This window comes from Excalfactoria chinensis, chromosome 2 (genome assembly GCF_039878825.1).
Source record: "Excalfactoria chinensis isolate bCotChi1 chromosome 2, bCotChi1.hap2, whole genome shotgun sequence".
Classification (NCBI taxonomy): domain Eukaryota; kingdom Metazoa; phylum Chordata; class Aves; order Galliformes; family Phasianidae; genus Excalfactoria; species Excalfactoria chinensis.
Genome location: NC_092826.1, coordinates 87,152,835 through 87,441,192, shown reverse-complemented (window position 1 = coordinate 87,441,192; position 288,358 = coordinate 87,152,835). Strand labels below are relative to the sequence as shown.

General features: G+C 42.0%; 6 protein-coding genes and 2 long non-coding RNA genes across 19 annotated transcripts; 3 read left to right on the top strand and 5 right to left on the bottom strand.

Annotated features, from left to right (window-relative positions):
• Window positions 1–17,464: 17,464 nt before the first annotated feature.
• On the bottom strand, window positions 17,465–40,005 carry LOC140248979 (uncharacterized). 2 transcript variants are annotated; one of them, XR_011902920.1, is made up of 9 exons: window positions 39,762–40,005; window positions 39,572–39,632; window positions 38,574–38,683; window positions 38,143–38,266; window positions 30,816–30,881; window positions 30,319–30,719; window positions 30,000–30,117; window positions 28,855–28,920; window positions 17,525–17,601 (listed from the first exon to the last, which is right to left on the bottom strand). It is a non-coding gene; the product is annotated as an uncharacterized lncRNA (long non-coding RNA). The 2 variants fall into 2 exon arrangements; XR_011902921.1 differs by lacking the exons at window positions 28,855–28,920; window positions 39,572–39,632; window positions 39,762–40,005 and adding an exon at window positions 39,170–39,290 and having other exon boundaries at window positions 17,465–17,601.
• Window positions 40,006–59,916: 19,911 nt separating this feature from the next.
• LOC140248839 (uncharacterized) lies at window positions 59,917–73,732 on the bottom strand. The gene is made up of 9 exons (XR_011902895.1): window positions 73,633–73,732; window positions 73,224–73,288; window positions 73,034–73,094; window positions 69,685–69,794; window positions 69,254–69,377; window positions 61,920–61,985; window positions 61,423–61,823; window positions 61,104–61,221; window positions 59,917–59,983 (listed from the first exon to the last, which is right to left on the bottom strand). It is a non-coding gene; the product is annotated as an uncharacterized lncRNA (long non-coding RNA).
• A 22,097-nt stretch (window positions 73,733–95,829) lies between these two features.
• Window positions 95,830–141,449, top strand: KIAA0319 (KIAA0319 ortholog). 9 transcript variants are annotated; one of them, XM_072328879.1, is made up of 23 exons: window positions 95,877–96,026; window positions 96,303–96,445; window positions 103,927–104,083; window positions 107,629–108,365; window positions 110,734–110,917; window positions 112,270–112,374; window positions 113,058–113,155; window positions 113,521–113,608; window positions 114,097–114,189; window positions 115,456–115,588; window positions 117,414–117,642; window positions 119,509–119,632; window positions 121,614–121,746; window positions 122,943–123,091; window positions 123,999–124,150; window positions 124,814–124,952; window positions 126,318–126,477; window positions 127,950–128,092; window positions 129,307–129,429; window positions 131,737–131,827; window positions 132,942–133,033; window positions 133,907–134,095; window positions 138,842–141,449. In XM_072328879.1, exons 3-22 carry the CDS (start codon window positions 104,035–104,037, stop codon window positions 134,083–134,085), a joined length of 3,201 nt encoding a protein of 1,066 aa, XP_072184980.1. In that variant the 5' UTR covers window positions 95,877–96,026; window positions 96,303–96,445; window positions 103,927–104,034; the 3' UTR covers window positions 134,086–134,095; window positions 138,842–141,449. The 9 variants fall into 9 exon arrangements, 7 of the variants coding, with proteins under 7 accessions (XP_072184985.1, XP_072184980.1, XP_072184981.1 ...); XM_072328880.1 differs by lacking the exon at window positions 96,303–96,445 and having other exon boundaries at window positions 95,880–96,026; XR_011902818.1 differs by lacking the exon at window positions 95,877–96,026 and having other exon boundaries at window positions 96,311–96,445; window positions 126,318–126,397.
• Window positions 141,450–142,916: 1,467 nt separating this feature from the next.
• Window positions 142,917–151,919, bottom strand: ALDH5A1 (aldehyde dehydrogenase 5 family member A1). The gene is made up of 10 exons (XM_072327275.1): window positions 151,559–151,919; window positions 151,329–151,412; window positions 150,501–150,671; window positions 150,098–150,214; window positions 149,674–149,817; window positions 148,650–148,793; window positions 147,761–147,919; window positions 146,388–146,557; window positions 145,837–145,895; window positions 142,917–145,694 (listed from the first exon to the last, which is right to left on the bottom strand). The coding sequence occupies exons 1-10, from the start codon at window positions 151,853–151,855 to the stop codon at window positions 145,489–145,491; spliced, it is 1,551 nt and encodes a 516-aa protein (XP_072183376.1). The 5' UTR covers window positions 151,856–151,919; the 3' UTR covers window positions 142,917–145,488.
• Window positions 151,920–154,156: 2,237 nt separating this feature from the next.
• On the top strand, window positions 154,157–176,548 carry GPLD1 (glycosylphosphatidylinositol specific phospholipase D1). The gene is made up of 25 exons (XM_072327274.1): window positions 154,157–154,342; window positions 156,492–156,547; window positions 157,187–157,265; window positions 158,071–158,168; window positions 159,395–159,505; window positions 159,772–159,820; window positions 160,297–160,351; window positions 161,337–161,444; window positions 162,223–162,250; window positions 162,398–162,537; window positions 163,580–163,645; window positions 165,071–165,191; window positions 165,477–165,613; window positions 166,724–166,910; window positions 167,350–167,460; window positions 168,440–168,514; window positions 168,898–169,054; window positions 171,445–171,586; window positions 172,628–172,727; window positions 172,816–172,909; window positions 173,485–173,661; window positions 173,988–174,148; window positions 174,886–174,912; window positions 175,000–175,050; window positions 175,568–176,548. The coding sequence occupies exons 1-25, from the start codon at window positions 154,246–154,248 to the stop codon at window positions 175,643–175,645; spliced, it is 2,505 nt and encodes an 834-aa protein (XP_072183375.1). The 5' UTR covers window positions 154,157–154,245; the 3' UTR covers window positions 175,646–176,548.
• Window positions 176,549–180,192: 3,644 nt separating this feature from the next.
• Window positions 180,193–189,571, bottom strand: MRS2 (magnesium transporter MRS2). Of its 2 annotated transcripts, XR_011902847.1 has the most exons (12): window positions 189,053–189,571; window positions 188,824–188,897; window positions 188,296–188,332; window positions 187,674–187,786; window positions 187,164–187,337; window positions 186,390–186,520; window positions 185,626–185,742; window positions 184,793–184,945; window positions 183,809–183,926; window positions 182,714–182,827; window positions 182,290–182,469; window positions 181,562–181,668 (listed from the first exon to the last, which is right to left on the bottom strand). XR_011902847.1 is itself a non-coding variant. In XM_072329270.1 (11 exons), exons 1-11 carry the CDS (start codon window positions 189,210–189,212, stop codon window positions 181,558–181,560), a joined length of 1,302 nt encoding a protein of 433 aa, XP_072185371.1. In that variant the 5' UTR covers window positions 189,213–189,571; the 3' UTR covers window positions 180,193–181,557. The 2 variants fall into 2 exon arrangements, 1 of the variants encoding a protein (XP_072185371.1); XM_072329270.1 differs by lacking the exon at window positions 182,290–182,469 and having other exon boundaries at window positions 180,193–181,668.
• Window positions 189,572–193,188: 3,617 nt separating this feature from the next.
• Window positions 193,189–244,849, top strand: DCDC2 (doublecortin domain containing 2). Of its 2 annotated transcripts, XM_072329268.1 has the most exons (11): window positions 193,189–193,562; window positions 196,559–196,610; window positions 208,337–208,354; window positions 211,582–211,658; window positions 211,760–211,891; window positions 216,891–217,034; window positions 218,068–218,122; window positions 220,480–220,666; window positions 231,651–231,751; window positions 239,813–240,163; window positions 241,366–244,849. In XM_072329268.1, exons 1-11 carry the CDS (start codon window positions 193,270–193,272, stop codon window positions 241,453–241,455), a joined length of 1,500 nt encoding a protein of 499 aa, XP_072185369.1. In that variant the 5' UTR covers window positions 193,189–193,269; the 3' UTR covers window positions 241,456–244,849. The 2 variants fall into 2 exon arrangements, with proteins under 2 accessions (XP_072185369.1, XP_072185370.1); XM_072329269.1 differs by lacking the exon at window positions 208,337–208,354.
• A 7,611-nt stretch (window positions 244,850–252,460) lies between these two features.
• NRSN1 (neurensin 1) lies at window positions 252,461–259,103 on the bottom strand. Its single transcript, XM_072330308.1, has 3 exons — window positions 258,966–259,103; window positions 254,707–254,904; window positions 252,461–254,007 (listed from the first exon to the last, which is right to left on the bottom strand). The coding sequence occupies exons 2-3, from the start codon at window positions 254,893–254,895 to the stop codon at window positions 253,609–253,611; spliced, it is 588 nt and encodes a 195-aa protein (XP_072186409.1). The 5' UTR covers window positions 254,896–254,904; window positions 258,966–259,103; the 3' UTR covers window positions 252,461–253,608.
• Between the last annotated feature and the right edge of the window lie 29,255 nt (window positions 259,104–288,358).

Below are 288,358 nucleotides of genomic sequence, written 5' to 3'. Positions count from 1 at the left end.
TGTGTCCAGTTGTGGGCTCCTCAGAACAAAAAGTACAGGAATCTCTTGGAAAGAGTCCAGCAGTTCTTTCTTTCTGAATGTTCTTTCTTTCGTTCTTTCTTTCATTCTTTCTTTCCAGAGCTCATCATTGGGGAGCATTTTTATCTGATTCAGACTCTTTGCTTTGCCGTGATATTGTATTCAGGTGATTTGCTTTACTCTTGCATTTCTAGACCTTGTTTTGCTTTGCTTTCTTTTCCCTGTTTGTTTGTTATTTCCCCCCTTAGCTTTTCTGTAGTGCCCCTTTTGCTTTGCCTTCCATGGTCTTTGTTTCACTTTTGTCGGTTCTTTGTCTTTCCTGTTCCTTTCTTTGCATTCTTCCTTACTGAGAGCATTCTTTTCCTTTTGAGACAATGTATTTTCTCTTTGTTTTGTGTTTCTCCTTTCCTTTTCACTCTTCCTTGCCTAGCTTTACCTTCCTTGTCCCTTCCTTCCTTGTCCCCTAGCCTGTGCCTTTCCTCTTACTTTCCCTTCACTTACCTGATGTTCTCTCACCCTCGATTGTTCTGTTTTGTGTATTCGTTTCTGACTTCTTAAACTCCAGCCTCCTGTTTTGGCTTTCCTGCTCTGCTTGATGCATTTGCTGTCTTATTCTCATTTCCCAGGTGGGTCCTCGCCTCCTGAGCAAGGCTGCCTGTTCCCTTGTGGTGGTCTTGCAGCTTTTCCTCTGATGGCAGGCTAGATTGATGCCCGGTAGCTACCCTGACCTCCTCCTTGGCATGACTGCAGGTGCTCTGCCTTCCTCCAGAGAGATGTTTTGTTCTAATTGTCATCCGCAGACCCATCTTGGGCTGCTGACCCTGATGTAGCATCTCTGGTGGGCTTAGCAGCGTGCCCTGTAGCTACCCTTTCCTCCTGCCAAGCATGGATGCTGAGCTTTTGGGGTCCTCCAGACTCAGTTGTCATCTCTGCATTCTTTTCATCTGTGCATTTCCGTGGGTGCGTTTCCCCGTGGGTGCGTTTCCCCTTGAGAGCTTTTTCCCCTTGAGAGCTTTTTCCCCTTGAGAGCTTTTTCCCCTTGAGAGCTTTTCCCCTTGAGAGCTTTTCCCCTTGAGAGCTTTTCCCCTTGAGAGCTTTTCCCCTTGAGAGCTTTTCCCCTTGAGAGCTTTTCCCCTTGAGAGCTTTTCCCCTTGAGAGCTTTTCCCCTTGAGAGCTTTTCCCCTTGAGAGCTTTTCCCCTTTTGGTGCATTTCCCCTTGAGAGCTTTTCCCCTTTTGGTGCATTTCCCCTTGAGAGCTTTTCCCCTTTTGGTGCATTTCCCCTTTAGTGCTTTTTCTTAGTGCTCTTTTTCTCCTTCAATTTTTTTCCTCCGTATCTCTTGTTAGTGCTCTTCCGTGCTGCTCTTCCGTGCTGCTCTTCATTAGTAGTTTTCTTTAGTGGTTTTTTACCTATATTCTTTCCTCTGGTGGCTGGCTAGGTCTGTGCATGGTCGCTACCATTACCTCCTTCTTGGCATGACTGCAGATGCAGTCTTTTCCTTTGCTTTTTTACGCTGTTGTTTCTGCTGTATGGCTTGATGATTGATTTCTTTGTTGCTTTTCCTTACTATTTATTCTAATTGTGACAAAACCAGGCAAAGTCTAGTGCGATACATAAAGGGATAGCTTTATTCAATTAAGCTAGGTGGTCAAGTGAGCAAAACAGAGCTGGGCGCCAGGGGGAGTCTACACTCCGCCAAGGTCACAATTTGAGCAAAGGATCAGTTCTGCATTTATACAACTCTTATCTCCTGAATGAATTCCAGTCATTCTAGCGGATGTGCAGGTTGTTGCGGGAGATGCGCTTTCTTTTCTCATGATGGTTGTGAGGGTGAAAGTCAGCAGTCTTTTCCATTATTCTTTGGTTATTTTCTAGCAGCTTAAGTATCCTGGCAATGTGTAGTTTGCAATGCCTGCAGCTACTTAGTTTCCATCGTTTGCAACACAATTTACATTTTACAACACTGTTTCCATTCCAGGACGTCAGAGAAAGCAACATTGAGTTTCGAATTGACTAACAAACTAAACCCTTACCTACCACAGCTTGTTCTGTGTTACGATGAATTGTTGCATTTTCTTTCAGATTTGTTAATGTTGTTCTTCTTTGTTTGCAACCGAGTGCGTCCCTAGCCTGTGTGTTTTTACTTTCTGTCCTTTGCTTCATTATTATTTCCTCTAATGGCTGCTGAAATCCAGCAGACCCATTCTTGGCTATTGACCGGAATGTAGCATCTGTGGTGGAGGTAGCAGCATGGCCTGTAGCTACACTTTCCTCCTCCCAGGCATTTTCCATAGGGTTTTTGCTTAGTGTTTTTGCATATTATTTTTGCGTATTCTTTTTGTTTCGGATTTTTCCTTAGGGTTTTGCTCAGTGTTTTTGCTCAGTGTTTTTGCTCAGTGTTTTTGCTTAGGGTTTTTGCTTAGGGTATTTTATAATGGTTTTCTTTGATTCCATGCGTGTCTCCTGCCAGTGTGTGTCGCCTGCCAGTGTGTGTCTGCTGCCACTCTGTGTGTGTTGCCGGAGTGTTATTTCATTCTGTGTTTTAATAGTAATCCATTTACTCTAATGGCTACTGAAATCCATGCCTGGTAGCTACCCTTTCCTCCTCCTTGGCATTACTGCAGATGCTTTGCATTCCTCCCAAGAGATGTTTTGTTGTAATTGTCATCCACAGACCCAATCTGGGCTGGGCACCGTGATGTTGCATTTCTGTTTGAGTTAGCAGCATGCCCTGTAGCTACCCATTCCTCCTCCCAGGCATGGATGCTGTGCTTTTGGGGTCCTAGGGACTCTGTTGTCATCGCTGAATTCTTTTCCTATATCGTTTTTGATATTAAATTTCCCTAGTGCTTTTCCATCCTACTATTCCTTATGCTATTTGCTTATGGTTTTTTGCTTATGGTTTTTGCTTATGGTTTTTTGCTTAGGGTTTTTGCTTAGGGTTTTTGCTTAGGGTTTTTGCTTAGGGTTTTTGCTTAGGGTTTGTATTTAGGTTTTCTATTTAGGGGTTTTATTTTGGTTTTTTATTTAGAGTTATTATTTAGGGATTTTGCTTAGGGTTTTAGCTTAGTGTTTTTGCTTAGTGATTTTTCCTTAGTCATTTTTATGTCGTCTTTCTTTGATTCCATGCATGTGTGCCTTGCCAGTGTGTGTCTCCTGCCAGTGTGTGTCTCCTGCCAGTGTGTGTCTCCTGCCAGTGTGTGTCTCCTGCCAGTGTGTGTCTCCTGCCAGTGTGTGTCTCCTGCCAGTGTGTGTCTCCTGCCAGTGTGTGTCTGCTGCCATTGTGACTGTGTGTGTTGCCAGTGTGTTATTTCATTCTGTGTTATAATCGTAATCCATTTACTCTAATAGCTACTGAAATCCATGCCTGGTAGCTACCCTTTCCTCCTCCTTGGCATTACTGCAGATGCTTTGCATTCCTTTCAAGAGATGTTTTGTTGTAATTGTCAACCTGAGACCCAATCTGGGCTGGGCACCGTGATGTTGCATTTCTGTTTGAGTTAGCAGCATGCCCTGTAGCTACCCATTCCTCCTCCCAGGCATGGATGCTGTGCTTTTGGGGTCCTAGAGCCTCTGTTGTCATCGCTGAATTCTTTTCCTATATTGTTTTTATATTAAATTTCCCCAGTGCTTTTCCTTCCTACTATTCCTTATGGTATTTGCTTATGGTTGTTGCTTATGGTTGTTGCTTATGGTTTTTTGCTTAGGGTTTTTGCTTATGGTTTTTGCTTAGGGTTTTTGCTTATGGTTTTTGCTTATGGTTTTTGCTTAGGGTTTTTGCTTAGGGTTTGTATTTAGGTTTTCTATTTAGGGGCTTTATTTAGGGTTTTTATTTAGAGTTTTTATTTAGGGCTTTTGCTTAGGGTTTTTGCTTAGTGTTTTTGCTTAGTGATTTTTCCTTAGTCATTTTTATGTCGTCTTTCTTTGATTCCATGCATGTGTTCCTTGCCACTGCGTGTCTCCTGCCACTGCGTGTCTCCTGCCAGTGAGTGTCTCCTGCCAGTGCGTGTCTCCTGCCAGTGCGTGTCTCCTGCCAGTGCGTGTCTCCTGCCAGTGCGTGTCTCCTGCCAGTGCGTGTCTCCTGCCAGTGCGTGTCTCCTGCCAGTGCGTGTCTGCTGCCTGTGTGACTGTGTGTGTTGCCAGTGTGTTTTTTCATTCTGTGTTTTAATAGTAATCCATTTACTCTAATAGCTACTGAAATCCATGCCTGGTAGCTACCCTTTCCTCCTCCTTGGCATTACTGCAGATGCTTTGCATTCCTCCCAAGAGATGTTTTGTTGTAATTGTCATCCACAGACCCAATCTGGGCTGGTCAACATGATGTTGCATTTCTGTTTGAGTTAGCAGCATGCCCTGTAGCTACCCATTCCTCCTCCCAGGCATGGATGCTGTGCTTTTGGGGTCATAGAGACTCTGTTGTCATCGCTGAATTCTTTTCCTATATCATTTCTGATACTACACTTCGCTAGTGCTTTTCCTTCCTACTTTTCCTTCTTGTCTTTAATTAGTGTCTCTGCTTAGTGTCTCTGCTTAGTGTCTCTGCTTAGTGTCTCTGCTTAGTGTCTCTGCTTAGTGTCTCTGCTTAGTGTCTCTGCTTAGTGTCTCTGCTTAGTGTCTCTGCTTAGTGTCTCTGCTTAGTGTCTCTGCTTAGTGTCTCTGCTTAGTGTCTCTGCTTAGTGTCTCTGCTTAGTGTCTCTGCTTAGTGTCTCTGCTTAGTGTCTCTGTTTAGTGTCTCTGCTTAGTGTCTCTGCTTAGTGTCTCTGCTTAGTGTCTCTGCTTAGTGTCTCTGCTTAGTCTTTTTTCAACTCTGTTTTTTTGCTTAGGGATTTTCATTAGGGTTTTTTTTTTTTTTTCATTAGAATTTTTCATTAGGGTTTTCATTAGGGTTTTCATTAGGGTTTTCATTAGGGTTTTCATTAGGGTTTTCATTAGGGTTTTCATTAGGGTTTTCATTAGGGTTTTCATTAGGGTTTTTCTTTAGGGTTTTTCTTTAGGGTTTTTCTTTAGGGTTTTCATTAGGGTTTTTCTTTAGGGTTTTTAATGAGGGTTTTTCTTTAGGGTTTTTAATGAGGGTTTATCATGAGGGTTTTTCTTTAGGGTTCTTAATGAGGGTTTATCATGAGGGTTTTTCTTTAGGGTTTTTCATGAGGGTTTATCATGAGGGTTTTTCTTTAGGGTTTTTAATGAGGGTTTATCATGAGGGTTTTTCTTTAGGGTTTTTCTTTAGAGTTTTTAATGAGGGTTTATCATGAGGGTTTTTCTTTAGGGTTTTCATGAGGGTTTATCATGAGGGTTTTTCTTTAGGGTTTTCATGAGGGTTTTCATGAGGGTTTTTCTTTAGGGTTTTCATGAGGGTTTTCATGATGGTTTTTCTTTAGGGTTTTTTTTTAGGGTTTTCATGAAGGTTTTTCTTTAGGGTTTTTAATGAGGGTTTTTCTTTAGGGTTTTCATGAGGGTTTATCATGAGGGTTTTTCTTTAGGGTTTTAATGAGGGTTTATCATGAGGGTTTTTCTTTAGGGTTTTTCTTTAGAGTTTTTAATGAGGGTTTTCATGAGGGTTTTTAATGAGGGTTTATCATGAGGGTTTTTGATATTGATTCACTGCGTGTGTCCTATGCCTGTGTGTGTGTCCTATGCCTGTGTGTGTGTCCTATGCCTGTGTGTGTGTCCTATGCCTGTGTGTGTGTCCTATGCCTGTGTGTGTGTCCTATGCCTGTGTGTGTGTCCTATGCCTGTGTGTGTGTCCTATGCCTGTGTGTGTGTCCTATGCCTGTGTGTGTGTCCTATGCCTGTGTGTGTGTCCTATGCCTGTGTGTGTGTCCTATGCCTGTGTGTGTGTCCTATGCCTGTGTGTGTGTCCTATGCCTGTGTGTGTGTCTCCTGCCTGTGTGTGTGTCTCCTGCCTGTGTGTGTGCCTCCTGCCTGTGTGTGTGTGTCTCCTGCCTGTGTGTGTGTCTCCTGCCTGTGTGTGTGTCTCCTGCCTGTGTGTGTGTCTCCTGCCAGTGTGTGTGTGTCTCCTGCCAGTGTGTGTGTGTCTCCTGCCAGTGTGTGTGTCTCCTGCCAGTGTGTGTGTGTCTCCTGCCTGTGTGTGTGTGTCTCCTGCCTGTGTGTGTGTGTCTCCTGCCTGTGTGTGTGTGTCTCCTGCCTGTGTGTGTGTGTCTCCTGCCTGTGTGTGTGTGTCTCCTGCCTGTGTGTGTGTGTCTCCTGCCTGTGTGTGTGTGTCTCCTGCCTGTGTGTGTGTGTCTCCTGCCTGTGTGTGTGTGTCTCCTGCCTGTGTGTGTGTGTCTCCTGCCTGTGTGTGTGTGTCTCCTGCCTGTCTGTTTTTTTCTTTCTGTCTTTTAATAAATCTTTTAATAAATAATGGTTTTGCTATTGGTTTTTGCTAGTGGTTTTTGCTAGTGGTTTTTGCTAGTGGTTTTTGCTAGTGGTTTTTGCTAGTGGTTTTGCTTAGTGGTTTTGCTTAGTGGTTTTCCTCCTGTGTGTCTCCTGCCCGTGTGCCTCTAGTGCCAGTTTGTGGTTTTTTTCTTTCTTTTTTTCATTTCTCTTAATCTCTGAATTTTATCTCGTAACGCTTAGCCTAATTTATAGCCTGCTGTTCTTTTCCCTGAGTCAAAGGGTTAACCCTTGTCCCTAAAAATGTATAGCCATTAGGCCTTTGAGCGCAGCAGAGATAGCCTTATCCCTAATCAAAAATGGGCCGCCCTTAGTCCTATATACTAAGCTTTGCCCTCAACCATTGCCCCGAATATGAATTCTGAACTCTACTTCGATATGCTAACCGTTAGTTTAGGTCAAAAGAGAAGCCCTACATCCTAACCTAATTTGTTAACTCTTTACCCTAAACACTCGCCTCTAACAGTAACCTTTAACCTCATCCTAAAGCATTTACCTTATCCCTTAACACTCATGGGTCATGACAACTTTAACACTGGTAAATCAAATCTGTCACGTTACCACTTTAAACCTTCTCTAAAACAGTAATCTTAAACCCTAATGGAAAAGGGCAACCCTCGACTATGAACAGTAACACTAAATAGTAGCACTTAACCATAATCCAGATGGCTTGAAGCCAAGCTGCTCTGCTGCCAGGCCTGCTCTCAGACACACAGATGAGGTGCCTGTAAGCAGGTGCCAGCTGTCCTTGTGGGTGGCCCGTCATCGTCATGGCAACTGAATGTGACAGCACAGAGGTTCCAGGAGCGCAGGTGATGGCACCTGTGACATCACAGAGGATGCTCTGGTGGGCCTGGAGCCACAGCCTGCTGCCTTGTTTGGCCTTGCCCCCCGTCAAGCAAAATCCTGCTGTCCTGCACTTGGTCCCACTGGGCAGAAGCTCTTGGGACGTAGGAAGTTTCAGGGGAGGGGATAGAAGCCCGCAGGCATTATTTTCTTCCTTCCAAAGAGTTTTCTTTCTTCTTTCCAGTTGGTTTTTCTTTCTTTTCCTGTTGCTATTTCATATTGGTTCTTTCTTTTATGCTTACTTCTCCGTTGCTTTGCACTGCTTTGTGGTTTTTTCACTTCTTTTCAGACAAAGCTCCGGGGGCTGCGAGGGCAATGTCATCACTTGGGGGGGGTGCTGTATCCCTCACATATACCATTCTTACAGTCAAGACAAACTGTTTTTTCAATGGCAGTGTACTTACAGAACGTATTTCTAATCTTGTTCCTGCTGAGATGGTGGTAAATGAACCCAAGCCTGCCTGACAGCTCTACGTTGCTCAGAGTAAAGCTGCCCGAGCAAACAAAATGCTGTCAGGTGTACAAGCTGAGAAACACACTTCATTCCTGCACTGCACAGCTGTGAGAAGAAGAGCCTCCACACTGTTTGGCCTCTCCAAGGAATTCACACAGCTCCAAGTACCACCTCTTATACACAGAGTGGTATCGCTTAGTGCTCTTGCTTAGTGTTTTTCCCCGGTGTAAAGAAGCACTCACAGTCAGACATTTCAGGTCAGGCAAGGATCTTAGTGCTAGCAGCAAAGTTTATTGGTTATTGCAATAATGGAGCACACCCCCTGTTGGCAAGGGAGAAATTGCTCTCCGCTCAGCACAGTCCCTTCCCGTTCTGTACCTTAAACCCGACGCAGGTAATGCTCTCCTGGCGCTCGCTCATTGCTTGAGCGTCTCAGGCTCACAGTCTCCCTGACGCTGCTGCCGTGATACATTCCATATAAGGCAGTTACCATCCTGTTGTTTTCTTTGTCGGGACCCTCTCATGGAGATGGGGAGCAGTATTTCCACCATTGAGCACGTTTGCTCTGTCCTGTCCTAGGCTCTCGCTCCTCCCTGCATACTTGTCTTATCTCGGTAACGCAACTCTACCTATGTCAGAACTCCCCAAACTAGTGGAAGAAAAACGACTCCCATAACTTACCCAACACCTCACTTACACAATGTGTGGAGGATGCTGCCTTCAACAAGGAGGGTTAGAAGTTCAGTCAAGGCCAAAACTACGTACAGAAAATGCTGGCAGCACTACCTACAGAAAGTGTTGTTTTCACTACATACAGAAAACGTTGCCTACGCTGCAAAACCACAGTCTGCCTCCCACACTGTCCTGCTATTGAATACATTTTCAGCGCAAGCAGTCTGTGTCTTGACTTACTGTAATTGCTTACAGGTTTCTTGTACGCCTGGTTGCATTTAGAGGTCTGCTGGTGCCCAGGCATTGCCTTGATGTGTGGGTTCCCCAGAACAGCAATGTGCAGGAATGCAATAACATACAGAAGCATTTACAATAAAATCGTCTGGTAAGAAGTGGTGTGGTCTTTCTAAGAGTGAGAGATTCTCAGAGTGCTGCTGAGTGGCAGGCAGAGCTGGACTGGAGCAGCACAGACATAGCTATGCCTCATCTTTCCCTCACTAACATTAGGACCGTGCTGCTGAACGTCATCCTTGTGTTCCCGTGCACCCTGCTGCATGTAGTGCCGGTTCCTGGGAGGAGCAGACCTGGCAAGTGGTGTTCTGGCACATCTTGGGCTTCAGACACCACGTACTAAGCAAACTCTCCAAAATGGGATGTGCTTGCCACAGCAGTATGCAAGCTGGTAAGTTACAGTGGTTGCGCACGGAGCTCTGGTCATCTTTCAGATGCCTTCTGAATGGCCATACGTAGCCTCATCTGCACGGGCCGGCCCTACCATGTAGTTGCAGAATGGGCATTCTTTACAGTTAAAACAAGCCATCAGCTTGATGTGGCCACGTTCAGGTTTGGAACCAATCAGCCTGGGGTTACACCTCCCCATGGTGCGTCTTTGTTGTTGCTGGGGAAAAGGAGTGGCTCTGGTTGTCTCTGCCTTGCTAGGACATTTCCCTGCAATGTGTTGTGACGGGATGAGGGAGGAGGTCTCCTTTTGTGTGGTCGTTTCACTACCCGCAGCGTTTTACTGCTTGCCTTCCTCTCTGCTTATTGCTCCTTTTCTACAAGATACTCTGAAAACATTTGTACTAAATGCACGGGATTTGATTTTGGTTGGGGAAAACAAACTGCTTCCCATCTTACACCCCCGTCAGTTTCCTGGAGCCTTTCTTTCTGCTCGCGTTTGCAGTTCCTGTTGTAGACATGTAGTTAGATAAGAGCACCTTTGCTTTCCTCGTCCCTTTCCAGCTTGCCCTGATTCTTCGGCTGCTGTCCTGCCTCCTCTGCTTCTTTCTCTGATTCTCCTCGTTAAATAAATTGCAGCCCAACCTTCAAAAAGGAAAAAAGAATTTAACTGCAGTGACCCAGTTCCTTATCCCATTGTGGTCAGTGCTGAAATGGCTATTGACTGAACTGGGAACCGCTGCCATCCCTAGAATTGATCCCTAGCTTGATGCCTTGTTCCTCGTGTCCCATCCTCCTCCTGGTGACAAGGCGTCCCCTGCTTCAAGGTGCACTTTCCCTTTCTCACCCACCATGGATTCTCTCCTGCTTTTATCTTACTCAGGGTTTGAATTGTATTTTCCATTTGTACACTGCATCCGCGTGGCCAGTGCGTGGTACAGAGCCCAGGTGGAACACCTGCTTACAAAACAGAATAAACTACCGAGGTTAGCTCTTTTAGCAAGCACCTTTGTTTCAATTGATGCATGGTCATATTTTGAAAATCCCAATTAGTGAGATGAAAAAGAGTTAATCATTTTATATTGAAGAATCATCCCTTTGTCCAGGATTTTTTTCCAGGGTTTTGCATTTACAAGCTAAGAAGAGGTTAGTTGATAGGCTAATAATATCATAAATGAACTTTATTAATACATTAAAAGAGCTATTCCCATAGATTCCTACATTGGTACTAACAAATCCTACTTAACTTATATTTGATCTATTATCAAAATAGGAAAAACACACAATAATCTAGATAATGCTTAATAATTCTAATTCTTAAATTTGTACCAGTAACGCAGAGGAGTAATCCACTATGTCCTACCATTACTAAAATTATTACTTGCAGTAAAACAAATTATAAAGCAATACCAATGAAATAAGAAGCATATAATCACAGTCATTATTAAGGCTGGATGCTATTTTCTGCCTTGAGATGAGGCTGAACATATCGTGCCGGTACCCATGTAGGGCCAGTCCCTGTAGAAACACAAGCATTTCCACGACCCCAGGTTATCAGTGGCAAAGGACCTTCCCAGTGCCCTGTGACCATATTTCGAATGTGAACCATAGGCCGTTCCTTGAGCACTGGGTAGGCCCCAAAATGACGATCCACACGAGTTGTGTTTGTATGATCACGATGCAAAAAATTCAGCACAAAGCCTTACATAATCTCTCTTGTGGTGTGTCTCCCGTATTCCCCCTTTTTTGTTTAATAAGAACGGATTTCAATGTTTGATGAGTACGCTCAATGATAGCTTGTCCAGTGGGAGAATGAGGGATGCCTGTAATATGTCTAACCCCCCATTCTTGAAGGAAAGTTCGAGTGGCCTTAGAGGTATAGGCGGGCCCATTATATGTTTTTATAGTATGTGGGATTCCCATAGCAGCATAAGCTGATAACCAGTGTTTACGGGCGCCGCGACTGCGTTCACCTGTATGTGCTGTGGCAAATATGTAAGAAGAATGAGTATCTATCGTTACATGTACATATTTTAGATGGCCAAATTCAGGAACGTGAGTGACATCTGCCTGCCACAGTTGAAGAGGTGCTGTGCCACGTGGATTTGTCCCAATTTGAGGCAAAGTGGCAATCGCCTGGCAGTCTGGGCATGTTAGAATAATGTTATGGGCTTGATCCACTGTCAGTTGGAATTGTTTTTGTAAGGCTCTCCTGTTCTGATGGAAAAATTGATGGGAGAGTCGTGCTTGCTCAAATAATTGAGGACTAGCAAAAGCGACTGTGGCTTGATCAGCCTTACGGTTGCCCTCAGTTAAAGGACCAGGCAATGTAGTATGCGATCGAATGTGCATAATAAAATAAGGAAGAGTACGGTGAGAGACATAATGCAAGACTTGCTTAAGCTGTACAAACAAAGCCAGGTTATTAACTTCCTTAAGAAAGGATTCTTCAGTCTGTTGAATGATACCTGTAACATACAAAGAGTCAGTTATTATACTAAGCTTTTGGTCTGAAAAAATTTGGAAAGCTCGAGCTACTGCAGCGAGTTCTACAACTTGAGGTGACCCATCAACAACATGTACGTCTGACTGCCATCGTGTAGCAGTCGCACGCCAGAGATCCACTGCTTGATGTGCCTTGCCAGAGCCATCTGTAAATACAGTAACAACATCAGGTATTGGAACATGTGAAATTAAAGTATTAGTAGTAAGGGGGATATCAGACAAATTATGTAGTAACTGATGTTTAGGAGGATGGGTGGACAATTGTCTGGTATAGTCTGCCGTAACAGTCTGAAAAGAAGTCAGGAAAAGGTGCCAGGAGATGCGTGGATGAGTAAGGAACTCATGTGCAAGCTCCGCAGAAAGAAGAAAGTACACGATATGTGGAAAAAGGGTCTGGCCACTTGGGAACAATATAAGAATGTAGTCAGGGACTGCCGAGATGCGACCAGGAAGGCTAAAGCCCACCTGGAGCTGAATCTAGCTAAGGAGATAAAGGATAATAAAAAAGGGTTTTTTAAGTACGTTAACAGCAAAAGGAAGGCTAGGGAGAATGTGGGCCCCATACTAAGTGAGGGGGGTGTTCTGGTAACGGGGGATGCTGAGAAGGCGGAAATACTGAACACCTTCTTTGCCTCTGTCTTTAGTGAAAGGGCTCTCCCCCAGGAATCCCAGACCCTGGTGGTTGATGAGAGAACCTGGGGAATGGGAGATTTCCCTTTAGTCAGGGAAGAGGTGGTCCGTGAGTGCTTAGGAAATATTAATGTCCATAAATCCATGGGACCTGATGGGGTGCACCCGCGGGTGCTGAGAGAGCTGGCGGAGGTTATTGCTAAGCCGCTCTCTGTAATTTTTCAGAAATCTTGGAGAACTGGGGAGATGCCTGAAGACTGGAGGATGGCCAATGTCACCCCGGTCTTCAAAAAGGGCAAGAAGGATGACCCGGGTAATTATAGACCAGTCAGCCTCACCTCTGTCCCAGGGAAGGTGATGGAACAGCTTGTTCTGGATGCCATCTCCAGACAACTGGGAGAAAAGGAGGTTATCAGGAGTACTCAGCATGGGTTCACCAAGGGGAGGTCGTGCTCGACCAACCTGGTGGCCTTTTATGAAGATGTCACTCGCTGGGTGGACGGGGGGAGAGCAGTAGATGTAGTCTACCTTGATTTCAGTAAGGCTTTTGATACAGTCCCCCATGACATCCTTATAACAAAGTTGAGGAAGTATGGGATAGATGAGTGGACGGTGAAGTGGATCGAGAATTGGCTGACTGGCAGAGTGCAGAGGGTTGTCGTTGGCGGTGCGGTGTCTGGCTGGAGGCCTGTGACTAGTGGTGTCCCCCAGGGGTCTGTGCTGGGTCCAGTCTTGTTCAACATCTTCATCAACGACCTTGATGAGGGGATAGTGACCACCCTCAGCAAGTTTGCTGATGACACGAAGCTGGGAGGATTGGCTGACACACCTGAAGGCTGTGCTGCCATTCAGAGAGACCTGGACAGGCTGGAGAGCTGGGCAGTAAGAAACCAGATGAGGTTTAACAAAAGCAAGTGTAGAGTCTTGCATCTAGGTAGAAATAACTGCATGCACCAGTACAGGTTGGGGGAAGACCTGCTGGAGAGGAGCTCTGCTGAGAGGGACCTGGGCGTCCTGGTGGACGACAGGTTGGCCATGAGCCAGCAGTGTGCCCTTGTAGCCAAAAAGGCCAATGGCATACTGGGGTGCATTAAAAGAGCGTAGCCAGCAGGTCAAGGGAGGTGATCCTCCCCCTCTACTCTGCCCTGGTGAGGCCTCATCTGGAATACTGTGTCCAGTTCTGGGCTCCCCAGTACAAAAAAGACAGGGATCTCTTGGAAAGAGTCCAGCGGAGGGCCACAAAGATGCGGAAGGGCCTGGAGCATCTCCCCTATGAGGAGAGACTTAGGGAACTGGGTCTGTTTAGCCTTGAGAAAAGAAGGCTGAGAGGGGACTTGATCCAGGTTTATAAATACCTGAAGTGTGGGAGCCATAGTGGCGAGGCTGGTATCTTTTCAGTAGTGCGTGGGGACAGGACTAGGGGAAATGGGCTGAAACTTCAGCATAGGAAGTTCCGCACGAATGTGCGCAAGAACTTCTTTACAGTGAGGGTGACGGAGCACTGGAACAGGCTGCCCAGGGAGGTGGTGGAGTCTCCTTCTCTGGAGATATTCAAGACCCGCCTGGACGCCTACCTGTGCGACGTGGTGTAGGGAGCCTGCTTTGGCAGGGGGGTTGGACTCGATGATCTCTAGAGGTCCCTTCCAACCCCTATAATACTGTGATTCTGTGAAAAGGAAGCGACTGTGCAAGCATCCAATCTAAATCTTTTTTAGTAGCGGGTACATATATGCAATCAGGGTCAAGAGCTCGTAAAATTTGTAGACGATGTTGACCTCGCTGTATTAGCACAGCAAACATTTCCACTCGTGATGTAATAGTTTTTGAAAGTGCATGCGATAGAAATATCCATTCGAGGATAATGAGAGGATCCTTTTTTGAGGTATCCCATTGACATAACAAGCCGTATAGGTGACAGCAGTTGGATATTATTATGAGATGCACTGGAAGTGATAAGCAAACACGATGGCTATATCGGTGTTGCACTGATGTTATTACAGAGTCCAAGCATTGTTGTGCTTCTGGTGTTAATTGTCTTTTAGAAGTTAGATCTGGGTCTCCTTTGAGTAGTTTGAATAAAGGATGCAGCTCTTGAGTAGCAATTCCCGAAAGTGGCTGCAACCAATTGATGGTTCCTAATAACTTTTGCAGATTGTTTAATGTCTGTATGTGATGTACCATTTTGAGGATCTGTGGCTGATACAACACAGGAAAGGCTTGCCATGTGTCAGCATCACCCCTTAATATTGCTTCTTTTCTGCACTGCTCTAAAACACCGCGGTTCGCTGTAGAAAAATTTGTCGTTCCTGCTCCCTTCAAATTATCATCAGGAAGGGATGCGTCTGATTCGCCTTCTGGATCTACTGGACCGGGGTCACAACGATCCCCTGGTTTCGGTCTGTCCGTATTTTTAACCACGTTACACGCGGGCTGCACAGACGCAGCCGCCACGACGAGGGGGGGCGGAGGGCGAAAGCGCAGAGAACGTCGTGGGCGGAGCAGGGGGCGGGGGCGCGGCGAGCGACGTAGGCGGACCGAAGGGCAGGGGTCCGGCGAGCACAGTAGGCGGAGCGGGGGGCGGCAGCGGCGCGACGAACGTTGAGGGGGGAGCGGTTGCGATTTTCCTTCTCCCCGAACCTGGGGGGGGTCGGAGCCGCCGATCGGATCCGGGCAGGGGCCGCTTCCCGCAGCGAGAGGCAGCGGCGGGGGTGGGACGGAGGGCGGCAGGGAACGGTCGGAAGAAAGTGTTCCTTGTCGAGATTGCTTAAGCCCTTCCGTTATCCGGCTCCAAACGGGCAACAGCTGAGCAGCCTTAGCAGCCGTTCTGTCTTTAGCGAGAGAAGCCTCGTAGAGTTTTGAGCCGATTTTGTCCCAAAGTTCCCCATCGAGAGAGAACTCAGGGAATTCAGGGACATTTTTGCTTATCCATTGAAGAAGAGTAGCTAATGCTGCAGTAGACGCAGGCTTATCCTGAAACTCTAACACTGACCGTAATACTTGGAGATTTCCTTGTTGCTCCTTCCTTAGTGAGCTCCCCATAGTTCCCGACTGCTCACCTTCTGTCCTGCACAACGGGGCGGGCACGCGCCAAACAGTCTCTCCGAAGCTCAGTCGGGCGACGCTGCCGGACCGGGCTCGCTCAGCCGCGGCTTGATTTGCTCCACGCAGTGGGCGCCACTTGCAGCGTCTGAGGCACGGACTCAGATGTGAACGATCCAAATCGTTTATTACAAGTTCTCACATCCCTTATATACCTTCACAAGTTGCTGTTTTCTCACTTTCCCATCTGCCCTTATAACTTTCCCATCTGCCCTTATGACTTTCCCAACCACCTTTACATGTCAACAAAGCATTCTACAAAACACTTTTCAACTGTCCATGCAGGCACATATCCAATCAGAGCTGTGAGAGCCTTCTTCTCCTTCCAGAGGTGTCCTTGGTTCTCATGCTGCTTATCTTGCTCCACAGCTGCTGCTCTGAACAGCTTTTCTTGTATTCCCACAGTCACTGTCTGCTTCTGTTCTGTAGCACTAATTGACCAAAGTATCAGAGAGTTCAGACAAAACATACCTCTAAGTGCTAGACAGAAAGTGGACTGCAAACCTACAGCATGCTTTCTGTCACCCTGTCTCCTTAGTTGCAGACTGTGGTCTCTGGGGTGTTACTGATGGGCAGGCAGGTGTTCATTCTCTGTGCATCCCACCACTGATGTACGGCCATCTGCCTCCTGCCGTGGTGCTGGCAGCAATGTGCAGCAACAGGGCAAAATCTCCAGAGAGCCCTCTCCATCCAGAGAGCTGCGAGCCAGTCAACTCCCCGCTTGCCAGTCCCTGTGACCAAGTCACAAGTCTGGAAATCAAAATCCATACTGTCTGTCACTCAACTGAAAACCTGTTTGGCTTGAATCGCCCAGCAGAGACCTCACCGGCTGTGCACAAAAGCCCCCCGAGTGCCACCAGCCAAGCAGGACAGTGAAGGGGCACATGCACCGCTCATCAGTTTCCCTTCCCAACAGCTGCTGGCTAAGTGCAGAGCTCACAGAGTGACCTCAGCCTGCAGCTCAACCCTTGTAGCCTGCATCAGTGCTCTCAGCTTCCTGGGGTCACCTGAGCTGAGAACTGACAACTCACCTGACAGCGCAGCCTCCCCAAACCCTGCATTTCAACCTCCCTTCATCCCCAAACCCCAGAGCTGCACAGTCACTGCCGTTTGTGATACCAAAATGCATCTTCAGGCGCACTGTGGATCTTGTTCCTCAGTCTCTAGCTCTCAGAATGGCTTGCATGCTGACCTCCACCTCTGCGTGCCCTAGCACCCAACAGAAGAGACTTCAGGATTAAGCACTGCTCGCCTTTGCATGTCTGCAGGTTAGGACAAGCCCATCGAGCCAGCTTTTCAATTCACTTGAGCCTCTGCACATCCTACAGCCACCACTCATCCCAAGGCTGTCCCTCTCCTTTCCCTCTTTGCTCTTCACTACTTTTCTGGCTAACTAATTCTGTTCTGCGAGTCCACGGCTGCCCCTTCTGAGCCACGTGGCAGTTCCTCATTTCCACATTCACCTGCAGCCACTTTGCTGCACCAAGCAGTGAAGACGCTCCACCAACGTGCGGCTCTCGGTCCCCTGAGCCCAGCACAGACAGGAGTGAAACCTGTGATACAAGTCACTTCGTTGCCTGTTGGCACTCAGTCCAGTCAGAGAGCTCTCAGTTTCTTGTTGCTTAAGAATGTATCTCCTTGTGTTCAACATACATCTGATATTCCATCCGCCTACAATCAGCGAGTTCCTCTAACTGTTAATTGGTCCTCAGTTTTCCCAAACAACAGTGATAAAGGACGAAAGGTTTCTCAGTGGTGACAAGATTGAACAGCAGTACAGAAGCAGCTCCTGTTTCTTCTTAGGCTCCCTGTGCTCTTTGTCTGACATTGCAGTCTCCCAAGGCCTCACAGTGGGAAGGTCTATCGGGGAGCCTGTTAAACTCTTTGGTGACTCTCTCACAGTCACATCTTCTCCCACAGTGGCCCGCAGAGTTCTGAGTCCAGCAGAGCAGGACTGCTGACAGTTTGTTTTTTTTTGAAGACTACTGCCTTCACATGGATGCGCCCATCCACAATGTTCTGGATCAGGCCTTCTGCGTTCTGATCCAGGACATTTTCTACACATATTGATGCTGGTACACGGCACACCCAGATCCTGCCCAGCAGTGCTTCTGGGAAGAAAGCCTCCATCTCAGAGCACAGCACCTGAGATTGTCATCTGCTCCTCCCACCACCACCGTGCTGTTCTCAGCTCCAGTCTCCTCACAGAAATCTCCCATCACTTACTTCCATGCTGCACTACACGGGGTTCTGGCCCATCACAAAGAAGACAGGGGTCTTCATCTCCAGGAGGGGGTCCTCAGCATCCTGCAAGAGAACGGGAAGCCGTGATTCAGTTGTGCTGGGATGTTCTCTGGAGTCAAACACACGAGCACAAGCAATATCTACGTGAGACCTCTGGGAGGAGCTGCAAAACCCTGTCACACCAGAAAACCTGTGACAGATGCAACACCTCAGCCTGATGGACACACCTCCTCCAAATAAAAACATCCCAGACGCGCCTTGAAAATCTTCCAGTTACCTCCAGATTCTATGAAGCAGCTGCAAGAGAGAAAAAATGAAATGCAACTATTTAAATCGCCCCCAGCCCTTTCAGTCCCTACCCCTCTCAGGCAACCAGCTGTTAGAAGAGGGAATCAGTTGCTCAGGCAAGCAGCTGCAGTGACATTCTCCATCACTGAAACCTGGCTAAAAAGAAGCAAGAGTCAGCATCCCAACAGTCCAACACATCACTGCCGTGAAGGACGCTTTGCCAGGTTCAGAAACATCTGGTATATTTAGATGTTCATTGGTTGAACAGAAGGGATTGAGGAAAAAAAAAACAACACGGGAAATCAAACTCCTTATGACCCAGGGACCAAATAGGACCCCTCGGTGTCCCAGGTCCCAAATTTTCTCCTCAGAAACCACCCCAGACCCCCCTCACAGACCCCTACAGTCCCTTAGCATGCAAAGCCCCTCACTTCCACCACAGAACCAGCCCCACAGGCCCCCTTACAGACTCCTACAAACCAACACAACCCCCCCACTAACCAAAACCCCCAACTGCTACTCAGAAGCAATCCCATGACATTTTCCAGAGTCTCTCTGCCCCCTCATAGATGTTGCCCTTGGCTTTGTTGAACCTCATTAGGACACCACACGTGACCACCTCCAGCCAGACACAGGTCCACTGAGCACAGCCCCTCTGGCTGCCACTGTCCAACCAATTCCTGATCTGCCCCCTAAGCCACTCTTCAAACACAAACCAACCCAGACCACTGCCAAAATTCTGTGCTGCAGTGGTACAGAGCTGGGGCAATGTGGGACTCCTCTGAACCTGACGGACCGCAAAAGTGTTGGACTATCAAAGCTTTGGGATGGGAAATGTTTGGGGGGGTGGGAATTCTTGGGGTGGGAAATGAAACGAAAGCTGTTTGAGGGAGGGTGGGAGGGGGGAGCAGGGCAGTGAGTGATTGACTGGGGGGAAACTGATTAGAGGGTGGAAATTTTAGGGGGTGGGATCAGAGACAATTGTTGAGGTAGGAAATGGTTGGGAATATTGTCATTATTTACTGTTTAGTATGTTAATTTGTTAAATGTGTGGTGCTCACTGGGATACATCTCTGCCTGCAGTCATTCCTGCAGCACCAAGACCACCCAGACCCCCATGCCCACCTGCGGGGATGCTGGAGTGGTTGCAGTGAGCCAAGAGCTGCAGCTCCTCCAGACTGAATATCTCCAGCCAAGCTGTGGACAGAGGGCAGACCCTAAAAGGTGATTCCCATAGGCAGAGTGATGCTGGGTACTTGGGACAATCCCCGGGCCTACAAGGCGGGGAGACACCAGTGTCTAAAAGTCCTAAAAGTCCTATAAAGTCACCAGGAGGAGGATGGGACACGAGGAACAAGGCATCAAGCTAGGGATCAGTTCTAGGGATGGCAGCGGTTCCCAGTTCAGTCAATAGCCATTTCAGCACTGACCACAATGGGATAAGGAACTGGGTCACTGCAGTTAAATTCTTTTTTCCTTTTTGAAGGTTGGGCTGCAATTTATTTAACGAGGAGAATCAGAGAAAGAAGCAGAGGAGGCAGGAAAGCAGCCAAAGAATCAGAGCAAGCTGGAAAGGGACGAGGAAAGCAGAGATGCTCTTATCTAACTACATGTCTACAACAGGAACTGCAAACGCGAGCAGAAAGAAAGGCTCCAGGAAACTGACGGGGGTGTAAGATGGGAAGCAGTTTGTTTTCCCCAACCAAAATCAAATCCCGTGCATTTAGTACAAATGTTTTCAGAGTATCTTGTAGAAAAGGAGCAATAAGCAGAGAGGAAGGCAAGCAGTAAAACGCTGCGGGTAGTGAAACGACCACACAAAAGGAGACCTCCTCCCTCATCCCGTCACAACACATTGCAGGGAAATGTCCTAGCAAGGCAGAGACAACCAGAGCCACTCCTTTTCCCCAGCAACAACAAAGACGCACCATGGGGAGGTGTAACCCCAGGCTGATTGGTTCCAAACCTGAACCACATCAAGCTGATGGCTTGTTTTAACTGTAAAGAATGCCCATTCTGCAACTACATGGTAGGGCCGGCCCGTGCAGATGAGGCTACGTATGGCCATTCAGAAGGCATCTGAAAGATGACCAGAGCTCCGTGCGCAACCACTGTAACTTACCAGCTTGCATACTGCTGTGGCAAGCACATCCCATTTTGGAGAGTTTGCTTAGTACGTGGTGTCTGAAGCCCAAGATGTGCCAGAACACCACTTGCCAGGTCTGCTCCTCCCAGGAACCAGCACTACATGCAGCAGGGTGCACGGGAACACAAGGATGACGTTCAGCAGCACGGTCCTAATGTTAGTGAGGGAAAGATGAGGCATAGCTATGTCTGTGCTGCTCCAGTCCAGCTCTGCCTGCCACTCAGCAGCACTCTGAGAATCTCTCACTCTTAGAAAGACCACACCACTTCTTACCAGACGATTTTATTGTAAATGCTTCTGTATGTTATTGCATTCCTGCACATTGCTGTTCTGGGGAACCCACACATCAAGGCAATGCCTGGGCACCTGCAGACCTCTAAATGCAACCAGGCGTACAAGAAACCTGTAAGCAATTACAGTAAGTCAAGACACAGACTGCTTGCGCTGAAAATGTATTCAATAGCAGGACAGTGTGGGAGGCAGACTGTGGTTTTGCAGCGTAGGCAACGTTTTCTGTATGTAGTGAAAACAACACTTTCTGTAGGTAGTGCTGCCAGCATTTTCTGTACGTAGTTTTGGCCTTGACTGAACTTCTAACCCTCCTTGTTGAAGGCAGCATCCTCCACACATTGTGTAAGTGAGGTGTTGGGTAAGTTATGGGAGTCGTTTTTCTTCCACTAGTTTGGGGAGTTCTGACATAGGTAGAGTTGCGTTACCGAGATAAGACAAGTATGCAGGGAGGAGGGAGAGCCTAGGACAGGACAGAGCAAACGTGCTCAATGGTGGAAATACTGCTCCCCATCTCCATGAGAGGGTCCCGACAAAGAAAACAACAGGATGGTAACTGCCTTATATGGAATGTATCACGGCAGCAGCGTCAGGGAGACTGGGAGCCTGAGACGCTCAAGCAATGAGCGAGCGCCAGGAGAGCATTACCTGCGCCGGGTTTAAGGTACAGAACGGGAAGGGACTGTGCTGAGCGGAGAGCAATTTCTCCCTTGCCAACAGGGGGTGTGCTCCATTATTGCAATAACCAATAAACTTTGCTGCTAGCACTAAGATCCTTGCCTGACCTGAAATGTCTGACTGTGAGTGCTTCTTTACACCGGGGAAAAACACTAAGCAAGAGCACTAAGCAAGAGCACTAAGCGATACCACTCTGTGTATAAGAGGTGGTACTTGGAGCTGTGTGAATTCCTTGGAGAGGCCAAACAGTGTGGAGGCTCTTCTTCTCACAGCTGTGCAGTGCAGGAATGAAGTGTGTTTCTCAGCTTGTACACCTGACAGCATTTTGTTTGCTCGGGCAGCTTTACTCTGAGCAATGTAGAGCTGTCAGGCAGGCTTGGGTTCATTTACCACCATCTCAGCAGGAACAAGATTAGAAGTACGTTCTGTAAGTACACTGCCATTGAAAAAACAGTTTGTCTTGACTGTAAGAATGGTATATGTGAGGGATACAGCACCCCCCCCAAGTGATGACATTGCCCTCGCAGCCCCCGGAGCTTTGTCTGAAAAGAAGTGAAAAAACCACAAAGCAGTGCAAAGCAACGGAGAAGTAAGCATAAAAGAAAGAACCAATATGAAATAGCAACAGGAAAAGAAAGAAAAACCAACTGGAAAGAAGAAAGAAAACTCTTTGGAAGGAAGAAAATAATGCCTGCGGGCTTCTATCCCCTCCCCTGAAACTTCCTACGTCCCAAGAGCTTCTGCCCAGTGGGACCAAGTGCAGGACAGCAGGATTTTGCTTGACGGGGGGCAAGGCCAAACAAGGCAGCAGGCTGTGGCTCCAGGCCCACCAGAGCATCCTCTGTGATGTCACAGGTGCCATCACCTGCGCTCCTGGAACCTCTGTGCTGTCACATTCAGTTGCCATGACGATGACGGGCCACCCACAAGGACAGCTGGCACCTGCTTACAGGCACCTCATCTGTGTGTCTGAGAGCAGGCCTGGCAGCAGAGCAGCTTGGCTTCAAGCCATCTGGATTATGGTTAAGTGCTACTATTTAGTGTTACTGTTCATAGTCGAGGGTTGCCCTTTTCCATTAGGGTTTAAGATTACTGTTTTAGAGAAGGTTTAAAGTGGTAACGTGACAGATTTGATTTACCAGTGTTAAAGTTGTCATGACCCATGAGTGTTAAGGGATAAGGTAAATGCTTTAGGATGAGGTTAAAGGTTACTGTTAGAGGCGAGTGTTTAGGGTAAAGAGTTAACAAATTAGGTTAGGATGTAGGGCTTCTCTTTTGATCTAACCTAACGGTTAGCATATCGAAGTAGAGTTCAGAATTCATATTCGGGGAAATGGTTGAGGGCAAAGCTTAGTATATAGGACTAAGGGCGGCCCATTTTTGATTAGGGATAAGGCTATCTCTGCTGCGCTCAAAGGCCTAATGGCTATACATTTTTAGGGACAAGGGTTAACCCTTTGACTCAGGGAAAAGAACAGCAGGCTATAAATTAGGCTAAGCGTTACGAGATAAAATTCAGAGATTAAGAGAAATGAAAAAAAGAAAGAAAAAAACCACAAACTGGCACTAGAGGCACACGGGCAGGAGACACACAGGAGGAAAACCACTAAGGAAATCCACTAAGCAAAACCACTAAGCAAAACCACTAAGCAAATCCACTAAGCAAATCCACTAAGCAAATCCACTAAGCAAATCCACTAAGCAAATCCACTAAGCAAATCCACTAAGCAAATCCACTAAGCAAAAACCACTAGCAAAAACCACTAGCAAAAACCACTAGCAAAAACCACTAGCAAAAACCACTAGCAAAACCATTATTTATTAAAAGATTTATTAAAAGACAGAAAGAAAAAAACAGACAGGCAGGAGACACACACACTGGCAGGAGACACACACACTGGCAGGAGACACACACACTGGCAGGAGACACACACACAGGCAGGAGACACACACACAGGCAGGAGACACACACACAGGCAGGAGGCACACACACAGGCAGGAGGCACACACACAGGCAGAGGACACACACACAGGCAGGAGGCACACACACAGGCAGGAGGCACACACACAGGCAGGAGACACACACACAGGCATAGGACACACACACAGGCATAGGACACACACACAGGCATAGGACACACACACAGGCATAGGACACACACACAGGCATAGGACACACACACAGGCATAGGACACACACACAGGCATAGGACACACACACAGGCATAGGACACACACACAGGCATAGGACACACACACAGGCATAGGACACACACACAGGCATAGGACACACACACAGGCATAGGACACACACACAGGCATAGGACACACACACAGGCATAGGACACACACACAGGCATAGGACACACACACAGGCATAGGACACACACACAGGCATAGGACACACACACAGGCTTAGGACACACACACAGGCTTAGGACACACACACAGGCATAGGACACACACACAGGCATAGGACACACACACAGGCATAGGACACACACACAGGCATAGGACACACACACAGGCATTGGACACACGCAGTGAATCAATATCAAAAACCCTCATGATAAACCCTCATTAAAAACCCTCATGAAAACCCTCATTAAAAACTCTAAAGAAAAACCCTAAAGAAAAACCCTCATGATAAACCCTCATTAAAAACCCTAAAAACCCTCATGATAAACCCTCATTAAAAACCCTAAAGAAAAACCCTCATGATAAACCCTCATGAAAACCCTAAAGAAAAACCCTCATTAAAAACCCTAAAGAAAAACCTTCATGAAAACCCTAAAAAAAAAACCCTAAAGAAAAACCATCATGAAAACCCTCATGAAAACCCTAAAGAAAAACCCTCATGAAAACCCTCATGAAAACCCTAAAGAAAAACCCTCATGATAAACCCTCATTAAAAACTCTAAAGAAAAACCCTAAAGAAAAACCCTAAAGAAAAACCCTAAAGAAAAACCCTCATTAAAAACCCTAAAGAAAAACCCTCATGATAAACCCTCATTAAAAACCCTAAAGAAAAACCCTCATGATAAACCCTCATTAAAAACCCTAAAAAAAAACCCTCATTAAAAACCCTAAAGAAAAACCCTAATGAAAACCCTAAAGAAAAACCCTAATGAAAACCCTAAAGAAAAACCCTAATGAAAACCCTAAAGAAAAACCCTAATGAAAACCCTAAAGAAAAACCCTAATGAAAACCCTAAAGAAAAACCCTAATGAAAACCCTAAAGAAAACCCTAAAGAAAACCCTAATGAAAACCCTAATGAAAACCCTAATGAAAACCCTAATGAAAAATTCTAATGAAAAAAAAAAAAAACCCTAATGAAAATCCCTAAGCAAAAAAACAGAGTTGAAAAAAGACTAAGCAGAGACACTAAGCAGAGACACTAAGCAGAGACACTAAGCAGAGACACTAAGCAGAGACACTAAGCAGAGACACTAAGCAGAGACACTAAGCAGAGACACTAAGCAGAGACACTAAGCAGAGACACTAAGCAGAGACACTAAGCAGAGACACTAAGCAGAGACACTAAGCAGAGACACTAAGCAGAGACACTAAGCAGAGACACTAAGCAGAGACACTAAGCAGAGACACTAAGCAGAGACACTAAGCAGAGACACTAAGCAGAGACACTAAGCAGAGACACTAAGCAGAGACACTAAGCAGAGACACTAAGCAGAGACACTAAGCAGAGACACTAAGCAGAGACACTAAGCAGAGACACTAAGCAGAGACACTAAGCAGAGACACTAAGCAGTGACACTAAGCAGAGACACTAAGCAGAGACACTAAGCAGAGACACTAAGCAGAGACACTAAGCAGAGACACTAAGCAGAGACAAGAAGGAAAAGTAGGAAGGAAAAGCACTAGCGAAGTGTAGTATCAGAAATGATATAGGAAAAGAATATAGCGATGACAACAGAGTCTCTATGACCCCAAAAGCACAGCATCCATGCCTGGGAGGAGGAATGGGTAGCTACAGGGCATGCTGCTAACTCAAACAGAAATGCAACATCATGTTGACCAGCCCAGATTGGGTCTGTGGATGATAATTACAACCAAACATCTCTTGGGAGGAATGCAAAGCCTCTGCAGTAATGCCAAGGAGGAGGAAAGGGTAGCTACCAGGCATGGATTTCAGTAGCCATTAGAGTAAACGGATTACTATTAACACACAGAATGAAATAACACACTGGCAACACACACAGTCACAAAGGCAGCAGACACAGACTGGCAGCAGACATGCAGTGGCAGGAGACACGCACTGGCAGGAGACACGCACTGGCAGGAGACACGCACTGGCAGGAGACACGCACTGGCAAGGCACACATGCATGGAATCAAAGAAAGACGACATAAAAATGACTAAGGAAAAATCACTAAGCAAAAACCCTAAGCTAAAACCCTAAGCAAAAACCCTAAATAATAACTCTAAATAAAAACCCAAAATAAAACCCCTTAATAGAAAACCTAAATACAAACCCTAAGCAAAAACCCTAAGCAAATACCCTAAGCAAAAAACCCTAAGCAAAAACCATAAGGAAAACCATAAGCAAATACCATAAGGAATAGTAGGAAGGAAAAGCACTAGGGAAATTTAATATCAAAACCGATACAGGAAAAGAATTCAGCGATGACAACAGAGTCTCTAGGACCCCAAAAGCACAGCATCCATGCCTGGGAGGAGGAATGGGTAGCTACAGGGCATGCTGCTAACTCAAACAGAAATGCAACATCACGGTGCCCAGCCCAGATTGGGTCTGTGGATGACAATTACAACAAAACATCTCTTGGGAGGAATGCAAAGCATCTGCAGTAATGCCAAGGAGGAGGAAAGGGTAGCTACCAGGCATGGATTTCAGTAGCCATGAGAGTAAATGGATTACTATTAAAACACAGAATGAAATAACACACTGGCAACACACACAGTCACAATGGCAGCATACACAGACTGGCAGCAGACACGCACTGGCAGCAGACACACACTGGCAGCAGACACGCACTGGCAGCAGACATGCACTGGCAGCAGACACGCACTGGCAGGAGACACGCACTGGCAGGAGACACGCACTGGCAAGGCACACATGCATGGAATCAAAGAAAGACGACATAAAAATGACTAAGGAAAAATCACTAAGCAAAAACAATAAGCTAAAACCCTAAGAAAAAACCCTAAGCAAAAACACTAAGAAAAAACTCTAAATAAAAACCCAAAATAAAACCCCTAAAAAGAAAACCTAAATACAAACGCTAAGCAAAAACCCTAAGCAAAAACCCTAAGCAAAATCCCTAAGCAAAATCCCTAAGCAAAATCCCTAAGCAAAAACCCTAAGCAAAAACCCTAAGCAAAAACCCTAAGCAAAAAACCATAAAGAAAAACCATAAAGAAAAACCATAAGCAAATACCATAAGGAATAGTAGGAAGGAAAATCACTAGGGAAATTTAATATCAAAAACGATACAGGAAAAGAATTCAGCGATGACAACAGAGTCTCTAGGACCCCAAAAGCACAGCATCCATGCCTGGGAGGAGGAATGGGTAGCTACAGGGCATGCTGCTAACTCAAACAGAAATGCATCATCACGGTGCCCAGCCCAGATTGGGTCTGTGGATGACAATTACAACAAGACATCTCTTGGGAGGAATGCAAAGCATCTGCAGTAATGCCAAGGAGGAGGAAAGGGTAGCTACCAGGCATGGATTTCAGTAGCCATTAGAGTAAATGGATTACTATTAAAACACAGAATGAAATAACACGCTGGCAGGAGACACACACTGGCAGCAGACACACACTGGCAGGAGACACACGCATGGAATCAAAGAAAACCATTATAAAAAACCGTAAGCAAAAACCCTAAGCAAAAACATTGAGCAAAAACCCTAAGCAAAAACACTATGGAAAATGCCTGGGAGGAGGAAAGTGTAGCTACAGGGCATGCTGCTACCTCCACCACAGATGCTACATCAGGGTCAATAGCCAAGAATGGGTCTGCTGGATTTCAGCAGCCATTAGGGGAAATAATAATGAAGCAAAGGACAGAAAGTAATAATACACAGGCTATGGACGCACTCGGTTGCAAACAAAGAAGAACAACATTAACAAATCTGAAAGAAAATGCAACAATTCATCGTAACACAGAACAAGCTGTGGTAGGTAAGGGTTTAGTTTGTTAGTCAATTCGAAACTCAATGTTGCTTTCTCAGATGTCCTGGAATGGAAACAGTGTTGTAAAATGTAAATTGTGTTGCAAACGATGGAAACTAAGTAGCTGCAGGCATTGCAAACTACACATTGCCAGGATACTTAAGCTGCTAGAAAATAACCAAAGAATAATGGAAAAGACTGCTGACTTTCACCCTCACAACCATCATGAGAAAAGAAAGCGCATCTCCCGCAACAACCTGCACATCCGCTAGAATGACTGGAATTCATTCAGGAGATAAGAGTTGTATAAATGCAGAACTGATCCTTTGCTCAAATTGTGACCTTGGCGGAGTGTAGACTCCCCCTGGCGCCCAGCTCTGTTTTGCTCACTTGACCACCTAGCTTAATTGAATAAAGCCATCCCTTTATGTATCGCACTAGACTTTGCCTGGTTTTGTCACAATTAGAATAAATAGTAAGGAAAAGCAACAAAGAAATCAATTATCAAGCCATACAGCAGAAACAACAGCGTAAAAAAGCAAAGGAAAAGACTGCATCTGCAGTCATGCCAAGAAGGAGGTAAGGGTAGCGACCATGCACAGACCTAGCCAGCCACCAGAGGAAAGAATATAAGTAAAAAACCACTAAAGAAAACTACTAATGAAGAACAGCACGGAAGAGCAGCACGGAAGAGCACTAACAAGAGACATGAAGGAAAAAAAATGAAGGAGAAAAAGAGCACTAAGAAAAAGCACTAAAGTGGAAATGCACCAAAAGGGGAAAAGCTCTCAAGGGGAAAAGCTCTCAAGGAGAAAAGCTCTCAAGGGGAAAAGCTCTCAAGGGGAAAAGCTCTCAAGGGGAAAAGCTCTCAAGGGGAAAAGCTCTCAAGGGGAAAAGCTCTCAAGGGGAAAAGCTCTCAAGGGAAAACGCACCCAAGGGGAAATGCACCCAAGGGGAAACGCAGCACGGAAATGCACAGATGAAAAGAATGCAGAGATGACAACTGAGTCTGGAGGACCCCAAAAGCTCAGCATCCATGCCTGGCAGGAGGAAAGGGTAGCTACAGGGCACGCTGCTAAGCCCACCAGAGATGCTACATCAGGGTCAGCAGCCCAAAATGGGTCTGCGGATGACAATTAGAACAAAACATCTCTCTGGAGGAAGGCAGAGCACCTGCACTCATGCCAAGGAGGAGGTCAGGGTAGCTACCGGGCATCAATCTAGCCTGCCATCAGAGGAAAAGCTGCAAGACCACCACAAGGGAACAGGCAGCCTTGCTCAGGAGGCGTGGACCCACCTGGAAAATGAGAATAAGACAGCAAATGCATCAAGCAGAGCAGGAAAGCCAAAACAGGAGGCTGGAGTTTAAGAAGTCAGAAACGAATACACAAAACAGAACAATCGAGGGTGAGAGAACATCAGGTAAGTGAAGGGAAAGTAAGAGGAAAGGCACAGGCTAGGGGACAAGGAAGGAAGGGACAAGGAAGGTAAAGCTAGGCAAGGAAGAGTGAAAAGGAAAGGAGAAACACAAAACAAAGAGAAAATACATTGTCTCAAAAGGAAAAGAATGCTCTCAGTAAGGGAGAATGCAAAGAAAGGAACAGGAAAGACAAAGAACCGACAAAAATGAAACAAAGACCATGGAAGGCAAAGCAAAAGGGGCACTACAGAAAAGCTAAGGGGGGAAATAACAAACAAACAGGGAAAAGAAAGCAAAGCAAAACAAGGTCTAGAAATGCAAGAGTAAAGCAAATCACCTGAATACAATATCACGGCAAAGCAAAGAGTCTGAATCAGATAAAAATGCTCCCCAATGATGAGCTCTGGAAAGAAAGAATGAAAGAAAGAACATTCAGAAAGAAAGAACTGCTGGACTCTTTCCAAGAGATTCCTGTACTTTTTGTTCTGAGGAGCCCACAACTGGACACAGTACTCCAGATGAGGCCTTACCAGGGCAAAGTAGAGCGGGAGGATCACCTCCCTTGACCTGCTGGCCATGCTTTTTCTAATGCACCATGGAATGCCATTGGCCTTTTTGGCCATGAGGGTACACTGATGGCATGGCCAACCTGTTGTCCACTAGGACACCCAGGTCCCTCTCTGCAGAGCTCCCCTCCAGCAGGTCATCCCCCAACCTGTACTAGTGTATGCAATTATTCCTCCCTAGGTGCAAGACTCTACACTTGCTTTTGTTGACCCTCATCCAGTTTCTTACTGCCCAGCTCTCCAGCCTGGCCAGGTCTCGCTGAATGGCAGCACAGCCTTCAGGCGTGTCAGCCAATCCTCCCAACTTCGTATCATCAGCAAACTTGCTGAGGGCGGCCACTGTCCCCTCGTCAAGGTCATCGATGAAGACGTTGAACAAGACCGGACCCAGCACCGACCCCTGGAGGACACTGCTAGTTACAGGTCTCCAACCGGACTCTGCACTGCCAACAACGACCCTCTGTGTGCTGACAGTCAGCCAGTTCTCAACCCACCTCACTGTCCACTCATCTATTCCACACTCCCTCAGCTTTGTTATAAGGATGTCATGGGGGACACTATCAAATGCCTTGCTGAAATCATGGTAGGCTACATCCACCGCCCTATCCAAAACTATCTGGAAGGTTCTTAGTTCTTCACCACCGTTTCCTTCCCCGCGCTTGAAAACTACAAGCAGCTAGAACAATGTTCTCTGAAGATATCCAGGAGAGAAGAGTCCCGGTACATCAGTATCAAGCCCAGCTCACGGGAGCCCAATGCCCACTGTTTCCTGGCTGACAACCACCCAGCCCCCCTCCTAGTCATCAACACCAGTATCATTTTAAAGTCAATGAACCTAGCCTGTAAAAGCACATGTAGCCTCCTTCATTGGTTTGGGGGACTGAGTTTGAGAACACATCTTTAGGCAAACACTCACATCAAGCTCCATATGTCTGAATGCGCAGCCCCTCCTCATGCAGTGACCGCCCTTCCACAGCTGCAGATGGTTTCATTCCCCGCAGCAACTTCACAGCGGCAGAAGGGACAGACGCTTCCTGTAACCAGAAGGAAACAACAAAGATAAATAAAGCAGCACAGCCCCACGTCCAAGGCTCTGTAAACTCCATGTATTCCAGTGACAGGAAGGCATCTGCAACATCAGCCTTCACCCTGGCATCAGGGTCCCTTGTTGGCCTATCACAGCGGCGCTGGTACAGGATTCATTGTGTTACGCCCTGTTACCAAAGGCACGATACCTGTGAGTGGGTAACACAGTATCTCGCTACCACAGAACTTGCAAGGAGCGACACAAAGTTTGATCTCAGCACTCATCACACAGAAGTTACTTTGGCAGCCTTGGGAGGAGAATGGAGGAATCTCTTGCTATGCAGGGAGCAAGGACTTGGTGTATTTCTAGCATCAAGTTACACGTGGTCAAATCGGGTGATGTTCCCAGCCTGCATCTTCATCCTTCCTTAAGGCCTTGACTGAAAGCTTGCTGGCACTGCGTCAGCTGATTCTGGCTCGCATTCCCTCCGGATCAGCTTCAGATACATCAGGGCTTGGACACGTGTTACTGATGAGTGCAGCAACATTGGGATCTGGCCCCAGTGATCTTCTGGACACCAGCTTTTCATTACACGTGAAACGTACTACACTGCAAGATATTAATAAGGAGAGAGAACAATACTCAGTCGATGACAAAAAGAGAAGCGTGTGTCCCAACGCTACAACTGTTAGAGAAAACACTCACCGTGACTCCTTTAGTACAGAAAAGCTGGAACGAGGCTTCTTAGCTACTTGATCTGGCTGCTCAAAGCTATTTAAAACAAAACAACACAAAACAACCAAACATGCTTCTCTTTGCATCGGTTTTAAAGGTTTTCTGATTTAAAGTGTGTTGAAGCAGGCTGTATTCAGAGAGAAAAAGTAACAACTTCTACTCCGCACATCATTTTTGCCCTTAATCCAGTGGCTGGATTTTCACTGAGAAAGGAGGCATTTCTGATGGAGATTACAATGAAGGCACCGTCCTTCATAGGACCTGGAGGATGAAAGAAAGGTTCAGAAACCCATTCTGGAATTCAGGCGCTAATTACTGGGAATACTCAAGCACAGTCTTGTCTTTCCTAACATTTTGTTCTGATTTTACTAATATGCTAGGCTCACCTGTAGGCTTTGTTTTGTTGCTTTTTTTTTTTCCCTCCTGTACAATGAAGAGGTGTCACTTACTGAAATGGCACTGATTACTTTTTGGAGGACAGCGTTCTTGTTTCTCTCTAACAACAAGGGTATTTTTGCTAATTGCTCATCAGAATTTCCACAGGCACAGTGAATTAAGTGTGCCCTCTGAACACAGGTAGCCACTATCATCAGAAACTGATGCTGAAAATCACTGGCTTAATTGTTGCTTAGCTCAGAACTGTACTGCCTTTCAGAAAACAGTGATTGAACACTACTACTACTCTGTACTTCACTGTAGGTTGTTAAGCAACCCCCCCTGCCCCACAAGTGCTCTTTCCCTTCCTTACAGTTATCTCCACCTAAGCAGAATCCAAAACACGTGCCCTTGATGCCATCCAACTTCCCCCGAGTGCTTTTGCAGTTTTACAGAAAAGAAAAAAAAAGAAAAAAGAATAAGAAAGAGGATTTTCCTCTTGCCCCACTGATAAACAAAGAAGTCAAACATGGGTAGCTTGGCCATGAATGCCTCCAGGGATGGGACACCCATAACCTCTCCAGCCTGCCCATGTCCCTCTGGATGGCTTCCCTTCCCTCCAATGTATCAACTGCGCTGCTCAGTTTGTATCGTCTGCAAACCTGCTGAGGGCGCACTCGATGCCATCATCTGTGTCACTGATGTTGAAGAGCATCAGTCCCAAGACCAAACTCTGAGGGACACCACTTGTGATCAGCCTCCACCCTGACACAGAACCATCGATCACAACCCTTTGGCTGTGTCCAGCCAGCCAATTCCTAATCCACTGAACAGTCACAAAATCCACACCTCCCCAGTCTAGAGAGAAGGATGTGGTGAGGGACCATGTCAAAGGCTCTGCAGAAGTCCAGGTAGATGACATCCATCGCCCTTCCCCCAACGACACAAGCCATCACTCCATCATACAAGGCCACCAAATTGATCAGGCAAGATCTGCCCTTGGTCAAACTATGCTGGCTCTCTTGGGTCTCTGTCTTGTGTGTGCCTTAACATCACTTCTAGGAGGACCTGCTCCATGATTTTCCCAGGCACAAAGCTGAGGCTCGCCAGCCTGAAGTTGCCCGGCTCCTCCTTTCTACCTTGCTTAAAAATTCCCAGGATCGTGCTGTGATTCATCCATATGCAGACATTCTGGAAGACAAGCAACTGTGCCTAGCCAAAAGTGGAACAGAATGTCTGCCTACTGAGGGCTTCTTCTGCAAAAACTATTGTAAACATTTCTCATTTTCCCAAGTATCAATTCAGCTTCCCACTTCTTTTTCTAAAGCTTTTCAAAAGAGACAAGCAATGCAGGCAAGGCAGGGATGTAGCCCTCTATGTTAGGAAAGAATGTGAATGTATGGAAATCAGCGATGGCAATGATAGGGGTGAGAGCTTACGGGTCAAAATAAAAGCAAAGGCCAGTAAAACTGACATTACCACAGGAGCGTGCTACAGGCCACCCAACTGCATGAAGATGCAGACAAGACACTTTATAGGTGGTTGGATGAGGTCTCAAGGTCTCTCCCCCTTGTTCTTGTGGGGGATTTCCACGTCCCACACATCTGCTGGATTCCTAATGCAGCAGATAGGGAAGAGTCCCGGAGGTCCCAAGAGTGTGTGGGAGAGAACTTCCTGACACAGATGGTGAAGGAGCCAACAAGGGGAAGCAAACTCCTGCTGTTTGTTAACAGAAAAGGTCTTGTAAGAGATGGAAAGGTTGGAGGCCGTCTGGCATATAGTGATGGTGAGATGCCAGATTTCTCAGTCCTCGATAAACCACAGAGGGGAGTCAGCAGAACTGCTACTTCGGACTTCCAGAGGGCAAACTTTAACCTTTCTAGTACCATGGCTGAGAGGGTTCCTCGGGAGGTAGCTTTGGAGGGCGTGGGAACCCAGGAAGGCTAGCAATACTTTAAGCAAGTAATTTAAAAGGAGCAGGAGCTGACCATCCCCAAGACATAGAAGACAACAGGCAAGGAGGCTGGACTGGCTGAACGGAAACCTCTGACTGGAACTCAAGAGCAAAAGGAAATGTACGGTCTCTGCAAGAGTGGGCAAGCTACTTACGATGATAACAGGTATGTAGCAAGGCTGTGCAGGGACAACATTGGGAAAGCCAAAGCCCAGCTAGAACCGAACTTGGCCACTAAGGTAAACAACAATAGATATTTCTATTAATACAACAACAGCAAGAGGAGGGCTAGGGAGAATCCATTCCTCATTGGACACCAAGAGCAACTTGGTGACTAAGGATCAGGATAAGGCTGAGCTACTTAATGCCTTCTTTGCCTCAGTCTTTAATAGCAAGATTTGTTACTCCCTGGGAATAAAATCCCCTGTGCTGCTAGGTAGGGACGAGGAACCCAGCAGGCCCTGCCCTATCAGTCTCACCTCAGCGACAGCAAAGGTTATGGAATGGATCATCTCGGGAGCCATCGTGGACCAATTAAAGACCAACCAGGGGATCAGGTCCAGTCAGCATGGGTTTATGAATGGTAATTCCATTCTATGACAAGGTGACCCACTTAGCAGATGAGGATAAGGCTGTTAATGTGGTAAAGCCTCTGACGCTGTACCCCACAACATCTTCATGGAGAAGCTGGCTGCCCACAGTTTAGATGGGCGTATGCTGCACTGGGTGAAACACTGGCTGGAAAACGGGGCCAACGAGTTGCAGTCAATGGAGTTAAATCCAGTTGGCAGCCAGTCACTCCAATGTCCCCCTGCGCTCAGTACTGGGGATGCTTCCATTCAACACCTTTATTAACAATCTTGACGAGGAGATGGAGCACACCCTCAGTAAGTTTGCAGACAACACCAAGTTCAGAAGGATGGTCGAGCTGCCAGATGGGAGAGAGGTGCTACACAGGGACCCGGATAGACTGGATCAATGGGCCAGGACAAACTGGATGAGTTTCAATAGGGACAAGTGCTGGGTCCTGCATTTTGGTCACAACAAACCCAAGCAACCCTGCAGGCTTGGGGAGGAGAGGCTGGAAAGCTGCCTGATGGAAAGGGACCTTGGTGTACTGATGGACAGTCAGCTGGATATGAGCCAGCAGCACGCCCAGGTGGCCAAGAAGGCCAACGGCACCGTAGCTTGGGTCAGGAATGGAGTGGGGAGCAGGACTAGGGAAGTCATCCTGCCCCTGCACTTGACCCTGGCGAGGCCTCACCTCAAGTACTGTGTTCAGTTTTGGGCACCCCAATTCACAAAGGACGTCAAGGTGCAGAAGCAGGTTTAAAGAAGGGCAGCAAAGCTGGGGAAAGGACTGGAGAATATGTTCTGCAGGGAGCGACTGAAGGAACTGGGGCTGTTCAGCTTGGGAAAAAGGAGGCTGAGGGGAGACCTTATTGCTCTCTCCAGATACCTGAAAGGTGCTTACAGCAAGAGCGGGGCTGGTCTCTTCTCACTGGTGACAGGATGAGGAGTAATGGCTTTGAGCTGCGCCAGGGGAAGTTTAGGTTGGATATCATGAAAAAACTTCTTGACAGAAGGGCTTGCTAAGCACTGGAATAGGCTCCCCAGGGAGGTGGTTGAGTCACCATCCCTGAATGTGTGTAAAAATCATTCTGATGCGGTGCTCAGTGACAAAACTGAGTGGAGGGCTGTTAGAGTTAGGCTAGTCTGGTTAGGTTGTGGTTGGACTTGATGATCCTTAATGCCTTCTCCAAGCTGAGCAATTCTATGATTCTATGAGATTTAACACCACAGTTCTTGTGGGAGCTGTGATGGAACTTGCAGTGTCTCTGGCTTCCCCACAATCACTTTCTCCAGGAGGATTCTTAGGTCCTGGAACTTCTCGAAAGCCAAGGACACACCTCTGTCCAGTTTCCGTACCAGCTCCTGCAGTGACATCTCTGACAGCTTTCTCCTCTAAGGAAGAACCAAGCAGGTGGTTGAGTCACCGTCCCTGAATGTGTTTAAGAACCATTTGAATGTGGTGCTCAGGGACGTGATTGGGCAGCAGGTTGCCGGGTTTAGGGTAAGTTTGGTTAGGTTACGGTTGGACTTGACCACCTAAAGGTGGTCTTATCCAACCTGAGCAATTCTATGACGCTATGATCCCTATTGAAGTTGACCTTCTGCGGTTTCTAAAATCACTCTGCCTTCAGCAAAATGTTACTCTCTGCATCCTCCTGCCTTCCAAGGAGAAGTACAGAAGCCTGTCCGCCAACCAGTAGTCTTTGCTGGGCTGGTTGCTGAAATTACCCACCAACTATGAAGAGCCAACAATACAAAGAGAAGTACATCAGCTGAAGTAGTCATGCTTTAGAATACCAGATGCTACTAAGATCTAAACTACCAGAGCTCCCAGGGGCAGCCTTTCTCAAGCTATACTATCATCTACTGCAGCTAGCACTTACGCTCTGCGTTCCAATGCCTACTTCTTCAGCCGATAACAAAGACTCATTGTATCAGCAGTACAATATCCTCAAGCTTTTGACAGGTTTGAACTGGTTATGAGAAGCATCCAGAAGCTCAGAGGCTTACCCAAAGCTAATCTGGATATTTCTTAAGCACAAAGCTCCACACAGAGGCACAGAAACCCAGTGACTCAGGACTTCTACCACCACTTGGCTCGCCTCTCTCAGCGCTGCTCCCTCACCAAACATCCAGGACTGGTTTTTACCACGTCCCTGCCAAAGAGAACACAAGATACTCAAGCACACCTTTCTCCCTATGAAAAACATGGCTCGTGGGCCATATAAACTCTGCAAAGCTATACACACGTGTTTAAGTTCTACAGGAAACAGAGAAACTTAAAACATATGCCTGAGGCCCCTGTTTAGCAGTAACTGTTTGCTGAATTTGGGCTCAGAATAGGATTCCAACTTGTCACATCCAAAGCCTTAATGTCCCGACCTAGCGGCATCTACTTCATCAAACACAAGGTCTCAGTAATATACACCACACACCAGCCATGCTCATAAGGACAGGTAACTCTTCTGTGACAGCTTCATCCAAACCTTACTGGATTAGCCTTGCTATCACCTGCAGCTCGTTCTAGTCACTGTTTTGAGGGGTCAGAGCCTGAACTCTGCTAAAAGGCCACATACCATCATGAGATCAGGTACACCTGAGGCAACCACACCACTAAGGCTCCTTTGCTAAACTTCAGCGGTCCCCAGTGATTGCTAAGAAATAAAATAAAATCCACAGTTCCAAACACAAACACTTTTCTCAGTATCCCAACACCTCTGCCTTGTCCATCACTGGCCAGCAGGACTAAAGTCAAAGCAGTGCAAACCACAATCCCAGAGAAGTAGCTGGAAGCTCTGTTTCATCTTCTCACAAGCTTAGCAGATCAGAGCTCAGTGAATGCAGGCTAAGCACAAGTTGCTCACAGAGAACAGGGGCTCTGCTATCACCAGCACCTGCTACACATCAAGAAGGAATGTGTGCTGCAGCATTCATTCTCCTTGACACAACTACGAGTTCCTCACAACTGTCAGCACTGGAAGGAAAGCAGGCTGAAGAGAAACACAGCTGAATCCGTACAGGACAGAAAAGCCGGGAGGACAAAGGACAGGGACTGATCTTGAACTAAACACATTAGAGAACAACAGCCCTGCGAGGAATATTGGGCAAGTCTGAAATGGTGATTAATACAGAAGATTCCAGAGTGTTCCTCATTTTTTTCTGTTTTTCATTTGTTTGTTTTTTTGTTTAAAAAAAAAAAAAAAAAGAAAAAGACAACACAAAGAAATCAGGATGGATATAATTTGAAAACTCTTTTCAAGTGGCCTGGCATCTAGGGGCAAACTGAAGACTGCACAGAACACCAACAGAAAAGGAGAGAACTAACAGCCTAGGGGGGTGCCACAGAGAAGCTGGGAAGCGACCAAGGCTCTGCTCAGATAACAACTGCTGTGTGAGGTAGAAAGCTGATGGTGATACCTTCTGCCAATGAGGAGCACAGCTGGGAGGAGAAGGATGAGGAAGGATGCCATCTGCAGCACAGGCACACACACCAGCGGTACAGCCTAGCTCAGAGCTCCAACGCCAAAGTAATTATAAGGTTTTACTTAACAGCTCTGTACGGGACGATTCAACTACTTCAAGCTTCAGCAAGCTGCTAGTGACTGATAAACCAAGACTTCTCAGCGACCTCAAAAGCTGGCAGCCTTTCAAAAAATAAACCGATTGTATGCTTTTTGAGATGGTTTGTTCAATCTACAGAAATTAATCCAGCAGGCAGTCAAACAGTCAAATTCTGTGCTGCCAGCAGAGCCTTTTCATGAGCACTAGGAACATCCCCGGCTACAGCACTACCACAGCATTGGCAGAAAACACAGTCACCTAAGAGAATATAAAAAAAAAGAAGCACCTCACCCTACCCTTATTTAACTCCTCTCCCACATTAAGAACTGAAACTATGAGTTCAAATGCCATAAAAAAAATTGGGGGAAAAATCATCTGGTAATTCCAAGGCAAACCACCATGATCATAGAACCACAGATTATCCCAAGTTGTAAGGGAACCACGAGGATCATCAAGTCCAACCCGATGCTCCAGGAAGGGCCACCCAAACACAAACAGCCTTTACGCTGCAGCAGCTCAGGGCCAGGCCCACAGCCCCAGGGAGCCTGTTCCATGACCACTGGTATCAGATGCAGCAAGCACAGGGAGCAGGCAGGAAGGCACAGCAAAGCAGCAAGCCAAGCCCAATCTCTCAGAGGGGGCCTGCTTACAGGATGCCTAGACATTGCCCTCCCAAAAAAACTCCACCATTTTCACAGCCAAAACAGAAACTACCTTTGCACTTCTCACGACTCTTCCCTGCGCTCCCAACTAAATGGTATCATGACATCATCTACCACACTGCAACTGCTCAGAATAATCAAAATTATATCATTCATGACATAAGAAACTTACTTTTGACTAGTGGCAACGACATTCCATTCCCATCCTGTCCCTCTGTGTTATGAATACTGCAATTGGCCTTCTGACAGCCTCCTGGATGAATCCACCAACAGCAAGGAAGCATCCTGCACTTACTCTGAAGAGAGAAGGAAAGCAAGGTTCATGGAAACAGGCACACAAGGCTTGCACCCAGACAGGGTTCTCCAGATCATGCCACAGATAGGACTACCAGAGTGCCAGAACATAATTTACCACTAAAAGAAACATCTGGGAGCACATTCACAACTTCAGCACAAGCTGTAATGGCTCAGCATATTTAGCTTTCCTGTCATTACAGCTGGAAAACAAGATACTCCTAAACATCAGTCAGCAAGCACTCGGATCAGCCTGTCCTCTGGTTTTTACAATGACAGACATCATTACAGCCACCTCTGACACATTACCAGGAGATGCTTCCATTTATTAGCCTGGACTTGCTTCCTTCCATCAGCAGCTGCTCCTAAACTGACCTCGATTCATACAGTGATATCATCGACTTGTAGCATGAGCTGACCTGCAAGACAGAGAAGAGAAAGCAGGATGGCCACAAACACTGACACAGCACGTTCTAATATTCTTGAACAACCACAAAAGAGACAAAACAGGAGATAAGAGCATCTGCAGCAACACCCCAGTTGATAAAGAAATGCAAATCCAGCCTGGCCTCAGCAGCCCTTATATATTTCTTACACATTTGATTAAGCCGACTGCATTTTGAACCAGGAGTGTTCACAGTCTCTTGGAAATTAACATGACACAGCAAAAACCAAAATAAAAACAAAGAAACAAAAAAAAACAACAAAACAAACAAACAAAAAAGCAATACAAGGACCAATAAAGAAAAAAAGCAAGCCAAAGACCAAGGTATCAAAGATTAAAAAACAAACAAACAAAGAAAAAAAAAAAAAAGAAAAAAAGAAAATGCATAGCACCTGTAACAACAAAAATACTGGCAGAATGGGAATATATTAGAAAGGCAAGGAAAGAATGGCTCACCCACCTCTGAGATTGGAAGTGCACAGAACAAACTGCACAGAGGAGAAATCATCAGAAAAAAATCCCACCCAGGGGCAGTCAGCCCTCAGAAATGCTCTGTAGGAGAGGTGCAGCCAGGCTCCACCCCTTCCAGTCACTCAGCTGAGAACTCAACAGTTCTCATACAGCAAATCAGAAGAAAAATAGCAAAGCATAGATGAAAAACACAGCAACAACAAATGAACCTCAAAGGATTCTAGAAAATAACACAGAATTAAGTAAATAAATAAATAAACCCACACACAAAAATGAAAATGAAAATTAAAAAAAAAAAATGCAAAGACAATGAAAAACTAAAAGACAAACAAAAGAAAAAAAGCACAGCACAGCAAAGAACAGATGACAAAAAACAACAAGGAAAACACACCTCCCTGAAAAGAAATGGCACCTGAGCATTTCACCAGAGAGGCTCCTTCCCTTCTGTCTTCCTGCAAAGACACAAGGATAAAAGCCTCAGTTCCTCTGAGCAACAATTGGAAACAAGTCCACAAAATTATTCATTCAAAGGCACTTCCAGGAGATGTATAACAGAATCCTTCCCAGTTACACAAGCTTACACTGTGGCCTTAGGAGAAACAAGCTCCCTTTCTGGTCCCGGTTCCTAAGGGCTCCTTTTCATCACCTGTTGGACACAGCAAGAGGACTTTTCTTGCACAAATATATGCCCTGCACACCCTTCTCCATCCCAAAACAAAGTCCAACCTAGAGTTGCAGAGCAGACACTAGATGCTGACCAGAGCAGTAAATGAACAGAAGAGGGGAGAAGCAGATACAGGTAAAACAACTAAAGGAGAGAAAGAAATCAGAACTGAAGAAAGGATACAGGTAAGAAAGAAGGACAGAAGAATGGAAAGTGCTGTAGAGGATAGGACTGGACTTCAGCAGAAGAGGAGCAGATGCAAAGCTACACCAAGGTGTGCCTTCTCCCTCTGTCCCTGTCCACCACTAGCAACATCCCCCACTGACAGGGATGCTGCTGCCCCAGCAGCTGATGGGGTTGTGGCCTGGGGCTGTTCCCTGCCACTTCTTTTCTTCAGGTGTCTGCACACGAGGAACAGCTGTTCCCCATGCCCTGCATGCTGGTAATTAGTGTGGGTAATTACTGGGTGGGAATTGTGGGAAGGAAATCCAGGGGTGGGATAGTGAGGGGAGGAGGAATGGGAGGGACCTAGGACATTCTTCAGGGGTGGGAAATTGTTTTGTTGGGGTTGTGGAGATCTGCCATGACTGTTAGGATAAGGAGTTGGAAATATTAAGAGATGGGCGCGTGCAATGGGAGTGTTTCGCCTCTGTCCTTGATTACAGCTTTGACACCAGGCAGTAGCTTACCAAAGCCATGCAGTTGAGTTTAGAGCCGGGGGTGAGCTCCAAGAGGGCACTCCTATGAGCTCCACACGGGGTTACTTAAATATGATGGGGGTGCCCCTGCAGGCGCCCAGGAACTGTTTCCAAGGTGCTCCCATGTGGAAGGGAGAGAAGAGTGTTGGGAAGGAATCCCCGGTTTTAATTGCATCCTGTGTCATTCTGACTGGAAGGATGTTTAATGGGAGTTGCTCTGTCCTGCGTTTGCTTGCAGATGTGACTAGAGGAGGTGATCCAGGTTCCCCTCTAGGTTCTGGGACCGAAAGTCTGGCAGATCGCATGGGTATGTCATGGCTTTGTAATTCCTTAGAGAGCTTTCACTGCCCATTTCCATGCCATTTCATGGCACGATCCCCTGTATGCTCCGCTATTCAGTGACGCTGTAGTGTATGACTGAATCTTTTCATGGGTCTTTGGTTGCAGAAGTGCCCCCAGGGAAAGCCTTGCCCGATCCTCGCTTTCCTCCTGCACTGGAGCCCAGCTGGTATCTCAGCAGTGAGTACTTTTGTCTTTACTGCCTCCACTGACTCACCACTGCTCTTCAAAAGCTCATGTACATGATATTTAACTTCACGCATTCTGTTTAGGTCTGGAAAGAGTAAAGGACGAATCTGAATGAGGAAAATACTCCCAGGGCTCGTCCCGTCTCATACAAAAATTGTTGAAGGAAATGAAGAAGGCAGAGCGTGGTGGGTATACTTCAGTCTGCTTACCGTGAGTCGTGGGAAGCTGAGGTCTGATGTACATGGGTGGATAAGCTCTGGCCTACAGAGCAGGAAGGGGTCAGAGCCGTGCTGCGGTGGTGTTCCATGTAACGCCTTGCAGGTGCTGTCAAGCACCAGAGCTGGTCTGCTGCCACTTCTGCATCCGGCCAAGACCCAGAGACAGGTGCTCCCCCAGCATGACCGTTACTTGTCAGAGCGGCTTTGTGCAGACATGGGCACCCAGATGGCAGCAACTGGCGAGTGCTGTGCTTCTGTCTGTACAAAGCCCTCTGTGCAGCTGAGCAAGTTCAAGGCAGGAGGAGCATCCCGAGCAGGGGTGGCTGCCTTTGTTGTTGCTGGAAAGAATGTGAAGAAGGCACTTCTGTTGGAGCTTGAATTTCAGCCTGCAGATGCCTGTCTGTAGTGGGTGGAACGTGATGGGTGGTGATGCCCACAGCACAGTGTGTGAGGGCCTTGCGTAGGAGCTGATTCCTCAGGAGGTGTGAGAGGGTTGGCACCCTCCAATTCCTGGGAGGGACCAAATGCCCTTGGGCAACAGAGGGGGGTGTAGTGGCTTTGGGGGGCTGGGACCAGCAGACTTTGCCTGAGCTCAGGATTGGTGTACCTTGGTTCCTGATGAGAACACATCACGTCCAATCCTGCTGTCCTGCTTTCTTTCTAAAGGAATGGAACAGCCAACCGAGCAGGATGCACTGCAGGAAGGCAGCCATCTCACTCTGCCCAGCTCGGACAGTGTAACAGAGGCAGCGCCAACTATTAGCATGCCAGGTAATTTCTGCCCCGTGACCATCCAGTGTCACTAACCAGAGTCACTGTGTGCCTGCAGGCTCTTCCTGCCTACTCCTGTATACCAGGTCAGCAGCCAAATCAGGGCGCATGTAAAAGAAGCCAGGCTCTCTGAAAATGGCTGACCTCAGTTGGGTCTGGAGAGTTGTTCAGCAGCATGCCAGAGAAAGTGCGTGCAGAGCTCTGTGACACTGCTCACCTCCCACCGCTCCCAATTCCCAGAGACTTGTGAGCTTTGCCCTTTTGGATGAAAGGGATCCTGTGTGGTAGGAGCCTGCAGGGCTGTTTCTCCCCAGGGCTGGCTCCGGCTGTGCCCTGTGCTGGCTGGAGCCCAACCTTCATCCTGGGGATGTCCTGCGGGAGAGCTCAGGACATGTGAGCTGGGGAAAGTGTGAGGGAATCTGCTCTGCGGTGTTGCCCACAGACAAAGCCCAGAGCCCAGGGCACAGCCCCAGCCCTCGGCCAAGAGCAAGACACGGGTAGTTCCTGTGCATCCTCTCCCTGTCAAACGAGAGGTGGAAGCAATCTTTCTTGTCCCCCGATGCTTAGGCACCAGGGGCAGAGGCACGCACTGAAGAAAAGGACAATCTCTGGGGCCTATGAAGCACACTGAGGGATCATCTGTAGCGCAGGTGAAGGTAACGTGGGACATTGTCTTGCTTCTTCCAGGGATGAATGCCAAGAAAAGCACAAAGGCTGCTGTTGACAGGTCTGTGCGAAAGCGCCACATGATGGTGATTCTCAAAGCTCTGCTGCTGTGTGCGCTGGTGCTGGCCTGTGGTACTGTGCTATGGATATGCAAAAAATACTGGTGAGTTGGCTTTTCCCCAGAACACGTTATTGCTGCGTTTGGCAAGGAAGCATTTGTGGTGCTGGGATCCTGGACGGCCAAACTTTACGTTGCAAAGTTTTTCTAGTTTCCCCTTATTTCCTGTCAGTGAGTAGTGCTTTCTGAAACTCATTTTCACAGGCCGTGCATGAGGAAAGAGAGAACAGCAGAGCAAGCTCATCCCGAGACCGATGGTGAGGGTGTTCCAACTGGAGATGAGTGCAGCATGGAGCTGGGAGAGGCAACAGGAGAGAATCTTGCCCAGTCAAACGAGAATCTCAACAACAGTCCCAGACCATTCTGTTCTGCCATCAGAAACATCCTGTCAAAATGCCAGCATTTATTCATCTGCAAGACCACCCCCTGCTCCAATTGATGTTCTAGTGGAGTGGGAGCAGGATTTGGATCGGCTCCTTTAGGAACTCTCTGAGGTGGCTGGCAGTGTAACAGCGTAGTCTCATTGTATCTTAAAAACAAACAAACCATCAAAAACCAATAAAACAAACAAAAATCCCAGCACTGTTCTTTTCCTTGGATACGCTGACATGATACATTTTCCAGCTGAGACTTTGCAATAAGTCTTGAAGCAGTTTTGAACTGGTACAAGTTGGCAGTGTCTGCATTCCGTTCTCCTAATTTCCTTGCTGCTCAGAGTTACGGTATTTATTAATATATCAATAGGGGTATTAAGTGTCAGCTGCTTTCTCCACTCAGGAAGTCCCAGTGCAAGCCAAGATCCAGACAGGAATTCTTCAGTGGAGGCTGTGGTGTTTATGAATAGCCATACAATATTGCACTTTAGTTAATTCACCAAAAGCACATCTAGTCCAATTTGACAGTATGTGAAGTTGCCATGAAATGTTCTCAAAGATGATTTAGTGCCTTGAGATCTTTCCACTTGAGCATTTCTCAAGAAATTCAGTTGCTGAGAGATATAAATACTAGTTAGGTAAGTTCAAGAACTGCTATAGTCTACAGAACTTTTCACAGGACAGTGTGTGTAGGATACCCCACGGTATAAACCATAAGAGGGATAATCCCAGAAACATGCACATCTGTAAGAGGCCATGCTTTTTACATTATTGCCTCAAAAGTTTGCTGAAATGGACAAGTCCAGGCAAGCCCTGGGCAGGGGATGAGAAATCCTTTGTCTGAGGGTAACAGATGGACAAGTCCAGGGGCAAAGAGAGAGAGAGAAGCTGCAGATGAATGGCCGTGGTCTTTTGTGTGTGCTTATCTCAAGGAAGATGGCCATCTCACGGGTACTCGCATGACTCTGACCCAAGCTCCCAGGAATGTCACGTAGGCTGGGAAGAAGTAGGATAAAAAGAGCATGGACAAACCACGAATTTAGGTTTTCTGACATCAGATGCCTCACTTCATGAACAAGGAGGTTTTTTGACATAACGTGCCAAACTACGTGAATGCCTGCATGCTGGAGAAGATGCTTGCATGAAGAACTTCTAGGTATCTGGCCTCAGAATCTCTCCATCGTCGTCCTACTGCTGCCAACTGACTCTCCTGGGCTTGCTGTCGAACCATTTGCTGCTTCACATTTAATCCTTAGGGGAACAGAGTAGACTGGAGTTCCACGTGTTTTCATGTTGACACTCAACGTGCACGCCGTTTGATACAGGACCCAACAATGGCAGAGACGATGACGAGACCTGCTGAAGGTGTTTTGGAAGGCATAAGAAGCAAGGGAGAGAGATGTGCACAGTTCTTCTGGATGCTGTGCAAAGAGCAAATCAAAGTCAGCCCTTTTTTTCTTTGCCTGTCCCTCGATGCCTATGAGGCTTCTGTCACATATGGTTGTGCTTACAGCAGAGACACGAGGTAAGTTTTGGTTCTTAGTCAATCTTTTGAGTGCGATCCTGTCACTGTTTTTTGATCTTTCCCCTTTTCTTTCACTGTTATTTTTTTTCCTGGTGAGTACCTGGACAAAGTCCAGCAGTTCCATGCTGCTGTCTGTAATGCTTTCCTAGGGAAGGGAGTTTTGCTGGAATTATACCTTCCTGTATAGCCAAGTGAGCTGAAACCAATACGATCCTTGCTGTTATTAATTTCCTGTTGTAATTTATGCGGCCATCTGAATACAATGTATTTTAATCTGGGAGATGGCCTGCGTGATGAAGGAGACCAGAGGTGACGGTAATCTTTCCAGCCATTGCTACAGCAGTAGCCAAGGTCTTTGCTGCATGTAATGATACAGCACTCCCTCTGGTGTCAAGTGAAAGAAGGAGCAAATTTCAGCTCTTCTGTGGCCGCATACTGGTCAGGAATGGATTTCAAGTAAGACCCACAGTCATAACGTGGGGTTGAGTGACCTGCAGTAAGCACTGTTACCGCTAGAAATGACCTGCAGTCCCAAGGAAAGGTAAACAAACCCAAGCTAGGTATTACGCTGAAAAGCATCAGTGCAAAGGGCTTTAGGATAGATTGCTTTTGTGTCCACATCTAGCAGATATTAGATGAGTCCCTTGGCTCATTTCCCACTTTGTTAGGAATTTGGAAGCACCGTGGAGGAGTTACGTGCAAATCACAGTCAGTTTGACTAAAAGGGGTGACAGAAGGGGTCAGAAGGGATGGTGTCACTGTGCAGGGAGCACCAGAAAGCCGGGATGACCTGAAAAAACTCTGAACGCAGTTGTGAAGTCCAACAGATCCAAGGACAGATATCAGTCACAACCACAACAAACCATACGGATGTTCTGCTTCTGCCTTTATAGCTCTAAGGACAGACAGACCGTACAGATGTGTGGTGCTCATGGGTACGTCTCAGAAAACCAGCGGTGGAGGAGCACGTTTGGCTGCAACATCCATCCTGCTTCCCTCGAGACGTCGGTCCCCAGTGGTGGCGCTGTGATCCAACTTTTGCCACCGGAGGAACTTTTTCCTGCGTGCTTTAATTTTCTGTGCTCCAGGTGATCAGTGCTATTCCAGGAGACTGAGAGAGATTGCTCATCAGGAAACTAAGGACGTCAGATTGGTTCCTGTGATCCACACTCTTTGCACCATTCAGTGCACTGCAGAACTAATGAATGGCTGCACGAAATAGATGCAGTGAAAGCTAAATGACAGCTTTGGATGGAAAAGAATGGGAGTAGCTGCTGTCCCCAAAGTCATGGCTCTTATTCAGGTGCATGAGCCCTTTTCTCCTTTAATAACAGAGGCTCCCCAGATGTTGAAGCCTACGTGATCTGAAATGACCCAGTAGTCAAGCGGGAGTCATTCTGAGATGCTAGATGCCTTGGACAGAAAGGATTGGCACATTGTGAAAGGTTCACATTTTGCCCCGTTGCATCTCATAGAGGATCCTCCTTGGGGAAGGAGCAGTAATGCTTAACTGAACCGATGTAGGGCTGGGAACTGATTTCTCAGCAGGTGGAGGTAAGGCTTCCTGCAGTGCTTTTCTCTCTGTTGGAATAAATTGCCCATAGTCACAGAAGTCACTTGCAGCGTTTGAGGCACGTACTCAGATGTGAACGATCCAAATCATTTATTACAAGTTCTCACATCCCTTATATACCTTCACAAGTTGTTGTTTTCTCACTTTCCCATCTGCCCTTATGACTTTCCCAACCACCTTTACATGTCAACAAAGCATTCTACAAAACACTTTTCAACTGTCCATGCAGGCACATATCCAATCAGAGCTGTGAGAGCCTTCTTCTCCTTCCAGAGGTGTCCTTGGTTCTCATGCTGCTTATCTTGCTCCACAGCTGCTGCTCTGAACAGCTTTTCTTGTATTCCCACAGTCACTGTCTGCTTCTGTTCTGTAGCACTAATTGACCAAAGTATCAGAGAGTTCAGACAAAACATACCTCTAAGTGCTAGACAGAAAGTGGACTGCAAACCTACAGCATGCTTTCTGTCACCCTGTCTCCTTAGTTGCAGACTGTGGTCTCCGGGGTGTTACTGATGGGCAGGCAGGTGTTCATTCTCTGTGCATCCCACCACTGATGTACGGCCATCTGCCTCCTGCCGTGGTGCTGGCAGCAATGTGCAGCAACAGGGCAAAATCTCCAGAGAGCCCTCTCCATCCGGAGAGCTGCGAGCCAGTCAACTCCCCGCTTGCCAGTCCCTGTGACCAAGTCACAAGTCTGGAAATCAAAATCCATACTGTCTGTCACTCAACTGAAAACCTGTTTGGCTTGAATCGCCCAGCAGAGACCTCACCGGCTGTGCACAAAAGCCCCCCGAGTGCCACCAGCCAAGCAGGACAGTGAAGGGGCACATGCACCGCTCATCAGTTTCCTTTCCCAACAGCTGCTGGCTAAGTGCAGAGCTCACAGAGTGATCTCAGCCTGCAGCTCAACCCTTGTAGCCTGCATCAGTGCTCTCAGCTTCCTGGGGTCACCTGAGCTGAGAACTGACAACTCACCTGACAGCGCAGCCTCCCCAAACCCTGCATTTCAACCTCCCTTCATCCCCAAACCCCAGAGCTGCACAGTCACTGCCGTTTGTGATACCAAAATGCATCTTCAGGCGCACTGTGGATCTTGTTCCTCAGTCTCTAGCTCTCAGAATGGCTTGCATGCTGACCTCCACCTCTGCGTGCCCTAGCACCCAACAGAAGAGACTTCAGGATTAAGCACTGCTTGCCTTTGCATGTCTGCAGGTTAGGACAAGCCCATCGGGCCAGCTTTTCAATTCACTTGAGCCTCTGCACATCCTACAGCCACCACTCATCCCAAGGCTGTCCCTCTCCTTTCCCTCTTTGCTCTTCACTACTTTTCTGGCTAACTAATTCTGTTCTGCGAGTCCACGGCTGCCCCTTCTGAGCCACGTGGCAGTTCCTCATTTCCACATTCACCTGCAGCCACTTTGCTGCACCAAGCAGTGAAGACGCTCCACCAACGTGCGGCTCTCGGTCCCCTGAGCCCAGCACAGACAGGAGTGAAACCTGTGATACAAGTCACTTCGTTGCCTGTTGGCACTCAGTCCAGTCAGAGAGCTCTCTCAGTTTCTTGTTGCTTAAGAATGTATCTCCTTGTGTTCAACATACATCTGATATTCCATCCGCCTACAATCAGCGAGTTCCTCTAACTGTTAATTGGCCCTCAGTTTTCCCAAACAACAGTGATAAAGGACGAAAGGTTTCTCAGTGGTGACAAGATTGAACAGCAGTACAGAAGCAGCTCCTGTTTCTTCTTAGGCTCCCTGTGCTCTTTGTCTGACATTGCAGTCTCCCAAGGCCTCACAGTGGGAAGGTCTATCGGGGAGCCTGTTAAGCTCTTTGGTGACTCTCTCACAGTCACATCTTCTCCCACAGTGGCCCGCAGAGTTCTGAGTCCAGCAGAGCAGGACTGCTGACAGTTTGGTTTTTTTTGAAGACTACTGCCTTCACATGGATGCGCCCATCCACAATGATCTGGATCAGGCCTTCTGCGTTCTGATCCAGGACATTTTCTACACATATTGATGCTGGTACACGGCACACCCAGATCCTGCCCAGCAGTGCTTCTGGGAAGAAAGCCTCCATCTCAGAGCACAGCACCTGAGATTGTCATCTGCTCCTCCCACCACCACCGTGCTGTTCTCAGCTCCAGTCTCCTCACAGAAATCTCCCATCACTTCCATGATGCACTACACGGGGTTCTGGCCCATCACAAAGAAGACAGGGGTCTTCATCTCCAGGAGGGGGTCCTCAGCATCCTGCAAGAGAACGGGAAGCCGTGATTCAGTTGTGCTGGGATGTTCTCTGGAGTCAAATACACGAGCACAAGCAACATCTACGTGAGACCTCTGGGAGGAGCTGCAAAACCCTGTCACACCAGAAAACCCGTGACAGATGCAACACCTCAGCCTGATGGACACACCTCCTCCAAATAAAAACATCCCAGACGCGCCTCGAAAATCTTCCAGTTACCTCCAGATTCTATGAAGCAGCTGCAAGAGAGAAAAAATGAAATGCAACTATTTAAGTCGCCCCCAGCCCTTTCAGTCCCTACCCCTCTCAGGCAACCAGCTGTTAGAAGAGGGAATCAGTTGCTCAGGCAAGCAGATGCAGTGACATTCTCCATCACTGAAACCTGGCTAAAAAGAAGCAAGAGTCGGCATCCCAACAGTCCAACACATCACTGCCGTGAAGGACGCTTTGCCAGGTTCAGAAACATCTGGTATATTTAGATGTTCATTGGTTGAACAGAAGGGATTGAGGAAAAAAAAAACAACATGGGAAATCAAACTCCTTATACCCCTGGGATCAAATCGGACCCCTCGGTGTCCCAGGTCCCAAATTTTCTCCTCAGAAACCACCCCAGACCCCCCTCACAGACCCCTACAGTCCCTTAGCATGCAAAGCCCCTCACTTCCACCACAGAACCAGCCCCACAGGCCCCCTTACAGACTCCTACAAACCAACACAACCCCCCCACTAACCAAAACCCCCAACTGCTACTCAGAAGCAATCCCATGACATTTTCCAGAGTCTCTCTGCCCCCTCATAGATGTTGCCCTTGGCTTTGTTGAACCTCATTAGGACACCACACGTGACCACCTCCAGCCAGACACAGGTCCACTGAGCACAGCCCCTCTGGCTGCCACTGTCCAACCAATTCCTGATCTGCCCCCTAAGCCACTCTTCAAACACAAACCAACCCAGACCACTGCCAAAATTCTGTGCTGCAGTGGTACAGAGCTGGGGCAATGTGGGACTCCTCTGAACCTGACGGACCGCAAAAGTGTTGGACTATCAAAGCTTTGGGATGGGAAATGTTTGGGGGGGTGGGAATTCTTGGGGTGGGAAATGAAACGAAAGCTGTTTGAGGGAGGGTGGGAGGGGGGAGCAGGGCAGTGAGTGATTGACTGGGGGGAAACTGATTAGAGGGTGGAAATTTTAGGGGGTGGGATCAGAGACAATTGTTGAGGTAGGAAATGGTTGGGAATATTGTCATTATTTACTGTTTAGTATGTTAATTTGTTAAATGTGTGGTGCTCACTGGGATACATCTCTGCCTGCAGTCATTCCTGCAGCACCAAGACCACCCAGACCCCCATGCCCACCTGCGGGGATGCTGGAGTGGTTGCAGTGAGCCAAGAGCTGCAGCTCCTCCAGACTGAATATCTCCAGCCAAGCTGTGGACAGAGGGCAGACCCTAAAAGGTGATTCCCATAGGCAGAGTGATGCTGGGTACTTGGGACAATCCCTGGGCCTACAAGGCGGGGAGACACCAGTGTCTAAAAGTCCTAAAAGTCCTATAAAGTCACCAGGAGGAGGATGGGACATGAGGAACAAGGCATCAAGCTAGGGATCAATTCTAGGGATGGCAGCGGTTCCCAGTTCAGTCAATAGCCATTTCAGCACTGACCACAATGGGATAAGGAACTGGGTCACTGCAGTTAAATTCTTTTTTCCTTTTTGAAGGTTGGGCTGCAATTTATTTAACGAGGAGAATCAGAGAAAGAAGCAGAGGAGGCAGGACAGCAGCCAAAGAATCAGAGCAAGCTGGAAAGGGACGAGGAAAGCAGAGATGCTCTTATCTAACTACATGTCTACAACAGGAACTGCAAACGCGAGCAGAAAGAAAAGCTCCAGGAAACTGACGGGGGTGTAAGATGGGAAGCAGTTTGTTTTCCCCAACCAAAATCAAATCCCGTGCATTTAGTACAAATGTTTTCAGAGTATCTTGTAGAAAAGTGCAATAAGCAGAGAGGAAGGCAAGCAGTAAAACGCTGCGGGTAGTGAAACGACCACACAAAAGGAGACCTCCTCCCTCATCCCGTCACAACACATTGCAGGGAAATGTCCTAGCAAGGCAGAGACAACCAGAGCCACTCCTTTTCCCCAGCAACAACAAAGACGCACCATGGGGAGGTGTAACCCCAGGCTGATTGGTTCCAAACCTGAACGTGGCCACATCAAGCTGATGGCTTGTTTTAACTGTAAAGAATGCCCATTCTGCAACTACATGGTAGGGCCGGCCCGTGCAGATGAGGCTACGTATGGCCATTCAGAAGGCATCTGAAAGATGACCAGAGCTCCGTGCGCAACCACTGTAACTTACCAGCTTGCATACTGCTGTGGCAAGCACATCCCATTTTGGAGAGTTTGCTTAGTACGTGGTGTCTGAAGCCCAAGATGTGCCAGAACACCACTTGCCAGGTCTGCTCCTCCCAGGAACCGGCACTACATGCAGCAGGGTGCACGGGAACACAAGGATGACGTTCAGCAGCACGGTCCTAATGTTAGTGAGGGAAAGATGAGGCATAGCTATGTCTGTGCTGCTCCAGTCCAGCTCTGCCTGCCACTCAGCAGCACTCTGAGAATCTCTCACTCTTAGAAAGACCACACCACTTCTTACCAGACGATTTTATTGTAAATGCTTCTGTATGTTATTGCATTCCTGCACATTGCTGTTCTGGGGAACCCACACATCAAGGCAATGCCTGGGCACCAGCAGACCTCTAAATGCAACCAGGCGTACAAGAAACCTGTAAGCAATTACAGTAAGTCAAGACACAGACTGCTTGCGCTGAAAATGTATTCAATAGCAGGACAGTGTGGGAGGCAGACTGTGGTTTTGCAGCGTAGGCAACGTTTTCTGTATGTAGTGAAAACAACACTTTCTGTAGGTAGTGCTGCCAGCATTTTCTGTACGTAGTTTTGGCCTTGACTGAACTTCTAACCCTCCTTGTTGAAGGCAGCATCCTCCACACATTGTGTAAGTGAGGTGTTGGGTAAGTTATGGGAGTCGTTTTTCTTCCACTAGTTTGGGGAGTTCTGACATAGGTAGAGTTGCGTTACCGAGATAAGACAAGTATGCAGGGAGGAGGGAGAGCCTAGGACAGGACAGAGCAAACGTGCTCAATGGTGGAAATACTGCTCCCCATCTCCATGAGAGGGTCCCGACAAAGAAAACAACAGGATGGTAACTGCCTTATATGGAATGTATCACGGCAGCAGCGTCAGGGAGACTGGGAGCCTGAGACGCTCAAGCAATGAGCGAGCGCCAGGAGAGCATTACCTGCGTCGGGTTTAAGGTACAGAACGGGAAGGGACTGTGCTGAGCGGAGAGCAATTTCTCCCTTGCCAACAGGGGGTGTGCTCCATTATTGCAATAACCAATAAACTTTGCTGCTAGCACTAAGATCCTTGCCTGACCTGAAATGTCTGACTGTGAGTGCTTCTTTACACCGGGGAAAAACACTAAGCAAGAGCACTAAGCAAGAGCACTAAGCGATACCACTCTGTGTATAAGAGGTGGTACTTGGAGCTGTGTGAATTCCTTGGAGAGGCCAAACAGTGTGGAGGCTCTTCTTCTCACAGCTGTGCAGTGCAGGAATGAAGTGTGTTTCTCAGCTTGTACACCTGACAGCATTTTGTTTGCTTGGGCAGCTTTACTCTGAGCAACGCAGAGCTGTCAGGCAGGCTTGGGTTCATTTACCACCATCTCAGCAGGAACAAGATTAGAAATACGTTCTGTAAGTGCACTGCCATTGAAAAAACAGTTTGTCTTGACTGTAAGAATGGTATATGTGAGGGATACAGCACCCCCCCCAAGTGATGACATTGCCCTCGCAGCCCCCGGAGCTTTGTCTGAAAAGAAGTGAAAAAACCACAAAGCAGTGCAAAGCAACGGAGAAGTAAGCATAAAAGAAAGAACCAATATGAAATAGCAACAGGAAAAGAAAGAAAAACCAACTGGAAAGAAGAAAGAAAACTCTTTGGAAGGAAGAAAATAATGCCTGCGGGCTTCTATCCCCTCCCCTGAAACTTCCTACGTCCCAAGAGCTTCTGCCCAGTGGGACCAAGTGCAGGACAGCAGGATTTTGCTTGACGGGGGGCAAGGCCAAACAAGGCAGCAGGCTGTGGCTCCAGGCCCACCAGAGCATCCTCTGTGATGTCACAGGTGCCATCACCTGCGCTCCTGGAACCTCTGTGCTGTCACATTCAGTTGCCATGACGATGACGGGCCACCCACAAGGACAGCTGGCACCTGCTTACAGGCACCTCATCTGTGTGTCTGAGAGCAGGCCTGGCAGCAGAGCAGCTTGGCTTCAAGCCATCTGGATTATGGTTAAGTGCTACTATTTAGTGTTACTGCTCATAGTCGAGGGTTGCCCTTTTCCATTAGGGTTTAAGATTACTGTTTTAGAGAAGGTTTAAAGTGGTAACGTGACAGATTTGATTTACCAGTGTTAAAGTTGTCATGACCCATGAGTGTTAAGGGATAAGGTAAATGCTTTAGGATGAGGTTAAAGGTTACTGTTAGAGGCGAGTGTTTAGGGTAAAGAGTTAACAAATTAGGTTAGGATGTAGGGCTTCTCTTTTGATCTAAACTAACGGTTAGCATATCGAAGTAGAGTTCAGAATTCATATTCGGGGCAATGGTTGAGGGCAAAGCTTAGTATATAGGACTAAGGGCGGCCCATTTTTGATTAGGGATAAGGCTATCTCTGCTGCGCTCAAAGGCCTAATGGCTATACATTTTTAGGGACAAGGGTTAACCCTTTGACTCAGGGAAAAGAACAGCAGGCTATAAATTAGGCTAAGCGTTACGAGATAAAATTCAGAGATTAAGAGAAATGAAAAAAAGAAAGAAAAAAACCACAAACTGGCACTCGAGGCACATGGGCAGGAGACACACAGGAGGAAAACCACAAAGGAAATCCACTAAGCAAAACCACTAAGCAAAACCACTAGCAAAAACCACTAGCAAAAACCACTAGCAAAAACCACTAGCAAAAACCACTAGCAAAAACCACTAGCAAAAACCACTAGCAAAAACCACTAGCAAAAACCACTAGCAAAAACCACTAGCAAAAACCACTAGCAAAAACCACTAGCAAAAACCACTAGCAAAACCCATAAGGAAAAACCATAAGGAAAACCATTATTTAAAGATTTATATAAAGATTTATTAAAAGACAGAAAGAAAAAAACAGACAGGCAGGAGACACACACACAGGCAGGAGACACACACACAGGCAGGAGACACACACACAGGCAGGAGGCACACACACAGGCAGGAGGCACACACACAGGCAGGAGGCACACACACAGGCAGGAGGCACACACACAGGCATAGGACACACACACAGGCAGGAGGCACACACACAGGCAGGAGGCACACACACAGGCATAGGACACACACACAGGCATAGGACACACACACAGGCATAGGACACACACACAGGCATAGGACACACACACAGGCATAGGACACACACACAGGCATAGGACACACACACAGGCATAGGACACACACACAGGCATAGGACACACACACAGGCATAGGACACACACACAGGCATAGGACACACACACAGGCATAGGACACACGCAGTGAATCAATATCAAAAACCCTCATGATAAACCCTCATTAAAAACCCTCATGAAAACCCTCATTAAAAACTCTAAAGAAAAACCCTAAAGAAAAACCCTCATGATAAACCCTCATTAAAACCCTAAAGAAAAACCCTCATGATAAACCCTCATTAAAAACCCTAAAAACCCTCATGATAAACCCTCATTAAAAACCCTAAAGAAAAACCCTCATGATAAACCCTCATGAATACCCTAAAGAAAAACCCTCATTAAAAACCCTAAAGAAAAACCTTCATGAAAACCCTAAAAAAAAAGCCTAAAGAAAAACCATCATGAAAACCCTCATGAAAACCCTAAAGAAAAACCCTCATGAAAACCCTCATGAAAACCCTAAAGAAAAACCCTCATGATAAACCCTCATTAAAAACCCTAAAGAAAAACCCTCATGATAAACCCTCATTAAAAACCCTAAAGAAAAACCCTCATGATAAACCCTCATTAAAAACCCTAAAGAAAAACCCTCATGATAAACCCTCATTAAAAACCCTAAAGAAAAACCCTCATTAAAAACCCTAAAGAAAAACCCTAATGAAAACCCTAAAGAAAAACCGTAATGAAAACCCTAAAGAAAAACCCTAATGAAAACCCTAATGAAAACCCTAATGAAAACCCTAATGAAAACCCTAATGAAAACCCTAATGAAAACCCTAATGAAAACCCTAATGAAAACCCTAATGAAAACCCTAATGAAAAATTCTAATGAAAAAAAAAAAAACCCTAATGAAAATCCCTAAGCAAAAAGAGTTGAAAAAAGACTAAGCAGAGACACTAAGCAGAGACACTAAGCAGAGACACTAAGCAGAGACACTAAGCAGAGACACTAAGCAGAGACACTAAGCAGAGACACTAAGCAGAGACACTAAGCAGAGACACTAAGCAGAGACACTAAGCAGAGACACTAAGCAGAGACACTAAGCAGAGACACTAAGCAGAGACACTAAGCAGAGACACTAAGCAGAGACACTAAGCAGAGACACTAAGCAGAGACACTAAGCAGAGACACTAAGCAGAGACACTAAGCAGAGACACTAAGCAGAGACACTAAGCAGAGACACTAAGCAGAGACACTAAGCAGAGACACTAAGCAGAGACACTAAGCAGAGACACTAAGCAGAGACACTAAGCAGAGACACTAAGCAGAGACACTAAGCAGAGACACTAAGCAGAGACACTAAGCAGAGACACTAAGCAGAGACACTAAGCAGAGACACTAAGCAGAGACACTAAGCAGAGACACTAAGCAGAGACACTAAGCAGAGACACTAAGCAGAGACACTAAGCAGAGACACTAAGCAGAGACACTAAGCAGAGACACTAAGCAGAGACACTAAGCAGAGACACTAAGCAGAGACACTAAGCAGAGACACTAAGCAGAGACACTAAGCAGAGACACTAAGCAGAGACACTAAGCAGAGACACTAAGCAGAGACACTAAGCAGAGACACTAAGCAGAGACACTAAGCAGAGACACTAAGCAGAGACACTAAGCAGAGACACTAATTAAAGACAAGAAGGAAAAGAAGAAAGGAAAAGCACTAGCGAAGTGTAGTATCAGAAATGATATAGGAAAAGAATTCAGCGATGACAACAGAGTCTCTATGACCCCAAAAGCACAGCATCCATGCCTGGGAGGAGGAATGGGTAGCTACAGGGCATGCTGCTAACTCAAACAGAAATGCAACATCATGTTGACCAGCCCAGATTGGGTCTGTGGATGACAATTACAACCAAACATCTCTTGGGAGGAATGCAAAGCCTCTGCAGTAATGCCAAGGAGGAGGAAAGGGTAGCTACCAGGCATGGATTTCAGTAGCCATTAGAGTAAATGGATTACTATTAAAACACAGAATGAAAAAACACAATGGCAGGAGACACACACACACCGGCAGGAGACACACACACACCGGCAGGAGACACACACACACCGGCAGGAGACACACACACACCGGCAGGAGACACACACACACCGGCAGGAGACACACACACACCGGCAGGAGACACACACACACCGGCAGGAGACACACACACACCGGCAGGAGACACACACACACCGGCAGGAGACACACACACACCGGCAGGAGACACACACACACCGGCAGGAGACACACACACACCGGCAGGAGACACACACACACCGGCAGGAGACACACACACACCGGCAGGAGACACACACACACTGGCAGGAGACACACACACACTGGCAGGAGACACACACACGCATGGAATCAAAGAAAACCAATATAAAAAATGACTAAGGAAAAACACTAAGCAAAAAACCTAAGCAAAACCCATAAGAAAAATCCATAAAAGCATAAGAAAAAACCATAAGCAAAAAGCGTAAGTAGTAGGAAAGAAAAGCACTAGGGAAATGTAGTATCAAAAACCACAGAGGAAAAGAATGCAGCGATGACAACAGTCTCTAGGACCCCAAAAGCACAGCATCCATGCCTGGGAGGAGGAATGGGTAGCTACAGGGCATGCTGCTAACTCAAACAGAAATGCAACATCACGGTGCCCAGCCCAGATTGGGTCTGTGGATGACAATTACAACAAAACATCTCTCGGGAGGAATGCAAAGCATCTGCAGTAATGCCAAGGAGGAGGAAAGGGTAGCTACCAGGCATGGATTTCAGTAGCCATTAGAGTAAATGGATTACTATTAAAACACAGAATGAAACAACATGCTGGCAACACACACAGTCACACGGCAGCAGACACGCACTGGCAGCATACACAGACTGGCAGCAGACACACACTGGCAGGAGACACACACTGGCAGGAGACACACACTGGCAGGAGACACACACTGGCAGGAGACACACACTGGCAGGAGACACACACTGGCAGGAGACACACACTGGCAGGAGACACACACTGGCAGGAGACACACACTGGCAGGAGACACACACTGGCAGGAGACACACATGCATGGAATCAAAGAAAGACGACATAAAAATGACTAAGGAAAAATCACTAAGCAAAAACAATAAGCTAAAACCCTAAGCAAAAACCCTAAGCAAAATCCCTAAGAAAAAACTCTAAATAAAAACCCAAAATAAAACCCCTAAATAGAAAACCTAAATACAAACGCTAAGCAAAAACCCTAAGCAAAAACCCTTAGCAGAAACCATATGCAAAAACCCTAAGCAAAAAACCATAAGCAAAAACCATAAGCAAAACCATAAGCAAATTCCATAAGGAATAGTACGAAGGAAAAGCACTAGGGAAATTTAATATCAAAAATGATATAGGAAAAGAATTCAGCGATGACAACAGTCTCTAGGACCCCAAAAGCACAGCATCCGTGCCTGGGAGGAGGAATGGGTAGCTACAGGGCATGCTGCTAACTCAAACAGAAATGCAACATCAGGGAGACCAACCCAGATTGGGTCTGTGGATGACACTTACAACCAAACATCTCTTGGGAGGAATGCAAAGCATCTGCAGTAATGCCAAGGAGGAGGAAAGGGTAGCTACCAGGCATGGATTTCAGTAGCCATTAGAGTAAATGGATTACTATTAAAACACAGAATGAAACAACATGCTGGCAGGAGGCACACACTGGCAGCAGACACAGAGTGGCAGCAGACACACGCATGGAATCAAAGAAAACCATTATAAAAAACCCTAAGCAAAAACCCTAAGTAAAAACCCTAAGCAAAAACCCTAAGCAAAAACCCTAAGCAAAAACACTATGGAAAATGCCTGGGAGGAGGAAAGTGTAGCTACAGGGCATGCTGCTACCTCCACCACAGATGCTACATCAGGGTCAATAGCCAAGAATGGGTCTGCTTGATTTCAGCAGCCATTAGAGGAAATAATAATGAAGCAAAGGACAGAACGTAAGAACACACAGGCTAGGGACGCACTCGGTTGCAAACAAAGAAGAACAACATTAACAAATCTGAAAGAAAATGCAACAATTCATCGTAACACAGAACAAGCTGTGGTATGTAAGGGTTTAGTTTGTTAGTCAATTCGAAACTCAATGTTGCTTTCTCAGACGTCCTGGAATGGAAACAGTGTTGTAAAATGTAAATTGTGTTGCAAACGATGGAAACTAAGTAGCTGCAGGCATTGCAAACTACACATTGCCAGGATACTCAAGCTGCTAGAAAATAACCAAAGAATAATGGAAAAGACCGCTGACTTTCACCCTCACAACCATCATGAGAAAAGAAAGCGCATCTCCCGCAACAACCTGCACATCCGCTAGAATGACTGGAATTCATTCAGGAGATAAGAGTTGTATAAATGCAGAACTGATCCTTTGCTCAAATTGTGACCTTGGCGGAGTGTAGACTCCCCCTGGCGCCCAGCTCTGTTTTGCTCACTTGACCACCTAGCTTAATTGAATAAAGCTATCCCTTTATGTATCGCACTAGACTTTGCCTGGTTTTGTCACAATTAGAATAAATAGTAAGGAAAAGCAACAAAGAAATCAATCATCAAGCCATACAGCAGAAACAACAGCGTAAAAAAGCAAAGGAAAAGACTGCATCTGCAGTCATGCCAAGAAGGAGGTAAGGGTAGCGACCATGCACAGACCTAGCCAGCCACCAGAGGAAAGAATATAAGTAAAAAACCACTAAAGAAAACTACTAATGAAGAACAGCACGGAAGAGCAGCACGGAAGAGCACTAACAAGAGACATGAAGGAAAAAAATGAAGGAGAAAAAGAGCACTAAGAAAAAGCACTAAAGTAGAAATGCACCAAAAGGGGAAAAGCTCTCAAGGGGAAAAGCTCTCAAGGGGAAAAGCTCTCAAGGGGAAAAGCTCTCAAGGGGAAAAGCTCTCAAGCGGAAAAGCTCTCAAGGGGAAAAGCTCTCAAGGGGAAAAGCTCTCAAGGGAAAACGCACCCAAGGGGAAATGCACCCAAGGGGAAACGCAGCACGGAAATGCACAGATGAAAAGAATGCAGAGATGACAACTGAGTCTGGAGGACCCCAAAAGCTCAGCATCCATGCCTGGCAGGAGGAAAGGGTAGCTACAGGGCACGCTGCTAAGCCCACCAGAGATGCTACATCAGGGTCAGCAGCCCAAAATGGGTCTGCGGATGACAATTAGAACAAAACATCTCTCTGGAGGAAGGCAGAGCACCTGCACTCATGCCAAGGAGGAGGTCAGGGTAGCTACCGGGCATCAATCTAGCCTGCCATCAGAGGAAAAGCTGCAAGACCACCACAAGGGAACAGGCAGCCTTGCTCAGGAGGCGTGGACCCACCTGGGTAATGAGAATAAGACAGCAAATGCATCAAGCAGAGCAGGAAAGCCAAAACAGGAGGCTGGAGTTTAAGAAGTCAGAAACGAATACACAGAACAATCGAGGGTGAGAGAACATCAGGTAAGTGAAGGGAAAGTAAGAGGAAAGGCACAGGCTAGGGGACAAGGAAGGAAGGGACAAGGAAGGTAAAGCTAGGCAAGGAAGAGTGAAAAGGAAAGGAGAAACACAAAACAAAGAGAAAATACGTTGTCTCAAAAGGAAAAGAATGCTCTCAGTAAGGGAGAATGCAAAGAAAGGAACAGGAAAGACAAAGAACCGACAAAAATGAAACAAAGACCATGGAAGGCAAAGCAAAAGGGGCACTACAGAAAAGCTAAGGGGGGAAATAACAAACAAACAGGGAAAAGAAAGCAAAGCAAAACAAGGTCTAGAAATGCAAGAGTAAAGCAAATCACCTGAATACAATATCACGGCAAAGCAAAGAGTCTGAATCAGATAAAAATGCTCCCCAATGATGAGCTCTGGAAAGAAAGAATGAAAGAAAGAACATTCAGAAAGAAAGAACTGCTGGACTCTTTCCAAGAGATTCCTGTACTTTTTGTTCTGAGGAGCCCACAACTGGACACAGTACTCCAGATGAGGCCTTACCAGGGCAAAGTAGAGCGGGAGGATCACCTCCCTTGACCTGCTGGCCATGCTTTTTCTAATGCACCATGGAATGCCATTGGCCTTTTTGGCCATGAGGGTACACTGATGGCATGGCCAACCTGTTGTCCACTAGGACACCCAGGTCCCTCTCTGCAGAGCTCCCCTCCAGCAGGTCATCCCCCAACCTGTACTAGTGTATGCAATTATTCCTCCCTAGGTGCAAGACTCTACACTTGCTTTTGTTGACCCTCATCCAGTTTCTTACTGCCCAGCTCTCCAGCCTGGCCAGGTCTCGCTGAATGGCAGCACAGCCTTCAGGCGTGTCAGCCAATCCTCCCAACTTCGTATCATCAGCAAACTTGCTGAGGGCGGCCACTGTCCCCTCGTCAAGGTCATCGATGAAGATGTTGAACAAGACCGGACCCAGCACCGACCCCTGGAGGACACTGCTAGTTACAGGTCTCCAACCGGACTCTGCACTGCCAACAACGACCCTCTGTGTGCTGACAGTCAGCCAGTTCTCAACCCACCTCACTGTCCACTCATCTATTCCACACTCCCTCAGCTTTGTTATAAGGATGTCATGGGGGACACTATCAAATGCCTTGCTGAAATCATGGTAGGCTACATCCACCGCCCTATCCAAAACTATCTGGAAGGTTCTTAGTTCTTCACCACCGTTTCCTTCCCCGCGCTTGAAAACTACAAGCAGCTAGAACAATGTTCTCTGAAGATATCCAGGAGAGAAGAGTCCCGGTACATCAGTATCAAGCCCAGCTCACGGGAGCCCAATGCCCACTGTTTCCTGGCTGATAAACACAGATCTCTGGCAGCATTCAATCGTCTTCCCTGTACAACCACCCAGCCCCCCTCCTAGTCATCAACACCAGTATCATTTTAAAGTCAATGAACCTAGCCTGTAAAAGCACATGTAGCCTCCTTCATTGGTTTGGGGGACTGAGTTTGAGAACACATCTTTAGGCAAACACTCACATCAAGCTCCATATGTCTGAATGCGCAGCCCCTCCTCATGCAGTGACCGCCCTTCCACAGCTGCAGATGGTTTCATTCCCCGCAGCAACTTCACAGCGGCAGAAGGGACAGACGCTTCCTGTAACCAGAAGGAAACAACAAAGATAAATAAAGCAGCACAGCCCCACGTCCAAGGCTCTGTAAACTCCATGTATTCCAGTGACAGGAAGGCATCTGCAACATCAGCCTTCACCCTGGCATCAGGGTCCCTTGTTGGCCTATCACAGCGGCGCTGGTACAGGATTCATTGTGTTACGCCCTGTTACCAAAGGCACGATACCTGTGAGTGGGTAACACAGTATCTCGCTACCACAGAACTTGCAAGGAGCGACACAAAGTTTGATCTCAGCACTCATCACACAGAAGTTACTTTGGCAGCCTTGGGAGGAGAATGGAGGAATCTCTTGCTATGCAGGGAGCAAGGACTTGGTGTATTTCTAGCATCAAGTTACACGTGGTCAAATCGGGTGATGTTCCCAGCCTGCATCTTCATCCTTCCTTAAGGCCTTGACTGAAAGCTTGCTGGCACTGCGTCAGCTGATTCTGGCTCGCATTCCCTCCGGATCAGCTTCAGATACATCAGGGCTTGGACACGTGTTACTGATGAGTGCAGCAACATTGGGATCTGGCCCCAGTGATCTTCTGGACACCAGCTTTTCATTACACGTGAAACGTACTACACTGCAAGATATTAATAAGGAGAGAGAACAATACTCAGTCGATGACAAAAAGAGAAGCGTGTGTCCCAACGCTACAACTGTTAGAGAAAACACTCACCGTGACTCCTTTAGTACAGAAAAGCTGGAACGAGGCTTCTTAGCTACTTGATCTGGCTGCTCAAAGCTATTTAAAACAAAACAACACAAAACAACCAAACATGCTTCTCTTTGCATCGGTTTTAAAGGTTTTCTGATTTAAAGTGTGTTGAAGCAGGCTGTATTCAGAGAGAAAAAGTAACAACTTCTACTCCGCACATCATTTTTGCCCTTAATCCAGTGGCTGGATTTTCACTGAGAAAGGAGGCATTTCTGATGGAGATTACAATGAAGGCACCGTCCTTCATAGGACCTGGAGGATGAAAGAAAGGTTCAGAAACCCATTCTGGAATTCAGGCGCTAATTACTGGGAATACTCAAGCACAGTCTTGTCTTTCCTAACATTTTGTTCTGATTTTACTAATATGCTAGGCTCACCTGTAGGCTTTGTTTTGTTGCTTTTTTTTTTTTTCCTCCTGTACAATGAAGAGGTGTCACTTACTGAAATGGCACTGATTACTTTTTGGAGGACAGCGTTCTTGTTTCTCTCTAACAACAAGGGTATTTTTGCTAATTGCTCATCAGAATTTCCACAGGCACAGTGAATTAAGTGTGCCCTCTGAACACAGGTAGCCACTATCATCAGAAACTGATGCTGAAAATCACTGGCTTAATTGTTGCTTAGCTCAGAACTGTACTGCCTTTCAGAAAACAGTGATTGAACACTACATGAAAAGTGCTCTGTACTTCACTGTAGGTTGTTAAGCACCCCCCCCTGCCCCACAAGTGTTCTTTCCCTTCCTTACAGTTATCTCCACCTAAGCAGAATCCAAAACACGTGCCCTTGATGCCATCCAACTTCCCCCGAGTGCTTTTGCAGTTTTACAGAAAAGAAAAAAAAAAGAAAAAAGAATAAGAAAGAGGATTTTCCTCTTGCCCCACTGATAAACAAAGAAGTCAAACATGGGTAGCTTGGCCATGAATGCCTCCAGGGATGGGACACCCATAACCTCTCCAGCCTGCCCATGTCCCTCTGGATGGCTTCCCTTCCCTCCAATGTATCAACTGCGCTGCTCAGTTTGTATCGTCTGCAAACCTGCTGAGGGCGCACTCGATGCCATCATCTGTGTCACTGATGCTGAAGAGCATCGGTCCCAAGACCAAACTCTGAGGGACACCACTTGTGATCAGCCTCCACCCTGACACAGAACCATCGATCACAATCCTTTGGCTGTGTCCAGCCAGCCAATTCCTAATCCACTGAACAGTCACAAAATCCACACCTCCCCAGTCTAGAGAGAAGGATGTGGTGAGGGACCATGTCAAAGGCTCTGCAGAAGTCCAGGTAGATGACATCCATCGCCCTTCCCCCAACGACACAAGCCATCACTCCATCATACAAGGCCACCAAATTGATCAGGCAAGATCTACCCTTGGTCAAACTATGCTGGCTCTCTTGAGTCTCTGTCTTGTGTGTGCCTTAACATCACTTCTAGGAGGACCTGCTCCATGATTTTCCCAGGCACAAAGCTGAGGCTCACCAGCCTGAAGTTGCCCGGGTCCTCCTTTCTACCTTGCTTAAAAATTCCCATGATCGTGCTGTGATTCATCCATATGCAGACATTCTGGAAGACAAGCAACTGGTGCCTAGCCAAAAGTGGAACAGAATGACTGCCTACTGAGGGCTTCTTCTGCAAAAACTATTGTAAACATTTCTCATTTTCCCAAGTATCAATTCAGCTTCCCACTTCTTTTTCTAAAGCTTTTCAAAAGAGACAAGCAAGGCAGGCAAGGCAGGGATGTAGCCCTCTATGTTAGGAAAGAATGTGAATGTATGGAAATCAGCGATGGCAATGATAGGGGTGAGAGCTTATGGGTCAAAATAAAAGCAAAGGCCAGTAAAACTGACATTACCACAGGAGTGTGCTACAGGCCACCCAACCGCATGAAGATGCGGACAAGACACTTTATAGGTGGTTGGATGAGGTCTCAAGGTCTCTCCCCCTTGTTCTTGTGGGGGATTTCCACGTCCCATACATCTGCTGGATTCCTAATGCAGCAGATAGGGAACAGTCCCGGAGGTCCCTAGAGTGTGTGGGAGAGAACTTCCTGACACAGATGGTGAAGGAGCCAACAAGGGGAAGCAAACTCCTGCTGTTTGTTAACAGAAAAGGTCTTGTAAGAGATGGAAAGGTTGGAGGCCGTCTGGCATATAGTGATGGTGAGATGCCAGATTTCTCAGTCCTCGATAAACCACAGAGGGGAGTCAGCAGAACTGGTACTTCGGACTTCCAGAGGGCAAACATTAACCTTTCTAGGATCATGGCTGAGAGAGTCCCTCGGGAGGTAGCTTTGGAGGGCGTGGGAACCCAGGAAGGCTAGCAATACTTTAAGCAAGTAATTTAAAAGGAGCAGGAGCGGACCATCCCCAAGACATAGAAGACAACAGGCAAGGAGGCTGGACTGGCTGAACGGAAACCTCTGACTGGAACTCAAGAGCAAAAGGAAATGTACGGTCTCTGCAAGAGTGGGCAAGCTACTTACGATGATAACAGGTATGTAGCAAGGCTGTGCAGGGACAACATTGGGAAAGCCAAAGCCCAGCTAGAACCGAACTTGGCCACTAAGGTAAACAACAATAGATATTTCTATTAATACAACAACAGCAAGAGGAGGGCTAGGGAGAATCCATTCCTCATTGGACACCAAGAGCAACTTGGTGACTAAGGATCAGGATAAGGCTGAGCTACTTAATGCCTTCTTTGCCTCAGTCTTTAATAGCAAGATTTGTTACTCCCTGGGAATAAAATCCCCTGTGCTGCTAGGTAGGGACGAGGAACCCAGCAGGCCCTGCCCTATCAGTCTCACCTCAGCGACAGCAAAGGTTATGGAATGGATCATCTCAGGAGCCATCGTGGACCAATTAAAGATCAACCAGGGGATCAGGTCCAGTCAGCATGGGTTTATGAATGGTAATTCCATTCTATGACAAGGTGACCCACTTAGCAGATGAGGATAAGGCTGTTAATGTGGTAAAGCCTCTGACGCTGTACCCCACAACATCTTCATGGAGAAGCTGGCTGCCCACAGTTTAGATGGGCGTATGCTGCACTGGGTGAAACACTGGCTGGAAAACGGGGCCAACGAGTTGCAGTCAATGGAGTTAAATCCAGTTGGCAGCCAGTCACTCCAATGTCCCCCTGCGCTCAGTACTGGGGATGCTTCCATTCAACACCTTTATTAACAATCTTGACGAGGAGATGGAGCACACCCTCAGTAAGTTTGCAGACAACAAGTTCAGAAGGATGGTCGAGCTGCCAGATGGGAGAGAGGTGCTACACAGGGACCCGGATAGACTGGATCAATGGGCCAGGACAAACTGGATGAGTTTCAATAGGGACAAGTGCTGGGTCCTGCATTTTGGTCACAACAAACCCAAGCAACCCTGCAGGCTTGGGGAGGAGAGGCTGGAAAGCTGCCTGATGGAAAGGGACCTTGGTGTACTGATGGACAGTCAGCTGGATATGAGCCAGCAGCACGCCCAGGTGGCCAAGAAGGCCAACGGCACCGTAGCTTGGGTCAGGAATGGAGTGGGGAGCAGGACTAGGGAAGTCATCCTGCCCCTGCACTTGACCCTGGCGAGGCCTCACCTCAAGTACTGTGTTCAGTTTTGGGCACCCCAATTCACAAAGGACGTCAAGGTGCAGAAGCAGGTTTAAAGAAGGGCAGCAAAGCTGGGGAAAGGATTGGAGAATATGTTCTGCAGGGAGCGACTGAAGGAACTGGGGCTGTTCAGCTTGGGAAAAAGGAGGCTGAGGGGAGACCTTATTGCTCTCTCCAGATACCTGAAAGGTGCTTACAGCAAGAGCGGGGCTGGTCTCTTCTCACTGGTGACAGGATGAGGAGTAATGGCTTTGAGCTGCACCAGGGGAAGTTTAGGTTGGATATCAGGAAAAACTTCTTGACAGAAGGGCTTGCTAAGCACTGGAATAGGCTCCCCAGGGAGGTGGTTGAGTCACCATCCCTGAATGTGTGTAAAAATCATTCTGATGCGGTGCTCAGTGACAAAACTGAGTGGAGGGCTGTTAGAGTTAGGCTAGTCTGGTTAGGTTGTGGTTGGACTTGATGATCCTTAATGCCTTCTCCAAGCTGAGCAATTCTATGATTCTATGAGATTTAACACCACAGTTCTTGTGGGAGCTGTGATGGAACTTGCAGTGTCTCTGGCTTCCCCACAATCACTTTCTCCAGGAGGATTCTTAGGTCCTGGAACTTCTCGAAAGCCAAGGACACACCTCTGTCCAGTTTCCGTACCAGCTCCTGCAGTGACATCTCTGACAGCTTTCTCCTCTAAGGAAGAACCAAGCAGGTGGTTGAGTCACCGTCCCTGAATGTGTTTAAGAACCATTTGAATGTGGTGCTCAGGGACGTGATTGGGCAGCAGGTTGCCGGGTTTAGGGTAAGTTTGGTTAGGTTACGGTTGGACTTGACCACCTAAAGGTGGTCTTATCCAACCTGAGCAATTCTATGACGCTATGATCCCTATTGAAGTTGACCTTCTGCGGTTTCTAAAATCACTCTGCCTTCAGCAAAATGTTACTCTCTGCATCCTCCTGCCTTCCAAGGAGAAGTACAGAAGCCTGTCCGCCAACCAGTAGTCTTTGCTGGGCTGGTTGCTGAAATTACCCACCAACTATGAAGAGCCAACAATACAAAGAGAAGTACATCAGCTGAAGTAGTCATGCTTTAGAATACCAGATGCTACTAAGATCTAAACTACCAGAGCTCCCAGGGGCAGCCTTTCTCAAGCTATACTATCATCTACTGCAGCTAGCACTTACGCTCTGCGTTCCAATGCCTACTTCTTCAGCCGATAACAAAGACTCATTGTATCAGCAGTACAATATCCTCAAGCTTTTGACAGGTTTGAACTGGTTATGAGAAGCATCCAGAAGCTCAGAGGCTTACCCAAAGCTAATCTGGATATTTCTTAAGCACAAAGCTCCACACAGAGGCACAGAAACCCAGTGACTCAGGACTTCTACCACCACTTGGCTCGCCTCTCTCAGCGCTGCTCCCTCACCAAACATCCAGGACTGGTTTTTACCACGTCCCTGCCAAAGAGAACACAAGATACTCAAGCACACCTTTCTCCCTATGAAAAACATGGCTCGTGGGCCATATAAACTCTGCAAAGCTATACACACGTGTTTAAGTTCTACAGGAAACAGAGAAACTTAAAACATATGCCTGAGGCCCCTGTTTAGCAGTAACTGTTTGCTGAATTTGGGCTCAGAATAGGATTCCAACTTGTCACATCCAAAGCCTTAATGTCCCGACCTAGCGGCATCTACTTCATCAAACACAAGGTCTCAGTAATATACACCACACACCAGCCATGCTCATAAGGACAGGTAACTCTTCTGTGACAGCTTCATCCAAACCTTACTGGATTAGCCTTGCTATCACCTGCAGCTCGTTCTAGTCACTGTTTTGAGGGGTCAGAGCCTGAACTCTGCTAAAAGGCCACATACCATCATGAGATCAGGTACACCTGAGGCAACCACACCACTAAGGCTCCTTTGCTAAACTTCAGCGGTCCCCAGTGATTGCTAAGAAATAAAATAAAATCCACAGTTCCAAACACAAACACTTTTCTCAGTATCCCAACACCTCTGCCTTGTCCATCACTGGCCAGCAGGACTAAAGTCAAAGCAGTGCAAACCACAATCCCAGAGAAGTAGCTGGAAGCTCTGTTTCATCTTCTCACAAGCTTAGCAGATCAGAGCTCAGTGAATGCAGGCTAAGCACAAGTTGCTCACAGAGAACAGGGGCTCTGCTATCACCAGCACCTGCTACACATCAAGAAGGAATGTGTGCTGCAGCATTCATTCTCCTTGACACAACTACGAGTTCCTCACAACTGTCAGCACTGGAAGGAAAGCAGGCTGAAGAGAAACACAGCTGAATCCGTACAGGACAGAAAAGCCGGGAGGACAAAGGACAGGGACTGATCTTGAACTAAACACATTAGAGAACAACAGCCCTGCGAGGAATATTGGGCAAGTCTGAAATGGTGATTAATACAGAAGATTCCAGAGTGTTCCTCATTTTTTTCTGTTTTTCATTTGTTTGTTTTTTTGTTTAAAAAAAAAAAAAAAAAAGAAAAAGACAACACAAAGAAATCAGGATGGATATAATTTGAAAACTCTTTTCAAGTGGCCTGGCATCTAGGGGCAAACTGAAGACTGCACAGAACACCAACAGAAAAGGAGAGAACTAACAGCCTAGGGGGGTGCCACAGAGAAGCTGGGAAGCGACCAAGGCTCTGCTCAGATAACAACTGCTGTGTGAGGTAGAAAGCTGATGGTGATACCTTCTGCCAATGAGGAGCACAGCTGGGAGGAGAAGGATGAGGAAGGATGCCATCTGCAGCACAGGCACACACACCAGCGGTACAGCCTAGCTCAGAGCTCCAACGCCAAAGTAATTATAAGGTTTTACTTAACAGCTCTGTACGGGACGATTCAACTACTTCAAGCTTCAGCAAGCTGCTAGTGACTGATAAACCAAGACTTCTCAGCGACCTCAAAAGCTGGCAGCCTTTCAAAAAATAAACCGATTGTATGCTTTTTGAGATGGTTTGTTCAATCTACAGAAATTAATCCAGCAGGCAGTCAAACAGTCAAATTCTGTGCTGCCAGCAGAGCCTTTTCATGAGCACTAGGAACATCCCCGGCTACAGCACTACCACAGCATTGGCAGAAAACACAGTCACCTAAGAGAATATAAAAAAAAAGAAGCACCTCACCCTACCCTTATTTAACTCCTCTCCCACATTAAGAACTGAAACTATGAGTTCAAATGCCATAAAAAAAATTGGGGGAAAAAAATCATCTGGTAATTCCAAGGCAAACCACCATGATCATAGAACCACAGATTATCCCAAGTTGTAAGGGAACCACGAGGATCATCAAGTCCAACCCGATGCTCCAGGAAGGGCCACCCAAACACAAACAGCCTTTACGCTGCAGCAGCTCAGGGCCAGGCCCACAGCCCCGGGGAGCCTGTTCCATGACCACTGGTATCAGATGTAGCAAGCACAGGGAGCAGGCAGGAAGGCACAGCAAAGCAGCAAGCCAAGCCCAATCTCTCAGAGGGGGCCTGCTTACAGGATGCCTAGACATTGCCCTTCCAAAAAAACTCCACCATTTTCACAGCCAAAACAGAAACTACCTTTGCACTTCTCACAACTCTTCCCTGCGCTCCCAAATAAATGGTATCATGACATCCTCTACCACACTGCAACTGCTCAGAATAATCAAAATTATATCATTCATGACATAAGAAACTTACTTTTGACTAGTGGCAACGACATTCCATTCCCATCCTGTCCCTCTGAGTAACGAATACTGCAATTGGCCTTCTGACAGCCTCCTGGATGAATCCACCAACAGCAACGAAGCATCCTGCACTTACTCTGAAGAGAGAAGGAAAGCAAGGTTCATGGAAACAGGCACACAAGGCTTGCACCCAGACACGGTTCTCCAGATCATGCCACAGATAGGACTACCAGAGTGCCAGAACATAATTTACCACTAAAGGAAACATCTGGGGGCACATTCACAACTTCAGCACAAGCTGTAATGGCTCAGCATATTTAGCTTTCCTGTCATTACAGCTGGAAAACAAGATACTCCTAAACATCAGCCAGCAAGCACTCGGATCAGCCTGCCCTCTGGTTTTTACAATGACAGACATCATTACAGCCACCTCTGACACCTTACCAGGAGATGCTTCCATTTATTAGCCTGGACTTGCTTCCTTCCATCAGCAGCTGCTCCTAAACTGACCTCGATTCATACAGTGATACCATCGACTTGTAGCACGAGCTGACCTGCAAGACAGTGAAGTAAAAGGAGGATGGCCACAAACACTGACACAGCATGTTCTAATATCCTTGAACAACCACAAAAGAGACAAAACAAGAGATAAGGGCATCTGCAGCAACACCCCAGTTGATAAAGAAATGCAAATCCAGCCTGGCCTCAGCAGCCCATATATATTTCTTACCCATTTGATTAAGCAGACTGCATTTTGAACCAGGAGTGTTCACAGTCTCTTGCAAATTAACATGACACAGCCAAAACCAGCCAAAACCAGCCAAAACCAGCCAAAACCAGCCAAAACCAGCCAAAACCAGCCAAAACCAGCCAAAACCAGCCAAAACCAGCCAAAACCAGCCAAAACCAGCCAAAACCAGCCAAAACCAGCCAAAACCAGCCAAAACCAGCCAAAACCAGCCAAAACCAGCCAAAACCAGCCAAAACCAGCCAAAACCAGCCAAAACCAGCCAAAACCAGCCAAAACCAGCCAAAACCAGCCAAAACCAGCCAAAACCAGCCAAAACCAGCCAAAACCAGCCAAAACCAGCCAAAACCAGCCAAAACCAGCCAAAACCAGCCAAAACCAGCCAAAACCAGCCAAAACCAGCCAAAACCAGCCAAAACCAGCCAAAACCAGCCAAAACCAGCCAAAACCAGCCAAAACCAGCCAAAACCAGCCAAAACCAGCCAAAACCAGCCAAAACCAGCCAAAACCAGCCAAAACCAGCCAAAACCAGCCAAAACCAGCCAAAACCAGCCAAAACCAGCCAAAACCAGCCAAAACCAGCCAAAACCAGCCAAAACCAGCCAAAACCAGCCAAAACCAGCCAAAACCAGCCAAAACCAGCCAAAACCAGCCAAAACCAGCCAAAACCAGCCAAAACCAGCCAAAACCAGCCAAAACCAGCCAAAACCAGCCAAAACCAGCCAAAACCAGCCAAAACCAGCCAAAACCAGCCAAAACCAGCCAAAACCAGCCAAAACCAGCCAAAACCAGCCAAAACCAGCCAAAACCAGCCAAAACCAGCCAAAACCAGCCAAAACCAGCCAAAACCAGCCAAAACCAGCCAAAACCAGCCAAAACCAGCCAAAACCAGCCAAAACCAGCCAAAACCAGCCAAAACCAGCCAAAACCAGCCAAAACCAGCCAAAACCAGCCAAAACCAGCCAAAACCAGCCAAAACCAGCCAAAACCAGCCAAAACCAGCCAAAACCAGCCAAAACCAGCCAAAACCAGCCAAAACCAGCCAAAACCAGCCAAAACCAGCCAAAACCAGCCAAAACCAGCCAAAACCAGCCAAAACCAGCCAAAACCAGCCAAAACCAGCCAAAACCAGCCAAAACCAGCCAAAACCAGCCAAAACCAGCCAAAACCAGCCAAAACCAGCCAAAACCAGCCAAAACCAGCCAAAACCAGCCAAAACCAGCCAAAACCAGCCAAAACCAGCCAAAACCAGCCAAAACCAGCCAAAACCAGCCAAAACCAGCCAAAACCAGCCAAAACCAGCCAAAACCAGCCAAAACCAGCCAAAACCAGCCAAAACCAGCCAAAACCAGCCAAAACCAGCCAAAACCAGCCAAAACCAGCCAAAACCAGCCAAAACCAGCCAAAACCAGCCAAAACCAGCCAAAACCAGCCAAAACCAGCCAAAACCAGCCAAAACCAGCCAAAACCAGCCAAAACCAGCCAAAACCAGCCAAAACCAGCCAAAACCAGCCAAAACCAGCCAAAACCAGCCAAAACCAGCCAAAACCAGCCAAAACCAGCCAAAACCAGCCAAAACCAGCCAAAACCAGCCAAAACCAGCCAAAACCAGCCAAAACCAGCCAAAACCAGCCAAAACCAGCCAAAACCAGCCAAAACCAGCCAAAACCAGCCAAAACCAGCCAAAACCAGCCAAAACCAGCCAAAACCAGCCAAAACCAGCCAAAACCAGCCAAAACCAGCCAAAACCAGCCAAAACCAGCCAAAACCAGCCAAAACCAGCCAAAACCAGCCAAAACCAGCCAAAACCAGCCAAAACCAGCCAAAACCAGCCAAAACCAGCCAAAACCAGCCAAAACCAGCCAAAACCAGCCAAAACCAGCCAAAACCAGCCAAAACCAGCCAAAACCAGCCAAAACCAGCCAAAACCAGCCAAAACCAGACAAAACCAGACAAAACCAGACAAAACCAGACAAAACCAGACAAAACCAGACAAAACCAGACAAAACCAGACAAAACCAGACAAAACCAGACAAAACCAGACAAAACCAGACAAAACCAGACAAAACCAGACAAAACCAGACAAAACCAGACAAAACCAGACAAAACCAGACAAAACCAGACAAAACCAGACAAAACCAGACAAAACCAGACAAAACCAGACAAAACCAGACAAAACCAGACAAAACCAGACAAAACCAGACAAAACCAGACAAAACCAGACAAAACCAGCCAAAACCAGCCAAAACCAGCCAAAACCAGCCAAAACCAGCCAAAACCAGCCAAAACCAGCCAAAACCAGCCAAAACCAGCCAAAACCAGCCAAAACCAGCCAAAACCAGCCAAAACCAGACAAAACCAGACAAAACCAGACAAAACCAGACAAAACCAGACAAAACCAGACAAAACCAGACAAAACCAGACAAAACCAGACAAAACCAGACAAAAAAATAAAAGCAATACAAGGACCAATAAAGAAAAAAAGCAAGCCAAAGACCAAGGTATCAAAGATTAAAAAACAAACAAACAACGAAAAAAAAAAAAAAAAGAAAAAAAGAAAATGCATAGCACCTGTAACAACAAAAATACTGGCACAATGGGAATATATTAGAAAGGCAAGGAAAGAATGGCTCACCCACCTCTGAGATTGGAAGTGCACAGAACAAACTGCACAGAGGAGAAATCATCAGAAAAAAATCCCACCCAGGGGCAGTCAGCCCTCAGAAATGCTCTGTAGGAGAGGTGCAGCCAGGCTCCACCCCTTCCAGTCACTCAGCTGAGAACTCAACAGTTCTCATACAGCAAATCAGAAGAAAAATAGCAAAGCATAGATGAAAAACACAGCAACAACAAATGAACCTCAAAGGATTCTAGAAAATAACACAGAATTAAGTAAATAAATAAATAAACCCACACACAAAAATGAAAATGAAAATTAAAAAAAAAAATGCAAAGACAATGAAAAACTAAAAGACAAAAAAAAAAAAAAAAAAAAAGAACAGCACAGCAAAGAACAGATGACAAAAAACAACAAGGAAAACACACCTCCCTGAAAAGAAATGGCACCTGAGCATTTCACCAGAGAGGCTCCTTCCCTTCTGTCTTCCTGCAAAGACACAAGGATAAAAGCCTCAGTTCCTCTGAGCAACAATTGGAAACAAGTCCACAAAATTATTCATTCAAAGGCACTTCCAGGAGATGTATAACAGAATCCTTCCCAGTTACACAAGCTTACACTGTGGCCTTAGGAGAAACAAGCTCCCTTTCTGGTCCCGGTTCCTAAGGGCTCCTTTTCATCACCTGTTGGACACAGCAAGAGGACTTTTCTTGCACAAATATATGCCCTGCACACCCTTCTCCATCCCAAAACAAAGTCCAACCTAGAGTTGCAGAGCAGACACTAGATGCTGACCAGAGCAGTAAATGAACAGAAGAGGGGAGAAGCAGATACAGGTAAAACAACTAAAGGAGAGAAAGAAATCAGAACTGAAGAAAGGATACAGGTAAGAAAGAAGGACAGAAGAATGGAAAGTGCTGTAGAGGATAGGACTGGACATCAGCAGAAGAGGAGCAGATGCAAAGCTACACCAAGGTGTGCCTTCTCCCTCTGTCCCTGTCCACCACTAGCAACATCCCCCACTGACAGGGATGCTGCTGCCCCAGCAGCTGATGGGGTTGTGGCCTGGGGCTGTTCCCTGCCACTTCTTTTCTTCAGGTGTCTGCACACGAGGAACAGCTGTTCCCCATGCCCTGCATGCTGGTAATTAGTGTGGGTAATTACTGGGTGGGAATTGTGGGAAGGAAATTCAGGGGTGGGATAGTGAGAAGGCATTTGAGGGGGATGGGATATTGTTTGGGTGGGATTTTGGAAATCAGACATGACTGTTAGGATGGGGGATATTTGGTTGGAAATACTGTCATTTCCATTACTCATTGCTTTGTATGATAAGTTATTAAATGCTTTGTGTTCCTTCTGCTACACCTCTGCTTGCAGTCATCTGTGCAGTGTCAAAGGTCCTCAGCTCTACATGTCCACCTCCAGGGTAGGATGGGGCACCACAGATGGCAGGGTTCCACAGCTGCCACCAGCAGCCCCAGCCCGCTCCTGCACACCTGAGGTGTGAGTGGCTGTGAGAGGAATGTCTCTGTGGAAGTGCAGCTCATTCCTCCCCTCTGATGGGGGCAGAAGGCACGAGACAAAAGAGGAAAGCAGAAAGCATCTGCATTTCCCTCGTGGCTCTTATTTCCTGTGTTAATGTGGGAAATGAGCTGAGCCACTGTGCCTCTCTTCTATGGCTAGCTCTGCAGCTCTGCTACTGTCTTTATGCTCAGCTGTTCCTGTGTGTAATGCTCCACACTTGGACCCTGCAGAGCCCAAAGACCTCCTTGGCTGCTGTTACTCACCTGGACACTGAGGGTGCTGTGTCTCCACTCTGTACCTGCTTCCAGGTGTCACTTGCAAGACCCTGCGAGTCCACCTGGTTGGAACTGCAGTCCATAAACACAAATGTGAAAGAAAGAAGAAAGGATTCTTTCATTTCACAGGCTTTCATCTTCATTAAAAGATGTTCTGCTGTGGAGCACAGCTGGTAGCATTTCATTTGTGCAAAAAAGGGGGAGAGCTTGGTTCCTGCCCTCTCTAATCTCATGTAAGACCTGGCTGTCTATGAGGAAGAGTCTCTACTTGGAGATCTGCTCTATAGGAACATTTTGTGAACCTGTTCTTCAGAAAAGTGTCTTTGGGACTTTTTGTTTCGATTTGTGGGGTTTTTTTTCAGAAATAATGCTTTTGTTTACTAGCTTGAGTCCTTCACCATTCTTAGGAAAATTAGAGTAAAGCAGCTGTATCTGCTACTGCCTTCCACTACAGTTACCATTTGAGGTTATGGTTAAAGGCTGAACTTGAGAGTTTGAGCGCTGCCACAAAGCCCAGGCTGTGCCGGGCCCCCTTCCGACCTGGACCCCAAAGCAGCCCCGACTGTGCTGGGTTCCCCTCTCACCTGGGCCCTGCAGTGGCCTCAGCTGTGCCGGGTCCCTCTCCAGTCTGGGCCCTGCAGTGGCCCCAGCCGTGCCTGGTCCTCCTCCATCTGGGCCCCAAGGCCCTGCCTCTGCCTGCTCCCCCTCTGCTCTGGGCCCTGAGCTGGCCCTAACTGTGCCAGGCCCCCCTCAGGCACAGGCCCTGCCTCAAGCCCCGCCCCCTGTGGACAGCAGTGCTATTGCCTGTTTTTTTTCTCTCTTCCCTCTTCTTTCCCTCTTCTCTTCACAGATGCATTCAGATCCCCCAGGATGACCTGCACTGATACTGCTGCATTCTTCCTGGACAAACTTGCTGGACAGTGCAGCTTTTTCTACAGAGCAGCGTGCCTTTGGAAATGCTTCGACTATGTAAACTAACAGCAAGAGAACACTGAGCTCTTCTGGGTCTTTCTAGGAATGGCAAAGAGACGGGAGAGAGTGCTCAGCCTCGTCTGGTTGCTTGTATGCAGAAATCCCTGTCACGGTTGTAAACATCTGTGCTGTTCTGCTTGACGGCAGCAGTGTGTGACAAGAAGCCTACAGTTATCAATCTAGAGGTGGTAATTAATTGTAACAGTTCCCCCTTCTTCTTCCCTCGACACTTGGGTTATGCAGTTCTCCTATGCTATGTGCCGGTGTGTCATGGGTTAAGCTAAAATCTACCTGCACCCATGACAGGGGTATAGACGGCCTGCAGGGCCGCTATCCCAAAAGGAAAAGGGAAAAAGGGAAAAGGAAAATAAATACAGCGGCAACGATCTAAGGATACTATATCGGAATACAGAATAACACAATATAATACAATATAATTGGAATTAAGGCTAACGAATCAAAATAAGAGAGTGAGTCCCGAAACCAAGAGGCCTACTGTAACTCTAGGCGAAGCGGATGGAAGGCTCCCACACGGCTCCCCCCTGGCTGGCAAGGTCCAAGAGCGCGAGTCCAGCACTGAAGTGAGATTATATAGAGTCCGTGTCATATGACTGACCGTGGTGTTCCCTGGGACATTCAGTCTTCTTTTGTGAGCAGCAGATTCGTCAAAATTATCCATGCTTTATCATGATGTTATGATGTGGAATACTGATAGCAAAATTACAGAATTGCAAAAACATGACATGGTGTAATACCTATGAGCCACAGCTTTGTTGCGTTTAGCAAAGCTCATGGCAACAGGCTTTGGCCAACCTCAGAGCTACGTAGATGATGATAAGATACCCGATGATAAGAGAGAGAAAATGAACAAGCTACAAGGTAAGTGTTGTTTCTTCCTTCTAGTCAACACGCCATCGCTAAATCTTCCATGCTATGACTTTTATCTTGATAGTGATGATCCTTTAACCTCACACCTTTAGCACAGCACTTTATGTGGAGGTACCCACTAGTGACAATGTGTTAGTGCCGCTTTTCTGCCTGTGGTTTTTTGTTGTTGTTGTTGTTTTGTCTGTATTTTCCAGAATGTGGGGATTTCTTTCATTGCCCACAAACACTGCCCAGTGCAGGAGGAGGCAGGGACGAGAGTCAGGAGCAAGGGCAGAATGGTGTCTCTGTTACTAAGTGAAATGACTGTGGTTTCTGCATGTGGATTTGCCATAGTGCTTCTTACAAGGCCTAACAGTGGGATGAAATGTGCCCTGAAGCAGGTGTGCTTTTTAGGAAGGCAAAAGAGAAATGCAAATCATGGTAAGTCTCAGCACTGTACTTGGGCACCCGGCCTGGGAGGAGAATGGTGTGAGTGCCCCATCACCTTCTGCCTGTGAGCTGTCTAGAGTCCTGTCCCAAGCTGTGGATTTCCCTAGCTAGAAGGTCATTCTTCTGGAAAGCCGGATTTCCTCAAGTTACGTTACCACATGAAGAATATCAGTTATTTGGAAATACTGTTCTGGCCTCATTTCCCATGGGAAAACCTCCACTGGAGAGACCTTGAGGATGTGGGAGACCCCACAATGGGGGAGACCCAGGTGCTTCTTACCACACGTGAAGAGTTTGCAAAGGAGGTGGCATCACTGGCACCCTCTGGATAAGGGATTTACACCCAGGAGCGTCAGATGGGCTTCTGTTGCTAACAAACAAAATTCTTTCAGTACGCACAACTTTCTTTTCTGCTCTTCCTGCACGTGTGTTTTTGAACCTGTTGCCTAAGGAAGAGCGGCTGCAGAGAAGTGCTTTGTGTGTCTGTGTTCCCCTCAGTAATTTCCGAGTCCAGTGATGAATCAGATAGAAGGGTCGGGAGGTTCTTGGAGTTTTACTGCAAATCACCTTCAAGCAGAAGAGAAAAGTCTGCCTGCAAACCTTCATTGAGCAACCAGTGGGTCCAGAGGAGGGCCACTAAGATGATCAGAGGGCTGGAGCACCTTTCCTATGTGGACAGGCTGAGGGAACTGGGCTTGTTTAGCTTGGAGAAAGCTCCAAGGGAGACCTCCTTGTGGCCTTCTAGTATTTGAAGGGAGCGTATAAACAGGAGGGGGAACGGCTGTTTACGAGGGTGGATAGTGATAGGACAAGGGGGAATGGTTTTAAACCGATACGGGGAGGTTTAGGTTGGATATTAGGTTGATGTTTTCCACACAGAGGTTGGTTACGCACTGGAACAGGTTGCCCAGGGAGGCTGTGGATGCCCCATCCCTGGAGGCATTGCAGGCCAGGCTGGACGTGGCTCTGGGCAGCCTGGTCTGCTGGTTGGAGACCCTGCACACTGTGGTCCTTTTCAGCCCAGGCTATTCTATGATTCTATGATTGTATGATGTTATCAGACCTCAGGGAAATCAAGTCTAAAAGAGAAGCCTTTGAAATTAAGCTTGATTTGCTCTGCCCCTCATACACCTGATCACTGGATCCCTTACTTGGCAAATGATCTTTCTGTGGAGCGTAGATGAGGAAGGGGGAGAAGAAAAATCAAGCAGCTGCTTTGTCCCAGAGCTCTTGTTTCATTGGGGTCTGGCCCTATTTTCTGAAACTAAAAGACAATGTGTGAAAGAAGGACAGGGAAAGGTGCAAGGAGGTTTTGGTTTTGACTCCAACTTGCTGCTTGCTGCTGGGAAAGGCACGCTTGGCTCCAAGGAAGGATGCATGGGTGGAAAGCCAGCAGCCTGGGGGTCAGGGATCCGCAGCAATAGGGGGCAGCAGCCCAACCAAGAGCTGGGTTGATTTACTTTTAAAATGCATCCAGTAAAGTCCTGTCCCATTGGATCTGACATATGTCTCCCCATTCCCTTTAGGGGCCTGCAGAAAAGGTGTTCTGTGTTTTGCAATTTTGTTTGATTTTCTCATATCCTCAAGGCCTTTTAGCATTGAAAAGTAGGCTTTCCCTCTCTCCTTTCCCTCTGCAAAATCACTGTAATTGCTGAGTGCCCCCTTATGTTTTGGCACACACCACGTTTAGTTGCATCAACAGTTAGAAAACTACTTCTTTTTCCTTTCCCCTTGTACTTCCCTGTTTTCCCTCTGCTTTGGGGAAAGTCCTTCTGTTGCAGACGTGACCCCTTGCAGAGCTGTGACTGCGTTGCTTGATACCCTGGGAACTCTGTGTGGCTGAGTTTGTTCCAGTTTGTGCAGAGGTGGCGTGGGACAGAGGGCATTGCTCTCTGCCAGACTGCAGGAGCAGAAGCATTTCAGTTGCCTAAATGGTTTGCTTTCCTCGTTGTGATGGAATGGGGCACACATAGAAGGAAGACTTCCATTCTCACGGTGGATATGCAGATGGGAAACCGCGCTGCGAAGGCTCCATCCTGGCCAGTTCAGCCAGCAGCTGTATCCAGCTGGCAGAAGCCCCACTCAGTGATGCCAGCACTGGCCCAACAGCCTAAAGCCCCAGTCCATGAGGCCAGCACTGGCCCTGGGCCATAAAGCCACAGTATGGGAAAACAACATCGGCCCTGGAGCCTAAAGCCAGAGTCAGAGAGGTGAGCATCAGCCTTGGGGCATACAGACGTGCACCCCTATTCATTCCTATTAGCTTCCCTGGGACTCCATTGAGCACTATGAGGCCACATTAGTCTTGACAGGTTTTTAATGGAATGCACAAGAGTCACCTTCACTTGTCTGTAGTTTGACTTCAGATCACCCCATGGGGTGACCCTGGCATTGGTTTCCTAAAATTCGGATCTAGGAGGCGTTCCACTTAGGAAACTCTTCTTTACAGAAAGGGTAGCTAAATACTGGAATAGGCCCCCCAGGGAGGTGGTCGAGTTACCACCCCAGGTTGTGTTTAAGAGCCATTTGGATGTGATGCTGAGAGATATGATTTAGCAGAGGGTTGTTAGAGTTAGCGTACTATGGTTAGGCTGAGGTTGGACTTGATGAGGTCTTTTCCAACCTGAATAATTCCATGATTCTATGATTCTAAGATGTAAGCACCGGCACCATGCAGCCCTGGTGCAGCGCATCACAAGAGCTGCAGCCTGCAGGGAGCCGCCGCCCAGAACCAGGAGCTGTGAGCTCACAATGGCCCACCCTATGACTGTGCTGTGAGCTCACGAGGCCTGGCTGTGACACTGTGCTGTGCCTCAGGCTTCTCTCTGTGCGACACTCACTGTGGCTGCAACGGTGGTGTTGGAAGCATGGTGCAAGTGTGGGGGGCCATGGCCCCTGCCCGCCTTGTTCTTCCTCTCCTACTGATGGCCATGTGTTTCCAGGAGACCTGTGCTGCTCCGTGGCGAGCACCAGGATCAGGTGGGTGGGCAGAGATGGAACCCAAACTGAGTAGCACTTGGGGCAAGAAATCAGGCTGTGTCCCCACAGCCCTATGCCACACTTCCCTGGGTCCTGCCTTTCATAGGGGTGGTGTTGGGCAGGGAGTGATGGGCAGCACCGCAGGAGCCGGGCAAGAGCCCATGGCAGAGTTGCTCCTCAGGGCTGGCTCCAGCCATGCCAGGCCGTGGCTCTTCTGCTTGCTGGCTGGAGCACAGCCTTCATCCTGGGAGATGTCCTGGGGAGAGCTCAGAGATGCGTGCTGGGAAAAGTGGGAGCATTTCTGCTCCAGGCTCATGGTACTCCCTGTAGATGAATCCCAGTTTCCAACACAGAGCCCTGGCCCACAGCCCAGAGGAAGAGGCAGGTGAGCTTTACTCCAGTGCTTCAGTGTGCCACCCTGCAACTTTGGAAATCGTGACCTGAGTCCTTCTCCCATCCCTTTCCACGACCCACATCCAGTTACTGAGGGAGAAAGAGATCACACCATGCAACTGGAACTGTTCTCATCTGTTCTTGACTCTAGATGATGAGCTTGGTGCTCCCTTTCCGGATGGTCATTTGGACACGGATTTTCTGCCTGTGCCTGTTGGACAACCCAGAGGTAAGTTGTGTCTGTCTCCTAGAAGGCAGAAACCTTCATGCTCTCATCATTGAACTGGGTGCAAATTGACTTAAGATCCTCTCAAGGTCTTCCAAGTCTGTTAGTGCCTTGAAGGGCTTGCACAGTTGGACCACGAGTATTTATTTACCCAGAGAGCATCCCAGACCTTCGTATTTGGGCCGTGACCCACTGCCAGACCCTACAGGTGTCTCAGGGAAAAGGAGGCCCCCACATGCAGTGGAAGCTCTCCTCACCTGTGTCTCATCACACTTGTGCCTGCAGGCTTTGCTGATGAGTCAGCTGAATGGAATCCTGTTTATGAGCCTGAGCGGGGTAATGGAGGTAAGTCACCAGGCTTCACTGGTTTGTAGATTTGGCTGGGATAGATCAGCAAGGATCCTGCTTGTTACCAGCCAGCGGGTTCTTATCCCCGAGAAGCACGGATGGTCATCGTTTCTTGGTGCTCCATGCTGTCCGCATTGCGTTGGCTTTGTCTCTGTATCTCCAAGGTCTCCCTGTAAGAAAATTTCAAGGGGCCGAATGTTCTTCCATGAGGTCTCTGAGAACAGTTTCCCATGACCTGGAGAAAGTATTCGGAAAGCTGTGGAATAGCAGCCAGCAGGACACCTGGCCTCTCTGCAACTTTGGAACTCTCCCCCCATGTCATTACCTGAGCCCCTTCCATCATTGCAGGTCACTATGGAAGAGATGGGCATGTACAATGGGAGTGTTTCGCCTCTGTCCTTGATTACAGCTTTGACACCAGGCAGTAGCTTACCAAAGCCTAGGTTTAATCCAACCCATGCAGTTGAGTTTAGAGCCAGGGGTGAGCTCCAAGAGGGCACTCCTATGAGCAGCTGCTCCACACGGGGTTACTTAAATATGATGGGGGTGCCCCTGCAGGCGCCCAGGAACTGTTTCCAAGGTGCTCCCGTGTGGAAGGGAGAGAAGAGTGTTGGGAAGGAATCCCCGGGTTTAATTGCATCCTGTGTCATTCTGACTGGAAGGATGTTTAATGGGAGTTGCTCTGTCCCGCGTTTGCTTGCAGATGTGACTGGAGGAGGTGACCCAGGTTCCCCTCTAGGTTCTGGGACCGAAAGTCTGGCAGATCGCATGGGTATGTCATGGCTTTGTAATTCCTTAGAGAGCTTTCACTGCCCATTTCCATGCCATTTCATGGCACGTTCCCCTGTATGCTCCGCTATTCAGTGACGCTGTAGTGTATGACTGAATCTTTTCATGGGTCTTTACTTGCAGAAGTGCCCCCAGGGAAAGCCTTGCCCGATCCTCGCTTTCCTCTTGCACTGGAGCCCAGCTGGAATCCCAGCAGTGAGTACTTTGTCTTTACTGCCTCCACTGACTCACCACTGCTCTTCAAAAGCTCATGTACATGATATTTAACTTCACGCATTCTGTTTAGGTCTGGAAAGAGTAAAGGACGAATCTGAACGAGGAAAATACTCCCAGGGCTCGTCCCGTCTCATACAAAAATTGTTGAAGGAAATGAAGAAGGCAGAGCGTGGTGGGTATACTTCAGTCTGCTTACCGTGAGTCGTGGGAAGCTGAGGTCTGATGTACATGGGTGGATAAGCTCTGGCCTACAGAGCAGGAAGGGGTCAGAGCCGTGCTGCGGTGGTGTTCCATGTAACGCCTTGCAGGTGCTGTCAAGCACCAGAGCTGGTCTGCTGCCACTTCTGCATCCGGCCAAGACCCAGAGACAGGTGCTCCCCCAGCATGACCGTTACTTGTCAGAGCGGCTTTGTGCAGACATGGGCACCCAGATGGCAGCAACTGGCGAGTGCTGTGCTTCTGTCTGTACAAAGCCCTCTGTGCAGCTGAGCAAGTTCAAGGCAGGAGGAGCATCCTGAGCAGGGGTGGCTGCCTTTGTTGTTGCTGGAAAGAAGGTGGAGAAGGCGCTTCTGCTGGAGCTTGAATTTCAGCCTGCAGATGCCTGTCTGTAGTGGGTGGAACGTGATGGGTGGTGATGCCCACAGCACAGTGTGTGAGGGCCTTGCGTAGGAGCTGATTCCTCAGGAGGTGTGAGAGGGTCGGCACCCTCCAAGTCCTGGGAGGGACCAAATGCCCTTGGGCAACAGAGGGGGGTGTAGTGGCTTTGGGGGGCTGGGACCAGCAGACTTTGCCTGAGCTCAGGATTGGAGTAGCTTGGTTCCTGATGAGAACACATCACGTCTAATCCTGCTGTCCTGCTTTCTTTCTAAAGGAATGGAACAGCCAACCGAGCAGGATGCACTGCAGGAAGGCAGCCATCCCACTCTGCCCAGCTCGGACAGTGTAACAGAGGCAGCGCCAACAACTAGCATGCCAGGTAATTTCTGTCCTGTGACCATCCAGTGTCACTAACCAGAGTCACTGTGTGCCTGCAGGCTCTTCCTGCCTGCTCCTGTACACCAGGTCAGCAGCCAAATCAGGGCGCATGTAAAAGAAGCCAGGCTCTCTGAAAATGGCTGACCTCAGTGGGGTCTGGAGAGTTGTTCAGCAGCATGCCAGAGAAAGTGCGTGCAGAGCTCTGTGACACTGCTCACCTCCCACTGCTCCCACTTCCCAGAGACTTGTGAGCTCTGCCCTTTTGGATGAAAGGGATCCTGTGTGGTAGGAGCCTGCAGGGGTGTTTCTCCCCAGGGCTGGCTCTGGCTGTGCCCTGGGCTGAAGAAAAAGCCCATCTCCGGGGCCTATGAAGCACACTGAGGGATCATCTGTAGCGCAGGTGAAGGTAACGTGGGACATCGTCTTGCTTCTTCCAGGGATGAATGCCAAGAAAAGCACAAAGGCTGCTGTTGACAGATCTGTGCAAAAGCGCCACATGATGGTGATTCTCAAAGCTCTGCTGCTGTGTGCGCTGGTGCTGGCCTGTGGTACTGTGCTATGGATATGCAAAAAATACCGGTGAGTTGGCTTTTCCCCAAAACACTTTATTGCTGCGTTTGGCAAGGAAGCATTTGTGGTGCCGGGATCCTGGACGGCCAAACTTTACGTTGCAAAGTTTTTCTAGTTTCCCCTTATTTCCTGTCAGTGAGTAGTGCTTTCTGAAACTCATTTTCACAGGCCGTGCATGAGGAAAGAGAGAACAGCAGAGCAAGCTCATCCCGAGACCGACGGTGAGGGTGTTCCAACTGGAGATGAGTGCAGAATGGAGCTGGGAGAGGCAGCAGGAGAGAATCTTGCCCAGTCAAACGAGAATCTCAACAACAGTCCCAGACCATTCTGTTCTGCCATCAGAAACATCCTGTCAAAATGCCAGCATTTATTCATCTGCAAGACCACCCCCTGCTCCAATTGATGTTCTAGTGGAGTGGGAGCAGGATTTGGATTGGCTTCTTTAGGAACTCTCTGAGGTGGCTGACAGTGTAACAGCGTAGTCTCATTGTATCTTAAAAACAAACAAACCATCAAAAAACAATAAAACAAACAAAAATCCCAGCACTGTTCTTTTTCTTGGATACGCTGACGTGATACATTTTTCAGCTGAGACTTTGCAATAAGTCTTGAAGCAGTTTTGAACTGGTACAAGTTGGCAGTGTCTGCATTCCGTTCTCCTAATTTCCTTGCTGCTCAGAGTTAAGGTGCCATGCATCCATCCCCCAGCTCTAGCTGTCTCCTGAATCATGACAGCAGCCTTTCCATATTGTGAGAACAGCCTTTTCACATCACTGGAGTGGACTCATGCTGAAGGACAAGATGCTCGCAGACATGTGTCTCACTCCAATTTGTAGGAGGGAGGCAAGGTTCTTTGATATGTGTACACCCAGCATGAGATTAAGAAGCAGCGGTTCAAATGTTGGTCCAACCAGTTTATTAAAGTCCTAGCCATTTAGGGAGATGGGGAGAATGCAGAAGGCTAACGCCAAAAGTAAATGAAGAAGGCAAATGGCATAGAACAAAAGGCAAAAGAAAACACCAAAAGCAAAATGCAAAATGCAATGGCAATGGGCAAAAGCAAATGGAAAAGTCAAAAATAAACAAAAGGGCAAAGGCAAATGGCAAAAGGGAAAAGGTAATGCCAAAGGTAAATGAAAAAGTCAAATGGCATTGGACAAAAAGCAAAGGGAAACGCCAAGAGCAAAATGCAAAATGCAAAAGCAAAGGGAAAAAGCATAACACAGCGTGAAAAGCAAAAACATAAGGGCAGATTCAGAAGGGAAAAGGCAAAGGCAAAAGGGAAATGCAGATGGCAAAATGAAAAAGCAAAGGAAAAGGCAAATGGCATAGGACAAAAGGCAAAGGCAGTTGCCAAAAGGAAAACTGAAAATTCAAAGGCAATAAATAGGTAAAAGTAAATGGAAATGGCAAAAGCAAATAATAAGGGAAAAGGCAAAGGCAAACACCAAAAGGAAAACTGAAAATGTCATAGCTGTTTTTGCTTTTTTTTTCAGTGTTTTCAAAAACTCTTTTTTAAAATATTTTTCAAAATATCCTTGAAAATTTTCTGAAAGCAGAAGTAAGTTTTAATTTTTTCTTTCCTTTTCACTCTTATTGGAGGATAATACTTAGCTTTTCTAGTATTTTTATATAATTTAAGGTGTTGGTTTTTTTTTAGTATTATTGAGGACTAAATTAGAAAATCTCTCACACCACCTCTAAAGAAATGGCATTGTTGGGTGTCTAACAATATAACTTTAGGTGCAGTTTTTCATACATCAGTTAAAGGCTCCAAGAAAGAACAAGTGAAGTGCTCTACATTTTCCATGAGTCATTAGTTTGTATGTAAAACATCATTGCAGAGAAGTTGTATACATTCATAGATTCATAGAATCATATAATTACCCAGGTTAGAAAAGACCTTGAAGATCATCAAGTCCAACCGCAGCCTAACCATAGTACCTTAACTCTAGAAACCTTCTGCTAAATCATATCCCTGAGCACCACATCCAAATAGCTCTTAAACACATCCAGGGATAGTGACTCAACCACCTCCCTGGGGAGCCTATCCCAGTGCTTAACTACCCTTTCTGCTTTTTCTACTAGTAGTTCATGTACCATATGTTTAACTCGCTTACTCACATCAGCCTCAGTATGTATCTCCTCAGTAGAGCTGAGCAGGTCAGGTTTCCATCTTTTGTAATGTGATAGTTTGATTGGTTTTCTATGATGGAGTGCTAGCATCAGTGGACAAAGGAAGGGCAATAAATGTCATCTCTCTGGAGTTGTGTAAGGCCTTTGACATGGTCCCACAATATATCCTTATTTTTATATTCGAGAGATGTGGATTTGAAGGGTTTTTCGCATGTATTCCAGCTGGGGCCTGTTGCTCCTCATCCTGTTTCTGCAGACTGCTGAAGAGAGTCTGGCCCCATTCATTTGACTCCCATGCTTCAACTACTTCTAAAGAGTGATGTGATCGCCTCTCGGTTTTCTCCTCACCAGGCTGAACAGCCTCAGGTCTCTCAGACTTTCCTCATAAGGGACATGCTACAGGCCCCAACATTCAGCTGCAAGTTTAATTATCTCATTGTGGTAACTTTAGTCACCTCTCCTTTATCCCTGTCTTGTTCTCCCATGAGGCTCAGGAGAGACTTGGAGGAGAAGAAACAAAAGATTGTGCCTCTCACACCAGATCCCAAGCCAACTATCCTCCATGGCTGTTTCTCAGCAAATGACAAGGTTCTTCTTTCACTTTTCTAAGTAGTATTTATCCAGTCTTTTAAAATGAGACATAACTGACAAGTGGAGTCTTCTTCTCTGGGGATACTCAAGACCTGTCTGGACACCTGCCTGTGCAACCTGCTGTAGGGAACATGCTTTAGTAGAGGGTTTGGATTCAATGATCTCTGGAGATTGCTTCCAACCCCTACAGTTCTGTAATTCTGTGAGTCTGTGACTTTCTTCCCACAGCTATTTCTGGAGTACAGACGCGGTTAGTTGCAGTTTTGTGTTACAACTGTAGAGGGCAGACAAGACTTTCAGATCAGAGGGCTTTCAGGTTTCTTTCAATCTCTTCCCGTACCCCAGGCGCAAGTCAATCAAATCGGCAGCAGGTACAGTTTTCCATTACAAAACTACTTCTCACAGTTTGGCTGCTCGTGGTCCTTCAAAAACTTGTTTCTTGTGCGATGAGAGAATAAACAGTTTATATCAAAGGGCCAAAGATCATAATTCAGTAACCCCCTGAATTCTTTACCAAGGAATCTTACAGTAATGTGATGGCATTTATGATAAAAACAAACAAACAAAAAAGAAGATTGTGAGATTCTTTAATTTCCTTTTTTTGTTGTTACTGTTACTATTAACGAATATGTAGCTTCTAATTGTACAGGTCAGTCGTCATTGATTTTACTTACAGATCTATATCTCAGTTCCTGCTGCTCTGTATGATGACCAAATATGGATTCTAAAAATGAGTAAAGATAGTTTAGCTCAACATATTACTCAAATATTCAGTATTAAAATAAATCCCCCAAAACTAATGCTTAAGAAAACAAAAACAAAACAAACAAAAAAACAGTTATTTTTATCTTGAAAAGCTAGGATACTTCTTAGGCACTTTTGGTCATAATGATGACCAAGGAAATGGAGAAGGCATGTAATGTGCAATGTAAGTGATGTGAGTTCTTTGCAATACATTGTATATTTATTTGTCAAAATATAGAACCAAATATCACACGCCTTCAGAACTTCCTCCATTTTTATTCTGCAGGAAGCTATGTTTTAGGGGCAGAAATACCAGCAACCCTGTGACACAGTGTGAGATTTATACTAAGGAATTACAGGCTGCATATTTATACTTTGAGCTTTGGGCATTTGTGTCATGACGAACAGCATACTGGGCAAACGTCTTTTTGCTGAGATCTAGAGCAGATATCCACTGAAGCAAATCCTCACAATGCAAGAATACTTTTTTTCCTTCAGAGCTATAGTCCTGGGAATGCTTGCTACAGTATTGGTGTGGTGCATAGGGAAATAAGGGATTATGCACCTTTGGCACAGTGAACCAGCAGTATTCGCTGTTGTGCAAAAAATGGACAAAAGCTCTACCACTAGTTGACACACAGACAACAAAGTTCATTTTCTCGATCTTAGTGTGATCAGATAGAGAAAGGTTACATAAAAGAATTTTTCTCTATGTTTTATATGCAGCTCTTTGTTTCCTGTTTTATAGTGATGAGACATCACTTGCTCCAAACAATTCTAATTTCAATATAATATTTCCTGGTATTAAAGAGCAAAGGACTTCTGGCTGTTGCAGGTAGGCTAGATTTCCCAGTTACCTATAAACATACCTTTGGTTTCCATGGTTACTCAGCATTGAGTATTTTTCTTTCACACCATTGGTTGCCATGGATACAAGTTGTTATAAAACATAGCAGCTATAAATAAACATCGCAGGGATGTAGTTCTGCATTCAGCAGTGAGCTGTAGTGAACTTTGCTTCATTAACACATTTGAAAATCGAAGACTCTCAGAAGAATTCTTTTAGTTAGCTGAATTAATACACTTGTTACAAGAGAAGGTATTCACCAAAATTATCAAACTTAAATCATCCATGAGACTGGCATAGCTGCATTGCTCAAAATAAAGAATTTGAACACCTTCTGGCAAACACGTGGATATACTAATACTAACTACATTAGTCTTAAAGAGAAACCCAACCAAGCCAGTGGAAATGGAATCAGAACAGAATATTTTCTAAATTGGAGGACAATATTACCTTATCAACAGGAATGATCTCAAGCACTGTACAGCAGCTACTTCTTTAAAAGAATTACAAACATTTCCAAGTGTCTGCTGCATAATGTAACCCAACAAAATGAGACAGAACAGCCTACAGGGGTGGGTGGCCTGGGAAGAATATAGGGATACTATACTGCCCAAATGTGCAGGGATGCAATCAGGAAAGCCAAGTAGTAGATGGAATTAAACTTAGTGAGAGATGTGAAAACCAAGAAGGGTTTCTTTATATACATTGAGCAGAAAAGACGAGCAGAGGAGAGTGTATCCCCTCTGATAAAATGGGAGAGCTGCCTTCCTCAGACATGGAGAAGGATGAGGTACTAAATGAGTTATTTGCATCAGACTTCACTGTCAGTCAGGCTCCCTGTCCCTCTTGTGTCCCTGAACTTCTAAGTGGGGGCCAGGAGAAGAAAATCGTTCCCAATGTAAGAGTGGAGTAAGTCCAAGACCACCTCATGAAGCTGAACATGTACAGGTCTATGGGACTCAGTGACATGCATCCCAGAGTTCTGAAGGAACCAGCTGATGTGGCTGTGAAGCCACTCTCCATCATATCTGAAAAACTGTGACTGTCAGGTGAAGTTCTCATTGACTAGAAAAAGGGAGACAGAGAAGGTAAGACCCAGGGAACTCCAGGCCAGTGAGCCTCACTCAGATATTGTTACCAGCAGGAGCAGGGAAGTGTTCATCACTCAGTACTCAGCACTGGTGAGGCTGCACCTCGAGTACTGTGTTCAAGTTGGGCTCCTCAATACAAGAAAGACCTTGAGGCCAACTTGAACATGTCCAGAGAAGGGCAACAAAGCTGTGAAGGGTCTGGAGGAAGCTGGACTCATTTAGTCCGGAGAAGAGGAGGCTCAGAGGAGATGTTACAGCTCTCTACAACTACCTGAATGGAGCTTGTGGTGAGGTGGGGGTTGGCCTCTTCTCTCATGTAAATAGCACTAGTGGGAATGGTCTCAAGTTACTCCAGGGGAGATTCAGGTTGGATGTTAGGAAATACTTCTTCTCTGAGAGGGTGGTCAGGCGCTGGAACAGGCTGCCCAGGGAGGTGGTGGAGTCACTGGCCCTGGAGGTGTTCAAGAAAAGTTTAGATGTTATACTGAGGGAGGTGGTTTAGTGGGAAATATTGGCAATACATGGATGGTTGGACTGGATGATCTTGGAGGTCTTTTCCCACCTTGGAGATTCCATGATTCTATGATTCAGATTTAGGAGAAGGTAGGTCAGTGTGAAGTATTCCACTTTGATCTGGAGCCCTGTTCACCTCCTGGCCTCAACAAGCTCTGCAGGCATGAAGAAAACCACACTTAACCAAAACTCTTCAGTATTTTTGGCTTTTTGAAAGTTGACCATGATATAACAGCATCTTAAAATATTGCCATAATGTTTTAAAGGAATAAATCTCAACATGCCCCAAAATAATCTCATAATTAACACCAGGCTTAGAAATATCAGCATGAAGTTTCACAAAAGCTAAGCAAGAAAATTCAACAAGAAAATTTATGTTCCCAAATAACTGAAAGCTCATCGAATCCTAAGATGCATATTGCCGTTTAAAGAAAAGCTCTCAAGCATAGCAGCAGGACAGAAAGTATTTTCATTTTGAAATGGTTTTTTTGTTTGCTTAGACTCCCAAGACAAATGATGATGACAAAGAACAGCAGTATCTCCTCTCTTACGTTGTTTCCTATTTTGTCATGCTACATTTTTTGTTTGTTTGTTTTAGTCTTTGTTTGGTTGTTTTTGTTTTGTTTTGTTTTTGTTTTAACAGGTAGGAACTTTATACAGTGTATTACCAAGAAACAAGCGTTTTTACAAGGAGCAAATTTGATGTTAGATTCAGTGACTCGCCCTATTTAAATGACTAGGTGAGTTGCACTGAACTCCGTAGAAGAAACATTTCCTTGAACAAATATTCAAGTCCAATCCTAACTCTTGCATGGAGAAATAGTACTATGTTTTAAGTAATAACAACAGTTTGGCATTTGGGGATCTAATTCAAATCAGAAGTGCCATATGAAATAAATAAAATAAAGTAAAGTAAAATAAAATAAAATAAATAGTCCAGTTAAAACTCATGGTGCCAGTTTATATTTATTGGAATCCTTGAAGAATTACTTCTGCAAAAGAGGCTAAGAGGCTCTCTCTCTGTCACTGTCTGCTGGAACAAATCTTCTCTGTCCTTCTGCAACTGGCTGGGTGACAATAAAGGATGACGTGAATATGAATACTGGGGGAATAGTGACTGGACAGATGCAATATGTCCCCATATGCACTGTCAGAGTGACATCAGACCAGTAGGATTGGGTTATCTAGCAATGAAATGCTTAGTCTAAACACCCACTTGTGTGTGGCAAATACTAGGAAAAAAAGAGTGAATCTGGATATGACCCTTCCCACCTCTGTCTTGCATCTGCTACTCATACCCTTAAAGCACAGCAGGTAGGGTGTGGAGCAATACAGGTTAGTCAATCTGTGTCTCTCAACCCACTTAGGCCTAAGTCTCAATATCCTGAAAAAGAGTTCTGAGTGCCTTGTGAACTGCAGGTACCAAAGAGCTGCAGAGCAAGTTGTTCCATCCTTCAAAGCAAGGAAGTGATTCTGTTGCTGTCTTGAGTCTTACCCCAAAATTATCAGGAACCTTAACCAATTTCTCTTAATCTCAAGAATGAAGAGGCTGAGGTAGATGTGTTCTTCCATTGATTCAACAGGAGGCATAGACAAGCAAATAAACCCTACAATATTAATTAATTAATCTTTAAGCACAATAAACTAATGCTTTGGCTAAAGAAATACCTGTTCAAGTAGCCTCCTGTATTGTAGCTACGTTTAGGTGTCTGCAACCTTGAGGAGTATATGAGAAAAACTAATAGTTGATGTTGTACAATAGGTTGTGGAATAAAGGAATACAAATGCTTGTATGCATGTATGACTTAGCACAATGTGTAAACTCCAGAGCCATCCCTATCACTGAATAACTGACTCCTCCTTCACTGGCAGTCTTTCTGAATCTTTGAGACAGGATTGAGAGGGTACATGCAATGTCTTTATTTGGAACAGCACATAGAATCATAGAATCATTTGAGTTGGAAGACACACTTAAAGGTCATCTAGTCCAAATTCCCTGCATTGATCAGGGACATCTACAGCTAGATAGGCTCCTCAGAGCCCCATCCAGCCTGTCACAGCACTGCCACTCTGCCACCACTGCAAAATGTTCAGTATTTCACTACTTCTATTGTAAAAAGCTTTTTTTTTTTTTTTTTTTTAATATCTGGTCCTCAAAATCATTACCCCTTGTCCTATCACAACAGACCCTGCTAAACAGACTGTCCCCTCCTTTCTTATAGCCAGAAGACTGTTATCAAGTCTCCCCAGAGTTTCATATTATCTAGGCTGAACAGCCTACAAAAAATATAAATAATACCTCTCTATGTATTGGAGAGAAGGTTGGAACACCAGCTCAAGAAAATAGAACTGCGGTAACTGAGAAGACATCAGTGTAACACTGACAATTTGGTAACTGCTGAGAAATCAGAAGGCATTAACAGGAGGTGCAGTAGGCAGGAATGTTGCTAAATTAAAATTCAAATGCAAGTAATACTTGCAGCAACTCATGGTAAAACTGCTGGTGCATCACTGTTTAGGAAATTGATGTATTAACATATGGAGATGTTGCAAAACTTGTTTTTACCAAGGAAAAGGATGAATATTTACCTGCTTCAGTGAAGGTTAACATACTTGAATAAAAGAAAGAAAGGAAGGATTATACCACATCACTGTAACTCCTCCTATTATTAGATTTGTTGACATTACCATGTGTAGGACAGAGTGGCTACTAAAAATCTGTTCAGAAAGCAGAAGCTTTATCTGAAAACAGCAAAAATAATGTGAATATAATGAACAGTGCTAGACAAATATGGTCAAGGGCACCCACCTGACTTGAGAAATTCAAAATTCTCGCAATTATTGAAAAATCAGGAAAATGAAATGTCACATATGCCTTGAAAACGAACAGTACTCTCTTCTTTGGAGTTGGCAGGCACTTCCTCAAACCAAAACAGATCAAGCTATTTTAGTGGGGAACAGGTCCATCCAAGAAAGCACAACACAATATAACGAAGGTAAGATCTTGTATCCAAACTAGCACATCTCCCAGACCTCTTTCCTGTGGAATAACTGTCATGTGAAGCAGCTGGTTTAGCAAACAGAGAGAGGGAGAGCAGGGTGCACAGAGACTGGAGTCTCTGCACCAGTCCCGAGAGGGGAGGGACTCCCTGCACACTACCATGCTGTCACGCTCCCTTGCCACCAAGGCCAAGCTGCTCAGAAGAGCTGTGTAGTGGAAATGGGGTTGCATGTCACGGGCTGCCTTCAAAAAGCCTCTGGATATCTAGCACAGAGTTTGTTGTCCCAGGTGATGACAGCTTCACAGAGCTTTTGTTTGACCAAATGAATGCACTTACTGTGGAAAGGCAATTGGAGGTAACCAGATAAACATTTACCTAGAAGGCTACATTTTTGAAGTTTTAATTATCATCAGATTGCATGACAGTACACTGAGCCTATTATTTCACTGGGATTAAGCCTACTAGCTCATCAATTATATGAAAGGCATGAATTGACTCAGCAAGAAAATACAATCTTAGCCACAACCACCTGCAGTGAACCTGCTTTCTTGGTCCTCCATTTCACAGCATTTCTGGAGTTTGCAGACTGTTAGTAGGCAGCAGGCGCTGCTGCTTTGAATGGGAGCATGGGACTACCTGCATCCTGTCTGTTCTATGGAGGAGGAAATCTGCGTGCAAAATTCAAGGGTACTCTGCTTCAGAGATAGTAAACAGAGGGACAATTCTCATCCTCTTCTCCCTGCTTTCATCATAGGATGCATCGTAGGATGCATCTCTTGACAGGACAAGCAAAGGCTTGTCTCCCTCAGGCTGCACTGCACTAAGGAGCTTTTGCATACTTGCACAGATCATTCAAAAAACACTAGCACTGAATATGCAAGCGCCTTGTTTGTTTGTTTTTGTTTTCCTGCAGAAGAAACGAGTATGCAGATGTATCTAATGCATTTACCATCAGCAAAAATTAGGACCTCACAACTACACAAAGCATTAGAGGACAATCCTCTTTCCATAGTGGGTCGGTAAATCTGTGCTGCCAGGAAGGCTGCAAGGCATGAGAAACAGGACTGCCTCACAAAGCAAAGCCAGCCAGACTTCCTCTCACCACACACACTTCCCCTTCAACATCTTAGTCAACATCAGAAAAAAATATAGTTGTTTTCTCACTAATTTTGTTGTGTTGTTATAAGAATAATTGTTAGAAGTCCATGTTATCCTTTTTATCTAAAGTAAAGCCTCCATAAGTGGGCAAGAACAGCCAACAAACAAAAATCACAGAAACTGAGGGATCAGAATTGACATAACATAGCAAAGATATGGGAAAAAAGGCAATTCCTTTAGACTTCATCACATACATCCAAAATAAATCTGTTGTTAAGAGTTCAGAGATTTACTTACTCTACAGAGCAAACAGATGAGGTAGTGGCTTCTCATAGCAAAAGAAGCTTCAAGAAACTTCATACAGACTGTTGTTTAAAAAAAAAACAAAAAACACAAATAAAAGATGGGTAACTAGGAATCAGAAGGAAAGTAAAAAAGTGATAAAAACAGCTGTATGCCAAAGATGTCGGCTATACATCTTTAGGGCGTTTATTTTTGCCCTATCATGCTGTAGCACTTGCAATATACCATTGCAATATACGTCAAGAAGTGAGGCAAAAACCAAGCACAACATCAATGTGACAGTAATACTGAATATTTTATTGAAGAGGTATGCTGAAAAATATATGGGTACTCTTACAGAGTCTTCAAATATCAGAAGCTTCCTTTTCATTATCAGGATATGGGATTTTGCCAGCTGAGCAGCTGGCAAAATCTAGCTGGTCTCTAGCTTGATGTTTAAAAAAATAAAGAATGGTAAAACCATAAGTAGAGTAGAAAGATGATGCGTAGATCCAGGTGCTCACCCCAGAGTAGGTCACCTAGGAACAGCTCATGATGGAGAGATGCTGGCCTTGACTGCCCTTACAAACAGCAGCAGTCCCCATTTACTTGTTCACTGCATAAAATGGAAAATCTCTACCAAAAGTGAGAGTATCCCCAAAACACTGTTCTTGAATTCAGAGCTGTCAGCAGCCATGCACAGCGACTTTCATGTAGCATGATGTCATGAAGGAGGCAGATTCCTATGTTCAGGGGTCTTAGGCAGATCAGCAGGGATACTGAGTTTGTTTTTCAAGCACCATTGCACAAAGTCACATGGCAAAGAAGCCTCAGCAACCTTCTCCTGGAAACTCTTTGGTTTAGTATCTAGAGATCTTTATGGAAGAATCCTCTTAAAGAGTCATAGAGCATGCCAAGTTGGAAGGGAACTCCAAGAATCACAAGGTCCAAATCCTGGCTCCACACAGGATCAACCAAAATTCAAACCCTATGTCTGAGAACTCTGTCCAAATATGTCTTGAACTCTGGCAGGCTTGGGGCTTTAACCACTGCCTTAGGGAGCCCATTCCTGTATCCGATCACCCTCCAATGGTGAGCAGTGCTGGGCCTGATGTACCCCAGGGTATGGTTGGCTCTTCAGGCTGCCAGGGAATGCTGTAGACTCAAATTCACAAAATCATAGAATCACAAAACGTAGCAGCTGGAAGGGACCTTTGGAGATCATCTAGTCCAACATCCTCCTTCAACCTGCCTCCAAACAGAACCATGAGTCCCTTTCTGTGAGGCTGCTCTCCAGCCTCCATAAGTACAAGGTTACCCCATCTCAGGTGTAGAATCCAATTTACTGCCCTCTGCAAACTTACTCAGTATACTTTTAAGCCCTGTATTCATGTCGTTGATGAAAAAAAGAAAACTAATGATAACTGAGCCCTGTGGAATCCCATTAAAGACTGACCACCAGCCTCATGGAACAGCATTTGCCCCTCAAGCACCACGTTATGCTTTTATCTAGCTGTATGCTGGACATTTTGTCTAAGAGGATACTGTGATAAACTGTACCAAAAACTTTGCTGAAATACAATATGGGTAAATTTGCTGGACTCCGTTTTGGTCAGTTAGGTGAACAAACTCTGCAAAAGGGTAAGTTTGTTAAACACAACTTCCCCCTTGTGAGCCCATGACAGCAACGACCAATGACTGCACTGACTCTGAAATGCTTTTCAGTGACTCACGAAATAGTCTCCTCCGTAATTTTACCAGGCACTGAAGTGCCACTGATGGGCCTCTAAGTAATTAGCAGGCTCTCGTTACACCTCTTGAAAACTGGAATAACATTTGGCAGCTTCCAGTCGATGGGATTCCCTGGGCTTTTTTCTTCTCCATCTCCAGCGGTTGCATCAGCACTCCAGAAAGCAAACCCCTTCTCGGGATCATCCTTCTTGAGACACCGCTGCTCCGTTGCAGCAGGACCCGCTGCGGATACCCGTGCCTGCCCTCAGCGGCCGGCTCGGCGTGCTTAGGACGCCTTTTGGAGCGGGCAGCCCTGCCGGGGGGCGGCCCCACCTGCTGCCCCCGAGCGAGGCCCTTTCCCAGCGCCCTCTCCTCAAGATGGAGGCGCGGCGCCTCCTCTCTCCTTCAGTGCTGGCACGGAGCTCCTCCACCTCTGTGGAGACGGAGCGGTGCCAATCTCGCGTTCCGCGTCTTTCTCCCTTCCCTGCCGCCAGCAGGTGAAACTCGGTCTCGCCACGGTGGCTCGGCAGCCTCAGCGCTGGGGCGGTGCGCGGGGTGGTCTTTGGGCGATGAACCTGCGCGGAACGTGGCGGCCGCCCCTGGGCGGCGTGCGGACGAACGGCGCTCGCTCCTGAGTCAGCAGCGGCGCGGCGGTGGGCGGCACGTCGCCGCCGGCCCGTACCCGCCGGCCCGTACCCGCCGAGCCTCCCCGGCCCTCCGGCGCTAACCCTCGGCTCCTCTGCTGTTCACTCACAGGAGCGACGGGGCGGAGGCTCCCCCTACAGCCGTCCGCCGTCTCCAGGTAGGCTGGCTGCCGTGGCCTCGGGTATCGGCGCGGGGGGAAAGGGGCGGCAAACGGAGCCGGGCGCTGCCCAGCTCCCGGCAGAGCTCGGGCGCTGGGCTCCGCGTAGCCGCTCGCTGCCGAGGGGCCGGGCCCGCGGGGAGGTGCAGCCCGAAGCTGTCCTGCCGCCGGCCCACCTCGCGGGGATGGGACGGGACCGAGGGGTAGGCAGCGTCTCGGCACTGTTGTGAGCATCCCGCCGAAGTGCTGACGGGACTGCGGTAATTCGTTCTTCAGGGAGTTGTGCCTGTCGTCCCACCACCGCCAGCCCATGGGCAAAATCTGTTGCGTGCAACCTGTTAGGCCGGGAGCGTGAGAATAGACGACAACGGGCTCGGGGCTGTATGGGAGGAATGCGAATGCGGCTATTTAATTTGCAGGTAGGCTTATATATGTAGTTGAGTATGTGGCTAAATTTGATATAAGCTCAGAAATCAAACCTTTATGTTGTCCTATGTGTATTTGGGTATTTGTATATCCAAAATATATAGGAATATTTTTCCTTGCTAAGTTGTTATCCTCTCTCCTGTTAACATGTGTTTCAACCCAAACCTGTGTTTGTGTGTGACCAGTGAGCATAGTGCTCGTGTTTAGTATGCATAAATGCTTTGTCAGAGCATGTTAATAAGCAGCAGAGCTTAAACTGAAGAAAGTACTGCCACTGCAATTTGGGGAGCTATTTACATTGAGATTGTTTGGTGGTCTCATTCCCTTGAGCGCCTTCAGGAGCGTATGGCTCAAGCTGGTCACCTTTGACCAAGCCATATAGTTGAGGAAACAAAATTAAGCACAAGCTGGTTTTCACTGTAGTCCTCCCTAATCTGTTTGTGACAGAGGAGCTTTCTCATGTGCCTCATACTGAGTACAGTATATGACAAAATACTGATGTTGATACGGTATGCTAGCTGTTAAACTCTTCAGGGTAGGTTCTGTGTGTGTCTTTGCTTTTATGGAGTTCTATGGGACTCTGATGCTCAGCATCACAACTCTAACATGTTTGTTTTGTATAATATCCCTGGCATTTTACGGGGTTTGGTATTGAAACTGTTATTTCATTGTTAGGCATTGTCTTAAGCCAAGTCTACATCTTAAAAACCCAGGGTGGTACAGAGTTAACAGATGATACTGACCATCCTTATTTCGGTAACTGAGGTCCTGAGGATTGAGCTGCTCAGTGTATTGCACATCAGATTGTGTGTCTGAGTGGTGCACATGTACACTGACCAATACTTTTCCCTTAGAAACAAGACAAAGGCAATGTAACCTGGATTTTGCATCATTGATGCTAATTGCAGTCATGTTCATGGCCTGTGGAAGAGGCTGTGCTCTAGGATGCTTGCCTGCCCAGCCTCATCTGCTTCCAGCTTTTTTTTTCAGGGACTATTGTGTTTGGGGAATGGAAGGGCTTTTCATTAACAACTCAATTTCCTTGATTAAAAATACCACCTGTAAGCGTGATTCTTTTGCACAATCATTAGTTAGCTACCAGTGAGTTATGATTCTATCAAATCTAATGATGGATTACAGCGAGGAAGTTTTGGTAATGTGGATGGAGCTATAGCTTACTTCAATTTTGACTTCTAGTTTTTATGCTGTTTTAGCAGGAAAAGGTGGCTACTAAATTCAGTGGTGTGGAAATGGGAGTTCCAAGTCTTCTCACTGACAGGTTTCTGAACCTGCTGGTGTAATGTCCATTGGGAATAGTTCAAAACTGTCCCAGCATCTGTTTCAGGTGGGGGCCTTCAGACCCTTTCCATTTGAATAACTGTTGTGGGTTTCTTCACATGTTTGTATCACAAAATTAGCTTATAGATCTTGTCTTAAAAAAACAACCAAACCACAACAACAAAAAAACAACCAAACAACAACAACAGCTCTTATGCTTCTTAGTAATGCCACTAAATGCATATATTTAGTAGGATTTGGCATTTAGGGGTTGGTCTGTGATCAAGTGCTGAACATCCAAACAGTTTCTAGTTTCAAGGCCATAGAACAAGTACAGAGCCACAGTAATGGATATTATACCCTTGGGGAGAAATCCCTCTTACTGTCAAGCAGTTAGCTTTCAATTTCTGTTACAAACTGTCCTTTTGAACAAATTTATAATAGAATTTAGCTGCAGGTACTGTGTTTTTTCCATTTAAATGTCTGATTTATTATTTTTTTTTCCAATGTCAGGGTCTGACTGTATTGAGTATTTTTCAAGATGATATGAGGTTGCAGTTAACAGATAAGAATTGAGTAAATCATGCTGGAGGTATGAATGGAGGTATCCTGGTATCAGTTTTGTGTGTGTGTGGTTTGTTTTTTTTTTCTTTTTAAAGTTGAAGGCTAATAGGGGATATAAAACGTAGCATGGTCATATGGGTGAATAGACCTTTTCCTACCTTTTTTTGACTGAGATCAAGTACTTTTTCCTTTGCAGTTCTATCAACACACAAGCTTTCAAATGTAGAAATGGATGTACATCATCTACATTAAGTCTTTTCTTAAAAAGCAGTAGACCAGGAAGGCACAAATCGAGTGTTTCTAAACATCACCTGCAAGATCATGGCTTTTCTGGCTGTGTCTTGTTGTACCCAAGCCATCATACACAACTGTTTTTCCTCTGCACTGCAAATGGTGTTATCTCAGCCAGTGGTTGGATGTTAAATACTCTAATCTTGGAAGTGATTAATTAGTTCTGTTCACAGTAGTATTTGCATTGCTTGAGCCGGTCTATCAATTTGTGAGCAGCCATTGAAAGCTATCACAAGTTAGATGGACTTAGGTAAGTTGGAAGTCTGCTTTTATAACACTATGTTGTTTTAATACGAAAAGATTACCTGAAATCCTAGCTCATTCATTTATCTTCAAGCGTTAACTTATTGTTTCTTCTGATAGATGCTGTAGTGCTAATTGATGAAGACAATGTCAGTCATCTTCCATAAAAGTAACAAAAGCCATAAAGTTTGCTTTTCATTTCAAGTGAAAAGATTTTCAGAGAGCTTTTGTGTTTGTTTCAGTTGGAAAGATTGGTGTGGTGGAAAGGTGTCACAAGAGCAAAATAGCAAAAGGGACAGACAGGGAAAGAATACTTGCCTGTCTCAAAGGATCTAGGCTCATAGGGAAAAATTCCACAAAGGAGAGATCACATATCAGGAGCGGTAGCTCCTGAATCCTAAATAGTGAATTAAATGGGGCCACAACTTTGTCCCATTAAGTTCTCCTTAAAAGAGAAGAAAGAAAAAAGAAAAGGTAATATTTCAGGTATTTAATGTTAGACTGTGAGCCTTGTAGATTCAGTCTGTAGGGTTTTTTTCTGCAGCAATCACAGTAATAAACCTTTTTCTGCTAAAGGTTGGAATTTCTCAATAATGACTGTAGTTCAGGAAATGGCACTTAGAGAAAAAACATGAAAGTAGCAAGGACTGCAGTACCATGGTGGGTTGAACCATTGAGTAGTCCCTTTTTATTTACTTTTGAGGGCTTCTACTCTCAGTGCAGGGAAAAAATAATACTCCTAGATTCAAGCTGATGTAGAAGCAAATTTTTTATGTTGTAGTTTTAGTAGATGACTAATATGATCTTTTTTTTTTTTTTTTACCATTAACAGGTGAAAAATGATTCTTGTTCTGTGCTTTTATCAGTTATTTTGTCTCAAAGTGCTTGAGTATCTTTCTTCTCTTTATACATAAGTTGCTCCAAAAGTAATGCCTCCTACATATTTCCATGGAAATATATGGAAAGCACTACATAGAGCACAGTGACGCTACTTGATAGAGCAATTTCTCAGATACAAAGCATGATTTTTCAGTGTAGTTACCACCATTATGTATGTGTTTTCCCCAGCAATGAACAAGTGGCCTGCATTCCACTTGTAAAAATCTGCTATCCAGAATTGTGGCTTATATTTCACATTGTTGTCACCACTGCTGAAACACTACACCCACCACCTCACTGTGCTCACATCCTCTGTTTGGTCTCCATCAACAGTCAGCAAGCATCAAGGTATGTCAGTGGGTGCCATTTTGTTCCACGTAAAGGAATTCAGTGGCACACTTTTGCTTCATGTGCACTTCTACATCAAACACCATTCTGCCAGCCTGCACCCCTGCTGCCATCTGTCGCACAGCAATGAAGCTTAATGGAATGTTGGCAGGAAGATTCAACTTCTACTGCCATACTGCCAACATCTGCCTCTGAGACATGGGACAACATAATAAAATAGGAGGCATTAGTTAACAAGCAGTCCTCATAGTTTACTGAAGTTTCCCTGAATGTTTTAATGTTTACCTGCAAATGGTACCTCATGGTTGGACTGTGCTGTTGCTAGCTTTATTTCTTGCTTTCTGTATTAATTATACTTATATCAGGAATTGGACTGAGACCTTACACTGCCACTGCACAGGCCTTCAGATGCCTGCTGGACAATGACAGCTTTAAGAGCTCTGAGCTTTAAAAGCATACCACCTGTTTGCTAAATCTGTTTTTTTTTTTCCCATTCAAAATTCAGAAGTAATGTATGTATAGCAGTGGGATAGTTGTTTTGAGGTCTATTTCCTAGCTGTATAAATGAACAGTGAAAGAAGATAGCTGGAGAAATTCTGAAATGTCTTTCATGGAAGTCTTGGGAACAGTTTAGATAGCAGTCCAAAAGAGGACTGGAGGATGTTATATCATCATTAACTTGCTGCTGGGGTCCTAAGCTTGACCAAAGGAACTGGTTTGGAGTTGGGCCATAATACTGCTCTAGAAGTCAGCCTTCAAGAAGGCCTGTAATACCCCTTTGAATAAGGCAGAGATGTTTACAATTGCATCCTGCTGCTGCAATAAAGAACTTTCCATCAGTAGTCATGACCCCCTCCCAGACCTCATTTAAAGGGTTGGCAGTGGAGGTGAGGGTATTTCTTGCTGGAGATCCTTGTCTACCTGAGGTTTTCTAGAAATAAGCAGCCCTTTTTCTTCATTTCTGCACCTATATCTGCTGTGCTTGGGCTTGTTCTCATTTGCTGTAGCCAAAGGCTTTGCCACCCTGCTATTACCGCTGTACTTTCCATCCTGTTATAACATTACACTAGTGTTAGGAAGTCGTGTGGGTGATGTTGCACAGGTCTTGAGTATGGATGACTGTTGTGTTTTTCACATCTGCTGAAGAGATTGAAAATCATTTAATTTTATTTAGATGCCTAACCTATGTCTGTTTTGTTTACGTGCATTAGTGTAGTTTCTGTTAATACTAGTTCCTAGTGTATGTAAGTATCCTGAGTTTTTGCTCTGTGATATTGGGTACAGATACTAATGTCATGAGAACTTACCTTTCTTCCTTCTACAGTATTAATACATTATTAATAATTTTTTAGCAGTGAGCTTCGATATGAATGTAGGCACAAAAACCGATAAAGTGACTAATTTAAGACACTTAAGTGAAGGTCAAACTAATTAGAAATATGTTCAATTACTCTGCCTTGCTGCTTAATAGGAGATGCTGTCAGTTCTATACTGAGGGTTTTTGCTTTAACTGCACCTTGAGATTTCCGATGCTCTTTCAGTGTTCCATTTGGCATGTTACCCAGCTATGCTAATGTCCTGAAGATTATGTTGGTAAGAAGCTCCTGCTTGCATTTCCCACAGACATCAGTGTATCATTGAATTCCCCCATTAGAAAAAATAGCACCCATTAACATTCATCAATGCTTGCTGAATGTTTATGGATTCTGGCAGACATATAGAGCCCTCCATCCCATTGAGAAGGGAGTTGCTTGTGACAATCACCACCCTTCTTTCTTGATGGAGGCAGTCTTGAGGTGAGGAGTTGACAACCTCATGGGTGGACTTCCCACCGCATCCTCACACACCTCTCCCTCAAGTTCCAGAGCCTCAAACCTAGTATGTACAGTCGCATAGGGTTGAGATTTGCCTACAGCACTGAGCTGGGACCTGTTTCCACTCTTCTTCTCTTAAATCCCCTCCCTCTGCATGTCAGTGGTAAGGCAGGGGGTCCACCACTGTTTCACGGATATCACTCTGGTGTATTTCTTGCAAGTTTGGCAGGAAATTTCTCCACCAATCTATCTCAAGCTTGCACTCTCTGATGCTCCTTAATTTCTTCATCTCCTCCTTGTGCTCTGCAACTGTACTGAGCACATCATCCACCTGTTAACACCTCATGCAGGTGGAATCCCTGCTGCCCTGCACTGGTAGCATCATGCGCAGGTTCTCCCTGTAATCAAAGGTGAGAACCACCTTGTTTTTTGGTAGACACTCTGAGTTGCTGCATTCTTTTTGGACAGAGCTTTCTGCTTAGTGGAGTCCTTGGTTAGATTTGTTCTCTGGAGGGTAGCTGAAAGATGAGCCAGTCTCCTGAGTGGGGAGGAATACTCTGCCCTCCTGCTCACCCTGCTTGCTTGCCCCATGCAAACTGCCTTGCCACTCCCTTCTGCCATGCTTTGCTCTGTTTGCCTGTCCAGTATGTTGCACTCTTGGATCACCACACATGGAGAGGAGTTGGCTGCTGTCCCCTGCATCCCAGTGCCACTGCATTTCAGGGGCTGTCCCACTCTCCAGTGGCTCTTATCACAGAGTTCTGTCATGGTTTTATGCTTCTTTGAAGAGTCTCTTAGTGTCAGCCTCTGCTATAAAGCTGATCCACTCAAGGTCTTCACTGGAAGTGAAGGATTTATGCCTTCCTATTGGGATAATACATGCCCTTGCGTTGTTCTGTTGCCAAGTATATTTTTTTTTTAATGTTGGCTAAAGAACCAACAGTCTGTTACATGCATCTGGTCCTTTTGGCTGCTACTGGGAAGGAGTGAAGTGTACTACGAACTCCTGGTCCAATTCATATCTTGGCAAAGGAGTCAGCACAGAACCAAAATAGTGCTTGAAGCATTGTAGAGATACTGTGTGGTGGAGTAGCTTTGTTGGCTTTTGGTTTTTTTGACAGGTTTGTGTGTGTGCTTAGTGGTAAACTCTAATTGTGTGGCTTAAAAAATAAATTGAGACCATCTTTCCCTTCATTTGCTCTTAAGAAAAAGTCTTCTGTTGTAGGTTAAAACAAAGGTTACAAACGTGAAGTTATCTTAAAGGAAGTATCAGTTTTGGGGGATATTAATGCTAATCTTTCCTGGTTTTGCGGAGACCTTGCTGGAAACCTCATCTTTTTTTCTACTTGGCACTTGTTTTTGTTTTACCCTTTTCATTTTACTTTAAGGCTGTTTAATAACTGCAGCTAATGTGCAGGGCCCGTGATGTTTTTTTTTTTTTCCTGCTTTAGTATTTGTTGCCTTTGTTCCCTCATTTGGGAGACTTGATGCTCTTTGTCAGGATGCTACATTTGAAATTCTGGATAAGCATCTACTTGCGTTACTGTGATAGCAGGAAGGGAGTAGCTTGGATGCTGCCTTGAGCTGACTTGAGACCATGTGTATTTCTTAGTATGGTTGATACTGTCTATGGTTCTTCAATTAAGAGTCCCTGCCAGTTTCCATATAAATTCTCACCCACCTCTCCGCCCCATCCCACCCCACCCCCCCCCCAAAAAAAAAAAAGAAAAAAAAACACCCAGAAACAAACAAACAAAAAAAACCCCAAAAAAACAAAAACAAAAAACAGGATCTAGCTATCCAGATAATCAGCCAGAATATTTGTGGTTTTGGAGGTATAGGAGCCCAACCATGCAAGTCCATCTAAAATGTATCAGTATCTTCAGAGAATGAGACTTCCAGGTTGGTAATTTGTTCTTGCTTCATCTACTATATAGTCAGTCAAGAATTCAGGAAATAATAAAGAAGTCTGCATTTAACCTGTCTATTTGCTTTTACAGTAATGTTCTAATTAATGCTCACATCTGACCCATTTCTTCCTGTCCTGTTTGTTGCAGTGCTTCACAGCCATAGCAGAGCATTAAATAATCTTAAAGGAAGCCAACATTAAGTGATTTCCACACAGCTGGTCAGAAAAGCAGTTGTATCTGCCTTCTCAGTGCAGCATGGCATTTGGACTTGGTGCTTTTTGCCTGTTACTATGGGCAATAACAGGTAGGAGCTTACTTCTTTTGTTTCTGAGTGACACAACTCTGAGTGAAGCAACTGCTTTTGGAGTGTATGTGGACAAGTAAATAATGTGTGAATAAGGCAAGAATTAGGAAACCTTGTAGCTCCTCAGTGAGTTTTCACATGTACAGCTTTGTATCTTAGCTGCTTATTGCTGTGAGGGAATGCAGCTTTGGGTGGTGGTTTGGTGCCAATTTCAAGAGGACTGGAGTGTGGAAAAAGGTGGTTGAGGGGAATGAACATTAACTACAGCTGCACTAGTAACTGTCTTGCAGTAATCATTAAGCAAGCTTCTTAGGAGAATGTAAAGCTGAATATAGGGTTTTTTTGTTTATTTTTGCTGGGTTTTTTTGGTCTAACAGGTCTTACTAAACAGTAAATATGCCCTTTTGTAAATAATCACCCATGCTGTGTTGCTGTGGAGCCTGTAGCTGGTACACAGCCTCTTGAGGTGGAAGAGAGAGGGCAGAGGGAAGTGGGGAAACAATCAAAAACCAACCAAATAAAAAATACACGCACTCTTCAGTAGAAGGCAATAACATGCAGTAAATCCTGAATATTGGCTGTAAAGAAACTCATAGTTGTATGTTTTCATTAACATGAGTTACTAGCAGACTGGAATATCCTCCATGTGCATATGTAGAAAGTCGTGTTTTCCTTTTATGCCAATTTTGCTACCTCCTCCTCATTTGTCTGGGAACAAGACTGCTCTACTCAAACTGCTCTCTGTAGTCCAACCCTTTCCTTGTATCTCAGGTATGAGCACACACAGATCAGGTGCTCTGAAAGTAGCTCTTTCCACTTCGTTATGTTAACCTGCAATGCCAGAGATATATGTTGGTGGTACAGCACTAGAGGTTGAACTTTCCTGCCAGTACTCTGTTGCATTTTGTTCTCAGGTGACAGATGGCAGCAGAGAGGCAATCTGTCAAAAATGACATCTGACATGCAAGAGCATATGAAGCAAAGGCATGCAATTGAATTCCTCCAGGAGGGGGAAAAAAGGCACCTCTGGACATTCCTCAGTGCTTGCTGAACGTTTATGGAGTCCAAACAGTAGGTAGTGTATTTCAGCAGTGGTGACAGTAACATGAAAGCAAGCCATGTTCCAGACAGCCATGCGCAGCTGTCACACCACAAAATGAGGAGTGTTTTGATTAGCTCTTCTCTTCAAACTGGCAGAGGAATCTGTGTACAGAGCTCAATATCAGCTTCAGTGCATTGGGTACAGTAATGGCAGAAAGAACAACACATGCAAGTTTGTTAGGACCTACTGCAGGACCTACTGAACAAATATAAGGCTGAAGGTGACAGTTTCCTGGATTGTATCATCACTGGTGACAAGATGTGTTGTCAGCACTATGAGCCAGAGTCAAAGTGGCAGTCCACAAAGGGGTGGTGTGAATTCCCCTTTGATGTAAGAGATATAAGATGTAGCCCTCAGTGCATGAAATGGTACCTGACTTTTGGTATAGGAAAGCAGCAACTCTTCTGGATTTCCTAGAACTCTGACAGATCTCAACTCTGACGACTCAGTTGTGACTCTGATTAAGCTGAAGGCCTGAGACAACCTTTCTCTTGTGATACAATAATGCCAGGCTTGTACAATCAATAAGTAAACAAAGGTTAAACAGATATTTTATTAAGAAAGATTATCCTGATGGAAAGATAATCTATAATAAATGGAAATGCTCACCAGTGTTGAAGGCTCATAGTAAACTCCACAAAGGAGCAATATCCAGAGAAAGAGATCCTTCCTCAGTTGCAGTCAGCCCTTAAATGGGATGGATCTAGGGGAGGTGGATCCAGTCTCCACCCCTTCAGGTAGCACAGCTGTATTGCCTTCACCTGTGCTCCCACAGATGACTCATTGCTTGCCTCAGGTGGTCAATCAGAGGTTCAGGCTGTGATCAACAGTTTCCCATATACAGGCCCCATACCATTTTGAAGATAATGCAGCACATTGATGATCTTGTCCTTCCATGCCCGACGTATAGTCCAGATTTGATGCTTTCCAACATCCTGTTGAGGATGTTGTTGCTCAGAGAACCCATCTTTCATTGGCATCAACAGAACGTTTTCCTAGCAGTAGCACTGTCATAGTGGCTATGAAACAGTGGATCATCTCTGATGGTGCAGATTTTCATGAACATGGTGATATTTTCATCTTGATAATTTGCTGGCATTGTCCATCCAGTTAAGGTCAGCTCTGAACTGGAAGTCATTTGCTTTTTTCTGTGAACTGTTTGATGAAATATGTCAGCGGATGTTAACCGTCATTACATCAAAAGAACATTCTTTTTTTGTGTGTGCACTTCAAGTAAGATGATTTGTCTCAGGTTCAGGAAGCCATTAGATGGGCATTCTGCAGTTTTTTTTCTGTACGTGATGTAGTGCCTCTAAAGTCTATTTATTTTAGGAAAGGGAGAAAGAAATGCTTATGGAGGGAGAAATGCAGGAATGAAGAAGTTAGCTGGAATCTATTAGTTAAACAGTTTTTTTCCTATGCTATCACTAATAATGCATTTTCTGCCACCAGAATTCATTTAAATACTGAGTTGTGATGTGCAAGGCAGGCAGGTCAAACGCTGTCCTCCATTACTGTGTTTGTTCCATGGTGCTGGCATTATGTTTTCATGGCTGAGGTAGCAAGTCTGATTGAAAACAATGCTAAAAAGAATTGCTGGTTTTATGTAACAATTTTTTGAAGCACAGTCAGTTTCTTCAAGTTGAATTTTGGGGAGAGGTACTTTGAACAGCAGTTCAAAACATACGGAATAAAAAGCTGTAGAAAAAGATATACATTATGTTCATTCACGCTCAGTTTAAACACTTCACACTCGTGATCTCTGATGTTCTATGAAAATAATTGTAGTATCATTTCTTCCTTTGCAGCAGAGGTGTAAATATTCTCTCATGGGAGCAAACTCTTGGGATTCCTCATAAATGAAAATGGTTAAAGCTGCCAAATTTGGGGAATTCCCCTCCCTGTCTCTGGAGCTTTTATATTTAGTCCAGCAATGATGTTGATGTGGGAGATCTTTCATGAAGTTCAACTGACATATCTGGTGTATCAGACATAAATCCTAGCTGCTTTCTGTCTCAGCTGGAGCAATGACATGTAGCTGCCTTTTTTGTGTTGTTGTTTTTTTTTTTTAATCTTTTTTTTTTTTTTTTTTTTGCTATGGGTATAGTGGAAGTACCACGTGATTTTTTTTATCTCTTTCCTGCTCCGTTCTTGCTTTTAAGTATCCACAGCTAACTCTGATCTCTTAGTGATGGCATTTGTATCAAATTAATAAAAGAGACTTTGTAAAATATGTTAAGATCCTACACTGAAAATCCCACTAAGTACAAGTACTGCTGCAAGTGGGAATACTGTAAGAAAAGTAGTGGTTAAAAGCGATGAATTTATTTAAGTTGGGTACCATCTGCCTTTATCTTGTCTCCTGTTTTAAGCCTCTTTGTGTTGTAGAAAACAGTATTATGTTTTTGTAGTGTTGTGCTTCATGCTGGTGTTGTTGTTCCAGGTTCCTACTGTGAGCAGTGCAGAGAAGGAGCCACGTATTCAAGTGCAGTAATATCTCCAAACTTAGAAACCACTAAAATTATGCGAGTTCCTCATGCTACGTCAGTGTCTGAATGCATCACGGCGTGTTGTGACCTCTCTGGTTGTGACTTGTCCTGGATGTTTGAGCGGCGCTGTTACATTGTGAACTGCCAGCACAAAGAGAACTGTGAACCTAAAACAATTGAAACGGTGAAGTCCTATCTGATATTTGTGCTGAGGCCTTCTCAGAGGCCAGCCTCACTGCTGGGATTTGGGCAGGTAATCCCAAACCTGGTGCACTCTGTGGGACGTCAGAATGAGCCATCTGAGGAAGTGCCTTTGCTTGGCAAAGAACTCAGCCTTGAGGAGATACCTGAATACATAGATGATTATAAAGATTTGGAGCAGGACCCCTTTCAGGTGAGCCTCAAACATGAACAGAAGGAGAGCACAGATTATGCTGACTGGGGCCTGATGGTAGCAGGTGAAAATGACTTCAATACTTCAGTCAGTGACAATGAAGATAACCAGGAAGAGGAAGCTGGAAAGGTCGAAAGCCTTCTAACTAAAAACAGATCTGAACTGAGCTCTGTCAGTGAACACTCCACAGAGAGGTTGTCTGCTCTCCCAGAGATTACACCATTCCCTGGGAAGATGTCTGAAAACAGAGCAGCAGTTGAGCTGCTTACTCAGCCTGCCAATGCTTTGCAAGAAAAGGTATGTATGCCCCTTGACTAGCAGGCAGGTGAGGCCACTTGACAGTTGCTTTGTTCAACATATAAAACAAGGTTGTTGTTTTGTAACATAACCCTGAAGCTCGAGTGAGTTACAGTCCATTACAGCATAGAGAAGGCTGAAGAGGAGAGGATTGACTTAATAGGCAGATGAATCATTGAAGGACACTTCTCTTTCAGATGATAAGGAGCAAGACTGTTTTAAAGACTTCGTAGGGTTTCTTTGGAAGTATTCAGACAACAAGGCTTGAGCATGGTATAAGAGGACTGGTTTGGTGTTCTGCCCTTCTGTCACTTCATGTTTCAATTACAAGTCATAAGCTTAGCAATGATAGTGGTCCTGCCAGCATCCAAGACCAGTAAACATAAGTTCCTCCATCTATCTATAGGATAGTTCTATAGGATTCATGTTAGTAAATGCCTAAAGTGGTGTTTTAGATGCAATAATGCTGAATAAATAGCTTTTATAATACTTTTAGAACATGAGAGAGGGGCAAGGTATTTAAGAAGGGACAGTGTTGGTTGTTTGGTTTTGTTTTGTTTTTTACCACAGTAGGATAAACTGGATAAATTTCTGCTCTCAGAATCCTTTTCTATTGTCTGGTAATAAGAAAAATGTAAATCTGTTAAGTACATAAAACATAGTGTAGCTATCTAAGAATGATGCACCTGTTCCCTGTTTATGTCAGCAGCTTTGATCAGTTCTAAGTGGTCTTTGGCTCCATCAGAACAGAATGGGATAAATGGGAAAGTTGAAACAGGCTGTAAAGTCAGCATCTGCTATGTTTGTCGTGCCTCAGAGGAAATCAAGCAGCGCTGACTGGATTTGCTTTAATTCCAACAAGTTTTGTAACCAACAGCTGCCTTTCTTTTGCTGTAAAAATGTCTTTTTTTTTTTTTTTTTCTTTCCTGTTACTGTAGTGAAGAAAAAGATAAGAAGGCAACTGAGATTCTTGGAGGGAAGGATTGAAATGGCAGAAGTGTGCGGGAAAACTGCAAGTTTATTAAGATTTGAGATACAGTCTAGCTGAGACACCATTGCAGCCTAGAAGTGGGAATAGATGATCTCCAGAGGTCCTTTCTTACCTTAGCCATTCTGTGATATGAGTGTGCATTTTACCAACCTACTTAATCCTATGCTTTGGCAGTAGATTAGGTCCAAGTGATAACAGTATTTCATAGAATTGTAGGGGCTGGGCAGAACCTCTAGAGATCATCAAGTCCAACCCCCCTTACAAAGCAGGCTCTCTACAGCAGGCTGCACAGATAGGCATCCGGGCAGGTCTTGAATATTTCCAGAGAGGGAGAATCCACTAGCCCTCTGGTCAGCCTGTTCCAGTGCTCCATCACCCATAACTGTGAAAAAGTTCCTTTGCATATTGGTGCAGAACTTCTTGTGCTCCAGTTTATGGCCACTTCCACTTGTCCTGTCCCCACAGACCACTGAAATGAGGTTGGCCATGTCCCTTTGTCTCCCACACTTAAGAAATTTATAAACATTAATCAGATCCCCTCTGAGCCTTCTCAAGGCTGAACAGACACAGTTCACTCAGTTTTTCTTTACAGAGATGTTCCAGGCTGTTTATCATCTTTGTGGCCCTCTGCTGGGCTTTCTTTAGGAAATCCCTGTCTTTTTTTGTACCAGGGAGCCCAGAACTGTATACAGTACTCCAAGTGAGACTTGAACAGGGCAGAACTGAGAGGGAGGATCACCTCCCTTGACCTCCTGGCCACGCTTCTTTTAATGCACCACAGGTATTTGTTGCCTTTGTGTGCCACACACAATAGCCCTAATAGGGAAGATGTTTTCCTCTAGATGTAAGGTCAGAAGTAAGTCTTGGTAGGAGAGAGTAAGGAAAATATACTGTCCCATTCAGACCATGTCTTTGGAAGGTGATGGGGCCTGAGAGAAGGAAGGGGTGATGGGAAAAGCTAACACTGCTTGGTTACTCCTGTGTAACTTACTGTATCTTTCACTGCAGTTTTGGATCACTTACAAGGGTGGTGAGTGAGAAGAATATTACTGCTTGTTGACTGAAGTAGAGAGAATTAGGGCACTTCATTAGAAGTGAGAAAAGGGTAAAACAAACAAACAAAAAAAACCAACATGAATAACCAGTCCTTTTCTGCATCTGAAACTTGGGAAGAAGGTTAGTATTTCCTACAAAGCCTGATGGGGGGGGGGGTGGGACAAACACTCTTTGATAGATAGTGTTTATGAATAAAACCTCCTGGCTACATGAATTGGTATGTGACCCCCACATGCTCTTTCAAGAACAACATACATGTAAATCTGTAGAGGTGAAGAACGACTTATTTAAGACATTGTTTACCTGTAATTCATTTTTCAGGTTCCTCCTTATTCCCCTCCATCAGACAAACTGGAAATCTCCCCAGATGTGTCAGACAAAGCCCAGACTCCTACTGCGGCACCAGACAATGTGACTGAACATGGAATCATGCTGCTTCCCAGTAATACTGTGCCATCTGAACCCTTGCAGCAATTTACACCTCCTGCTACTGCTGCCAAAGCAGGTAATGTTTCAGCATAGCTGGAGATCTGAGGGCCTGCTGAACAGGAGGCAGGGAGGGGTTTAATACTGTCAGGCTTGAATCCTTTTCTTAGTTATGAACTGTTCAAATGCAGCCTCAACCCACCTTAAGCATGAAGTTCTGCAGTAACACTGGAAACTCCATCCCCTTTGGCTGGTGTCTTCTGGAGAAAAATTCTGATCAAGCATAACATTAATGGGAAATTATAACTCAAGCAAATACAGCTATGCAAAAAGCAAAGATTAAGAGCATTTCCTTAATGAGTGAATTTTTATACTGGTGAGAAATACCTAAGACTTTCTGGGGTTTCACAACAGTTTCTTCTAGCCATACTGTTGTTTTTGTGTGGCTTCAGAATACTGTTCCTTCTCAGAAACTCTTCAGTAGGGCTCCCACCATGTATAGTTGTCAGATATCACGCAGGACCGCAGGTGGGACTTGAGGAAACTCAGCCCCTAGCAGGGGAGAACATGGCCGCTTCATTCTGAAAAAAATGTTTTTTTTTATGACTTCAGAGCTGTAAGAAGGCTTATAAGACTTCCAGCTACTGAGCAAAAAGTTCTTATTTTGAAAAAGATGCCTTTAACTGCTCTGCTGTTGTTAACTGTGTTAAATTCTGTGTGGATATTAGTTTATCTCCTTTCTTTTGGCAAGTTTCTCCCCTTCCTTTGTATCCTGGCAAAGGGCTAGAAGGGCCACAAGAATCAGAGAAGCACAGATGTATGTTCTTCTGTACTTCTGAGGGATATATGGAGCTATATAAGTTATCTTCCTGATAGAATGGGTCGGATTTGGGATATTCCTGGCACCTTCTGCCAGGACCTGGCTAGCAGGATGTAGCCCTACTAGCCAGATAGCAGTAGGAGGTAATGGAAAGAGGTGAGCTGCAAGAGGGTTCTTCTCCAAGGCAATGAATAATCATTACCATTGAAGATTGACTGGGCAGCTAATCCTTCACAGGAGGAGGCTAAAGAAGATTCAAAAAAGGTGCTCAGTATAAGATACAGTCTCTCCTTCTCTTTTGGTCATCACCCTCATGTAGCCATTTATTCTCATCTCATAGTGAAGGTTCAAAGTTTTTAGAAGTGCAAACTTCCGCCCTGCTGATGGCTAAGTCAAAGAAGAAGAAAAATTGGCAGGAATAGTTCAATGAAAAGTGAAGTATTCATAGTCATGATTATAATAATTATAAGTATTTACTGGTTATGCATTGGGGAAACTTTTTTTTTTAATTATCTTTGCCTAATTGTCAAGTTTTGCTTAATCTGATACAAATAATGATGATGCTAGATCTGTACTCGTCCCGTCTTTTAAAACATAATATTCTATCTTAGATGCAGTAAAAGAACTTATTGTATCTGCTGGAGATAATGTAGAAGTGATGCTACCCAAAGATGAGGTTGAACTGAATGCTTTTGTTGTCCCACCACCACCAACAGGTGAGTTAAATGGCCCTGCCATACAGGACGTGTTCACACTACCAACTTGTAAATGCAGCTGAGTCCTGAGTTATGTGATCATTGGCATTTAAGGAGATGATGTCTTTCTTGTCTCCTCCTTCTACTTTTCTACTTTTTTGTTTTGTTTTGTTTTGGTGAATCCAACTGTTGAGCGCATTTCCTTCTTTGAATTTCACACATTTTGAAATGGCTTGTATTTTCAGAATCTAAATTCATTAGCCAAGTGAATCAACAAAAAGCCTGTGATTTCTACCTAGGGATTATATTGCCCTTGTTATAGCAACTTGCTGTTAAGCAGAGAGGGGAAAAAAAGTTGATTCTGAACACATTGACTTTAAAACCACCAGACTGAGCTACAGTAGCAAAGAATACATATTTCATATGTAGCCATGTAAAATGCATTCACTTCATGTGAAGCTGGATTTTAAAGTTGCTTAAAGAGACTGTTATTGTTGCTTTTTTTAGGAAATTACAGCATACTCTGGAAGCGTAACTTTTATTTGTAACACTTCATTTTTCTGTCTGAAACAGCAGCACTCATGATTTTCATGATTTCCTATTACAACATTTTTATCTGACTGGTAGTGAACTTGATTATTTTTTTTCCTGGATTTATTTGGATGGGAAAACTGATTATTCTTTTGTTGTGTTATTGTGCTAAGAAACATCCTACAACTATGAATGGAGATTAATTAGTCACCCTGCTGACTATGGTGGTGAAATGGAGCGCAGGTACACCCAGACACTGAAGCTCTCTCATGTAAGTGAACTGAAAGCTCAAGTTTATTTAGTTTGTTCAGTTCTTTTACAGGAATTTAATCTATGATGAAGGATGCCTTTAGTTGAGGAATTCAAATTGCTGTAAGTTTTTTCTCACTTGCATGTATTGCCAGCTTCTTTGTAGACCTTCAGGAATGCCTTCTTCAGGGTGCTCTCACAATTTTCTAAGATAGAGTAAGAATTCCTAAGTGTTGGCTTTGTGTTCTTCACCTCTAAACAGTAACCAGCATTTCTTATGTATGAGTTTTTTATGGGTTCTCTGTTTACAACATGACTGGTAGATTGTATGCATATTACATCTGTATATTTCACCATGTAACTGGATTTGTTCTGTGTGTGGCTCAGTTGTCGGTGGGACTTTACGCCTTCAAAGTGACAGTTTCTGGTGAAAATGCCTTTGGCGAAGGTTTCGTAAATGTCACTGTCAAACCAGGTAAATCAGTTGACTAAAATAATTAATTTCTTTAACACTAGTGGTAATGCAACATGCTCATGTAACAGTCTGTCTTCCAAGGGCATTTAGAAGTTCAGTTATGCAGAGATGTATTTCATGTCTTTCTGTCTTTAAAGCATTTTAAGTAAGTGCAGCTAAGGATCTTGCCTAGCATATACAAGGCCTGAGGTGGTATCATGACACCTTCTATGGTCCCTTTTTCTGCTACAAGGATCAGGCACTAGATGCTTAACTGGTTGTAGCTGCAAGATACAGTGCACTGGTCTTCCCTGAGTTATCCTAAATGGAAGGTGCTGCAGCAGAAGACTGCTGCTCTTTAGTAACCTTTTCTATCCTTTGGACAGCAGATGCTGCAGAGCTGTCATTTTTAGATTTAGATTACTGGGGGCTATTGATTTGTAGAGTTACCAGATTATCGTGGTTGCCCAGGTCCTCACAGTTTTTTTTCATTCCTGTCTTCCTCGCAGCAATCAGAATTAACCAGCCTCCTGTTGCTGTTGCTTCTCCCAAAGTACAAGAAGTTTCTTTACCTACAACTTCTACCTTCATTGATGGCAGTCGTATGTAATTGCTTACACCCTATAATTTTAATACAGCTATATTGCTGATTATCAATACCAAATAGAATTCTTTCTTTTCATTCCATGCACATAAGTTCCCTGAATCATTCTTCATGTTGGGAATTTGAGGGTAGTTATAAGTGGTTTTTAAAAAGGATGAGTTAATTAGGTGTATAAGATTAAATGATATTTGTTCTAGAGTGAACTGCACTTGGAAGACTTTTAGTTTCTGACGTTTTTAGTTACAGAAGACATGATTGCTTGACTTTACATATTTGTGGAAATACAGTCAGCACATCAACACAATAGTAGTAAAATGCAGCCTTCTACTTGTGAACTGAGGTAGTGTGTGGCCTTAGAGGTTCTTTATGTCCTGCCTGGAGTCCCCGTTTCAGGCCTCTGTGCCAGTCTGGGTTCATGATAGAGAGATGACATGCCATTTTGATTACTGCTCCTCTGAGTTTGTTTTAAAGTTAAGCAAAGGTTTGTTCTTGTATTTACTAAGTACAAACAGACTTTAGAATGTACAAGATGTCATGGAATGCCCCATCTGGTGCACTGTGTCCAGGTCTGGGGCCCCCAACACAGGAAAGTAGTAAAGCTTATGAACTGAGTTCACAGGTGAGCCACAAAGTTGATCAGAGGGCTGCAGCACTTCTATGAAGACTAAGGGAGCTATGAAGCTATGAAACTATGAAGGCTAAGGGAGCTTTGTTTGTTTGGACTGGAGAAGAGAAAGCTCTGGGGAGGCCTCATTGTGGTCTTCCAGTATTTAAAGGGAGATTATAAACAGAAAGGAATTAAACTTTATACACAGATAGATAGCGACAGGACAAGGAACTAAAGGAAGAGAGATGTAGATTAGGTGTCAGGAAGAAGTCTTTTTACTGAAAGAGTGGTGAAACAGGCTGCCCAGAGAGGTTGTGGATGCCCCATCCTTGGAGATGCTCAAGGCCAGGCTGGGTGGCGTCAAACTGATCTAGTGCTTGATCTAGCAGTTGTCAACCCTGCCTGTGGCAGGGGTTTAGAACTAGGTGATCATTGAGCCATTTTGTAGTTCTGTGATTCACGCACTGAGAGGCTGGCTGAGATTGACTTTACCTTTGTTTGTTTATCGTAAAGCATTCAAAACATAACTCATCATCTGGTCCAATAGCTATGGTACACAAACTGTAGAAAAACAGATATCAGTTCATGAGAGACTTAAATATTCATACAGGCTGAAGTTACACAAGGTACTGACACATTTTGCTTTAATTCATGTAGAAAGTACAGATGATATGAAGATCGTGAGTTACCACTGGGAGGAAATAAAAGGTCCTTTGCGGGAGCAGAAAGCATCTGCTGACACACCTGTCTTGCATTTGTCTAACCTTGTTCTTGGAAATTACACTTTCAGGTACACCTGCATGGATGATTTCTTTTTGAGTTTCAGGGATTTCTGTGATGTCACCTAGATGTTCGTTGTTGTTTTTTTGTTGTTGTTTCTTTTTTTTTTTATTTTATGCATACTTCCTTAAAGAACTTCATTTTTCTTTCGTATGCTGTTTGTCTTCATTTCGCATGATGGAGGAACACGGGGACCAGTTTCATTAAGAAGTGCTTGCAGTGATTTTGTGACACTGCTATAATGATGCACTGGAGCATGAACCTGTGGAAATCAACGCATCAGAACTTAAATAACCTCCCACTTCCTGCAATAATATCTGCAAGAGAATATATATGTATATTTCAGCTTAGAAGATGGCAAATGTCCAGAGATGAGACTAAAGTCAGGATGTGAAAATCATCCCCTGAATAGTGATGACAGACAGAACAGTACTGTCAGTCTGATCCTTGCATAGTTCCATGGTGTACTGTCTTTAGGAGTGTAATACTTTTCTTCCTAAAGGCCTTTGCCTTGCTGCTGTTTTCTTCCAGTTAATCCTTGCTGGCAGTGGATTTTGGCCAGAATAATAATAATAATAAAAACAATGTTTCTAGTCTTCCGTGTTTTAATTAAAATCAGAGGTCATTTTCTGCACGTTTTAACGCCTTGTTCTGGACTTGTGCACTTTTCATTGAATCACACTTGGCTGCGAGTGGGTTACAGCCTGCAGGTCGGTGTGTCACATGTCAGTGTAGCATCAGCAGAATGTTGAAGCCTGTTGATGACCAGTGTATGGCATACGCTAAACATGGCCCTTTGCATAAGCATTACCAAAAATTCCTTCAGCTTCAGTTCTTTGTTCTTTAATTGTTCCATGTTGTACAATGGCAGAATATTATTATTTTCTTTTCCTCTGTTAGAAAGGATAGAGCTCACTTACATACATTGCTTTTAAGCATGCTCTGAACACAAGGGAATTGAGAAATCAGTTTTTCCGCGTGTCCTTGGAAGAGGCTGAGGTACTTGAACAATAAAGCAGCCTGCTCAAGCTCACAAGAAATTAGCTGGAAGGTACTCCTAACTGCAGAGATATGCAGTTGCTAATGGAAAGATCAGTAAGCATTATTGTTCTCTCTTGGGGAAGACATCAGCAGTGACTCCCTTCCATGTTTTTGACTGTATGCAGTAGTCACAGAAGGGGTGAATTGGAGATGTACAAGTTCCTACACCATCTGCCATCTCTTTCAGGTGTCATATTTTTAGATAATTTGTCATTGTGTTTATTAAGGGCAGTAATTACTGTTTAAACCCTATGTTACATTTTGTTTTGTGACATGAGATTTACTTATTGACTCAGAGCTGATTATATTAGTATTTATTAGTAGCAATTTGTTTAAGAAATTAGAAATTATGAGTTGTTACTGTGCTATGATAAGGCAGAGCTTCTGAGTATCCACAGTAGTTTTGGGTGCAGGGATTGTTCTGCTGTAGCAGATGAATGAAGTCACTGTTTTTCACTGAGGCCGTTTTTAAAGAATTTGTAACAAAATCTCTGCAAATGGATGGGGTTGCCATTGACTGCATGGAGGAGGTTTCATCTGGGATTCAGAATAGATGTGCATTTTTAAAGAAAAACAGGTTGCAAGCTGTGATTGGAAGTAGTCTTCTGAATTTCTTTTCACCTTAGTTGAAGGCTATGTCTTTCTGCAGCACAGGTTCGTAGAAGTTAAATTAGTGGCTCTGTTTAGGTAGTGATTTTGTTCTCTTTGAGTGACAGCAAAATGGGAATCTTTGGCTTCTGACTTGTCAGCAGTCTGATCTAACAAATTCCCAGTCTTGCTTTTTTCTATTGTAGACTCACTGTGATTGATTCAGATGGAGCAGCCAACTCCACAATTGCATCTCTGAGTGTCAACAAACCAGTGGATTACCCACCTATTGCAAATGCGGGACCTAACCAGGCAGTTACTTTGCCCCAAAATTTCATCACATTGAATGGAAACCAGAGCAGTGATGACCATGAAATTGTCAGCTATGAGTGGTCTCTCAGTCCCAGAAGCAAAGACAAGGTTGTAGCAATGCAGGTATGTCTATTTCACCTTGTGTAGTATTAGAAAGTTCTTTTGTCTTTGCTTTTAATATGAAGAGAAACATATGAAAGTAATTTTTCAGAAGCATTTAAATATCCGGAGGGCAGTTGTTCCTTTCTGTTGTGTTGAGCTTTTTGGACTCTATTACTACTCGTATTTTTTGTTTGTTTGTTTTCATTCCTTATGGCCATTTCTGTTCCGTGCTATTGTTTGTTTTCTGGTGGTTTGGAAAAAATCTCAGTTCATTCTGAATAATCTTGGACCCTGGAGCTTGCTCCACTGGTTTGTGTCTTCCAAGAGGCTAGACATGGTGCAAACTTGTTTTGAGAGAAGATTAGGCTTGCCCAAGTTTTTGTTCATCTTCCTCGAAACAGTAGGACTCAAACAAGAACTTTATATTCTGAGTGAAAACTTACAAGACTTTGGTCAATTTCTTGCTGACACACTGATGTGGGTTTGTGGATTTCTTTTTTTGTTCTTCAGCCGTAATAAAACATGGGTTTCCTATGAATGCTAATTGAGTTTACTCTTGCTTTTTATGACTACATATTTATCTTATCTTTTGCTTTTTAAATCTGAGAACTCAAATCAATGCGAATACAATTTCAGTTCGCCTGCACTCACTAAGGTGCAGGTTTATGTAGCTGTTTAGATTATTAGAGTAATTAATATAATAATTCCAGCTGAAATTCAGAAGCTATTTTTATGAGAGATGTGAGCTCTCTGCGTTCAAAAGGCAAATACTTTAGGCCTTCCAGACTGGAAAGAGACCACTTTGTATAGATCATTTTAGAAAATAAGTTACGTTGTTGACAGCATATATTATAGAGGTAATTATGGAACTGTGAAAGGTCTAAATAACTTCTTTCTGTTAATTTAAGGAAAAAAACCAAAGCAAAACAGCCCCCCCCCTCAGAAAACAAAACAAAACAAAAAAAAAACACCAATTTTTCAAAAGCATTCTTGAATCCAGAGGTTGAGGCTTTTGAGAGCTGTTACAGTTCAAAGCAACTTTACTGGAAGAAGAGAATGACTGCTTGAGAGATCTATGTGTATGTAGCGATGGCAATGGGAGAGCATTTTACAATTCATTTTCAGTATGTATTAAGCTCTGTCATGTCCCTAAGTCTGAAGTTGCTTGTTTTAGGTGTATTACATGGTATCCATAGACTGAGTAGAAAGTAGCAGGTAGCTCTGATGGTCAGATAATCACTTATCATATCCTTTACCTCACGTTAGAATTCCCTGGATAACTGTGATAATTGTAATTTTGATTGATGAAGATGGAAAGGATGATTCCTCATGAGATATATAAATGGTCATTTTGTTAGCTAAAGGGTGAATCATTGGGCCTAATCTTTTTGAGCTTTTATATATGCATTAAGTAATGCTCCTGGAAGTATATGCTCAGAACAGAGTTGTCTTGTTTAATTTCTTTATTTTCCGTAAGCCAACCTGCCTGTATGTTTTGTTGTTGTTTTTTAAAGGACTTATTTTTGCATTTAACTATTTTTATAAATAAATACTGCATAAACAATGTCACTGCTAACATCCTGTGTGTCTAACAATTATTGTTGTTCTATATTGTTGTTCACAAATAATGCAGCAATTATACTAAAAATTAAGAAAATAAGATTCGATGTTGATAAATGTATTTCTGGATTGATAGACAGCTGCATTACTGAATATATATCTGTGCATAAAATTTTAAGTATCCTCTTTGTCTGCAAGGTGATTTTGCTCAAAGCATGTACTTATTTTGAATTAAAATATATTTTACTTTTCTTCCACATCTGCTCTCTTAATATATTTTTGTACTCCGTGAATACTTTTTCTCTTCTTTTTCTCACTGCCATGTAGGGAGTGCGGACTCCATACCTCCAGCTATCTGCAATGCAGGAAGGAGATTATACCTTTCAGCTCACAGTCACAGATTCAGCAAGGCAGCAGTCCACTGCTGAGGTCACTCTGATAGTACAGCCTGGTAAGCTGACTGACTGCAGGCACATCTGGGTCCTTCAGGATGGAGTGCCTTAGCACTGTCATCAGATGTCTCATCTCCCTATATTGCACCATTCAGGTGTCAGTCTGAACATCTGGTGTGCCTGCATCAAGGACTCTTTCACCTCTGTTTTCTATCAAAAGAAACAGTAAAAACAAGTGCAGAATTCCAGGAAATCTAGTCAGTGATCCTGAAGGCTCCCACTGGCCTGATTATATAAGGCACTATGCACAGGCATGTTTCAGTGTACTTTTAAAAACTAAAATGTAGCTTTCAGGTTAATACCCTGCTAAGCTGTTCACCATGTCAATCAGTGATTTGCTCAATTCCTTACTGTTTTGCAGTTTTTCAAGAATCCTGGTGTGATCTGAATTTTTACTAGAACTCTTTTGCTAGAAGAAAAAATGTCAAGCAGAGAGTTTCAAAAGCTGCTTCTTTCACAGGGTTGATTAGATTTGGGAGCTAAATGATGAGTAGATGCAAATGCAGCAGGCCTACAAAGTATTTGGTTTTTTCCAATTTTTGATAGTGTGTTTGCATATTGCGGGTTCTTACATCTGCAGTGGACATTTCTGCTCATTTGAACATCTATTATTACACTGTAGAGCAATGTTATGGCTCCCTCATTTTGCTCATTCTACAGCTGCTTCTGGAACCATAGAATGCATTGGGTTGGAAGGGACTTTAAAGATTCTGTAGTTCCACCCCTCATGCCATTGTCCAGGATGCTTCCCACTGGACCAAAGCTCCATTGAAACTGGCCTTGAGCACCTCCAGGAATGGGACATCCGCAGCTTCTCTGGGCAACCTCTTCCTGTGCTTCACCACTCTCTGAATAAAGAATTTCCTCTTAAATGTCGATGATACTTTTCAGGGAAATTTTGCAGTGGGCATTTACCAAAGAAACCAGGAATGTGAACTGCAAGTACGGCAGGTGGTGGTCCATTTTATATTGGCGACAGTGTTGAAATGGGAAGGAACTATTGTTAAATTCAGGTTAAAATGGAAATAAATATACAGGAGAATAATACTGTTGGTGGTTTACCATGACACAACAAAATCTGGAAACAGAATAATATTTTTTTGACCAAATCCTCAAAGGCTCAAAACTGAGACTAGCTTAGTGGCACTACACTGACCTTGAGCAGTGGGAAAACTGGGCCAGTATCTTCTTTACCATATCTGTGTGGGTTGTTTTGGAAGAGTCACAGTGGTGGAGCCAGATAAATACAACAGCACTCCTATCATAAAACACTTTTATGCAGTGTACTTGGGCAGACTGCAGTGTTCATAGAGTGTTACTGTGCCTTCAGATGTGACTGAGAAAGGAGCTGGTTTGTGCATGTTATATTCAGTCCCTAGGAAGGTGGTGGAACAGCTAATCCTAGAAACCATTTCCAGGCACAAGAAGGACAAGAAAATCATCAGGGCAGTCAGTTCAGGTTCACCTAGAAGAAGTAATGGCTAATTAAGCAGATAAGCTTCTATTATCAAATCACCAACCTGGTAGATGATGGAAGAGCAGAAGATCATCTTATTGGCATATGTACCCAAAGGGATGTTGCAGACAAGATGGAGTCATACTCTTCCGCAGCATCCAGTGTCAAGACAGTAGGCATAAACTGGAACATAAGAGGTTCCCTCTGAACACCTGGAACACCGGTGTGCTGTGTGGTGATGGAGCACTGGTGCAGGTTGTCTAAACAGGCTGTGGAGTCTCTTCTTGGAGATCTTCAAAAGCATCCTGCTCTGGGTTTCTCCACTTGAGCAGAAGTTGGACCAGATGAACCCAGAGATCCCTTCCAACTTCAACCACTGTGTGGTTCTCTGATTCTCTGGTTCACACTTTTGAGTCACATGGCAGACTCTTAATTTTATATTCTTTGTAAAATCTTCTTGCTGATTGACAGTCTTTGCTAGTGACTAACCAGCAAATGTGATACACTGAATCTTATTTTTACAGAAAATAACAGTCCTCCAGTAGCAGTGGCTGGCCCTGACAAGGAATTGACATTCCCAGTAGAAAGTACTACACTGGATGGAAGCAGAAGCCAGGATGACCAAGGCATTGTCCTTTATCATTGGGAAAATATCAGGTAATTGGGTATCTAAGAGGATCTATTACTAATGTGCAGTTTTAGAGGGGAAAAAAAAAAGTGAAATTACTTTAGTTCTGGAGCCTCTTAGTACTGTTGGGTGAAGCAGTGTTTGAAAACTACTTTGAGAGTTTTCTTTCTTAGGTGGTAATAGGACAAGCAATAAGAATTTAAAATTCATCTTGCCCTGCTTATGTTTTATTCAGTGTCATTTTGAAACCTACAGTCACATAGTTGTTTTATGAGGGAATTACAGGAACTCTCTTATCTTCCATTAAGGAAGGCAACAGGTTTAGGTACTCACCTGTAATGTGTAATCTTTCCTGTCAGTGCTTTCATAGTCTCTTCTGTTTGCTGGATAACAAAGGAAAAACACAGTCTGTTTAGCCAGAGCTTTCATTAGAAATGACTGAAGCACTCTTGAATAGTGATTACAAATGCTGTAGAGATGCTTTTAACTGTATGCTCAAATGCAAAGCTTAATTGATCCTTAATAAAAGAACAAAGGTATTAGTTTGTGCAGCTGGCCTATCCACAGTACAGAAATAAATTTGTTGGCACTCAGTATATGTCCTATGTGGCTTTTAGGCCAGCAGCATTTGCATATGCTCCCATAAAATAGTACAGCAAGGAGTTTGAACTGGGGTGCATTGCCTGTTCTTCTGGTGATGGTATATGTGTACCTTGAGTGTTTTGAATGTCTTGAAAAAGATGCAATTATGAATTCTCTAATCTAAACTTGTTGTCATAATTTCTTTATTATCAATGCTTGTAGGAGTGGTAGAACCCCAGTATCCTTAAAAGCTGTATGGGAAATTGGTAATTACAGCCTGAACCTCTGGTTAATCAACTGAGGCAAATGTTGGGTCAGCTGTGGGAGCACATGTGAGAGTAATTTAGCTGTGCTCCCGGAAGGGGTGGAGCTTGACTCCACCTCCTCTAGACCTCATTTTAGGGCTGACCACCACTAAGGCAGCATCTCTCCTGGTAGAGGTTGCCTCAGCATTTCCCAGCGAAGGCATCCATTTTGGTAAGTTTTCCTTATAAATAACCTTTTGAATATCTGTTATCATCTTTGTATCATTCCACCTTACAACAGCAAGGGATGTTTAGTGATGCTGCTTTGAGAGAATTTTGTCTGGCTTTGAAGAATTATTTTTATGAGTTGTTTTTTGTTTTGTTTTTTTTTGTTTCAGTGGGCCAAGCTACGTGCAGATGGAAAATGGTGACAAAGCAATAGCAACTGTGTCTGGTCTTCAGGTTGGCACCTATCGCTTCAGATTAACAGTAAAAGACCAGCAGGGGTTAAGCAATGCATGTATGCTGTCTATTACTGTGAAGGAAGGTAAGACTCGTTGCTGCTGCTTAGGATGTAGTAGGCAAGTTGCCAGTTAGTTTAGTCATTGACATCGTAAAGAAACTCAGATCAGGAACAGATAAAGTATTTATTGTCATCTTTCAAGGGATTCAAGAAGAGTAACTGCCATTTTGTAATAAAGAAGTATTGCAAGTAACAGCTAAAATCATTTCCTGCTTTTTCTTCTTTCTCTGCCCCCCGCCACACCCTGTCTTTCCCCCCCTCTCTCTCCAGCTAATAATCAGACCAGTGAGGCATTTCATTCACCATCACAGCTTTACAGAACTCTGTCTTATCAGTTGTGTTCTACACAGAAGTCAGTGATGTCTGGCTTCTGGAAAGAAAATGTTTTCGTGCTTCTCTTGTGATTTTTGCCTTACTCACAGTTCATGTTATTTCAGTGCTAGCAGTGAGCAAAAAGTGTTCAGGATCTGTAGTTACTGTTGGATATACTTTGCTTAAATACAGATAGACAAAAGGAAGATTTCACACAAGCTTCTATTATGAATGAATAGCATTATTTTCTCAAGAAAATAAGAGCCCAGCGTAGTACTCTCATGCTGGCCTGTGTAAGGCAGGTAGAAAACTTTTACTTGACTAAGGTGATCAGATACAGAAGTTATTGTGGGACTATTAGAGTACCCCACAGTGCTTTAAAATATACTTTTGGATTATATTTCTTGTCAGTATTCTACTCAGGGTGCAGATCTGCTTTTGTCAGGTTATTGTAATTCCAGAGCCAAATTCTGTACACCTGTCCCTTTGATATGAGATTCTCTTGTTAGTGCCTGTAATCATCAGGGTAGAGAACTGAAGTGTGGGTATATTGGCAATGGATGTTGCATCTTGCATGATTTGAAAGAAAATTCTTCTCCTCCACTACTTTTATGGCTAGAAAACAACAGTCCACCCCGGGCACATGCTGGTGGGAAGCATGTTCTCGTGCTTCCCAATAACTCTGTTACCTTGGATGGCTCAAGATCTGCTGATGACCAAGGGATTGTATCATATTTGTGGATTCGGGATGGTCAAAGCCCAGCAGCTGGGGTAAGTTTTTTTTGGAGGTTTTAAGTGGATTTAAATTCAGCTCTTATGTATGTTGCTTCATTGCAGAAGGGCAAGCCAGTATGACTCAGGAGATGTAATAAGGGAATGCTGTCTGCATCTGGTCTATCGCCTCAGATCTCTCTAATGCTTTGGTTCAACTAGCTTGTGTCATTTCAGTAGTGCAAATTGGTAAGAACCGAGAGAAGAGAAGGTAAAATGATAGCAGAGCTTCTAGAAACAATACACATAAGTGTATGAGGAGGACTGGGGAGATTTAAGTTACAGCTGGCAGAAATGTTGGAAATTAGTAAACTTCAAGGAGGGGAAATAATATATAAGAAAGCAGAACTATTGAAACTGGAGTGAAACTGAAAAATAATAACGTTAATGTCTTAGGTTTTCAGGTGGATGAGGACTTGAGGATGTCAGCTGTTCTATTTGAGGTGTTTTTTATTTTGTTGTTTTAATGAAAAGAATCTGTACTGTATGTGGAGATCCTTATTAACTCCCACACTTGCATTATTCTGCTATAAATTGTGGATAGATCACATTTGTTCTAAAAGCCAAAGCAAGAACTCACACTGTCATATCAGATACCTGAGTTGATATTCATATCTGCATTTTTATCTGAGGGTATAACCATCCTGGTACCTGTTTTTGCAGGATGTGATCCATGGCTCGGACCATGAAGCAATACTGCAGCTAACTAATCTGGTGGAAGGAATCTATGTTTTTCACTTGAAAGTGACAGATGCCAAAGGAGATTCAGATATTGACTCTGCCACTGTTGAAGTGCGGCCTGGTATGACAATTAAAAGGTCATCGATACGTTGTGAATACTTCATCTTTGTTCTCTTTTTCACTTCTTCCAGTATTCACAAGATTTTGTCAGGCTTAAACACAAATAAGTCTCCCTTCCTACCATCTTATTGCACTTCTCTCAGTTGGCATAGTGTGTGTTGAACAAGATTTGTCGGAGTTATTTCCCACCAATTGCAGCATTGCTGTTCTAGATAGATAAATATATGAAAATTATACATCTTGCTGCCTTAGCTTCAGCTGAGACTGAATTGCTTTGTTCAGAGTGTCTCCTATGATGCTGTGTTTTGGTTCTAGGAGAAAAACAGCATTAATAACGCACAGCGCTGTTTATAGTTGCCTGTTAAGGCTGTTCACAGCAAAGGGTCCAAGGAGCTGGGAGGGAATAGAATTAGGACAGCCAAAGGGATATTCCATACTGTATGACATCAAGCAGAAATTTTGTAGAGGGTAGGACTACATCTTGTTGTCTTCCACTGCTCAGAGAGCGGTGGTGAACAATTGCTTGTGCATCACTTGTTATATACATTTATTTATATACATTTATATATATATAAGTATACATACATATATATATGTATATATATATACACATATGTAGTTGTGACTGTTTGGTGGTTATGTGATGGAAACAATAAGTTGGGTTTTCAGGAAATTAGCGTGAGACAGGTCTGTCAGATTTCATGTTTGTCTTGTTCCTGGGCTGTTCTTTTATTTCTTCCTCACTTCATTATTGAATGTAGTCACATGATAATTGGCTCAAAAGTATCATTGCATGTCTGTGAGGCTTGTTTTGTTCTCAAAACACTCTAGAAATGCAAATATTATTTGAATCTATGTCTCATGTTTGAAGAGAAATATTTTTGGTATTTCCGAATCTGACTGTCCTCATTTAGGCTCATTCACGAAGTCTTGGGTACTGTCCTGTGAGTCTGTTGTTGCATTACCTTTCCTCATTGGTAGCCAGTAGTAGATCACTAGTAGGGAAATTAAGTATTAGACTCACTAAGCACTTAGCCCAGACCTTCATGTGGCAGCATTAAGGGAAACAGATGTTATTCTGCACAGAGATTTGGTAATGGTGAAATACATACTGAGGTGGGTTTTTTTCCTGAACTGATAAAAAGTGGATTGTTATCTTAGGACCTACCAGATTTATTTCAGAGGTAATGTGAAAAAGTAGGCTAAGTACTTTTGTAGAAACACAAGAGGGGTGAGTTATAAGTGGTGTTGGTCTTATGCAGGAAAATACAACATTGATAAGTAATTATAATACCACATGTTGTCTTCATTCAATACTCAAATATTTTCCAGGCTTTGAGAGCATATCATGTCCTTCTTCTGTTAGATCCCAAAAAGAGTGGTCTGGTGGAGCTGATTCTGCAAGTTGAGGTGGGACAGCTGAGCGAGCAGCAGAAGGACACACTGGTGAGACAACTAGCTGTATTGCTGAATGTCTTGGATTCAGATATCAAAGTTCAGAAGATACAAGCATTCTCAGATATAAGGTACAAAGATGCCCTGCTGTGCCAGGAAGATTTACAGTTTTCATCAAGTCTTTCACAGCTCATAGTTAGTTGCAAAATAATGTAGAAAATGTTATCAAACATGCTACAGTATGTACTGTAAGAAGTGAGTTTCCTCTATTGTGGTAGGAAGTTGATGAAATGAGCTCTCTGAGAGCTTGTTTTTTATATATTTTAGTTAAAAAAAAAAATATCCTCTGTGTAGATTATCATTTTTATTCCCTTAATTACCTTTTATTCTGTTCAAAGAATGTTCATGCAGGATTTCAGTGTCTCTGTTCTATGTAGATTTGTTGTGTTCTTTTTTTTTTTTCCCAAATGCTGACTGGAATAAGATGGACAGACCTTCTCACAGTGAAGCAAGTACTGTATTTCAAAATAAGTCTCCAGCTGTATCTGATCACGCTTACCTTGTTTTCCTCTTTTCTTTCCTCTCCAAGCTCCTCATAATTTAAGTAATTTATATTAATTTCCCCAGGTAGCTGATAACAAAAAAAAATCCTTTTTCTTTTTTTCTTCCACAGAGAAATCAGCAGATTTTGCAGTGTTTTGCATAGAATATCGTATTCCAAAGTAAATATGTTTTTTGTTTGGAGTAGAGGGGTAGAAGTGGCCACAGGCAGCATGATTGTTAAAGACCTGTTGACATCTTACTCTAAATTGCTTCTTGTTAACTGCTTGGTGATTTAAAATCTGTTTAGTATCGATTCACCTCTCTGAGAACCTCTTAGCATTAAAAAAGGGAAAGATAATCCGCTATCTATGGCTATGCTACCTTTAAGTTCAGGTTGGATATTAGGAAAAATCTATTTTAGAACAAACCGTGGGGTATTGGAACAGGATGCCCAGAAAAGCAATGGAAGTCACTATGTCTGGAGGTTTTCAAGAAAAGATAGATGTGGCACTGCATGACATGACCATTCTGCGTCCAGGTTAGCAGGCATGGTTGTGATGGGTTGATGGTTGGATTATAAATGAATTCTAGTTTGCTTTTCCAGCTTTAATGATTCTACATTGAATACCTGCAGCTTCCAACTACTACTTTTCAACTAAATATGTTCCCTGAAGCACATGATGTTGGGCATGATCAATACTACTAACACTTCTTGAATTCTCTAGATTTCTTCTGACTACTTTGGGATGTGTTGTGCTAGGTTCTAGACAAGTGAAGTGAAAGCAGACATTAAGTACATCCTTCTCTTAAAGTGAGCATCAGGAAGACCTTTCTTGTTCTCATTCTTCCTCTATGAAGAAATTGAAGAATCTGGTTCAGGAATAAAATACACTTGCCATGATATTTGGATAGGGCTGGTTGATGTATAGGTAGAATTCCCTGATCTGTATTGGTATCGATATTTACTTTTCAGAAACAAGCAAAACTGAAGGCTGTCAATTGAGCACCTGACAAATGTAATCTTAAACAGTAGTCCTAACCTGTACTGTTCTCTTTACAGCACTGCGGTTGTGTTTTACGTGCAGAATGGGCATCCTTCCAAGGTGATCAAGGCATCAGATGTGTCTCGAGCTCTGCATGTGCAGCTTCTGAAAGAGAAGGCTGACTTTCTTCTTTTTAAAGTCCTGCGGGTTGACACAGCTGGTATGTTTACTATCTAGTGCTTGGGATTTTTCTTTCTGAAAGATGGTGTTGAGGATGATACTTAAAATGCATGCTCATATGTGTTAAACCAGTACAAGTTACTTGTGCTCTTTTAAAATATTTGATTTTGCCTGCTGTTATAGATAAAGCCTTATCTGAAATGGATTAGGAAGACCTGGGAAATGAGAAGAAAGACTCACTGCTCATGTAATCTTTTGTTGGAAGATGAACAAAGCTTACTATAGCTATACTAGAGAATTTTCCACATCTCTTCAAGGCTTTTAGTGTTCAGTAATAGGCAAATAATGCAGACTTTATCTTTCTGTAGCAGGCAAAATGGTCTGCTCATCACTGTGTACATGTTGTCTTCTAATATTATATTTGCATCATAAGTGGGCCCTAGGCGGTTTCGTAGTGAACTTCTGCTTGAACTTCAAAACCTTACCTGACACTAAACTGTGCTAGTAACATGACCCTTTGTGACTTCCTCCCTAATTTAAAAATCAGGAGATAACAATCCAAATGCAAATAAAGTATGCAACTGTAGCACTAAAAATAGTCATAAATTCTGTAGTAAATTGTGATTTTTATTCATGTGTTGAGAAGGACTGTTGTCTTATTGTAAATACACTTGGATCACCAGAATGTATAGATATCACTTGAAAATAGGACTTACTGTTTCGCTTCACACAGCAGATCTGCCACTTTAAGTTTAAGAGGATTAACTTTATTTTATTCTAATGTGACTTGTTGGTCTCGGAACAGATTCTACTGTAAGCATATGATATGTAAGTGTTCTGGCCTCAGATCCTGTGAGTCAGTTATGAAATACTGAAAGGCACTTTGGTGTGATGCTTGTCTTACAATACCTGTTAATACTAGCATTCCTGAGATAGCAGGTACCTTAAAAGTTCTTACAAAAATGTCCTAAATAAAGGAGGAAGTCTGAACTCTACAATTTAGCTCATTACTTGTGGTTGGATGAATCTGTTCTCGACTTGCATACAATTTCAGTATTGTATGCATAAGAAATTCTCATCTTTCTCTTCACAGCTTGCTGAAATGTAAACCTATTTAATGCACAGCATCAAAGGCAAGGGAAATAAATACCAGAACATTATGAATTAGATGCTTTACCACCAATCCAGTCTCTCACAGTAAGAGTTGCAAGCTGTCTATTTATGCAGCTAACTTATGTTTGTTATTGTTCTTAGCGTGTCTTTTAAAATGCTCTGGGCATGGACATTGTGACCCTATTACAAAGCGCTGTATTTGCTACCAGCTGTGGATGGAAAACTTAATTAATCGTTATCTAAATGATGGTGAGAGTAACTGTGGTGAGTTTGAGTGTTACAGAATGTATTCCAGTGATCATTTTTCTTTTTGTGAGATTATTATTTGCTAACAGAATAGGATGTAGATGCTGGAACGTAGAACAGTCTCTTTATTGTCCAGCCTGCCAGTATCCTTCTAAATATAGAAGTATCTTCAGATTATTAGACTTGTGTCTTGAAATAATAAAGACTTATAAGTAGTAATCCTTATTTTAAGCACTTTAAATATTTTAGAAACAGAATATTAAAGGAATCACAGAGTGTAAAGTGTAAAAATTTTAACCACTGGGGAGAGATTTTGAGTAAACCTGGGGCCACATGGCAGGTTTGTTTGATACTGTGTGTACTGCAAAGCTGTGAGGTGCATTCATCAGATTTTTGCAAATCTGAAAAAGAAAGCAACAGCTTACATTTTGAGTTATTGTTAGATGCTTCCATGCCAGAAGTGTGACCTGACCTAGGGAAAGCAAACAGTGGTGTTCTGGACTAAGCAATATAGTCATCTATTAATCTTTAACTACTTAAGCTGATTAATTGCGCTGTGGTTTTTTTTCACTTTACCTGTTGCACCTGAGAAATACAATCTAGTTTCATCATTTTAATCATGTCTGTATTCCATGGCACACCTAACAAATCAAGTAAGCCAATTTAATATTACATAGGGACTATAAAACAGTTTTAATTTAACTAAATAACTATTTTACATAGTTTAAGAAAAGCTGAACTTTTAGTACTCTGAAGACTTAGGCGTTTTGCTGAGCAATGCACTAGCCTTCAAGTATCACAAAATCTGGGCTGGAAGGGACTTCTGGGAATCATCAGGTCTAGCCTCCCTGTTGTATGATATGAAATAGAGGCATGTAGTTGCCTCTGACCTGTTTTCAGATAATCTGAGACAGGTATTATTCACAATCTGACATTAAGAAAGGAACATCTTGCCCCATTCTGAAGATAAGGGCTCACTGGGAAACTCCCCAAAGAAAGCAGTGTCCCAACAAGAGAGATATTTTCCTCTTTGCTACCAGCCCTTAAATGAGGCTAGAGAAGCGTAGGCTCAGGGTCCACCCCTTCCAGTCTCACAGGTGAGTTGTCTGTACCTGTGCTCCCAGGACTTCACTAGGTGCTCAGTCATTGATTGGTTCAGGCTGTGATCTAACAGTTCCCATACACTACTAAGGCAGGTTACCTAGAGTAGGTTGCACAGGAAAGTGTTTGGGTGGGTTCTGGATACCTCCAGAGAAGGGGATTCTCTTTTGATGGCTGTTCTAGTGTTCTGTCACCTTCACAATAAAGAACTTCTTCCTTATATTTGTATGGAACTTCCTGTTTTGCAGTTTTTACCTGTTGCTTCTTGTTTTGTCACTGCCCACCACTGAAAAGAGTGTGGCCTCGTCCATTTGACTCATGCATTTTAGGTATTTTAAACAGCAATGAGAGGCCTTCTCAACCTTCTTCTCCAAGCTGAGAAGTCCCTGATATCTCTGCCTTTCCTTTTTGCTGTTGACATACTTGAAAAAGCATTTCTTATTGTCCTTGACCTCCTTTGATTTAATTCTGGGTGTGCCTTAATCATCTTTATTACATCTCTGCAGGCCCTAATAGTATTCCTGTATTGCTGCCAAGTGGCCAATCCCTTTTTCTAAGTTTCATAAACTTTCTTCTCCCCTTTGAGTTTTTCCATGACTTCCTTGCTCATCCATGGATGTCTCCTGCCACTTTTGCTTGATTTCTTACTCTTGGGGATACACTAGTCTTGAGCTTGGGAGAAGCAGTGCTTAAGTGTCAACCCAAAAAGTAATGAAATTAAAGAAATTAATAGGAGGCACATGGTATTTGCTACAAGCCATAAAGTAACTGTGGGCAAAGTATCTGTTAGTAGTCGTTGGTAATTGATCAACCAAAAATTGAAAAATTGAAATATGCAAGCAGAAGGATTTGTTGCTGATCAGTTTTCTCTTAAAGCATTGCTAAAATGCCAGGCATAGGTTACAACTATGTTTGAATTAGAGAACTAGTTCAGAGAATTAGGACTGAGATGCTTACATTATTCTCTTGAATTCCTTGCTTTTATGTGCATTTTGTCTATTTTGTGATAGTAAAAGGGGTAGGGTGGAGGAAAGGTTTTGAAAACACGCATTTTCAGTTTGGAACTTTAAGAATATATTCTTCTGAGATGACATGAAGGTGCGAATTTCTGCTATAATCCAGTTGGCACCTCTCATTGCTCAGGATTAATAGAAATTAATAGAAAAGTATTAGAAATTATCCTACAGGTATTTCTTTACAAAACACTGTTGTTTCTTTTTTCAGAGTGGAGTATACTCTATGTGACTCTGTCTGCTTTTATTACGATTGTGGTCATGATAGGGCTTGCCTGGTTCTGCATCTGCTGCTGCAAAAGGTACATGATTTGTGTTTCTTTTTAGTTGGGGTATGAGCAACAACTGCACACAGCTGCCATGTTTTAGCCCAGTCCTTGGCACTAAACCACTCTGCTCCTTACAATCAAAGCTTCCTTTAGTAGTTTTATATATATATATGCTTTGCCTTTTTTGGAAGAAAAATAAGTAAATTGTTAGAAATAGAAGTCTCTTCAAATTCTGTAACTGGATTTTTTGCTGCTGCATAAGAAAGCACAGCAAAGAGATGTGAAAGGTTTATAAAAAAAATGAGACATTATCAGAATCTTCCCAGATTTTTAACTTTATCTAGCATATACTTATCAGTGTGTAAGGGATGCATTTGAAATGCACAGGTGTGTGTTGGTATTGCTTTCTTTTTATGGTTGAAGGAACAGTGCTATTTAGTAGAAAAGGTGTGTCATATATGTGTGGTATGCGGCCCAAAAGGCTTATGTGGATGTACTAAGAAAGAGCGTGTTCGTGCAGTTTAGCTGCTTCCTTGCTTTTGTCCTCACACAAACATCTGAAACTTAAGAATTTGCAGACTGTGTAGTAAGAATTTGCAACACTGTAGGAGTGAATGCTAGAGAAGGATGAGGGAAAAACTAGGTCAATTTTTGGCTACGGACCAATTGAGCTTTGTCCCTGCATCTGTATGAGGGAGCCATTCTTTTTTGACTGGTCTTCTCTGTAAATATAACCAGACAAGCTCTGCTTGAACTCTCTAGTTTTAAAGCAACCAAAGAAAGAAAGAAGCAGCTAAACAATTTAGTTTAGGAACTAAGCAATTCATTCAGAAATTTTATTTGGGATCTAATTAATAAGTCTTATCCCACATCTAGCTAATGTGTTGAAACTGAAAAAACTGAACCACTGTGAGCTAGGAAATAAGGTCAAACTTTCTTGTTTTCATCTTGTTTTCATCATCTTTATGTATAAGACAGAGCAAATAAATCCACTCTCTGGTCCAGATTGTGCAGCTGCTTTTTACAGGTATAAATTGGAACAACTCATCTTGAGTAGTGGTTCTATATATAGAGTATGTAGCTATGTGAGAAGAGGTAAGTAGATTGATGTAAGAGCTAAATTCCTTTGTGGTAACTTTCTTTTTAGCAGAAAGAGGACTAAGATAAGAAAGAAAACAAAATATACCATTCTAGATAACATAGATGAGCAAGAGAGAATGGAGCTACGACCCAAATACGGTAAGAGCTATCTCTTTCTTTGGAATTTTTTTAAGCAGTGTATCTTTAAGCTGAACTTATCAACCAGACTTACAGTTAGTGTCTTTACAGCCTACAGGGGCACAGAAGAGTTAGCTGGGAATGACAGGCAAGCATAGATGGAGAAATGATTGGACAAGAATAGCTTCATTCCTTTCACAGTGCCTTAGGATCAGACAAAAAGTTCCAAGCTTCTTCATTAACTGTAATTTAGAGCATCTGATTGTCCCTCAGACTTCTTCCATGTAACCTCCTTTCCCTCACACACACACTTCATAATTTAGAGCTGATTTTACTGGTGCATGACCATAAATGCCTTGTTAAGCATTGGGTACTTCAGCTGCTAACCCCTGCTCACATGTATTTTAATTTGCCATATTTCAGTTTTTTAACAGGGAAAACAGTATAATCTGGTGGAATAAAATAATTGTGAGGAATTGTTTTCATAATAAGAAAAATGTAACATTTCTGTTGAAAATGTAACCCATCATTACCAGTCACTTTAATCAGATAGCTGAGCAGACAGACAAATTTTCTGATTCAGGCTATTAGAAAGGGGGGTCACTATGTACTAAGAGCACTTAATTATTTCTAATTTAAATGAATGTGTTTGCTTTCCAGGGCCATGAACCATTGGGACTGCAGTGAGGTCATAGCTGTATCCACCTGATTGTATTTTATACTTCCTAGACCATTTTTTTTTTTGTGGTAGTGGTGCAGGCTTTTATGCTGGATTTCAGAGGGTGTTTTCAATTGTTTTTTTCCTATCACAGCCAAGTGCAGGATGATGAAGCTATCAGAAATGAAACGTTTCTAATGCGCTTGCTGCTTGTTGTTTTTGTTTGTAATTTGTAGGCATAAAACACAGAAGTACAGAACACAACTCCAGCCTAATGGTTTCTGAATCAGAGTTTGACAGTGACCAGGACACTATCTTCAGCCGAGAAAGGATCGAAAGAGAGAATCCTAAAACCCTTATGAATGGATCAATCAGAAATGGTGTTTCCTTCAACTACAGTTCTAAAGACAGATAACTGAACAAGGGTAAAAGCATAAAACACACTGGTCCAACGCATCTAAAGCACGTTGACTAACGTCTGATCTTCTAAATCAAAAGCTTCCTAAAGTATCAACTACTTGCAGGTGAAAGGATAAATTTCTAGAACAGTGGGAAGAAAGGGAAAAGAAAATATATAGTCAGCTAACTCCTATTGTTACTGCTATAGAAACATGAAACAGCACATCATATTTCTTTCTGATGTTTATCTGAAATTCGGAAGGCCATTTTTCTTGTATTGTACTGCTACAAGATTAGTCAGGGTCATTACGCTATTAACAATAGATAGTAATTGAGATGCATATAAATTTATGTCCTGTACTCTTGTCTTTTTCTCAGAGGAGCCACATGATTATGAAACTGACTTAAAACAGCAAAAAAAACACCAATATTCAGAATTTCTGTTACCTCTGTAGAGAGCAGTATGTTACTGCAGGCTCCATTGTCAGTTTTGGTCAGGAACACAGAGAGGGAACATTTGTAATGCATTGTGTTTTTCTGACTGTGCTTTGTGACTTCCTTTTCTAGTGTAGCAATCATCAGGTGACAAAACCTTTGCTTTTAAAGGAAGTTTACAATTTACTAGTTGCGCTTAGCTATAAAGTGATGTGATACATCTTTGTGTTGTAGGATGCAATGTTCTCTGTATTTACATGTGTATGGTGGCTCAGTATGGTGCCTTCAGGGAAGTCCAACCTTAGGTTACTTCTGTAATAACAAAGGCATTTCTGCTTTCTTTAGAGTCTACTGTGTCCAGCCCATAGCAGAGAGGCACTGAAAACATAGGGCCATCTGCCTTCTGAGCATCATAAACGACCTTTTGCTTTGCACTTTTGAAGAGCTGTTGCCCTTTTAAGACCAAACTCTTAGCTAAGTTTAAATCTGTCAGACTCAGTGCTCGCTTACAGAATGTGACAGGCATTTATTTGTGTAGTGAAATGCTTATGACAAAGTACCATATGTAGAGCAGAAGGTTCAGAAGGTTCAGTACTTATCTTCCCAGTCTTGGCAGTTGGTTCGAAGGTTGAATTGTTTTACTTTTTCCTCTGGTTATTCAGTGGCTGGTTGTATTTGTATAAAACGTTTGAGTTCTGATGTTGCTGTTCTTGTTTACTGTCTGAATAATGTCTTTCCCTTGGGTTTTTTAGGCTTGTCCTCAATACTGTTGTTGAAACTGCACACAGAAGGTCTGGCTTTCGTATGCAAGTCTCATTTGTGGGGGCATAGGCATCTGTGGCACTGTCTGGCAAGGATGCCAGCTGTTCTTGTTGGTTCTTTACTCATGTGATGGAAGCCTTAAGCTAAGCTAGAAAAATGATATGTTGTAATGCAGAAAACATTATCCTTGGCAGCACTTTGGACAGGGCTTTGTTTTTATTCTTGGTGTTTTTTTGTGTTTTGGTTGGTCGATAGTTGGTTTTTGGGGGGTTGGACTCAATGTTCTCCAGAGATCCCTTTCAATCTCTACGATTCTGTGATTCTATGGTTTATTTTATTCTGATAGTGAAAAATTCATTAATGGAGAAGGATAGAAAGGTGTAGAGATCATGAGAGGCAGATCAGAAGGGGCACAGAGAGAACAGACCTCACCCTTTTAATGAGAAATGATGTGGTGGAGAATTTCTGGAGCTTTCTCCACTCTTTCAAAGAATTCTGACTCAAAAGATTGGTTGGGTTGAACATTGGCTTTTGTGCATTTCTTCTTAATGGAACTGTGCAAAAATCGAAAGAACTAGCTAGGTTGAAAGGAAGCAGCAGACAAAAAGTGCAGCAACGTGGCATGCTCATGATTTGAATCCTCCAGTGATTCCATGGTCTCATACTTCTTGTTTTTATAGCAAGTCTATGAAGTTATTAGTACCATGCTGAGAACCTGTGCCCATCCCTGCAGGGGATCCTGCAGACCTGAGTGTAGTGAACTGAGATAGATGTGGGATAGGCAGAGATGGGCTAAAAAGGGCTAATGCAAGGGTTTTTTTGTGTGTTTTTTTCCCCATGTCCTCCAGTGGAAGGACACTTGCACCCTTCTCCACAGGACTGCTCTCAGTGTTTTCTTCTCCCAGTGTGTATGCATCTGGGATTGCTCTAACACAGACGCAACACCTTGCACTTTGCCTCGTTGAACTTCATTAGGTTCATGCAGGCCCACTTTTCAAGTGTGTGCTGGTGCTTTGTGATGACATCCCTTCCTTCTATTGTATCAACTGCACCACTTGGCTTGGTGTCATCCGTAGACTTGCTGAGAATAGTCTATCCCCTTATCTGTGTCACTGATAAAGTTGTTGAAGAGCACTGGCCCCAAAATGGACCCCTGGGGAACTCATTACCAACCTCCACTTGGACATGGACCAATTGACAACAACCCTGTAACTGTGACCATCCAACCAATTCTATATCCACCAAGTAGTCTAACCTTTAAATCATTAGCTCTCCAATTTAGAGGTTAGGATGTGCTGTGGGATCATTGTCGAAGTCTTCTCAGAACTCTAAGGAGACAACATTCTTCCTTCCTTTGTCCACTAATGCCATCACTCCATCATACAAAGCCACCGGATTGGTCAGGCACAATCTACCTTTGATGAAGCCATGCTGGCTGTCTCAGATCATCTCCTCATCTCAAGTGTGCCTTAAGATAGCTTACAGGAGGATGTGCTGCTGCATGATCTTCCCAGGCACAGACGTGAGGCTCACCAGCCTGATGGGACATCCACAACTTCCCAGTTAAATTTGTCCCAGTATCTCATCACTCTCAGAAAGAAAAAAAAATAAAAACAGCTTTCATCCAATCTAAATCTCCCCGCTTTTTATTTTAAAACCATTTTTCCTTGGCCCTGGTAAAAAGTCTGTTGTCTTCTTTCTTATAAGCCCCTTTTTGTACTGAAAGGTGACAGTAGGGTTTCCCCAAAGCCTTCTATTGTCCAGGCTGAGCGACCCCACCTTTTTCAGACTTGTCTTCAGAGGAGAGATATCTCAGCCCTCTGATCATTTGTCTGGCTCTCCTCTGGACTCACTCTGTAGGTTCATATTTTTTTTTTTTTCTGATAGGGACCCAAAAGCTGGATGCATTACTGTAGATGGGGTTTTGTGAGCACAGAGCCTAGAGGAAGAATCGTCTCAGCTTGCTGACCACGCTTCTTTTGATGCAGCCCAGGATATGGTTTACTGGGCTGCCAGGCCACATTGCCAGGTTATATCCAGTTTGTCATTCACCAGTATCCCATCTTCTGCTAGGCTGTTCTCAATCAGTTCTTCACCCAGTCTGTACTAATATGGGGGATTGTTCTGACCCACGTGCAGGGCCTTGCACTTGACCTTGTTGAACTTTATGAGGTTCATATGGGCCCACTTTTCAAGTAGGCTGCTGTCTCACCTTTACAGACTTGTGATTCCCCCCATGTGAACCTCATGGGTTTCTCTGGTTGGCATTCTTTCCCACTGGAGTATCAAATGCATAATTCAGCTTCATGTAATCTGCAAAATTGCTGAGGGTGCACTCAGTCCCATTAACAGTGATACTGAACAGCATTGGTTACAGCATGGACCCTAGAGAGACACCATGCATTTCTAGTTTCCATATATTGAGCTGTTGGTTGTAACTGTCAATGTGGTCATCCATCCAGTTCCTTATCTATCTAGTAGTCCATCCCCTCCCCCTGCTAAGTCTAGTTTAAAGCCAACTGTGTAGCCAAGCTTTGCCTTTTCAGTTTGACTCCTCTTTTCTGAATGGCTCCCTCTGACTGGGAGGGTAGAACAGGCCATCACTTGAGGCCTGATCCTTTTAACCTTGCTTTGGGGTATGTGCAGTGTCTTTTGATGGTCCTAAAATGCCTTGTTGCAGTATCACTACACATGGAATGGCAGTAGCAGATGAGCCTTGTGAAACTTACAGACTATCAGCAGCCTTTCAGTGGCCACATGAATGCAAGCTTCTAGTAGGCAGTAAATTTCTCTGGAGAATTTACCTGAATGGCAAACAGCTGCTTCAGTACCTCGCTGTAGGGAATCTCCAATTACTGTTTCCTTATGTACTTTTTCGGTAGCATTGGTTCTCATGCAGGTGGATGGGTGGATCATCTTCATGTGGTTGGCTTTTCCTAGTTGCTCTCTATTTCTCTTATGTTGATTCATCCTGAGAGTATCATAGCATTTAAAGGGTTGGAGGAAGGTTCTTCTTTCTACTCTGAACAGACAAGAGTGTGGTATCTTTTGTCTTGCGAGTTACTTATGTTAATCAGACTGGGATTAGATTAGGATTTACATTGTATTGTCTTAAGGCAGGACTGTCTCTTAAGCCTGGTACATAATACCATATATTAATCTCTAGCTTACATTCCCAAATATTGTGTCTGTTGAACTCCTTTTGTAGTTTAGCTACTTGTTGGAAGAGTTCTGTCCGCTGCTCACAGTTGTGTAGCTATGATATCTACCCACTACTGCTTTGTGTACTAGAACAACTTCCATGTAGCAGAGCTCCATGCACCATAAGGTATTTTAGTCCCTGGGATATCTATTAGGGTGCAGGTGGAAGCACTGCAGTCTGTATGTGCTGATATTTGTATTTCAGCCACAGCCTTACTGTGATTTTTCTTTCTGGAGGTTACAGTCTCTTACACGGTTTCAGACTTCTAATGAAACATTTCTTGCATTTTCTATGGTAACTTTTTCACAGGCTGAAGGCCATCGATTTCTTCTGTTCCAACATCCTTCTCATACTCTTTGTGTTTCTTCTGCAGGAACTTGGAACCTGAATACTTGGCTGCAATAGATTTGATCTCCCTGTCAAATGCTGAGGCCCAGGGTCAGTACACATACTACATGACCTCTCACTTACTACGGGAATGAACTCTTCTTACAGTAAGAAGACTCAACAGGACAAACTTCAGCCAGTCCTTAGTATTGTGCTATATATTGTCTGCTCTCCAGCTTTTTCTTCCACAGCACCTTTCCATTACTGCTTACACTAAGTCTCTAGTGTGCCTTTATCTATGAACTTACTGTTTAGTACTCATCAGTGCAGTCAGCACCCTTCAATTCTGTCAAGTCTGTCACTTGGGTGTTTGGAGGTTTATTTTACATTTTTCAAGCCTGTTGCTGAAGAGTAGCAGATATGGTTCTTTCAAGTACTCTATGAAAACAGCTAATCAGAAACCTGTTCTTATCAATGCTACAGAATTGTTTCTCCCACACACGCACTTGTTGCAGGTGACAACCTTGAGATCAAAGGCAAACTTGTGCACCATGAGATCATCTGCATCATCTGGCTAAATATTTCTCCCTATAACAATACGAAACTGGTCTAATGCTTCTTACTGCGCAAGGCCTTCCCAAGTGTAAGATGCTTACAGAATTCTGTCCTCTGGGTAACGCTTTGACATCTTCATTGTATTTTATTTACATTTCGAAAGCTGATTTTTCGAGGAGCCTCTCATTCTGATGATGTAATTGTTCCATATCCTTGGATGGAGAATTAATTCCTCATTCACGGTACGAGGTTTGCTACTAATACCAACTTGAACTAAGATTTTAAAATAATATTTCTGGCTCTGTGAATTTGTGATATCACCTGTATCATTTGGTCAAGCATAACTATGTCGGGAAATAAGGAGTTGAATATAGCAAGGCTTCGATTTCAATTCAGTGACATTTTTGTTTCTAGAAAAACTCCTTTACTGTTGCATGTCAGGTGGAACGAAAGTGAAGAAAAGCTAACTGTTAAGGTGTAAACACAATGGCTAAACTTAAGACTGCTGATACCTTTCTGATTTGGATTATCAATTACATTTGGGTTTGAAGCAAGTACACAGTCCTTAAATTTACTTCCACACAGCTTTCCTTTGTACACAGAAAGCGTATAGCAGCTTCTTTCTCAGATAGGGATGGGAGACTTTCCCTACAGTCAGTCTGCTCTTTTAAGATACAGCTTGCCATGTGCGGCTTTAAGTCCCTTGAAAAAGAAATTCACAGCTTGGCACTGCTAAGATGCTCTCTTAGAATACAAACAGTGTGCCAACACTTGAGTTCATCATAGCTTTGGACTAAGTTCTGGATTCTCACTTCCATCTTGGTTTTACATTTAAAGATGCTGGCTGATACACGCACAAGTAGAGGTTATCTAGCCATGTAAAAGGGCTGCCTCTGTTGCATCTTAAGTAGGGAATATATTTACAGTAACTTCCTTGCCATTACTGCCTGATATGTTAAGAGGTTCATGTATTCAATGTTGTGATTCTGCAAATAATGTTTTGTGTTTATAATTTTTTTTAACTAAAACACTGCTGCAGTAGCAACTGAAATTTACTTAGGCAAGTCTAAAGCATCTATCGTTCTGTGGTTCAGCCGTTCATTTTAACTGAGAGTGGGTTGTTGAGAAATTCAATCTAATCATAGTCTAATTGTGGAGGAGTTCATTTGCAGAGGGGAAAAAAAGGATGTTACTGTTTCATTTGTAAGGATGCACTTGCAGCTATGTCCTTGCTGATAAACAGAAGATAAGAGATCTCCTCTTCCAGATGTATCACACACAGCTCCTTATTCCAGCACCTGTTGTGTTTGTTTGTTTGTTTTATTGCTGTCAGATGTGGTTGCTTACATCATTTGTTTTTTTCTTAGTTTATTGTGGCAAACAAAATTAAGTGCAAACGCACAAGGGAGTTCACTGTGCCAAAAACAGGGAAGTTCTCAGTGCTGAGTTTGAACTTTCCTTCGACAGTTCTGATGTTCCTGAAATAATTTTCTTAGGCAAATTTTCTGTTCTTCTTTTAGCCCACACAAAGCTAGTTTTGCACCTCAGTATACTGGTAGTGGGCTCTCGTTAACTGGAGTTGGGGGATGGCAGTAATAAAATGACAGGTATTGGTCTTCTGAGCCATTTTTATAATGATTGAGAAAGGAAAACATTTCTCTAGAAGGAAGGTAAGGTAGAAGTGAATTAGTTTAACATCAGCTGTTGCTTTTTATTGATATCTAATTAGAACATTGAGCTCATGCCTCTGCAGCAAAGAGGTATCATCATACACCTCTTAGGTCCAGAATTCCCCAATGACAAGGGAGCCTTGAAGCTTAGAAATAAAATATAAAGGAAAGAAATGGAAGACAAAAAAAACCAAACACCTTTATTTTGCTCAAGGTATGAACCAGGTGCAGATGAGCCACACATCATGTAGCTGGTCTGTGTATAGAAAAACTTCTCCCTGTGGGTGGATGGGTGAGCTATTTATACAATTAATGCGATTCTAACAAATGTTACTTATTGAATATGACAGTGTATTGTAACTGGAATAATTTCTGAGCTGAAACTATAACATTTATGTAACTACTAATAAAATTTGGTCTTTTCTTCTAGGAACTTGGTGATGTACTTTCTGTATTGGACTTGATACTCAATTCAGGCTAAGAGAGACAAATTGTATAACATAGCTGAAGTCTACTAAAAAAAGCAGTATAACATCTGATCCCTTGACTTGCTACTGACAAAAGCAAAAAGGTATCTTATGCAGAGAGGTAGTATAGTGCAGTATATTAGGAAGTAGAAAAAGCCGTTCTGCTTTGATTTAAAGAATTTCCATGTCCTTGTCCTTGGGTTAATTGCCTGTGTAACCTTCTGAATACCATTTTTAAACCTTTTGCTTTAGGATAGGTAAGGCCTTGTATAAGCAGTAGGACAAAGGACAAAAAGTTATCCTTAAGTCTGCACCAGTTGCAGCAGTACAGCTACTTCAATACCAAGTCAAATGGAGACGCTTTTTAATTGCTTTATTGCCCAACTCCCAACAGCATTTGAATGAATGATTACTATAGAACAGTATAAGCTGTTTTACTATGTGTAAAACATTCAGACTGCTATTTCATTCTGAAAAGCTTATGAAGACATAAAATCAATCGTAGATGTCTTAAAAAATAGATATATTCTGCCAAGTAAATGGACAGGCTACAGAAGTCTAGCTAACTTATGCATTTCATTAAATCCAAAGGTCTTGGTGACGAGAGGGAGTGAAGAATGAGAACCAGCTATTCTAAACAAAATTAAATGCTAGATATTGGTCAAATATGAAATACATCTTAGTAGCACCAATTGTCTTTCTTCACTGCTACTAGATGGGTGTCACCAGGACCTGGAGCCACCTCACTTGCTCTAAGTATGCGTTTTCCAGTGTAGCATGCCAATGGACAAGCAGTGCCTGGGGTGACTTAACTGAATTAAAGAAAAAAAACCAAACATCTTTTCACTACAGCTGGAGAGAATTTCTGCCCCTTAAACATTTTTAGCTTATCTCTAGTAGAACAGGTACATGCAGTTTCTTAAGAATTCATTACACTGAGAGGACAGAGAGCAAGGGTCAAACGACAGCATTTTAAAGGCTAACATAAGAAAATGAGATGGAATTTGGCCTTCAGTAAGATGAACTGGAAATTAGAAATGACGACATTAATAAGGTTTTTAAAAACCTATTTCAAATAATTTGAGAATTGTACAGGTTATCACATCCTGAAAGCAGGAAATTGCATTCTGGTCCACAAAGCCTGTCTCTTGTGGTAAAATATTTGATTCAGCATAAAAGATTTACATATGGAATAACTCATGGCATACAAATATGTCAAAGTGATCTCACCTACTTGATTTAGATTCAAGGCATTGTAATTGGATAGTTAACCTTGCACCTACAGAATATGTGCATGCAGACAAATGCCTTTCTTTCCAGTGCTAAGCGTGGCACAACAAAATATCTGTGGAAATCTGAGGGACGGAACTTACTTTTGCTGCTGTCAGCTTGTGAGTTCGACAGTGAATATTGTAATAAGGCACAGAATCCAATGCTTTCACATAAGTTATTTATTAATTGAAAATGTTCTTCCATCACAGTTTTAAATCCGGAAATTTCTGAACATCATGAACATAAATGTGAGGATTCAAGTACGTCTTTTGTTAAAGAATCACAGCTTTTGCTATGAAAACAACTTCAAGATTATTCTGTGCTTATTTAGTGACACAAAGATACCATGCTGGAATCCAACCACACTCCAATCTAGCTGGACAAAGGTATTTTTCAACTTCATTATACAACTTAATTATGGTTTGTGCTCGTTATTAAATACAAAAAAAACAAAAACCACTACAAAAAAGTAAACATTTACTCATTAACTGTAACAGTGCTATTCTTAGAAATGACATCAAGATTTTAAATTCACCAAGGCATCAGATCGCTAATTTTGCAATGAAGAGAGCAGCAGACTAAACAATTATTTCTCTAGTTGCAACGTCCCAAGAAGTACGTCTACATTCAAGACTGCACTGTCATACAGCGGTAAATGAAATGAGTTTAACTTTGATTTGATAGTGCAAACATATTGTACGTCTGTGCAATTGATGTGGCAGATATTCCAACCTGTGTGCGATACCTGTGAGTGTGCCTTCATTGCTGTACTGTTGGTACCCAGGCACCGGGTTACTGCCTTTTTTCTGCTGAGATACATTGTGCAAGGAGTAAAAAATGTATCAGCAGCCAGAGCTGCCAGAAGGCTCCCTGATCCACAAGGTCTTGTTCCCCAAATTCATGTAGCTTGTGCACTCAGTAGAGCTGAGCACTCAGAAGCTGTCTAGAACAAGAAATTTTCTTGCCATTTATGTGGGTAGAATTAAGCTATCCCTCTTTGTTCTTCAGAGAAAGCAAATGTGCTACAACTGATAAGAGTATCCAGTCCTTATCACTGTAAATGCACATTCTTGGTGCCCTGGAAATTTATAATAAAAATGTGCACTTACTGTCTTGTCCTTCAGCTGGTATGATGTACACACACACACGTTCTACACCCACCTGTTCTCAGGTGTTACACAAATACAACCATAGAAAATAATTAGAAGTAACAAGTAGCAGTTAATGCTACCTTACACACAACTGTTAAAACCTAAAACCCTGTGAAACTCAGCTCTGTTTTTTCTTTAGCTATTTTGTTACCTGGAACCTTTTTGCCTAATTGCATCAAGTTTCTTAAAATAGCCCATTTCTGAGGATACATTCATTAGTGTATAAATACAGATATATGAAGGAGAGATGTGCTACCTGCCTTTATTTGTAATAGTTAATGGGTATAACCCCACCTAATAAGTTAACCACAGGAAACAAAATTTCTTCTCCTTAACCTCTACAGTGCTGATCTATTTGCCAAATTGATATGGCTTCTTTTTAAAGAAAGGGCCTCCAATTTCCATTGAAATGTTTTGTCAATGAAAGTAGTGGAATTATGGCTAGAAGTCTTGCCTACAATTATTTTTATTTCAATCTTTATTAGACTGCAAGTTACCTAAGATCAAAAATGCATACACCTTTCTCAATAATGGATATTTGCTTTGTGTGACCCTAAATCCAAGGCAGATTCCAAAGGAAATGAACCACCTGCTTGTGTTCTTGGGAGGTGCTGTGGAAAACTGTAGACAATGAGCAACATTGACATCAGTGACCTTCCTTCTACCAAAGGACAGTTACATTCTTTTCACAGAAGAAAGTTTATACATGTTCTCATGTCAGCATTTGGGATTCTTTCATATAGGCCTTTCGGTGTCTCCTTAAAGTTCTGCAGGTTATTTCTGCAGCTATGCATCCCATCTTCCTCCTGCTCCTTGCTGAGCCAGAAACTCTTTGTCCTGCACTGCCATCTTCTCTGAACAACTGAGACTCGCATACATACCAAACAAGGGCTGTACCTGACCCCAAACTTGCAAGCTGTTAAGCACAAATTACAGCTCTTCGCTTAGAAGCCCAAAGGCTGAACAGGTGACAGCTCTGCAGCCAGTAGTAAGGTGCACTTACAAAGCTGTTCATTCACCTGCATGGATTCCTAGTTGTAGCCAAGCGCTTACTCATCTTTCATAAGCATTAGATTATCCCACAGTTAGATAAAAGACATGCCTGCTCCTAAACGTTACATAACTGCATTAGAAAATGTCTGTGTTTACACAAAGGTTTAAAGGCAGTCTTCCATAACCAACACTTCCCCCATCCTACAAGCATTCAAATAGAGGCAGCAGAAAAAGGTGGTCTGTTTTCCCCTTGACACAGATTATGATCTATTTTCATAATGCAGAAATTTCCAAGTCCCCCCACTAATGAGGGTGATCTAAGGATAATAAACGTGCATTCTTCCCTACTCCCTTTTAGAGGTAATGGGCACTGTGATCACATCGCTGAAAAACAATGTACTCATACAGTATAAACATGTAAAAACATGTGGCACGTAATGTTGTCAATATGTCTTACATACAGGACAGGGTTGCTTATTTTTAAAGAAAGTAAAAGTTGTATTAATTACATATTTCTTGTTCAAAAAGCTCTTAAAACTACGGCGCTCTTTTCCAAGATGTTGGGATTGTGCTTTCTGAAGATTGCTACAAGCCTCCAAAGCAGACGTACTTTATTTCTAGGTATTCATCAATGCCGTACTTTGAACCTTCTCGCCCTAAGCCAGACTGCTTTATCCCACCAAAAGGGCTCTCAACTGAGGAGACAATGCCTTCATTTACACCAACCATTCCAACTTCCAGCTGCTCTGCAACTCTCCAGATCTGTGCTGGATCTTGGGAATAGAAATACCCTGCCATGCAGACAGAGATATGCAAAATGAAAATAAAGTCAGGAGGGACAGCAGCAGAAGACTGATACTTACTGATATGATGCTTGTTACTTCATTAGCACTGAAGCTTACAGAAAGTGTGTAAGAGATAAGAGAAGCATACCTGCTAAACCTACATCGGCCGCATTTGCTATAGCAATAGCTTCTGCTTCAGTGTCAAATCTGTCAATACAAGGAGAAAAAAAAATACAAATGAGGCCTGCCACTGATCTTCCATTTTGCTGACTTACTGCCAAGAAGCAGCTTTAATCAAGAATAAGCCAGTACACGGGTTTCTTGTTTGTTTGTTTCTTAAGGAATTTTCAAAATTAATTTAATTTTAAATTCAAAGCAATGGAGAAGTTTATACCACTTACTTCAATTTAAACTACAATTAAGTAGTTAGGATTGTTTTATCTGCCGGTAGTTAAACATTTACTTTCACATGAGTTAGCTAATTTCCCCAGCCACACAGGCACTCTCAGCTACGATAGATGGCTGCAGGTTCTTCTGTCCAATCACTGTGTACAAAGGCAGAGAAGAAAAACTCAGGGCTAGCAAGTCACGTAACAAATTGCCCTCCAAAAACTTCTGGCAGTCAGTCAGTCAGTCAATCAAATCTTATTTATTCAAAACAGTATCTCGTTCTTTCTTATTGCTCTCCAAGAATCTTACTTGATAACTGGTGCTAAAGGGCCAAAGGTCTCCTCTTGCGTGCAAAGCATTTTTGTTGTAACATTGCTCAGTAATGTTGGTTCGAAGAAATTCCTCCCCAAGCTGTGCCGTTTCCCTCCAGTCACAACAGATGCTCCTTGTGAAACTGCATCGTTAATGTGTCTCTCTACCTAAGGTATACAAAACAGAAATCTCAAAGCTAGCATTTAAAAGTGAACATCACTGTGTTTTTCACTAAAGAAGTAACAGTCTCCAGCATTAAAAAGATTTTGAAGAGAGGTTTATACTTCACAAACTATTTGCAGAGTTATTCAGAATCTCTCTTGAGTTTAATTATGAGTATATTCCCCATCTATCAGGCATTCAGCTTTTCTATGGAAGGAGAACACCTAATGGGAGAAAAGGACTGAGTAGCACACCTGATATTCATGATCACGCACTGTGAAAACAGAAGAAACTGTCAGATATAAAGAGATTTAAAGAGAAATGGGCAACAGAAGGAAGTTTTCAAGGCTGGACTGGCAAAGACATTTTCTACCTGTATATATCTAAAGTTCATACAAAGACAAAAGTAACGAGAAAACCAAAGTCTCAACCTAGAATATACTCCCTTGAAATAATAGAAGGGCAGTTATGTGACTATACAGTGCTGGCACGCTTGTGTGTACGGCCCTATGATACACACAATACTTTTGTGGTACACAAAGGGGAGGAATTCAAGTATTATATCTGTGGTCTCCCAGCTGATTCTGAGTATTTTCAGAATTTGTAAGAATAATTCATAATCTTTAACCTTAGAAAGGGTGAAATATTACAGAAAATGTGACTTTCTACAATTTAAAAATAAAACTCCTGGAGTCACAAGTAATTCAAAATAGAAGACCTGAGCTATGCATGTCAGATAGCAAATGATTACAGCATCCAGAGCTCTGCTACTTTTAACCCCAGTGTTACTTTGCTTATTTTCTGCCAAACAGAGGCAAAGTAACGTCTTCAAAGCAAGTTCTCAATCACAGTGCTTCAGGATTGTGGAATCACCGCATCACGCTCACCACATACCCAGCTTCAGTAAATGTCCTTCTTGAGAACAGCTGAGAAATAATTAGGAAGATTTATTTTCTCATGAAGGGGAAACCTCTTTCTTCTTTAATGGAAATAAGAGAGTGATACATTAACTGGTCACATCTCTTTCTTGATATATATACACACACAGGCTTGGAGGAGATAGCAAACTTCCAGCCACACGGTTAGTATTTTCTAACAAAGAAGCATTACAAAGTTAAATAGAATTCAAAGTTACTTTATGGACCATAAAATGGAATTTAAAGTGTCAAAAATCAATTTATACAAATATATATATATATATTTTTTACCTTCTCTACCGCTTTTTCATTAATTAATGGCCCTTGGGTAGTTTTTGCATCAAATCCACTTCCGACACGCAGCTCGCTCTCTATGGCTTTAGCAAACTTTTCTACAAATCTGTCATGGATTCCCTTTTGCACCAGGAAACGGTTTGTGCAAACACACGTCTGAAAGCGAACAGGAAAAGCAAACAGTGGCTTACGCTGTATTTCATTCTGAATTCATTCTGTCCCTCATGCCACAATGACAGGATACTACAGTGATCTGCACTCCGCCTCTTCTCCAACATCCTAAGCTTTTACCTAATCTTACCGCTTCTTTTGCCACCCTACTCACTTAATACAATCCCAACAAGCTGTAAGCATTTGTGTAAAATACTCCATATTGCTACATATTGCTGGGAAAAGGCTTTGTGATTTCAGTGGATACTGGTACATGGATCGAGCAGGGTTCAGAAGCTGCAAGAAATATAACAGTCTAATTACACACACCAGAGAATGCTGAATTGAGCAAGAGAATTTCAATTCACACTTTGTGGTGTGGGGTCTATTTTTCCTTATTTTTTTCCTTCCTGCTCCTCCCAACTCCATTAACTGAACTTGAGTTTTCCTTCTTCCTGGAGTCTGCTTTCAGCTGCCGACTAACACACCCATTTATGCTAACCCCTAATGCCCTGATTGAATCTTACTTTAATTACTACAGCCTCTCAAAAGTAACAGCTATCTTCTATATGTATTGAAATACTGTCTTACACTGTTGTTATTCAAAGTTGCTGCATGATAGCTGACTTTAAGTGCCCACAGCCATGTGTGGCCCCAACATCTTTCTCTCCACAATGAAGTGTTTTGCTTACAGCTCTTCCATTCCCAAAAACAAGGACAAAATAATTACTCTTACCTGACCTGAGTTTCTATACTTAGAAGCAAGGGCTCCTGCAACAGCGCGGTCCACATCAGCACTGTCGAACACTATAAAAGGAGCATGCCCTCCAAGCTCCATGGAAACTCGCTTCACAGTGCCAGCCGCATGTTTCAGCAGTATCTGAGCAAACACAGAAATTTCTACTTCTATTAGATGCAAACTGAGGAACCACAGAGCTTACAGATGGAAGGCACTGAGAAACTTAACTCTTATAGAGAGTTAATCTGCATCTTCTCTGTTATTCTACACCATCTGTTTTCTCCCATCACAAATACAAGGAATAATTTCCTTCATTAAAGTCTTTAGAGATTACACTCTGCTGAAAAAATAACAAAGGAAAGTATTTTCATCACATTCAGATCAGGCTGACATTATAGGCTGACACTGTCACTTCTTTGCTTGTTCATTTCTTTTTTTGCAACAAAGGACTTGACAACTCACAGCAGTTTTCTGATATGCGTCAGAACTTGGTATTAAGATTTGATTTAGGTATCAGGCTTTTTCTTCATTCCGGATACAGCCGTTGCATAGAATTCTTCCATCTCTAGCCATACTCTGCAGCTTTACCGATTTCACTGGGCACTGATTAGTAAGCCTGTTTATGGAGCAAAGCTCACAGCAGGCTGAAGTTGACACAAGAACCTCACTTCTCTAACGCTTTCTTTCAACTACAGAAGCCATTCCCAAGCAGCACCTTTGAAATTCTATGTCAGCGTTCATATCAGTGAGCTGTCACAGTGTATGAAACACAAACATTTTATACAGGAGCACTCAGGTTATAATTCAATAAGGAACAATTATCCAGAAGCTGCACACAGGCATCCTTCTGTGAAGTACTGACACTGAATAGGCAGTACCTCAACAGGTCTACACTTATTTGTACAATCTCTGAACAGTAGCCAGTAAAGCAGAAGGCTCTATATGAAAGCACACATTTCCCCCTACCTTTCTGGTATAACCACAGTAATAATCTTCAAGGATATTCTGTGCACTTATGTACCTTTCCTGTTGCAGTGGAGCCCGTAAAAGATATTTTGGCTACCAATGGATCAGTGCACAGAACTTCCCCTACAGCTGGTGTCTGCTGTCTTGAACAAGGAACAACATTATAAACTCCTGCTGGAATTCCAGCCTGGTTTGCAAGCTGTAACAAAGGAAAGAGAAATCGCAGTATCAGTGCATTTTGTATGAGGAATAGACATTTAATGTTTTTACCGTATCAAAGAAATTGGTTTGAAGTCAGAAGAAGCTCAGGGCACATAGCACAACTCACAGATGACATAGTATAAATAAAACTTCTGCATCAATTCAGCCAATTTGTCTTCATGTATGAAATTAGCTCAAGTTATCCACAAATCCCATTTTTAAGTTCTGATTTATAGCTTCAGTCCATCATTAACCTACAGCTTAGAGTAAAAGCTCACCTCTCCAAGAGCTAATGCTGATAAAGGTGTATCCTCTGCAGGTTTCACCACTACTGTACAGCCAGCTGCCAAAGCTGCGCCAACCTTCCGGGTAATCATAGCACTGGGGAAATTCCACTAGGATGAGAGAAAATTACAATCAAACTTAGGGAAATTCTGCCTCCAGTTTTTGCAGCAATAGTAGTAGTTGTTTTCTGTGCTTACTTGGCAGCATAAACAGACCTGCATGATGTGCTTTGTCCCAGGTGAATGTTACAAAGGAACACTACTGACCAATGAAGAAGCAGGTACAGGGTAGAAATGAAACTTTATAGAGGTGTTTCCTGAGGCAAGAGGAGCCATTAGGGCCCATACTGTAAGCTACGCTGATTTCATATCATTTGAAACATTCATCTGTACTTACTGGGGTTATAATTGCTGCCACTCCTACCGGCTGCTTTAGCACCAGGATTCTTCTGTCTTTTGCAGATGCTGGAATGACATCACCATAAACTCGGCGAGCTTCTTCTGCAAACCACTCCAGAAATGAGGCAGAATATAGGACTTCCCCCTCTGCTTCTTTCAGAGGTTTTCCCTTTAGTTACATCAAATTGAAAATACGCCGTCAGTGGTGGTATGAAGCAATACAAACTGACAATTTCAGAATTATTTTCACAGTGCTTTATAATCCTATATTACATACTTTGCTGTCTCCAGAAAGGACTTGTTATTATTTCACCAGCAATCACTATGAAGTTTCAACATACAGTCATCCTATACTCACACTTTGAGATGGAAAAGCAGACGTAGCCTGTGTTTATTTACAAACTCTGCAGTTAGCTGCTATTGCCATTCTGAAGCAGATACAAACGGAGGCAAAACATTTACAAGCTCCCGTCAGGGACAACTATGTTTGGATCTATTACTCTGTGGACCTTCGGGTGTGTTCTTCTGGACTGACAGCCATTAGCTGTTGGAACACAGCAGAAGAGCTGCTGTGGTATCTTCCACAACAGCTTTACTCAAAAGGACACTACCTGTCTGTGCATTTTCAGACTGGTCTGCGATATAAACTCAAACACATTAAGTGAGCACAACTAGGAGCTGTTTCAGTTTTAACATCAGCATCCATATGTTACGTTTCTAAGAGAGATGTTTCCACAGCGAGCTGTGATCTGAACAGACCTGGAGCTTAGAGGCGCGTACTTCAAGGGCGGCACTCCGCCCACCTTCCACCCGCCTCTATACTCACGTTTTCTGCCGTTATGATCGTTGCCAGATCTTTTTTCCTTTCAATCATCAGCTCGTACCATCTGCGAATAAGCGCGCTCCTCTCCTGCAAGGACAGAAGCCTGCCGTCATTCTCACACACAGGACGGCTCCCACCTCCCGCTGAGGGCCGCCCGGCAGCCCCGCTCCGTCTCTCCCCGCTCCGCCCGACCGCCTTGCGCCCCGCCGGCGCCATCTTCCGCCGCCGCTCACCTTGGCAGGGAGGCGGCCCCAGGCGGCGCCGGCTTCGTGCGCGGCCCGCACGGCCGCCCTCGCCTCGGCTTCGCCGCAGTCGGCCACCCGGCCCAGCTCGTCGCCGCTGGCCGGGTCCCGCACAGGGAACGCGGCCGGCTTCTCTACCCAGCGGCCGCCCACCAACGCGCCGCGGCGCACCAAGGCGGCGGGCAGAGCCCAGCTGCTTCGCCGCGACGCCGCCGGCCCCGGAGGCGGAGACGGGAGGAGGATGAGGCGGCGGGCAGCAGCGGCCCGCCGCCGCAGAAGGCTCGCCATGGCCGCACGCCGGCTGCCGCCTGCGGGACCCGGGCCGAGCCTACCCGCACCGCCCCGGAGGAGGAGCTGCGGAGGGGCCGGGCCAGAAGCCGCATCTTGCCGGAGTAGTCGGGAGTGAGGGTAAGCGGGTGAATGACCCTCTCTAGGGCCTGGCTCCCTATGGCGCATCGTGACTTCTGTCCTTCGGGAGAGGAGAGACTTTCAGTCATTAAGGTTGGAAAAGACATAATCATCTCGTTCAACCGTCAGCCCATCACCCATGCCTTTCACATCCTTTATTGCCACATCTTGAAAGCCTCCAGGGACAGCAGTTCCACCACCTCCCTGGGCAGCCTGTTCCAATACCTCACCGCTGTTATGTGAAGAGTCCAACCTGAATCTCGCCCGGTGCAATTTAAGGCTGTTACCTCTCCTGGTTACCTGGGAGAGGAGGCTGACCCCTACCTCTACAAAACCTCCTGTCAGGTAGTTGGAGAGGTCTCCTCTGGCCATTCTTTTCTGCAGACTGCAACCTGTAAGACTTGTGTCCCAGAACCTTCACCAGTCTTAGTTGTCCTTTGGACTTACTCCAAAACCTCTGTGTCTTTCTTGTAATGAGTGATAAAAAGTGAACGCAGTACTTGAGGTGTGGCTTCACCAGGGCCACGCAGAGTACAGAGGGAACACTGCTTCCCTGCTCCTTCTGATTACGCTATTTCTGATATAAGCCAGGATGCTTCTTGGCCGCCTAGGCACACTGCTGGCTCCTGTTCAACTGCCTGTCAACTAACACCCACAGATCATTTTCCTCCATGCAGCTTGCCAGCCACTCTGCCTCAAGCCTGTAAGAATGAATGCAGTTGTTGTAACTAATGTTCAGGACCCACCACTTGATCTTGTTAAAGCTCATACAGTTGGCCTCTACATGTTGATCCTGCCTATCCAGATCACTCTGTAGGACCTCCCAATCCTCAGGCAGATCAACACTTCATGCCAGCTTGGTGTAATCTGCAAACTTATTGAGGGTGCTTTCAATCCCCTTGTCCAGATCATCAATAAAGGTATTAAACAGGACAGGCCCTAATACCAATCCCTTGTGAGCACAACTAGTGAGGAGTTACCAGCAGGATTTAACTCCATTCACTGCCGCTCTCTGGTCCCAGCCATCCAGACAGATTTTTACCCAGTGAAGAGTATACCAGTCCACAGCCATGGGCAATCAGTTTCTTGAGAAGAATACAGTAGGCAGCATAGCCAAGAGCTTTACTAAAGCCTAGGTAGATAACTTGAGGTCAGTCACTTGATTTCAGGAGGCTGCCATCCCTCTCCTTCCACATGTCTTGGTGGCTGCAGCTGGTGCCTGGCACAAAGACTATGCAAAGCATTTGCCCACCTTGCCTATAGACTGAGCTGCAGCCCAATGGGATAGCCAGGCCATAAGCTTCCTCAGGCAGGTTTGTGCAAAAGACAGTGGGGAGCTACAGTAATCCTAAGCTCTTCTGTTGGACAGAAGCTCTCAGCAGTACGAACAACAAGAATTCTTATGATTATCTGCTTCATATGTAGCATTGAATTGGGTTGTCAGTCTTGTACAGTGACAATAACATAAAGATGGTAGTAAATATCCAAAAAGTTATTTACAGGAAAAGCTCACCCACATGGAAGCCTTTGGTCTGCTGGGAAATGCTGAGGCAATCTCCACTAAGGAGCAATCTCCAAGAGATGCTGCTTTAGTGATGGTCAGCCCTTAAATGAGGTCTAGAGGAGGTGGAGTCAAGCTCCACCCCTTCCGGGAGCACAGCTAAATTACTCTCAACTGTGCTCCAACAGCTGACCTGACACTTGTCTCAGCTGATTAATCAGAGGTTCAGGCTGTGATCACCAATTTCCCATACACAGTCTGAATTACAAGACCTAGATGTACGTGTATAATGAGTGGAATTCTTGCCTGGCTAAATCTCATGAGTTTTGCATTACCTCAAGTTCTGGAACTAGTGTGTTCCTATTAATACTGCTTTGGCAACTGGCTTACTTTTTTCTTTTTTAGGGGGGATGGAGGGAGATCTTGTGGTGCTGTAAGTCAGGTGTGCAGTGAGGTGGGCGTCCTCTGGGAGGCTGCCCTTCTCCTGTGTGCTATGAGTTAAAAGAAATCTCTGCTCTTGTGCAGTGGTGGCAATTACACTGCCAAGACCCCAGAGAGAGTGGGAAGAACACCTATGAATTATTTATTTAGAAAAATATAATGAATTTGAGGTGAAGGTTTAAAACGGAACTGCAAATACCAAAATAGTTTGCTTGCTGTGTCAGCAGTAGGTCTGAAAGACAAAATGAGTGCTGTAACCCACATTTCAAAGGTCACTGCTACTGCTGCAGGCTTCTGAAAACACAGTCTGAGCAAGCGTCGCAGCATCATGGCTGGTCTGAAGAGCTGGTCTGTTTTGATGATTATACTGTACAATTTCTGTCCAAAATGTATTCCAAGTGGAATTTCAACGCATGTTGAAATAGGTAAGGCGTATTCAGAATGAATTTTCACATGTTTTGAATTGCTTGGGAAGAAAAGTAAACTCAGATGGCTAAAAAGCAAAGGGAGGGAATGAGGTGAAAGTAATGAGCGTTCCACTTTGTTTTCTTTAAATAATAATAATTAGTAATAACAGTAATAATACATGGGTTGAACGAGTTGTTCATTTTTTGTCATTTGAACCTTAACTGTGTTGTTTTTGTAGCCAGACTGCTTGAAGCAGCTTGGTTGTATAGTTTTCTGTTTTCTGAAACACGGGCATTATGTAACTGAAATCTTTGTGCCTGTGAGCCTGACATAAGTGCTTCTTGCTTCAAGAAAGAAAAGAAATTGTCATCTTTGTTTAGATTAATGACAGAAGTATAAACTAGAGAACTACAGGAATCATTTTTGGTAGCTCTGTTTTCAAATAACAGTCTGTTAATTTTGCCATTGCTGCATATTGTATTTATTTCTGTGAGTTAACGCAATGAAAACCTGGATCTTTATCTTTTCCCGGGAGGCCTGTAATGTAGGTTTGTAGAGAATCAAGGGGAGAGCTGAGGTAACATCAAAAGGAGAAAATATTTCTGGCTTGAATTTCTTTTTTGCATATGTGATTATGAAATTCTGACCTCTGTAGTAATTCTTGAGAGAACACTTGAGAGAAAACCTACGTTTACATATTGTAAAGATCTTGGTTGTCTGAGAAGTAATGTGTACTTTTAGCTATCAGGTCAGTATTTACAAAAGACTTTGACCATCTTGTCTGGGCTCAGCTTTAACATTGCTAAAATCTACGCTTCTATTAACGTGCACATAGAAGTTGTGTTACGATAAGATACTGGAAGTTATTTCCAAATCCAAACATGGAGGCAAAGAAATTCTGCGGAAAAGAGCCCTTCTGCTTCAAATCTCAAACTGAAGTCTATCCTGGACACATTCCCGCAAGTGCTTTAAATGGTGAAAAGTTCTTCCTGTTCAAAACGTGGATCTCATTTGGAGTGCTGAGCAGTGCGGTGCTGTGCCCTACTTGCCGTGTTTTTGGAAACAGGCTGAGTGGGCGGGCACTGCCTCTGGTGGAGACTAGATGGAGCTATCGGGCTCTATCTGCAGACCCGTGGCCGGGGTGAGTCCATGTAAGGAGTAAGGGAAGGCAGGGAGGGTGGGGGACAGAAGCTGCCCAGCTGAGTCTCAGGTGCTGGAAACGATGTCTGTTGAAAGGGTTGAGACATGAAAGTCTTCTGTATTTTCTTTTACTTTTTAATATAAGTCCTGTTTTGGTGCAAGGCTGATCGTTAAGTCTCTCTTGACATATTTGAATGAGGATGGTTTAGAACAAGAGTGGGTAATATTTGAAGTGAAATATCATTCAAGCCCTCAAAGTTTTGTCTAGATCTTATTCCAGAATGAGTGGATTTTTTGTTTTTTGTGATTTAATTTATTTGGTAAGGACTGACTTAAATTCAGTATATTCTAGGTAGTCTTAAAGAGGGGTATCAGTGCTAGTCTGTATCATGACTGAACAGTCAAACTGATGTGTGGGAAGGGAAAAAAGGTAACCCACGTATGTAGTTTCAACTGGTTAATTTTAGAGGCAGTGCTGGGTATTTTTAGAAAAGTGCTAGTAGACAGTCCCTGGGAAATTGATTAGAATGAGATTTTATTCAAAGAAAGTGGTAAGTTTGTTTCATTCTTTTGTTATACTTGCTGAATGATCAGTGTCATGGTTTTGTAATGTTGCTGGCAGTAAGTGTGGCACTGCCTTTTCAGTGAATAAATAGAGTTATTTACTTTGCTGCTTTACTTGCTGACTTTGTGATCAGTGACAATACTCAATTCTGCATATAGTTTTTCATTTTCCTTGCTATTAGGCACTGTCATCTCTGTCAGCTTGAGAGCTGAAGTGATAGAGGGACTGATAAGACCTCTCTGCCTCGATGGGCCGCATAAACAACATTTCTGCGTTAGATCCCTAGATAATAAGAGAGGTCTATTTGTGTATACAGAATTTGTTGAGAAATAATACTTCATATGCCTGTGCTACTTGGCTTAGTTATGATAATGGAGTATAATCTGTTTTTGATAACATGTCTAATAACCATTTGCTGGGTTACAGTATCTGTGAAATACTTTCAATGTTTTGATTTTCAGCACATAGAGCCCTGGAATTTTTCACCAAACGTGAAGGGAATGTTGATTATAGACAGGTAGGAAGCACATTACTTCTCAATTTTGTACCTTTCCTCTGAGCCTTCTTCTGTTTTCTTACCATTCTTTATTACATGTTCTCAGTAATATGTGTGTAATTACTGTGCCTAGGCTGGATTTTTTTTCCTTTTTTGTTAAACAATTTAGCGGACCACTTTAAATATATAGTTTTCATGAACACATCTGCACATGCATAAACAAAATGCATTTGTTTTTTGTTAAAAACATTTTTAATATTATTTATGACAATCTAAAGAACACCATTTTACATCAGGTGATCCCTCATGAAAGTAGGAAAACATTCAAAGAACGTATTGATGTTGTCTGCTTTATACAACCAAGATGTGATTCAGAGGGCAGTAGTCAGCAGCCCAGGCTTTGAGCCTGGAAAAGAGGAGGAGGGCACCTTCTGAAGGTGACTTCACCAGTACCTAAGTTATATTTGTCCCTTCCTTAATGATCTTTCAAATAATAGTGTATATTGATTAGTTTAATTTCACTTACAGGGTCTAGAATGGTGGGAGGGAAGATGGTGGCACTGAAATAATATCGTATCTTGCTAGCAGTATTTATCTTTGGTAGGTTTTTGCTGTGTAATAGCATTCTGATTTCTTTTCCAACTCCTACCCTTTTCTCAGTTGTTACTAAACCACCAAGATGCATTTCAGGCTGGGAGCGTTTATCCTGATGCCTTTTATCCTCCAATCTGCAAACGTGGTAAGAAAAGATTTTTGAGTCCAGTATTGTAACAGCTGTGTTGTCATGTGAAAACAGCAGAATTTAATAGGGCTGAATGTAAGTATGCTGGAAGAAATCAAACATGGTCAAAAAAGCCTTCCTACAAAAGCATCCACACTTTTGGTTAGAATTCGGAGCCTTTCTTTGTAGAACTTGGTAGCAAATTAACAGATTTGAAAATGTTTTCAGAAAATAGATTTTGGGTAAATTTAGCTGCTTGATGCATGGAGCAATTTGATGTAAGGGTGCTGTTTGACTGAAATAGGTTAGATTAGAGAGTACTGATCTGTGGAGAAATTGAGAGGATGATAAGGTCATTTTAACTAAGTCCTGGTATCTGCAAAGGTCCAGCTGATGATAGCCCTCCTTAGCCCTGTGGTAAGTGATATCTGTCTTGGAGGCATTGAGTTGGCTGCTATGCCCGTCCTCTTTTCTGCTATGCAGTTTGATGCCTTTATTTACTCAGCAGCTTCCCTCTCTCCTCTCCACTTGGAAGGCAATATTTCTTTGTGTTATACTTACAGAGAAAGGGAGCAGACACAAAATTTTCAGATGCATCACACGCAGTCATGTAAGATAAATCTAGAATCTCTTTTGTCCGTATAAATCATACAAAAATATAGCTAATTTGGCTCTTGCTATATAAATAGATTGCAAAATGTATCACCTGTGCAATATGGAATTGAGCAAAGATCTGTTTGTTTTCAAGGAGAAAACCTTTTATTATTATTATATTATTTTTAAACAAATATTAATAAATACTGATATAATTCTGTTGCAACAGGGATATACCATGATGTGTCTGAAGATACTCACTGGTCACCATTTCTTAATGCAAGTATTCACTACATCAGAAGAAATTATCCTCAGCCTTGGGAAGAGGTAAGAAAAGTCCTTAAACTTTTGAATTGACTTTCTCCTGTTCTATTTGACTTCACTTGTTGCCACCTTCTTCAGCTTCCCATGTTTTCACAGCTTTATCCTTTGGGAAATGTAAAACAAAATACATAAAGTTTTAAAATTAAAATCTCTGCTGAATAGGATCAGACAAAAAGTTAACAGCTTCCATATAAAATATGCTACCTCTAATGTGTTTTGGTGCTTTTCGTGTTCTTTGTAGGTCCACATTTTTGAATGTTATTGGTGGTTTTGAGTACTTGTATAACTGTCAGATCTGGATGAGTGTTTGCCATATGAAGACCAGCCCTGGTTTAAAATTCACACTTGGACTTAGTCCTGATTTGCTCTTTTTTATACTATGTGACCTACATAAGAGGAGAGGAAGAACAGATTGTTAAAAGTGAGAATGGTTTTAAAGGTCATACTGCTTTCTTTTCCTTGTTGGAGTATTTGCCATTCTCTCTCTGCACAACAGAACTGTACAATCAGAGCCGCACCTGGGAGCATTCACTAATAAAAAATACAAAAAAATCTGCATGCTTTTTGACTGGCCCTTTGTGATACTAAAATGTGAACTGCTAACCTCCAGGAACTATAAATTCACCCAAAAATTGTGACTTGATTACATATCTTTTTAAAGGCCTCTGGAACTAACAGGGATTTGATATAGAGTGTTTTTTTTTTGTTTTGTTTCGTTTTGTTTTTCCAAAGAAGTGAAATGAAATTTCTGTTGCTCATAAGTTTATTCTGGATAACTTTTCTCTTTGTAGGAATAAAATGAGTAACTTCTTTCCTGGGCCTTAGTCAAGTGCTTTTATAATGAATAACACTTGCACAGGAGCATCTTTCTCTCCTCTGTATGTATTTGGACAGTACTTTAAGTGGCAGAGGAATTTCACTCCTTGGGAGTGGAAGAGTTTATCCTGAGTCCCAAAACACATATCTGACTGGAAGCACAGGGGCTATATTCTGACATCAGCCATTTAACTCTATGACCTTGAATTGTATGAAGTGCATGAAGGATTGTCGAGTTACAAAAACAATTCTCCAGTATTAAGGAATGAGTGATCATTTTTTTGTCGTGCTAAATTCTTGGATTGCAATAGAATGGAAAACATTGCATCATTGTGTAATGTAAAATGTTCACCTCTTCTTAAAGACAGGAATAAAATCATTGATGATGCTACATGTTTATTGTTATTGTGTAGGCTACGGAGAAGCTGGTGGCTTTCCTGTTTGGAATTGCCTCGCATATGGTGGCAGATGTTAGCTGGCATAGCCTGGGCATTGACCAAGGATTTTTAAAAGCCATGGGAGAAGTAAGTTTGGATTATTCTACTAACACAGCTGGAACTGTTGATATTGATAGTTCAGCTCTGGAGTCTGGTACAGAGAGAAGACAAAAACTGTACTCAGGAAAATTTTGAGAAAGAAATAATGTCACAAACTCTGTTAAAAAAAAATGTAAGTCAGGTTTGGGACCTGCAAGCCTCAGAGCTGCTTGGATGGTTTGATTCTGCTCTTGTGTTTATATGGAAGGATAAGTAACATGGTGAGAAAGTTGTTTGTTTGTTTCTTTCTCCAGGTTGATTTTCATGGTTCGTATTCAGAAGCTCACAGTGTTGGAGATTTTGGTAATATTTCTGTTTACTGAACGTAGATCCTTCTTGTTGGGATATACCCAGTCCACTTGAAAACCACTATTGGTGATTCTGCTCTTATCCTGTGTGATGGAAGCCATAAATCTCTCCCTGTAGCAAGATCCTGCTATTCCTGCCTGCATGTTCTGTGTTTCAGGAGATGCAATAGGGCATATAGATACTTGTGCTTAAAGCCAAAACACAGGCTGAAGTATGCTAAAGGCTAAATGGAGTCACTACTTGGGTTTTAAATTAGACACCATTTTTGCTACTGTCTGGATGTGCAGTATACTTTCAGGTGAACCTTTTGTGTATTTTAAATGACAAAGAGTCATACTCTTGGGTGCCATATAAAAATATACAGTACAGTCATAGATAGATCCATTCACGCTTATCCTTGACAGATATTTATGCATTTGATTTGTTGGGTTTGTGTTTTGTTTGTTTGCCTTTTATTCCTCCATCTACAGGAGGAGATGTACTCAGTCAGTTTGAGCTGGACTTCAGTTATCTGACACCGAAGTGGTAAGAGAATGACCTTCAGAAGCAGTTAACTTCTTTAATGATTATTTCAGTTTATTCTGTATTTTTCTTTCAAGACCATTGCTACTGGAATATTCCTCATATGCATATTTAACGTTCTCTGACATTAAAAACTAGGAGGACAGAAAAAAAAGAGTTTTAGATGTTGCAATGCAACAATAAAGATTTATTTTTTAACTCTGATGGAAATTATAAGTAATTACAGATAATGAAAAATGCTTGCTGGAATGCCCTACCAATCATTTAAATATCCTGCAGTTAATGTCTCACTTAGATTTCCATTTTCATTTTAGGGCACTGGGGACGTTTATGGATATGGATACTGAGGAATTCAAACAGGTTTTAAAAGCATTAAGAGAAGCAGCAGTTTTAAATAGGCATGCTTTATTTATTACAGGTTTTAAATGAGATGAAAGACCTAGATGCCCTTTTTTCTGCTGATGTAGTAGGTCATTTGAGTCTTGTTTACATGAAAGATGGTTCCTCTAGGTATAGAAGAAGGCCAATTATCTCCTCAATTTCATCAGCTCTGATATACCTCTGAGAAACGTTGAGACAGAAAAAAAAATATGAGCAATGTCTATTTGGATAGGAATAGAGTTGAATTGGAATGGGTTTGGCCACGCTGGAGGTTTGGAAGTTATGTGATTGCCACACCAGGAAACCACTAAAGGAAGAGTGCAAACTAACCAATCATAGCCAGTCAGGCTACTGATTGCTGGTTCTACAATGTTTCTACAGGTTTCTTTCTTTGAACTCAAACAGCAGGAGTGTCTGTGCAGAAAGCAACTGTAGATGCAGACCTGATTTTCCTGATGTTTGTGAATCTTGATAACCTTACAGAGTAGTTTGAAATATAGACTATATTGAAGCAGGCTATCATTATTTTGTTATTACAGAAGCTGAATTATCTTTTACCAGGTGATGTGGAAAAGCTTTTGTTACAATACCTCAGTCTTGTTCTTAGGTATGTACCTGTCAAAGACCTAGCCTCTATCTATAAGGAATTTTATGGAAGAGAGATCATAACCGAAGGCACAATTACTGACTGTACTTACCTGCTGTTTCTTGAACTGTAAGTTGGATAGCTTTGTGTAGATTTTCCTTAGTGAAACATATATAGGGAAAAGATGATAACCTTGTTTGAAATGCTAGCTCAGGAAATTATGCTTTCAGGTCAGGAATACAAAATCATAGGATATATATATATATATATGCTATCTATCTATCTATCTAACTATCTTTATTTAATTTTTTTTATTTTTTTTTCCTAAGGCCAAAATACAAAATTGGGCTGCTTAAATGACTGTTTTGTTGTTACATCATAGCTTCTGTGTCTAAGCTATTTAACGGATTTATGCATTTAACATATTTAGGCCTGTTTGTTTGAGAACAGCCAAGTTTTCAAGTATTTGGTGCATTGTGGCATGTTAGCAATATAATTTTAATCTAATTAAGCGTAATATACGTACTTAAATGGACTCTTTATGTATATACTGACCAATCCAAGAACAATGTACAGAGATAAGAACTACTACGTTTTTGATAACTCACAATGTCTGCTTAGAACACCTTAAACCACCTATCTGTATTCTTTATTTCAGTTAATTACTAGCAGATGTGCAGTAATTAAAAACACTGTGAATTCCTCCAGACTAAGAGCTACAGTATTGTTAAGGTTGTTACTTTTCACATGAAAATTATATTATCAAATAAGAAGAAAATGTAATTACTTATGTCATACTTAACACGTGCAGGAGTACAGAAACCTTGAGAAGAAACTTATAAATATTAAAATATTTTTAAGGTAAAATTGTTTGTTTCTGAAGAATTGTTATTTATTTCTTTTTCAGACATGGAGAAAGGCTTGCTGTAGCCAAGGTTAGTTTGTTCTTTTTGTTTGTTTTTTGTTTTTTGGTTGTTTTTTTGTTTGTTTGTTTGTGTTTTTTTTTTTTTTTTTTTTTTTGTTGAATATGTAATGCAAAGACAGTGCAATCTATTTTACTAAGTATGCTGCTTGTCTTTTAGCTTTTTCCAACATATGCTAGTAAATCTCCATTTCTGGTGGAAAAGTTCCATGAATATTTCCTTGGAGGAGTAGATGACATGGCATTCTGGACAAACAATATATTTGAGCAGATGAGCCAAATGCTAGAGCATGGAGTCAGGTAACATTGTGTTTCTTGCAACATTAAATGTAGTATTCAAGTTTTGACACAATTTAATCCTTCTGAAGGCAGGTCATTTCCTAGAGTTAGCACTCAACTTCGAATCCTCGTGTGGACCAAAAGAGGTATGACTGTTTGACTAGATGCACAGAGGAATACAGAGACCTTGAGTTTGTATTTGTAACATGTTCACATTCTTTTCTCCATGCAAAGCTGGGTCATACTCAGCAGATACTCAACAGGGGAATTCTGGGGCATTCTCTAGAACATATCCAATGGCATGCTCAAGTGTAGCATAGCCAGATGGGGGTCCTTCCTGGCCTGGTCATCTGAGCAGTGCTTGTATTATGTGATTTCTCTCATCAGCTGACAGAGACAATCCTTCCTAGAGGAGGCCAAATGCTACCTTCATATAATGCGAGCAGATAGGAATATAAACAGTAAGAATATATGCTCTTGTGTTGGAAGTTTGGGTTTATATTCAAAATATCATATTTTTATTGAAGTTCCAGCCCTGTATTGCACTGGTACAAGTGTAACTTTACTGTAAACAACATAAGACAAACTGTAAACAGCATAAGACAAACAGTGGGAATAAATCCATACATTTATATGGGTAATGTTATCACAGATACTATGGGAAATAATGTCTGAATATGATATGGCATAATCAGTTATGTTCTTTATTCCAAAATATCATTTTCATTAAAAGCTTGTGAAAAATAATTATTTTCTATTTATTCTATTAATAATATTAATAGAATTAGCAGGACATGTTCCAATAAGTTTCATTAAATGTGTGAAGTAAAGACATGCAAGATTCATATACAACCTAAGTCATTAAATATAATCAAAGTCATTAAAATATACATCAAAGGAGTTTCTATGGCTTGTAATACCTCTTGAAATTGATTAAGGAGAACTTCTTTAGAAAGCTGATGCTTTCTAACAGAAGAATCCGTAAGGATAAACGTTGAAGCTTTTGTTTCACTTCCAATGCAAGAAAGTCCTCAAAACACATGAATATATATTTTTTTTTCAGTGGCTGCACCCTGCCTGAGAGCCCTCTGTTTATTAACTGTACAAGGAACCACAAGGATTACTACATGTAAGTATAACTCTAAGGGTTCAAAGACTTGCTTCGGGTGACAGAAGAGTCAGTCTTTCACTAATGTGGACAGTGAGTTATTGAAAATTAGAGATCATCTATTTTTTTCCTTTTTATGTATGAATTTGAGATTGTCTTAATGTGAATGAATGATCATTGTGTAGGGGAACTGTGCAGAGCCCAGGACAGGCTTTTACCTCCCAGCCTTAGGAAAAGAATACTTAACCTAGCACTTGATGTTCAAAGCCTTCACAGTTTAATTGGTTGTCACTCTGTGTTCTGCTAGTCATTGCATTAATGACTCATGATCTGCAGTATCCTTGCCACAGCCAAATTCTTTTTGGATTTATGTTTAGCAGTATGGAACTTAACTAACTGTCCCTTTGAGAAAGCATGTCTGTTTCTGATACTGGTTAATTTAATTTTCACTGAACTGAAACTATGAAGAGTTGTATTTAGTTTCTAAGGGCAAGGTAGGTTGTATTTTCTTGGCAAGGATTACTTTCCTCCATTTGGAGGTTACAATTTAAAGAGCTTATTTTTTGCCAGGAATTTTTGGTACATAATATTAAAACTTCAAGAGGACTCTAAACTCTTTAATCCTGAGTTTTATTTGGTTAACAGAAATTCAGAACTTTCTTGGCTTGCCGGCAGTAAGTATTAATGGTTTAATTTACAACTTCAGTCAGACTGGGACAGTGGAACGATCTCCACAGAGAGATAATAGTGGAAAAGAAAATAAAGAACAAAAAGATGTGATAAAAAACATATTCTCAAAGACACCAGTGCATCTTTGAAAATAGCCATGCTGAGTAAAAAGAGGACAAGAGAGCGAAGAGCTTACTTTTAAAGTCTATCTTTTATTTACTATAAAAACTAATGCCTGTGCGCAGATGAAAAGAGCAGTGGTGACTGTAGCTAAACCAGTATATGAGGTTATGAAAGTTAATGTTTTCTGGAAACAGTTTTCTGGTTGGGATACTAATTACCTGTATTTTATTGCATACTTATTGTGGGAGTTGTTATCTTCAGGCTTAGACCTTAGCTGAGAAAAGAGCTCTTGTCCTCAGATGCATTCTTCAACTAACACCTCACCAAAGTCAGTAGTTGTGAGAACCATTAGTTGGAACAAAAATCTGGCCAGTGGCTACATAGTAATAAACCTACGTGTTGAGGAAGAATAATTCCAGGGAAATACTGGAAATATTTGAAATAAGTGAAAACAACTGGTGAAATATCAGTACAGGAAAAAATAACTTCTTTTGTGGGGAAAGAGAAAAAATTGTGTGAAGTCAAGAAACAGGCGTGTAGCTTTGATAATTCTATATTCAAAAGACAGTACAATTATCTCTCCTTACTTTGTTATAAAATACATCATTAATTCAGTTGCATTAATTGTTATTAGTGCCTTCTTTATTTTAACAGAAGCAAACACTCAAAAAATGAACATAACAAGAATACAACCTCTTTGCTTCCAAAAACATTTGAAAAGAATATCACGTATACAGAGAGAGGAGTTCACTTCAATATACAGTCTTGGGCAACAGTAAGTGAGAAGTGACATGCGTTAGGTAAAATTCAGCTCTGTATAAAACTGTTTTAATTTGTGTCTCTGGATTTAAACCGTAGCCTCTCACTTCACTCCATGGAGATTCTGGCAGCCATTGTAGATTGGTATATAATGTTCATAATAAGTACATCATAAATACAATTTTTTTTGCACTTTTCATCACTTTCTCTCCACTGATGATGACTTATTTTTTGAGGCTGTCTGTACTGTTTCAGTCTTCAGTTTACAAATTCTTGTGTCTCTTTGTTATTTTTATTTCAGAATTCCCTCCGATTCATAAACCGTGCTTTTGCAAAAAATATCTGGAGAGTGATAGCAACACATCAAAAATCCTCTAAGTACATCTCCAAGCCAGTATCTTCATATTTTCTTGCTTCGCCATATGCTAGACTTGGATGGTTTGTACCTTTCTTCTCAAGCCTCCCTCCTAATTTCTGAAAAATTTGACTACCTACCAAAAAAGTGGTTTTTATTCTCTGGATACTCATTAGAGGTGTCAGTGGTACAAATGGCCTGAATAGCTTACACTGACTGGATGGAACTATGAGTCAACACTTAGGACCCTTTTTTCTTGTTATCAATGTTAGCACAAGACTCCTTGTGTCAGGGCTGAATAAAACATTCAATTCATGTGTAAACCTTAATCAGCGTCTTCCTTATCCTGTTACTTTATATTTTCGTTCTCATAGTGATTGAGGTCAACATGCTCAGAATGGAGAGAAGCAAAATTAGCACCATCATCACTTATAATTCTAACAGGATAGAAAGATCTTTTGTTACCATTTTCTGGTATAGGTTGGTCATTAGACCAGATTAGTTGTTTGTCCCGAGTTGTTTCTTGACAGTGCCTGAAAGAATGTTCTTGGAAACTCCTGTAGATTAGTAGAGAGTTCAAAGATGTCATAGAAAGATGTGTATCTTTCTCCTTTCCAGAGATGTTCTATCTTTACCTGCATTAGAGGTGAGAGATGAACTAAATTTGTATTGCTGCTCATCATGGTTTATTTCTTCTGATTCAAAAACTGAAGATTTAATTCTTGAGGTTACTCCACACCAGCCAAATGAATGGTAGTTCTTTCTCTCCATGTTCTCCTTTTAAGCCTCCATTATCTTACTGAGACCTGTGATCCATTTGTTTGTCTACTGTTAACAACCACTGATTAAATTAGAGATTTGGTTAAAATGATAGTTAATTTCAACTTCTGTGTTCTGTGTCATATGCAAGTGGCCCTTTTTTGTGTGTTTATTCTGACTGCTCTCACATGCCTTGTGTCAGTTCAAAGGCAGTCCATACAGATCTCAGCTGCGTTAGTGGAAGATGACCCTGTTTTTATTTAGTCCAAGTAAACAAAATAAATTACATCATGTGGAAAATGCCATGTAGATCCTTACTGAAAAGATGGGGAAATACACATCTTAGTTTACCTGAAATTAAAAGTATTTATTCTCTGATAATGTAGAGGTAGTCTGGCAGCTAATGCTATGGTTTTGTTGCCTCCCTTGTACAGGGCAATGATCTCAGCTGACCTAAACCAGGATGGATATGAAGATCTGGTAGCTGGAGCACCGGGGTACAGCACACTGGGCCACATTCAGATAGGAAGGGTGTATATAGTCTATGGCAATTGTTCAGGTTTGCCACAAGAAGACATGGATCTAGATGGAAAAGCAGACCAAGTACTAGAGGGTCATCAGGTGAGGGATCAGGTCAGATACTTGACACTGAGAGGCAGGATCAAATGGTCTTTTTGAGCAATAAAGTTGTTCCTCTATAGAAAATATATTTATTCATATAGAAGAGAATAGTTTGTCATTTCTAAGCACAACATCAGGGGTGCGCTAGACTAAGAAAATGAAATAGTGCAGCATTGCCTTGTTATATTCAATTAGCTTATATTTTAACAACAGTACATCCTCAAAGAGAACAGACCACTCCCAGTTAGTGTATTGCTAATATGGTTATTATCTGAGAGAATAATGATGATAAGAGAATCTTAATAATTGTTGGGATGGGTTTTTATAATATCTATTTCCAGTTGTTCCCTGTGCTGTGATTGCAAATGTACATTATGTTTTGGTGGTTTTATCTTCAAAACATTTGTTATGTTCATGAGAGCAGTCCCTCTTCTTTTAGCCTTCAGGCAGATTTGGTTCTGCACTGGCAGTCCTGGACTTCAATGAGGATGGAGTGCCAGATCTGGCAGTTGGAGCACCTTCTGTGGGATCTCACTCTCTCACTTACAAAGTAAGTCATACACAAGTTTTGTGTTTGTTTTTTGGTGTGTGTGTGTGTTTTTCTTTCTCAAACAGATCATTTTTATTGATGCTTGTGTTTTAGAATAGTGAACTGAGACAAAGAATATCTGTTGTTGTTGAAGGTCTTTTTTAGAAATAAAAGAAATAAATAAATAGAGAGGTTTGTAACAATTGTGGATACTTTGACTAGATCAATGAAAGTTATCTATATGTTCTTCTTTTGGTGGACTTTATGTGCAAATCAGATACCAGTTTTGAAGCACTGATGTGCTGGAAACATTAGAAGCCATTTGTAAAATCTGGGAGTAATATTCTTCTAGGAACAAAAAGTCTGGAAGGAACCTCATGTCAGTAAGTCTTGCCGTCTGTTGTCACAGGCCAACAGACAATATCTAAAATGCAATGTGAACACAAACATGAGCTAGAGTAATCAAACTACAGTGGCTTAATGACTTGAAGCTTACAAAATTATCTCCTGTTTAGGGTCACTGAATGTTTTCTTTCCACTTGAAAGAAAACATGCACTTCTACTAAGTCTAAAGCTCTTCAGAATTTCAAATACTAACTTAGCTGCCTCAGTACTAATTTCAATGCTTCTATGTAGACTAAAACCTTGTAAAATTGCAAGCATCTGTTATGAATGACATGCATCCCATTGCTTTAAGTAATTTTAAACAAAATTAGAGTCAAAAGAACTTGCATGTAGTTAATGTAATATACATTATACCATCCTAACTCCTAAACTACAGTATGACGAGAACATACTTGGTTATAGCACTGTCCATTACAGTATAGGTATTTTTAGGCTTGGAGTGGTTAGGACAAATTCATGAAAAAGCTTTTATGAGAAAAATGTAGTTGTATTAATAGTACTTAAAGTTATTTCACTCTGATCTTTGCCTGGGGTTTCATACTTGGGGCTGACGTGCAAATCTTTTCATGTTGTGTTTTCTTTTCCTATTATTTAGGGTGCTGTGTATGTCTATTTTGGAACTAAGGGAAGAGGCTTGGCATCTCAACCAAATATGACCATAACTTGTCAGGTAATCTGATCAGGCTGAGGCAGGACTACACAAGCAGGAGGTGAGGTAAAAGGGAAAAGGACCTGTGAGATTAAAGAAAAACTGTTGAAATCAAACTTCTAATTGCAAGGAGATATAGACATGTAATTGGGGATGATGCAAGCAGATGTTTGTTTAGGTTGTCTGTTTGTGGGAAATACACTTGTACTAGAGGGGAGGGAGCAGGGTGAACAAAAGGAAGCACTGCCCTCCAAAAAAAAGAAAACAAAATTGAAGTAATGGAGTTGGAAGGTAATTTGATCAGAAGTAGATAAAGTTAGCTCTTTAGAAGTAAACTTCTTTATTTTGTTAAATAATTCATGGTTTAAGTTCCATTTCAGGCTTAAACAAACTGTTTATTGCAGTATTCCTACTGTAATCTTGGTTGGTCCCTCCTGGCAGCTGACATTGATGGAGATAAAAATGCTGATTTGGTTGTTGGCTCTCCATATGCACCTGGTAGAGGGCAGCAGAGAGGATTTGTGGCAGCATTTTACTCTTATTTCAACAGAAGTAACCAAGGTAGTATTTATTGGGTAAATGAATCCTGCTGTTTTTTGTATGACTGTTCATTTGTTTCTACTTAATTATAAGATAATTCAGATTATCAGCCACTCAGTTTTTTATCAAACACTCAGTTTTGAGTCATCCATAATCTTGCTAAGGGTATACTTTGCCCCATCATCCAGGTGGTTAATGGAGATTATAAACAGCACAGAACCCTGGGAAATACAACTAGTTACTGGCCTCCAGTGAGGCTTTGCACCACCGATCAATACCCCCTAGCTCGGTCATTCAGCCAGATTTTTTCCTACCTTACTGCCTGCTCATCCAGCCCATACTTCATCAACTGCTCTATGAGGATCTAACAAGGGACAGTGTCAAAGGTCTTAGTGAAATCCAGGAAGACAATATTTCCTGTTCTCCCCTAACATGTGAGGACAGTGTTTTGTTTATAAAAGCTTATCAAATTAGTCAGGCTTCATCTTTAGTGAAAATGCCTAACTATTCCTGGTTACTTTCTTGTTTTCTGTGTGTCTGGAAAGGCTTTCTAGGATTAATTGTTCCATCACCTCCGTAGGGACTGAGGATGCTGACTAGTCTGAAGGTCCCTGGGATTCTCCTTAAAGATAGGACTTACATTTGCTTTTGTCCAGTCTTTTGGCACTTCTAGTCACCATGATCATTCAAAGATTATTGAGACCTAGTAATTCAGATAATAACTCGATTTTTATTATTTGAATTATATTCAAAGAATAGTTCAAAGATTCAGACCTTCCCAATTACTAATTGGTTAACTAAAGTCTGCTTGCCTGAAGTTCAGGATCTGCTACCCTTCTACTTGTTTTGTAATCTATTCAGGCTCTTGAACTCCCCTTTTCATGGTCATGATTATAAGATCAGGTCTATATTGTTACTGCATAGCAGATCAAGCTGTGTGACACCCCTACTTAGTTCATCTAGTATCTGTTAGAAGTGACACTTGACACCCTCTAGAAATCATGCCTGTGTAAATCGTGCTATGTTTCACTTTCAGCAAATGTAAGGAAAGACCAAGTCTTTTGTAAGAACCGAATTATGTAATAGAAAGACTGCTTTGGTGCCTTTCCAATATTAGTCCTCTGTCATGAAGAACTCAACAGCTGTCTCATTTTCTTGAGTGGTTCAGTGGTTTTTGAAACAAAGAATTTTCACTGACAGGTTAATCTTTAATTAAATATCTGGTGATTCAGATGAAGAAAACCTAAATGTAAAATGTCATCTGTTTCTGAGAAATTTAGCTTGACAACTAATACAGATAATTAAAAATGCTAAAGTTCTTTTTAGTAAGCATGCACTTTTTTCCTATACTACATCAGTACCTATTTCCTATGTACTGTCAATATGTCGTGTATGCTGTCTGATAATATGAGAATTGATTCTGATCAGTGAGAATTTGAAGTTTATAGATATACATCATAGGAAGATGAAATCCTCCTTCTAGGAACGTGATCTTGGATTTTAATTACTTTGACAGAAAGGCCTGCTAAAGTCATCAGTTTGCACACAGACAAAACAACAACATTGTAACAAAAATAAATGGATGATTTTCTGGAAGCAATGAATTCCATTGTATATTGGTGATACTGAGGAAGACAGACTGGTATCTTGAAAGATGAATTTCTGTCATTACTTGTGCTCCTTGGTGTGGACAAAAGGGAGTGCTACAAGTGAAACAGCTAGTGAGTGATGGGTGCTGCTGTGAATGAAGAAGGAAAGGCCACATACATGACTAAATAAAATTAGTATGAGATAAGATGTGGTAGGATATGCAGGTATTAAAGCTTCATCAGAACCACATGATGGAGTTTTCCAATAATTTCTACTAGGTTTTTTTTTTGTTTGGTTGGTTGGTTTTTTTGTTGTTGTTTGTTTTTTAGCTTATTCTACTTTATCTAAAATTGAAAACCAGAACTGAAATGCATTTTACATTTTAAAAAATCAGTGACTTTTTTCTTTTAACCAAAACATTGATTGAATGATTTGATAAATTAAAGCCAGAATTATTTAATGTTCCTCCAACAACCCTGAAGTATTTTCAGTTCCCATAAATAGTCTCATTTATTTTTATTTTCCACCATAGGGACTCATCAGTTCAGGGCAGACTTGACTGATAGCTGTCACGTACTTCACGTAGGCTATTGTGATGCTTTAGTAGCAGGATGCATTGAACAAAGGCTTTGATGAAAGAGTACAGTTGTGGATTTAGCATCGCTCTGCAATGAAATAAGCAATAACTGTTGTCATACCATAAATGGCAGAAATACTAATAGAAACTTCTCACCATAGGATGAGTTTATCAGTGGATGATTGCTAATAGAATTTTGTATGCCAGGTTACAAAATTTAATTCATGTTTTCCTGGTCTGTCAGGACTTCTGTCTGTAGAGGATGCCAACTGGATGGTAAATGGGGAAGAAAACTATGCTTGGTTTGGATTTTCACTTCATAGCTGCCAACTGGAGAATGCAACATTACTGCTGATTGGTAGCCCTACATGGAAGAATTGTGTTGAGTGTGTTATAAACCACTGCTTTATTTCTCCTCTATTCTGTCAAGATTTGTAATAGATTAGACTTTCTGCTTTTCAGGAAGTTTCCTCTTTATTTTCTTTAGAGTCTTTTTGTTTGTATTTTATGCCTTTGCCCTTCTTCATGTATTTACAGAGTAAGGACTTTGGTTTTTAGAGACATAACATTTGTGGGGTTTTATTGTGGTTCAGCCTAGCAGATGGCTCAGCACCAGAGTTGTTCATTCATTCTCCCCTTTCCCAGTGTGATGGAGGAGGGAAGGAAAAAAAAAAAAAAAGAACAAAGTAGAACTCATGGATTGAGGGATTGAGATAAAACTAATTAGTAAGATAAAGGAAAACAGTTATGACTATATAAGATTTTATATATGTAACTGTATATATCAAGCAATGCACACATAATTGCTCAGCACCCTCCAACCAATGCCCAGCTAGTACTTTGAGCAGAAGAGAGCTAGATGCACTCCCATCCCCTACAAAACTCCTTCTGCTTGTTGTCATAGGGTATGGAATATCTCTTTGGCCAGTTTAAGTTAGCTGCCCTGATTCTGTTTCCTCACAGGTCCTTCAAGGCCTTCACTGCAAATGGCCTTGGCTCTATATAGCACTGCTTAGTGTCAACTATAAACGTGGATGTGTTATCAACTTTGTTTTTTCTTCTAAAACCAAAATGTAGCATCATACCAGACACTCTAAAGAAAACAACTCTGTCCTAGCTGAAACCAAAACAGTTTTTTTTGGTGGGATGGGAGGGGAGAGGGCAAAAAAATGCCAACAAGTAGATGTGACTACAGATAGCACTTACTTTGAGATAACATTCTCAAAATCAAATCAAACACAAAAATATATTGAGTGTTGAAGAAGTGGAGGACAAGACAAAGTTCATGGCCATGAGAATTACTAAAATGAATTATTAAATGGGAATTTCTAAAATAGATTAGCTGCCCTGTTATTCCAAACTAAAAGTAGAAAATATTTTAAGATGATTAGACAGCTGAATCTGAGCACTTTATATTCTAATTCAAGGTGCAGTCCCTTCTCATCAGATGTCAGACAGAGTGTTGGGAAAGTGTATGGATATAACCCACCAAGCACAAAACACTTGTTTACTATAGCTGGAAAGAAGGTAGGGCTCTCTTTGTGGTATAGTGTTTTATAAATAACTTGAAATAGAATGACATTCTGTGGAAATAAGTGCTTTTAAAATCTGACAGGCAATGGGCAGAATGGGTTTGTCCCTGGCCAGTGGCGTGATGTCTGTGGCTGGGATCACCAGGACAGTTTTGGTGGTGGGTGCACCTACTACAGGTACGTCATTCTGAAAACTGCAAGCCATTTCTGCTTTCAGAGATCTGTTTCTGTGGGAGTGAAGGGCAAAAACAAATGTTAGAACAGGGATATTTTAATTGCAAATAGAATGTAAAAATGTATATTTTTTAAATTAGAAATAATCACTGTCATCACTAGACCTCAATAAGGTGTTTTTTGTTGTTTTTTTTTTAATCTTTAAGATTAAATTCTATTAATAGCATTTGTTATGTTGCACTATTTATGTAGCAGTGATTTCCAAGTATACTGCATGTTCCTTGGAATTATAACAACATAGTATTTTGTGCTTACTCTGGAATTAGACAGTAAGGAAATGCATGAATCAAAATGTGGAACTCTAATATCTGTCCTTAGAATGTAGTTTTGCCTGTTGTTATTGCTAAGAGATTGTTTTTATGTTAACTAGTGTTACTGCCATATATTGTCTGATGGGTGGTTCATACGTTTTTTAATTAGGTCCATTTTGGGTAATTATTATTGCTGTCAAGGTGTTTTAAGTACTAAACATGAATTGTTACGTCTGATGATTAACTTACTTTGTTGTTGTTTTCTAGACAGCCTATCTAGGATTTCATTTCTGTCCACGGCGTTGCACCAAGCTGGACAGACTCTGGTATATGATCTGAAAGACGGCACCAAGCCTTCTTTGCTCAGTACATTCAGTGGGGACAGAAGGTTTTCTCGCTTTGGAGGAGATATATACTTAAGTGACCTGGATAATGATGGTCTAGGTAAAGCTAGATGAATCTAGATTGTAGAGTTGAAATGCTTTATGCTTTGCAGCAGAAGACTGGTCACACACGTACAAGTGCTGAATGCAGCCTTCTTACTCAGTCTTCTTACTCAATTACTTGTAAAATACTTGTACAAATATTCCATCATGCCTCCTGAGGAGACATCTCTAAAATCCCAATTAATTTAGACAGAAATTGAAACATTTTAACCATTACACACCTCTAAATACCAACACTCCAATTAAAATGTTTTGATTTCAAACTGTCTTGCTATGATATAGCATTATTTCACTTTTGATGTGCTGTCATTCTAATTTTTGCAGATGAAATGATTGTAACATCCCCCCTGCGAACTAACGATATCACCACAGTGCTGTTGGGTGGGGCAGCTGGCCGTGTTTACATTTATAATGGAAATCAAGCATCTTCAGAGAATGTGACAGACCACTGCAAATCATGGATATCTCCTTGTCCTGAGGACTGGGTAAGAAAACATAAAAGTGAAATCATGATGTAAGATCATAATGATAGTTAATTAATTACATCCCATGCAAATACTGGGCTTGGTTTCAGAAAAGAATGAGTTATTTCTATTTTGGAATCTGTGTAATTTGGCTTCTGTTTGTTCTCAAGCACTCAGGAGCACTGAGTCCAGTTCTGGGCTCCTCAGTTCAAGAAAGACAGGGAACTGAGTCCAGAGGGCCACAAAGATGATTAGCAGCCTGAAACATCTCCCTTACTAGGAACGGGTGAGAGACCTGGGGACTGCTGTCTAGAGAAGACTGAGAAGGGATCTCATCACTGCCTATAGATCTACTGGATTGGAGTCAAGTGGAAGGGGCCAGGCTCTTTTCAAGAGTGCCCAGTGACAGAAGAAAAAGCAATTGGCACAGACAGGAACACAGGAAGCTCCATATGAACATGAAAAATAACTTTACTGTGAGGGTGACAGAGCTCTGAAATGAGTTGCCCAGACAGGTTGTGGAGTCTCCTTCTCTGGAGATATTCAAAACTTGCCTGGATGCTTTCCTGTTCAACCTACATTAGAGAACTTGCATTTAGCATGGGGTTTGGAGTAGATGATCCCCAGAGGTACCTTCCAACCCCTACGATTGTGTGATTCTGTTTCTTTGCTGTTTAGGTGCCAGGGTTATTGCACTCTCCTACTGTGGTTCACAAGCCTTTTTTTTTTTTTTTTTTTTTTTTTTTTCCCCACTTCAGGCACAGTATGTCCTCATTTCTCCTGAGGTGAGTAAGTGGAAAATAAAATGCTGTGAGAAATGGAAAAATCCCACTTTAAAAAGCAGCATTCTAACGAGAAACATTATTTTACAGGAACAATCAAGATTTGGAAGCTCTGTCATCACTGTGAAATCTGAAAAAAAGGTGAGCAAAATAATTACTTCTGGTTGCTTTGTTACATCTGTCTACGTCACTTACGTGTATGGGTGAGCATCTCAGGTCTTAGTCATTGCACTTCAAACATGCAACGAAGAAACACCTGGAAATGCAAATGCATCAAGTTAGAACTTATAATCCAGCAACAGTCATTGCTGCTGGTTTCTGCGTGAGTGCAGGTGAGGTATTTTTCCAGTCATTTGTACTCTTTTGCTATGGCATCAGTTCAGTCTAAACTTCAGCTATATTTCTATTGATCTCGCTTCTGAGAGTTTATGTTGCCAAAAGATCTGACCAGTTCTAGCATTTTCCAAATAAAATCAAGTCTGTTAATCAAATTGTTTTGTTAAATGCTGTTCAGATGAGGTGGGTGGCTTTCCCATTTCTTCTTATAACATGTCTATATGATACTAAAACAAAATCTATTTTCCACTAGGGAAGCTTAAAGCAATCTTTCACCTGTAGTTGCACCTTGTTGACCTTTTTTTCATATCTGTCTCCACAGAAAGAAGTTGTAGTGGCAGCAGAGAGAAGTTCAGCAAAAGCTCGACTTGGTGGAAGGCTTTTTGTCTACTCACTCTGAATAGTCACGGTAGTCTTTAAGACTAGGGAAAAACTGGTCTTTTAAGGAAAAAATTGTACTATCTATCTGCGATACTTTCCTTAACCTCTAACACACCAACAAAAAAAAACCATTACTGCAAACTTCAGTAGGTGCGTGGTACAAATAGCTGGGTAGCATCTCACATAGTATCCAGGGAGTGAGGGATGCTCACTGATCTTAAATGATGGCAAATTTTCACAAGTGAACCAAACAAGTGAACAAAACAACTTTTTGTTGTGAGGTTAACCAAAAGAATTTATTCTGTGTTTAGCAGCAAACACCCTACTGCTTACTACAGAACTAATGACTAAGCAAGCTTGAAATACATCAAAATCTAATACATGTTCCTTCCCCAAAATTACTGCTAGTTGATGCCTTATGGGGAAACTGTTGATCACAGCCTGAACCTCTGATTAACCATATGAGGCAAGTGATGAGTCAGCTGCAGGAGCACAGGTGAAGGTAATTTAGCTGTGCTCCTGGAAGGGGTGAAGCTTGACTCCACCTCTTCTAGATCCCATTTAAGGGCTGATCACCACTAAGGTAGCATCACTTTCTGGAGATTGTGGAGAGTCTCAACATTGGTGAGCATCCATCTCAACTGAAAGCCTCAGTACTGGTTGAGTCTTTTCTTAGATACCCTCTGGCTATCCATTTACTCTGTAATTACAACTATACACTTGTATTATTCCAACTATACACCTTGATATCTTTTTCTCCCCTGTAGCTCCTTTAGCTACAGGGTCTGTTGTACTTTAGTAATTAAAGCCTGTTATTTTTACTTTCCTTTGGTGAAATTTAACATAAGTTCTTTGGGCATCTATACTTGAGATTACTGAAATTTGAGGTCCTGTATGGAATAAAAAATTTATTATTTATCTCTGGCTGGGACATAAACATGAGATCCATCTGTGTTATCCCATTCTTAAGTTTGAATTCTTTGGACATGCAGCCTGAGTACTATTCAGGGCTTACTTGTTTTTTGGCTGCAACATTTGCAGTTCCTCCTTAAGAGGTCTGAAATGGTTATTCACATGGGTCTGGGGAGCAGGTTGTTCAGTTTGCTTCACCTTCCCTGTTACTCCTTGTTTTTGAAAGGCTGGGTCTAGACCTAGGTGTAACTCCATTTGGTCAGTCCTGTATGCCTACCCAAAGTATGCTTCACTCAAAGGCTTTTCTCTAAAGCTTATGCCTCTCCTAAAAACTTATGACTTTGTTAGGGGGCTCGATTAGGGAAGGTGTTGGGGGGTGTCTATTTTAATTGTATGACCAATGTGCAATCTACTTGACCTCCTTCCTGCCATGCTCCCACCACTCCTGGCAATGGCATGGGGCTACAACCACCTTTTCTGGTTGCTCATTACCAGTGACAGCAGTGTGGGCAAGAGCAGTTTGCTGTTGCGTTTTGCAGATAACACATTCTCAGGCAGCTACATTACCACAGTTGGAATGGATTTTAAAATCCAGATAGTTTAGATCAGCAGAGAGGAAGTGAAATTATTGATCTGAGACACAAGTGAACGAGAGTGTGTTTGTGATGTTTGTGGGGACCAAGAATGATGACCAACAGTGAAAAGTAGTAGACACAGAGGATGCCTCTATATTTTCTGGGCAGATGGAAGAACAGCTGTTTGAGATCAGTGTCAAAGAAAACATTAGTGTGGAAGAGATGCTTAACTGCAGTATGGACACTGGTACACTACCACTTCATTTCAAAAAAGTATTGGATGGAGTCTCTTCCCTTTTTCCTCCCCTGCTCGTTGCAGTGCATATTGTAGACAAGAAAGGATGTTACCTACTAAGTGGTCTAATCAACCCAAGAGTATCTATATAACACATACTGATTTAAACAACCTCCCTGTTGTTGCTTTGGCTTATGTCTTCTTTATGTCAACCAATCACAGACTGTAAGTTCATCTTTTCAATGAAATAGTTCTTAATTCAAGTTGGCTCCAGCCACCTGTATCAAGATACAGAATGTGGGATTCATTTGGACTAAACTCATTTTTTCGTTTTTTAATGGGCAAAATTAAACTCTTCACCTCTGCTTCTCATTCTGCCACAGCCATAAGTGATGTTCTATTTCTTTTTAGAACAAAAAAAATGTGATTCTCCCAAATAACAAGACCCTTTCTTTTCATTGCCCTGATAACAAATAGGAGAGCTGAACATTAGTTTGAATTCTGGTGGCAAAGCTGTGTTGTTGAGAAAAGGTATGAAAATAATCTAGATTTTTCTGGATTGATGTCTGAATATGAAAGCCGCTGCAGGCTCCTTCCCACAATACTTCTATGAGAGAGAGAAGGACTGCTGTTCAACATAAGGAAATAGAAAGATTCCTTACTTGGATTACATGGTGGTGGAAGATGATTTGGTAACAAATTGGTCACACTGTACCCAGCAATGTTTTTCCTCCATGGTTTTTCTGGGAAAACAAGAGTCCAGTTTCTCCTATGTCATATTTCATCTGGTTTCTCAGCTCTCAACCAATGATGTCCTGCATCAGTTCCACCCAGGCTGAATAGGCCAGTGGTGAAGCTGGCTATTTCCACATTTTGCTCCACATATTGCTTTGTATTTTTTTATTATTATTATTATTATTTTTATTTATTTATTTATTTATTGGGGTGGGGGTGTGTTCTACAGGAGCAGAGGGTAATTTCCATAAACATTCATTCACAGCCTGGATGCAGCCTGTCTTTGTAGTGGCAGCAGAAAGTTTGTTTAGTGATTGAGTTGGTGTAGAGGATTTTCCTGAGCGAGGAGTCTGTACCCATTGCCCCATATGCTAATGTGTGATGGAGTGCAGTTCACTGGAAAGGTCTGGTTTCCAGAAGCCATCTGCCTGATTTTGGTCTGCTATAATACAATCCCATCCAGTTAGGGAGACTCATCAACAGCATCCGAGCCAGACAGATGAGTGCAACTGTCACAGGAATGTAAGCATTGTGATGGTTTGGCTTACAAACCAATCAGTCAGTGAGCCAGCCATGTTGGGCAAATTAACTGCTGTGAGCAGCAGCAATACTTGACCTAATACAAGTAAACCAGTCTGAAAACTTTTTAGAGACTAAAATGAGCAGAAGATTAAATTTTGGTAACCAATTTTGGCTGTATAATGTATACTGAATAACTGTGTCATCTTCAGCTCTAATTATTAGGTCACCTTTACTAGTCAAGTTTGTGGGTTTCCTTGACAGAATCAAGAAGAAATAGCATGTAATTTATGTTATTAGAATAACAAGATAAATATGGGAATTTTAAGACATCGAAGTTACTTTCAGGATAGTAAGTGTGAAGGTAGGACAGTTATAAGCCAAAAAGAACAGGTAGATGCCAATGAGAAAGATCCTCTCTATCTCTAGCAAGTTTTGAGGCCCTCACTGAGGGTGTAGATCAGTTGGGTTCTTCCCAGAGGAGGGCAATGCAAGACTGATTAACTTTAAGGAAATGCTTTTGCACTCATGGCTGAAACTATTCAGACACCCTTTTTTATGCTTTTAGGTAAAATTCCACAAGCATGATAACTTAGAACTGTGCTTTAATTGTTAGCAGTATTGCCTTCAACTAACATTAATGTTGTACAATTCAGGTTTGCAGTGTGCATCATTGTCTTTTGAAAAACTAGAGAACCAATATGTTACGCTATTATTAATAGCAATCCATAGATATGTATGTACCTGCATTTTCTCTTCTTTGTCTCCTTTACCAACACAAGGTATTATTTTTAATAACTCAGTGGAATAGCACAGATTTCAAGCTTCAAGCATAACACATCTCAACTTATGTGCTTAAGAAGTCTCTCTTGGGAATGTTCTCTTAAAAAAGATGAAAAGGCAAACATCAGTTTGTTGTGTTCTGACATCTCTTCTGGGGGCCTTATCACCCAAACAGAAAAAATAACTATGCAGCCAAGTTACTTTGAAATCTGCACTTCATGTACATAGTAACTGGGTGGAACAGGGAGCACTGAATGCAATACTTACCTACCAAATCTATGGATACTGGTATGAGGCAAAACAAGCAATGTGCTTATAAGACTATCCTTTTTTCTTCTTTTATAAATGAAAACTGCTGATATCAATATAGTCTGGAGCCAATACATTCCCCTGGCTTTTTGTTTTTTTCTGCGTATGATCTCAGAGTAATTTTATTGCACATTAATGCGTTTTAGTTACTTGAACAGCATGAAAACCACTAAGAGTTTGTATATGTCTGCAATGAGGACAGAAGTCTTGTGAAAGAACTGTCTTTCTGTCAGTGCTTTGATTATGCTGTAAGTAGTTATGCACAAGAAAAGGAGTCAACATATTACACAGCAGACTCTCTGCACAGAGGACCTAGCATAGAAAGTTCAAGTGAAAACTTACAACCAGCCATATAAATACATTTCAGTTCTGGTTTAATGCAACTTATTACTCTGTCAGAACCATCTGCATCCATATCCCATTGCCCACTGCACTTTCTTGGCGCTTATCAGTAATGATATCAGAGCCACTGTTTTTTCCACTAGAAAAAAATTAAACTAGATTTCTACTTAGTTTATTTTTTTTTAACTCAGTTTAGGAGCTGTGGTTTTTTTCTTCTTCCATCTCTACCCACTGCAAAAATAATCACCCCAAAATTTAAAGGCATTACAAGGACCAGTAATTTTCTCACTTTCTTATGCTTTTTATACATGTAGTTGAAGTCACACACAGAGAAAGAACTCTTAATAATACTTCATTAGTATTAAGAACAACTAATTTAAACATAACTAAAGTCACAGGCTTGCATAATACTGACTTACATACCCTTTCCATTATAGACTCCTTACTTTTGAGTCAGACTGATGTCAGCTACAGCTGTCTTTCAAGCTCCTGTAAGTACACAGATTAATCTGGTGGCACCTGGGGAGCTGCTGTAACACTGTGTGTTACTGAGGTCAAAAAAGCCCAAATAAAAACCAAGACAGTTAGCAACCTGATTTGGAAAGATATTTTTACTTCCTCTACAGACTGAAACAAGTCAGTAGAGAGCCATGCCTTCAGAGGACTCAAAGATGAACCCTAAAAAAGAATACATTACAGTAAGGATTTTACTCTTTCAGTCCAGCATGGGACATAGGCTATGTCAATGCATACTGAAACAACAGCAGATAACAACTACAGTCCACATTATTAATGGACCTGCTTTTCAAGTTATTAAGAGTGCATATAGTTTGAACTTAAATCATAGTATCGTGTGAGTTGGAAGGGACCTTAGAGATCATCGAGTCCAACTCCCAGGATTCAAGCCTTCTGTGTAGCAGAGCGGCACTTCTACCACTTGCGCCACAGGGGGGATTCGAACCCAGGCCTCCGGTGTTGCAAGCGGCAATTCTATTGCTGTGCCACTGGGGCACACAAATGTTAAGTAATCCCCCCAGTAAGTCTTATCTTCATTTAGCAAAGCTTTAAAAATAAATAAATAAAAAGGACACAGTGGGGATAGATTTTTCTTTGGTAGCTGAAGGCAGATTCCTAAACCTGCAGTTCAGAATCAGAGAACCATTACTGATGAACGCTGACTGCTGTCATCCTTAAGCTGAGGATGCTGCTCTTTAAGAAAACCTGTTACATGAAGAAATGTTGGGAAGAAACTTGAAACAAGTATGTGCATGAGATACAGAAATCTAACTGAACGTAGATGGGGTGGAGGCGAGACTACTGTGGAAAGCATGTCACTGTTCTCCCTTCAGTTTTCCTCCTTTTGTGTGTGAGCATTAAAATATCACCCCATGTTTTTGGCACAAAATGTGTATTAAATTAGCAAGTTTATAAATTCTTAACATTTTCAGGAAGTAAGAGGAAAAAATGAAAGTGTCCGAAGTTCACCCTGTAACAGTAATTATCTCTTCATTCCTGCTCTTCCTATTGGCTTGCCAGTGTGCTTCTGCTCAGTCCAAATGTTTCTGCTTTAAGGCTGTTCTTTATCTCCACTCTTTGAGCTGCTGGTTGGGATTTCTTCAAAACTGCAGGAACCTAAGCAAGATACAAAATAGCCTATGATTACACAAGAAATTGCTCTATATGCAGAAGGGAATCAAGAGAGGCCTGAATCCTGCTTTTTTTTCAGTAGGGATGAGACAGATACTGATCTTTCAGAACACTTCTCCAAGACAGTCAATACACACTGCAGTTGGTCTCAAACAATGCTTGAGGATAATTGTGTTACTTGTAGCCACAAATAACAATCAACAGTGAACTACATCCATATGCCTTTTAATGGCAAGGGAATGGAGGGAAGAAAGGGAGCCTAATCTATCTGGGTCTCTCCTTTCTTGGTCACGTATAGGAACATAACTTTTGAATCTACTGATACTCTCATTACAATTGTGAGAGTACAGAGCATAGACGATCTAGCCCACTAACTTTTGGCAGCTAGGAGTAGTGGACAAGTAAAATACCTCCTACAAAGTTATTCCACTCTGATGACTGCCTCCTTGGAAACCTTCACACATCTTGGTGAAATATGGCTCTATGATGCCATTAGCATAAATGGCAAGGACAGCTGCCTTTCATGTGAGAAGCTACTGCAAATTTCTAAGCATCAGGACATCACAACCACAGCACCATTCTTCAGAAAGATGTTGCAGCTAGTACCTGTCCTTATCTTCCTTTTATCTTCATCTCTTATGAGAAAGGGATCACAGATCCAGTGTTAGCATGCATGTGGGAGGAGGAGAGCAGCATCCCTTATGTTCCCCACTAAGAGACTGCTGCAGCAGCTGAGAAGACAGGTTATGGCTGCTTCTCCCATAATCCTCAGCTTCCCTCTGGCTCCTACACAGAAGTAAACAAGGCATCTCTCATAAGCCTGGAATATCTTACTGCTCAGATATCTTTGCTAATATTAGGATTCCTACATCGTGTGCTCCTGCCAAGGAGAACCTTCTCCTTCATCAAGTCAAGGAAGAAAGACCTAGCTTAATTCCTCACAAGCTCTGTGATCCACCCCTCTACAACTGTGCATTTCCTCCTTTAAAGATGAATTGTAGAAGCAGAAATCCTAAATAACCATACATACATGAGGAGGTAATGAAGGTTCCAGGTGCCGACCAAGGAAGGAAAGCAAACGCCGCCATATCAAGCCACTTCCCAGAAACATAATCCCGGTTACCAGCCAAAAGATCCTGGGGTCCTGAAAGCAGAATGCTGCCATTAGTCACATAATTCTCACTTCAGAAAAGGAATTATCCAAAGAAAATCCCTCATTCCCAACCAGCATTCTTCTCCTCTACAGGAGGAAAGTGGTAAACTATCCTTAATAGCCCAAAACACACCATGGAAAAAGGGCTGTTTCATACAAAGCTATTTGGGAATCAAGCTAATGTATTTTCTTATTGTCCAATGCGGTTTTCCTTTCCTTATTAGGAGACTGGAAATTCAACCTTTCTGTTTAATGGATTTGGAAAAGGTCTTTCTGGTTTGGCTGTTGATTTTAACATCTCTTTTAAAACAGCACATATGCTTGCAAATACTATCACCACTCTAGGAATAACCACATAACTGACAGTAGAGCCCTTCCCTCTGGTGTGCTGGGAATGGCTTGGTTATTTGACAGACAGCTTTGCATCTGGAAGACTAAGCTGGGCTCTTCAAAAGCATAGGCAATTGTTAAAGAAACTTGAACATTGCTTTATAGTCAGTCTGCATTTAAACATACTTTTATTGTTTCTTTTTCTTGGATACAGACAAAAAAAAAAAAAGACTGTAATACAGTGCTACAAGCCATGAAATAATTTGCTTTCAAAAAGATGACTGCACTAACGTGAATTACTTTCTTAAAATACCTTATTTTGCACACTAACATAGATCTTGTGTGCCTCCAGTGGCGCAGTGGTATAAGGTGCTGCTTGCAACACCAGAGGCCTGGGGTTCGAATCCCCCCTGTGGCGCAAGTGGTAGAAATGCTGCTCTGCTACACAGAAAGGCTCGAATCCCGGGAGTTGGACTCGATGATCTCTAAGGTCCCTACCAACTCGCACGATACTGTAATACTGTGATACTGTGATCTGGAGCTTTACCTACAGCAAAAATTGAGTCTTACTGAATCTAAAATGCGCTATAAGAGCAGGAAATTAATTTTATGTCACTGGTAAATTCAACACTCATTCCTTACCTCTTCAAGAGATGACTCCAAGTTCATACCAAATGCAACTCCTATGAGTCCAAAGAGTGAAAGAGAGAAAGTCCCCATAGTCAGCTGCAAATTCAGTCTCATCATCACATTACGATGGCTAAAGAAGGAAGAAATATCTGTAAGGGGAATCCAAAAATTATCTGCTGCATAAATTCCATACAGCATGTATCAAAAATAAAACATCAAAAAGACACGCTGAAATTAGGCTGCATGGTGTCAAATGATGAAATGAAAGTGTAAATGGGCTTTCACTTTGAAATTGCTGCATCAGTATAAATCTAACACAGAAGGTTCAGTGTAATCATCAGCATACTTTCTGGCTTCACTTGCTTCTTACAGGTACATGCATAGAATAACAGTAAAGTTCCAAGGAACTCTCTGTCTTCTCATTACTCTCACTACCAGTTGGCTGAAATTTATGTGAGTATTCATAGTCAACAACAGGTTTGTTATTTTGGAAATTAATATACTTACAAGGAAGCAGAGTAAGTAAATGCTGCAGACTATAACATTAAGCCTCTTTTGAGGAATTCCATTTTCAACTCTTTCCATAAATAATTTCCATCGTTTCCTGATGCAGCATCCATCAATTACTTGTACAGATAACTCCTCAGTAAAGAGGAGAAGGATATTAAAAACTAACCTCAAATACAATGTGGCATGCACTTCCAAATGCAAGCTACAATTACTTTTCAGTTAAAAACTAATATGCAGTAAACACTGTAACACAGAGAAAGAAGTACATTCATTCTCAAATCACTCGTTAGGGTGATAATGCAACTTGGACTGCACATCTGAGTAGCGCAGACAGACTCTTATTTAAATATGAATTTCAGTTCTGCTCACTGCAGGTCCATTCAAACCCTCATAAAAATGGAATTCTCCACTCTTCAGCAGTGATTTGAGAAAGAACTGGCAGTGTTCTGTTCAGCTTTTGTCAGTCCAACAGACAGCACAGCTAACCTGTCCAGGTTGATAAATATTATACTTTCTGAATCATCAATCAATACTCTGAGCTCACGAGCTTCATTCGCAAGATCTTCTGCCTGTCTGTAGTAGTTCTCCAGCAGCAACTCCATTTCTTCTGCATGGTCAATCCCAGACGTGCTCTCCTCACTGTGAGCAATAATTGATATTTTTCTGGTTAGGCATGTGTTGCACCAGAGCGCATTATCAACGTGTTAAGACGAGGCCCATTAAAGAGTTGTGAGCAACAGACAGGAGTACTGACACTAAACCTCAAAATCCAAGTCTTTAAATTGAAAAAGGAGCCTCCACTAATGCATATAGCATAAAATGCTTTCCCCATCTCCCATCAGATGATCAGTACAGGTAGCCAGTTGTTTTGAGTTAGCATTTGATGTGCTCAAGGCATGTCTGACAACAGAAATCTAACTTTTTCCTGATACAAAATTATGAGCTGCTGACATTTTTGAAAGGAGGTAATTTCTTGATGCCCTCAAGTGGTGGAAGTTGGTAATGGTGCAGTTAAAAACTCCCAAGGATAAAGTAAAGGATGTGATTTGGGTATGCATTTGAACAATTTAACTGTGAACTGTTTTAGCTATACATAGTAATTACCGCAAAACTTGAAACTACACAATATGACTAGCGCTACTGGAGCTCTTCTATGAAATGGTGGATAACCATTTGTGAAACGGCAAGCATTAGGGCTTAAAAAAATATATCAAAGAAGTCTTTTTTTTTCCTTGGAGGGGAACATTCAGATCACTAATCAAGTTCTCCTTAAGCAAAATGCACTATTTCAAAAGTATGTGGTTTCATCATATACATACAATACTTGCAGATCAGTCCATTTAGACAGACAGAGCTCTTCTATTAATTCTTCTTCATCTAAGATCTCCAGAATTGTTTCTTTGAAAACTTTAAGGTCAGTTTCCAGTTCTGATAAGCTGAAGAAAGAACAGGCAGAAGGTCAGTAATCCCACAGGCACCATTGCACAGGGGTCATTTACAGAAGAGACTGACAGCACCCTTGCCAGTCTGAATTCTCAGGGAAGGCTTTGAGAGTTGCTCTAAAAAACCTCTTTTGTACCATACGTTTAGCAGTAGCACTGATCTGAGCACCAGAGCTACAAACACAGATTCAGCTTTAAATCAGATTTAAAGATCAGGAAAAAGAAGAAAAATGAGCACTCTGTGAGCACGTAGGAAGTGCATATCTGCACTGACCATTAAGACAGGTTAATGCATAAGGATACCAGTGAACTAGCATTAGTATTAGTATTAGCCCAGTTCTACACCATAGGGATTACTCTTACAATGCTATTTTGTTTAATGTTATTTTGTTCTCTTAGATGTTATTTTGTTGTATTAGGTGAGTTACTTAAGAAGCTCGACTGCTTTTCTGACAAATCAGAATGGAATGTCTGCTTTTTCCCATATCACTAGGTATTTCATATATTGTTTTTCACATTTATAAGATGCACAACGCAGCATTACAGCAATCTATTAAATTCATGAGAGATATCATTTTTCTAACATTTCATCGCATATAATTTTCTATGGTCACCTTCTAGTCTCTGCACAGCTTATTTACCTCTTGCCATTTTGCAGGAGAATGTGGAGTTTACTCCTATCCACAGACAAAAGCTTGGGATCCACTAGAGCTTCCAGTGTCTCAAGGATCTGAGGCTGCAAAGTATTAAGTCTCCCTTGCAGTCTGCTGATCTAGATAACAACACGATCCTTCATAAGAATTAAAACAATCCTTTTAGAGTGGCCTGGGCAACTGGCTCGACTATCTAAACACAGAATTCACAGTAATCGGCAGTTAATACAATCCACTTCCAAACATCCAGGCAATTCTTGCTGCATGGATTCACTTGCAGATAGATAAAACCAGCTCAAAATTAAGCATTTATAAAAGTGGTTTGCACTGAACTGAAACTCAATGATGAGTAAAACACTATTTATCTAGGAATGTCATATTACTATTAGCTAGCATAGATTTTAAGGGTAACTAGAACTCATTGCCCAAGAAGCGCTCAGTGCCTCTGCACAACATTCTATTTCAACTATAGCACGTCTTTAGAAAGGTGCTCTAATTAGTTCTTTGTTTTTCCAAGCGATGACGAAGCTACTGCATCCATATGCAAGTTGTTCCCTCCATGAAATTTCCAATTAGCACTTTTGAGGGAAGGAAATGGAAATATACAGAACCTTAAAAAACACAAAACCCCCAGCGACCTCCTGCACTAAGCACGGAATACATACATAATTATGTATGATATGAATATTAACATAAGAAGAAAATCATCATCTTTCCTATTGAAGCAAAAGCTTTGACACAACTTAAATGCAAACAGCTCACCCGGTACTGCAGTATTGCTTCTATGGCTCGGAATTCAAAGGGCAGGGAATACGTAACTAGTTGACCTTCCCCAGACAGCTGAGATGTCAGTTCAGTGAAGAGCCAATGTTCCAGATTTAAATTACGATAATCTAATATCAGAAGAAACTCCGGTGTTATGACAGCCTTCAAGAACTGGAAAAGACAGTATGCGTGTAGAAGTCTGAAAAAAAACCTCTGAAGATTTCAAACCTTGTTATTATGTAAACTAGACTTAGATAAAGCCACTTCAAATGCATTTTCAGACAGAAAAATAACAGAATCTCACTAACCGTGAGTTCCCAGTGCACTCCAGATTGTTCAAATCCAACCCTGCACTAACAGGGTATGGTCAAGGAGGCAGAGCTCCAAAGACACATTTACTGTTGGATTACACATCACAGAAAGCTTCTAGTAAAAGAGTTGCATAATGACATGAGAGGCAAAGCAAAGCTGGTTCAAGTTTATGCTGGGTTATAGGGAAGTCATTACCTCCATTCTCATGATGATCCTGTTGTTCCTAGTTGCAATGCTCATAAGGTGCTGAAATCTTAGATCTCGAGCTTGAAGACCCAGTTCCTGGTACAATTCTGTTTTCTTTTTCTCTATCATAAAAACATTTTTATATGAAGATGTTTAGGAGACAAGCATGTATGCCCTGAAACTACATTTTAGTCTGTTTCTCAGTCCCACAGAAGAAAAAAAAAAAGCCGTGCAATCTTTAAAACCATTTTCATCCCACTGACTCCTCAATGCCACAATAATTAATACAGTATCAGAAGCAAAGTGGTTGGTTTGTTAAATCACAACTAATTCCATAGGAGGGAAAATACCAGAACAGGAAAGTAACATGCTGGTTAAAAAGCAGAAAGCGAAGAATGACCTCCTTCCTAAGATGGATCATACGCATTACTTTCGATATGTTAACTAAAAATACACAAATATTGTAATGTTGAAGATGCTACGAAAATGTACAGAAGGCAGCAAAACAGAGGAAACACACCAAATTAATAAACATGTTGAAGTAGCTTGAATGTGATTTTCTACCCAATGCAGGTACTTCACTGAGGTTTAAACAAGAAGAGGAAAAAAAGAAAATACAATGAAAACTCACCAAAAAAGGTAGCATTCCCCTCTTTGTCAAGCTTCATCTAGAAGAGTGGGGAAAAAAAAGTGGAAAATATGCTATGAAGAATAACTGACTTTTTATACTTTCCACACTGTTTCATCTCAACTTTGCAGCCACGCATTGCACTGTGTTTGTGCACACAAACATGTATGCCTTTGTTTAGGCTTACAGCTGACACGACACAGCAATAATGCTTGTGAATGCCATGAGTAAGCCTCAACAAACTTGAATTCGAACCGCAGTTATTTATAAGGGCTTATTTGACTTCACAAATAAGGTAAGAGAACTTCCAGCAAATGCTTTATCTTGGAAATTCATCATGATGAGACCCGTGTGCCACAGCTGGTCCACAGATCAGAACAGAAGCAACCGAAACATCACAGAACCACAGAACACACTGAGTTGGAAGGGGACACAAAGATCATCGCATCCATCCCCTAACTTGGAAGGGACACACACAGGTCATCGCATTTAAGCGTCCTGTCCAAACACTTCTGGACCGCCTGTACTTACCACTGCAAACACAGGAGATACGCTGGCCAAGGTGGCTTGAGAGGCCTCTGTGGTGAAATGCCGGTAAAGTTTACCTGAAGGAAGACAAGACGTTCCACTGCCGGAACCCGGCGCCACCCGCCTCACCCGCGCGATACCGCCTCAGTCTGATCCTTCCCTCCCCGCCCGCCTCCCGAAGCGACCCGCCCGGCCTGCAGCGAGCCCTCCCCGCCCGAGCGCCGCCGCTCACCGGCCCAGCACAGTCCCCGAGCGTCCAGCGGCGCAGGCGCCCGCAGTGGCCGGCCCTGGCCCTTCAACAGCAGCCCCGGGGCGGCCCGCAGAAGGGGCCCGCCGCCCGGCCAGCCGCGGAGGCGGCGTAGGGCGCGGGGCAGCAGTACGGAGCGGAGCATGGACGGCTCGGCTCACTTCCCTGCGCGCAGCCGCAGCGGAGCTGCTCTGGGCGGAGCGTGCTCTACGGCGGCCCAGCGGTGTGATGGGATCTGCTGCTGCGTTTGGCGGACCGCAGGCAGCTGGAAATCCTCTTTCTGGAAGGCTTCTTAAAAGAGTGATGGCAGCCGGTCGTCCGAGGTTCACTTTGATGGTACATTAAAAACATTCTTTGCCAGGCTTGGACCAGGAGTATCTCGATGATGAGAGATGAGCAGTCAGCACGCAGTGCAAAACAACTCTGCCCCAGAGAAGGCCTTACAGTTACATCCTTTGCCTGCTTGTGTATCTGAGATTCAGAGACCACCTGGTTGGGTGAGGCGTACAGGTTAGTTAGTAGCACAGCAGCTTGTATCATCTGTGTGGTACGCTGTGAATGTTGGATGGAAGTGACCTGAGGGCAGGCACTGGGCATTCTTTTTCTTCCTCAGGCCCTGATTCCACCACAGTTTGTGTGTGTGTGTCCATAAACATGCGTAGGTGAGTGTGTGTTCGATGGTAGGTAACATACCATGTGCTTTGCACAAAGATAAATGACTGAACAAGGACGTAATTAACTAAAAAACTTCTCTTAGTTGTTACATTTAGCATATCTGTGTAGACCAAGGCTAATATAATCTTCCAGTTTTAAGGCAAGGATACCTGAATGCAAATGCTGGGACATGCATGCTACGTAAGAACACTGAAACCTGCCACAAGGAATGCTGGTATTTCAACTTCAGTTTTGGTTAACCACAGCAGGTGGCAGTGTGCACAAAACTAATTTAATGCTCTTAGATATGAGAGATGCTCAAACTAAACAAAACTTGGAAGTATCAGACAGCACGGAAAATACTGCAGGAGAGCAGGGAACTGACATGCACCTTTGCTGGCAACTGCTTGCAGCTTCTGTAGACTTGGTATGTTTAGAATGCAAAAGGTAGGGAAAAAGCTGAAGAATATCTATCAGACAAAGTACCCATGAGCCTCTTGTTGCTTCTGTTTTGTGCACGTGTCAGTTATCTGGTGTCTCTTGTGGTGATAAACTCTGGGAGGAATATTCTATTTCATCATCATTATATGATTACACAGAAAAGGAGACGCCTCAGGGGAAAATTAAATACATAATAATCATACTTAGAGTAATTTCAGGTGAAAGAGTCAGGAGTATTCAGCTGATAATCTCAGGTGCCTGGATCAGGGTTAACTGTTGTAACACCCAGAAGAACCTTTGCCTGTAAAGCTTCTTGACTTTACTTTCTTTACTGCAAAAAGGACCAGGTGAAGGGTGTTTTTTTATGTTTCTCCCAATTTATGCTATCCATCTGGGATTTGTTTCTCCATAGAGAAACTATTTCCTTGTGTACTCTAAGGGCTTCCAAATCCTTTTCACGGCGTAACCCCTCTCCATCTCTACTGTCTCAAGAACACTCTTAGAAAAGACTTGTGCCATCAAGAGAAGCACCTAATTCCTTCTTTTAGCAATAATAATAATAATAATAATAATAATTTATACTGGTATTCTAAGTAGTTTTTGTTCTAGCAGTTGTATAATACACACATTTGCATTTGTTCCATGTATTGTGTGCATGTGAGTTGAACCACCTGGTGTTTATGTGTTTTAAGCCGTCAGTGCAGACAACCCAGCTACTCTTGAATTACAAACAGCAGCTGCTATTGGTTAGTCTGGTTTGTATATAAGCTGCACAAAGTTGTAGTTATTATATGTAATTCTTAGCAGGCTGTACAACAGAACAAGCTGACATTGATTCCCTGTGTTTAGAAATGTAATCCTTACTGCTACTGTACATTGCCAACCTTTTCTTTGGGGCTAGGACACGTTTATGCTTCCAAGACCTCAGGTTTTGCAGTCTTGGAACCTTTCAGTCAGGTTCATGCAACAAGTTGCAGATCTCTCCTGGTGCAGGTGCAGCAGAGATCTCAAGGTGTATTGCTGCAGGAGAAGGGACCTCGCTTGATGCTGTGTCCCTGTGCCACAGCTCTATGCTCATCACAAAGGGATACTTAATTACCATCCACAAAAGTGTGTATAGTTTGCCTGGCCATATGTAAAGAGCAATAGTATTTTGAAGTAACGGGGGTGTCCTAACGAGTGCAAGGCTAAATTACTCTGGCACAAAATAGCAGGCAGTTGGCATATCATTGCTACATGACTGCAGAACAGTGTGAAGATCATCAGCTCTTCTGTTTTTTACACATAACTAAAGCATGTTTTAATTCAAATTTTAACTTCAGGGAGCAGAATGTTAAGTGGTATCAAACCAAGGATTCTATAGGCCTTGTTCCCCCCTTTATTAACTAGAAGAAAGCCAGCAGGGACTGGAGAAATTTAACTGTTAACCAATAACATTAGTAGCATATTTGACTTCACTCACCCTGAAATTGCTCTTTTTGTAATGGTTAACCGCCCTGTCGTAACTTCACAGCAGGAGGGTAATTTCCCCATCATAGGAGGCAAGATAAAAAGAATGAAAAATTCTTGCCAGCACCCGTGTTGAAATCTACTAGAAAAAATGATCATCACTGTACGCTAAACAGTTCCGGGCAGGAAGTCTGAAGCAGTTTTGAACTTGCAAAAAATTAGTGGGGAAAAGGAGATGATGTTAAAGGAATTCAGATTGAATTTAAGGCATTTTCTGTTTATTTTCTGCCAAGTTTTACGGTTCCTTGTATCCAAGATGTGGCAAAGGTCTGGGGGAGCTGAACTCTTTGCATTTTATTATGCAGTTTCCTGGAGAGGAAAGCCGTGCATCCCTGAGGTGTTTTCAAGAAAAGAAAAATAAACCATAATCAAAAATGGTTTGATCAACTGAAAGACTCATCCGTCCATTAACCGAGCCTGTGAGATTTTACTTTTTGTCTATTGTTTCTGTGTTTTACTCTACTGATTTACCTGTGTAAAAATCCTTTGTGCCCAAGGATACCTTCATGATTTTCAGGCTGCAACTTAGTGTTCATGATCTTCTGAATTTGAGCTTTTGAATTTGAGCTTCTCTCCCTCCAGAGAGAACTGCAGGTTTGGACCGGCTCAGTGACATCAGCTCTTGCAATAGAGCTCTTAAGAGAACAAATTACATCTGAATTGTTCAGCTGAAAAATGATCAGAGTATTGAAAAGCTTTTAAGTGTTTCCAGAATGCAAATAGCTAAATTAATTTACTCAGTTAATCAATGAGCGCAGTGTTATTTTGTGCTACTTTCCTATTTTGAAAGAAATGCATCCAAAGGAAAAACAAAAATCCCAAGTTGATGAGATGTGATTGTAGTGTGTTTTTCACTTATCCTACTCCCTTGGCAGCCTGATCTAGCTGTAGATGCCCCCGTTCATTGCAGGGGAGTTGGACAGATGACCTTTATAGGTCCCTCCCAACTCTGAGGATTCTACAACTCTGTTTCTAATGTCAAGGTTACCTCTTTTTTGTAACCTAGCAATGTCTTTCTTGAAAAGAACACATCAACATGTAGCTGAGCATGCTTGACTATCACAGGGCCCCTTGTGTTCCGGAGGTACCACAGCAAGTTTGAAGCCTGGCTGAGCAGGGAGCAGAAAGGCAGACGCAGGATGAAGTTCCCAGAGGGAGCCGGCGCGACAGGGGCAAGCCGCGTTCCGTGATAGCAAAGCCAGAGGACAAAAAGACTATGGGGGGACCGCGGGGATATTCCCAGCCGGTCTCTTTCCTGCAGTTTCAGATACACCTCTTTGCAATCTGCCGCTGCATGGGTGAATGCCACTTGCACGAACCTCCCTGCACACCAGTGTGACAAGATCTGGTTGCCTAGGAGGAGCCGCTCCTGGGGAGGCTGAGCAGAGTCTTGCTGGGAGCCCAGAGGAGGCTGTGGTCCCTCCCAGCTGCCGCCGCTGCCTCTGGGAGGTGGGCCCTGCTGCCGGGCCCTGCTGCGGGCTCCCCCCTGTAGGCAGTTCTCAGAGCGGAGCTGAACGGTGCTCAGGCAGCGACCTTCCCCCGGACAGACAGGTGGCAGCCGGCGCCCCGGGCGGCTTTGGCTACGCAGAACAGCGGGCATGACTAACCCCGGCACGAAGGGGTCGTTCCTCTCACAGCCGATGGTGAAGAGCGTGCTGGTGTATCGCAACGGGGATCCTTTCTTCCCGGGGCGCCGCATTGTCATCAACGAGAAGAAAGTGTCAAACTTTGAGGTCTTCCTGAAAGAGGTGACCGGTGGGGTGAAGGCACCCTTTGGAGCTGTGCGTAACATCTATACGCCCCGGGCCGGGCACCGTGTCCGGCAGCTGGAGGAGCTGCAGAGTGGAGAGCAGTATGTGGCTGGTGGCAGGGAAGCCTTCAAGAAACTGAAGTGAGTGGCTGTAAAGTAACTAAACATTTATACTGAACCTGAATATCAGCATTTCAGACCCCTCTCCCCTTCTCCTGCCACCCCTTATTAGGTATTGTACAAAAACTGACTAAAAGAAGGTCAGGTATTTGCGACAGAAAATACTGCAGAAGAGCTTCAGAGATAAGCTGTACAACAGCTGGAGTTTTCATCAGTCACACAGTGGCATCTCCCTGACACAGCAATAGAAACAGAGAGGCAGTCCTTTAACCCTAAGGACGTGCTGCATTGGCATGGTGTGATGGATGTGCTTTGCTGAGGGACAAGTGCCTGTGTATGTGCTCAGTGATATTAGGAAGGAAGCTCCAGAAAGGAGGAGTGTTGACAGTACTGTGGTTACAGCCTTATTGGGAATTTAATTACCAACATTTCCATTCTCTCCATCCATTGTATTAGTATGGGGTAAGCATATAACATTTTTTCTGGCCAGAATAGTAGAGTCTCTGCTGCCATTTAAAATATTACTGCTTTTTTTTTCTTTTTTTCTGCTGCTGGGACACCAAGAACTAAGCTGACATTTTATCAGGTTTTGATGGGAAAAATATCATGGGGCAGACTTGAGCTTTTTTGTGCATTTTCTAAGTGGAACCACCAGTAGAGGTTCTTAATTCTGGCAATGAATTTCGCTGTCTCAGCTGCCTAATTATGTGCTCTGTTCAGTCTCCGTGGTCATTAATCCTAAAGCTGACTTGAGAAATATCTCAAAATTAACAGTCCCTTTTCCGTGAGTGGTTGGGAATTCCTATGATAAACTACCTGCCTCATGGACCCTTGCTTGTCTTGATCAGGTACCGTTGAGGAATCTGCATTTTTCAGGGGAGCTCAGTATGTTTCAAAGTGAAGCTCTGTGTTTAATGAACAGGGTTTCTATCCGCACACTCACCGTTTTTGTCACTGTCTGCTGCCAGAGATTTATTGATGTTTCTTGCGCTTCAGTGGCAAAGCAAGAGAGGAAGATGTATGACAGGCCAAATAGAAGTCCCTTTTCCATGTCAAATGCATTGCTGCACGCTCAAGAAAGAGCTACCATGTCTTTTGGTATTAATTTCTGTTATCCCTTGAGTGGCCTTAACATTGTTAATTGTCAGCACATCTTGTTTCACCTTCCCATATGTGTTGTGTTTTTCACAGACTGAGAGTAAGTAACTGTTTTCTTTAGTACGAGCTGTGTAGAGAATTGGGTGCCTCAGGTTGATTTTTGGTGGAAATAGGCATTTATTTTTGTTATTACATTTTTCATGATTAGAGCTTTGTGGTTGCAACCTGCAACAGGGCACCTATATTTGAGGTCATCAAAGAGAATACTTCTAGAAAATGTGACTTCAAGCACTCAGTAAAAGCAAGCTGTGCTATATATATCCCTTGAGAGTATGTTGTGCTCCCTTTGGCGAGGATGGTCTGGATGACTTTGAGATCTTTTCGATTTCCTTGTTCACTATTGTTATGTGTTTATATAGTGCTGTGAAAGTAGGCAGCATTACTTAAGGCAGGGGGTCTGGTTCTTAACTAGATTGTAGACAGAGGGGTAATTAGTTTGACTGCTTAGCCAGGCAGGTCAGAGGACAGGGGAGTCAGTTGCAAGGGGTGATGTTCTGGTAGAAACAGAGAATTAGAGAACAGAGTACATTTGTGTTTCTCTCATGAGCAAAGATAAAGTGGTTGCAGCTGTGGGACACCAATACTTCTGTCATAAGGGATCTGACTCTTGTCTTACAGCAGCAAGAACTATGTAAATTTTTATCTTTTTTTTTTTTTTTTTTAATTTGCAGTGATGCTTGTTGGCTTAATTCATGTTACCATAGACTAAGCAGGGCTGAACTTTGAAGTAAAGACCTGTGGGGCACCTGCATTCAGGAACGTAATGGAAGGGGGAAGTAGCCAAGGAAAGCGGGAGCTGGAAGTGTCAGCGTTCAGCTTGAAGTGGCACATTTGTTGCTCCACAGATGTCTAATAATGAGATCCACATCCTTCTTCCCTGTCTTCAGTGATTAGCTTGATTACTTTCACCTTTAGCACATGAACTTCTGCCACTCCAAGCCTGGAATTGTAACATCTTGAGATATATTATTCTGGAGTGTCTCATTCTACACCAGTGACAACACAGAGAGCTAGAAACAAACCAAGATCCTGCAGCTACTTTGAGCTGCATTCATGAGAAGGCCGGCTCATGAAGCTTTTGCAGTGCTGGCAATGGACTGGTGCTGGCGCAGTCTGGGTACCTGAATAGCTGCCTGTTCATCCAGTTTAAGGGTTACTTATGCTTGGAGTCTTATTTAATTCCTTTTCTTTAGAAAGTCAACATACAGCTAGTCTACCACTGCGTGTTTTAATTGATGCTTTTGTGCTAGTGCAGCAGGGAATACTCTAGTGGAGTGCAGTGATGTTCAAATGTTTGTGGGTTTGTTTGCTTGTTTTCTCCTTGGATTTTGTTTATTCATAAAATAATTCTGAAGATGCTCTTACAGGGTCACGATAAACCAGGATGAGATGTTTTCAGATGTGTCTGAGACCAGCTGAAACTCAGGTTGTGTAGATCCTTTTGAATTAGCCAACACACTGGTTGAACTTGAGTATGAAGAGGGGCTTTAAATGTATCAGAAACTTACTGTGGGAAACTAGGAGGCAAGATGGTAACCTAGAAAACTCTGCTAAACTAATATTGTGCTGATATTTATTGATGCATCCTTCCAACAAGTAGGTTACCGTCAGTCTCTGCCAAGCACCAGTGATTGACTTGAATTTATATGGATAGTTCTCCCTTACATTTTGTATTCATTCAGAGAGCTAGCTTATAGATTTATATTAACACTCCTTCATTAAAATCTTGAATTAGTTATCATTTATGTAACTGTGATGCGTGGTAAATTTTAAGAGCTTCAGTGTTAAAAAGTATAAAATATCTGTATTCTCTAAGCTAGGTGCTGCTGTAAATAATCAACACTGATTTTCTTCCACAGTTATCTGGACATAGGAGAAACAAAGAAAAAGCCTGCTGAAGTCAATAATGAGGTAGGTTGTCTGAAATATTTCAGAAGTAAACCTGCAGTTAGTATTAGTGACATGCCAGAGTTTTTAATATATATTTAGTATGTTCAGAAATAATATGTTTATCCAGCATTCTGGATAGAACATGGTATTTCAATGATAATTACTCTGATTGCACACAATGAACTGAACTGATGGTCTTCCATTCAGCTTTCTGAATTGCCATATCCACTCCTTAACTACCAGGAAATAAAATTGAGTGGTGTCATTCTTTCTCTTCATCTTTCTTTTCATTCAGAAAGAGATGATTGTAGTGTGAACTTCAGGAGTTTTGGACAAGAAAATTTTCTTCTCTGGAAAAGAGACTTTTCAGATTGAAAAATCACGTTTAATTGAAATGCTTTTTCCAGTCACTGCCAGTGACAATTGAAAACTTCTAATGAGTTCTAGCCCAGTATTTTCTGAGCTCACCTTTTTTTTTTGAACAGTTATGCTATTAACTAAGGACACAACTGCAGGCTTCCAAAAACTTAACATGTGGGTTTTTGAGCCATGTGGCTCTGTATTTCGTATTTTACTTTTTAAGCCTGTATACAAATAGCAGTGATTCACAACATCTGAATTTCAGCTTTTGCCTGATGAGAAGCATCAACTCACAAATGTTTCCATTTCCTCTGTCTTGCCAAGTTTCTAGAAGTTTAATGATTTGAGTGACATGACTTGAGATGCATCATGCTAGAACTAGTTTTGTGGTTGTTTTTTAAGAGATAGGCTACTGGTTAGGCTGCGGTTGGACTTGATGATCTTCAAGGTCTTTTCCAACCTGAGTAATTCTATGATTCTATGATCTCCACCTCTTATTTTTCTTCTCTCTCTCATTTCTTTTCTTTATTCTCCCCCCCCCCCCCCAAAAAAAAAAAAAACCCAAACAAAACATTTTTAGAACATGGAATTAGTCAGGCCTCTTGCATTAGTGCTCTGGACCATAGGCTATTCACATGATTTCAGTAATAATGCTTTTACTGTGAGATTTGACACTGCAATTACTACTCATAAAGTCGCCTCCCACCCTTCTCACCTGACACCTGTTAGTGTCCCACAGGAGCCTGGTCTTCCTCTGAACATGACCTCAAGGGTGAGCAATCACAGAAATAAGTGTGTTTGTTCTGTGTTACTCCTTGGATGTTGTGTTGAGGGACATGGTTTAGTGGGAGCTATTGGTGGTGGGTGAATGTTTGGACTGGATGATCTTTTAGGTCTTTTCCAGACTTGGTGATTCTATGAATGCTGATGGTGCATCCAGATTTGAGGCACTGAGCTTTGCTAATGTTGTTGCCCTAAGAGGAGCTGGTGTTAAAGCTATTGGTACTGGTTTTATTATCCGACCTAAACTTATTAAGAACAGATGTCAAATTGATGGGGCCAGACTTTTTTTCAGTAGCACTCAGAGATAGGACAAGGAGCAATGGGAGCAAACTGGAACAAAAGAAGTTCCATCTGAATATGAGAAGCAACTTAGTTAATTTGAAAGCAACAGAATACTGGAACAAGCTGCCCAGAGAGATTGTTGAGTCCCCTCCGGAGAACCTGCCTGAACACTTTTCTGTGCAGGCTACTCTAGGGAATCTGTTGTAGCAGTGAGGTTGTAATAGATGATCTCCAGAGGTCTTTACCAACTTCTACAACTCTGTGACGCTGTGGCTTTCTCCATACTAGATTTTAGAAGTATATCAACCTTGGCCTCGTGTTGATGACGGTCAGATTTCTGTACCTACATAGTGCTGTTTATCAAGGATTTGTAAGATGAAAAAAGATGGCAGAGAAGCAGTGTCTGGGAAATTCAGGGTCAATGGTTAAAGATGGTATTGACTTGCGGAATCAAACTCTATAATCCAGAGACTGGTTATAAAGCAGATATGTTTATTCCAGCGTTGCGCAGTGCCAGGTGCAAGGGGGATAGCTCCTCCAAACTTGCACACCGTAAGGAGAAAAGTGTGTTACAGATATAGGTCAAGCTAATACATAATCAATAGTCCCCTCCCCAGTTTGATTACATATTCATTACATTCCCTATGGCCACATTCCCTATGGCCCCATTCCCCTGCAACCATTCCCCTTGTTTTGGGGTGACATTCTTCTTCTGTTTTCTTCTTGGTGTTATCTGCTGTTATAGTTCTCCCGTGTCAGCGTCCTCTTGCCTGGGAGTATCTAATCCTTAGAGGTCTCCGGACAATTCCTTCTTATCTTTGTTGCCCTCTTCTCTGGTTTTCTTTTGACTAAGTGTCTGTAATTCCCCTTTTCCCTGTCCTTTTAAATGTAAACTATCTACAGTTACCCTTTGTCTTGGTTTCTGTGAAGTTCCCCTTTCCCTCTCTATAGCAAAGTGTTACCTTTCCTAGATTTTGGGGCTTTGCTCACTCAGTATTACTATGATTATGTGCAAGAGAATGAATTCTGGTTGCATACAGCACACTTTGATACTTCCTATCTATTAAGTAGGATATTGCAGGTTGTCCTCCAGCAATTACATATTTATTTCCAATTCTGGTTAGTGAAAAGGAAGGCAAAAGTAATAAAGGCATACTGCATGTTGTGTATTTGTAGGCAACTGTAGGTCTTTATCTGTATTATTTAAGCTGCCAAATGTTTGACATCTGTTCTTGAAAATATTTAACGTTCTTTGAAAGTAGCATTTCAATTACTTTATATAGAAATAAAAAATGTGTCAAAATGGAATTAGATAAGAAAGAATTATTGTTCAAGATGCAATATTAATACTGTGACCCAAATTCATAAAGAAGAATAGAAGAAAAATACAAAGCATTAATTTCTTACTAAACTGTCTTTTCACTTCTCTCAGGGAGTGACAGAACATAGTAAGTACTATATCAGGAATAGGTTTCTCTACAAAAGTCTGTAACTGAGTCTGAGCTTCCAAGGAAGGTGCTACTCAGGAAAAATAATAATAATAATAATAATAAGTAAATAAATAAATAAACCCAGCAAAAATAAATTAAGTGATCTTCTTTACCTTAAGAATTCCAATATCTTATTATATATCCCCTAGTGTCCTTTCTTATAAGATGGTGAATTTTAACATCTGGGAATGGATTTCTAGAAGTCCTTTCTAACCCCTAGGATTCTGATGAGAGCAGTACTAGTTCTGCCTAGAATGACTTATTTCTTTCTTTAGCTGAAGCATCTCAAATACAATGGTTCTGATTGATTGTGCATAATCAATGAATATACTGATGTTATATTTAAGAAATATGCAGGAGAGCTAGGATAACAAGTTGTTATGTTGAAGATGAATGGATGGAGCTTACCCTTATCCTGGGCTTACTGAAAGACTCCACAAGGAACAGTCTCCAAAAGAGATCCTTCCTCAGTGATAGTCAGCCCTTAAATGGGATCTAGTAGAGGTGGAGCTGGGTTCCACCCCTTCCGGTAGCACAGGAGAATTGCCTTCACCTGTGCTCCCTGGGCTGACTTACTGCTCACCTCAGGTGGTTAATCAGAGGTTCAGGCTGTGATTCAGCAGGTTCCATACAGCATGTAAGTTGCACCTCACTTTGTCTGACATGTTTGATGCTGGCAAAGACTATCAGCTAGGAAATGTCTGTGTTTCTGGGTGCATCCTTTACAAATAGTGAGGAGCTTTTTAGAAGGTTTGGCCAAGAATGTCTTAACGTAGATGTGTTGTGCCACTGAATAAGATATGTGACACTGAATAATTCATTATGCACTATTTAATGTGGCAAGTAAAGCATGCAAATGTATGTGATTGTCTGTAAGGGTCAGTGTTTTATGTATAAAAATAGTTTAAATATGACAGAAATAACAACACCCTTATAATCTTGCAAAATAATTGTTGTCTTGGTCTGTGAGATGAATGTTATTAGTAAGAGTTAAGTCTTTTAAAACATTATTAAAAAAAAGACCTTAGCCAGTCTACTGAAATGTGTCAGGTTTCACTGTTTTCTTCAATGAAATTATATTATAATCTATAAAATCAATGATAGAATCATAGAATTACCCAGGTTGGAAAAGACCTTGAAGATCATCAAGTCCAACCGCAACCTAACCAGTACCCCATCTCTAAAAAAACCTCTGCTATATCATATCCCTGAGTATCATATCCCTGAGGACCACATCCAAATGGCTCTTGAACACATCCAGGGATGGCGATTCAACCACCTCCCTGGGGAGCCTATTCCAGTACCTAACTACCCTTTCTGTAAAGAAGTTCTTCCTAATATCCAATCTAAACTTGCCCTGGCGCAACTTGAGGCCATTTCCCCTCGTCCTGTCACTTGTCACTAGTGAGAAGAGACCTGCCCCACTCTCGCTGTAAGAACCTTTCAGGAACTGGAAGAGCGGAATAAGGTCTCCCCTCAGCCTCCTTTTCCCCAGACTAAACAGCCCCAGCTTCCTTAGCCTCTCCTCATAGGGCTGATTCTTCAAGCCCTTCACGAGCCTTGTTGCCCTTCTCTGGACCTGCTCCAGTACTTCCATATCTTTCTTGTGCTGAGGTGCCCAAAACTGGACACAGTACTCGAGGTGAGGCCTCACCAATGCCGAGTACAGGGGCAGGATGACTTCCTTAGTCCTGCTCACCACACCATTCTTGATACAAGCCAGGATGCCGTTGGCCTTCTTGGCCACCCGGGCACACTGTCGGCTCATGTTCAGATGTGCATCAATCAGTACCCCCAGGTCCATTTCCTCCACACAGTCCTCCAGCCACTCTGCCCCAAGCCTATAGCGCTGCCTGGGGTTGTTGTGGCTGAAGTGCAGGACTCGGCATTTGGTCTTGTTGAACCTCATCCCATTGGCTTCAGCCCAGCTCTCCAGCCTGTCTAGATCCCTCTGTAGGGCCTTGCTACCCCCAGGCAGATCCACACTCCCAGCCAATTTAGTGTCATCTACAAACTTACTGAGGGTGCACTCGATGCCCTCATTGAGGTCATCAATAAAGATGATATAAATAATAAAGAAGAGGACAGGCCCCAGCACCAACCCCTGGGGAACACCACTTGTGACCAGTTGCCAGCTGGATTTAACTCCATTTACCACCACTCTCTGAGCCTGGCCCTTCAGCCAGCTCCTTACCCAGCCGAGAGTGTACCCATCCAAGCCATGGGCTGCCAGCTTCTGCAGGAGAATACCATGGGAGACAGTGTCAAAGGCTTTGCTGAAGTCTAGGTAGACCACATCAACAGCCCTTCCCTCATCCAGCAGATGGGTCACTAGATCATAGAAGGAGATCAAGTTGGTAAAAGGAGATCAGGTTGGTAGATAGATTTCTTTAATGTATGTCTGGTCTCTTAAAATCTAATTTCTTATTATCTGGTTTCTTAAAATCTAATTCTACCAGTCTAAGACTTCCAAATGACTGAAGTATGGGAGTCAAACACACAGATAATGGGAAACGTCTAATTTTAGACATCAGTCTATCCCAGCTATAGACTTGAAATTGTAGTCTTGTTCTTTGTAGAATAATTTGGATTGGAAGGGACTTTGTAGATGTCTAGTTCCAAACTCCTGCTATAGGTGGAGACACCTCTCTCTAGACCAGGTTGCTCAAAGTCCCATCCAGACTGGCCTTGATTCCTTCCAGAGAGGTGGCATTCACACCCTCTCTGGACAACATGTTGCAGCATCTCACCACCCTCACAGTGAAGAATTTCTTCCTAATATCTAGTCTAAATCTACTCTCTTCCAGTTTAAAGCCATTTCCCCTCATCCTGTTGCTACATGCCCTTATATAAAGATCGTCTCCAGCTTTCCTGTATGCCCCTTCAGGTACTGGAAGGCCGCTATAAGGTTTCATCTGAGCCTTCTCTTCTGTAGGCTGAAGAGCCCCAACTCTCTTAGCCTGTCCCCATAAGGGAAGTGCTCCAGCTCTCTGATCACCCTGAAGATGATCAGAAGTACAGGATCTTGTGCTTCTGTGTGATGCTTCGTGTGTAGACCACTGATAATAGAGGATAATGAATGAAGAAGGGCTACATTATTAGCATATCCCCTCAGTTTCCGGATTTCTGAGGTAAGCTTCGAATAAGTAACATTTGAGAAATTATCAAGTACATCTTCACAAATTATCCACTGCTGTGAGCTGCTAGAGCAGATGGGATTTAAGAACCACATCTTCATTATCTCTCTTCATCCACTGTTAGGGGTGCTGAGTGCTTCCTTGACCATTTGTACTACACTTCATTTAACATTAGCTGCAGCGCAGCAGTTTTGGAAAGGCCCCAGCTGTTCCATAGTTCTCATGCAGCTGTGGCACCAGAACAAGTGTGCCAGTCAGCTCATTTTCACAGCACTGCTCACATATAAGAGAAGAACAAACTAGAAATAAGGCAATGAACACCAGTGATGAAGATAGACAGATTGTCTGTATGAGTAAGTTTTTATCTGACTCAAGTTTTTCACTGAGATAGCACTACTCTTTTCCTTCTGTTTTGCTGTTATCTCAACAAGCAAGTGACAAAATGTGATTTTGCCGTGTAGCACTGTGGTAGTTTATATGCATGGAAGGCTGAAGCAAGCTTCCTAGAAAAAGTCTTTTAAAAAGTTTTTAATTCACATTTGGTGGCTTTTGCAGCAAGCTAATCCCCCAGAACTGTCGCATTTATCTCAGTTTAGACTTTCTGAGAGGAAAGTGGGGTACAGAGTAAACCTGAATTTCTGACTTCTCCCTCTTTAAACCAAGGAAAATGGTAAGGATGAAAGGAACGTGTGAAACCTGTGTGCTGCTCAAATAGTAGCCAGGCTCTTGATTGTTTTGAAGCCTCTGGCGGTGCCCTCCTGCTGTACTAATATGTCTCAAAACTTTTAATGAGGTTCCTGATAGAGTAAATACCAAAAACATTTCATCCTGGCCCAAGCTTAAGCTTTGATATAAAATATTCCTCAGGTATGTGTCTGTCCTTCACTTATTTTGGCAACTGAGTTTCATGTTTTGAAAGAGATATTTGTGTTCTAGTGAAGGTGCTCTGCTAGTATAAATACATTTTAAATGATGTGCCTGAGGAATCTAGCAAACCTCTAGAGGAAATCTGACCAACATAGTTACCATTTGTTTATTGTAAGAGTAATTATTTGCTAAAAAAGCACTGACCATTATTTTCCAATTATAATGTGTGCAGTGTGGACATTCATATTTCTTTACACATTCTCTCTGATCTAAATGGTCCCTGTGCTCTCAAAAAGATTAATTTTACTTGTCGCTGGGTATGTTTTGTAGGTAAGCTGCTATAGAATGAATGGGGCTTTGGGATTTGCAGATTCTGGGGGTAGCTATTTGTTTTAAGTTCTCTGTTTGAGAAAACTGTGTTGTTCAAGGAATGGAACAATATTACAAATATCTAAAATTATCAAATTATAAACATCTAAATTGCAGGAATTGAGTTGATGGGGCCGGACTCTTTTCAGCAGTATGCTAGAGCAAGGTGCAACGGACAAAAACTGCAACACAAGTTCCATACGAACGTAGGGAAGAACTTTACTGTGTGGGGTGACAGAGTACTAGAAAAGGCTTACCAGAGACGCTGTGGAGTCTCCTTCTCTGGAGATATTCAAGACCCATTTAGATGGTTTCCTGTGCAATCTACTGTAGGGAACCTTCTTAAGCAAGAGTATTGGACTTGATGATCTCCAGTGGTCCTTCCCACTCCTATGACTCTGTGATTCTGTGAACAGTCAGTCTTTTCACTAATGGGTCTTTGAAGGATCAGTAAAGATTCCTCAAGATTTTAATCCATGTATAACCTAAGTATCTGCATCTGCATGCAACTCCAGGTTCCCAAACATCCATCTTCAGTGAATTTAAGAATGTGACTGGCAGAATGTGCCTTCTGCCAGTGATCTCCAGTGATCCTCCCTGAGCCTTCTCTTCTCCAGCCAAATAGTTCCAGATCTCTCAGCCCCTTCTCATAGCTGAGCTGCTCCCACCCCTTCATTACTTTAGTGGACGCTGTTGAACCCTCTCCAGTATGCACAGGTCTCTTCCACTTGATAGGGGGCCCAGAATTAGACATGATACTCCAGGTGTCGCCTCACAAAAGCTGAGTAGAATATTCCCTAATAAATATCTTTGAAATCATTCCAGTATGCAAAAGTTACAGCCATCTGCTACCAAAACAATGTATACTCACAGGAGTAAGTGTGTTTTCTGTGTTGGTTTTTTTGTTGTTGTTTTGTAACAAACAAACACAAATGGTGGTATACAAAATTACTATACACAGAATATTCACATGTCTGGGAAGAAATTATGGATAAAAGTCCACTTCATTATTCGATGCCACTATTAAAACAAAAGAAAACAAAACACTGCTATTTTGTAATTCCACTTCTGAACAGCTTGATTGCTTCTACTGCTGTTAGAAGTCTGAGTAAGGAACTTACAGTTTCTCTGAGGCTCAGTGTAAATAGGAGTTATACTGTGGATGCGATATGGGAAAGGTAAAATAAATTTAAAAAAAAAGGTATGCAAAGATTAAAGAAAAAAAAAAAGATATACATCTTTAATCTCTTGAGCAATATCTTTAATAGTTAAGCTTTCTATTACACTGTTTGGTATTTAGTATCTTGGTAACATAATTAGGAAAACAAGATGTACAAAACAGATACTCTTCCCGAGTGTTTATAATCTAATACCAGGAGGATTTGGAGAAGAATTGTCTAGATATCCCATTGAAACATAGCTGTGTCTTTTTTTTTCCTCTAATTGCCTTGTAAAAATTACTGTTTGCATAGTCCTGTATGAAGAACTATGCAAGAAGAGATACCAGTGCTGAAGCTTTTAATGCTGCTGCTTGTTAAATTGCTAACTGTAAAGCATTAACAACTTTTAACTCTGATCAAAAATAAGGAAAAAAAATGATCTTGTTATGATTGATTTTTTTTATTCTTCAGCTGACACTGTTCACAGGTTTAGGCCCTTCTGGTCAGCCATGAAGATTAGAGGCTTCTTTTTGGTTTAAATGTGTAATGAATTTAAGGAAAATGCTCAAGCTCTGAGGCGTAAAAATAGTAAGAATTGAAAATATTATGTCGTGACATAAATCAACATCACAATTTGCTTTGCTTGGATAATATTTGCATTATTGATCCCATTGTTGTGTATGTGCTGTGCAGTGTAGGTGGAGTATCATGCAACTCAGAAGAAATATAAGTTATTCTTGGGATCCAAAAGCAACACAGATGTGATATAATTTTGGAGCCCTGCACAGACTAAATGCCTAAATGCCTGGACAGATAAAGCCATGCTATAATCTGATTTAGGAACTCTGGAGGTATGGCTCATGATCAAGTGCCCCTGAGCTATAACACATCCTGGATGAAATATTTTTCTTTTCAGGATTTAACTAAATTAAGCAAAACATCCCCTAGATACATGGGGCATTTATGCTCCAGTTCACTTACCATTGATGAAAAGGAGGGTGATTTACCTTGGAGGTAAACATAGTGACCCCAGCTATTGCTTTCAGAAAAGAGTGGCTTTAAACCCTTTGGGAATTCTATAGGAGCCTTGTGATCTAGAAGACACAGTTAGTCTATATGTGCCTGTTCTGTCTGATATACCTCATTTCCAACTCATCTCTGCTTTGTATGGGCTAAAAAGTTTGTGTACAGCTGTGATGTTGTGATCTACTTTATATATACCCAGAAATCCAGCCAGTTAATAGGAGTTTGAATATTCGTATTCATTTGTACTTATGCCAGCAGGAAGGCCATTAGTCTTTTGCTCAAGGCTGTTTTTACTATCCAGTGTACCATCTAGCAATGTAACATGGCCAGGGAAAAGTAAATTATCTAGATTTATTACCGTGTAGGATAACTGAAGCATTTTTGTGCTGACAAAACTCCTCTGTGAATCTGACTCATATTTAGTCAAAGTGTACTAAGATGCCCATTCCTAAAAAGTCACATTCCTATGAAGTAGGTAAAATATTTCTTATGTTGTAATAGCCATAGAAAAAGTAACTTTTATCTTTCTGATTTGCTTTTGATCACTCAACCTTGAACATTCCTTTGTTTCACATCATTGGATGGTGACTGTATGTATAAATGGGATTTTAGTTCTTTTGACCCCTGTTCTACCCTAAGGGAATGCAAATATTTGTTCTCATTTTTCTTCCTGTGCACATTGATTAACAAACAGGCAATTGTAACAAACTGGTAAAGCCACGGCTCACTGCATGAGCTGATAAAGTTGGTATGTGACATTATGTTGAAATATTAAAACTTCCAAAGCTTAAAGTGACGTGAGTAATAAGTGAAATGTTAGTAGTGCCCAAGATATTATTAATAAACCATTGAGAAAAGCAAACTCTTAAACTGGTATAAACCAAACTGTCACAGAGCACCTGGTTCAGAGAGGTGAGGTTTCTTGGCTGATGACTTTCTGCCACCCAGCATGGCTTCATAAATTCTCTAAACCCATAAATCCTGCAGTTGCTCAGGTTGTCCCACTGGACAGGGTTCTCTTCTGGTAAGAAAAGGAAATAAATCAGTGATGCCATTTATTCCCCAAGTTTTCATGGCTGCCTGTGAAATTACTACCAGACACTTATTTGTACTTAGCTTCTCTCAACATTTTAATGTACACTTGAGGGTTAAGTCAAGCTAAGAATGTCCCATTTCTATTTTAAACTATTCTCCAGTGCATAAACATCACTTCATTTTTGGAAATTAAATATGCAGCATGGTAAGTTCAGAGGACAATTAAAATACTATTTAGTGAGCAGTATACTTTTCTGATACAGGATTGATTCTCTGAAGTGTCACACACCTTTCTCAAGTCCCAAGTACCCAACAGAAATGTTTAGCAATTTGCTAAGTCTGTCCTACTTTCCAGCTTCTGTTTGAACAGAATATGTGAAAAGCGTAACGCAGTATTTGTAGAAGAATCAGAACCACAAGGTTGGAAAGGACCTGCAAGATCATCTAGACAACTGTCCTCCCATTACCGTTGCTACAACAAACCACTAAACCATATCTTGTAGCTCTTCATCCAGACGCCTCTTGAACACTGCCAGGGATGGCAACTCCACCAACTCCGTGGCCAGCCATTCCAGTGCCTGAGCACTCTGAGAAAAAAATGTTCCCTCTTATGTCCAATCTAAACCTCTTCTGGTACAAAGAAAAATCTTTACACATAGCGAGAAACCAATAGTTTTACATGAGCCAAAAGAAATAGATAATATTTCACTGCAACTCCATTTTAGTGATTAATGTTTTCTTTTTACTGGCTATCTATGAAGAAATGAAAAACATTCTTTCTAAGGTTTGCAGTTCAAACCAAAGTGTGGGCTGCTCAGAGACCTTACCTAAACAGCTGTTTTCAATTACGACACTTTAACTATAGTGCTGTACATCTAATCTGGCCATCTTAATATAGCATTTCTTTGAGTTAAAATCATTGAATAGCAAGTATTTTAGAACTGAGTGCCAAAACCATCTACAATATTTGAAAAAGGATGACTTCTTTTAGTTGATCTTGTCTTTCACAGTGTCAGCTGAATGTAAGCATTATAGAAAATTTTGTATGAAGACTATTAAGTTGATGTGTAAATGTATGCACATACATAAACAATATACGTGGCTACATAAAGCTCTGTATGCATGCTTGTTCAAAATGGTTTCCACAGAAAAACTGTTTTTAAGATAAGTATTTATGACAGTAAGTCTGAGTGGAAAGGTTGGCTGCTGATTGTTTTGTTTTGCTTTTGTTTTGCCAGCAGTCAACAGTGGAAGATGTAAGTACTTATAGTAGATTATGTGATGTCTTGTGTGTGTTTGCTAAGTGTGTTGTACATGATTGTTAAATTTCATGAATATTTATCATATTTTCTAACAATAAATATTGTATGAAGTGTCATAAAGTAACTATACTTTATTCTGTTATTTTTTTCTAACATTGCACCAGCTAAATGCTTAGCTGCCTAGTGGCTTTGTATTTTCAAAGGAGTGTTAAGAGGCACTCAGCTGCAGCTAACATCAACCAGCACAAATTCAACCACAGTGAGTTGTGCCTGAAGATGTATGCTTAGCTCTAAGAGACACTCCGTAGAAAGTATTCTGAAATTCATTTTTTTTACAGAGATCTTCACTCCTATAGCCTTGCTGATGTTGAGTTCAGCTGTTTTACTTTTCTCAGTCTCCGACAGGCACTTCACTAAGTTTATGAGCAGGTAGTAGCTGTACTCTGCATTGAGAAGGTTCCAGAGTACTCTTATTGTAAGGGAGATTTTAAGAAGGAGGAAATTCTTGATAGAATGGGAGGAGAAAAATTATGGTGGTTTTAAGAGTCAGAGGTCCCATGGTGCATTTCCAAGCACAGGTGGCTCTTCTTGCATTGCAAATTCCCATCTGATTAGTTTTATCTTGTTTGCTTAAAGTTCCCACTAAGTTTCAATTAGTGTTATATTTTCTTCTTCCTGTTTTAAATGTTTTGTGTTACTGTTGTATGTTACGTAATACCACACATAAGTATCTCATGGCAAATTATGAAACAAGCATTTGGTAGTAGGATGTGGAAACTGCTCTTTGATGGACCCTTCAAACCCCTCTGAAAATGAACAAAACTTAAAGATAAAATCAAAATGGGCCAGAACATTGACTAATGTAAATATGCTCAAAATTGCTGATGCAAATGGGAAAGAAAAAGGATCTAGGGGTCTAGTGATGTTGATCTGTTAATGTAAGCACAAACCTTCACATCTTCATTAATGTGTAACTGTAGTGCCTTAGGGGTCAGGCTATTCCAGACAGTGCAATGTTGTGGTACCTCCTACATGAGAAATACCAGCAGTCTCATGTATTCTTTAATTAAATCCCCTATCTAGTCTTCCTCTGGAGTGAGTTTGTATAACTCTACATACTTCAAAGGAACTGCACTGATTTGTAGTAACTAAATACTTGGTATTTTATTGATGTCTGCCACTGCAAATTTAAACATTGTGGCTTGCTTTAGAAATTAAAGCTCTTTTCACACCTGAAAGCAGTTTAACATTAGGCACAGAAGTTGTTCTAATCAATATGAGATAGTAACTTAAAGATTGTGGTGGCCAAAAAAAAAAAAAAAAACAACAAAACAAAATAACCAACAAACAGGAGCATGACAGCTTATTTAGAAGAATGGTGGATAGGGAGTTTTTTGCTGTTTGCTGAAGCTGATCTCAAGTATAAGATGTGCCTTCAGGAAGCTACCAGTCCCAGAGAAATTAGTTATCCCTCCTCTTCCTGATGTGCAGCACTAGCCTGAATATATGTCCCGCTGCCAAAGCAATGTAATACTATATTAACATACTATTTCCACCTTCTAATACAGGAGACAAATTTGATTTAGGCACATTTAACAAAATCATACAAGTTTGTATTTTGTTCTGCTTTAGGCTACGTTTCAAAAAATATTGAGTATCTATCCACGCTGACCCTATCTTACAGTTCCCTGCAGCTTCCTTGTCTGAGAACAGGGCTGCCTTTTATGCTTCAAAAGGATGCCAGAAATATTAATAACTCCTTGAGAGAGCAATTTAAAAGCCAGTCTTGTAAGCTGATACCACAGTATCTGTTACTGGCAGAAATACAATCCTTTGAATCATAAATGAGCCCTTTGCATTTGTCAGGTTACTTGTTTTCTCAGGGGCCTAGTGATTAGGCTGCATGCAATAACACCATGGTCTTCTGAGTGGCCTACCTCAAAATTAATGGTTTCATCAGCTTGTAGGAACAAGTAAATAATTGGGCACACCTGGGACTATCCTGAAGAGCTTCTGCACGTTTAGGGAACACTTTCTAACTAGTGCTGGTAAAGTGTTGGTCATAGAAACCTGAGCATTGCATTGCAGACAGGATCTAAGTGTGGTTTTATGGCCTCATCTGAGTTTGAGTCTATCTTTCTATCTGTCTTTGCATCTTTCCGTCTATCTATCACATTGTTTTCTTTTTCAATTTGTAAGTGTGTTTATTAACTCCAAAAGGAATTCTACCTAGTCAATACTGCATAACTTTCAGTTCAACATAGTAATATTAATGTTGAGCGTCCCAATTGATGTCAATGTGATATCTGTTCAGTACAGGGAATAATGTTAGAAATATCCATGCTTTATTTTGCAGTTCCATTTTCTTGAATCACATCTCTAAAATGAGAATAGTATTCAACAACTTTTATAAATTACTGATTGGTTTGGATGTAGAAACCCATACATGAGTGAAAAAAAACAACAAAACAAAACTTACTACATTATAGCAGTAAGACCTAGAGATAGCATTTATTATTAAAATGAGATTTGTTTTCAATTGCCTGAGCCATACTTATTAACAGTGACAACTAAGAAAGCAGGAACAACGTTTGGAATTGCTTTCTCATGTGCCTCAGAATGTTGGGTGAGAAGCTTCCAAAGACACCCACATACTGTTTCCAGTGAGAGATTAGAATTTTGCTAAGCCATGCTGCACTTTTGTTACAGTCAGAAAGATTAGTGCAGTAGAAAGACCATACAAGAATGGAATGGCAAAACCAACAAACAGGAAAGGAATAATCAGCCATCTCTGAGGGTCTAGGCTTGCAGGGAAAAATTCCACAAGGGATGGATCTCTAACCAAAGATTCTTCCCTAGTGGCAGTCAGCCCTTAAATGAGGTCTAAGAGAGGTGCAGCCGTGCTCCACTCTTTCTGGTCACAAAGCAGAATTGCCTAAACCTGTGCTCCCAGGGATCAGGTCAGCCTATTCTCAATCAGTGGTTCAGGCCATGACTCAACAGTTCTCATACAACTATGCTGTGGTTGTCATTCAACAAGCCTATGGACCTGCAATAATAACTGTGTATGCTCTGTAAAAGGTGAAGCTGGAGTGGATTAATGGGCATATTTAAAAACAGGATTTTTTTCTCCAGGTTCTCCACTCTTCTTGTTGGTTATCAGAGAAAGCTCTATTCCATTGTGAAGACTGAGTGATTTCTATTTCTCTTTGTCCGTGCAGGTCAAGCCAGTTACTCACAGTAGAATCACTGTGTCAGCACGGTTTAGAAAACCACTCCAGGAGCCCTATACAATTTTGTAAGTTGAATTTACAGTTACTGAGAGGCTCTCTTTCTCTCAACTCAGATGATTTTTGCTTTAAATGGTCATTCAAATTGTATTACTTTGCTTTATTTCAGCCTGATTGCTAATGGAGACCTTATTAGCCCTGCAGTACGACTCCTTATTCCCAGGAAGACCCTGAATTGCTGGGACCACATTCTTGAAATGGTTACAGCAAAAGTTTCCCTCAGAAGTGGAGCTGTTCACAGGTATCAGGAGGCTGAATATTTGTGAGATACAGTTGCTATGTTTACATATGTTTTTAAAACTCTAGAAGTAGATAAGTGATCATGCCTGCTTTATGGGAATTTCCTCTGTAAGAAAACTATCTTTAGAGGTCCCTTCTATGATTCTAGGAACCTGGAAATACATTCACTCCAGGTCAGTTTCATTTCAACTGCTTTTTAAAAAGAAAAGTAAACTCCACCAAAGCTCTCAGTATTATTCAATCGTTATTTCTTGTCTAAATGCTTAATTAGCAGGTATGTAATAGTATGGTAATAATCCAACATAGTTAATATAAATACTGAAATAGCATGTTAAAATGACATAAGTGGCCTCTGTAAAGCCTGTCAAAATATCTGGAATGTCCTTTTTGTCTTTAATTTTGATTTTTTTTTCTTTTTTTTTTTTTAACAAAAACAATAAATAATTTCAAGGAAAATGTTTTATATCATCTGGTCTTTGCAGATCTGTTCTCTGATGAAGGTATGTTTTATAATTAGTCAGCTCAGCCTCCTGGTAAGAGTCAGGGCTTTCCAGTATTTTCCACTACTCTAGTTGTTACAATATCCCCTGCGTACCTTGTAGATAGATTTTAATCACCTTAAGGCCTTGAAATGTAAAATAAACTCTTTAAAATAATATCTGATTGTTGCCCCAGGTTTTAGAGCAAAATGATATGTGGTCTCCATGATAAACTTTTGGTAGCCTGTGTAAGCAGGCTGCCAAAGATGTGTAGTGGTAAATGATTGATGTTCCAGTGTTACCCCAAGCAGAACACATTACAGAAATCCATTCTTCAGATAGGAAAGAGTTAGAAAATTTTTCTTCATGGCTTATGCAGTCACTGAGGCTAAGCTTGCAAAATCTTTCTCAAATTAGTGAAACTGAAATAATCTCAGTTCCTGTGATTACCTTTCCAGAGGTGGTGCAGACCATAAAAGATGAAGATCATGCTGTCTTTTGAGTATTAGCTCTCATCTGCTTTTTCCCTCAGTTCTGCATTTCTTTTGTTTGTTGTCTGGCTTCTTATCACTGTTACTTCCTTCAAAGTAAACCCAAACTCATTTTGCAGCTTTCTGGATCTGATTCTCAGCTATCATAATCCTAAAATGAAGGTAGTAACAGCTGTTCACAAAATCTTTTTTTTTTTTTTTTTTTTTTTTTCTTCCTACTTCTAGACTGATCGAGGATTTAAAAACCTGTTGTCTTTTATTCTTGTTACTTCCTATCTCTCCTTGATGAATCTGAATGTTATATAGGAAAGCATATATAGTTATGTATGTAGTTAAAATTGCTTTTGAGAAATATTCTGTTCAGTATTCTTTTCACTATTCTGTTGTAATATTTTGAAAACAAGATAATGCACACAGTGCTTTGAATTATTTAATGTTTTCCCTTTTCTGGTCTTCTTTTAATCCAGTTTTCATTGGCTTTTTCTTAAAATGTTAAGAATGCATATTGAATATACTGGTAGAGTGATGATTATTCTTTAAAAAGTTATACCTTAATTGCTAGGAATTGCCAAAAGCATATTACTGTTAGGAGAGGTCGTATAAGACCATTAATTCCAGGAAGGCTAACTGGAGTTATGAGAACCTGCATTATGTGTATGTCAGTTTTTCTTCCTTGTGTCATTAAATGACTTTGAAAGCTGCCAAGCCTTTTCTAGTTTCACATGAGGCTTTTGAAAACAATAATTGATCATCATCATAAGAACAGAATTACAAGTAAGAAATATGAGAAAGTAGACAATGAGAAAGTAGTCTTTCTCCTTGCCAGATTGTGCATGGGGGTGGGATACAGCAAACTGATCAGCAAGGATTTGGTGGGATAGGATATGTTTGCTTTGTTTTGACTGCCACTTTTTGGCTGGGACTCAGGAAGGAAAATGGAAGTTTACCATGAGCTTACAGGACAAGCCTTTGATTATCACCCAGTGTGAGTGAGCAGAAATGACTGCAAGAATGTTTCCTGCATAATATTGTCTAGAGGAGTATAGGAGAACCCAAGATGTTTTTGAATGGTTTGGATCAGTTGAGTGGGTAACAAGTTGCATAAATAGTGTCACAGACATTGTGTGCATGATGCTGGTTATGCCAGTAGTTACATATATATTTCCCCTTTTACAAAAATGCATTTTTAGTTCCCCTTTCTTCTTCACTGACTGGTTTGGTTTCATTCAGTTGCTGTCGTCATTGTTTTCTGGATGCAAAATAAAATAAGAAACTGACAGATGCTTGTCCATAAACTTTATGGGAATTACATTAAACAAAAAATTATGTGTGTTACATCTAATATTAAAATGTAAGCAAAGTGAAAGATTGGGTACAAAAACCCACTGTACGTATTGCTGTATACCTGTATGTGCAACATCATACAAATAGATAAAACAGTTCTTACACTGCAGTACACCAATCTGCCTTTTTTTTTTTTTTTTCCATGTGAATTCCACAAAGCAAAGTGCAATCTAGCAAGACACAGATGAATTCAGAAATGTCTTTCTTGATGATTTCTAGATTGCTTGTTCTATTTATCATCTTTTCTGTATAAGTGGTGTTATCTGCAAGGCAGTGAAAAATAAATCCCTCTTTGAATTGTTGATGAATGTCAAAATTTTGCACTATAAAGAAGAATGAGTAGTGCAGAGGGGATATCTCAGTGTTAGTGTGCCATTTCAGAAGGAAGCAGCAACATGATAAAGATTTTTAAAAGAAGCAGGTTCAACTTTGAGAACATTCAGTCTTTGCACATACAAAAGCGAAGTGTTTCTACATAAGTTGCTCTGAAAATAATACCTTCTACTTATTTTCATGGAAATTACTTCAGATACACAGAGCAGAATAACAGCATTTGATAGAGCAAATTCTCAGCTATAAAATACCACTTTCCAACAGTGACCACTTTTAAGCGTGCATTTTCATCAGCCATGAACAAGGGTCTGCATTCTACACTCATAAAAATTTGCGCCAGCTGAGGTGACTTGCTGTTTCACAGCTGCTACGATGGTATAATTGCTAGGAAAATGTTTCTCAACCAGTCCATCTTTAAGTGGCCTAAAGAGATGAAGTCAGAAGGCAACAAACCTCGAGTATACAGTAAATGTTCAAGGACAGTCCAGCCAAGACTGACAGCATGCTCCATGGTCTTCAAACTGGAACAGGACCTTGTGATATCATTTTGCAAAAGAAAGATTGTCTTCTTCTCTGGCCTGACTCTGGGAGTTTGAAATTTCAGCCTAGTCAGTGTCAGGATGGAGCATCAGAGTTGATGGAGGAATTCAGCAATGCTACTTCATGTGTACTTCTGTGTTAAACACCAGTTTGTGAGGCCATCATTCTGTTGTCATCTGTTGCACAACAACAAGATGTAATGGAATACTGGCGTAAAGGTTCAGCCTGTACTGTCATACCACTGACATCCACCTCTGATGTGGGATTATATAATAAAATAGGAGGCATTACTTTCAGAGCAGCCCACATGTAAGCCAAACTGCACCTGGTAAATCAAGGTACTATAGTGCAGAGTGTATAAGGGCATGGAGATGCTGGAGGAAGTGCAGCCAAGTACCATAAAGATGAATGCCTTGAAGGTATGTATTATGTGAAAAAGGTCTGCAGGAGCTGGCACTGGTTGTATCAGAGAAATGGAAATGAGTAAAGAATTCAGAGTAAGACTCTTCTCAGTGGTGTCCAGTGACAGAACATGAAGCAGTGTTCACAAACTGAAATACAGAAAATATCACTGAAATGCAAAAGAAAGGAAGTTTACTATGTGGGCCATCAAGCGCTGGAATGGGCTGCCTAGAAATCTCTGGGGTGTCAATCCTTGAAATTTTTTAAAACAGAGCTAGATGAAGCCCTGAACAACCTTCTGGATTTTCTCCTGGTTTGTACAGGGTAGTTGTGCTAGACAGCCTCCTGCAATTCTGTCCAGCCTCAGCTATTTTGTGAGTCTGTGATTGGTTATATATATACACAATGTTATGCCCCTGCTTTTATGAACTTTAGAGGCATTTTTTTCTCATTTAAGTTTAATATATATATGTATATTTCACTTTATGAGCCAGGGATGTTCTCAAGGCAGGCTGTTGGTATTCTTCCTAGACGGTACATTGCATAGGTGCATATATCATTTTCTGTCTCCTTACACTGTTGATATTTGTGAATAACATAAAGTAGTTCCTGTGGAAGGCTTAGAGAAAGCAATTTAAGATGGCCATTCAACATTACTTAATTTAAAAACTGAAGTGCAGAAGTTTAATATTGAGTTTTAAATTGAATATTGCCAAGCTTTGCAATTTGCTTCACAGGGAAGAGCTTACTCATTGTAGAATATTTCCTCCTTCCTGATTGTATTGGTCTTCCTTAAATAAGGTGGCAGAGTTGATAAGGAAGAGATTGGGATAGCATAGAAGTAGTGTGTTGTCATGCACGCTCATCCCAATCCTAAATCCTTAATGCATTTCTTCCATCTTAGTAAATTGTATGAAAATAAATTATTATGGTAAAAATCTACCTGTTTTAATTGGCATATTAAGTATTATTTTTGTTGGTGCCTAAGATTTTATAGTACATTTTTACATTACATTTCCTGCTATTTTCTACCTTGTCTCTAAGGTAGAGCAAAGATTCAACACTTCATTCTATGCTATATAATAACACAAGGATAAATCTATTGACTTTGTTAAGTGGAGTGGTCTTCTTCATAGATTACTAAGTGGTTCCCAGAGCACAAATGGGAGATGGAATCTGATATGAGAGAGGTCAAGAACCCATAGAACAGATCCCACACAAGATATCAAGGGGAAGGTGTTAAATACAGACTTAGTATGTTCTTCACATTTATTTAGAAATGGTGAGAAAATGTTATCTGTCATAGTGCTTCATATTTCATTAGTTTTAAGTGAGATTGTTCTACCTGTCATTTATGTCATTTTGTAAAATGGTAATGTCTATTATATTAAGACTTTACCTGTTCTTTCAGACTTTACACTTTAGATGGAAAACATGTTCAGAATGGGTCAGACTTGGAGAAAGGGCAATTTTATGTTGCAGTGGGTAGAGAAAAGTTTAAGAAGCTACCATATGGTGAGCTGCTGTTCAGCAAATCTACAATAAGACCACAGGGGTAAGTTCCATATTTATATGTGTGTCTGTTCATTTACAAATTAGAAATGTGTAACTCCAACAGCATTTGTAAAAGATGGATGGATGGGTTTGTTTGAATGGATGCAAAATTTTATTGAAAACTAAGGAAGTAGAGGTAGAAATCTGTAATAGAAGAGAAAATGGAATCTCAAGGGATTATTTTAGCTCATAAATAAACCACTGATCATATTTCACAAAATTCTTATCAGGCAAAGGTTTATTTTGCTTTGGCTTAATTTTTTTCTTAATTCACAAGTGAGATTATGAATTATGAGCTAAATGAGATTATGCGTAGCTACATTTGTCAGGGTCTACTTGCATGGTAGTGCTTTATGGAGTATGTACTCCCTTAAGAGTGCTTAATGTTTGGGTCATTTTTGTAAACAAGCATTATCACATAATAGAACCCTAGACAGGGTCTCTGTAAGAAGGAACTTTTAATATCTTTGAAATGTGAAGCTAATTTGGTATTCAATGCAATTAAAGAAATGGAAATAAATGGAGATTTGTCCCACAAATGAGTTTAGGGCATTTGTCCCACATTATGCACGTAAACTTTGCTGTATTTATTTATGTAAGTGAACAATGTGAATAACAAAGTATTTTGAGAAACAGAATTTAAAACAAATGAATTTAAGGACAGTGGAAAATGTTGCTTAAGATGTCTTCACCAATTGATGATGAAGAATTTTATTGAAATTACTGGAATGTTTCATTATATTAGTACTGATTGTCCTACACTAATTCACTGACCACTGCCCTGGTGATTAGAAGTGGGCTTAACTGTGTATTGTGGTGAAACGTAATGCATTTTTTTTGGACTAAGTTAATGATTATGTGTTTAAATGTAGTCTAGTGGGCAGAAATAAGTGATTCTTAGCAAAATTCTGCGATCAGTAGATGAAACAATTAACTTTGTTGCTATAGTTGTCTTGGTGTTACTTAGTGATAGACTGATGATATGTATGAAAGAGACAGTGCACAGAACTCTAAGGCATGTTTTATTTCTGCAGTTCTAAAGCATCTGTACTACCTCCGATTGCGGGATCTCGAAAATCTAAAGGCAGTGTAAGTATCAAATGCCACAGTGGAGTTTGTTTCTAATTTCGCTTCATTCCAGCAGATGAAAACTCCTTGTCCTCTGAGTTTAATTAAATCCATAGAGAAAAATGCACAGCCACCTGCTGGTATGCTTACTAATGCTTGATGAATCTGTTTTGCAGTGGTGATTAGATATAAAAATCCAAGAAATATTCTTTCAGAAATGGGTGCCTTATTTAAAAAAAAAAAAATCTTCCCTAGCAAAGAACTGCTGCTGTGTTGTGGTCTTTCGCATAATACTTTTCAACTATCTTTATGTATTTGTTTGTTTATTCAAATTATGCTCCTAAAGGAAAAACACAGTGCTGTTTACACAGCATATTGCAGAAAAAGGTGTTTCTGCATGCTGAGTCTGAACAAGGCCCTAAAACAGCTTCCTGCCTAATTTGTTTTGTCCCTAGCTAACCATTACAATACAGAGGTTAAGCATCCACTGCTTTGTGTGTGGAGCTATTTACGTGTGTAAAAATGAGCACACTTAGTGTCAAATTAGAATATGTTTGTTTGCACCAATTATGTACTAGTGAAATTTTCTGTACAAGACAGCAGAGTGTCAGACTTGCAGTCTGACATTCTAATTGTGTTAGTTGATCACATCTACCCACTATTCCCAAATAAAAACAAACCAAAACCTCTGGAACATCTAAACAAAATTAGGAATAAAATATACAAGTCTGACTTACATTCTCTTGAAATGCAGCATAAAGAATATAGTTTCAAAGTAATGTTTGTTATTGAATGAATGAACATTCATTGCAATTCTAACATTTTTAGAAGCGATTATTTATTAACTCTTTTATCTTCTAATGCTTAAATGCATATAGAGAAAAATATTTCTAATCACTGTTGTTCTGCATAGACTGTAGCGAAAGAGAGTGAACTGGTATAGGTTATGAAATTGTTTGCTTAAGTTTGGTTTCTGCATATTTTGGCTATTATTTCTTGGGAGTAAGAGTCTCAAGTTTGAATTAGAGGAAGCTGAAATACTTCTGTATCCTCAGTTTATCTTTAAAGGATAAAGGATAATTCAGTGGTACTGATAAATAAGTGCTTGATTAGATAGTAAATCCTAGGTGTAAAGTAAAAGTAAAATATTTTAAATAGAACTAATCTCTGTTCATTATTCAAAAATCAGAAGAATCAGACAGAATGGGATTGTGTCTGCAAGAGATTCAAACTTCAGGACATATTTTTCTGAGCAATTTTAATTTTGTATAGATATTGCTTTTAGCTTCAGCAGTCAGGTACACAACACTGTTGCTGAATGAAAGTCCTTTCTGCTGGGCAAGTTCTAAAATGTCATAAATTGTTCATGCAGCTAGGCAAAACGCTAAAGTACTTGCCTTCTATGATTTATCAATGTCTGTGATAAAGTGAATGGTTCCAGATGCTGATACAGTTTTCTGTCCTCTGCTTGAGTGTTCTGCTGTTATACTGAGCATTTTGACAGAATTGGATTAGTACAAAGCTGTATGTGCCATTGAACTGAAAGAATTAGGAGGGTGACATCCCCTATTGAGAGGCACTGATGCTTCAGTTGTTAATCTCATAACTCAGTTTAGCACAACGTTAACAGCAACCTAAAAGGCTGCCATATGCAGCTAAGGTTTTTGTGATATTTCTTATGTACAAATTTAGACTGAGGAAAAATGTTGTGTATAAAATCTGTAGTTACTGAAATTATTGCTATATCCAATACTGTACATAAAACAAAACTGAAAACATCAGGTTCAGACTTCTATTGCTTTTTCTGTGCAGAACCCAAGAAGCAGAGGAGTTGGGTGATTTCCTTGGTGGTGATTCAGAGGTGTCATGCTGGTAGACCATTCTGTTCATTTGGCAGTCAGTGCTCCTGCCACAAAAAGGCTGTCATCCTCTTCCAGCTGCTTTTGACATTTAGCAGGTTAATATCTATGTTGCGTTTACACAGGCAGTGAATTATTCACATCACATCTTCACATATACATAGATGAGATACACATATACATGAATGAAATACAGCTATTCATTATTTATATGCATGTGTAAATTTGCCTAACTATTCTTTCCGTCAGGTGAAACATTATTTCCTTGTAGTAATTGTTTTGCTTTCTTCTGCAAATTGCTGAGGAGCATTTAATCAGTCAGATCATATAGCAGGTTGATAAGATAGTTGCAGTTTTCCAGATTGTTTTAGATATTATTTAACTGTACCAAGTGTAAGTTAATACATTTCTTTAAAACCTGATACAATTCTATTGATATTAAAAATTTGGAATAATGTTGAAATTAAAAAGTAAACTTCATCATATTCATTAGTGATGATTATGATCACTTTCTTTCAGGGAAATGATCGGCAGTCTAAATCTACTGTGGGATCCAGTGACCCTGGGGAGAATAGTTCCTCACCTCAGCCTCCAAAAGAGGTCAAAAAATGCCATAATCCAGAGGATTCTACGTCCAGAAAGCACAGTTCTAACAAATCTGTGAAAGTAAAACAAACAGCTTCCACAGGATTCCTGCAAGATAATGGTCAGTACTGAGATAAACTCAGTAGTAGCATAGTAACTTTTTATCTTCTGCTAAGCCAGAGAAACACAGAACTAGTATAGTACTTGAACTGTCACTTTACTCTGGCTGATTTAATTTACTGAAGTTATTTTTGCTTAGAAATTGTACCTATGCAAAGTGTTAAATTCCACTTACATATAGCAGACTTTGTATGATATTTGGTATGCATTGGAAATGCTCTTGTCATGTACCTTTTATTTCCCACCACCACCTGTTGGTTTTTTTGTGTGTTTTTTGTTTTTTTTTTAAGGTCTAGAAGGCTGTTCTCTTGCTACAAATATTGCTGATGTACTGGGGATGCTATTCCTTCTCAATAGTACAAGTTCTGAAAGTCATTAATACTGCCAGTTAATATCTTTAAGTAGAATTTAACCATACTTTTCATAGCATTTGACACTGCTTCTATCTGCTGTTTGTACTCTTAATTAAGTGTGCAATAATAACCTGTGGTTTGAAATTTCACTATGCATCATCCAACAGCACAGTATTTATGTCTGCATTTGCCTAAAATCATGAGTTGTAAATTTACTTTCTCGGTCAGAAGTATTTTGTGAATTAGAGTTTGAAAAGAACATTGCAATATAGTCTTTTGCATTATAAGAGGGTTTTTTTCAGAGTAAGCTTGTTGAATTTTCATTTTGTTTCAGTCTTGAGTCAAATTTCGTTTTGTCCTGTTGTTGGTAAGTGGATATAATTTTAGCCCACTATTTTTCAGTAGTTTTTTTCTTATTGAAGAAAGATGACCGCATTAGTAGGAATATGACTAGAAATGTACATCCTTTATAACAGCTGGATAGTTTCTTTTCCTTGAAATTATCATGATATAGCCTCAATTTTACAGATTCGTTGATGCATGCTAGAAACATTTAAGGGAGTGACTGTCGGATCTGGCCTTTCAGAGAATGCTCTCAGTTAGCTTGATAGTTTTGGAGGCTGAGGGGATGGCTCTTGTATTTAATGTCTGTCTACTCCAGATATCTTTGATTATTTATATGTTTTTCATTTACAAATAAATAGATGCACTGACTTATGCTGGGAAATGCTGGTACAAAATTCTTCATACAGAGTTCAAAATCCCTATGTCTTGATCTATCCTACTGTTCAGAGCACTAAGTAGAGATGCATAATCACAGAAGGCTGAGTTTGTCATGGCCCTTTGGAAGCTATCTAGTCCAATCTTCTGCCCAGGAAGGGTCACCTAAATCAAGTTGTGTGGTACCATGCCCAAGCAGCAAAGCCATCTAGACTATAGTTAGGCAGATCTCACTCAAACCTCATACATTAAGAGCAGCCAAAGGAGGTAAAATGTTCTGACAAGTGTAGTGCCATTACATTGATTTCCCATATATTTTTTGGGATTTTTGTAAAGAAAATTTCTGCAGATGTTTTCTGGAAGAAAGGAGATACCTCTTGCTGAGACAAGAGAGATACCTGTATTTTGTGGACCTTATATTTGGTAAGAAGGTTTCAGATTACTTCTTTTGTTTTCCCTATGGTGGACAGAGTACTAAAAGAAATAATAGGTTTCTCTGTCCTTTTAGCAGGCAGTGACTGAGGAACAAGTCATACTTTGGTAGATAGCAAATTTAGTGAGTTATTTCTCTCTCCATATTTAGTGCCACCACTTCTCTAGCTCCAGACAGAAATGTCTGGAAATCCTCTGAGTTTATTAAAGAAATGATTGCTCAGATTTTCCATACTTTGTGAGTCTTCTGTAACTAAAAGCTAATAAAGGCAGCCAATTCTCTAGTTTGAGCTAAAGAATGTGTTGAGAGAAATTTTCATTTCTCTCTGTTCTCTCCTGTTTATCCTTTTTGCATGGAGACCTGCTAGTAAATACGGGAATGTGAAATTTGATGTGTATACTGTTCAGGTCTGGACCTAGCTGGTCATTCAGGCAGTTACTGAGGAAGATGATGCCTTAAGGTTGAATTCAGACAATATGGAATGAGAAATCCAGAGCCTTGCAATGAGTTTCTGATGGAGTACATTCCCCGCTGTCAGATGGTTTCTGTTGATGAGGAGATGCATGCTAAGCCAGTAACAATTATTTTCTTTTTGAAGCACAAAAACCAAAGCATTTAATCCTATAAATCTTCAGGTCAATCACTGTGAGCACTGCAGACTTGTGAACTTTTACAGACTTCATCTTTCTCTAATTAAATTCCCCAGTATTCATTCAGCCAGTCAAGTGGAAAATATTCCAGGAAGCAGATGCCTGAAGATTCTTATCAAAAGGCTCCTGTCTTAAAGAGATTTTCAGCTCTGTTTGTGTTTTAAGAAGTACATCCTAATTATTTAATTCTTCTAGTTCAACTTGAACGTATTTATTTGCCACGTGTTTCAAAGAACACTTCATGGTGTTTTGCTTTCCCCTTCTCCCCCCCCTTCTGTCTCTATTTTTTTATTCCCTGGTGTTCTGCATTAAGAATTTGGGTGTTTTTGTTTTGTGTGTTTTTGTTTGTTTGTTTGTTTTCCTGTTAAAAAGAGTGAAATTAAAATTTCACATTTTCTATACTTGGTTTTTCAAGCCCTCAGGAATGGTAGCTACTATCCTGCACTTCCAATTCACTTAAGAAGCCATATGTAATTATTTTGAATCTCTTAAATCTTAGTGGATTGCTTACTTCTCAGTGGAACTCTTCTGAATGGTTTATCACTGTGTAAAACTAAACATTTGAAGGAAGAACGTGGTGCTTTGGGGAGGAATTCTAGTTGTCCTTCTTCTTTCCCTTCGGTTATTTTGACTGAATGTTTGTAAGGGAGCACGAGGCCACTTAAAATTTTCAGCCTTTTCCTAACTCTCCCATCTGTGAAAGACGTACAGAAGTGCTTGTTGCAATAGGTTTTGTAATAGTTGCTAACCGCATTCTGAAGTAGGTGGGTCTCATCATAAGAAAGGGTAATTCAGTCCCTTTACCCAAATTATTTTCTAAATCGTTTGAGCTTTACTGGACTGGTACAGGACCTCAACATTTTGGAAAGAGCTGGTGCTGCAGACAAAATATTTGCTGTTTCTTTTGACCCACTGAAGTGAGTGATGCATTTTGCCACTTGAAGAGAAGCAGACAGGATCCTCTGGAAGAGAATGGTGTTTGAGATGTACTGTTGGAGATGAGGCTGAGCTAAGAGTGCTAGCAACTGCTACTATTTCTACTGAAGTGAGCAGACAAGATAGAAGTGTCAAGTTATATATGCTTTTTCATTATCATTCTGTAAACCCAGCCAAACCTGAAAGCATGACACTCAGTGCAATTTCTGTTGTGTTTTGTAGCACTGTAGATTGGGTAACTTATCTGGTGGCAAAATCTAAAAGGAAATGAATGCAGGATGTAATTGGCAGCATTCTTGGGGTGACTGCACACAAAAACATTTTATCTGCTGATGTTGTGAAAAAAGGCACAAAAACAAAGAAAACTATTTTGTAGTGATATAGCTTATGTACTGTGTTTTTTGGTCTTTCCCCAAGTAGTCCTTCCTGTCACACACTGCTTCACCAGGATGCTGGAGATGAGTTCAACTCTCATTTCTGTCCCAGATTTTCTGTTTGACTTCGGATAGTTTTTTGGGCCTAGACACCTTTTGCTGTCAGTGCAGAGCAACAAGGAGGGAGATGTGTAACAGTAGCAAGTTCAGCCTTCTTAAGTGGATACTATCACCTCTGAAATTCCATTTGTGGGTGCTGAGAGTATGTCACCAAGAAGCTGTAGAAATGCTTATATTACCAAAGCTCTGGTGGAATTGCTGAACAGGGGATGAAAAGAAAGACAAAACCTTTTCTAGTTTACCTCTCTATCTGGTTATCACATGGCTTCCTTCTTTAATCAGACTAGGAGCAAAGAAGGACATGCTGTTCACTTTTGGCTGTTTTTTCCTCCTTTTTTTTTCTCAACACTGTGTAGCTTTGCAATAGGTAGTGACATGTGCTGTGATTTTGAAGAGTGGTCTTTCCAAGCAGCTGCATCAGCTGTATGCCAGATTTCTCTATAAAGTAACTTCCTACCTTAAAAAGCTTTTAAAAAAGATTTTCCAGAAGTCATAATTCATAGCTTTGTAGCTTTCTTTTGCAGTGCTCTATAGCTCCAAGTCATTATGTGTGTGTAAAATATAACTTTCTTCTGATTAATACAATATTAATCTTTTGAACTTATCCATTAGATGTGTATTCCAAAGCCCTTTAAAAAGCTATTGTTTGTACATTTAGTGGTTGATTTATGGATTATGAGTTTTTAAAGTGAAAGTAATTTTCTGCACAATTGCTGGGTGTTTTGTATTAAAGTAATGGAAGTAAGGCAAGAGCTCCCAAGGGCAAAGAATGTTGTAGTTTTGCATTTTAGATACCTGTTAGAAGTTAATGTAAATGCTGTGCTACAACTATGAAACAGGAATAGAACTAGAATTGTAGAATGGCTTGGGTGGGGATGGACCTTAAAGATCATTTAGTTCCAATGACCTACTAAGATCACTGAGTCCAACTGTCAGACTACTCAAATTTAAAGTAATATCACAAGCATGGGGCATAAATCATCTCTATAGGAAGCCTGTTGCAGTGTCTGAATACCCTCTAGGTATTTGGTCTGAGCATCCCTTGGTGTGGCTTTGTGCCATTTCCACTCATCCCTTCCCTAGATACCAGGGCAAAGAAGAGCACCTTCTCCTGAATCTTTAATTCAGTTTTAAGAGTAAATGTGCATCAGGTATGGCATCTGCTCTTGATATCATTCTCTGAACTTCTTTCAGTTAAATTGTGAACTTTCCAAAGAGTATACATCTGGACTGCTGAATATCAGCTGTGCACTGTGGGCTCGAACTGTTACTGCTCACATTGCCCAGCTGACAATTTTGCTGATACAAAGGATATCTTTAGTTAAACAAAGATGAATAGATCTGATCATTGTTGCTTTGCTGTCAATGCACGTGATAACTGTGCTGAGGAAAGAAAGGTCATTCTGTTTCTTATTTGCAGAGATCTTATAGGATCTAGAGGTTGATTACTTGCACAACTGGAGATAAAATTGCAGTCCCTAATAAGAAGTGAGAGAAGTGAGAACCCTTGTTGATGTTACTGTGTATTACTGAATCACAGTTGCCAGAATGTGCTAACACCAGTGGGGAATGGAGGTGATGGCAAACCTTGTGGCCCCTTTCTCCGAGCACGTGGTGTTTCTTAAGAGTTTGCTTTTAGAAAGGTGAATGCATTGAAAAACATCAAGTGGGCAAGTAGTTCTAGACAATAGGTAAGCCATGTTGCTTAACTCACTGAAGGGTGGAATATAGGTTTACTGATGCAGTGCTTGGAGTGACTGGAATAGACTTTTCAGGGCTTTGCATTTGCTTTGTACTTTAGGACCTAGCTATACTCAGGAGAATGCTGACTTTAAGATTAGAGTCAGAATCCAAAAGGCTGGTGCTAAGCAGTGCTTGCTTTGTCAGTTTCAAAATGTAAAGGACCACAATGACGCATCCTTTAAGTAAAATATATGAATAAATTAGGTGCTTAGAAACAAAGAGAATAGATGAGGTTAACAATCAAAGTAGGGAGAAGGAAGTAAAAGCCTTATATTATGACACACAGTTCCTTTGTTTTCTGTATATGTATAAAGATGAATGAGTTGTTAACGCTGGCTGTAGCGGAAATGCTAAGTCACAGCCTAAAACAGTGATGGAGAACCTGATGGGAAGTCAGGGCCAACCCAGGGGAGCTCAGGTGCAGGCAATGTACCTGAGTGAGTGGAAGGAGTGGAGCAAGGATCTACCCCTTCCTAGACCTCATTTAAGGGTTGGCAGTGAAGGCAAGGGTGTCTCTTGCTGGAGATCCCTGCATATATGAGGCCTTCTGAGGGTAAGCCACTCTTTTCCTTCATTTCTAAGGCTGATGCATTTGGACTCATTCTCATTGGCTGTAGCTGAATATTTTGCTATCTTGCTCTTACTGAGATGCTTTCCATCCCATTATTGCATTACACTATGGCAGCTTTTCCTTTTCTTTAACGTTGTCATGCTTCCTAGTAGTAAATGGGACTGCACTGTGTGAAGTAAAACTCTAGGAGTACGTTTTTAATTTTCTATTGTGATATTCAGATGCCAGCAATCTGTAATAGCATGAAATCTCCTTAGAAATGGGATATCTCCTGCATAGGAAAAAGTAGCTTCTTTGAAACTTGCAGTTGTAGTTGTATAAGCTGAAGAAAAATAGTTTTTCATTGTTTCACAAATATCATGTGTATATTGCTTCCAGTTTCTTTTAAATTCTATTTTATTGATGACAGAAGTCACAGGCACACACATACAAGCCTGTCACCAGATTTAAAGTATTTTGTTAGAGACAGTGATACTTCAAAATAATAATGAAAAGGAAGAAGGGAGAAAAATTCTTTTGAGGGCAGACTTAGGGAGGCATAAATCCTCTCTGCTCCTAATATTTACTCCATTTACTCCTTCAGCTTGTAGCCAAAAACAGTGCTCCAAGAATTTCTCTTGAGCCTCTGCATATTTCCTTTCTCCATTAGACTGTTCCTCTCTTTCCTCTTGCGGTCCATTCTGTGCCTTTCTGTGGATCCTTCTCTTTCTCCTTCTATCCTGAATTGCTGAATGTGACCCTGCTTTAAAATAATTGGGTAATAGGAGATGACACTGTTCTACGTGTAAGATACTTCACTCTATGTGAAGCATAAAACCAGAGATGATTAATGACTCAAGGTGGTCTGTTTTACACAGTAGCAAAATCTTAAAGATTCCAATATCTTCTGATTGCCTGAACACAGAATTACAGAATGCTTGAGGCTGATAGAAGCCTCTAGAAGTCATCTGGTCCAACTCCCCTGCTCAACGAGAAGCATGTAGAGCGGGTTTCCCATGACCGTGTCCAGATAGAATGAAAAATATCCTTATAAAAGGTCATGAGCCTCTCAATAAAACTTTGCTCTATCTCTTTAGTGAAACAGTGTTTAGTGTGGCTTAGAGAACCAAGAACATAGCTGGAAATAAACACTCTGATTTGTACTTGCTGGCAGGCAAAGCAGTACAGTGACATTTTGGACCTTATAGTGCCCTTTAGCCCTTTGTTGCTGTCATCTTCTACTCAGCTTGGAGGAGAGTGATAGAGTATACCAAAACTTGACTGTAAGGTTTGAACCTACCTTCTGTTCCTATTGCTCTTTAGAGCTCTTCTGCTTCAGTGTGGCCAGGACACTGACAGTGACCATCTCTGTCTTTGACATTTCTAGTTACTTTGGGGCACAGGAAGTCAGAACTTGCTCTTGCAATGAGGAGCATGTTTAATCTACAATGTTTTAGGAACTATTTTGGGTTGACATGAATGTTTAGTCTAATGGAAGTGCTGGGAGTTCTCTTTTTAGTAACGTACCCTATGTTAGTAAAGCAGTTTATAGTCGTGTCTAGAATGTCTTGTTTTTCCTTCTCTTAAGTGTGTAGAAACTGACAATGATTTGGAGTCAGGGGTATGAAATATTGCATCAGTAAGATTTTTTTTTTTATTATTTTTTTTTAACCACAAAGCATTTCTGGACTATTGCCTATAAAATGATGCAAGAAATACCCAACATAACATATCTGCTTGTGAGGACCTGAATAACTCATAGCATAGGTAATAGTGATTAATGAGGTCTGCAAACTGCTGCTGACAAGATCTTGCACAGAAACACATGAGCAGGGAATATGTTGGCCTTTCATTAGCTGCCTGCCTCCACACACACACATATATATGTGTGTACATATATATATTAATTTGCATGCAAAAAGGGTAAATATTTGTCTGATACAGAGCAGCAGTGTTAACAATGTTTACTTTTTAAAGATATTTTCTTGATGCTGCCTTTAATCAGGTTAGATGTTTGTATATTGTTTTTCAAATTTCTATTTATTTCCATTTCTAGTACCAAAATACAAGAAAAATGTGTCTTAATGTATGCCTAATTCAATTCCTTGTCATTTTCTTCAGAATTTTGGACTTTGTACGCTCTTACAACTTTCCTGTTTTTCAGCTAATGTCAATTTTCTTCACTTGCTTTGACGCATTTTAGACTTAAGTACTTTTTTTCTCCTTCCTTTGTTATTGATGGTACAAATGTTTTGGACATTTGTCTTCTGTTTGCACAGAGATAAATAATTCTTCCATTTATGATTTTCTTAGATCCTCAGACTTTTTTCCTTTTCTGAAGCTAACTACTGGATATCTTCTGTGGAATGAAATATGGTCTTCTTTTAGCTACTTGTTTTCCTTAGAGACCTCAGCTGTTTTGAAAGTGACTTGAGTTCTCACTCCACCTGAAGACTGTCCTTGAAGATCTTGTGATTTCTCTGACGCTACTCTTTTCCATTGCAGCCTTCAGTTTGGGTTTAGCATCTTCCAACAGTGGCCCTGCTGAAAAGCAGGAATGAGTTTAGAGTGCTTTCCGTGCAAGATATCCTGGAGAGGTAACAGAAGGTTGTGTAGGACTCAGTATCTTTTAATTACGGCCAGCGTTTCCTTGCAGGACATGCCTGCCAGCCCTGTTACCATCTTTGGTTTCTCCTCTAGATACTTTCAAGGAGCTTAACTCTCCTTTAATACTGTGGAGCTCAGAACCACACACAATGTTTAGGTTTGCCCCTTGGCTGCCAGACACACTGCTGGCTCAAGCAGAGCCTGTTGTCACTTGTGCCTCCTGATCCCTCTCTGCTGAGCTGCTCTTCAGCCACTCATCTTCATCTGTGCCTGTGTCCAGTATGGCTCCGTCCAGGTACAGAACCTGGTATTGTTCGTGTTCGGTTTCATCCTATTACTGATAGCCCAGTGCTCTGTTCTGCCTAGATCCCCTAGAAAGCCTCTCATCTTTCAAGACAGTTAACAGCATCTTCCAGTTTAAATTGTCAGCAAATTTGCTAAGGATGTATTCCACTCCAGCATCCAGACAGTTGATAAAGTTGTTGACCAGAACTGGCTACAAGCCCTGGAATAGTAGCTGGCAGCCAGCAACTCTTCAAACCCTATTAATCAGTCAGTTCTTCACTCAGTGTACCATGTACCTATTCATCTCACAGTTAGGAAATTTGTCCAGAAGGATTCTGTGAAGGACAGTATCAAAAACATAAATAAAATCCAGATAAACTCCATCCTCCACCTTTGCTGCCTGCACTAAGCAGGTTACCTCAACATAAAAGATTTCAGATTACTGAGAGAGGACTTATCTTTCCTGAATTCATATCGGATGGGCCTGATGATTATGTTATTCTTTAAGCATTTTTTTGATGACACCAAGGATAATCTTCTCTATAACATCAGGTAAGAACAACAGAACTTTGCCCCTTAGAGAGCTCACAAAAATTAACATGTTAAATGTATGGATAATTTGTGATGATTCTAGCATCCCTGATTCACATTCTGGACCTCTGCAAAGAGTAATGAGACACATGTGTGTAGATACTCAAAAGTTTACCATGCTGCCATATGATATGAGATGTTCTTTGTTTTCTCTGATCAAACATAAAATAGCAGGGGAATTATTTAATTATTCCCCTTTTCCAGTTGCCTAGGGATAAGAATCCAACCTGTGCTATTAAGAACATTGTGGTATGCTGCACACTGATGCTTTCAGAGTACAAGTATGGGCTGGTCAAGGAAGTTCCAGCAGAACTGATTCCCAGGTACCCAGGCTGTTATGTCCATCACAAAATCTCTCCTCTAAGCTGCAGCCAGCACTACCAGTCTGGAATAAGATTGTGGATATTTCTGTCTCTTCATTTCTGGCAATATCTTTGCTTTCTGATGCTCTGGTCAGCAACCATTTTCAGTGATACACTATCTCTGAATTTTGTTCCAAAGATAATTTTTTTTCCTTGCTTTCATAACAATGAAAAAGAAACTGGAAAACTAAGTTCCAGGGAAGGCAGTGCTTATTTTTTATGTAAATCAAGATCTACATTCCTACAAGTCTCTTTCATCCCTTGTTTTTCATATAGGATGCTTCCTCCTTCCTAGTGTTCATCAACAGAGAACAGTTTGCACGTTCATTTGATATGATCAAGTTCACATTCTTTCATGAGGAATAATACAGCAATTCAATTAAGTGCAAATAAATTTTCCTATGTATTCTTATGGTTACTTATTATGCTGTCTATGAACATGACAGCATACACATCTCTCTTTCCTAGACAGATGGAGAAAGAGGAAAATGATTTAAACTAAACCTTGTTTTTAATTTCTGAGCTCTTTCTTGTTTGGTGAGAGAGTAATATGCAGAATTTGGGAACTTGTTGTTTCTGTATGTATCCATCTTCACTTTGCTCATTAGCTGATACCATAAGACTGACATTAAAAACCTCCTAGATCCTTAGCTGCTACCCTCACTTGTGGGGAGGAAGAAACTTCTCAAACTAAATAGTGCAAAATATTTGCAAAACTAAGTATCACAGTAACCATTAACCTTGTTAGCCACCTGTATGTACTTTTGTAAATGCAGATGTGCAATTTCATCTGTAATTGCTCTTACACAGTCCCAAGAGCAAAGTGCAGCACAAATCCCAACTGTGTTTATGTTTTGCTTGCGTCCTGTTTCAGAGTATTACTGATTTGGTGCCTGAGATTTTTCTAGATGCGTAAGGGTTACTATGCTATATCCAAGAGGGTACTGTCAATGACTGTGGAAATAGAAGTGATTGAATGTTATTGTAATTGCTCCCATGCTTTCCTTATGCTGAAGGAGCTTGGGATCTGGGGTTTTGTTCATGCTCTCTATTTCCTTTCCTTTTTCCCAGTGGTGTAGCATACTATTTATTATTAAAAAGGAAAACAAATTGAGAATAATGGGAAGTTGAAAACTTCCCTGAAAGGAATAGCGAGTCTGCTCAGAAACCTACTCTCAGAAGCAAAACTGAGTGCACTTCAGTAGTTCTGCCACACAGAGTCGCAATTGGACTTCACTTATTGCCTCTTTTCCCATTGTAGGTGAAGGGATTTACAGAGCTAGAGAAAAGCAGTCTGAAATGTGGGGGGCAGCTGAAGTTCAAGAAGATGAAGACACTCGTGTAGAAGTTCCATTGGACCAGGTATTGTTCAAACTTTAAATAAGCAACTTATTCTTCACAGGTTATTTGTGTACTTTACTCAATTTTGTTCAGGATCACAATATTTCTTTGCAAATGATTATACTGCTCACAAGTGCAGCTTCATTTATGGGAACTTCAGCAGATTTTACTTTTTCTTTCATTACCTTTCTGTTGTATGATGGCTTCAGAACTGATCTGAGAACATTTAAAGGGTCTCGGGGAATCTCAACTACTTACTGAGCGGATTCACCCAGATTGTAGTCCTTTTGTATTGGTGGAACAATATAAGAACCAAGGTCAAAATTCCTGTGGTTCTGAATCAAGAGGGTGCCTGGATTTGTCAGATCTTTTTCCAAGCTACCAGCACAGTCTTCTGTTGAAATAATCAGGCATTTAATTGGATGGATTTTTCATCAAGACTGTTCTGGTTCCTGACACAAGGAATGCTGCGGATGTCTCTTTTCACAAAGAATACCTGCCTTGACTTCAGAGGGTTGTATGCACACCATGCACACCACTTGGACATCATCCCTGTTTATTGTGGTCTTCCTTATGAGGTGCTGTGATAATTAGGATGTGTTGGGTTGTACCTATAGTACTGAAAGTGGGGGTGAACATACCTTCTGTCACCTCCGTCTGTATTTCTTATGTTTCTTAGTACATTGTGCCCTAGTCCTGACTGTGCAATAATCAAATTAGGAAATAATTAGCCCGTTCATCAGCCTCTGAAGGTGCATAAAACTTTTCTTGGGGTTAGCATGAAGCATTTGATAGTGTACACTGGGTTGCCAGGTATTAGATTTTAGGTTGAATGTGATTCTTACAAAATTCAAGAGCTTGGAGATGAAAACCGTACTTCGCCAAAGGGATACTATTGCACGAATAAGAACTCTGTCCTCTTTACAGCCACTCTTGACAGTTTGCCACAGCTACAGAATGGTGACCCTTACTAGAGAGAGAGGAAAACAGCTCATAGTGCACTGCCACTTCTATATTTGGTGAGAGCAGCTGTATTCACACAGTCGCCAATACCTCATGCCGGTATTCTTGCAGTGCTGGAGATTTGCTGAGGCCCATGTGTAGTACACAGATGGAAATACTTTTGAGTTGCTACTGACTGATTTTCGCTATCTGAGCTGCTTCTGCAAGGAAGCATGCATATGTGGGGAAAAAAAGCAAAATTTAGGTACGCTATTTGTACGCTATTAATAATGTGGTGAGTTTGGTGGGATTTTTTTTGATATATTCTCAGACAAGCAAAACAAAGCACCCAAATTGTTTGAGAATTCAGGTCACAGTTTATTTCACGTTTTTAAAACTTCATGTTTCCAAGGTAATCTGGCAAGGAGCCAGGTCCTTCTTAATAACATCGAGTAGTTTTTATCCCCCGACAACTGAGATTACTCAGCCTTTAAAAACATTCAGCATTTTGCAAGTTCATGTTCTTGTTAATTAACATTTTAAATTTTTTCAACTCTGTGATATAAAAGATTTATAGCTTTTTCTCATCTGAACTGCAGTTTTTGTTTTGTGCTAGAAGTATGGAAAAGGACAGTCAGCCAGGGCACTACTATCTTGCATAACGCATAAATATTTACATGCCAGTTTTCACTGCAATGCTGACAGTTCTGATATGCTATCATTTCCATTCCCCACATAAATTAGGTGGTGAAAAGAGAGCATAGTTGTTGTTGTTGTTTTTTTTTTTTTCCTATGCACCTTCTCTGTCTTGCCATTTAAAGTACATGGTTGAACAAATGCCAGATTAGCCATTAACTAAAGTCAGTGTAAGACTGGCTAGACACCTGCTTATGTCCTGTTCTGTGAAATGCTGTTTGCCAGTTGAGAATGCATTAGAAGGAGTTGCTGTGTTCCAGACAAGCTGACAGTTGTAATTGAACATCAAAGAGAGAGGAAAAAAAAATCTTTTGCCTAAACCCAAACCATATCCTTCAGTTCTGTGCTCTGAACAAGACTTCAGCCTCTGAATTAAAAAATGGATAGTTTCATCTTTTGACATGCAAACTTACTCTAGGTTGGTTATTTACATCCTGGTGGCAGTATCCACGGGGATCTGATGACAGACTCTGAAACCAACTGTGCAAATAGTAAGGCATCAGTGTAGTTCTACTGCAACAGTTGGTGGGGAGGGAAGAAACAATACAAGTTTCATATTTGAAATGATGATTAAATAAACTGCTTTGAGTTTGCTGTTCATAATATAGACATACTCAAAGTAGCTTTCTTTGAGAGAGAGAGAAACTTTTCCAATTAATGCAGTTTTGGAACAAACTACTACTTTTTCTTTATTTACGTAAGTTGTGAAATACAGAAACAACATTTAATAGCAGTAGTATTGAAACAACTCTGGAAGTTTCCATTGATTTGTCAGTTTCCATGTGGTCTCTCATAATAAGCCCTTGGGAGGTACAGTAAATATGTGTTATGAGATACAAAGTTGTCCAGTGCATGATCCCTTCAAAGAATCCAGGCATGGTGCTATGCTAGTCTTTTTTGCCTTGGGGGATGTGAATCTAACCATTAAGATCTAAGTGATGTTGAATGAATCTGAATTGTTTTTGTTTTCATTTTGTTTTCACCTCCAGATTCATCGTCCAACCTCCCACTCCCTTTCTGTGTGTATTTGTAAAAATCACTGAACGTTAAGTTTGTCTAATGAGCCCTGACTTCGGGGGCTGTTGTAGATGTTCACGCTTTGGGTTCTTTCACTACACATTTGCTTTCTATTATTCCAAATGTGCCTACTGATTCCTGATGCCACTCATTATTCTTAATTTCCTGGGCTGTGAAGTGATGTGAAATTGAGGATCTCCCTTTGGTGTTCTCTCTCTAGGGATAGTTCATCAGTAGCAGTACGTTTGCACCTTTCATTTACAATTTTCATCATGGGGTATACATTTTGCTTTAGAGACCCGAGATTTGCCTCAGTGAACAGAGCAAAACGCTCATATTTCTGCTGCTGAAAGCAAAATGTTAAACATTAAAACAGACTGACTGCTTGAAGATATGTTCCTTGATTAAAAACCAACTGTTGGAGGGCCTGGGTTCTTTGGAGTGAAGGCTGCAAGTGCCATTCCATTGTAAAATTGGTGTTGATAGCACTTTGAAAAAAGTTTTCTCTCTATATACACCTCTCCTGAAAAAAACTAGGTGTTTTTCATTCACTGTAGAAAAGTCTGCTTGTTGGGAAAACAAAATGAATGAATAAACCAATCTATTAAAAAAACAAAAAACAAACAAACAAAAAAACATATAAAGCTTAGTAGGGCTTCTTTCAAAAAGCTTGTAAGTTCTCTCATTGGTTATAGGAAGTAGTTGTGAAGCTTGGGCAGATCTTAATGTACTCTTTAAAATGTTCTTATGGGAAAAGTATATATGAATGTCAGTAAAAGGTATGAAGAGTATTTTTAACTTAGGTATGTCTTAGAAAATTAGTATCTGATTGGGTGTTTTCTTCTGTGCCATGGCCTTTGTATGATTAGGGATTTATGCACACTGCCAGTTGCCACACAGTGAAACTGAGGAATGGATTTTGAAAAGCTATTTACTATACTTGAAGTTACATTGACTTGTAAGTAACTTTGGTTAGACTTTTGGGAGCTATGATCTTAATAGAAATTATACTCTGTGGACTCTGGTCTTCATTTCTGTCATTAAAGTAGCATATCTGCACCATAATGATGTTGGAGTTTAAGGCTCTTTATTGTATTTTTTCACCCAGAAACAACAGCGCATTCGTTATGTGTGAAATGTAGGACTGATAGACCCTCAGCTATTCATTTGCTTGCTTTTAAGCACTTGAGTTTTGTAAATGATGTGGAAGAGGACTGTTGTCACTAAGCAACCTTATCTGGTTCAGGAACAAAATGTTTTGATTTTGGAATCTATGCTGTGCAGTTCCAAAGCATTCTTGACTCCCTTGGAAGAAGGGCAGATCTGTTTTGGAGATGATCAGTGCAATTAGCTTTGAACATTCCTGATGCTGCATTCATGAGGTGTATTCATGCTGGTATTTGTGACCATTAGGCTTTCTGTTGTCTACCTCATTGTTTGTCTGTTGTGACTGTTAGCCAAGTAAATATTTCCAAATGGTTTCAACAAAGGAAAATTTTGTTTTACTTTATTAGTATAAAACAATTTAAATGATTTGTGATATTGCACTTTTTAGTATTCTATTATCAATCATGTTCAAGACTACGGAGAGACTGCATTAGCGTTCTTAGAGGACAAGAAGTCAAATGCTTCCATGTCTAAAGGTTTCCTAACTTATTCCTTTTGAATGACAATGGCAATTGGTAGTATAGTTCTTAATGAATGATGGCATGATGAGTGTAACTAGAATACATCCCCCTTTTTAAACGCTCTGGTATTGCTGAGATTGAAAATATCATTGAGCAATTGTACTACTTAAACATAAAGTGAAATTTGGCTCCAGTTAGTTGTGATGTGCTGCTACTTCAGTTGTTCTATACGCTTTTGATAGACTGTACCTTTGAATAAATATATGCAATTCTTTTCTGAGTTAGCCTTTTTATTGGCAGGTGAAGGATTGTACTTAGAAATATGAAAATATGATGTGAAAGGAAGTTACTTTAACTTCTGTAATTACAAATAGGTGGCCACAGTGGCTTCTTCATTTAAAAGCTGCAGCCAGATTTACAAGAAAGTGTGGCACTCCCTGTTTTCTTGCTCATAAATAAGGCAGAATACGAGTCTGATTATCAATAATTCTTGCTGCTGGAAGAACCATGTTTGTCTATCCCAGTCATTGAAAAAATACCCTTTTCTGTAAGTCATTTAGTTCTCTATGGAAATTTCCTCAAGGAATAAGCAGATAATGATCTCACACTTTTCCAGTCCTAGATTTCCTGCAGTCAGGTTCAAGTTGTCCTGTGTCCATAACACAAAAAAACAGCAGCATTGAAATAACATGGGAACACTTATTCTCTCTTACAGTATGTATGTATTTAGTTGTCTTGTGCTACAACTGGTCGCATGCTTGTAATGTAAGTTTTATATGTGCCGTTTGCTCGCTATTGTGATCCTGCAGTCCAAAACATCAGTGTGTTGATATGTGTATTTGATATTCATGTTTGTTTACTTGGGATCATAGGCCTCAGTCAACCAGGACTAACTGCCCTCCTGTATTTGAAATGGCCTGTACGTTTACAAGAATCCCAAATGTAATGCATAACTTCCTGTGAGCAAGCACATTGGCTCAAAGCCTGACTCAGTTGCAAAGAGGAGCAGCCCCTCACATCTGTCTTAGCCATCCAGCCAACACATTACATACGGAAGAATCTCTTACTGTGAATATTCTTGCTGTTTAGAAGGTGACTTATGAGAAGCTAAAAAATAAGACGTGGAATGCCAATGATGAACAAACTCATCGCTGACTTCTAGGAGTGAGTCTTACAGTTACTGTAAGGATATGTATGTCTGACTCAGCATGCCTGTTTGGATTTCAGTATGGCCATCCTGTTTTATCTTGACTGTGAGAACAAAATTGGAAGTAACTTTGATATAAATGTATAGACATTTGTTATAGCAGTAGCTGGATGGTTTACTGGAGTCTGTCAGATACAGTGAAAAGGTTCTCACTGACTCCAGGGGACCCTGAATTAAGACCTGTTCCAAAAAGATATTAATATTTATTAATATTTTTCTTTAGCTACCTTCTTCGAGTTCACTAAAATCACTGGAACTGGTAGTAATGCATTTGCAGTATTTATAAGCTTTGAACCACAAAAATCTTTTCCCTCTTCTCTGTTTTCTTCCCTATATATATATGAGACCATAAACAATCTGTATCTGTAAATATGAGAATAAAATAAATTTTGCTAGGTATTTCTCTTTCTCCGAGAAGACAGCATACTTATTATTCGTAATTATTAGATCAGCAAGATTTCAGTACTAAGTGTCAGACTTTTTATGTAAAGAGCAAAGTGTGATTTGGTGGATGGGTTGGGCTTAAGTTCCTTCCCAGCTGTTGTGACTTCAATCTGCAGCTCATTCTGAAATGCATTGTCTGTGGTCATCCTCATTTTGAAACCTATCTAGGTTTTCTTGTTCAGTGGGGGTGATACTGTATTTTAGACTACTGGGCAGAAGGTCATTTCTTCCATGCCCATAATGTAGTGTAACTTGAAATGAGATTAGATGAAGAAAGCATTTTTCCTTCCAGTTTTTACCTGTAAATGTGACTTCTGTGATTTTTGTCCATTTTGCAATTTGAAAATTTGCCTATGAGCTTCCAGTGGGGTTCTGGCTATTGTTCAGTACACCGCGTTTCATTTAGTTTAGACCTATGTCTGTTTTAGACAGGATGAAGTCTAATAGATATAGCCATTATTTGTAATGTCATAGCAAGCAGTGGTCTTTAATCAAAATGCTTGCTTTTAAATATGGGTATCTGGTGCATTTAATTTATCCAGTCTGCTTTTTCTTGAATCAGAACTCAAAGCTACTAATTTCCATTGTGCACTGAAAATAAATCAGTAGCTCATAGGTGGTGAATCAGTGGGTAGACTAAATCTACGTTTTCTTTGCTTTCCTTATGTGCTGGTGGTTATGAGTTGGCTCAAGTCTCCTTTGCTTGGCAGATTCTTTGAAAGTGTCTGTAAAGACTTGGCTTGTTTAATTTTTCATTTCAGAATCAACAAGGCTAGTTCTATATTGAAAGACAGTTAGGAAGGCTTAAATAAAAATCATACAGAAACCATTGTACTTCAGAGAGCTTTAGGAGCTATTATTTATACTGTCAGGCAACGATGTAGCATTTCTAGTAATTTCTCATTCTATGGATTATTACAGTGAAATAACTTGTCCTTCTTGATGTTCCGTCAGTGGAATATTTCGCACAGGCATAGTGAAATAATCTAACATTGCTATGTGAATATCAAAGCAAAAGCAGGGTGTCTCATCCAAAGGATTCAATCACTTGCTGGTGTTCTTGAAGTGGCTCTTACTAATATGCCAAAGATAATGAGGGAATTGTTTTTGAAATGAAACTGTTGGTGAGAAAAAGAGACAGAACGTGCAAGCTGTAGGATAAACCTGCCTGCCTCAAGGGGCTGCTAATGATAGAATTCCCAATACATTTGACTAAAAGAGAATCTATCTTTTGCTCTCAGATTTCTTGCTTTAGATTTAGTCTGATGAAGCAGTGTGGGAGGCAGATACAATTTCATTCCCATGGGACTTTTACTCTTTATTTTCATTCAGACTTGAGCACAAGTACTTAAGTCACCTTGCCAGGAGGGGCATTGGTTCACAGCTGAACCTTGGATGTTGAAACTAGAAGATAAATGCAAAAAAGATAGACAACATTTGTGTAAGTCTCCCAGGTTGTCACAAAATCATGCTTCTAACAGCTTTATCTTTAGTGATTTTCTGCTTAGTCTTCTTCAATGTGGGACAACATTTAATAATTTGGTTATTATTTCATTATGTAGGAAAAATTAAATGCTAAACGTCAAACAAATCCTAACTGTGCAAACCCACATAGGGACCTTTGGGAAGAGACATTATGGAAGTGACCAGTTGGTCTATCCATCTCCTCTCTCTTGCTGCTTTTCTGTGGATGCATAGAAGACAAGTTGTGACCAGACTGGTTGGTATGGTGTTCTCTGGTTCATAGGTAAAACTTCTGAATGCTTTGTGGGCTAGTGATGTTATTTTATTTCAGTATTTTATTTCATAGAAAAAATATGTACCAGATGCCAGAATATTAGATCGAAATAGCTGGTGCAAAATATCTGTTGCTGGGATAATTCCAGCTCATTCCAGTTGTTTTAGTATATTCAAATACATTAGCCCAGTGTGATGCATCTAAATCTCATTAATACATATGTAGAATGAGAGTGCAATATGAGGTGTCAGCAGGAGCATCATTTTTCTCTCCATGATGATAAAGATCATGTTAGCATACTTACTTCCTAATAATGAAGTAATCATGATTTTGATGTCTGTCATGTTTCAGAATTGCCTTGGAGGATTCTGTTTAAAAGTGCCTCACAGTGTTGCTGCTTTTCCTTTCAGAGGCCAGCAGAAACTGTAGATGAAGAAGAAAATGCAGAAGAGGAAGTTGACAGAGGAGAGGAGGAAGCATATAAGCAGAAGGAAGAACATTTAGAAGTGAATGGAGAGGACAGTGAGGAAACTGTCATGAAAAGTAACAGAGGAGGAGAAAATAATAATGAATTAAGTGGGAATTATGAATATAAGACAGAAGAAACAGAGAATGTTTACCAGGCAGAGGAAGAGGAGCTCACCCTTTTAAATGGCAAGATAAATGAAAAACATGGTGGGGGAATGGAGCAGATGAACAGCCAAGAAGATCTTCAGCATGAAGAAGATGTAGAAGAGGATTATTCTGGCAGTCAGAACCAGGTAAGCATCATTCAGTTTGTTTGTCTTAATTTACTGTTCCTGGTATTTGTCAGCTTTGGGCTCCTTCTCAGCTAGACGGTAAGTGTCTCACTAATAGAAGTGAATATGTGGGCAAAGCTGTTTCTTATCTTCCTAGATTGGTAACATCGTTAATTATGTTATATGCCCTCCAACTGAGAAAGCAGATGTTTCTCACTATTCAATGAACCGGCATATCTTACATTCCCGAGTATGCTGAGCTCTAAAAAAAAGAAATCTTGCAGTTTCCTGAAAAGCATAATCATTTTGCATAACCATTTTGCACTTCCTCACTATGTTATCCTTAGTACAGTGCAGGAAGATGTATTCATGAAGCCACAGAGCCTTGTTATTTTTATGTATTTTTATTTTTTGCTGAATTGACTTTCACAGAAGTTGCATTTCGTTAAGAGAAATTTCATTAAGAGAACTTGCTGTTACTATGTTGAAGTTTCATTTCTTTTTCTAAGAAATAGGATGCTACAATGGAAATGAGTAAGTTGTTGAGGGCAAAGTGCTTTAGTCAGGTTAAAATCAAATTTCCTGTTAATTCTGGGGAGCTGATAACATCCTGTTACCTTAGTTGGTGGCATGCAGCCCAGAACCAAACCTTGAATGTCAGATTCACAGAACACAGGAAATGGAGTCTTTTGCTTAATAGAAAAAAATATCCAGATCTAGGAAGACCTGCATTCTGATTCTTCTGCTCCTATAGGAGCTGAATACATTGCTGCACATTTTCTGCCCATAGACTGCTGAAAAAAAGACCCTTCCTCTATTTCTGGGGTCACTGGGAATGGCTTCCCACTTTCTTGCAATTAGGCAAGAAATGCAATTAGGCAATAATGGATTATTTCTTTTTGTTTTATTTTTAGAGAAGCTGAAGTCATTTATGTCAGTGGAGAAAGTGAGCGTACATTCATTTTAAAAGGATATGTGGGTAACTGGATGCTTGACCATGTAGAGGTTTTTCAACCTCTAATTTGAGTGCTTTCTCCTTTGGAAGGCATATAATCTAATGCTAAACAGAAATGTTAATTTGACTGCTATCAGAAAACATTTGTGTGTGTTTTAAGAATTCCTCATGGAATTTTTAGTGCAAAGTGATTACACAATTGAAATGAAGTGAAATCTGTTAACTTCATCAGGTAACTATCCTTTTTTTTTTTTTTTGTTTTTTCTAGGTTGATTCCCATGATGAAAAAACATCCAGAAATCCAAGGGTGACGATCACTAGCCCACAGGAAAGTGAAAAAAAAGGACCAGAGCAATGACTATGCTGCAGTTGCATAGATATAAAGGAAATAAAATCAATGGGGAAGTAAATACTGTCATACTTACAAGCATGTTATTTTACATGATTCATAACTTAAAATGGAAAGATAGATGGAGTACCCACACACTGAATCTTGAGATGATAATAACATATAGAATAATAGGACACAAACATTTAGATCTACTAAATACCCTTTAATAGTTTTCACAAGATGCAACTTTCTGATGGAATTTGAGAGAAAAAAATGTAATACTACTGTATAGTAATGTTAGAAACATTAGAAATAAACTCTTTTATGGTATAAGTTGGTTATCAGTATCAGAGTCAACTATACAAATGACATCTGTCAAGAACAAGTTAAATATCAGAACTTCTTTGTGGGTTTGTTGAGAAAAAAGAAATAATTCATGTCTTTTAAGGAGTTTTTTTTTCCACTGAAATTCCACATTATATACTCTATTTCCAGGCGTAACTTTAAGATAGAAAAAGAATGCATTGCTCACTGAAAGGACAAGAAATAAGATGTACTATTAGTCCTAATATTACTGGATGGTGGCTTTCAGTATATTAATCGTTATCATTTTTATTTTTGCGTTCCTAAATAGCACCTTTTTATCATTGTGAAGATAGGTTGACAGCCTACAATGCTGCAGCTTATTCACACTTGCAACAGTAGATTTTGTTGGTTGTCCTGCACCAGTTCACTAAGCAGTTATTGGTTATTATAATGAAAAAAGAATAAAGCATAGGTATGCAGCAGGTCAGGCATGGAGCAGAGCAGTTTGATTGCACTTTGGTTCAAGTGAAGTTTAATTTGTTAACAAAAAGAACCCCAAACTGAAGATGCCCAGATTCAGACTGAAATTAGCATGAAATCATTGTTATCAACGGAGCCATTTTAATATGAAACATACTAATGTAAGATTACTAGTTTACTGTAAAATTCAGCAGCTGTTGTTGTGTTTATGAATCCCTCACATAGCCTTGATGCTTGAAAGCATATTATCATCTTTTTGAGTTAGCAGGTTCCTGATAGTCCGTGGCTTAATTTGCATTAGAAAATAAGCCATTGATCCCCAGAATTAGCTCTCTTAATGACATCAACACCATTACTCTCACAGTTTCTCTGTTAGAAATAGCAATTATTCGTAGATCATGAAATACAGCATATGTACATAACTTCATTAATTATACAAAATATATAGTGGGTTTCCTTATCGTTATTGCTGGTAAATTATGACAATGAGCAATTAAATGTCATTTTTGTTGATTTCATGCTATTAAGACCAAAATTACATCCAGGAACAAACTGAACTTGAAGCACTGTTTGAAGGAAGTGTAGAAAAATTATTGTGACTGAAACTCAAAGAGATATCTGAATATCTGCACTTTTCTAGCAACTATTAAATATAAGCATATATTCCATCTATGTCATCCATCTTCCAATGGGGAAGAAATACTTAGAGATCCTTGAGTGTGCTCCTGAGCACGGGCCATTTGAATTTAAAATAACTTTAAAAACACAGGAACAAAGTTAGAATGGTTTGCTCTGCAGTAACTGTGAAATAGCTGAGATCTGCATGTCCTTTATTGAGCTGTCTGACAAAGTAGAGGAATGTTACCTATGTATTCTGTTCAAAATAAGATCCTAATCTAGCCAAGCTTTTAAGCAAGAATCATTTTATTTGATGCATTTTAAGATGATTCTTGAAGATGAGCAGAACTATAACCAACCAACAACAAAATAAACCCAAATCAGTTTGAATAAAATAACTACAAGCCCTAATGAGGAAAGTAATACGTTGTAATCCTCTAGGTACCTTTATAGGTAATCTTGCAGTGGAATTATATATGCAGTAGCATTAAAAGCCATCAAACAATGCTTAACTAGCCAGACTAGGAAGCTTTGTGTCAGCATACCTTCTGAATCTTCTTGCAGAGCCCACCAAGGGAAAATGGCTAGCGCTCCATCCTCCTTCAGAGGTTAATAGCTCAACGGTAAGCGTGGTCTTCAGCGTGTTTAAGAATTGAGACAAATGACAGTGATCTTCTATTGACATTACTATGAAAAGTCGTTGGCTTGAAGTTAACGGTGTAGCCAAACTGTACATGTTGTAGACTCTACATGTTGTCATCTTATTGTAGGTAAAGTCCTGAGCAACATCTGACATTGATCTTCATCCTCAGAAATTGAAATTGACAACCAAACATGTCTGATAAAGATAATTAACGTGCAAAACGTTTTCCTCAGAATGTTGTACTTAAAATATATATTTATATAAATATAAAATTAGAGGAAGCACAATTTTATGTAGAGACTGTTTTCTATTCACAACTTCTGTCTGCCGATTGTTTCTCTTATTTCTTCCTTTTTCTGTCAAAGTTCAGTGTCTTCAGTGCTTAAAGACCTATGAATATCAGTAAGAGTTATTTAAAAGCTTAAAGTAAATTATAGGGAACTGCAATGTGATAATTGCCTTTCATGGGAATGTGAAAGTTCCAGTGAGAGTTACTCAGCCTTTAAAATGTTTTCCTCTCTGCTGTTTGGCTTGCAAGGAAGACAGAATAACAAACTGGACTTTGGGGAGAGATACAGCCATTTCATCATTCAGTCTTATAGCTCTGAAAGCATGTACTTTGTGTCTAATTCTCTTGTACAGAGAAAATTAATTTATGCATAAAAATTCTGGTGTTAACAGAGAAATTAATCAAGGAGCATATGTGTGGCCTTTGCTAAAAATATTTTTCTGTATGTGAATTTGCTGTGATGGCTTAAATCAGTTTTAAATGAGAAATATTTCTTTTTCTTAAGCTGATATGGTGTTACTTTAAGCTTCTATGCAACATTATTATTTTTTCTTTAAGACCTTTTCTTTCTCTTGGTATTATTTTTAAAAACAATTAGCTATTAAATGAGAAGTAGCACACAGACACTTCTACTTTTGTCTCAAATCGAGTCCACTTTGACCCGAATTTTAGCTTTGGGTGGCTGATGTTATTTACAAACATAGCCAGTTTTTCAGCTGTTAGGATTCTTCCATCACTAGAACTTCAAAAAAGTCAGATTTTGTAGTTATGGTATTGTAACCATGGAAGAAAGTGTGCTGATAATTCATCTCTTATTATAGTCTTCAAATAAATGTATTAATTCCTAATCTCAGCAAAGCTCTAAAGCATATACTTAAACCCCGTAGAGATGCAGTTTTCATCAAATTTTATTTAATGCTTCAGCGATCTCACATGTCAGAGTCAAAATAACATTAATTTCCTGAAAGAAAAGGGTGAAAATAAAGAGAATGCATTCCTTTATCTGCCTTAGTCTCATCTAAATGAACTTGTGTGCAGAAAAAACCCAACATGTAAGCATTAATTGAAAATACTGAGAAAAGGAGAGTTGCTTAATTATTCCAAAGATACGTTGAAATAACTATTTGATAATACATAACTATTTCTATGCATCAAAAACATGTTAATTCATGTCTGTGTTAATAAACTTTCAAAGGCACAGGTTTCAGGTACTATTCTCCTGTAAGAATTGTTTGCCCACCTTTTCACTCTCGTTTTCTGTATTCCTGTTGTTGTATTCCCACTGATATACAAGTGACGCAGGTGAAATCAAGCCCCTAACCCAAATGTTATCTGGAAAATCAGTTTTAAAGGCATTTGCTTTTTCCAGACTCCAAAACCAGAACACAAAATACATCTTGATCAAAGCTAAATTTGTCTCCTGAAACCCAAGTTACGTTCCTAACACTATTGGTTTTCAGGAGAGTGGTCCCACATTGTTCCAGGCTTCCAGGTGTGCAAAGAGCACCAGCCAGGTAATCCAAGCACTTGTCTCAGCACACTCAACCTTGATGGCTATAGGCTCCCTTTCTCCAGGCTGCTCAGTTTATGACTGGAGAATAATTGCCCTCTAGAGGGTGATGCAGAGTATCTGAGATCCTAGCTGGGTTGCCTTTAATGGACTGACTGGCTGTAGAGGCAGTTTAAGAATTAGCCTGAAATTAGGTGATGTGGAAAGACAAGGCCTGCTTTGGATCCACCTTATGGTTCCTCTTTCCTGACATAATTTCAAGCACCTGACTTCATGGGCAAGCAAAACTTTAGCTGGCACCTGCAAAAGGCAGTCTGCTGTAAATAACTTCAGGTAGCTCCCTTTGCCTCAAAGTCAGATGCCTTTTTGTTTTTTTAACAACTTCAGTCTCTTTGTAAAGGAACATAAGGTACATGAGGCCTACTAAGGGTTGTAGAAAAAGGGTAGAGTCTGACTGCTGGATACTTGTGTTGTTGCAGCTCAGGTAAATGGGAAGGTGCCAGATACAGAGGATGGGCCTTATACCCCACACCTGAATGTTCCAGTGTTACTGCTTCAGTGGCAATATGTGCATGGAGCATCCTGGGAAGGCTGCATGCATATTGATGCAAAATTAATAGGGATGATACAGACCAAATCGATGCTTTTGCTAATGCCTGGGAAAGGGGGCAGGTGTGGCTCCAATGGATCAGCTTTACCCTGCAGGCTTTGGCCTGCTGTATTTATATGTTTTGTGGAACAGTGGCAGCCATTTTTCTTCTTTCTGTCCCAGGTAAGACATGTCAGAGGGGCACAATTGTCACTCATCTGAGTGATGGGACACTCAGATGATGAGGTGGTGATGGTGTGTTCCCCAAAGCTTCATCCTTTGGCCTGGCCATTGCACCCAAGTCCTTGATAAGGCAGGCAATGAAATGTCCAGGACAGATAACACCAAAACAGATGACCACGTACTGCCTCAAACTCAGTGCTCAGGGAACTGATGTCAGAAGCCTGGTTCAAAAGCTGAAGGCCAATTAAGCATGTGCCAGAACTACAACTAATGAGTCAACCATCTTACTTCATAAACAGTGAGCAGCTCAGCAGCCTCCTGAGCTCTTCTGGATGGCAGCAGGCTGCACAACAGGATCTCCCCTCTAGCCAGGACTCCACTGAGATTACAGAGATCACTCACACCTTGATATTAAGATGTCTAGCTGATACAGATCCTTGGTAAGTGATTATTGATTTTCTTAAGTTTTGTCAGCTATGCTAAGATTCTATTTTTGATTGTGTGTTTAGACTTAAACTTTTGACAAACCCTGGGATTAGGAGTAGATTCAGTAGGTTCCAGTAACACCTGAGATCCTCACCTCTGTGATTCAAGGAGTTTAGAAAACAAGGGAAATCCACTCTGAATCTCGTGATTCAATGAGAGGGTCCCTGACTGAATATGTTTAACCCTGCTCTCTATGCAGTAAGTAATCAAGTGTACCTTGCCAACTTGACTCTTGTTAATTCACTGTCTTGATTTGCCAAGCTCTATTGAATGTCTCTGTTTCATCACCAAATATATTTCTGTTTCTCTTTTAGGAGTGAAATAGTTTCTCCACATGATAGAGGCCCATTCCTTTGCCTTTGCTTTCACACCAGCGAGTTGATTCTTCTGTTCTTGAGGGAAAAAATCCATATTCAGGCCTCAGCATCCATTGATACGCAGGTTTTTCTACCACTCTCAGTTGGGAAGGGCTGCTTGATTTGAGTAGGATGCTGATTTATACTTCCTGTCTCAGTGAGTAAATGGTGTTAGAGATGAGAAGTCACTCTGTGCTCCAGATACCCAAGCTATACCCTTGATCTAAGCTATCCCTGTTTTCTCTTCTGCCATGGACTGTGCTTTCCTACAGCATATCATTCCTCTGTTTCTCTGCTGAATTTGTTTCTTCCATTTGGTTGTGAGGAATGATCTTTCCAAAAACAGTACTTATGCTCTACATCATTTCTTGGTTAGAGATTGTCAGTGAAAAGTGAACATCCTAGGAAAAACCTTTGTGCCTTTCCTTACTGGTGTCTTAATATTCCCTCAGCTAGCACCAAATAGGAATTGTCTTGGTAATTCAAGGGCTGGGATTTGTGTCTACTGGATACAAGTACCCTATATCTATTAAGAAAGAGAAATGAACGAAGACTAATTCTCTTTTCATGCAACACAGAGACTAGCTCAAAGTGATTCAAGGGTTCATTTCTTAAAGAACCACATGGTTGTAAATGACATCACAGAAAAAGGAAGGTAGGGTAGCTAAATCTCTTGGGTGCTTCTGTCACTGAAAGCCTGTTACTTCCAGCAGCATATGAAGTGTGAATATCACTCCCACATTAAAAAAAGATCCACATAACATTCATGCCATAAGGAAACACGTACTTTAGAAACACATATATATTGGTACTGTACTTATTCATTTTCCTGGCATGTGTCCCACTTAGCCTCTCTAACCCCTTTACTGCTCTCCATGCATGCAAGCATCAACCTATGCTATACTGCTATGCGGGATGCAGATTATTTTCTTTAACATCTGTGGCTTCTGTATTCTGTTAAGACCTGAAGGCCTTGCAGTGCCTAAGCACAGGTATGACACAAGTAGGTGACAATGTGACAATGCCCTTACAGAGAGCATCTGGATATACCAAGGCGTCTTCTCGAAACAAAGATCCATTGATGCACAGCTGGGTGTTCTGGGAGTGAGGGCTCTGAACAGTGCTTGTGCTATGTGTGTAGGTCTGCATGCTGGGCTGCTCGCAGGAAAAACCCTATGGACATACATGGCAGCACACAGGTGTCCCTCGGAGCGAAGCCCTCAACATGGTGCCATGATGCATCAGTGGAGAGAGATCTGGCTCCCAACTCTGGAGCTACCTTCCAACAGAAGCCTGCACTGTTGTTTCATGGATTTGTATATAGATTTCTGTGGGTATACCAAGGCTGCACTTCTATGCTTTGTGTCTGGAGAAAAGATGATTGGGTTCAGAGTGCAGCAGTGGGTGCCCCTCAGTAGGCAGTCCCTACTGATGGAGGGTCTGCAGCTGGGCTGTGGCAGGACATCTGGAGAACGGACCTTGTCAGGACAGAGATCTAACTGCAGCTTACATAGACATGTTTAAAGGTGAGACATAACTAGACCAAATAACCCATCCCTTTCAACAGTTATGTGATTGCCTGGAAGTCTGCATGAACTGGCCGTGGTTCATTTTGTGATTTTTGAGGGGGTGAGCTGCAATCATCTCCCATTAATGGGTGTTCAAAGCAAAGGACCAAGACCGTGTCACAAGTAGCCTAAGAGAATGTTATGTCTTACTGAGGGGAAACTGGAGATCTTGGCTTTCAGGGTAAGCATGCAGATCTTAAAGCAGTTTTGGAATATTTCTGGAGACTCACCTGCCCTCAGAGCTCAGCTGCAGGACAGAGCTGAAAGAAGCTTCTGCTGGGTCACAGCGACCTCCTCTGCTCTGCTTTGTGTTGACTTGCTTTGGCTTGCTGTGCAGGGTCAGGAGCAGGTGAGCCAACTTGTTTATGCTCTTACAGAGAACGTAGGGCAGAACGCCCACCAGCCTATCTGGTTGGTACAAGGGCACTCTGACCACCTACACTTATTGGAGACATCAGAGTTGTGCTCAGCAGAAGGATTTTGTCTCAGAGCATTTTTGCTCCAGTTTGAAAAGAAATTACTTTGTGAGGGGTCATGTGAGAACTGACTAAGTTTGAGCAAGATATCAGCAAACATGTGTTGCTTAGGAGAGAAATGTCAGGGCACAAGGTTGCTAGGTGAGGCAGGGAGAGAAAGGGCAGCAAGTGCTGCAGCTGGTAGAAGAGCAGAGGCGGGGAAATAATGACCTCCAGAAAGGACTCAGCTGGCTCATCTGTGTGGCCTCAGGCTGGAGGCTGCTTTCAGCTAGGCAACAGCTTGAAGGCATTATCGGAGCAGCGTATCTGGTGTATCATTAAATTGACTGGCTTATTAGATGCATTTGAAAATGATCCTCCATCTTTATTTGCTGAAACCCATACGTGGTAAATGATGGAAAAAGTGGACCTTCAAAAACCAGCTGCAAATGATTAGACAAAACAATAAAGCCGGTTCCTTACATGCTGTCCCTTCTGTTTGCGTGGCCATAAGAAATGCCTGACTTATTGTTAATATGCAGACTTTATTTTCATAACAGTCCCTCTGTAAATTATCTAACAGCAAAGCTGAGCTTTGCCCTGCTTAATGTACATCAAGTGAACTAATACAGGAAGCATGCACAGTGTGGTCTGCCTGGCGTCCTGATAAGAGTAGAGGAAATTAAGGGTGTGAGTGGATGGTTTGCCAGGACATCAGAAGGTCACACAAGGAACACAAACTGCAAGTACAGGAAATAAGATCCTACAGGGGTCTCCACATTTGTGATGATGCTCCTCAGGGACACACTGAGCTCTGAGGATGACTTGGCAAAACCCAGATGTTGCTTCTGCATAGAGCATCATGCTGTACTGCTAGCCCAGGAGAGCTTAGAGAGCAGCCTGCTGTATAATGGCAGGGTGATGGGTTGGAATGAGTGAGTGGATGTGCTAATGCTTTTATTTTAGCCTTTTGATAGAAGGCTACTGGCAAAGCACCTCCAGCTTTGTTTCTGGCTGTCTTCACTCTCAGCACAGGCTTTCACAGCCTTCGGAGCTGATCACCAGGCTCCCCAGCATGCAGGCTTTGTGCTGCTCTCTGCCTGCCAAGCCTCTCTCCTCTGGCTGCTGGTCAAGGTGCTGCAGCCTCCCCATTCTGCTGCTTTCATTAAGAGGTGTTTGCTTGTACTTGTGCGTGATTAGAAAGCTCATACCTGGAAATGGCAGGCTGAGGCCGCAGCAGAGACTGGGAACTAAATGTGCTTATCAGGCAGCTCAGGAGTTGAGGATGCTTCAGCTTCTCTGCCTTAGGCTGTGACTCACTGGGCAAATTGAAAACAGAAGGGTCAAGACAGCCTGGAGGGAGGAGGAGCAAACAGATGAGAAGCTTTACCTGCACAGTATGATAGAGAATGCAGACCTAACCAGCAGGAGAGCATGCATTAATCAAAGTTAATTCACTGATTATCAGTCAAACTGAAAAATGTTATTTCTTTTGCTAAAATCGCAGAGAAAACATTGTTGGGAGAAATGGGGATTCACCAAAATTTAAAGATATATAAGGCTGAAAGTGGAAGAAATACGGTGGATGTGAGTAAACCAACAAGGTTGTTGAGCAGGGAGGTCAAAAGTGGGTAAAAACGTCTCTGATGTCCAAGCTGTATTTTATTTGCACTAATACATTAATGTATTCTTTGGAAAGGTGATGGCAACCACTGTCTGTACATGAAGTCCCAGACAGCCCCAGCATGCATGCTCTGTGATTTTGGGGGGATGGGAAAAGGGAAAAGATAAATGGTAGGAAAAAGATATATGAAGGACAGGCTGTCCTCAGCCTCACTGGAAGGTTCCAGGGAGCTGGGCTGTCCCTCACTGCTCTCAGCTGAAGGCTGCATCACTGGTATTTTCCATGGGAGCAGCAAAAAGCACATCTCATCTGATGCTTCAGTTCCTGTGCCAAAGGCTGAGGGTGTCACATTATTACAGGGAATCAAATCCCAAAAATGTTTCTAATGAGTCTTATACTTTCTGGTCCGCGACTTGTTAACAATAACAGAATAACCTGATGCTCAGTATGTCCAGAAAAGCCCTGTGTGGCACAGAGCCTCTGTTCCAGAACGACTCAGCCTTATAAATTCTCAATGCTGGAAAATCTCTAAATAACTGAAACAAGGGTTTAACAAGATGAAATACATGTGGCAATGTTCTCCGTGACAGTGTTACCAGCTTTGCCACAGCTGCTAAATCTCCAATGCCTTTTCCTATCCCAACAAGCATTAGTACAATCCTTGAGGGTTTTTCTTTCTCCCGAGGCAGGGTAATGCCATGCATGACTCATCCTTTCTCATACTGTCAAAGCACGTTCAGTTCTGCAGGAATGATGCACAGTGTAACCGAATGCTTGTTGCAGCTCTGTTTGCTGTCAGGTCACTTGTCCTCTGGATAGAATTTAGCATACATGCACCTATGTATGGGGTGCATATGGAGAACTGTACTCCTATACTTTGGGTAAATAAGCCAAACCTGTCATGTTTGTTTCTTTTCCAGATGGATTTTCAGTCGAACTTTCACTATTGCATTAACAAAATGCAGGTGCAGAGATAGGACCCATTAACATCTGCAGGAGGCGTCATTCTCAGCTCCCTTCAGTGAACTTCACTGTAGAAGTTAAAATGTCACATCTCCTCCATGAACGAATCTTAAACTAAAAATTGCGCTGAAAAGGTCAGGACAGCTTGACTCTCTGCTGCCCACATACTGATAACCTGACAGCAATGAAAGCACATAGTAGTAAACAAAATTCCTCTCAGCTGGGAAAGAAAGTGATAAGCACTCTACCTGGAAGAACTAATGAGCGGCAGCAACTTCCAGTCTTCTCCATGGTCCTGACCTTGTGAGCAATCAACACCCCTCCTCATCCCTCTCTATCAAGATCTCGCTGGCCTTCTTATTTAACCAATACGCAGCTCCACTTCTTATTGCTCTCTTCACCTTTTCCACTTCCACGCTATTCTTTATCTGCTTCTCCCCTGAGATTACAACCTTATTTCTTAAGCATTGCTTTTGCATGTCTCATATATAGCTGCCACCGAATTGTAAGAAGCATCCCAACACATGCTCCATTGCATTCTATGTAATTATGTGCTTGTAACAAGCTCTTAACTGGACATTTCAGTGCTACCATTTGGATGCTGCACCTGCATTGCTTAGATAGGCAGTTCTCATTTCTTTCAGAAAAAAAACTTGACTTCTGATGCTGTTGTCAGCCACAGCAATTGTTGCAGACTCAGCTGAGACTTCCAAATATATTCCGATGTATTTATAATGTGGAAGTCTGAACTGAGGCACAGACCTCAAAGCGTTTTATCAAGGAAAGGAGCAAAGCTATTACAACATACTTGTTACTGTGCAGGAGCTTTTTGATTCCTCATGCCCTCCTAACTCTGAAAACACAGACTGTATTATCAGACCGTTGAGCTGCAAATGCCAGCTTCTCCTTTCTAACTGAACCAGAGCAACTTGTTTAGCCAGAAAGAGACTCTTCACAAGATCTGTGATCGGCTCAGGCCTAATTTTATTCAATCCATTCAAAAAAATAGACAGAACTATAAGGTGGCACATATCGTCAGAGAGTACAAAGGTCACATCTTTCTTTATACAGTTGAATTTAAATCCATAGATCAAGACATTGACATAATTGCCCTGGGTGAGAAAATAATGAAGGAACTCTAGGGAAAGAACAAAGTCTTCAGATAAGCAGTTACACAAACGTATCTGATAAGCATAACTTCTTCTATAATCTATAAAAATATAAACAGCATTTTAAAGTGTCTTTAGGTATGTTAAGGTCATCTGACCTGGCATTAATGTCCTGACAGAAAACGGGGCCTGGACACGTCAAACCACACCTAGTAATCCATGTCTGGCCACAACTGAAAATCTGTAGGAGCTTCAAACAATACAATGTAATGAAACAAACAATACCAATCCAAAGGAACACAAGTACGACGCTCCTTCTCCCATACAAACTCCTCATCTTTATCCTGTATTTTTCTTAATAGGGCGATGACTAAGAGAAAAGTGGCAGTGCTCGCACACTAGTTGTAACTCTGGATCAAGTATCATTTGCCTTTCCCAGAAAGTAACATTACTGGGAAGTGTGTCAGTATCCAACTAAGGGCACTCCGATGCCATGTATGTTTTACCTGTGCATTATTACTTCAATACAGACAGTAGCATGTGACAGGATGACAAGTGCAAATTACAAGGGCAGAATCTTGGCTTTCTGGATAGCAGAACTAGGCAGTAAAAGTACTTCAAAGACAAAGAGAAAACAAAATAGAACACCAACTCATCCCAATGTTAAGGAGCGGGATGGAGGGTATTCCTGGCATAGCTGTCATAAACGCACCTTCTATTTTTTAAGGGATGCAATCTGGTAAGCAAAATACCCAATCACTGTTGCAAGGTTTTACTGTTTCAACAGGGATTAAAATGTTTGGATACACTGAATACATTGGTTACGGGTCTAATCACATAATTTCGCTTTTTCCAATCCTAAATTTATACTGGAACAGCTTCCCAATCAGCTGTGCATTTGTATAGCAGAGCATTTGATATTGTAATTGACTAGCACATATGCCAACAACAGCTGATATTTTCCAGTGAAGTGATCTGCAAGTGAGAAACAAACCAAAGGGTCAGGTTTGAGATAAAGGTTGGACGTTTTGAACTTTGGACAAAGTGACAGGTATCTTTGATTCTCCTGGTGCTGGCGCTTTTGTGACTGGGTTTGCATGGGCTTTTATATCTGCTATCCTCTCCTTAAATCTTTGCTGGAGGTACTTTTCTTCTTTGGAGTAACTTTTAGCAAAAGCAGCCATCAGCAGACACGCTGCCATGGCGGTTCCTCCAATGCAAAACAAGATTGCTCCTGACAGCTTGCATATATCAAGAGACCCATTAAACTGAATGGCACGTGTATCTACTACAACAAAATCATCTTTCCCGAGAGCTTCGATTTTCGGTGGCACAAGAAAACCCACTACAAGAACCATCAAACCAATCAGCATGAAAGCCGTCCCAGAGACGAGTCCGACCTGGAAAACAGAAAATGTAACAGTGAATATGATCTTTTAGGGTTTAATTTACTAAGTGGTTCTAGAGAGCCTTTAGATTCTAAATGTCTTGCAGGTACAGTTCCTTGTTCTTAAGCCAACATAACTTGTCAGCTGTAGCTGTATAGTTTTTCCAGCACAATTCAACAGTAAGTGCAAAGTCTGATTGATATAGGATGGCCCTACCATCAGAGCAGAAGGGCTGCATTAGGTAATCCCCACAGATCCCTTCCAAACCTCTGGCACTCTCAGATTCTCTCACCTGATCTTCATGGAGGGCTTACAGTTGCTTGGGTTCCTGTTGTCTTTCTTTTTTATTTTGATGCTTGGTCACAGACTCTGGGTTATGCTGTTAACCTACCATGACCATTTGTAATGACCTGATGGGAGTATTACACTATTGAATTTGGGAAACCCTGCCCATAATAAGACTCATATGTTTCAGTGACAGAGCTCCTCGTGACAGAGAAACCAGAGGATCCAAGAACTCCCGATGTCCCTTGGAAGCTCGTGTATCTTGGTACAGACGAACAAGTCCTGTGCTAAGACAGACTGTTATTCAGTCATCACAGTGAAAACTGAGCAATGAGCGTTTTCTGGATGAATATCTAAAATCATTAGTTACATGCAAACATCAAACCATCAGGGTTTCTCTCCCCAGTAACCAGCAATGGGCAGTACCTTCCAGAATGCAGAGCTCCACCTGCTAGGCGATCTCTGGATCTGAAAATCATCCTCGTACTCCCAAATTGAAGCTGTGCAGTCCTCATAAAACTGATGCAGGTAGGACCGAACTCCATAGCGTTGGTAACCTCCCTCGGTGTTGCCCTGCACATGCTTGGACCCGCAGATGTCAGCATAGGAGCTCATCCTTCCTGCCTGCAATGAGAGATTTCATGCAAAGTGGATCTAATGATTGACATGGTAAGGAGAGGAAAGCTGGCTACGTATGTTCCAGGTGACATGAAGAAAACAGCCTTGGTAATGAGCAGTGACTCAGCTCAAGCAAACCTGAGCAAATCGAAGCCTGAAGGTTTCAGCAGAAACATCCCTCCGATACGCAGAATGCCTGGTCCCAATCCTTCACACTTAGTGATGGTTTCTCTGGAGACTGAACAAACAGAAACTTCTAGGCAGACAGCATCTTTCAAGGGCTCATACTGCCTTTCAGGAAGACTCCAGCTCTATCAGTTAAGTGGAGTTTGCAACCTCACAGATTTTCTAGCTGCTGAGTGAGCTTTTTAATGTCTTTGCCCGAGCTTCTGAAATGTAGGACTAAGCACTGAGATAACATTCACAGCTGTGAGAAACACTGGCAAAAATAAGTCCTAGCCAGATTCCAACTGCACTTCAATATAAATGGTTAAAAATAAGATGGAATGCCAGGATACCACTGATCTGCTCACCAAAGGGTGAAATGCAAATACTCTTATTTGTGGCAAATTGATGCTCCCTTAGAGAATTCAGTGCCCAGGCTCATGCTGACTTTTAATAAAAAAATGAATTTTATTAGCTGTTTTCATAGCAGACAATGTTCCCTACTCTTTCCACTTCACTGAAGTTATCATAACACAGAAAATTTGCGTTTACTTATGCAAGTCCCAGATCTGAACTTGCACAAGTGTGATGCTACTGAATTCATTAAAGTAATACCAGCAGGTTTAAAAAAAACTCGAGCAGCAGGTCAGTGTTATTTAAGTGGACTTGATTCTCTTTAAAGAGTTCAAAGAATCCTAACCCAAAGGGAACTGTTAATGAATACCTGAATCTGAGCATCACAGCTCAATTTACCAGCTTCGCACCATTGCAACTGGTCCATCCAAATGCCACTGCAATTTCACTTGGAAGGAAGGATTCATGTGGTCATTGCAACCAGGACCTTCCAATTTTGCAGGCTCCAGTCCCTTTGCATTTCAGGAATGGTTGACCTTGCAGAGTATGAGATGCTTGACTATGTGAGAAATATATATATATATATATATATATGTACTTTTGCATTCAATTTAAGTAGGAGCCACCATGTGCCAGTGGGGAATGGCTGCCACTTGAAGCTCTTGGTTCTGAAACCAGGGCTGGCATGACCATGATCTCCTAGACATATGAAATTTGGCTGCATTCTTGGTCAAGTAACAGAGGGCTTTGCTGTTTTCTCTTCACTGCTAGCAGTAATCTCAGCTATCATTTACTTTGTACGTTTAATATGAATTTAGCTTGGGATTTCATGATCTCAAAGTCTTATGAAGGCAAGCTTCTCCTTTATGACTCATGGCAAGGTTTCAAAGCTCTCACAGAAGCGAGACCTCAGAAACAGGAGGCCCCATGCCTTTGAGCCTGAGGGCTGGCTTGCTCCCTGCTAACAATGCAGTGCTACTGCCCTCCGGAGAACACACAGGGCACTGTTCTTGCCAGGCAAGGTACATGGAAACCTTGGGACCGCAGGAAGGTCTTGCCTGCATGGCATCAGCTGTTGGCTTTGCATCCAGGCTACCACATGCACAAAGCTACCCAGACAGCTGGCAGACAGGCTGCCCAACCACTGCTGAGGCCATGACACCGCAAGAACATAACCTGAACCCTTACAGGGAAACTCTAGCAATTATTCTGTTTTTCAAGGCTGCTTGTTCTTTTGCCAAAGGGGCCTTTCGATGTCCCTTGGGAGTCTCTCCTGCTGTTTGTTTCCTGACCAAAAAGAAAGGGAAAAAGAAAGTCCTCTTTTTTTTTTTTTTTTAATGCTACTATGTCTTCAATAGCAAGCTAGCTGCCATCTACAGAATGAGCACTAAGAGAGCTCTGCCTATCCAGTACAGAAATATGTTTCTCAAAGAAGCAAATCCAAACCAAAAACAGAACAACATCATCTTAAGGGAGAACTGAGGCAAGATCATCTATATGTAGAGTACTCCAGTATGGCAGGAGACATCACACAATAACAGGAGAGAAGGCACTGTTCCTAGGTCCAGCTGATTTGGTAACATCAGGGCAGGGAAGGACCAGACCCAGTATGGCCAGATAAGGCATATGCCAGAGCTCTCCTGTTTTGTTCCAGCCACCATCAGCAGACAATTGTAGAGCCTTTTTCCCCCTCTCAAAGTCTGGAAGGAAGGTAGAACCAGCAACCATAGTTTGTTACCATTAATTCAAGAAAATACAGTGTAATGTGACAGAAATCTGGGCAAATATATTTCTCCTGGACTTACAGCACCGTCTGTATGTTTATTTGTCAAGAAACATACAGGAAGGTTTGGTGTTTCTAATGGCTTGATGGCTTCTTTATCAATCTAAAATGCTAATCGGTGGTTTTGGTCAGAGGTATAATGTGCAAAATGATAAACAGGAGCTTGGAAGACTGAATACAAAGAAAAACAAAAGGATGATCTTTTGGTTGAAAGACCTGCGATAGCATCAAGTAGTATGACCTTTTAAAATGAAACAATACTAAAAAGGACTAGATTGAGCCACATCATCAATTCTTCCTAAGCAATGCACAATAGTAGTTCTACTTCCTGTTTTCTTTGTGCTCAGATTCTTCCACTTACAATAAGAGATCTCCTACCTTTTGGAAAACCTAATCCCTTAGAGAGATGGGAAGAAGGCTTCCCAGCCCTACATGACTCACTGAAGCAGCGAGATGGTCTCTTCTCTCAGCTGCTGTGCAAACATCATGTTGTGGTTCTTGCTATGTACTGACGAGGCAGAGGAACTGGAACAGAGTATGGTGAGAAAAATCAGTTTTACTAAAATATGGAGGAAATGCGTCTGCAGCTATTTACACTGGATGAATAAATACTGCAATAGCCACATCCTCGTGAGCGTCGGTGTCTATTTGCATGTCTCACCTCCGAGGCTGAGAAACTAAATGCTGAGATGTTGGGAAACTTGCTAGGGAGACAGAATCACTGCTAGGCGGACCTACATCAAGCATAGGCTTAGAACATGCATCCAGGCCACAGGAAGCCGTTTATCTTCACACCTTTTTCTGCATCTAAGCCTGAAACGTCTGGGAACACGTGGGGCGGATGGTGGCAGCTCCAAAGCACGCCACTGCGTAGTAGCAATTCATCCCCTAGCAACTTTTGTTTCCATGGCAAACGCTGTCCTGTTTACTTTGTGCTTTACTATTCTCCACTGATCCTCAGAGATGCGACTGGATCGGTGAGCAGGGAGATAAAGAGATGAGCACTCTCACTGATAATCTGCCCCATAACTTCTCCAATTACTTTGCAATACTTCTTATTGAAAACGCTTCAAAAAAACCCGCAAAAACAAACAAACAAAAAAAAAACCAACATCAACAAAAACTAAAGAGAAAAGCAGGAACTCGGATGAGCCGCCGCTATTTGACATCACACAGCCACACCGCTGCGAATAGCAAACGCAATTCGCAATTACTCCGGCGGGTTCCCAGAATCACAACCTCTGCCTTATCCAGACGTACACGCACATCGCGACCCTCGATCCTCCGCTTTAGCGACAGGACGAGACCGATATGAAGGTCGCACACCAGCACCTCCCGCCGCAGCCCCCGGGCCATCCGCCGCGCCCGGACCGGGCCTGGATCGGCCGCACCGTCCGTCCCCACAGCCCCGCCCGCCCTGCCCTGCCCCAGCATCACCGCTCTCGGAGCGGTGCTCTCTCGCTGGAGAGTGGCAGCCGCGGATTAAACTAACAGGGTTTCTTTTTTACTTTCAGTCTGCGAGACGAAAAAACTCGGCAGCGCGCAGAGCCCGGCGGAGGACCGCCCGCTCGCCCACAGACATCCCCCCCACCCCCCTCAGCCAGCAGGACCCGATCGGCAGGCAGCGCCCAGCGGGCCCCGCTCTGGAAGAGGCGCCCCTCCGGTGCGGTCCCGGCCGGGAGACGAAGCGCGGACCCCGCTTAGACGGCGGGCGCTGCAGAGAGAAGCTCCGAGCCCAAGTTGGCCGCGGGGCCGTGCGGGTTACCTGTCCCTCTCGCCGCTCCCCTCGGCCGGCTGAGCAACCGCAGCGGCGCTAGCTGCGGCTCTCTCGGCCCGGTCCCATCTCCGCTCTGCGCCGCGCCGGCCTCAAACACCACGTATTATGCACGGCCCGGAGCGCCGCTCGCACCGTGCCTGCGCACTGCGAGCCGCCGCCGCCGCCGCCGGGCCGGCCGGCCCCGCCGCCTCCGCCCCTGAGGGGATCGGCGCGGCGAGGCGGTGTAGGGAGACAAGTGGGAGCCGGGAGCCGGGGTGGCTGGCTCCGCAGCAAGGGGGGATCCTTAGGGCCTGCCAGCCGTCTGGGGGGGTCACCTTAGCGGTCGTGTGCTGTAAGTCGCCGAGGAGTCCCGCCGTGCTGGTGGGCGGGGGAGCGTGTCTAGAAGACTCGCGCAGGCCGGGACAGGCACAGAAGGAAGGTCAGCCCTGCTGCAGCTTTGTGCTCACGGGGCAGAGGGTAAAGTGACCGCCAAGTTTAGAGGGAGTGACTGAAAAATGCCGGCTCTCCGTGTTCCGCAGTATTTGGCTTGCTGGATGAATTGGGATGAGGAAGAGTCAACCGTGAGCTGGAAGAGGGACAAAAGCAGTCAGTGGGAGAGTCAGCTGAAGTCTCATCTTTTTTCAAGAAGCAGCAGGAGGCCGAGAGCAAAGCCCTGCATCTGCGCTGGTAGAATTATAGTATCATTAAGGCTGGAAAGAACATCAGTCATCTAGTGCAACCATCCACCTGTCACCACAATAGCTGCCAAACCATGTCCCTTAGTGCCACATCTACCTTTTTCTTGAACACCTGCAGGGATGGTGACTCCACCACCTCCCTTGGCAGCCTGTTCCAATACCTCACCCCTTTTCTGAGAAGAAATTTTTCCTAACATCCAGCATGAACCTCCTCTGGCATAGCTTGAGGCCATTACCTCTCGTCCTATCCCTAGTAACACGGGAGAAGACACGCTCCAGGTCCTCAGTGTCTTTCTTGTATTGAAGGGCCCAAAACTGAACACTGTGCTTGAGATGCAGCCTCACCAGGTATTAGTACAGGGGAGTAACCACCTCCCTAGTCCAGATGGCCACACTATTTCCAACACAAGCCAGGATGCCATTGGTCTTCTCAGCACTCACTGGCACTTGTTCAGCTGGCTGTTAGCTAAAATCCACAGATCCTCTGTGCAGTTTACTACCCACTCTGTCCTAAGCCTGTAGGGATGCACAGTGTTGTGGCCAAAGTGCAGGACCTGGCACTTGGTCTTGTTATAGCTCATGGAATTGACCTCAACCCATTGATCCAGCCTATCAAGATCCTTTTGTAGGGCCTTCCTACCCTCAGAAAACTTGGTGTCATCTGCAAACTTACTGAGGGTGGTATCAACAGGTTGGCTGTTCATCAGGACAGGGTTTCCAGTAAGCAAGTTTGTGGAAGTAAGGAAGATAGCAAGGGATGAGCTACAAGGCATGGCAAGATGCTTAGATGTGAAGCTGCTAAAAAGTGTCCCACAAAAGGGCAATATGCACTTTCCCTGGGAAAATAATGATGGGAGCATAGAGAAAAAATTCTAAAGAGTCATTTAAAATACTCTACTGAAGTACAGACCAAAATATGCAAGAAGTCTGGAAGTGATTTAAAGCAAAATGGTGTAACATTAGCCCAAGCAAACAAATCACCTTAGCATTTGAAGAAGAACGTGAAAGTAGTGGTGTCTTAATTAATAACAATATTATTAAAAAGAATAAATTTATTAAATAAATTTGGGCTATTGCAAACAAAGGATCTTAAAAACAGCTATTAGAGAGAGCTAATAAGGGAGGACATTTGAAGGAAAAAAATGCGTATTCAGGCAGTTTTCTTTGTCTTCTTTGGAAGCTGGTATGTCTTTTTCATTTCAAATGATGAGTAACTCCAAAAGTGGTACTCCTGAACTGAGCACACCTACTCCCAAAGCAGTGTGCTGTTCAGTGAGTATTAGCTTACTCTATCCCAAAGCATTTAACAAAGCAATAAACTGGGAATTATTATTATTATTTTTTTTTTTTTTGGGGGGGGGGGGGGGGGGGAGGAAAGGGAAATACAATGAAGCTGTAAATGGATGAAAAACACCAGTCTTAGAAGAAGACTTTTGTTTGTCCTGTAGTATCACTAGTAGGACTGAATGCCAGATCAACTAGATCTTTTCTATAGAAAAAGTAATTAATGTACTCGAGCTGTTCTCTGTTCACAAGTTAGGTTCTTTTTTGGTTATTTTAGGTTATTTTTAGGAAGAAGCTTTTCACACAGAGAGTGGTGACACACTGGAACAGGTTGCCCAAGGAGGTTGTGGATGCCCCATCCCTGGAGGCATTCAGGGCCAGGCTGGATGTGGCTCTGGGCAGCCTGGTCTGGTGGTTGGTGACCCTGCACACAACAGTCAGGTTGCAACTAGATGATCATTGTGGTCCTTTTCAACCCAAGCCATTCCATGATTCTATACTCAGTAATTAATACTGACAAATAGAAGACATATAAGGAGTATGAAATGCCCGTGTTAGCCCAGCACAATTTCATTTCCTGACACAGGAGAAATATACTCAGTAAACCATGACAAATAAGTATTATAGCAATTGGGATATTTGCAATAATGTTGAAAAGGATCCTTGAACTGTGAGTTATCAACCTTTAAGGTTAAGCACTGGTAATCTCAGAAGGTGCTTTTAGCATGGTTCAGGTGGGAGGGAAAAGTGGTTTTTTGGATGTACAGGTGCAACTGCATTGTACCAATAAAGGTCAATACTGTTTGCTGTTGATGCACTTTGAGTTCTGTCCCATCTAATTTGCTTGCAGTTAGCACCAGAGGCAAACAACTGCTGCTGCTGCTGCTAGATTCACCACTCCCATCACTGTCTCCAGCCATGAGGCACACATGGCTGAGCTGGAAGGTGGCTGTGCTAGTGATGGACACCACCTGAGACTAATAAATGAAGGAGGGAAAGGGGAGAGGATATGTTTGTACGAGGAAGTGGAGGAAACTGTATGTTTATGTTAGGAAAGCTGTGAGCTCAGTCTAATGTTGGAACTGAGCTTGAAGCGTAGTGACCTTGGTTATGAGAGGCATTGAACAGAGAAGTGTAAGTGTTCATTTAGCTGAGGAATTGGTAATGTCATTATAAAAGTATTTTTAGAATGCCAGTATCTGTAAGCCTTACTGTGACTCGTGATGTGAGCTATCGTTGTATGAAAGAATTTCCAAATCTACATTATTCTCAGTTTTCAGCTTTCATCAGATGTGGACTTATATTGAAGTTTTCAGCTGGCAGTGGCATTAAGAGCAAGAGTAATGCCTTTCTGTTTCAAGCTGTGGATTCTATTAACTTGACTTTTGTGGAGAGGGAACTTATGTTAAGCCTTATACTTCCCTTAGCTTCCACTGGCCATGCTAAAGGTTTATGATGGGCAATAGTGAGCATGCTGAGGAAAAAATCCCGTACTGTTGAGTGCATCTGCAGTGGGGGTGGTTGCCATAGAGTTTACAGGCTTCTCTCTTGCTGAGAGGTGAAGCAACGATAACACAGCTTGGTGAACTCAGTTTAGTTAACTTCTGGTAGCCTGTGCTGAATAGGAGGAATTGCAGCTTCTGGGAAGCATGTTTCTCTTGTAGCAATATACTGCAATTGTTATGATGCTCATGTTCACTGAGCAGCAGATGTTTGTCTGTATTTGTCCAGCAGCTGTGGCAAGCTTCCAAAGGCTGTTCTGTTTCATATGCTGCAGAAAACCTTGGCCAGAACGGCTCTGCCCTAGTGACGTTGTTGGCACCTTCACCTGTTCTCTACCTAGTTTCTGGCTCATTTACACCTGAAGAACAAGGCTCTGTAATGCTCCCACTTTCTGGGAAAAACTTTGGTTGTTTTGGGAAGTTTTAAATAATGGTGTTTTTTGTTTTGTTTGTTTGCTTGTTTCTATGTGCACAAAAAGATGTGATATTATTAAAAAAAATAAATAAATTAAAAAAAATAAAATCCAGAATACAGGTGATATTCCCATCGCATAGAGTTGTGTGAGGTTACATCCCTGTGTTTAAGGGAAATCCTCAGTTTCACGTCCTGGATGTATTTGTACTCAGTTTATTTCTGTGTTTGGATGTAAAATGACTCCCTGCGTATAGAATTCCTTGACACCTCTCTCCATCTTAAATGAAACTGAGCAACACATTGGGGATGTCTTAATGAGACCTGTCCCTGTGGAACCACAAGGAGCATCTCCGATATCTAAAGGGGATCCATTCCTTCTTCACTGTGGATGGACAGTGAGAGAGAGGTAGGAGAGCTGTTTCCAGTGCAGAAATGGCTAATAGAGGCCAGAAGTAGCAGGAGCTAATAGCTGCTATTTGCCAGGAGCTGCTACTGCCATTTAGATGGTACATCTGGGTGAGAAGAAATCTCTGGGGAGAAATGGGGTAGTAGGGATGGGGTCAGTTTAGGTCTGTAATACTTTTCTGGTAATCTTTTTGCAGGCACAAGGATTCTGTGAGGATAAAGGCAATAGCTTTGCATCTCTTTCTGTTGTTTCTCCCATGTGACATTAAGAGCAGATGCTCTTCTTACAATGTCCTGTACCCCTGCTATTTTATGACAGCAGAATCTGGAGGACAGATCTGTATCAGTGAAAATTCAACATGCAAGGTTAGTTCAGGAGACATGAGCAGTGTATGTGAAACTGTTGATCACAGCCTCAACCTCTGATTGACCACCTGAGGCAAGCAATGAGTCAGCTGCAGGAGCACAGGTGAAGGTAATTCAGCTGTGCTACCAGAAGGTGTGGAGCCTGGATCCACCTCTCCTGGATATCATTTAAAGGCTGACTACCACTAAGGCAGGATCTCTTTTTCTGGAGATCACTCCTTTGTGGAGTTTACTGTAGACCTTCAGTGTTGGTGAGCGGTTTCCATTTTTTTTTCCATTTATCAGAGGTTATCTTTCTATCACAATAGTCTTTCATACAAAGCATCTGTTTAACTTCTGTTTACCTATCAACTGTATAATTGTATAACTGTACAAGCACCTTTGTGAATATTTTAAGTTCTTGCCTGCCTTTCTTCTTTTGTAATGCACTTGGCGTCCACCTCCAACTACCCTTGAAGCAGTAGTGAGTCTGACTGGTCCTGTTGAGGGTAATCATTGTTGTTCACCCTGCATACTGACTTGAATAGGGACCCAGAATGGCTGCCACTTTATTTCTTTCAGTAATATGAGACTACTGTTCTGGTGGCCTATGTTAACACCAAGTATGAAGCTTCCATTTCAGCCCTCTAGGAGTTTCCATAGGTGTGTTCTCTGCTGCAGTGAAGCAAGTGACGTGATTTTGTTGCTCCCTTTAAAGTGTACTTATAAAAGGTCTGCTGCAGAGGATAATTTGAAAATGTTTTTTTTATTATTATTTTTCTTATTCTAAATAAATTACTGCCAGCTGCTCTGTTACTGTTTGTTTTGTCTAAAAATCTGTTCTTAGCCATTTGTTTTTCAAATGCTGCTATATTTCTCAGTGCTTTCCTGAGAATGTTCTATCTAGCAAAAATGACTAATTGTGGTGATTTTTCATATTCTGCCATCCTAGATCTTTTTGAGTTTTCATCTATTTTCTGAGCCGGTAATAAGAGAAAGGGATTTCTTAAAAATCCACACCATAAATCTGCGTGTTACTTTCTACCCTGAATATACATGGGATAGGAACTGTTAGTTCTCTTTCATTCTAGTTACTCCTGGTGATCTTGAATATTCTGGTACCAGGCTGTCCCACTCAAAATACAAATAGATGAGTGATTGAAGACTTGAAAATAAGAGTTTGCATGATAGAGTGAATATTTACCTGTGAGGGGACGTTAAGTACAAAGGGATAGGAACCAGGAACTAGAAGTATTCCAGTGACTCAGTTTTACTCAGAAACTGCTTCATTTTGGAATGTTTGAATTTCCACAGTTCTTCATGAAACCTGCTTTCTCTTCAACCCAGCTGTTTCCAAAGGATCTGTGGAGATGCAGAGTTTAGAGGCAAAAAGGCTTAATTTAAATCAAAAAATGCTGTTTTCTGTAAGTGCTGGGTAGCAAAGGTATGCAGCAGTGAGTATTTTATTTGCTTCAGCTAATACTACCTCTAGACGGCTGTGTTGTTTTAAAATGCACTGCCTGTGATGATGAGTGTCTAGGAGCTTGGGTTAATTTGTCAAATTTGGTTTCTTGAGGGAGGTATAATTCAAAGTCAAAGGCAGGTGAGGGAAAACAACATCAAATCAGTTCAGAATTTTTCCATACACTTGGTTTTCTTGGGAGAAGATATGTTAGATACATTTAATGTTGAATATCACTATAATCTTCCAGCTAGAACAGCTGCCTTGGGTCTGAGTCTTCAAGTGTGCTGAGCCTTGACTTCCATGTGCAGATAGTTCTGTATTTGTATGAGTTAGGCCACATCAAACAAGTTCCTCTCTCTCTCTGTTGATTTCCTACCTCTTGTGCCTGGGAGATAAAATGTGTGAAGCAAGGTGTTTCTGGTAACTCTTGTATGTCAGTGCTGTCCATTGATGTGTGACGTTTCTTTCTGTATCATGCTTTTTGTGCCATACTCTTGAGTTCTTTGTGTTTTGGTGCCCATATGGGGATGGAAGCATTCAAATACTTGACCTCTCCTATGAGTGCTAAGTGTCATGAATGTGACATTAATATCTGCTATCAAAATGTCTTGGAGTCATAGCATTTTATTCAGCTCATTGCTATTCCAGAAGCCATTATGCTACTTCCTCTCAGCTTTTGATACAGTGGATGACTTTTATAATGCAGTCCTTGTAAGTTTATTATGTAATTACTCTGTAGTTGGTCTCTCACCTTTGTACATAATCTGAATGCTGACAGCATAGCAGAGTGAAGGAACTACACAGCGTAATCAATAATAGTGGAGTTTTAAAAGGAATAATTTTGTTATAAGGCCAAACATAGAAAACATAGCACTGTAATATTGTTATTGTCTATGTGTATAAGCAATCACTGTGGGCATCTGTACAGTGCAATTGCCAGGTCACAGCCTGAACCAATGGTTCAGCACCAGGTGAGAAGGCATGGCTAATGCAGGGAACTCAGGTGCAAGCTGTGTACCTGAATGACCAGAAGGAGTGGAGCCTGAATCCATCCTCACTCCCTCATTTTAGGGTTAGTAGCCAAAGGAGCAGCACTGTGCTCCTCTTAAGCTGTCACCAGTCATTGGAAGGGTTGAGTAAATTTTTTTTTTTAATCTTACTATTGCTCTGTGGAATTTGTATTCCAATAAAAAGCACTGTCGATGCCTTCTTCAGCCATGTAATCTGTTAATCAGATAGTATTGGCATTGTGTGGAAGATGCTCTACAAAGTTCTGTGTAAAGGGACCTTATGGTTTAAGAAGTTACATACTGATGTTGACTAAACCAGTGTAGTCACTGTTATTTGAAGTAATTAGTCATTTGTTTAAGTGCCTGCTGTTAGCCTGTCATTAGTTCACTACTAATCTGTGAACCTTGTTCAGAAAACACTGCTAGATTTTAACAGTGAAAAACTCCAAACGGTTGATCCTCTGACAGTGAGGAGGAGTAAAGGAACAGTCTTAGGTCTTGTAACCAGCTGCATGGTTACTTTCAAGCAAATACATCAAGTTGCAACCCTAAGGCATTACCTATACTGTCTCATACGCATTTTCTAGACTGTGAGGGGAAGAAAATCTCAACTTGTGTCTTGTTAAGATCAATACTAGGGTTGTAGATCAGCAAAGTGATGAATTTGAGATAGTGGTAGTGGATCTTTCTCTTCTTTTGCCCTGCCTTCCCCTTGGTGTATGTTATAGTTAATAAATATTTGCTCAAGCCTTCACTTCAGTACTATACTGTGAAATAGAGGTGACGTTTCTTTTAAAATTAAGCTTTGTCCCCATCTGATGTAGTTTGAGCTGGATGGAAGAATGCTCATCCATTAGTTGTATGAATCATCTATGATTTCATGTACTTTTACATTGAGTTCATTTACTTGACAGTGGTATCTCTCAAGAGGTAATGCTTGCATTGTAAACTGATACTATTATATACACATGCTCATAACTTTGAATAAAAATTCCTGTGGATGTGCCAGAAGAAAGAACTGGGTCTTGCCAGCATCTTTAATTTTTATTACTGTCTCCAGCTGATGTTGCTGTATTTTCCTCTTTTTTTAGATTGTTTGGACTCTTATTCCCCTTGTGTATAAACTGAATTCTTGCTGTTCTCTTCTTGATGAGGAAGGAGTTGATATGGAGAGGCCAGAAAGAAGCTTACCCTCTAATGTGTCTGTTTAATAACGTACCTGCATGCTTCTGTTCTTACATGTTTCTTTATGATCCTAATCTTGTAGATTAAGAATTGAATTATGAAAACTCTACTGAAATCTATTAATACCAAGACAAACTTGGTTAACCTTGTGTGTCTTTGGTTTCTAGAACATATTATCTTTTGGTTTGGAACTCTTCACCTAACAAGGCTTAGATGGATTTTGCAGGAGACGTTGAATGTCGTCCTCTGCTTGTGGATGCCGATGATTGAAAAACAACCTGTTGTTCTTGGTTTTTGGTCTGATGGTTGTTCAGGTTGCTTTGTTTATGAATATTATTTTGTAGTGGTCATGGAGTCTTGTACCCACTGTTTCTTTAGGGAAAATCCAGCACTCTGGGTCGTGCTGAGGAAACTTGCTGTATATCCTAAGCAAGATAGCTTGCCAATAACACATGCATACCTCATAGCAGACAATTAGCTCTATGAATAATTCTGTGTAATGGAAAACTTTGTAATACAAAATAGGAAAAAAAAAAAAATGCAGTTAAGTGACCTTATTCCTTAGCCTGGTAGGTATCTTAGTGCACATGTCTAAAACAGGCTTTACTTTCTTCCACATTCCTAGCAGCAACTGTAGGTAATGTTGCCATTTTTCATTAACACTGACTGAAGGTACTGTCCTGACCTTGGGCTGGGATCTCACCCCCACATGGCAGTATCTTTTCTGTACTCTGGAAACTAGTATGGAGTACTAGTGCAGAGTCCAAAGATCTCATAAAGCAGTGTTAATTCTATTGTTGTGGATTACCACTGTGGATTCAGGGTTTTTTTTGTTTGTTTGTTTTAATTACTGTTAATTTTGCTAGTTTTTTGTTCTTAGACTCATTTGTTGTCCAGTCTTGGGGTGGGGAGGGGGAGGAAGGAAGTCCTTCATGCTGAATGTCAGCCTCCTTCCTGACAGAATCAGTCTTCTGCTTCACCACAGGAATGGCCATCTCTGTAACATAATTGACACCTATTTGCAGCCCCAGGCAGCTCAGGTCCCTCCTCTGGACTCCTCCCTTTGGCATTCTCTAAACTGCTGTGCTGGGACAGTCCCTGCCCTTCCTTTTTCTGTCTGGTGAAGAAGAGATGACAGATGGGAAAGGTGGGATCATAGGAGATTTGGCTGCCAAAAGAATAATTCCTAGGAAATGAACATCCCATGTGAGCCTGTAGGGTGGTCCAAAAGTTGAGGCTTTCCTAGCTAATCATAAACTTGCAGGATGGGTGTTCAGCACCGGTATCAACTAGGCCATCTGTGAGAATGTGGATGGGACCCCAAGACATTGTGATGGAAGTGGGTCACAACTGTGAGTTTTCAAGATGTTTGTTGGGGTTTTGTGAGATTTTATTCTTTTTGTACTTCATGCTTGGAAACAGTACTTCACAAATGTTTGTGCTGCCAAAAAGTGATGGCATGAATTAGGCCTGATCATGAATCACAGAATCATAAAATCATAGAAGGGCTTGGATTGGAAGAGACCTCAAAGACCATAAGATTCTAGCCCCCTTCCTTCCTTCTCTCCATGTCCCCTCCCCCCAGCACAGGCACAGTTGTCACAGTTGCTAGTCAATAGATCAAGTTTGGTGACCTCATTGCTCTCTATAACTTCCTGAAGGGAGGTTGTAGTGGGCTGGGGGTTGGCCTCTTCTCTCCTGTCATTAGTGATAGGACCAGAGGGAATGGTTTCAAGATATAGCAGGGGAGATTCAGGCTGGACATTAGTAGGTATTACTTCTCAGAAAGGATGGTCAGGCACTGGAATGGACTGCCCAGAGAGGTGGTGGAGTCACCAACCCTGGGGGTGTTCAAGGAAAGACTGGATGTTGTGTTGAGGGATGTGGTTTAGTGGGAGCTATTAGTAATAGGTGAATGGTTGGACTGGATGATCTTTTAGGTCTTTTCCAACCTTGGTGATTCTATGATTAAGTATCAGATCAGGGTGCCCAGGATATCTTTCAAATTGTCCTTGAACACCACCAGGAATGGAAATCCACACTCTCTCTTGCAAACCTGTTTCAGCACCTTACCTCTCTCAGTGAAAAACTTCCCCCTGGTTTCTAATCTAAATCTCCATTAGTTTAAAATTATTCCTTCTTGTCCTGCTACTATCTACTCATTTACAAAAAGTTGATTTCCCTCCTGTTGGAATGTTCCCTTTAAATGTTGGAAGGCTGCAATGGGATGTCCCTGCAGCCTTCTCCCTTCTCTTTTCCAAGCTGAGCAAGTCCAGCTCCCTCAGCCTGTCTTTGTAGGGGAGGTGCTCCAGCCCTCTGATCATCTTACAGCCCTCCTCTGGACCCTCTCTGACAGCTCCACTTCTTCCCTGTGTTGGAGGTCCCAGACTTGGTTGCAGTACTCCTGATGAGGCCTCACAAAGGCAGTGTAGAATGGGGCAATCTCCTTCCTTGCCCTGCTGGCCACCCCTCTTCTGATGTTGCCCCCTTCTGGTGAAGCAAGGGGTATTTCTCTCTGGTAAGACAAGTCTTGCAGGAGTTTGGTGAAGTTCAGATTTTTTGAGTTGAATATATGATTGTACCTCAATATGTTCCTTTCAAAAATTTGCAGGTAATGTATTCATGTTGACTGAAAATGAAGTTACAAATATGCAGAAAAAATAACCAATTTTCTTGTAATCTTGAAACCTGTTCTCAAATTATTTTATCAAAATGGAAAGCAATGTGTATATTTCACTGTTCAAGGGACTGTATTTAGTTGGCGTGTCAAAAGTTAATGGCAAGCAGTTCTATTGAATTGCACTGTGCCCTCCTGCATCCTGTTTTCAGCCTAGACAGTGTCAATCACACACTGATGGTTGGTGGTTGCTGAGCAATGGATGTGTGCCCCAGGACCAGGCCAGAAAAACTGGTGTATAGATGTGCTGCTGCAATGGCAAGGGGCAGGAAGTGGCTACAGGATTGGCTGGGCTGGGCTGCAGATTGGATGTGCCTGACACAAACCTGCCAACATTCTGTTCAGTTTTGATGCTGTGTGACAGATGACAGCAGAGGGATGGTCTGTCAAAATGGCATCTGTTGTGGAAGTGTGTATGAAGTAAAGATTTCTCCACTGAGGGTACACTGCTGGCTCATGACCAACCTGTCGTCCATTGGGACATCCAGATCTTTCTCTGCAGAGCTCTCCTCCAGCCAGTCAGCCCCTAAGCTGTATTGATGCATGTGGTTATTCTTTCCCAGCAAGACTCTGCACTTGCTCTTGTGGAACCTCAAGTACTCTTCGCCCCTCTCCAGTCTGTCCAGGTTTCCTAAATGGTAGCACAGCCCTCTGGTGTGTCAGCCACTCCTACCAGCTTTGTTTCATCAGCAAACTTGCTGAGGGTGAACCCTGTCCCTTCACTCAGGTCACTGATGAACAGGTTGAACAAAACTGTACTCAGAACCAACCTGTGTGAAATACCACTACTTAAAGGCCTCTATCTAGACTCTGCACTGCTGATCCACAGTTTTATGCATCTGTTCTGATGTTAAGATCCTTCTTCCTCCTACTTTTTGTGAATAGAAAAATGCTTTTGCCAGGAACTGTGAAGCTGGACTGAAGCCTATTTCCCCAGTTGGTTTTTTTTTTTTTCCCCTCTGTTTCTCAAGTGGAAACTAAGAAGAGCTCTAGTACTGGTATAATGCCCTTTGCTAATACAGATACTCAGTTGCAAATTTCTTACATATTTTGTATCAGGCAAAATACCATTTTTCTCGCTCATTAATGGAGTAGTTCAGCGACCCTTAAAGAATGACTGTCAATGGGCAATGCTGTTTTGCTGGCTGAATCATCACAAGCAATATATTGCTGTGAGGGAGAAGGCCTGATCACATTTTCTTCTTGCTGTGTCCTCTTGCGTAATGAGCTATATTTAGAAACTGCTTTTCTTATCTGCTGACTCATCTGTGTCAAAAAGAAGAATGTTAGTGTCTTTTTTAGACCAAGGGAGCAGTTAGAATTCATATAACACAGGGCACCTCTTAGAAATGGAAGCAATTGTTTCTAACTCGGTGCTTCTATAAGATGCACGTGTCAGTAAATAGAACAGGTTCTTTATTGTGATTTGGCCTACCTTGACTTCATATGTAGGGCTGCATGCCTGTCTGTCCCCACTTTTTTCCACCATTCATCCTGCATATAAGGAACACTCTTTGTCCTGTGTTCTTGCCTGTAACCATATCCTGGCACTATTTGGCACAGTGCTAGGTGATGTGGGCCAAAAAAGTTTTGGATGGTGCACCAACAAGCGTTGTTCCAAGACTCTATGTCTACCTGCATCCCAGTTAGTTCACTAGTACAGTTGTGACAGTGACAGGCAGCAACAAAATTCCGATTTCACATTTCTGACTTTTAGTCACATCTGTCTTATGCGCTGCTTCTGTGTTCATATCCAGCTCCTGTTTCTGAATCTAGAAGAACTTGGCTTTCTGTCAATTAGAGTATCAAAGAACTTATTCATTACCTATGGTGAGAGAAAGTAGCTTTGGTAGCTCTGTCTTCAGTCTACTGGAAGATACCTTGGAAAACTGCCACCATTTTCTTTGAAGCATTGGCTACAGAAGATGTTTTGTTGCTTAAGGCCTTTAAATTTTTCATTTCTTTAACTATTTTATCTTCCAGCTGTAGAGAAAGGGTCATCTTTCCCTCCCTGAGATGCTTGTAAAGAGTTCCCGGTTCTCTACTATAATTCTCTACTACATAAGCTTAAAAAAAAGTTAATTCCTTACTTGATTCACATTTCAAAAGCCTGTATTTTCTTCTGCATCAACTGTGTTTGTTAAATTCATTGATAATCAAGAAATAAATTTGTTGCTTGCACAAAGGTTCTGCTGAATCCTGGAAGTATTTGACCTCTAAATTATCTCATCCAGGTTGCTGTGAATTTTAATTATGTGTTATGAGCTAACTGAATTACTTTGAAATGTCTTCTCTTAGGCATTAACGCTTTCCTCAGGTGGTAAGGTTCTCTGCCTGTTTTTTTCTGCAGAAAGACCTTTAATAGTACACCAGTGTGGCTGCTGCTGAGCAATGGAATTTTCTTAGATTCTATCCTCTTCAATTTTTAGTGCTGTGGGCAAATAAATCTGTAATTGCTAGCTATTCATAGATCTTGATGATATAATAAATTTTGAATTATTTTGAAGACATGCTTTTAACTCTTTCTCCTCTTGGGCATATGAGGAGAGTGTGTATGTGTTCTGGACTAATGACTTTCTTATTCTTGTTTGCTGTGTTCAGAAATTACCACAGATCTTGTCTGGGCTGATGTCATTCTAGAGTTTCTGAATGGAACAAGGCATATAAGAGAAAGTTCCTTTTGTCAGTAGTGAAGCATTGCTGCTTTCCTGCATTTAGTTCTGAAACCCAAAAAAGATCAGGAAAACCTGAACAACCTTTCAGAAAAAAAAAAAAAACATTGGAGTTAGTAAAGCTAAAAGCCTTCAGAAATATGCCCTATAAAACTGGTGGTAATCAGCGACCTACTAATATTGCAGAGAACAAGATGTGCAGAAAGAACTTTTTTAATCTTGATAGAGATTTTTCTCCTAACAGTTAAGTAATTAAATCAAGATGTTCTTAAAATTAGTATCCTAGAGAGATTCCTTAATATGAACTATCTCTGTCAATTCTTATTGTGTAATTAGTCCTATCCTACATTTTTGATGACTAACTCCCAGGGGATTCGATGGGGAAAAAGGCATACCTAAAAATTCTCAAAATTGCACAAAGATACTGGTCTGTGAAAGCCCCATGTGATAGTGGGATTTCAATCCTCCAAAATATCCCTGAAAAACTATGAGGCCTCCTGAGAATCTGGAATTACGATTAAGAGCCATAAATTCAAGCATAAATTGTTCCTATGTTTTCTGAAAACTAGATTTTTAAGGTGATGAATGTCTAAACAAACTTCTGACTCCAGAGATCTATCCTCAGACATTGTCCTTCATGTCATTCCTTCCAGCATGATGCCTAATCTTGTCCAGTATGTCAGCTTATGCTAACACACTGGACTGAAAACTGCAGATAAGCTGGGGTGTGTATAAAAACAAGCATGCATTAATTCTTACATCACAGTTGTACCTTCTGAATATGTTTTCTCATGTGCCTCTTCCAGTGGATATTAGGTGATCTGACAGGACACAGCAGTGCTGATCAAACTGGGCTGTTGTTGTGGTTTAACCTGGCAGATGGCTCAGCAATGCACGGTTGTTTGCTCACTCCCCCATTCCCAGTGGGACGGGGGAAGAGAACTGGAGGGGAAAAAAAAAAAGCAGAACTCACAGGTTGAGATCAAACTGTTTACTAACACAGAAAAAGAAAAGAATAATAGTTTTGACTAGATGTATGGTGTTTGTGCATATATATATATATATATGTATATATATATTCCTATGTATTCCTAGTATTCCTAGTGATGTATGAGAAATTGCTCACCATCTTCTGTCAGATACCCAGCTAGGCCCCTGAGTAGTGAAAGAGAGTGAGAACTCCCACTCCTTTCAAAACTCCTTCCATATGCTGTTGTATGGCAGGTATGTCCAACCTGCATACTGCACACAACCCAGCCCAGCTGAAACTGTAAACATCAGTGTGTTATCAACAATATTTATTTTTCTAGAACCAAAAACACAGCATTGTACCAGATACTGAAGAAAAGTTTATTCCATCCTCAACTAAGACAGCTGGCTTTGGAAATATCTAATAGAGTGGTTCATTTGAAAGGGATCTACTACAATTGAGACCAACTACTTGACCGCTTCAGGGCTAACCAAAAGTTAAAGCACGTTAATGAGAGAATGGGGATTAATAATTGCTTTTTGACTCTCTTGGTAAATTGACACTTAAGCACGTTCATACTTAACAGAAGTAGTAAAGGTCAAAATATTTTTTTTCTTTGCCTCTTTAAGAACCACAGTCAATATCATGAGTGTTCTATTGCCATATACTCTGTTTAAACATCTGCCTTGTGTCTGTTAGCAAATAGCTAACATTTGCTTAACTTCCTACCATGTCTGTTGTCTTCATCTTTCATGCTTTCCTAAATTCAGTGAGTGCCATTGAGTTTCCTTTTGTTAAAGATATTAACAGCCTTTGTTTAATCTGCATGCAAATTTGTTCAGCAGCTCTATGTAGAGTTTGTCAACTCTCCTTGCTATTCTGTATTAAATGATTATGTATTTCCTGTGCAGAGAATAGTTTCTAGTTCTGCAAAATGTTTTCAGTGGGGAAAAGACTAGTGAAGAAAAAAACCACTCATAAAACCACAAGGTGTCTTTTTTTTTTTTTTTTCTTTACCCCCCCTCAAATACATGTGCACATTGTAGAGACTGAACTGATCAGGTGTTACCTCATAGGTCACCCCTATCAGGTCACCTCACAGCTTTATCTTCACCATGCTGAAAAGCCCCAGCTCTCTGTCTGTCCTCAAAGAAGTGTTCCATTCCATGGATCATTTCTATGGCCCTTCTCTGTATGTGCTCCAACAGGTCTGCATCTCTCCAGTACTGTGGCCTCCACATGTGGATGCAGTACTCCAGGTGAGGCCTTGGCAGCACATGGCAAAGGGGCAGGATCACCTCCCTTGACCTGCTGGTCATGCAACTGCTGATGCAGCCCAGGGTATGGTTGGTTATTATGATTATTGGTTATTATTATTATGTATAATATATTATCATGATGGTAAATGCTGCAAGTCTGTCACTGGTTTATAGGCCAGTTTGACTGAAGTCAATAGAAATAGTAGAGACAGCTTAGATTGAACTATTTTAGGATTTTTGTCATGCAGCAGTGCTCGTATTCTGTAGTGTGAACAGTCTTCTTCTCAGCCATTTACAGCATTGTTCAGCTCCACTGTAAGATGTGTATGTGTCCTCCATTAAAGTTACTCATACTGATAGCCTCATTTTTGGTGGTGATTCATCAGCCTTATGTGTTCATGAGTCAGGCTCAACCCCTGACTGTTCCTGTCAAAAGTGGCAGAAACAGGACAAGTATTAACTTGGAATTTCATATTTCAGAAGTGAAAGAGGCAAATTCTTCTGCTGTATTCACTGGAAGATAAGTTAAAAAAGTAACGAAAATCAATTATTCATGTTATAGCTGTTTCCTGATTTCAGTGCTAAGTATGCAGATTTGTAAAATTGGAATGCATGCATGCAGTCTATACCTGTGGAGAAAACTGCAACTTCTTGGAGGCCACATGTACATATAGCTTGAAATTTACTTGGTTTATGTGGCATTTTTGAGTGTCTGGACTTGCGTATTATTTAGTTTCTGTGTTTGCCTCTGTTTATTCAAAGAGTTGTACTGTGTTCTCAACTGCTTTTGACAAAGAATATCAAGAATGAATCTTCCATAGCCAGTTTAATTCCAAGGATGCTGTTTATAGAAAAACCCAGAAAAACCAGTGCTTTTTCTATACATGTGTATTTTTGGGATATTTAAATCACTAGGATAATTTTCAATTCCATTGCTATTTTTGAGAAATACAATAATGAAGCTTTCTCCCTCAAGTACTACAATAGCATTCTCAGTTTCCTTTTATTGCTGCTTTCTGTTCTTGGTGATGGCAACGGAATTAATGTCTGTCTTGATGTTCTTTGTTGCTTAGTGAAAATCTTTCTCATCTGCTTGAGTAGGGTTTGCTCTTCATGATGCTAAGAGATAACTTTTTTAAAAAAGCACAGAAGTGAGATTTTAATTATATCTTTTAAAATGTAATTGATATTAACTCCCTTTTAACTCCCAAAGAAATATCATGTTCTTCGTGTCTTTAAGCTACATCAGGCAGATTGCTGCAGTAACATCAAGCTTTGTGGAGAAGTTCAGCTCCATTATGCAGACAGTAATTCGTAAAGTGCTAGAAACTACAGGTAGACCACTTTTGCAGTTCACTTGATATTGCTGTTTCTGCAACTATTTTTGGGGTGATTACTTTATTTGGTCATTGTATCTGCTAAGAGAAGCTGAAGGCTGATATTGATAAATGGAGTAAAAGGCCATGCTATAGTTGTGAAAAATCTCAAACGTGTTTTGTTTGTTTGTTTTTTTACCTATCCTTTTTATTGCATGGATTAATGTGAACAATGACAATATAATAAATGCACCATATCAAATATTTGATATGTCTTGTTTCAATAATATAAATGCAATCTAAGTACCAAAAAGGCATGAGCTAAAAATTAGTCTCAAGACATTTCTAAAATGAAGCATCTGCTTTGCCGGTAGCTCAGAATTGATGTCCATTGGGCTATCAGTAATGAAATTCATATATCTTATTTAAATCTTTTTATTATATTTACATCTGCTTGGTTGGTCTTGAAAGGCAGTTTTCTGAGACCATAAGTAACACTTTTAATTTGGGTGATGAACTCCCCATACCTCCCTGTTCTTGGCTGTCAGGCTTTTGTTCCTATTTAAGAAAGAGGGCTCGTCTTGCTATGAGGGATGTGGCTACTTTGAAGGGTAGTAGGAAGGGAGTTTTTTCCATGGATGTCTGGAGTGCCCCATATTTCTGACTGGTTGGCAGCTCTGTTTCCTTGAGAGCCCTGTTGCTGACTTCACTCCCAGTGTAATCAGAAGAATAATGAAGCAGGGCCTGTGATCATATGGATTTGAAGTTGTTCATAATGTTATAGTGAAACACAGCACAGCTCTTCCCCCCCAAATCTCTATGCAGATTCCACACTCAAAGGCTTCACAGAACACTAGCATCCCATGGGTAATGCTTAGAGAACCCCTGCTAAGGGACACTGGTTGTGGTAGTGCAGACTTTTAGGAGAAACCAGTGTCTCTTATGTTAAACTTGCAAGTTAAGGGGGTGGCATGGTTAGGAGCTCATGCTCTGCTTGCTTTCATCCCACGCTTCTTATAGTGGTGAATGAAGTAGAAGTATGTAGTCTTCCTTGGTGAGCTGAAGTCAATCAGCAGTGAATCAGAGAAGTACCCAGGAATAACACTGCCTACCAAACGTGATAGTCCTATGACTTGATGGAAGTATGAAAGCTGACTGGATCTTTGAAGAAGTAAGGATACAAGTTAAACTATTTTACCGCTCTGCTGTTGCAGCCTTCTGTGTCAGTGCACTTTCATGTTAATTTCTTCTTGCTCATTGGCCCACAAGGGAGCAGATCACCTTTCTGAGGTGAGATGTGTTAGAATTTTTCATGCTGAAATTGGAAGCTATACATGCTATTAAAAACATAATAAGAGAATGAGGTTTCTGTTCCAGACAGGAACAAGATGTTATGGATAGGTTAAGTAGTTGTAACCTCATTTCTGTGTGACTAAAAGTCTCTTGATTCCTACTACAACCTGAGCTGGGCCCTGTTGCCTTTCACAATACCTCCTTATATACTGCATTTCTCAGCTTTGTGTGTTCAGTCAGTTCTGCCTCGACCTTTGTCCTTCTGAGGAAGCTTCAAGAGGCTGACTTTGGTGTTAAGTGCAATTTGGAAGCTGCTAGTGCTGACTGGAGTGATAGACCTCTTAAGTGGATATGAGAGAAGGGAAAGAATCAGCCCACAGAGTTCAGAGTGAAATGTTGGAGGCGAGGGATCAAATCCCCCTCTGAAAGAAGTACTGCTGTTTGCCCTATGGATTTAATTTTGTAGATGTGGGTAAATCTGTACAACCCTGTGTGAGAATGCTCTGATGATGGAAAGATATAGGCTTAGGTGTGTTTGCACTTGTGTGAGTGTTACACTGATATAGTATCATCAGTTTAAATTAATTCCTTGGGTTACACAGAACATATCAATTTTGCTGGGATAAAACATTGCAACTATTAATGATATTATCAAGCATGCTAATCCACATTTTGGTAATTGACCCCGTATACAGAAATACTAAAATACTATCACTAAATAGTCTCTATAACAGGGTTTAACTTTTTGTAAAGGGTTTAGTACACCAACAATCTCTTAGCCTGGAAATTGACAGTAGTTTGAAATGGAGAAGCATTTGTGCAGGTGACTTGAACATTCTGAGAAATAGTAGAACACAATTTAGATAAAAGTATAATCTAATGGCAAGTGCTGTTAAACAGTGACTGAGGATTGTGAACTTTTTGATCATAACCAATCTTAAATTGATTGAAAGGGATTAAAAGTGAATAGTTGAATGTCATAAGTACAGAATTTCTTTCACTTTAGATAAAGTACATGTAGATCTGGACTTGATTCCCACACAGATCTAGATGGGTCTCTTCTCTGCTGTGTGCTGAGAGAAGTTCTGTCTCTGTAAGGAAGCTCTTACAGCATGCATATGTATGCTGTACATCTTTTGTTCTAAATGTAGTTTGCTTTCCAAATAAGCATGTGTCTCCTACTCATTCTGATTCATGACTGTAAACTTTATCATTTGACATTCTCAGTAAACAGTAGCTTTAGGAAGCAATCAGTGCTTACCTGAGGAGAAGTCACTACAGGATTCCAGGATGTTATCACTAATCTTTTGGGATTTGATTGCGCCACTCTCATTGCAATCTCACAACAGAAGTTATTTTAAAAATCATATGAGAAATGTGCACACGCTCAACAAAAATTGCTCTTCACCAGACTCAAAAGTCACCCCCCCCCCCCCCGAGCTGCTTAGATTTTAAAATATTTAGTGTGTGTCTTCAAAAATTTCCGATTTTAACAGCTTCAGTATTTCTTTCATTGATGTGGACAGTGTGTTCTACGTCTTTATCACAGCTGCATCTTTAACAGCATAGCGACTCAAGTATTATTTGATGACTAACATGAAGCTGTCTGTTTAGTTGAATTTACAGTTCTAGAGGCTGTGACCATGTCAGTATGGCACATCCATAAAGTTATAAATGTAAAAGGGTCAGAAAAGAGGTATACCATATGCACAGATTGCTCTGGCTACCACAGTAGCACAAGAATGTGCAAATGAATAAGTGGTGTTATGTTTTGCTTCTGTGGCATTTCTTATTAAATTTGTGATAAATGTTTGCAGATTTCCCTGGTTAGGGAGCTGTTCATGGCCACTGTCTAGCCTGCTGCTATTTCTATGGATGTTACCATGGGCACTGATGGAAGGAAATTCATATCAAACGGAAAACAATCATGGAAAAAAGACAGGAGGCAGAAAAGGAGGCACAGAGATAATTGTGTTAGGGGTCAGGATGGCCTTTTAACTGTGAAAGAGCTGTGAGGCTGCAGTGGCCTTGCATGATACATAAATATTGAATGTATATGCCACAGCTATGAAGAATTGTAGGAAATGATAAGACTCCCACTCCAAGAGTAAATGTATGGGTTTCATATTACTAATTTTGGAGCTGTGACTGTTAAGCTCAGTGCTATAGTAAAATAAACGTCATTCTACCCACACTATACAGAATGTGTGCGTGTGTACCTAGTTTGTTCCTTTAGGAGCATGTTTGTACACATAATTGCATCTATGTGCAGCATGGAGATGATAATCTTCAAATTACTAAAATAGCCAAACAGCTTTACCAACGTGTCTGTCTTTGCTAAGATGAGGTCACGGACTCACTGAACCATAAGGGCTGGACACTCTAGAAATCAACTAGTCCAACTTTATACTAAAGCAAGTTCCTTAGAGCAGGTTACACAGGAAAATGTCCAGGCAGCTTTTGAATATCTCCAGAGAATGAGACTCCAGATCCTGTCTGAGAAGCCTGTCCCAGTGCTCTGTCACCTTCAAAGTAAAGAATAAAAATTAAAACAATTCATAATGTTCAGACAGCACTTCCTGTATTCCAATTTTTGCCTGTTGCATCTTGTCCTTTCCCTGGGCACCACTGAAAAGAGCCCAACCCCATCTGCTTGTCTTGTGCACTTAAGATATTTATAAATGTTGATAAGTTGATACCCTTGAGAATATAAAAGATTAGTGTAAGCTGTTTTTGTGCTCTTTTGATCCTGGTGACTCTGTAATGTAACTTAGATCCCATGTAGTTCTGTTAGTATTGGGGTATAAAAACCTTATGGTAATAGACATTGGTGATTCCCTCATTCAAGTAATCCTCTACTGGTTGGGTACTGTAAGAAGATGCAGACCAGGGACTAGGATTTCTTTTGTGCTCGTTTTCAAGCATGAAATCTCATAGACCCTAGTTCTCATTGCTAAGTGTCCATGTTCTTCTCACTGGCATCTTGTATCTTTCATTCAGCCTTCAGTTCTCTCTCTTTTCCGCTACAGTCTTTGTAATTTCCTGACTCAAAAGCTGACTGCTCTGTCCATGACATGCCAAAACTGTCAGTGTTTCTTGAGCGTCTTTGCTTTGAGTTGAGTTCCTGTGAAGAGCACAAGCTGTTCAAAGAGCAGTGGAAGCACCTTCCAGAGTAGGAGGTGTGTGTGAATAAAAGCTAAGAGTAAAGACGCACTGAATATCTGCTGGGGGATTTAGAAAAGTATGTATGTGGGGGAGAGAGGTGGCGGGTGGTGCTCCTTGATTCTCATGCATTTTCATTCTCCAGACACCTTCCTTCTTTTCACTGTGGAAAAATCTAAATGTCATCGTGACTTTTGTCTTCCTCCTGTGCAGCCTATAAATTTCACTTTGTGAGCAAAGTGGGGCTTGTCTGTTGTGCCTGCCTGAGCCTTTGTCTCATGTCTTTCAATGAGTGATTTGATGCAAGCGTTTAGGAAAAATGATTCTTCATAATCTATAATGTAATCTCAGGATTTAGAGTTTAGTTTTTGAAGCTCTTTCTCAATGTGTCAGAAATACTTTCCTAGATTATCAATGTTATTCCCTCCCTGGAAAGGGGAGCATAGAAATATTAAAGTTGGAGGACAAATTGTAGGGCTTTTTGAAACTTAAGATAAGGAATGTATATACAGAAAAAAGATTCTATACATTTATTCAGTATTCTCCGTCCTTAAACTAAATCTTACACAAGCTCTCCTCTCCAAATTAAGCTTCGTTTTGTCTATGGAAGGGATTCCCAGATCTGCTTTTTGTTTCATTTATGTCTTACCCAATTCCTTGTGGTACCCTTTGTGATATGAAAATCCATGAAAATCCAAGATGTGATACCATTTTATGTTTTACATCCATCTTGCATTTGTGTAACTTAATAAACAAGTCCCAAGGCAATGTTGAATAGGTTTCAGAAGCTTTAATAATGATACAACACTTCTGCTTCAGGCAATATTGTTTTAATCTGAAAATTTAAGGCTTTAACCTTGAGATTTCTCAAAACATCTACACCCTTCAGTCTAGCAATTTACAGTGTGGTTTGTTGCTGTTTATTTGTTTGGATTTTGTTTTTCCTCTTAAATCTTGATGGGGAGTATTTGTAATACACTGTCATTTATATTAAAGTTTCTGATGACAGGAAATTTTTACTGTGGACTATTCAGCATTCAGAGATGCTAATACACATTGAAAATGAGGAGGTGATCTGGGATAGTCAGCATGGCTTCACCAAGAACAGACTGTGCCTGACCAATCTGGTGCCCTTCTATGATGGAGTGACAGTATCAGTGGACCAAGGAAGGGTAACCGATATTCCCTAGACTTGTGCAAGGTCTTTATCATGGTCCTGCACTGTATCCTTATCTCTAAACTGGAGAGATAGGGGTTTGAAGTTTGGACTGTTCAGGGTAAGGATTGGCAGGATGGTTGTAGCCAGAGGGTTGTTGTTAATGGCTTTACATTGATGTGGAGGCTGGTCATGAGCAGTGTCCCCCAGGGGTCCATCTTGGGACCAGTGCACTTCCACATTTTTATCAATGATTTACAATATGGGATTGAGTGAACCTTCAGCAAGGTTGCTAATGACACTAAGCAGAGTAATGCAGTCAATATACTAGACAGAAGGGATGCCACCTGGAGGGACCTGGACAGGCTTGAAAAGTGGGCACATGATAACCTAATGAGGTTCAATAACATCAATACCAAGATGTTGCATCTGGGTTAGGGAGATCCCAGGTATTTATGCAGAATGGAAGAACTTGAGAGCAGCCCTGTGGAGAAAGACTTGGGGGTTCTGGTGGGGGAAAAAAAGCTGGACATAAGCCAGCAGTGTGTGTTTGCAATGCAGAAGTCCAGCAGCATCCTGGACTACATCAAAAGAGGGGGGTGGCCAGAAGGGAGTAGGAGGTGATTGTCCCCCTCTACTCAACCCTCATGAGGTCCCATCTGGAGTACAGTGTCCATGTCCATGGTCCCCACCACGAGAAGGATGTAGAGCTGTTGGAGCAAGTCCAGAGGAGGATCCAGAGGGCTGGAGCACCTCTCCTATGATGAAAGGTTGAGGGAGTTGGGTTTGTTTAGCTTGGAGAAGAGTAGGCTCTGTGAAGACCTCATTGTGAACTTCCAATACTTGAAAGAAGCTTAAAAGCAGGAGGGTGACTAACTCTTTATGCAGGTAGATAGTGATATAACAAGACAAACTGACTTAAACTGAATGAGGGGATGTTTATGTTAGATGTTAGGAATAAATTCTTCACTCAGAGGGTGATGAGGTACTAGAACAAACTGCCCAGAGAAGCCACGAATGCCCAATTCCTGGAGACATTTAAGACCAGGCTTGATGGGTTTCTGGGCAGTCTGATCTAGTGTTTGGCAACCCTGCCCAAGGCAGGGGGCTTGGAAGTGTGTGATCTTTGACATCCCTTCCAACCCAATCTATTCTACCATTCTGTGGACAAGTGTAGCTCTTTCCTGATTAAGTCAATTGAGTCAATACTACTATTCTTTCTATGCCTTAACTTAAATTTATTTTGAGAAAAAGATTTGGGGAGAAAAAATATTGTTCCTCTTACAGTGAAATTTTAATAAACCAATGGAGAGCATTACCCACAATATTCAAGTTTCCTTTCCTTTTCTGGGTTTTGCAAGAAACAACAACAACAACAAAAGATTTAGTGCTTCCTTTCTTCTCTTAAAAATATAGATATACTTTTGTCTACCTTTGGGGAAGGAAGTCCTGTTTTGCTACATTTCAGTCTGAGGGAAATTGGGAAAAGTGAACAATTTGCCTTTAGAGCTGTGATATATCACTGTAACAAGATTTATACTTGCTGGTATAAGATGGTGCAGCTACTCTCAAGATTGTCTTCAGGAGAACTTCTCAAGTGAAATGTTTCTGTTCTTTTACTGTGTAATACCTTACCTTTTCTTTCTTTATTGCATCTTGTTTTCCTACTAGATATGTTTATAACCTCTTGTATAACCTTGAGATCAAGCTGTTGTCCTCATTAGTCATAAAAATGTGTGGAAAAAGGGTCATTGTTTTCTGGCTGTATGTAAATTTGTGAACTGTTTTCAAGTATGAGGTACAGGAAGAGTAGAATTTCATCAAATATCTCTGATCCTTGAATTCCTAACCCAAGCAAAACTGTAGAGTTTTATAAACCACTTCTAAAATTTAACACAGGCCACAATTGCTTTAAAGTTTTTTTTTTAAATATTCACTTATTTAAGTGAGGCTTAATACATAACGAGAGGTAGGGCTAACCCAGACCTTTATTATCAGGGGCATTAATCTTTTGGCTTTTTTGTTTTGTTTTGTTTGTCCTCATTCATTGTTGTGAAGAATGAATATATAGAATGTTACTGAATCTTTGCATTGCATTTGATTAGCAAAACAACTCTTGGTATTATAATTGCTCTATTAGTTTACTGAGAGCTGTATTATTTTTTTTATTCCTCATTTTCTATTTTGGATCTAGTGATGATAGTTGCTTTAACTAGCAATTAAATGCTTATGTGTTCTGACTCTAACATTTCATCACATTCAACATTAGAGTGAACTATACCTATAATTCTGATGTCTCTGTCTCTGAAAGAATGGTAAATGTGTAGAGAATTCAATAGTGAAAGTAGAATAAAATGCGCTTTCTCTTTTTTTACTGATCGTGTAGAAGTGGTGCCATGTGTTGTTATTTTCTCTCTCTCATGAATTAATTAGAGCATAACAGTGTTTCCAGCTAATGAGGTAAACACTCTACTTTAGGTTCATATGTGGAAAGGTTTCTATAGCTGTATCTTTTCTGCACAGCAGCAATAGTAGTTGCTACAGCATGCTCAGTAGAAGATGCTACATTAAGATCAACAATTATACACGGTAATAAGCAGATGTAATTTAGTATTAGAAGCTTTATAAACACAAAGCCACTTAGCTAGTGGTGAATTACTGTTACTGGATTGAGATTTTTCTGGGAGATCTTAACACGGATATCTACTGTTCTTTGTGTTGAGGATTTTCCAGACAATCCTCAGTGCAATCATTATGTACAGAGACAGGTTTAAGGCATCCCAAGTCCATAAAGTGTGGTAGAAATTTGCAGAAGTGCTTTTTTTCTTTCTCATGGACTCCTGAACTTGTTGGGAAGGGGTCCTTTAATTTCTTAGTCAGCTGTCAGCTAGCATGTTAATTGTGACGGATAAATACTACCCAGCTTGCAAAGGTCATGCTGCAGAGATTTAGGTTCATGTTGCATTTACAGAAGGCAGAGAGATGTATTGTGTTCTTGCTGGGAGATTCTGGATTTTTTTTTTTTCTTTTGTTCACACCCCTACTTCATTCACCCAGGACAATATTTTTGGGAAAATCATTTTGTTTTCCTGTTTAAATCACAGAATGGCTTGGGTTGGAACAGTCCTTAAAAATTATCTAGTTCCAGCTCCACTGCTATGGACAGAGTTGTGACCCAATAGGTATGGCTGCCCAGGGCCCCATCCAAACTGGTCTTGAATGCCTCGGAGGATGGGACATCCATGGTTTCTTTGGACAACCTGTTCCAGTGCCTCATCATTCTCCGAGCACAGAATTTATTCCCAACATTTAACATACTTTTCCCTTTTTTAAGTTTAAAGCCATTCCCACTTCTCCTGTCACTATTGGAACTGTGAAAAAAGTTGGCCCTTCTCCTGGTCGTAAGGCTGCAATAAGGTTTCCCTAGAGCCTTCTCCAAGCTAAACAAGCCCAATTCCCTCAGCCTGTTTTTATAGGAGAGGCGCTCCAGCCCTCTGATTGTCTTAATGACTCTCCTCTCAATCTGTTCTAACAGCTCCTCATCTTTCTTGTGCTTGGGGCCCCAGACCTGGACACTGTACTCCAGGACAGGGGCTTCACAAGGGCAAAGCAGAAGGGGACAATTCCCTCCCTCTTCCTGCTGGCCACACTTCTGATGCAGTCCAGAACATAGCTGGCCTTCTGGGCTGCAGGCACACACTGCTGGCTCATGTCCAGCTTTTTGTCCACCAGAACCCCCAGGACCATCTCTCCTGGGCTGCTCTCAAGGAGATCTTCCCCCAGTTTGTATAAATGTCTGAGATTGCCCCAACCCAAGTGTAGCACCTTGTACTCGGCCTTGTTGAACTCCATTAAATTCTCATACACCCACTCTTCAAACCTGTCCGAGTTCCTCTAGATGGTATCCTTTCTCTTTAGTGTGTCATCGGCACCACTCAGCCTAGTGAGCTTTGCTACCCACTAGCAAACTTGCTGAGGGTGCACATTAATATCTTTTTTGTAAGATGCCTTAGTAAAATGTTTTGTTTGTAGAACTCAAGTGCAATCATACAGGTACAAGCTAGTGCTTTCTGTGTTGCAGGCCAGGAGAGGTGTTAACATTTCTCAGTTCCCACAGCACACTGTTGTGTCAGCATCAACTGTACCCATGTTAATAACTCCTGCCTCTTATCTTAGCTTGAAAAATAAAATATAAATACTAATGTCCTCTTGGTTTCATCATGACAACAGTCCATCCAAGATCATTTGATAGTGACTAAGTTTCATGCGTGAGTTGCTTGAGCATTAGTTGTCTGCTTGAACTTTGGTAGTGGAAGAAGAATATTAGCTCTTTGCCTCTACACAGTAGCAGAAATCAAAACACAACACAGAACAAACACCTCATGGGGTTGGGTGGTGGATATACAGGGTCTGACAGGAATAGAGTTACTGGGCCTGGCTGTGTCACAACAGCTGTGGTTTTAAAAGGAATGATTCATGGGGGAAGACTGCATGTTGTACCCCTGTGAGATGGTCATTTAACACTGTTTCTAGAAATGCTGAAAACATAACTTATTTGTAGAGAGAGAGAAGTATATAATGGAATATATTTTTTAGCTAAAGACCTCATGCCCTTACAGTCATGAAACTAGGTGGGCTCTTCAGCCCCTCACTGAGGATGTATCAAGGAACAACATGTCTGTTAAAGTTCCAAGCTCAGAATATGACAGCAAATATGCTTAGCTTGGTGCCAAATGCTACCCTTAAAGCTCTTGATTATTCTCTTCCTGTGAGTCTAGACTGGTCTCAGTCTTGTTGGTGTAGCTCTATGCTGTACTCAGTATGGGTAGCTTCCCTGGCTTCACGGAATACTAAAATGCCTAGGAGTTGTAGGATCAAGGGATGTGTGGCACAAACAGGTTTCTTAGACTCTTGAGGTGCTATTTGGCTCAAATACATCAAGCCTCAAAAAATATGCTTAGTGGGGAAGTCTGTTTCCCCTAATGCCCCTTTCTTATGGAAAGCAGTTTTCAAAGAGATCTTGTTCTTCTCTGCACTCCCAGCTGATCAGAACTGTCTAATTGAACAGAAGACTCATAAAATAGTGGAAAATGCAGTTAACTAACAAGATTAATAGGATTGTTAGTAGGAATGTTTATTAATATTAAATGTCAGTGTGTTTCCCAAAGAGAGACATTATTTCTTGTTGAAGCCTTAATTGGAGTGGCCTGATTTTTGATGCTGGGACTAATAACAGTTAAAAAAATTCTTCGGTCTTGACCATGAAGAGAGCTACTTAGGTTTCACAAGTTGTAAAATTTTCAGGTATACTGATTATTAGATCTCATTCCTGAGGCCACAGAAGGAACTGAAATGTGAAGAGCAGCAATGGAAGTGGTGGAAAGGTAGGTTACTTGGAGTGTTATTTTTCTTACAGCCAGCTTCAAAATGTCAGGGCTGGTTTTCTGTTTGTTTGTTTTTCCACATAAACTCTGATGCTAAACAGTATACCCTGATAGACTGCAATGTTAATGCTCACAGGCCAGGGTTAAAATGAGATCTTTCTGCAAATTGAATCATGTTTGTATGCAGAATAATCATAAGACTTACTCATTTTCTTTGTTTCTAAATATATAATCAAGTGTCAAGGTTTGCAACTCTAAACCACTTGATCTTGTGTAATGTGATTTTTGCTGGTGCCCTGGTGGGCATGCTTAAGATCTGTAGGCTCCAGGCACCAGCTGAATTTATAGCAGTTCATAGAATCACCAAGGTTGGAAAAGACCTGAAAGATCATCCAGTGCAACCGTTCACCTATTACTAATAGCTTCCACTAAAAGCTCACCCAACTTCCCAATAACAGGAAAATGGGAAACTAGAAACAATCCCTCCAAATCTTTGATGAGGGAAGCTCAATGTGTGTTATCTACCTGGGCTTTGCTAAACCCTTTGATATCATCATCCATAAGATCCACGCGGAAAAGCTGCTGATGTGTGGACCGGGTAAGCATGGGGATGTGGGAACTGCTCTGGGTGTCCCAGAAGCTGGATTAGATCGACCCTGAGGTCCCTTCCAACTTCAGTCATCCTGTGATTCTGTGTTGTGCTCTCAAGTGGTGCACGTACTTCCCCACCTTCCATTTTTTGTTGTTCTTGTAGTTTTACTTTTTTGTTTTGGATGAACCTTTAAGCTCTGTCTCTGAATGACCTCTACAAATGTCTCTCCCATGAGAACAAGCAGCCATAAGGTATTGTGCTAGTCTTTCCCTCCAGTGGGAACGAGTTCTTGTTAATTGACAAAGACCTTTCCATATGTCACTAACCCTCTACCTAACACAGAAAAGCTGTAGTGTTTATAATTACTGTTATATAATACTAATCGTGCAACAAGATATGACCTTAGAAATCTCTGGGCGAATAAGAATGCCAAGTGGCAGAAGATTTTTGGTCAAGCAAGCAAAAAATCTCATTCCTTGGGTCTTCCTGTAACCATGTTAAGGTTAAGAAAGGGTTAAGAATGTTCCAGTCATGCCAATGACAGTGACCTGCCCAGGTTGAGGAACTTCAGGCCAATGGGTACTGGAGCAGGCAAGGGGCAACAAGGGCATA

Excerpts from the sequence above, each read along its gene's own strand:
- DCDC2 (XM_072329268.1), top strand. The coding sequence starts at position 193,270 with ATGACTAACCCCGGCACGAAGGGGTCGTTCCTCTCACAGCCGATGGTG. Across the intron at positions 218,123-220,479 it reads CTCGAAAATCTAAAGGCAGT|GGAAATGATCGGCAGTCTAA; the intron begins GTAAGTATCAAA and ends ACTTTCTTTCAG. Across the intron at positions 240,164-241,365 it reads ATTCTGGCAGTCAGAACCAG|GTTGATTCCCATGATGAAAA; the intron begins GTAAGCATCATT and ends TGTTTTTTCTAG.
- NRSN1 (XM_072330308.1), bottom strand. The coding sequence starts at position 254,895 with ATGAGCTCCTATGCTGACATCTGCGGGTCCAAGCATGTGCAGGGCAAC. Across the intron at positions 254,008-254,706 it reads GGAGCTCTGCATTCTGGAAG|GTCGGACTCGTCTCTGGGAC; the intron begins GTACTGCCCATT and ends TCTGTTTTCCAG.
- MRS2 (XM_072329270.1), bottom strand. The coding sequence starts at position 189,212 with ATGCTCCGCTCCGTACTGCTGCCCCGCGCCCTACGCCGCCTCCGCGGC. Across the intron at positions 187,787-188,295 it reads GGGGAATGCTACCTTTTTTG|AGAAAAAGAAAACAGAATTG; the intron begins GTGAGTTTTCAT and ends TTTTTATGATAG. Across the intron at positions 181,669-182,713 it reads AACCTTCATTACCTCCTCAT|GTTCCTGCAGTTTTGAAGAA; the intron begins GTATGTATGGTT and ends TATCTTGCTTAG.
- GPLD1 (XM_072327274.1), top strand. The coding sequence starts at position 154,246 with ATGGCTGGTCTGAAGAGCTGGTCTGTTTTGATGATTATACTGTACAAT. Across the intron at positions 156,548-157,186 it reads GGAATGTTGATTATAGACAG|TTGTTACTAAACCACCAAGA; the intron begins GTAGGAAGCACA and ends CCCTTTTCTCAG. Across the intron at positions 173,662-173,987 it reads CCTGGATAATGATGGTCTAG|ATGAAATGATTGTAACATCC; the intron begins GTAAAGCTAGAT and ends TAATTTTTGCAG.
- ALDH5A1 (XM_072327275.1), bottom strand. The coding sequence starts at position 151,855 with ATGGCGAGCCTTCTGCGGCGGCGGGCCGCTGCTGCCCGCCGCCTCATC. Across the intron at positions 150,672-151,328 it reads CGATCATAACGGCAGAAAAC|GGAAAACCTCTGAAAGAAGC; the intron begins GTGAGTATAGAG and ends ATGTAACTAAAG. Across the intron at positions 146,558-147,760 it reads ATGAAAAAGCGGTAGAGAAG|GTAGAGAGACACATTAACGA; the intron begins GTAAAAAATATA and ends TGTATACCTTAG.
- KIAA0319 (XM_072328879.1), top strand. The coding sequence starts at position 104,035 with ATGGCATTTGGACTTGGTGCTTTTTGCCTGTTACTATGGGCAATAACA. Across the intron at positions 112,375-113,057 it reads TGTCCCACCACCACCAACAG|AAACATCCTACAACTATGAA; the intron begins GTGAGTTAAATG and ends TATTGTGCTAAG. Across the intron at positions 124,151-124,813 it reads GTCAAAGCCCAGCAGCTGGG|GATGTGATCCATGGCTCGGA; the intron begins GTAAGTTTTTTT and ends CTGTTTTTGCAG.